The sequence below is a fragment of the Erythrolamprus reginae genome, chromosome 1 (genome assembly GCF_031021105.1).
Source record: "Erythrolamprus reginae isolate rEryReg1 chromosome 1, rEryReg1.hap1, whole genome shotgun sequence".
In the NCBI taxonomy this organism is placed as follows: domain Eukaryota; kingdom Metazoa; phylum Chordata; class Lepidosauria; order Squamata; family Dipsadidae; genus Erythrolamprus; species Erythrolamprus reginae.
Window position 1 is genome coordinate 397,005,386 of NC_091950.1, and position 288,358 is coordinate 397,293,743.

General features: G+C 41.9%; 1 protein-coding gene and 1 long non-coding RNA gene across 30 annotated transcripts; one reads left to right on the top strand and one right to left on the bottom strand.

The window, feature by feature from the left end:
* Nucleotides 1–6,908: 6,908 nt before the first annotated feature.
* ELN (elastin) lies at nt 6,909–181,802 on the bottom strand. Of its 29 annotated transcripts, none has more exons than XM_070735086.1 (33): nt 181,001–181,802; nt 100,816–100,863; nt 97,745–97,786; nt 93,443–93,475; nt 90,583–90,654; nt 88,093–88,302; nt 79,656–79,691; nt 78,143–78,190; nt 75,632–75,703; nt 73,349–73,381; nt 72,322–72,396; nt 69,537–69,581; nt 67,446–67,508; nt 64,459–64,503; nt 63,754–63,861; nt 58,418–58,483; nt 48,496–48,579; nt 42,022–42,075; nt 38,462–38,683; nt 38,296–38,358; nt 35,147–35,428; nt 33,084–33,137; nt 29,515–29,796; nt 26,848–26,895; nt 23,550–23,564; nt 23,352–23,459; nt 22,127–22,174; nt 20,452–20,490; nt 17,732–17,812; nt 13,374–13,412; nt 10,930–10,953; nt 10,784–10,831; nt 6,909–7,734 (listed from the first exon to the last, which is right to left on the bottom strand). In XM_070735086.1, the coding sequence occupies exons 1-33, from the start codon at nt 181,080–181,082 to the stop codon at nt 7,709–7,711; spliced, it is 2,595 nt and encodes an 864-aa protein (XP_070591187.1). In that variant the 5' UTR covers nt 181,083–181,802; the 3' UTR covers nt 6,909–7,708. The 29 variants fall into 29 exon arrangements, 26 of the variants coding, with proteins under 26 accessions (XP_070591187.1, XP_070591185.1, XP_070591172.1 ...); XM_070735084.1 differs by having other exon boundaries at nt 26,848–26,898; XM_070735071.1 differs by having other exon boundaries at nt 17,744–17,812; nt 23,352–23,564.
* A 19-nt stretch (nt 181,803–181,821) lies between these two features.
* On the top strand, nt 181,822–182,438 carry LOC139157878 (uncharacterized). Its single transcript, XR_011557582.1, has 2 exons — nt 181,822–181,890; nt 182,297–182,438. It is a non-coding gene; the product is annotated as an uncharacterized lncRNA (long non-coding RNA).
* Nucleotides 182,439–288,358: the final 105,920 nt, after the last annotated feature.

The window sequence follows — 288,358 nt, forward strand, 5'->3', positions numbered from 1 at the left end:
CTGAAAGGCACTTCTCGGAGATTTAAGTTGTGTTGTTGTGGTTGAAGCTGAAGTCGTCATTGGCAGGTAAGGACCTTGGGGCAGGTGATGTTATGAACTACGTTTAGATCGTAAGGAAGGCGAGGTCGTCCTAAATTGTCTTCCCCCAATCTTAGCTTATCTTAATTGAGATTGATTAATTAATTTATCTTAATTAAGATTAGATTAGACTATCTTAATTAAACTTAGACAACTTAATTTAAGGAAATGGAGCACCTCCCTTGTGATTCCAGGTTGCAACGCCTTAGTCTCTTCAGCCTTGAAAGACAGCATTTAAGGGGCGACTTGATCGAAGTGTATAAAATCATGCATGGGATAGAAAAGGTGGATAGAGAAAAATTCTTTTCTCTATCACACAATACTAGGACGAGGGGGCACTCCCTAAAACTCATAGGTAAGAAAGTGAGGACAAATCAAGGGAAATATTTCTTCACCCAGAGGGTCGTTGGTTTATGAAATTCACTTCCAGAAGAGGTCGTGACAGCTGTCAGCCTGGATAGCTTCAAGACAGGATTAGACAGATTCATGGATGCCAAGTATATCAGTGGTTATTGAAACGGATATCCGTGTGCCGCCTCTATGTTGGTTGAGGCAGGCAGGATTCCCTTGGGTACCATTTGTTGGGGGTCAAGGGAAAGGGAGGGTTTTGCCTTCTCTTTCTGCTCAAGATCCCCATGGACAATTGGTGGGCCACTGTGTGACAGAATGCTGGACTTGATGGGCTTTGGCCTGATTCAGCATGGCTCCTCTTATGTTCTTATGTTCTTAACTAAATGAGACAATCTAAGAAAACTAAGCCCAAGATTACGTTAGACTTATATCCCGCTTCACTGTGCTTTTACAGCCCCCTCTTAGCGGTTTACAGAGTCAACCTATTGCCCCCAACAATCTAGCTCCTCATTTTACCCACCACGGAAGGATGGAAGGTCTGAGTCAGCCTTGAGTTGGTAGTGAGATTTGAACTGCTCAACTACAGCTAGCAGTTAGTTGAAGTAGCCTGCGTTGCTGCCCTCTAACCATTGCGCCACCCACACATCACCTTTGAACTGATGTCAACATAGTTCATATAATCATCTGCCAAAATGTCCCACCTGTCGATGACTACTTCAGCTTCAACCGCAACAATACACAAGCACACAATGGATAACAGATAACCGCTCCAACTCGATTGCAGAAAATACGATCAATGCATGGAATGCACTACCGGACTTTGTGGTTTCTTCCCCAAACCCCAAAAACTTTAACCTTACTGTCTACAGTCGACCCCACCCCACTCCTAAGAGGTCTGTAAGGGCCGTGCATAAGCGCACCATCATGCCTACCATCCCTGCCTTGCTGTCCTACTGTCCTTATTTATCTGTACTTACTTTGCTTATAATAATAATAATTTAATAATAACTTATTAGATTTGTATGCCACCCCTCTCCGCAGACTGGCAGACATAAATATGTTTGTATTTATACCTATCCCTGGTATCTTTTATATTTTTGACAAATGACTGAATGAATGAATGATTGAATGAATGAATGAATGAATGAATGAATGAATGAATGAATGAATGAATGAAAAAAACTGGTTGGCATTGAAGTGGTGGGAAAAGCGATCTCATCCCAGCTACAAAAAGCAAGTTATTGGATGAGCAGCGAAATGTCTCCAAAGAAAAAACAGAAAATCCAGTTGCCTCTTGAACCTGGATGACTGAGAATCTCCATAGATCTCTCGGTAAGGGGGGAGTCCCGGATTGCCCAGGCCATCCCTGAAGGCCTGCTGAAGCCAGGACAACTTCTGGACTGCTGTAAGAAAAGCTTTGGTACTGGCTTCGGTGATAGGTGAGATGTGAAGTTTGGGAATCACTCATTCATTAATTTCATTCATTCACTCACTCACTCATTCATTCATTAGACTTCTATGCTGCCCTATATATGACCTATAAAGCCCTGCATGGCATAGGGCCAGGCTATCTCCGAGACCGCCTTCTGCTGCACAAATCCCAGCGTCTGGTCAGGTACCACAGAGTTGGTCTCCTTAGGGTCCCATCGACCAAACAATGCTGACTGGCAGGACCTAGGGGAAGAGCCTTGTCTGTGGGGGGCCCAGCCCTCTGGAATCAGCTCCCCCCAGAGATTCGCACTGCCCCCACCCTCCTCGCCTTCCAAAAGAGCTTAAAAACTCATCTTTGCCGCCAGGCCTGGGGTCATTAGATCTTTCCCCCCTGACCAATGAATATTTTAGTATGATTGTCGAATGAATGGTAATTATAGCTTTTTTAAATTAGAATTTTTTAAAAAGAATTGTTTTAAATGTATTATTAATTGGATTGCTTACTATTGTTTTTTGTATATGCTATCAGCCGCCCCGAGTCCCCGGAGAGTGTTGTGGTTGGCTCTGGCCCAGCTCCTGCCCCAAGGAATGTGGAGGTGGATGCAGGGGAAACATCAACATGTCATAGGCCTGTTTTATTGCCGACAGAGGCAGGTAGTGCAGTTTATTTATTTATTTATTCATTTATTGGATTTGTATGCCGCCCCTCTCCGGAGACTTTCCTCGGACGAAGAAGAAGGTGGGGGTGACTTGGAAGAGGGGGGCTTGGCACACAGCCTAGGAAGCCAATCTCCATTATCTTATGCCTTTTGAATATACACTGCTCGTAAAAATAAAGGGAACCACATAAAAACAGAATATAATTCCAAGTAAATCAAAGTTCTGTGAAATCAAACTGTCCACTTAGGAAGCACCACTGATTGACAATCAATTTCACCTGCTGTTGTGCACATTCAACTTTGTACAGAACAAAGTATTCAATGAGAATATTTCATTCATTCAGATCTAGGATGGGTTCTTTGAGCGTTCCCTTTATTTTTTTGAGCAGTGTATTTCGTTAAGTTGGAAAAGGAAACTACAGGTAGTCCCCGGGTTACGTCATCCCCAACTTACGATGTTTCGTCGTTACGACGACCTGGGGACAACAGCGGAGTCAAAGCTCCCTCAAAGCCACTGCCACCACCTCCGTTCGGGCGAGGAGATCTCTGCGGTGGGTGGTGGCGGCTTCGGAGACCCTGCAGAGAGCCCCTCGCCCGAATGGAGGAGGTGGCGGCGGCAGCTTCAAGGGACCAACAGCCGGTCCTTCTCGGCACTGCGTTGCTGCAGCGTCCGAGGTCGCCCACTGCGGAAATCCCCTGCCCGAACGGAGGCAGCCTTGGAAGCTGCAGCAACGCAGCCCCGAGAAGGACCAGCTGTTGGTCCCTTGAACCTGCCGCCGCTGCCGCTGCCTCCATTCGTATAAGTCAGAATACTGTACAGGGGGGGAATAGATGTGGGCATGTGTGTATGTGCCAAAAAAGGTTCACTATCACTGATATAGAGGATCCATTTGAGAGCATGATACATTTTTACCTTGTCTTATTCTTACAAGACTGTACTTCCAATTAGGGCCAACTAGAAACTCCAAGAAAGTCCACAAGACAAAAACCTTATCAGTTCCCACCATCAGATATGCTAACCTAAAACATGTGGTTCCAATTACTTATAAGGCCTCTTAGTCTTTATAAACACCTCCACTTGACATGTGTACTTATCCGTGTTATTTTAAAAACCTTTCTTAAAAGATAAAAAAGTCATGAGACATTGCCGCAGCTAGATTCATATTAAAAGAAAGATTACTGAAAACATAATGACTATAGAGTGATACCTTGTCTTACGAACTTAATTGGTTCCGGGACGAGGTTTGTAAGGTGAAATGTTTGTAAGATGAAACAATGTTTCCCATAGGAATCAATGGAAAAGCGATTAATGCGTGCAAGCCCAAAGCTCACCCCTTTTGCCAGCCGAAGCGCCCATTTTTGCGCTGCTGGGATTCCCCTGAGGCTCCCCTCCATGGGAAACCCCACCTCCGGACTTCCGTGTTTTTGTGATGCTGCAGGGGAATCCCAGCAGTGCCAAAACAGGTGCTTCGCTGGCAAAGGAAGTCCGGAGGTGGGGTTTCCCAGCGAGGGGAGCCTCAGCGAAATTGCAACATCATAAAAACATGGAAGTCCTTGAAACCCCACCTCCGGACTTCCGTGTCTTTGTGATGCTGTGATTTCGCTGAGGACCCCCTCGCTGGGAAACCCAACCTCCGGACTTCTGTTGCCAGCGAAGCGCCCGTTTTTGCGTTGCTGGGATTCTCCTGCAGCATCGCAAAAACACGGAAGTCCAGAGGTAGTGTTTCCCATGGAGGGGAGCCTCAGGGGAATCCCAGCAGCGCAAAAATGGGCACTTCGCTGGCAACAGAAGTCCAGAGGCAGGGCATCCCAGTGGCGGCGGCTTGGGTTTGTAAGGTGAAAATAGTTTGGAAGAAGAGGCAAAAGAATCTTAAACCCCGGGTTTGTATCTCGAAAGGTTTGTATGACGAGGGGTTTGTAAGACGAGGTATCACTGTATTTGCTCCATGTGTGCGCGTGTATGTTAACATTTATTCACTGGATAAATTTATATGTCCCCCCACCCATCCACTTGAACGTCTCAATTCGGGGCGGTGTACAATAAACAAGATACAAAAATGAAATAATTTTAGTTAAAACTGCTAAACAATCATTGATAGTGATTAAGGAATGATGTTTATTACGATCCTGCAGGCATGAACTCATTCTGGCCCCAACACCTGAGCCAAAAATGCACATCCTGCCTGTTCAGTTAGGTTTTTGGCACAGTACATTCTGCTAACCCAGAACATGCATTCTTTGATAATCAGGCTAAACATGCTCTAAACACATGTAGAATAATTTACTCTAATAAGAAGTATTGAGATACAGGTGCTCCACAATTTACAATATGCTTAGAAACATAGAAACATAGAACTCTGACAGCAGAAAAATACCTCATGGTCCATCTAGTCTGCCCTTATACTATTTTCTGTATTTTATCTTAGGATGGATATATGTTTATCCCAGGCATGTTTAAATTCAGTTACTGTGGATTTATCTACCACGTCTGCTGGAAGTTTGTTCCAAGGATCTACTACTCTTTCAGTAAAATAATATTTTCTTATGTTGCTTTTGATCTTTCCCCCAATTAACTTCAGATTGTGTCCCCTTGTTCTTGTGTTCACATTCCTATTAAAAACACTTCCCTCCTGGACCTTATTTAACCCTTTAACATATTTAAATGTTTCGATCATGTCCCCCCTTTTCCTTCTGTCCTCCAGACTATACAGATTGAGTTCATTAAGTCTTTCCTCATACGTTTTATGCTTAAAACCTTCCACCATTCTTGTAGCCCGTCTTTGGACCCGTTCAATTTTGTCAATATCTTTTTGTAGGTGAGGTCTCCAGAACTGAACACAGTATTCCAAATGTGGTCTCACCAGCACTCTATATAGTGGGATCATAATCTCCCTCTTCCTGCTTGTTATACCTCTAGCTATGCAGCCAAGCATCCTACTTGCTTTCTTAGGGACTGTTTGAAGTTACAACGGAACTTGGAAAAAGCAACCTATGACTGTTTTCCACAGGTTGCCAATTCCCTCTGGTCAAAATTCAGTTGCTTGTCAACGGAGTGCTATTTATGAGAGTTGCAGTGTCCTGGTGTCATATGATCTCCTTTTATTTATTTATTAGATTTGTATGCCGCCCCTCTCCGTAGACTCAGGGTGGCTTACAACATGTTAGCAATATCACTTTTTAACAGAGCCAGCATATTGCCCCCACAATCCGGGTCCTCCTACCTACCTCAGAAGGATGGAAGGCTGAGTCAACGTTGAGCCGGTGGAGATTTGAACCACTGATCTGCAGATCTAGCAGCCAGCTTTAGTGGCCTGCACTACTGCACTCTACCCACTGCGCCACCTTGGAGAAGCCAGGTTCACTTAACAACTACAGTGATTCACATAACAACTACGGCAAGAAAGGTTGTGAAATCCGACAAAATTCACTTAACATGTTTGGCTTAGCAACAGGAATTTTGGGCTCGGTGGTTGCATGTCAAGGACCTTATTAATAAGGTTGCACTGTTAACCGAAGTCCAAGGTAAGGAGAGCAGGAATTAATATTTCCAATAGGAGCTACACTCTTGAATGTGAATTATTTTTAAAAAAATCAGCAACAATAACAGAAAAATGAGTTCATATTATGTGGGTGGGGTTTTTTTTTGCTTTGTTTAAGACCAAGGGCAAAACAGAGTTGCTGGAGCAACTGCGTTCTGCTATCAAAGCTATTTATTGGGAAATTTGGTCCAGCTCTGATCAGATGGGTCAATTTGGAAAATATACAGCTAGACCTCGACTTAGGAGCGCAACTGACACCAAAATTTTCATTGCTAAGCAAGGTGGTTGTTACACCTTGATTTTACTCCCTTTTTTTTTTTTGCCACAGTTGTTAAGTGAATCCAACTTTCCCCACTGACTTTGCTTGTTTGGAAGCTGGCTAGAAAGACTGCAAATAGCAACCGCGTGACATGTTGGCTACTCTCCAACCCTTGTAAATACCTGCAGGTTGCCCAGCATCCAAATTTTGATCACGTGACCAGAGGTAGGTTCCTACCTATTCTATAGAACTGTTAATAAACTGATGGTGGCGCCACAGAGCCGGTTCTGTCGGTGCAAGTCCATGGACGCCACCATCTTGTTTTATGCTTCTGCATATGTGCAGAAGCTGAGTTTTTGTCCCTGTGCATGCACGCACGTGGCTATGTGGCGCAGGGACGAAGCGAACCGGTGGGAAGATAAATTAGACCCCACCCCTACCCGTGACCCTGGAGAAGCTGCTATGGTTGCAAGTGTGAGGAAACTGGTTGTAAGCAACTGTTGTAACTTTGAGCAGTCACTGAACAAACGGATGTAAGTCGAGGACTCCTACACCTTCTTCACAAGAGAAAGAGAAAGCAAGCGAGAGAGATTACCTTTAAAACGTTATTTATTAGTCAGGTTGTATTTATTTTATTTTTATTTTTTTTGGAAAGCAGTTACTGTTCTTCTTTTATAAAAAGTGTCCCATCCCAGTTACATCGAAGTGATTAAACATGAAGATGTGGAGCAGGTTGGCTGGTCATGTACAGGGGTCCCTGGCCAGCCCGTTCGCTGGGAGCTGGGCGACGTCATGCCGGCGTCCACGTTCGGTATGGGACGGATGCTGGCAGTGCTAATCCCCCCGAGCCTGGCAGCCAGCAGAAGCTCCCGGATTAAGGCTAATCCCATTGGCACTGACGGCTTGGCCTGAGCTGCTCCCCTCCAAGCGGAGGCAGTGTATTCAGGGGGAAGGGAAGAACGGCCTGGCGCGGGGCTCACGGCAAAACGGGGGGGGGCACACTTAGATCCAAAGGGGAGCCAGCAGAGAGAGACCAGGGAAGAAGCAGGGCCAGCTGGCCGACGGCTCCTGTCCCCCCCACTTGTGGGCGCGGGGCTCAGGAGTGGGTTAAAGTGCTCAGGCCGCCCCCTCTGAAAGCAGCCCTCCTAGGCTGCAGCACCAAAGGGCCCCAGGGAGCCGAAGGCGGGGGCGCTCCCTGTGGGGATGGTTGTAGCACCAGTGAGAGGGAGGGGGGCCAGCCGGGGGGTGGCGAGGCATGGGGCTGTGTTGGCAGCGGCGGTGGTGGTGGTGGTGGAATCTCTGCTTTTCTCAGGGGTTGGGGGTGGGGGTACATTCGAGACCAGGCAGTAGCACCAAAGTTCATGAGGTGAATGGTAGGCTGTCGGTCTGGGCTACTTCCTCTTCCGGCCGACTCCTCCTGAAATCAGAAGAGAGAGAGACAGAATGACCAGGCTGTCCAGCAGATAGATGATAGGGGCCTGACGGGACTTGCCAATCCAGCAATGGCTGTGGGTGTTCTGACCTTGGCGTGGGTGGATGCAACATTCTTAACTGGGTTTGTTGAAGAGGGCCTAGTTACCGTATTTTTCAGACTATGAGACGCACCTTTTTCCACTCTAAAAGAGGCTGAAAAATTGGGCGTGTCTTATACTCTGCAAATAGCTTTTGCGAAGCTTTTTTAAAAGCCCTAATGAGGTGCTAACTAGTGATGGGCGAACCCAACGGTGTTCGGGTTCGGCATGTTCGGCTGAATTTTACGCAAAATTTGGCCGAATCTGAACCGAACTCGAACCCGAACGGGGAATCCCTCCCATGAAGAGATTCCGGGGGTGGAGCTTTGACGTCATTGGCAGGTTGCTAAGGACGCCAAGGTGATCACTTCCTGGATTCCATGGAATCCAGGAAGTGATCACCTTGGCGTCCTTAGCAACCTGCCAATGACGTCAAAGCTCCGAACGGCGAACACAACCCCGAACTTTGCCCGAAGTTTGGAAAAATTTCGGGTTCGGGTTCGGCATACCGAACACCGCAAAATTCAGTACGGACCCGAATTGTGCGGGTTCAGTTCGCCCATCACTAGTGCTAACTCAATCTTCTTTGTTTTGCTAACTAAGCATTTATACCATTTATAGCCTTTCGACTTATATACTGAGTCTTCGGAGAGGGCCGGCATACAAATCTAAATAATAATAATAATAATAATAATAATAATAATAATAATAATAATAATACAACTTCACAATGCTTTACAGCCCGCTCTAAGCCATTTTCAGATTTGTAAGCATTTTGCCCCCAACAATCTGTGTCCTCATTTTACCGACTTTGGAAGGATGGAAGGCTGAGTCAACCTTGAGCCTACTGAGATTCAATCTGCCAAACTGCTGGCAGCCGGTGATCAGCAGAAGTAGCTTGCAGTACTTCACTCTAACCACTGTGCCACCGAGACTCTAAAGCGATCTTCCCTTTGCCTCCTTTCATTGCTGCTCCCTCCGACAATCAGCTGAGCCTTTTTTCAGCCCTAAGGAGGTGCTGACAGTGAAGCGATCTTCCGTGCTTTGCTAGCAAGTGATCTTCCGCCTTTTTTCCAGCCCTAACAAGGTGCTAATGAATGAAGCGATATTCTGTGCTTTGCTAGCGAAGGGATCGTCCCTTTGCCTGCTTTTCTCATTGTTTTAGAAACTGTTTTTTTATCCCCAGCCAGGGGACAAAAAGCAAGCACATGGGCTCAAAACCAGCAAACTAATGTGCTGAAGCTGACCGGACTAAAGACTGGCCAGATGAATACTTGGTTTATTATTATTTTTTCCTTATTCTCTTCCCTCAAAACTTAGGTGCATCTTATACTTCTGTGCATCTTATACTCCAAAAAATACAGTATTTATCTGGACATGTTCAGCTTCCAATAGAAGAAAAATATTTGTAGCTCAAGGCTGAACTGTGGCAATTCTGGTGCTCTCTGAACTTGGTTATTTCTTTGCAAGTATTTCCTTACCCTACTAAGTAGCTTCATCTGTGCCATTACCAAGCAACCAAACAAGCTAGGAGAACCAAGGACTCCATGCATTCAGCTTTAATAACATCAATGTTATTGTTATGTTGTGTACGTGGGTTAGTATGATCTGTACAAACCCAGGCAATTTAGTTAAACTGATGATTCCGGAATTTAAATAGTAAAAGCCTAAGGTACAAAAGAGGAAGTTTGGTTTTGAAGTTTGGTATTGAAATCTATAGCAGGTAGCTTTTATGGCATTGAACAGTACCAGATAGAATCTGTTCTGGGCTTGGAAAACATTCTTTGGCGAGAGTAAAAATGAAAGAGCTTGCAAGCCGGTAAGAGCTGGGAACATTGTTAGCACCTGGTTAGGGCTGGAAAGAAACTTATTTGGAGCAAGTTAGACCAATGAAAAAACCCTGCAAAGACTTAGAGCTTGGAAAACATTCTTTGCAGGGAGAAACAATGAAAGAGCCTGCAAGGTTCTGAGAAGATTGTTAGCAACTACTTAGGGCTGGGGGGAGCTACATTCAGAGTATAAGATGCACCCAAGTTATCAGCCTCTTTTAGGGAGGAAAAAGTTGTGTCTTATACTCTGAAAAATATGGTAAGCAGGGTCAAACTCCTGGATCTCTACTGAGGATCCCCAACAACTGCCTTCACTGGTTCAGATGACGATTACTGTTTTGGGAACAGGGTGTAGGTGATGCTCAGGCATTCTCCAGCTAATTGGATAGGAGCACCAAATCTGTCCTGCCAGAATCAGATCAGCCAATCAGCTGCACTGACATCTTGTTTCTAACCGGGAGATTCTGTGGAGGGCATGGTGAGTATTAGACTTCTTCTTTCAACTTAGGATGCAATTGTTGAAAGGAGACTATTATTATTATTATTATTATTATTATTATTATTATTATTATTATTATTAATTGGATTTGTATGCTGCCCCTCTCTGCAGACTCGGGGCGGCTAACAACAATGATAAAAAACAACATGTAACAATCCAATTTAATAAAACAACCAAAAACCCTTATTATAAAAACCAAACATACACACAAACATACCATACATAACCTGTAATGGCCTAGGGGAAGGAATATCCTAAATCCCCCATGCCTGGCGACAAAGGTGGGTCTTGAGTAATTTGCAAAAGACAAGGAGGGTGGTGGCCATTCTAATCTCTGGGGGGAGTTGATTCCAGAGAGCCGGGGCCGCCACAGAGAAGGCTCTTCCCCTGGGGCCCGCCAAACGACATTGTTTGGTCGATGGGACCCGGAGAAGGCCAACTCTGTGGGACCTTATTGGCCGCTGGGATTCGTGCAGTAGAAGGCGGTTCCGGATGTATTCTGGCCCAATGCCATGTAGGGCTTTAAAGGTCATTACCAACATCTATCTCTGAGCGTGGCAGTTTTGGAAATAAAAAGAAGCAATAGCTTTCAATCAAGTTATCTTTCCAAGCTTTGGCGCCACTTACTTTTGTAGCCAAGTGCCCCCAGGGCTCCATAGGGCTTGGGAGGTTTACCTGTGTGTAGAGGGGGGAAAAAAGGATTAAAGCTGGTTAACCAGTTAATTTCTGGACTGTCCCTTTCCCCTTTCCTCTCCCTAAAGGACTGCTCATACCTCCATAGCCAGGGACACCTCCACCTGTAAATGACCAAATGAGAGAAAATTTTTTGTTAGCGTTGCCATTACCCCTTTTAGTCACCACCAACCCCTTTTCCCACCATGCTAAGAATTGCTGGGAAAAATGGGCCTGTCTAAAGTGCTTCATCGTCAGTGGCTGGATTCATGCATTGCAGTAAGCCATCATTTGCTGAACCACGGCGTAAAAAAAAAAAGAAAAGCAAATGGCTGGTTCATACAACATGCAAAGCTAAAATTGGAGAATCTGCAACATATACTCAATGAAAACGAAGTCGTTTCTGGCCTTGTGAATTGTGGGAATGTAGCCAATTCCATGGAGTGAACTAGCCAAGGGTTTGAGGGCACATGATATGAATACAGCAGTTGTTTCATTAACCCAGGTTTAATCGAATACGAGAAACCTGGCTACTATGCTTTGAGTGTTGTGTCAACTGGGCCAGTCTGTTTTTCTTTATTACCGTATTTTTCGGAGTATAAGATTCACCTTTTTCCTCCCTAAAAGAGGCTGATAATTTGGATGCGCTTTATACTATGAATATAGTCACACACACCCCCAGACCTAACTAGCTGCTAACAAACTTCCCGGCTCCTAAATGGCAGGCTCTTTCATTGTTTCTCTCTGCAAGTGTTTGCAGGGTTTTTTCATTGCTCTAACTTGCTCCGAATAAGTTTCTTTCCAGCCCTAACCAGGTGCTAACGATGTTCCCTCCTCTTACCGGCTTGCAAGCTCTTTCATTGTTACTCTCTGCGAAGAATGTTTTCCAAGCCCTAAGACTTTCCAGGGTTTTTTTCTTTGCTCTATTTGCTCTGAATGTTTCTTTCCAAGTGCTAATGATGTTCCCAGCTCTTACTGGCTTGCAAGCTCTTTCATTGTTACTGTTAGTACAAGGTACATGGTTGTTAGGGTTTGCCATTGTAAACTACCTATTGTAGTCTCTTGTACTATCACTTTAAATGTTTTGGGCTGGTTCGCCATAAGAGGGCGCCAGTACTCCTTCCCTCAATGATGCTTTAATGCTCATTCGCTTTTGCTTTGCCTTGAGAGGGGACTGCATTTGCTTAGTGCTTATTATATTGGATGGCTTAGTGCTTGTTATGGATTGTTTCTATTTTGTACCAACAGTTACTCTCTCCGAATAAAGTTTTTTAAAGCCCTAAGCAGGGGATAAAATAATGTGCTAGCAGATTATTTTCCCTATTTTCTTCCCCCCCAAACAAATGTGTTTCTAATATTCCGATGCATTTTATACTCCGAAAAATACGATAATAACTCTTGGAAGGATTTTGAAGGGGCATTGCTCTTTTAATCACAACAGTTAATGTTACTGAGGTAGTACACACACTGGATGAAAACCATCATTTGATAATCATTACCCTCAGGACACACGCTTGCTACTCTGGCCAGACAAAGATTATTCAGCCCAGAGTCCTTTCCTATACAGTGATATCTCGTCTTACAAACTTAATTGGTTCCAGGAGGAGGTTTGTAAGGTGAAAAGTTTGTAAGACAAAACAATGCTCCCCATAGGAATCAATGGAAAAGCGATTAATGCGTGCAAACCCAAAACTCACCCCTTTTGCCAGCCGAAGCGCCTGTTTTTGTGCTGCTGGGATTTCCCTGAGGCTCCCCTCCATGGGAAACCCCACCTCCGGACTTCCGTGTTTTTGTGATGCTGCAGGGGAATCCCAGCTGTGCAAAAACGGGTGCTTCACTGGCAACGGAAGTCCGGAGGTGGGGTTTCCCACTGAGGGGAGCCTCAGAGAAATTGCAGCATCACAAAAACATGGAAGTCCTCAAAACCCCACCTCCGGACTTCCGTGTTTTTGTGATGCTGCGATTTTGCTGAGGCTCCCCTCGCTGGGAAACCCCACCTCCGGACTTCTATTGCCAGCGAAGCGCCCATTTTTGCGCTGCTGGGATTCCCCTGCAGCATCGCAAAAACACGGAATTCCGGAGGTGGGGTTTCCCATGGAGGGGAGCCTCAGGGGAATCCCAGCAGCGCAAAAAGGGCGCTTCGCTGGCAATGGCCTTTCGTCCCCTGTCCAATTGTCTTTCCTTTCTTTCATCTATCTTATATATTATCTTCCTTTCATATATCCTCTCCTCTAAGTTCACTTTCACCCTCTTTTATTATCACATGTCTATTTTTCTTCCTATTTGTGTATTGGACAAATGAATAAATAAAATAAAATAGATAGATAGTTAGATAGATAGATAGATAGATAGATAGATAGATAGATAGATAGATAGATAGATAGATGACAGAAGTCCAGAGGTGGGGTTTCCCAGTGGTGAAAATAGTTTGGAAGAAGAGGCAAAAAAATCTTAAGCCCCAGGTTTGTATCTCGAAAAGTTTGTATGACGAGGGGTTTGTAAGATGAGGTTTGCCAAGAGCTGAAGCCTTCCCTCGACAACATACCTGGGTAAATAGGAGATGATCCAAAACCAGTGCCAGTTGCTGCAATAGAGGGGAAGAGATGGGAGAAAGCATAAAAAGACTTTGAAGGGACAAGCACAGAGGTTACCAGATTCACACAGTTAAATGAAGTATTGGTGGACTGAGGCAGCCGATGATTTTGCACACGTGTAAAGAAGACCAAAAGCAATATTCAAACAACGTACTGGAAGCTAGCCAACTGCTTTTCAGCTTGGTATGCTGGTTTTATCCTTCCGTGTGGTTAGTTTATGCTACGGTTGTTTAATGTGATTCCAAAAGCTTGGATTAGCTGAATAAATTGTGGGTAAGCTAAGCTACAGACAAGCACATACAAACCAAGCCGGTGTGCCTCCTGACATATTTTGTGGAGTGTTTTAGCTCACTCAACATCATGCAAGTGCAGCTGTGGGCCTGTCAAAAGCTTCAGATCCCACTACACGTTATCTTTCAGTAGAACATTGATTCTTGAGTTCCATTCCAGTATACACTCCACTCTCCGGCATATAATTTTATATAAATGTTATATATATGTAAAGCTAGAAGAAGTAATATTGTGAAGTGTAAATATACTGCTCAAAAAAATAAAGGGAACACTCAAATAACACATCCTAGATCTGAATGAATGAAATAGTCTCGTTAAATATTTCATTTGCACAACTATTCCATTTGCACAACAGCAATCAGTGTTGCTTCCTAAGTGGACAGTTTGATTTCATAGAAGTTTGATTTACTTGGAGTTATATTCTGTTGTTTAAGTGTTCCCTTTATTTATTTATTTTTGAGCAGTGCATATCTGTAAATGAAATAGTTGCAAAAGTGGTTAGTATTTACTTTGTTTGTTTATATTTCATGTATTTTTGTCTATCTTGTTTATATGTTGTTTGTTTTTAACTAAAAAACTCAATAAAGATTATCAAAAAAAATTATATAAATTCAGATATATATTTTCTCCCTCTAGTTAAAACGTAAAAAGAGAAAGGGAAATGCAAGAATTTGCTTGTCCTTAAAGAAACAATACGCAAGATAATCCACTGCGTTGGAACAAATGTGGGAAGATGGGAAAAGTTTGTAGGGCAGAGGTCTTCAAACTTGGCAACTTTAAGACTAACTGCTGGAGAATTCTGGGAATTGAAGTCCACCAGTCTTAAAGTTGCTAAGTTTGGGGACCCCTATTGTAGGGTCTTTGAAAATGCTCAATCTTCTTATCGCCATGGCTGAGAGTTGGGAGAAAAGTAAGACACTGTTCAATTCTAGGAAACAATGGTATTTTCCTATACCATTCCTATACCTATACTCAACATCAATTAGAATACTAGCGCTAGAACCCGCAGAAACAAGGGCAATCTCATGATATAGCTCAGCGTTTCCCAACCTTGGCAACTTGAAGATATTTGGACTTCAACTCCCAGAATTCCCCAGCCAGCGAATTTATTTATTGAGTCAAACAATTATAGGGTGGTAATTTGTACAAATAAAACATTAGATAAGTAATGATAAAAAGTAACAAAAGAAGACAATAGGACAGGGACGGTAGGCAGTGGTGCGCTTATGCACGCCCCTTACAGACCTCTTAGAAAGGGGGAGAGGTCAATTGTAGATAGTCTAAGGCTAAAGGTTTTGGGGTTAGGAGTAGAAACCACAGAATCAGGTAGTGCATTCCAGGCGTTGATTACTCTGTTGCTGAATTCGTATTTTTTGCAGTCAAGTTTGGAGCGGTTGACATTTAGTTTAAACCGATTTCGTGTTCGTGTGTTGTTGCGGTTGGAGGTGAAGTAGTCGTTAACAGGTAGGACATTTTGGTATATGATTTTATGAACTGTAATTAAGTCAGAACGGAGACGATGGAGTTGTAAGTGGTCTAAACCAAGAATGTCAAGTCTGGCGGAGTAAGGTATTTTGTTGTGAGGAGTGAAGGACTCTTCTTGTGAAATATTTCTGGGCTCTCTCAATTGTGTTGATGTCAGATATGCAATGTGGGTTCCATACAGGTGAGCTGTATTCTAGGATTGGTCTGACAAATGTTTTGTAAGCTCTTGTTAGCAGTTCAGAATTACCAGAGAAGACGCTGCGAAGGACTATAAGACCTCCAAGGTCCCTTCCAACTCTGTTATTCTGGTATTTAGTTTTATCATTGTTTGTAGTTGTTTTATTCTATCCCGGATGTCTGTAATCTGAATGTGTTCTATTTAAGCCTCCCAGTCTCTATAGGATTGTAGCATCATAGAAATATGTTAAATAAATAAAGATATTGTCACTTGAGGCTGGAAGCAGAGGTGAGCTCTACCTGCCAGTGTAACAAGGCTGAAAGGTGATAGGGAGAATGATACCTTCCTCATTTGCTTAATAGGATTGTTCTAATTATTTTAGCTGGTTGTAAACTAGTTCAGATTTGACTGTCCTTGGAAGCTGGTTAGCATATATGTGGATGCTAATTACTTGTATATACCAAGGCTATTCACTAGACTGGATTTTTAAAAAGCATTCCGGACTAGAGACAGCAATAGCAAAACCATTTTGGTGGAACTTTAAAAATAGTATTAAAAGCTAAAGAAATAGGAATTTAGAACTATTTGAACTTATTATTTTGAAATTTTATAAGATAGAGTGAAACAGTTTAAAAATAACATAAACACAGAATTTTTGTTCTTTTTTCTTTTTGCTCATAGTATGATAAAGTTAAATGTGTTATTTACTATATTCTATTTTTTGAATAAGTATTTTATAGATAAAGAAATTTAATTAACATAAGAATATAGAGTTAAATTTAACAAGTATGTAATATATACGTGTGATATTTCTGTATTGATCTGACCACAATTAGGTTTTTACTTTTTGTATTAGTTAGACTTCTATGACAAGCGGAGCAATGGTAGCTCCTTGAGTGTTTAATGTTGTTTGCTTTTGTTTGTCTTTTTAAAAAAAACAATAAAAATATATTTTTTTAAAAAAAGCAAAACCATTTTACTACACTACTAAGAAAATACATGGTTATAATCATTAAGAACTGGACTTTTGAAAAAAAAACCTTTTGAATTGGTGGTAGATGCATTAGAGTTAAGATATTTTGAAGCTGAAAAGAAATATAACCCATGATGCTCACTCAGATTTTTTTCCTACACCCGAATTAGTATTCTTTTATTTTGCACTACATGGAGCAAAGTTTAAGATCAGCCAAGGACAGATCTAAGCTTACAATGACGGTAAAATTGATAGTGGTGATATTTAAAATATAAGTAGGATATGCTAGCTGGGGGAATTCTGGGAGCTGAAGTCCACGCATCTTAAAATTGCCAAGGTTTGGAGAAGGAGGATTCTCCCCTCTGCCCTTTACAGGGCTTCTTGTGGGGCCAATCCAGTCCTGAGCCCTGGGCCTTCCCGAGAATGAAGTTGTACTGAAAACCTGCATTGTTAGAGAAAGAAAATCGCTCAGCATGGATAGGAGAATTGGAACGAGCATTAGCCCCATTGGACCTATAATTGCATCTCTCTCGATCATTTGGTTCTGTGACTTTTTTTTAAAAAGCTCACTTTGTTCAGGTTACTCACAGAATTTGAGTCTCTTTTTCTCCAGGTGAGCCGGCCCCATGGGGCAATTGCTTTACAAAAGAAGATAAAGCTTGCTTCTCTTTTCATTGTGCAGGAGGAGGCACAAAATCACATTGCCATTCTTCATTAAATTACATTAGAAGAAATTTTTTTTGCCAAGGTTGAGAAACACTGATCTAGAGCAAGAGTCTCCAAACTTGGCAACCTGGAAACACTCTAGATCAGAAGTCTCCAACCTTGGAAACACTCTTGATCAGGGGTCTCCAAGCTTTGCTTTGCTGGCTGAGGAACTCTGGGAGTTGAAGTGTAAAAGTCTTAAAGTTGCCAAGCTTGGAGACCCCCTGATCTAGAGTGTTTCTACAAAACTATCTTTTTTTTTTTTTTAAATGGATAGAGTTTAACAGATGCATTCTCAACCCACCTCTGCTGTCAGGCATGGGGGAATTGAAACATCTCCCCCTTGCCCGCGTAGTTTTTGTGTATGATTCGATTGTGTGTTGTTTTTTATATATTGGGGTTTTCTTTTTTGGACTTTTTAATCTAAAATTGTAATCTAGATTTTTAAATATTAGATTTGTTACTATGTACTGTTCTTCACCATTGTTGTGAGCCGCCCTGAGTCTGCGGAGAGGGGCGGCATATAAATCCAATAAATCTAATCTAATCTAAATCTAATTCTCACATTTCCAGTTTTGAAAAAACTCGACTGAGTTTCAGGATGACACAGATGTGGCCGAAATTCCCACCCTGAACTGCCCTCCCTTTGCACCCCACCAGAAGCAATTGTTGCCCACCGGGGAACAGACCTCCAGCTCCAGCACCTGCTCCATATCCGGCTCCTCCCAGTCCAGGGACTCCGTATCCTCCTCCAGCACCTGTTTTTTTTCCCCCCCAAAGAAAATCTCCATCAGAAACAAACCATATATTCAGTTGAAATGCAATGCAGGATATTTGTCTTTTTGGACTGATTGAAACTACCAGGAAGGATCTTGAAAAGAATCAATGCAGGAAAAGTGCAGAGAAGAGCGACAAAGATGATTAGGGGACTGGAGGCTAAAGCATATGAAAAAGGGTTGCAAGAACTGGGCATGGCTAGTTTAATGAAAAGAAGGACCAGGGGAGACATGATAGCAGTGTTCCAATATCTCAGGGGTTGCCACAACGAAGAATTGGGCTGATCGGAGGACCTGAGGATAGAACAAAAAGCAATGGGTGCTTCTAATCAGTGAGAGAAACAACTTAGAACTAAGGAGAAATTTCCTGACAGTCAGAACGGTTGATCAGTGGAACAGCTTGCCTCCAGAAGTTGTGAATGCCCCAAGACTAGAAGTTTTTAAGCAGACGTTGGATAACCATCTGTCTGAAGTAGTGTAGGGTTTCCTGCCTAAGCAGGGGGTTGGATTAGAAGACCTCTAAGGTCCCTTCCAACTCTGTTGTTGTTGTTATTATTATGCTATTTTTTTGTGTGTAAAAAGGGATCAGTGAATTTAAGCTACATTAAGAATTGCCACTCGATTTAAATCTTGGTGAATTCAGAACTAAAGATAAATTGCTTAGTATTAATATGAGTTGGAGAAGCTCACTAGAGGCTATAGTACAGTGATGGCGAACCTATGGCAGAGCCATATTTGCTGGCACCGAGCCGTTGCCCTAGCTCAACTCCAGTGTGCACGTGTGTGCCAGCCAGCTGAATTTTGGTTTGCAAGGAGGCTCTGAGAGGGTGTTTTTGGCTTCCAGAGAGCCTCTGGGGGGATGAGGGAGGGCATTTTTACCTACCCTGCTGTGGAGCCTGTGGTGGGCGAAACACAAGCCTACTGGGCCCACCAGAAGTTGGGAAACAGGCTGTTTCCAGCTTCCAGAGGGCCTCCAGGGGATGGGGAAAGCTGTTTTCGCCCTCCCTAGGTATTGAATTATGGGTGTGGGCACTCATGCGTGGGTGATAGCATTCACACACGCTCTTTCGGCACCAGAGGGAAAAAAAGGTTTGTTATCATTGCTATAATACTAATATTATAAAAGGTGGAAATTTTCCAGACCTGGCTCCAGCAGAGCCAGCATCCAAGACATGGGTTCCAGGTTAGGCCTTCTGGGGTCAGTACAGGTCATCCTCAACTTATAATAGTTCATTATTGACCGTTCAAAGTTACAATGGCATTTAAAAAAAGTTTCTTATGATGACTTTTCACACTTATGACCTTTGATCCAAATTCAGATGCTTGGCAACTGGCCCATGTTTATGACTGTTGCTGTGTCCCAAGGTCATGTGATCACCTTTGGTGACCTTCTGAGAAGCAACATCAATGGGGAAGCCGGATTTTCTTAACAACCGGGTTACTAACTTAGTAATCGGGTTGCTAACTTATCAACCACAGCGATTCACTTAAAAACTGCAGTATGAAAAATGAGGCAAAACTCATTTAACAGTGTCTCACTTAGCAACAGAACTTTTGGGCTCAGTTCTGGTCATAAGTTGGTATAATATTAGAAAGCTAATGGTGTGAAATGATAATGATCAAAACCTTATAGAAATCCTGAACGTGCTAGTTTTGAACATCTTAAAACCTCTTAAGAGATGTAGCACATCTTAAGAGAAGCTTCTTTTGGCCTGGGCCAAAAGCTCTTCTGTGACTTGTGGACTTCAACTCCCAGAATTCCTGAGCCAATCATGCTAGCTCAGGAATTCTGGGAGTTGAAGTCCACATGTCATAGAAGAGCCAACTTTGCCTATCCCTGGCCTGGGCTAATCCTAATTTAGATAACAGGGTACTGAGCCAATTGTTCTAAAAGGACTAAGGCAGGGATGGCGAACCTTTTTTTGGTTCACGTGCCAAAAGGGGGTGAATGGGTGCACGTGCCCAGACCCCTTTCCTCCCCCCCCACATGTGCAACCCTTCCCTGCGCTGGCCCCACATATGCGCACAATACCTTCCACCCCCGCTCATGCGCACAGGTCTCACTGAAACCCGGGAACTGGAAAAGCAACCCAATGGACAAACCAGAAGTTCTGAAAACGCACTTCCGTTGTGCTGTTTTTAGTACTCCAGACAGAGCCTTCAGGGAAGCTTCCTGAAGCCCCAGAGTTCCAAAAAAAAAAATAGCACAGCGGCAAATTGGAAGTGAGTTTTCTGCACTTCCGGTTTGTCCACTGGGCTGGTTTTTTGCACTCCCTGAACCCTCCGGAGTGCAAAAAAGAGCACAATGGGCAAAACAGAAGTGTGTTTTCCCAACTTCCGGTTTGTCCATTGGGTGGGTTTTTTTGCACTTCTGGGGCTTCAGGTAAGCATTCCTGAAATGTCCAGATGGCAAAATGGCCTTTCCCAAGGCTGAAAATCAGCTGGCTAGCATGCACATGCGCACTGGAGATGAAATAGGGCAACAACTCACGTGCCCTCTGATATGGCAAAATGTGCCACCTGTGGCAGGCGTGCCATAGGTTCGCCATCATGGCCCTACAGCTAAAGACTGAGCCATGAGGTCAACTCCAGCAGTTCCATGTTCTGGACAACCTTCTTACCTGCCACGCCAGTTCCACCCAATCCAGTACCTGGGACACCTGTCAAAGACAGGGAGCAAGTCTCAATGGTGAATCCATGGCAATTCTTTTCTCTCCCGTAGGCTGGAGGCTTCCCAGAGGGCAGCTGCACCCCACTTTCCCTTTTTTGCCCCCCACTCAAGGAGATAGAAACATAGAAACATAGAAGACTGACGGCAGAAAAAGACCTCATGGTCCATCTAGTCTGCCCTTATACTATTTTCTGTATTTTATCTTAGGATGGATATATGTTTATCCCAGGCATGTTTAAATTCAGTTACTGTGGGTTTATCTACCACGTCTGCTGGAAGTTTGTTCCAAGGATCTACTACTCTTTCAGTGAAATAATATTTTCTCATGTTGCTTTTGATCTTTCCCCCAACTAACTTCAGATTGTGTCCCCTTGTTCTTGTGTTCAGATGGTTTGTCCAGAGCTTGCTTTCCCTAATGCAGTTTTTTTTCTTAATCTTGGCAACTTTAAGCTTGTGTGGGCTTCAACTCCCAGAATTCTCTAGGAGCCTTGGCCAGGGAATTCTGGGAGCTGAAGTCCATACAGCTTAAAGTTGCCAAGATGAGAAATTCTGCCCTATTGGTTGTTCTGAGCCATTACAAGAAATTGGAGAGCAACCATTTGGGAAAGCAAAGCCTTTGAAAGCCTTTTGGGTTATGAGAATTGCCTCCAGATATATACTGCTCAAAATAAATAAATAAAGGGAACACTCAAATAACACATCCTAGATCTGAATGAATGAAATATTCTCATTGAATATTTCATTTCCACAACTATTCCATTTGCACAACAGCATGTGAAATTGATTGTAAATCAGTGTTGCTTCCTAAAAGGACAGTTTGATGTCACAAAAGTTTGATTTACTTGGAGTTATATTCTGTTGTTTAAGTGTTCCCTTTATTTTTTTTTGAGCAGTTTATAAGAAGAAGAAAAAAGGGCTGTGCAATAACAAAAAGGATTCCCTAGTATGGGGCCTGAGCAGGAGAGCTTCCTGCTATAGTGGTTCTCAACCTGGGGTCGGGACCCCTTTGGGGGTCGAACGACCGTTTCACAGGGGTCGCCAAAGACCAAGGGAAAAGACAAATTTCCCATGGTGCTAGGAACCAAAGCTTCTATTCTGGTGCCTTGGAACCTATTTCTACAATCCGACCAATCAGGCATTTACAGTGGGGGTGTCCCTCTGATCTTCCTGCCAATCAGCTTAAAGCTCTGTTGGGAGAATTGGCGCTAGACTTATAGTTGGGGGTCACCACAATATGAGGAGCTTTATTAAGGGGTTGCGGCATTAGAAAGATTGAGAACCACTGTATCCAGGTGAATATATCAGTGGATAAAAAGTGCCATTTTGTAGTTAATGTATGCAGAAATTGCATAAGCCAAAAGTTCTGCGGACCAGCGAAAAATCATTTATTTTGCATCATCCTTTCACCCATTGTGCTCCTAGGCCTTCTCAAACAAAATTAAATGTGCCACTCGCTCCCAAATGGTTGTTTCTCCCATTCTAAGCTGATTTTTAAAATCTTTTTTTTCTCTCTCTCCCTCTTATTCTCCCTCTTTTTCTCTCTTTCACTTTCTCTCCCTTTCATGAACGTATTGGAGTTAACATGATGAATTATAAGCATTTTTTTTTTCATTCTGCAGTGGTACCGTATTTAGGTGGTTTGACTCCTGTTTGTCCTCCAATTATGGGAATGCCTGTGAAAGAAGAGGAAATAATTCCCATCAGAAACCCATTGCCAGAGATAATTTTTGCCTGTCAGAATGAGAAATTGTGAGGGCTGATTCTCTAGGAAATTACTCCTGTCGCAGGACAATCTGAGGATTACAGGTAGCCCTTGATTTATAACTCTTTTTCAAAACGATTCAAAATTGCAACAGCCTAGGAAAAAGTGACTTACAACCCCTTCACAAAGTTATGACTTTTGTACTAGCCTTGCATTCGCATAATTACAACTTGGGTGTGTGGCAACTGACTTTAATTTACGATGGTTGAAGTGTCTTATTATTATTATTTATTAGATTTCTAATCACATGATGCTGCTGTGAACTTTTCAACCAGTTTCTGACCAGCAAAGTCAATTGGGGAAGTCAGATTTGCTTAAAGACCCTGTCATTTGCTTAATGAGCTTGTCATTAACTTAACAACCATGGTCATAAATTTAGGTTTGATCCCATGATGACTCACTTAATATCTGCAACACTTAGTCACCGGAATTCCAGTCCCAACTGCCAGAAACATAGAAGATTGGCGGCAGAAAAAGACCTCATGGTCCATCTAGTCTGTCCTTATACTATTTCCTGTATTTTATCTTAGGATGGATATATGTTTATCCCAGACATGTTTAAATTCCGTTACTGTGGCTTTACCAACCACGTCTGCTGGAAGTTTGTTCCAAGCATCTACTACTCTTTCATTAAAATAATATTTTGTCTCATTGCTTCTGATCTTTCCCCCAACTAACCTCAGATTGTGCTCCCTTGTTCTTATGTTCACTTTCCTACTGAAAATACTTCCCTCCTGAAACTTATTTAACCCTTTAACATGTTTAAATGTTTCAATCATGTCCCCCCTTTCCCTTCTGTCCTCCAGACTCTACAGATTGAGTTCATGAAGTCTTTCCTGATAGGTTTGATGCTCAAGACCTTCCACCATTTTTGTAGCCCATCTTTGGAAGTTTGATTCTGAACGGCTGAAGGTTGACTCAGCCTTCCATCCTTTTGGGGTTGGTAAAATGAGGACCCAGATTGTTGGGGGCAATATGCTGACTTTCTAAACCTCTTAAAGAGGGCTGTAAGCACTGTGAAGTGGTATATAAGTCAAAATGCTATTTCTAATCAATTGAGGACGACGTGTACTCAATGAAGCACAGACCTGCACCAGGAACTCTGCCCCCAGGTATACGGCCACCTCCTGGTACGACGCCACCTCCAGGCACAACACCGCCACCAGGCAGGACGCCACCTCCAGGCAGGACGCCACCTCCAGGCAAGACGCCACCACCAGGCAAGACGCCACCACCAGGCAAGACGCCACCACCAGGCAAGACGCCACCACCAGGCAAGACGCCACCTCCTGGACGGAGACCTGTTGTACAACGTATAATCAGTTTGCTTTTTTTTTAAAATTGAGGTGCAGACAGTGTTAAATAAAAGAATTGTATACATTGCATACACATCAAAAAGAAAATGAATAAAGCAAAGAGTAATCTTATAAATCCTTTTAATTATGGTCAACCAAGCAAGCAGACAAACTGTTGCTAAACTCACCCATTGATTCCTACTGAAATACCAATTCACAGTAATGAGAAATAATATAACCCAGAAAAAGAAACACAAAGAGATAGAAACCATGTAATTTATAAAGCATAGTTTACAGTAAAGTCAGAAAATGAAATAGAATAAAACATATGTGATGTTCAACGTCGACAAGAGCAAAGTCCTTCACCTTGGTAAAAAAAAAAACCTAGACACACATACAGTCTGGGAGAAACCCCGCTTAGCAGTAGTGACTGCGAAAGAGATCTTGGAGTCTTGGTGGATAATCCACTAAACATGAGCCAGCAATGTGCAGCAGCGGCCAAAAAAGCCAACACTATCCTAAGCTGCATCAACAGGGGGATACACTCCAAGACCAGGGAAGTATTAATACCACTCTACTACGCCCTGGTCAGACCACATCTGGAGTACTGCATCCAGTTCTGGTCACCACACTTCAAACGAGACATTGAAACTCTGGAGAAGGTGCAGAAAAGAGCAACCAAAATGATTAGGGGACTTGAAACCAAGACTTATGAAGAGAGTGTGGGAACTGGGCATGGATAGCCTAGAGAAAAGTAGGGCCAGAGGGGACATGATAGCTGTATACGAGGGGTTGCCACAGAGAGAAGGGGGCCACTCTATTCTCCAGAGCACCAGAGGGCCAGACGAGGAACAACGTCTGGAAGCTGACCAAGGGGAGAGTCAACCTAGAAGTAAGGAAGAACTTCCTGACAGTCAAAGCGATCAACCAGTGGAACAACCTGCCTGCGGAGGTTGTGAACTCCCCAACTCTGGACACTTTCAAGAGAGGAGATTGGACTGCCATTTGGCTGGGGTGCTTTAGGATTCCTGCTCAGGCAGGGGGTTGGACTTGATGACCTGCATGGTCCCTTTCAACTCTAACAATAAATAAAAAAATAAAAAATAAATAGATAGGCTTTAAGGAACAAGGTCTAGCAGAATAGCAGAATAGCTGGCAAGTTAATCGTTAGATGCTTAAGTTCTGATACCAAAGTAACCTATAAAGCTGTATGTTTTTGTATGTTATGTTTTTGTTTGTATACTTTTTTTGTGTGTGTCTCTGTTTCTGTGACTGTTGGAAATGTATGGTACTTATTACCACATGTGGTGGTTATGCCCAGAAACAGGGAAATTCTGGATTATGATTCAAAATATGTTAAAAGAAATATTAAAGTTTGAATTAGAATTAAAACCCGAGATATTTTTATTAGGAATAATCAGAGAACAACATGACAAGGCTAATTACCATTTGATAATACATGTACTAACTGCGGCCCGACTGGTTTTTGCACAAAATTGGAGAAAGGATAACATACCAACCGAGGATCTGGTAATTAGGAAATTACTAGAATGTACAAAATGGAGCAAACTTACACTAGAGTTACAGAACAAACAGAAAGAACAATATTACACTGTGTGGGATAAATTGATGGAAAGAAAGAAATAAGTTAAATGTAACTTAAACAAAAAAATAGAGAAACTGAAGAAACAGTAATGTAACTGTAAATATGTTTCCATGCCAAAATGTTTTTGCTGCACATTCTTTTTTTTTGGTTGATATTGTGATTAGTTTTTGTTCACAAAAAGCCAATTTTTTTTTTTAAAAAAGAAAAAAGTAAAAAAGACAAGATCAAATGTTTCCCATTCTGTCCTTTTACTTCCCCTGTTAGGTTTAGGATGATTTCACTTAGAAACATAGAAACATAGAAGTCTGACGGCAGAAAAAGACCTCATGGTCCATCTAGTCTGCCCTTATACTATTTTCTGTATTTTATCTTAGGATGGATATATGTTTTTCCCAGGCCTGTTTAAATTCAGTTACCGTGGATTTATCTACCATGTCTGCTGGAAGTTTGTTCCAAGGATCTACTACTCTTTCAGTAAAATAATATTTTCTCATGTTGCTTTTTATCTTTCCCCCAACTAACTTCAGATTGTGTCCCCTTGTTCTTGTGTTCACTTTCCTATTAAAAACACTTCCCTCCTGAACCTTATTTAACCCTTTAACATATTTAAATGTTTCGATCATGTCCCCCCTTTTCCTTCTGTCCTCCAGACTCTACAGATTGAGTTCATTAAGTCTTTCCTGATACGTTTTACGCTTAAGACCTTCCACCATTCTTGTAGCCCGTCTTTGGACACGTTCAATTTTGTCAATATCTTTTTGTAGATGAGGTCTCCAGAACTGAACACAGTATTCCAAATGTGGTCTCACCAGCATTCTATATAGCGGGATCATAATCTCCCTCTTCCTGCTTGTTATACCTCTAGCTATGCAGCCAAGCATCCTACTTAGATATTTTACTCCTGTTATATATCAGCTTAATAATGAGATTTTTTTTTAAAAAAAATAAACCCTAAAATGGCAGCATATCTCATTTGCGCTTGCTTTTAATTTCTTTCTGCCTCATCCCTCTATGTAACTCATTCATACGTGGATGCTGTGTTAAAAAGCTGTGCTCTTTATGCAATCATATTTCTGAAAGTTTTCTTTGCCTCGTCTTATTCTGACTCTGACAAGTTGTCACTTGACACGGTCATTATCATGGGTTTGGTGTTTGTGCAAACCAGATTTTCCCACCTGCTTCCATGCCAATAAAATAAGTGACCCATGAGAAACTTTTTGAGTGATGTGATACAGCTACCTCAACCCTAAGATATTCAAGGGCAAGAAACAAAAAGGAGTGACTCCATACAAAAATTAAATTAACTTTACATTTAATTTCCATAAGATAACAAATCAATTACCGTTATAATTAATAATGTTCCCTGCCAGTCACTTCCAAAAGTAATAATTCACTTGCAAATTTTAGGTGATTCTGGGAACTCCATTCAAAACTTTTGGAAGTCACATGCAGCATATAATAGACATTTGGTGTACACTTTCCCTACATAGGGTATCTAAATAAATTCCAGATTTCTGCCCTTGCCCAACTCAGAAATGGCATTGTGGAATAGAGGAACCCATAATTGATCTTGGTAATTTGGCATTTATCCTAAAAAGGCATAGAGCTTTTTGTTAAATGGCCTACAGAGAGAGAAAATTATATATCCCAAGAAAAGCTACCTTAGATGGAGAGAAAACTCACCGTATTTGGCTGCTTTAGCAGCTATTTTCGCTGCTATACCTGCCCCAGCTACTAGGAGAAAGAAGAACAGAAGAAGAATTAAGCATTTAGAATGGAACAAACTTCAAATCTCTAATATCTCATTAAAGAAGTGTTTCTCAACTTGGCAATTTTAAGATATGTGGACTTCAACTCCCAGAATTCCCTAGCCAGCAGCCAGGTGGATGGACTCATTTACAGTAGTGATGAGTAAGCAGTTGGAAGATCTGGAAGAACCACATCTGTGTGGTTGCTAATGGTTGACACCAACCTGATGGCATACAATCGATCAAAGCAGGCAGGGAATAGCTGCAGAAGGCAGCATCTGCACATTGTCTTTAGGGCAGGCAAAATGATATACCATATTTTTTGGAGTAAAAGGTACACCGGAATATAAGTCACACCTTAGTTTTGGGGGAGGGAAATAGGGAAAAGAATCTGCTTACCAGATATTCATCTGGGTAGCATCTTAGCCTGGTCAGCTGCAGCACATTATTTTATCCCCTGGTTAGAGCTTTTAAAAAATCTTATTCAGAGAGAGTAACAATTAAAGAGCTTGCAAGCCAGTAAGAAGTGGGAACATCGTTAGCACCTGGTTAGGGCTGGAAAGAAACATTTGGAGCAAGTTAGAGCAATGAAAAAAACCCTGCAAAGACTTAGGCCTTGGAAACCATTCTTTGCAAAGAGTAACAATAAATGAACCTGCAAGGTAAGAGCTGGGAAGATTGTTAGAACCTAGTTAGGGGTGGGGGGAAAAGCTTCGAAAAAAGGTACATTTAAAGATGCACCTGAATTTTCAGCCTCTTTTAGGGAGGAAAAAGGTGCCTCTTATACTCCGAAAAATACGGTGCTTTTCCTCCCAAGTAGTAAAAACAGTAGAAAGCATGGCTATGTAAAAACTGAATCAACAGAACCAGAAGAGAAATTTTAACACATTCATTTGGGATAGAATTGGCACTATAACTCTCCCACTTTAAACTGACTGGCTATATTTTTGTCTTTTTTTGGGTGTGATTTGGTTTGTTTTGATTTTGCTTTGGAGTTCATTTAGTTTGGATTTGGTTTGGTTTTGGATTTGACAGATCTATCTACCAGTCTTTGAAACACCACTGAGCATGTGTTTACTAACAACAATGAAAAAGGTTGAAAATGGTATAGGAGCTGTATTTCTTAGTCACAGCTTTCAAATGATGAATCCCTGATTATTTTTCTATAAATCAGTGTTTCTAATTTTCCGCAACTCTTACCAGATGCAGACTACAAACTACCGTAGCTTGCTGGCTGGGGACTTCTGGGAGTTGAAGCCCATACATTTTAAAATTGCCGAGATGGATAAACAATCCCTTTCCTGGATTTCCTGCAGCAGTATTTGAAAATCAAAAGGTAATACAGAATAACACTGCTTTGACTTGCAATACAGCTTGCGAAATATCTGAATAGGATTTGCGTTTCAGCATTTCTGAACAGGGAAATCGAAACAACCTTGGAGGGGGTGCCTCTATTGTGGAACTCTTCGTTCTTGAAGGCTTTCTTGACCCTCTCCTACTACCTCTGAGGAAGGTAGGTAAACGTTTGCTATTGCTGGACGTATTTGTGCTGCTGGGGCGCTTGTTGTTTTATTCCTTGGCATTGTTAATTAAATTTTTAAGGGCATTTCAGTGTTTTAGCTTAGTTGCCTTGTGTTCTGAACTGATCAGAAACTCTGTTGCGTTTCGCAAAGAAATATTAATTTGTCTGGGAATAATAAAATACATATAGTTGATAATATTTTATTTTTTTATTTATTGGATTTGTATGCCGCCCTTCTCCGGAGACTCGGGGCGGCTAACAACAGTAATTAAACAATGTACAATAATAATCCAATAAATACTAAAAATGATTAAAACCCCCATTAATATAAAAAACCAAACATACATGAAATTGTAAAGGCCCAGGGGGAAAGAGCATCTCAATTCCCCCATGCCTGGCGGCAGAGGTGGGTTTTAAGGAGCTTACGAAAGGCAAGGAGGGTGGGGGCAATTCTAATCTCTGGGGGGAGTTGGTTCCAGGGGGCCGGGGCTGCCACAGAGAAGGCTCTTCCCCTGGGTCCCGCCAAGCGGCATTGTTTAGTTGACGGGACCCGGAGAAGACCCACTCTGTGGGACCTAACCGGTCGCTGGGATTCGTGCAGCAGAAGGCGGTCCCTGAGAAAATCTGGTCCGGTGCCATGAATAAGTGTTGGCATATGCCAACGATGGTGAACCTTTTTTCCCTCGGTTGCCGAAAAAGTGTGGGTGCGTGCTATCGCCCATGCGCAAGTGCCCACATCCATAATTCAATGCCTGGGAAGGGCAAAAACAGCTTCTCTCGCCTCCGGAGGCCGGACACAACCTGATTCCCAACATCTGGTGGGCCCAGTAGGCTCGTGTTTTACCCTCCCCAAACACCAAAGGCTTCCCTGGAGCCGGAGGAGGGTAAAAGTGCCCTCCCCCATTCCCCCAGTGGCTCTCTGGAAGCCAAAAATGCCCTCCCAGAGCGTCTGTGCAAGCCAAAAATCAGCTGGCCAACACACACATGCACGTTGGAGCTGAGCTAGGGCAACAGCTTGCATGCCAGCAGATATGGCTCCGCGTGCCACCTCTGGTACCCGTGGCGTATGGCATTACTTACCTCCAGCTCCTCCAATGCCAGGCACAAGTCCACCACCAGCACCAGGAACTAGGCCGCCACCAGCACCAGGAACTAGGCCGCCACCAGCACCAGGAACTAGGCCGCCACCAGCACCAGGAACTAGGCCGCCACCAGCACCAGGAACTAGGCCGCCACCAGCACCAGGAACTAGGCCACCACCAGCACCAGGAACTAGGCCGCCACCAGCACCAGGAACTAGGCCTCTACCAGCACCAGGAACTAGGCCTCCTCCAGGCCCAAATCCTCTTCCTCCAGCAGCTGCTACTGGGGCGAAGCAAACGTTGTTAAGAAAGAGACAGTTTTCTTTTAGGTATAATTTTTTTTAAAAAAAAAATTCCACCTTAAGATAAAACATATGCAAATAAAAAAAAACACAATTCCAATATCACATACAAATCTAATAAATAATAATAATAATCCAACCATATACATATGCTAAATTCCAACATGATTTATGTACTCTAAGGAGGTTCATCCCTCCAACATTTAAACTAGTTAACTGATACTAAAACGACAACAATAAAAACAACAAAAAACAACCAAATATATCCTTCATATCTAACATTCTACAAATCCCATATCCTTCATTATTTATGGGGAGAGAAGAAATTCCCCTCACTCAAACATTTAAGCTGTTTACCTAATAAAAATAGTTTTCCCATATAAAATAATATAAACTATGAACTATCTTAGATTTGTGTTACATTAGTACTGCCCCCATTTCTTTCTTTTTTTTCATCATCTGGGTGTCTACCCTCTATTTTCTCATTCTTTTACTTCACTTTAGAAAACTATTAATATGCTTTAATTATATTTAACTTGCATCCATTCATAAAATTTCCCCCAGATTTTGTAATATTCCGAATCTTCAGTTTTCTGTTTTATTGTGTAAGAATTTAAGTTCTCCAAGGACGATACTCAGTTCAAAACATGAAGCCTTTGTACTTTATATTTTTCTCCTAACCCACCAACTTATTTCACCATGCCTGCGGATGGCTACTTGTATTCTAATTACAATGGCTTTTTTCCTTTGCAAAATGAGGCTGCTCAATGATGCAGTGTTTTCCTGCAATTGTTTGTTGCGCCCCTCGAACTGTGCTGCTAAATGATGTAGTGATATTCTCCCCGGCAATTGCATGACTGTGTATTGGAGGAGGTGTTTTGCCCTTCTGCTATCATACCATCTTATGCAATTTCTCCAGCTGCAAAGGAAAGCTAGATCGAAGGCTGGGCATGTCAACTACACCCCAAATAGTGACCTTTACATATAAACCTATTATTTGCCACTTGTACTGTATTCCTGGACATTCTACAGCAGACATCTCCAACCTTGGCAACTGTAAGACTTGTGGACTTCAATTCCCAGAGTTCCTGAGTCAGTAAAGTTCAGAGTTCCTGAGCCAGCAAAACCACCAGGGTGATTTGGCAGAAAAAAACAACATATAACTCTTCCCTGATACAAACTGAGAGGAGGAGAATCTGTGGTCTAGAGGTTAAAGCTACTGCTTTACAGGCAGACTACCCAGGTTCAAATCCTGGTAAGGGTATTGCTAGCTGATGAGAGCAAAATAGCTTGGAACAGATCTATGCTAGTCTCCCTTCCTTTTCATTATCAGCAAAAATATGTTGCACATATAGAATATAATTTGTCAGCTACAAAAATATAGCCCTAGGAGAGGGGCTGAGAGGCAAAAGGGAAGCAGTATGCTCCCGCCCATATTTGGATATTTCAGGTTGATTCGACAGACAAAACATATAACTCTTCCTTCGTACAAGCTGAGAGGAGGAGAACCTGTGGTCTAGAGGTTAAAGTTACACCTCAGGTTCAAATCCCGGTAAGGGTATAGCTAGCTGATGAGAGCAAATAGCTTGAAATACATCTATACTAGTCTCCCTTCCTTTTCATTATCGCCAAAAAATTACACATGTAGAATATAGTTCGTCGGCTATAAACACAAGTTCCACATGTAGTCTTTCCTTATCCCTTTTATCTCATATATTCTCTCCTCTATACATATTCTCTTCCTATCTACTTCTCTTCTTTTTACTTCCTATCTTTATATATATTACTTATTGCCTATTCTCTTTCATATGTATTGTATATTGGACAAAGAATAAATAAATAAATTAAATAAATAAATGTAGAATATAGTTTGTCGGCTATAAACATTTAACTGCCTTGGACATGGTACTGGCCGAGAGACAAAAAGGAAGCAGTATGTTTCCTCCCATATTTGGGTACACCAGGGTGATTCAACAGAAAATCTATCTATCTATCTATCTATCTATCTATCTATCTATCTATCTATCTATCTATCTATCTATCTATCTATCTATCTATCAATCATCTATCTATCTATCTATCTATCTATCTATCAATCATCTATCTATCTATCTATCTATCTATCTATCTATCAATCATCTATCTATCTATCTATCTATCTATCAATCATCTATCTATCTATCTATCTATCTATCTATCTATCTATCTATCAATCATCTATCTATCTATCTATCTATCAATCATCTATCTATCTATCTATCTATCTATCTATCTATCAATCAATCATCTATCTATCTATCTATCTATCTATCAATCATCTATCTATCTATCTATCTATCAATCATCTATCTATCTATCTATCTATCTATCTATCTATCTATCTATCTATCTATCTATCTATCTATCTAATCTATCCTATCTATCTATCTTATCCATCTATCCTATCTGTCTGTCTGTCTGTCTGTCTGTCTATCTTCTGAAGCACCCTTTCTGACTCACAGTTTATTGGCAGGTACAAGCCTTTGTGAGCTGCATCAAGGGCTCTGTGCATCTGATAAAGTGCGGTGCGGTTCACAAAAGCTATGCCTGTTAATAAACGTGTCCAGAAAAGATGCTACCAGTTTCATCTTGATTCAGACCCCACCCACTAAACTTTCCTATGATGTATATAACAGGAGATGAGAAAGGGATCTGGGACAGAGCCTTCTTCAGATGCTATGTTTTCTCCAAAGGACCGATTCTCCTTAGAACAACAGGCTTTTAATGTAAAATTGTTATTTTAGACTTTAATATTAGATTTGCCATTATATATTGTTTTATCACTGCTGTGAGCCGCCCCGAGTCTGCGGAGAGGGGCGGCATACAAATCTAAATAATAATAATAATAATAATAATAATAATAATAATAATAATAATAATAATAACAACAACAACAACAATAATAACAACCCTCCTCAGGCTCCAAAGGCTTCCCTGGAACTGGAGGAGGGTAAAAACACCCTCTCCCGTCCTCCCGGAGGCTCTTTGGAAGCCAAAAACACCCTCCCAGAGCCTCTGGGTGAGCCAAAAATCAGCTGGCCGGCGCTCACATGCATGTTGGACCTGAGCTAGGGCAATGCTTGCGTGCCAGCAGATATGGCTCTGCGTGCCACCTGTAGTACCCGTGCCATAGTTTCGCCATCGCTGCCCTAGTAGAACCTGTTAGTTGCCTATATTTACAATGCTGCTCTAAATTGTTGTCTGGGCTGGTTTGAAGTGACCTTACCATATTTTGCTGCCTTGAGTGCTGCTTTTTGAGCAGCCGCAGCACTTCCTGGAACTGCGAATACAAGAAAAATAAATATGAGGTCTTTGGATCATCAATACCTATTTTGCAATAGTCCCCCAGTTCATGGCAGGATTGGGAATCACCCCAATGGTACCCTAACTTCAGCTAAATAACCATGACACCATGATTGCAAAACTGAATATGAGTCAGCAGGGTAATGTGGCTGCCAAAAAGCCAAACAATTTTAGGCTTCACTAGTAAAAGAAGTACAGTGTCCAAGATGTGGGAATAACACCCAGCTGAAGTATTGTACCAATTGCAGGCAACAAAATTTAAGGAACCGGAGGATTCAGAATACTTTCAGAAAAGGTCAACTATGATATAACAACCTGAAACAAAGTGAGGTTGAAGTTGTTAGACATGTTTAAGGCTTGAGAAAAAAGAGCCTAGAGAGAAATATGATACCATGCTTCAAATATCTAAAAAGCAACCACAGAGAAGAAAATCAGTAAAACTTATTATTTTACGATAAATTAAATTAAATTAAATTAAATTAAATTAAATTAAATTAAATTAAATTAAATTAAATTAATTAAATTAAATTAAATTAAATTAAATTAAATTAAATTAAATTAAATTAAATTAAATTAACAAACAAATAAACAAACAAATAAATAAATAATGGATTTAAGTTAAAGAAAGGCAGTTTCCAATTGAATGTTGGAATAACCTTCTAAGGCAGGGGTGGGCAATTAATTTTGCCATAGGGCCGCATGAGAAATTGGGATGGTTTTAGAAGGCCAGACTAATATAATTAACCCAGTTCTACCCAATACTGTATATTATTGGGTAGAACTGAGTTAATTATATTATAATTATAAATTATAATTATATATTATATTATACATTATATATATATTATACAGTAATACCTCGTCTTACGAACCTAATTGGTTCCAGGGGGAGGTTCGTAAGACGAAAAGTTCGTAAGACGAAACATTGTTTCCCATAGGAAACAATGTAAAATCCATTAATCCGTGCAGGGGGGGAAAAAACCCCCGCAAAAAAACACCGCCGCCCGGCTGTCACCTTTTAAAACAGCCGGGGGGCTTCCCAGCAGCCTCCCGAATGCCGAACCCGGAAGTTCGGGTTTGGCGTTCATAAGACGAAAAAAGTTCGTAAGAAGAGGCAAACATTTTCTGAACCCCGGGTTCGTATCTCGGGTTTTTCGTAAGACGAGGGGTTCGTATCTTGAGGTACCACTGTATATTATATATATAATTATATGTTATATATTATATTTTGAACACCCGGTTCTTATCTAGAAAAGTTGGACCGACCTCTGCGGGCCGGTCACAGACAGCAGACCGGCCGCATCTTGCCCAGGTCTGTCCTAACGGTAAGAAGACTTGAAGTGTGAAATGCTAGTAGGCTTCCCTTCCCTGGATATATTCATCTAGAAACTGGATGGCCACCTTTTAAGAGATTTCTTAACTTGGATTCTGACACTGAGCAAGGATTTATTTATTTCATTCATTTATGGAAACAAACTTGCATGGCTGCTCATCTGCCAGAAGGAATTCTGGGTGGCAAACAGAATACAATGCAATTCCAATACAACCCATCACCTCCAATTTAGCCTAAATGTTGATATGATCAAACCTGCACCCATAAATCCACCACCCCTTGCTGGCACCATCGGACTATAGTTCCAAAGCCTAGTGGAAAAGCCAGGTCTTCACTGCTTCCCTGAAGACAGCAAGGTCTGTGTCTCTGGGGAAGGGGCTGCCATAGAACAGGCATAATGAAAGAGGAGGCGTGCTTCCAAATTCCCGTCAAAGTCGCACTGTTTCACTAAGGGTCAGGCACTGAGTTAAACTGCTAAACCACCCACTCTAGAGCTGGCACAAAATGGCTAGTTGTGCTTGGCTATAAACCACCTTGCTTGCAAGCCACCAAGACAGGCAGCATAAAAATGCCATTGGCAGTAATGGCGTGCTTTTTCATTTCCTACATGCATAAGAACTTACCTAGTCCCTAGTTCAAAAGGCACAACTTACCAAGTCCACCATTCAAAGGCACAAGTCCGCCAGGCACAACTCCGCCAGGGACGACTCCCCCAGGCACAACTCCGCCAGGCACAACTCCACCTGGGACGACTCCCCCAGGCACAACTCCGCCAGGCACAACTCCGCCAGGGACAACTCCGCCAGGGACAACTCCGCCAGGGACAACTCCGCCAGGCACAACTCCGCCAGGGACAACTCCGCCAGGGACAATTCCACCAGGGACAACTCCGCCAGGCACAACTCCGCCAGGCCTAACTCCGCCAGGACCTATTCCTGAGGGAAAAAATATTGAAACAAATAATTAGATTATTTATTTATTTGAATCTATTTATTTATTTATTTGATTTACATGCCACCCTTTTCCAAAGACTAAGGGTGCTCACAACATATTAAAAAAACAATACAATACAGTGATCCCCCGGTTATTGCTTCCCCGACCATTGCGAACAGGGTAATTTGCGATTTTTCAACCCGGAAGTCAAAACACCATCTGCGCATGCGTGCCCTTTTTTCTATGGGCACGCATGCGTAGATGGCGCCCGGCAGATCAGCTGCTGGGCGGCTTCCCTGGGTCTTCCCCCTCTTGCTGGCGGAAGGGCGAGCAGCGGGCATCAGCAAGGAGTTTCCCCACCGCCCACGCAAACTCCTCGCTGCCGCCCGCCCTTCGCCCGCCCACACCGTTCATTCTCGCCGCTTTCGAGCTGAGTCCTGAAGCGAATTTGCTTCAGGACTCAGCTCGAAAGCGGCGAGAGCGAGCGCGGACAAGCCGTTCGCTGGCGCTAGCTCTCGCCGCTTTCGAGCTGAGTCCTGAAGCGAATTCGCTTCAGGACTCAGCTCGAAAGCGGCGAGAGCAAGCGCCAGCGAACGGCTTGTCCGCCGCCTGCCTGCCCGCTAGCGAGGAGCCGAAGATTGGGGGCGGCGCGGCTGTTTTAAAACGTCGCCACCGGCATGGGGGGCTTGCCAGCACCCCCCGGACCCCCAACCCGGGTTTGGAGGGCTGCTAGGAAGCCCCCCATGCCGGCGGCAACGTTTTAAAACAGCCGCGCCGCCCCCAATCTTCGGCTCCTCGCTAGCGCTGCGGAAGTTAAAAACACCATCTGCACATGCGCAGATGGTGTTTTTACTTCCGCAGCGCTACTTCGCGAAAACCCGCTCGTTGCGGGGGGTCCTGGAACAGAACCCTCGCAACGAGCGGGGGATCACTGTAGTTCTTTTTTTGGGAGGGGGGGTATACATTTTTAATTGTTTTTCACACCTTACAGAGATTCCAATTTACATACCTCAAATTAAAATATATTACATTGTATTAAAATACAATATCAAATGTCAAATTCTTAGTCAAATTAATCAAATGTTTCTAATTATTTGTCCAATTTATTTTGGTGTATATCTTTCATCCTGTGCTACCTCCTTTCCAAATGCTATCATCCGGATTTTAGATAATGTTATTCACTTTCATTTGTATTTAATACAAATTTATCAATACAATAGTTCTAAAGCCCAATTATAAAAGCTAGTTTAAACCCATATCGTAAAACCCATATTTAAAACCCAGATCATTAAAATGTTCCCAGCTGTTACTGGCTTGCCAGCTCTTTCATTGTTACTCTATTCAAATAAGGTTTTTTTAAAGCCCTAACCAGGGGATAAAACAATGTGCTGAAACTGATCAGACTAAGGATGCTAGCCAGATGAATATCTGGTAAGCAGATTCTTTTCACTATTTTCCTCCCCCAAAACTAAGATGTGTCTTAATCTCCCGTGTATCTTATACTCCGAAAAATACAGTAGATTTTCAAAATAATTTAACGTGTTTTGCCTACAGAGAGGCTTGTGTTTTTAAAAAATTAAACATCTATGAATTCTTAATAATATTACATATTTTGCCAGGCTCGTGGTATGAAATAAGTTTACTTTGCATCAGTCAGCAATTTATTTTGCATGCCATTCTGTATTTCAATCTACTTAATGCTTCGCTGAGGTTTGGCATTTTGAAAACGATCGTTACATCTTGCTACTCACAAACTCTGTCACTATGAGAAAATGAAATGCTGTATTTTTCGGAGTATAAGACGTACCTTTTTCCTCCCTAAAAGTGGCTGATAATTTGGGTGCGCCTTATACTCTGAATGTAGCATTTTTTCCCCCAGCCCTAACTAGCTGCTAACGATCTTCCCAGCTATTGCCTTGCAGGTTCTCTCATTGTTTCTCTCTGCAAAGAATGTTTTTCAAGCCCTAAGTCTTTGCAGGGGTTTTTTCATTGCTCTAACTTGTTCCAAATAAGTTTCTTTCCAGCCCGAACCAGGTATTTGTATTTGTATTTATTAGATTTGTATGCCGCACCTCTCTGAAGACTCGGGGTGGCTAACAACAATATAAAAAGACAATGTAAACAAATCTAATATTAAAACAATCTAAAAAAACTCCAATTTAAAGAACCACTCATACATACAAGCATGCCATGTATAAATTCTATAAGCCTAGGGGGAAGGGAAATTTCAATTCCCCCATGCCTGACGACAGAGGTGGGTTTTAAGGAGCTTGCGAAATGCAAGGAGGGTGGGGGCAACTCTGATATCTGGGGGGAGCTGGTTCCAGAGGGTCAGGGCCGCCACAGAGAAGGCTCTTCTCCTGGGTCCCGCCAAACGACAATGCTTAGTCGACAGGACCCGGAGAAGGCCAACTCTGTGGGACCTAACCGGTCGCTGGGATTCGTGCGGCAGAAGGTGGTCCTGGAGATATTCTGGTCCGATGCCATGAAGGGCTTTATAGGTCATAACCAACAAGTGCTAACGATGTTCCCAGGTCTTAAGGGCTTGCAAGCTCTTTCATTGTTACTCTCCGCAAAGAATGTTTTCCAAGCCCTAAAATTTTCCAGGATTTTTCCATTGCTCTACTTGCTCCGAATGTTTCTTTCCAGATGCTAATGATGTTCCCAGCTCTTGCTGGCTTGCAAGCTCTTTCATTGTTACTCTCTCCAAATAAAGTTTTTTTAAAGCCCTAACCAGGGGATAAACTAATGTGCTAGCTAAGGATGCTAGCGAGATGAATACCTGGTAAGTAGATTCTTTCCCCTATTTTCCTCCCTAAAAACTAAGGTGCGTCTTATACTCCAAAAATACGGTAGGTTGCATATTTACCATATGCTGCTGCTTTCGCTGCTGCTTTCGCTGCTGCTGCCGCCGCCGCTGCTGAACCAGCTCCTAATGTGCATAGAAACACAGTTAAGATACAGGACAGAATCCATAATGGCATGGAGCTCTTCTGCATCGGGGACTGCTGCCACCCCAGGAACTCCACCAATACCTGGGGCAACACCACCAGGTCCAACGCCACCAGGGAAGACGCCACCAGGGACGACGCCACCAGGGAAGACGCCACCAGGTCCAACACCACCAGGGTAGACGCCACCAGGTCCAACACCACCAGGGTAGACGCCACCAGGTCCAACACCACCAGGGAAGACGCCACCAGGTCCAACACCACCAGGGATGATGCCACCAGGGCCGCCGCCACCTGAAAGCCGCCCTAGGAAAGAAATTATGAAATTGAAGTGGGAACTTGATGGAAACACAGTTTTTTTAAAAAATAATTTTTATTGATTTTTTTTTTTGGTAATAATAAAAACATGCACACTACATATAACACAGTGCTCGGTGTTCTATGCACCCACCACTGTTCTGTGCACGACCCCCGGAGCGAACCCCCTGACTCAAAAATGGTAAAATCACACTCTTTATTGATAAAAGCAACACACATCAAAAAGCAGATTGCATGGCAAGAAAAAAGGAGTAATTTCTCTATCTAAAATGAAACATCAAATAAGCCTGGGGAAAGTGCCAGCTTGGCCTAATGGCATTCCTTAGATAACAAAGTCCATTTCTCATTCAAGAGTACAAATCAGCTCACCGAAGTCCCGGACAAAAATTATCCAGCAAAGAATGTCTTTTAGTGAGGCAGGAATCATGTTTATGAAGCCCTTTTCAAAGCACAGCCCCACTCTAAAACCTCTTCCATTGAACGCCATTGAAACTCCACAACCAATTACCCAAAATCCTTTTATTTATTTATTATTTATTATTTAGATTTGTATGCCGCCCCTCTCCACAGACTCGCTTTTATACTGCCTGGAAGTAACATAACACCCCAATGAGGTAAGGTTGTAAGCTAATACCTTTTGCTATGCAATTCCTCTTGCCTTTTAAGCAATCTCCTATATTGAGGATCTATCCACGGATTATCCACTCTAATGTCTTCCTCATCCTCTGACTGGGACCACTCCCCCATTGTTATATCAGCCCCCTCTAGTGGTTCCTCGGGTTCACTCAGGTCATTTTCTCCCTCACTCTCACTCTCTGCATCAGCTGGCAACCCCCCTGACCCAGGGTATCCAGAGGGGCCGGTCTCCCCCTCCTCAGAATCTGACATGACCTGAGGGGGACAAGGAGCACTCACAACAACCACCAGACAACATTCAAACCCCATCACCAAAATGAGGGTATACTTTACATTTAGCCTTTTGAACTAAGATCAATATGTCTATTTACATATTATAAAGTGTTCTGTCTGGGTCACTCCAGAAGCCAATACCAACCCAAAAAGAGAATCCAGACACACTGGTAAAAGGCAAAGGCAGTTTTATAAAATCCAAGAAAAACACAGGTAACAGAAAATGTCCTTACAAACAGGAAAATGCTGTATCTTCAGATATATTCACGAAGGCCAAAAGTCCATGCAGCAATACAGAATTCTTGCTGCCAAACCAAAGCTGTAAATAGCAGACCTATACCTTCCACGGATCTTCCAAAGCTGCTGGGCCACAAGCCAGGAACAGAGACGCCGAGAAACAAGACAGGATAACGCCACGCCAAGCTGATAACACTTCACATGGCTTAAAGGGCTTGTCTGCCTTTTAAACCCTGCTGATGAGTACCACACCCAAACCCAGCTGTTTCTACTTCAATGGTGAAAATATCTCTTTAACTGCTCCTTTCGTTGCTCTGAACGTCGCTGTCTCATGTCAATGACAGCTTGTGCGTCATCACCTAATGACTCCAAGCTACTGGCTGGGGAGAGCGCCCCCCCCCCCCGGGGCTCTCATGCTATTCTCCTTCATCCCATTCCTGATTTTCCTCTCCCCCGTCCGACTGTTCAGCCCCCTCCTCTGCGCTGTCATCCTCCTCCGGGCATGGAGCCAGCAGAGACACAGCTGGTCCCTGAGCAGCCTCAGGCTGAATCACAACATAAAGTAGTTCCAATTAATTCTTTGTAGCTTCGTCCCGAATTCTACTAACCATATCTCACCCTATCCCATCTCACCCTACCCCTACCCCATCCCATCGTCCTATCTGTTCTCGCAATTTATTTTCATTAACCATATTCATCTTTATATCCATTTCAAACTGAATGCGGTCCACCATGTACCAGTACCAATTTTGTATTGTCCATTTTGTTGCATCCTTCCAACCTAAAGCTATTGCCACTTGGGCACTTTCTATAGCTGTGGTGGAAACTCAGTTTGATTGCATTGGAAACTCAGCAGGAACTCAACTGGAGTAGAACTTAGTGGGAACTCAAAGAAGATTCACCGAAGCTGCCTACCAGCTATACTTATTCAGGAAATCCATGAGATTTCCATACTGGCAATCATAAGGTCAGACCTGGGAGAGAGAACTGCCTGCATGCTACCAACTAATGACCACATTAGAGCAAAAACAGCCTATATCAGATGGTGGATCCCAAAGCACTAACCTCTCCAAGCTCGTTCTGCCTGGAAAGCCTGAATCTTACAACTTGCAGATGTTAACAAAGCCAATTTGATTTTCTAAATTTTATTTTGAATAACTTATGGTTAGGGAGTGGGGAATTCCAAAGTATAATTTCTAGTTTTGTTTTGGCTAAATAACTAGGGGAAGTGTTAAGAAATAAGTAATCAATCAATCAATCAATCAATCAATCAATCAATCAAGACCTTTCCTGATTTCAAAGATACTCTTCAGTCACCAGGCATGCTGTGTTAAATCTTGCTGCTGTTAGAAAGCAGAAACTCAAAATCTCCTATTTTTCCCCACCAAAACATCACAAATTTCTCTGCTCTACACTGAGCTATACAGATTGACATTTCTCAACCTCATCATCTAAGATTGCATGGACTTCATCTTCCAGAATTGACCTAACAGAGGTAAAATGCTTCCCCACCCCAGGGAAGTATTTTAATGGTTAGGGAGAGAGGGAGAAAGGGAGAGAGGAGAGAGGGAGGGAGGGAGGGAGGGGAGAGAGGGAAAGGGAGAGGGAGGGAGAGAGAGAGAGAGAGTGATTAATTTTTAGTTTTAAGTTTAAGTTTTATTGGATTTATAGACCGCCCCACTCCTAACGGACTCTGGGCAGTATACAATATTAAAAACGAATACAACAATTAAACAACAATTAAAACAACAATTAAAATCCCAATAAAACAATCAACAAAAACAGTCAATAAAAACAAACATCACTTCTGGACCGGAGCAGAATGGTCTAGCTCAATGGCCCCAGGCCTGCTGGCGGTGAGGATCTCTGGGGGTAGTTGGTTCCAGACCGACGGGGCTGCCACAGAGAAGGCCCTTCCTTGTGGACTCGCCAGTTAGAACTGTTTGGATGACTGGACCCAGAGAAGGCCCTAATTGGCCTCTGGGAAGTATGAGGCAGAAGACGATCCCATAAATAATCTGGTCCTAAACCATGTAGGGATTTATAGGTGAGGAGAGAGAGAGGGAGGGAGGAATGGAGGGCCCAATCCTACGACATGCACAATTAAAATCCCAATAAAAACAATCAATAAAAACAAAAAAAATCTACCTGCCTTGAGTTTGCTATAGATACATACATACCGTATTTTGCTGCTTTAGCGGAAGCAGCAGCTGCTGCTAGTGCTGGATTCACTCCTTGTAGATTCAAGCAAGAGAAGAAACAGGAGGCACAGGTTAATAATAGAAACGTAAAGCATTTCAAATAAATACAGCCTTGCTGCGATAATAATGCAAAACTGGTATGATGCCCTCGTTTGAATCTTACTCTAATTCTAAGGAATAGTGGAAATGTACCTCTGGGGCCAAAGAGAAGGAGATGAAACAATTTATTCTGAAAGCAAAAGATTAGATGGTGCTGGGCAGTTAAACCAGCCTGGCTTGGTTACAACTGGAAGCTGTTCAAGTTGTGTAAGGCAGACAACACCTTCTCAGCTGATCCACTTCAGCAACAGCAATAGCACTTATATAGAAACATAGAAGACTGACGGCAGAAAAAGACCTCATGGTCCATCTAGTCTGCCCTTATACTATTTCCTGTATTTTATCTTACAATGGATATATGTTTATCCCAGGCATGTTTAAATTCAGTTACTGTGGATTTACCAACCACGTCTGCTGGAAGTTTGTTCCAAGGATCTACTACTCTTTCAGTGAAATAATATTTTCTCACGTTGCTTTTGATCTTTCCCCCAACTAACTTCAGATTGTGTCCCCTTGTTCTTGTGTTCACTTTCCTATTAAAAACACTTCCCTCCTGAACCTTATTTAACCCATTTAAATGTTTCGATCATGTCCCCCCTTTTCCTTCTGTCCTCCAGACTATACAGATTGAGTTCATTAAGTCTTTCCTGATACGTTTTATGCTTAAGACCTTCCACCATTCTTGTAGCCCTTCTTTGGACCCGTTCAGTTTTGTCAATATCTTTTTGTAGGTGAGGTCTCCAGAACTGAACACAGTATTCCAAATGTGGTCTCACCAGCGCTCTATATAAGGGGATCACAATCTCCTTCTTCCTGATTGTTATACCTCTAGCTATGCAGCCAAGCATCCTACTTGCTTTCCCTACTGCCCGACCACACTGCTCACCCATTTTGAGACTGTCAGAAATCACTACCCCTAAATCCTTCTCTTCTGAAGTTTTTGCTAACACAGAACTGCCAATGCAATACTCAGATTGAGGATTCCTTTTCCCCAAGTGCATGATTTTACATTTGGAAGGAGATGAAACAATTTATTCTGAAAGCAAAAGGTTAGATGGTGCTGGGCAGCAGCCTGGCTTGGTTACAACTGGAAGCTGTTCCAAGTTGTGTAAGGCAGACAACACCTTCTCCGCCGATCAACTTTAGCAATAGCAATAGCACTTATATGCTGCTTTATAGCCCTCTAAGCAATTGCATTTAGACTTGTATACCGCTTCATAGTGCTTTTACAGCCCTCTCTGTCTACAGAGTCAGCATATTTTCCCCAACAATCTGGGTCTTCATTTTACCGACCTTGGAAAGCTGGAAAGCTAAGTCAACCTTTGAGCCAGTCAGGATTGAGGGAATCGATGTGAAAAGAAAGGGGTGGCAAAAGAAGAAGAAGAATTCCCTTGCTCGTTTTGACTCTGGTCACCCATAACCAGTGAAGGGCTACCAAAAGTTTTACCATCACACTGTGGGTGTGGCTTATGCAGGATTCCCTACATTTTCTTTTAACTTCTTTCAATGCAAATTGGGGGATTCTGGGGTGGAGCTCCATTTTTGCTACCCCACTGCGTTCCCCCCAATCCGGGCAGCAGCCCACCCCTGCCCATAATGATCAGATGATTCCCAAAGGGCTACACTAGTGGTTCCCAACGTGGGTCCTACCTCCCAAAGGGGGACAATTTGATTTTTAATGGGGGCAGTTGGAACTTTGTTTAAACCCAAGATAATGGCCTTTTAGGCTTCCTCTGCGTGAGTAGGAGTTCACTTTTTGAATAGTAAGAATTATATGTTGGGGGTGGGCATCAGGATTTTAGAGACGAAAGTGAAAGTATACCTGCTGAAGAAGACTTTAATAGAAAAAAATAATAACCTGTGCAGAAATGGATAAATTAACAATGGAGATAAAAGATAAAGATGAGTCAGAATACAGTGATACCTCATCTTATAAATGCCTCGTCATACAAACTTTTTGAGATACAAACTCGGGGTTTAAGATTTTTTTGCCTCTTCTTACAAACTATTTTCACCTTACAAACCCACCACCGCCACTGGGATACTCCGCCATTGCCAGCGAAGCACCAGTTTTTGCACTGCTGGGATTCCCCTGAGGCTCCCCTCCATGGGAAACCCCACCTCCGGACTTCCGTGTTTTTGCGATGCTGCAGGGGAATCCCAGCAGGGGAACCCCAGCATCATAAAAATGGGCGCTTCGCTGGCAACGGAAGTCCGGAGGTGGGGTTTCCCAGTGAGGAGAGCCTCAGTGAAATCGCAGCATCGCAAAAACACAGAGGTCTGGAGGTGGGATTTCGAGGACTTCGGTGTTTTTGCGATGCTGCGATTTCACTGATGCTCCCTTTGCTGGAAAACCCCACCTCCGGACTTCCGTTGCCAGCGAAGTGCTCGTTTTTGCGGTGCTGGGATTCCCCTGCTGGGATTCCCCTGCAGCATCGCAAAAACACGGAAGTCCGGAGGTGGGGTTTCCCATGGAGGGGAGCCTCGGGAATCCCAGCAGCGCAAAAACGGGCGCTTCGGCTGGCAAAAGGGGTGAATTTTGGGCTTGCACGCATTAATCGCTTTTCCATTGATTCCTATGGGAAACATTGTTTCGTCTTACAAACTTTTCACCTTAAGAACCTCATCCCAGAACCAATTAAATTTGTAAGACAAGGTATCACTGTATTATGAATGTTAGGATAGGTTCTATTGCTGGTTGGGAAAAGGGGAAATATAAACATATGCAGTCAAACAAAATAAAGATCTGGAACTAAAAGAAAAGAGGATCAGTTAAAAGTGTAACAAAAAAGATACCGAAATAAGATCGATGTATATTGTGTAAAAAAATAGTTATACTGGTAATATAAATAGAGCACAATAAGAAATAGAAAAAAGGTATGTCACACGCTGTCCAATGCTTTTAAATGTTTGTGTTTGTATGTCTGTGTTAAAATAAAGAAATATTTTTAATTTTAAAAAGCTTGCCTGCGAAGGTTGTGAGCGCTCCAACACTTGAGACTTTCAAAAGGAGATTTGACGGACATTTATCCAAAATGGTTTAGGGACTCCTGATCGAGTGGGTGGGGTGGAGTGGGGGGGTTGGACTAGATGACCTACAAGGCCCCTTCCAATCATAATCTAATCTGATTGCTTTTATACGGGGTCTTATTTTTATTTTTTATTTCTTTTTAACTGTATTGTACCTTTTTATCTTGCCAATATTTTATTCTTGTAAACCACCCTGAGTCCGCAAGGAGAAGGGTGGCCTATAAATCAAATAAATCAAATAAATAAACAAATAATCTAATCTAATCTAATCTAATCTAATCATCAGGGGAAGCCTTGTTTCAGAGAATGTGTTTAAAAGCCCAATTGGGCTTATTATCAGGAGACGTCTTATTTTCAGGGAAACACAGTATTTACTTCATTCAAATGCAATTTCATCTTATTTCACTGCTTCGTGCACGTATTCTATATGCTGTGGTAATAAACAAATGTGATCATTCCAAACCGTGGCTTGTCATTTCCTCTTTTTCCTCACAGGGCTGATTCATTTGCTGTTACCTCATGCGAGGACTGAGGTAAAGTCACCTTTCCTGTACTTGTATGAGAGCGTATGTGCTTACAGACGCCAACAGGAAGCAAATCAGACACTAATCTTAAAACGTGGAGTGCTGCCGGTACTACATTGCAAAGAAATGGAATACAGTGTTCCCTCGATTTCTGCAGGGGATGCGTTCCGAGACCGCCCGCGAAAGTCGAATTTCCGCAAAGTAGAGATGGGGAAGTAAATACACCATTTTTGGCTATGGACAGTATCACAAGCCATCCCTTAATACTTTAAACCTCTAAATTACCATTTCCCATTCCCTTAACAACCATTTACTCACTATTATTACTGGTACTCACCTTTGAATAAGACACTTAGTGATCCTGATATTTATAAACATAATTATTTATTAACAATTTTTTTTTGTCATTTATTTGCAAAAAATATTAGTTTGGCGATGACATATGATGTCATTGGGTGGGGAAAACCGTGGTATAGGGGGAAAAACTGCGAAGTATTTTTTAATTAATATTTTTTTTAAAACCGTGGTATAGGCTATTCGTGAAGTTCAAACCCACGAAAATCGAGGGGACACTGTATATACAGAAAAGGAGTGAGATATAATTTGAACGTTAAAACAAGAACATTTAGGAACAGAAGAATGCGCTCTCGTTCAATTCATGCCATCGAAACGTTTTTAATTCCATTCAACCTCATTTTCTGCCACTCCAAAACTGGATTCAGCGGAAGGTCTTCCCACACAGTCTGCTGTGTTTGCCAGCTGAGACAATTAATTTCACACTCAGCCGCAGCACACTTCAAAGCGTGGCTCTAACAGACTTTCGTTTTGCAGCCCACTTTTAAAGCATGAGCGGGAGTTTGTTCAATTGGTGAAACACTTTTCATTTCACCTTGCCTCCCCACTCAGGAACTAGAGTCAACAAAGCTGCAGGGGGGGGGGGGTTTAGGTTTTTTTTTTTTAGCTCCCTCTAATACTGTACTGTGGTTCTTCAACTGGGCATATTTTTTTAAAAAATCATTCATTCATTCATTCATGCATTCATGCATTCATTCATTCATTCATTTGATTTCTATGCCGCCTATAATAATAATAATAATAATAATAATAATAATAATAATAATAATAATAATAATAATAATAATTTTATTAGACTTGTATGCCGCCCCTCCCCAGAGACTCGGGGTGGCTCACAACAACTCGTTGCGGCTCACAGCTTTTCTCCTGAGACTAAGGGCAGCTTACAACATGTTTAGAAATCTAAATAAAATTACGTTCTAAAAAACCCACGGTTAAACATTAGACAAATCAGATTCATATGTCATGCAACCAACATTCATTCATCGGGCGGGGCAAAATATCAGAGTTTTAGTGGCCCCAAGCCTGCTGGCAGAGATGGGTCTTTAGAGCTTTACAAAAGGCAGAGAGAGTGAGAGCAGTACAAATCTCTGGGGGGAGCTGGTTCGTTTCTGACCGGCTCAATGTTGACTCAGCCTTCCATCCTTCCAAGGATCCAGATTTTTTTTTTAAATTATTTATCTATCTATCTATCTATCTATCTATCTATCTATCTATCTATCTATCTATCTATCTATCAATCTATCCTAATCTAATCTAATCCTAATCTAATCTAATCTAATCTAATCTAGTCTAGTCTAGTCTAGTCTAGTCTAGTCTAGTCTAGTCTAGTCTAGTCTAGTCTAGTCTAGTCTAGTCTAGTCTAGTCTAGTCTAATCTAATCTAATCTTATCTATCTATCTATCTATCTATCTATCTATCTATCTATCCTAATCTATCTGTCTGTCTGTCTGTCTAGTCTAGTCTAGTCTAGTCTAGTCTAGTCTAGTCTAGTCTAGTCTAGTCTAATCTTATCTTATCTTATCTTATCTTATCTTATCTTATCTTATCTTATCTATCTATCTATCTATCTATCTATCTATCTATCTATCTATCTATCTATCTATCTGTTTAAACAGTTAATCTAAAACCCAAATAATATTAAAATCAGTCATTGCCATTCACACAACAAACATACGCTACATTTGTTTGGCAACATAAATGACTCTTTAGACTCTTGTGGAAGGTGAGGAGGGTGGGGGCAGTACCAATCTCTGGGGGGAGCTGATTCCAGAGGGCCAGAGCCCCCACAGAGAAGGCTCTTCCCCTAGGCCCCCCAAGGGACATTGTCTAGTTGACGGGACCTGGAGAATAATACTAATGACAACAACAACAACAACAACAACAACTGAGTTGGAAGGGACCTTGGAGGTCTTCTAGTCCAACCCCCTGCTTAGACTGGAATCCCTACACTACTTCAGACAGATGGTTATTCAACATCTGCTTAAAAACATACAGTGTTGGGGCATTCGAAACTTCTGGAGGCAGATCAACTGTTCTGACTGTCAGGAAATTTCTCCTTAGTTCCAAGTTCCTTTTCTCTTTGTTTAGTTTCCACCCATTGCTGGGAGTCCATGTGGCAGGAGGTGGTCCCCAAGTAATCTGGTCTGATGCCATGTAGGGCTTTATAGGTCATAATCTATAAAGATTGTTGGGAGCAATATACTAACTCTGTAAACTGCTTAGAGAGGGCTGTAAAAGTAATAGGTCTAAGCACAATTGCTATCGCTGTTCTGCCCATTGGAGATATAACTTCAAAGCAGTGAATAGATATTAATATGTTTGAAGCCAGTGAACAAACTTATAATTTGGAACTGTTGGATTAAATGGGATTGACTATTCGGGATATAGAAGCAAACCCCAATTTCATCTTCTCCTTCTCCTCCTCTCTCCCGTAACAACTTACCTGCAGCGCCAGGTACTCCTAGAAATGGAACAGAACCAGGACTAATACCATTAAGTATTGGAGTACCAGGGCCACCTCTGATACCTGCGAAGAGAAAGAAAACCATAAAGAGCCTAAGAAAAAGAGGGTAGAATTGGGAGAAGGTAGTCGTGAATCTCTTGAATGTTGGCCTGCTTGGGTCAAATACTGACCATAATTAGCATTAATTTATTAGAACAGCAGAGGAGAACAGAAAATGTTAATTGAAGAAAACTGCTTTTTTCAGAAACTTCCATGGATGGACGTTAAAGAAACTCCCATTCATGGACAATAAAGAAATAAATGCACACAGACCCAAAACCTTAAACCTTAGACCAGAGGTCTTCAAACTTGGCAACTTTAAGACTTGTGGACTTTAACTCCCAGAATTCTCCAGCCTGCTATGCTATGCTATGCTGGCTGGAGAATTCTGGGAGTCCACAAGTCTTAAAGTTGCCAAGTTTGGGGACCCCTGCCTTAGACTATCTACAATTGACTTCTCCCCTTTTCTAAGAGGTTTATAAGGGGTGTGCATAAGTGCACCATTGTGCCTACCACCCCTGTCCTACTCTTCTATTGTCTTCTATGATCATTATTTTTTTATCATTACTTGTCTAATGTTTTATTTGTACAAATTACCATTCTATAATTGTTTGACAAATAAGTCAATCAATCAATCAATCAATCAATCAATCAATCAATCAATCAATCAATAGAATGGCTCTGTTTACATGGCGTTATTTGAGACTGAGACTGCTATTGCAGCAGATAGTTCCTGCCTCAGTTTACCCATGCCACACAGGAGAAGCCATGGTGGTGCAGTGGTTAGAAGGCAATATTGCAAAAATCAGGTATGAAAGGCTGGAGGGTGGAATGGTAGTATGGTAATGGTAATCTCTATGGATAATTTACTAGTTTTGCAATCCTCAAATCACACAGAAATGGAAGGATTTGTGGGAGGAAGGCTAGAATAGCACAGCGGCTAAGATACTAACCTGTGATTTAGGAAATTTCCAGATCATTTAAATTTAGAACTTAATGCATAGCTTTTAGAATGAGTATAATTCAATTCATCCATAGCTAACATGCTTAGTATTAGCTGGGTTAATAGGTATTGTAATCCAGCATATCTGGTTTACAGTAGGTTAACAAAGGCTATGCAGAACAAAAATGAAATCAAAACTTCAAACTTCGCCATGTAGGCTGTCCAGGTCATTCTTTCTGGGTCAAAGAATTCAGGTGGCTGGACTACCGATGGAGTAGCCATGATAGCACACGGAGGGTCGGTTTCCTCGTCGCCAATGTAATAACTCTCAAAGCAAGGTTGAATCAAACAAGGTTTATTTCGCTAACAGGACAAGGAAGTCAATTCAGTGAAGAAGCAATGGAGTATTGAGAGGTCTATACAATGACAGTTCTCCTATTTCTACAATCTAGGCCAGCAACAGGGCAGTTTTACAAAGATACATTTTAAGCACCAAAAGAAGGCAACCAATCAACATGCAATAAACAAATCTGAACTTTTGACTTTTACACTGTCTGGGTAGGTCACCCAGGCAAATATCTAACAAAAACTTTCTTTAGAGAAGCCATTTAAAGAAGCTCTAGGGGAGGAGATAAGACTCTATCAGGGACTTCATAACTTAGAGTAGGGTAGGGCAGGGCAGGGGAGGATAGGGTAGATTAGAGTAGAATAGAATAGAATAGAAGGTCTTCCAAACATTGCATTATAGTAGTCTAAACATATGATAATATCAGAGCATGAACTACTGTAACTAAGTTCATGCTCTGATGTTCAGAAAAGAGTGAAGAGATGATAATAGGTGCTTCTAACTAGGGAAGTTATTATCATCACCATCCATTAAAAGAATGGTGCCAAGAACAATTTGAAACTATGACTTGTTTTTCTGGAGAATGGCAACTTTTCAGTTCAGGCAGTTTAAGTCCTATACTACAAAACCATCGCAACAACAACAACAACAACAACAACAACAAAAGAAAGTATGCTTTCAGCTAAACTTGATTGTTAATGATGTCATCGTTATGTTTGTGAAATTTTCTTAGCAGTTACCTGGAAGTGGTCAATATCATTGTCATCATGCAGGAAACTTTTTTTTTTAAAAAACAACCCTTCACAATCTAACCACAGTCCGGGGATTTCCCATCTCAGTGCCAGCCACAGCTTACTCCAATTTCTGAGATCAAGAGTGTTGCTACCTTGAAAGGAGGCTTGAAGCCCCCGGAGGGTGAAATGGCCTTGCCCAAGGCTGAAAATTAGCTGGCTAGCCTCTGCATGTGCGCTGGAACTTACCTAGGGCAACCCTCCAACGTGGCTACATGTGCCACCTGGGGCACACATGCCATAGGTTGGCCATCACTGGTATAGGGTTTCCTGCTGGACTAGAAAACCTCCAAAGTCCTTTTCAACTCTGTTATTCTGCTATTTTAGGGCAGTGATGGCGAATCTTTTTTCCCTCGGGTGCCAAAAGTGCGTGCAAACACATTATCGCACCTGTGCGATTGCCCACTGTTAATACATGGTACATAACCTACTTTGGAATGGCCATATAGTAAACTAACAATGTTGGTCTATGAAAGTAAAGACTGTATCTTTAAGAACTTTGACTGGTTTGGCCATTAGAGGGCGCCAGCACCGTTCCCTTTGAAGGGAGTTACTTTGAGACTAGCTGTGTGCTGTTTGTAATCTATTAGTGTTATATTGTTGTATATTTTTAAATAGTAATACAGTGTTCCCTCGATTTTCGCAGGTTCAAACTTCACAAAAAGTTTATACCACGGTTTTTCAAAAATATTAATTAAAAAAATACTTCGCTGTTTTTCCCCCTATACCACAGTTTTTCCCACCCGATGACATCATATGTCATCGCTAAACTTTTGTCCACCTTTAATAAACATTTTTTAATAAACTTTAATAAATAAACATGGTGAGTAAATAATATAAATGGTTGCTAAAGGAATGGGAAATGGTAATTTAGGGGTTTAAAGTGTTAAGGGAAGGCTTGTGATACTGTTCATAGCCAAAAATAGTGTATTTACTTCAGCATCTCTACTTTGCGGAACGCATCCCCCGCGAAAGTCGAGGGAACACTATATTGTTAATACTAAGTCTGAATCTTTGTTTGGCAACCCACATTGCCTACACCACTGCAACAACTCTGCTGATTGTATGTCGAAGGTTTTGCATAGAGACATACTAACATCCATGCCTATACAGTAATTTAACGCCTGGAGAGGGTGAAAAATGCCTCCCCTGCTCACCCCAAGGCCCTCTGGACACCAGAAACAGCCCATTTCCCAATTTCTGATGGGCCCAGTAGGCCCGTTTTTCACTCTCCCCAGGCTCCAGATGCAAAAACACACTCCCCCATCCCTCTGGAAGCCCTCCGGAAGCCAAAAATGCCCTCCCATCCGTGCGTGCCACCTGTGGCATCTGTGCCATAGGTTAGCCATCACTCTTTTAGGGTGTTCAAAACATTGCATTGATATGTTGTAGCCAGAATGAACCACTAGATGGCAGCCTCTTTCCCAGATGCCTCTTATCCCTGACAGGGGATGAGTCATAGACATAGAAAAGGAAAGAGTGATACTCAAGGTGAACTTCTGCTTTCAACACAGTTCGCCCATCCCAACCACACCTCACCTCCACTTCTGAAGAGAAACAAAGGCTGCCCATAGCAATCAATGGAAAAATCCAGACTTTCCAGCAATTGCCATTGGGCAATTCATTGACTAATACAATAAATGGATTCAACAAAAAAACATTCCCATTCTTTCTGACACTCGTCTCGGTTCATGTGTTAAAATAATAATAATAATAAATGAAGGAATGAATCTTTGTGAAAGCTAATGGAACAAAAGATGAGCATTATTTCATTCTCACAGATCCACGCTGGAAATTAAGTTTCTGCATTTCTTGTAAAAATGAAAATGATCTCTCAAAAACAAATGGAGAAATCAAGGCTGCTCTCATAACTAGGCAGCAGGACTTATCCAGCAACAACTCCCTCACTTAAAAAATAACCTCTCTTCTTTCTTCCAACATGTAACTAAAGGCCATATTCTTTCACTTCCTTCCCAAAAGGTAGACTATAAAAAGAAGGAAGTTATACACTATTGTAAGCTTTAACATAAAAATCTAAAATTGGAAACCACTCCTTTATAACTCGTTTCTTTGCAGTCTTTTCATCAAAACAATGTCTGGTGGGACCCAGGAGAAGAACCTTCTCTGTGGCGGCCCCGGCCCTCTGCAATCAACTCCCCCCAGAGATCAGGACTGCCCCCACCCTCCTTGCCTTTCACAAACTTCTGAAAACCCACCAGGCTTGGGGAAACTGACATACCCCTAGCTGTTCCATTTCATGTATGGTTTGTCTGAACTGTATGATTGTTTTTTATAAGGGTTTTAAAATTGTTTTTAATATTGGATTTGTATCTCATGTATTATTTGTTGTGAGCTGCTCCGAGTCCTCGGAGAGGGGCAGCATACAAATCTAATAAATAATAATAATAATAATAATAATAATTATTATTATTATTATTATTATTATTAATGTATTCCTTTTCTTTACCTTTCTATCTTTCAAAATGTAATGTGGTTTTTATTCTTTTCAATATTTGAGAAAATATATATATTTAAAAAAAGAATAGAAACGCAGTGTGCCTGGAACATTGAATTTGTGTCTCTAATCAAAGCAGGGCAGCAGGGTTTGGACTAGTCCAGTGTTTCCCAACCTTGGCAACTTGAAGATATCTGGACTTCAACTCCCAGCATTCACTGGCTGGGGAATTCTGGGAGTTGAAGTCCAAATATCTTCAAGTTGCCAAGGTTGGGAAACACTGGACTAGATAACCTACAAGGTCCTTCCAACTCTGTCAATCTAGACTAACAATCCTGGGCCTAGAAAGCCTAGAACTACGGCGCCTAAAACACGATTTGAGTATTGCCCACAAGATCATATGCTGCAACGTCCTACCGGTCAATGACTACTTCAGCTTCAACTGCAACAACACAAGAGCACGCAACAGATTCAAACGTAATACGAACCGCTCCAAACTTGACTGTAAAAAATATGATTTCAACAATCGAGTTATCGAAGCATGGAACTCATTACCGGATTCAATTGTGTCAACCTCTAATCCCCAACATTTCTCCCTTAGACTATCCACGATTGACCTCTCCATGTTCCTAAGAGGCCAGTAAGGGGCGTACATAAGTGCACTGGTGTGCCTTTCGTCCCCTGTCCAATTGTCTTTCCTTTCTTTCATCTATCATATATATTCTCTTCCTTTCATATATCCTCTCCTCTAAGTTCACTTTTACCCTTATATATATTACCACATGTCTTTTTTTCTTCCTATGTATTTGTGTATTGGACAAATGAATGAATGAATGAATGAATGAATAAATAAATAAATTAATAAATCTGTTAAATGAAGCCTAGATGATCCACCCTTTGTCCAGAACAGCAAATGCAGAGGCAGTAAAATCAGGGGAAAGGAAGGAAGGCTTTCTAGGCTGAAGTGTTGGATTTCAAGATAGTTTTTACTTGGAGCCCAGAAGCCACAGATGTGGTGCACCAAAGGAAAAACACATCAGAGCTGGTGGCCCTGCCCATTGATTTTAAAGGCAGGATGGATGTTTGGGCACAACTTCAGGCACTGGAAAATAGCGCGCTAGTCTCACAATCTTGCTTGATGAAGCCAGACGGTTTTATGTGGCTTCCTTAAATCCCTTCAACTGCTTGACTTCCCATTGCCAGCTCACTTCTTCAATAAAAAACAGATGGCAGATTGAAGCAGTCCAGGAAAAAGTGGTAGCAAGAAATATACTGTACTACAATTCCTAAAGCTTTCTTGCGAGAAGATCAGGGGCACCTGGGAAAGATGTAGTATTTAAAACCAATCCTATTTGATACTACACTTTTTAATTTGAGGCTATTTGTGTGATTTTCCTTCATCTCTCAGATTTTCAATCATAATCCTGGTTCCCATACAGACAAGAGCAAAATTTGCCACCCAAACTCAACAATCATATCAGCTCACTCAGAGAGGGGGGGGGAGGGGAGAAGAAAAGGGGAGGAGGAAACGGAGAGGAAAGAGGAGAGAAGGGGAGAGAGAAGGAGATTAGCTAGCTGTTATCAGTAGTTCTCAATCTGGGGGTCATGACCCCTTTGGGGGTCAAACGACCGTTTCACAGGGGTCACCTAAGGCCATGAGAAAAGACAAATTTCCCATGGTGCTAGGAACGAAAGTTTCTATTCTGGCGCTTTGGAACACATTTTTACAATCCGACCAATCAGGCATTTACAGTGGGGGTGTCCCTCTGACCTTCCTGCCAATCAGCTTAAAGCTCTGTTGGGGGAATTGGTGCTAGACTTATGGCTGGGGGTCACCACAACATGATGGACTGTATTAAGGGCTCGCGGCATTAGAAAGGTTGAGAACTACTATGTAAAGTCTAAATAGAAAGTTTGGAAGAGTTAACGTGGTTTGTCCAGTATCTAAAAACAGGAGAAGATTGACAATGGAGCTTAATCATCGAAAAGAATCGGACTATTATGAAACCTGGACAAAATGGTATCAATGGACAAAAAAAAAGAAACTTAAAAGAAGCATTGAAATAAAATATTAAGAAATCTAAAAGCAATTAAAAGACAATGTCGATAAGAATGTATATATGATGTAGATTCATCTGTAAATATGATTATGTATTGTTTAAAAAAAACAATTTTTAAAAAATAAATATATATTTTTAAAAAATAAAAAATAAAAACATGAGAAGAGAGGTCCATTTTTGAGGACAGAAGCAAGGACCAAAGGCAGAAAATTTCCTTCTTCCTGTGCCTAGTTCCTCCATTTGCCACCCCCTCATCCTCTGTGTGGAGGCATTTTTACAATTCACAGAGCATCGGGTGAAAAGACTACAAAGGAGCAGTAACAGGTGCAGAAGAACCAGGCACCTCCCCATATTTACTCTGTCCAAATGGCACCTTTCTGCCAGTTTTTGTTAAAGCAAATGGCAGCATTTGGTTGACCTCACCCGATCTCAAATAGGTTTGGGCCTACGGAAGTAAGAACTTGGGCCTATCACAGGGGTGTCAAACTCAATTTCATTGAGGGTTGTGTTTGACCTTGGGGTGGCTGGGGGGACACGGCCAGGATGGGTGTGGCCAGCTTGATATCCTACCGGTCAATGACTACTTCAGCTTCAACCGCAACAACACAAGAGCATGCAACAGATTCAAACTTAATATTAACCGCTCCAAACTTGACTGTAAAAAATATGACTTTAACAATCGAGTTGTCGAAGCGTTGAACTCATTACTGGACTCAATAGTGTCAACCCCTAACCCCCAACATTTCTCCCTTAGACTATCCACGATTGACCTCTCCAGGTTCCTAAGAGGTCAGTAAGGGGCGTACATAAGTGCACTAGTGTGCCTTTCGTCCCCTGTCCAACTGTCTTTCCTTTATCTCATATCTCATATACAGTTTATTTTCTTCCTTTCATATATCTTCTCTATTTTTACATATTATCTTTATATATATTACTTCATGTCTATTCTCTTATGTATTGTGTATTGGACAAATGGATAAAATAAAATAAATAAATAAAATCTATGTATTGTGTATTGGACAAATGGATAAAATAAAATAAATAAATGTATTGTGTATTGGACAAATGGATAAAATAAAATAAATAAATAAAATCTATGGTGGCCCAAGTGCTCTGTCAGCAAAAATGTGCTCCTAAGGCTCCATTTTCAACTGCGACGACTTCCTGCTGTACTCTGTCAGTGAAAATACAGCTGAGGGGGGGGGGGGGCGCACCGGCAGAGGGTGGCAGGAGGCTGTCAAGGCTGAAAATGGAGCCTGGGACATCCACGTGTGGTCCTTCCGAGCTCCATTTTATCTGGCAGACACACCGCAGGCCGGTCCTTCACTATTTCCAGGGTGGCACCATGGGCCAGATCTAAGTACCCCGCCTTGAGTTTGACGCCCCTGGCCTATCACAAGGAAATCTCAAAGTTGAAGACTGGATTGGAAATAAAAAGCCTCTCTTTGAAGGAGATGGCCTGCTCAGAAATGTAAAAAATAAATAAAAAGGAAAAGCAAAAAGAAAAGGGAAAAATACAACTACTAGAAGATAAATGGATGAATAATTTTCATCCTGTTTCCAAGAAAACAACACGGATAGTCAAAATTAAGCTCAAAGCAAAAGAGAAGATTTCTCCTCTGACAATTCTAAGTTACTCCACAAAATATCCTTGGTGCCTTCCTTTAATTTAGTCTATGCATTCTTTTTTAAAAAAAATAAAGTTTATTAATTTTTCATTTTTAAGAAAACAAAAACAAAATCATAATAAATGTAGTAAGTAGTTCTGCATTGGTGCATTCTTGCATATTTTTCTTTTGAGCTTTGTTACATTTTGTAAACTTATATACATTTAATCACTCTACACTTAATCTTATTTTAATAAAATAGATAATATACTTATATTTCATACTATTACGCTGAATATTTGTATACTTATACGTTGTACTCTTCTATATGCTATATTATACGTTACACATATATGTATGTATATATATATATATATGTGTGTGTGTGTGTATATATATATATATATATACCTATCACCATATCAATCTTTCAAGTAAGTGTGATTCCACCAACCAATCAAATCACTAAAACATAGTCACCCAATCTATTTGCTACATTCAAACCAAATCTCCACCCCCAACACTATATATAAGGAAGAAATGGCAGTTACAAACATTCCATATTTACAGCAACACGAAGCTTAAAACTTCAGCCTGATGATGGTGAATGTGATTTCACCGAAACGTCGCATAGACACTCAAAATATTACGCGGGGCAAAACCCGAACTCACAACAATCTACATACATACACACACACACACACACACACACACACACACACACACACACATATATATATATATATATCTCATCAGGCTGAAGTTCCAAGCTTCGTGCTGTTGTAAAATGGAATGTTTGCAACTGTCATTTCTTCCTAGTATATAGTGTGGGGGTGGAGATTTGGTTTGAATGTAGCAAATAGATTAGGTGATTATGTTTTAGTGATCTGATTGGTTGGTGTTATCATAATTATTAGAAGGATTGACATGGTGATTTTTATGAAGTGTTTTTTTTTGTTTAAGGCTGGTTTCCAAATTTCTGGTAGGCGGGACGTGTCATCTCTTTTATTTATGCAGAAATTTACCTTCTAAGAATTATGATTACACCAACCAATCAGATCACTAAAACATAATCACCCAATCTATTTGCTACATTCAAACCAAATCTCCACCCCCACACTATATGCTAGGAAGAAATGACAGTTGCAAACATTCCATTTTACAACAGCACGAAGCTTGGAACTTCAGCCTGATGATGGTGAATGTGATTTCACCGAAACGTCGCATAGACATGCAAAATATTACACAGGGCAAAACCCGAACTCAGAACAATCTACATACATATACCCGTGAAAATTTACGAAAACATACATATATATATATGTATATATATATGTATATATGTATGTATGTATGTATGTATGTATGTGTGTGTATATATATATATATATATATATATATATATATATATATATATGTATATATGTGTGTGTGTGTGTGTATATATATATATATATATATATATATATATATATATATATATATATATATTACATAATGTGCTTCAATTTTGGCTTTTTCCATTTTTTCCCCTATGCCAAATCCATTGATATCATCTGTCCCAAATTTCTAGTCTGTACCTTCTTTATCCTCCTAAATTTACTTCATCTTCAGTTTCAGTTTTGGTTCAAGATCATCCAAAGAAGACGAACCAACTCACCGTAAGCTGCTGTTTTGGCAGCTATTTTGGCAGCTACTGCTGCTGCTACTCCTTGTCCGCCAGCGCCTGAAGGAAAGAAAAAGATGAGAGAAATGTACTTGTCTTATGACTTTTGGCAATAAGAAGAGATGCTCCTACTATAGCTGGGTGAGGGAGGGTTGGATTTGAGAAAGTCGTGGCTGGGATGGAGGAAGTAGCATGGTTGTGAGGGAGTTCGTTGAATTGTACTAAATTGGTCTTATTTAACCAACCCTGCTGTTCTGTTCGGGTCGTATGTGACCCGAAACCAAGTTTGAGTCCCCTGTAAAACATTTTCCCTGCATATCTGAAACTTGAAATTTCATGACTTTTCATCATTTCAGGGGTTCTCTCTATGAGAATTATTTTTGGGGGGTGGGGGGCTTAGTTTTTGCTGGGCAAAAAAAGTTACAAATCTTCTGTTCGGGTCACATACGACCCGCACCGAAAACTCTTCATTTGCAGTGCTTATGTTTGGTCAATTTGAAAACTTTTTTCACTTGGAAAGTAGTCTGAACATTTCTGCACACAATGATATGAAAATTGAAATGAAAAAAGTAAATCTTATTGGTTTATTTTGCAGATATAATGCATGCCCCCCCCGTTTTTGTGAATTTTTTTCAATTTATGGATAGTTTTGCTTCCAAAATCCATTCTATTTTACTAAAGTTGGTGTGGGATTGGTAGCTTGAACATTTCTGAACATAAGAAAAATATAAAGGAACTGGAAAAAATGATTCTTACTGGTTTTTTTACATCAGAAATAAGGCCTCCCCCCCCCCTCGGCTGCTTGCATCCATTTTCACTTTTTATTTTTTTATGCTCCAAATCCGAAATATTCTTTAAAATCTTAGGCATTCATTTACTCAATTTAACAATGCTGATATTTGTGGGGGTGGGGGGAAAATGTTTTTTCTGGGCAAAAAAAAAGTCACGTTTACTCTGTTCGGGTCATATAGACCCGGACCAAAATGATTTTTTTTAGGTACTTGAATTTGATCTTTTTGAAAACTTTTTCAACTGGAAAACTAGTTTGAACATTTATGAACATAATGATATGAAAATTGAACTGGAAGAATTGAGACTTATATTTTTATTTTGATCAAAAAGCCCCTCCCCCCATCCTTTCTGAATTTCATGTCAATTTCTATTTTTTAAGGCTACAAATCCCTAAGGAATTTTCCCCCAAAAGGTTTGATATACTAAATTGAACAATCCTGAACATAAGAAAAATATAAATGAACTGAAAAAAATGGTTCTTATTGGTTTATTTTTGCCACAAAAGGGCCACCCCCACTCGGCCTTGCTGTGTGCCATTATTGTCACTTTTTATACATATTTGGCTAGAAATATTTGGAATATCCTTTTGAAACAATCCTGAACATAAGAAAAATAGAAATGAACTGAAAAAAATGATTCTTATTGGTTTATTTTTGAATATAAAACCATATTGTCTTATACTCGAGTATAAGCCTACTTGAGTATAAGCCTATTTGAGTATAAGCATGGGGGGGGGGCATTTATGTGCAAAATAAACCAATATGCATCAATTTTTCCAGTTCAATTTTCATATCATTATGTTCAGAAATGTTCAGGCTACAAATCCCACACCAACTTTAGTAAAATAGAATGTATTTTGCTAGCAAAACTATCCATAAAGTGAAGACTATTTCAAAAAAACGGGGGGGGGCATGCATTTCATCAACAAAATAAACCAATATGCATCAATTTTTCCAGTTCAATTTTCATATCATTATGTTCAGAAATGTTCAAGCTACCAATCCCACACCAACTTTAGTAAAATAGAAAGGATTTTAAGCAAACCTATCCATAAATTGAAAAAAATGTACAAAAACGGGGGGGGGGCGTGCATTATACCCGCAAAATAAACCAATAAGATTTACTTTTTTCATTTCAATTTTCATATCATTGTGTGCAGAAATGTTCAGACTACTTTCCAAGTGAAAAAAGTTTTCAAATTGACCAAACATAAGCACTTCAAATGAAGAGTTTTCGGTCTGGGTCGTATGTGACCCAAACAGAAGATTTGTAACTTTTTTCGAACAGAACAGCAGGGTTAAGTCTGTTTATCTTCCCAAAGCCATGTAAAACAGAGAGGTACCCAAAGTCTTGCTGGACATCTAAATCCAATGGCATAGGCCAGTGATGCGAACTTGTGTCACAGTGATGGCAAACTTTTTTTCCCTCGGCTGCCGAAAGAGCGTGCACACTTGCTATCACACATGCGCAAGTGCCCACATCCATAATTTGTTGCCTGGGGAGAGCAAAAGCAGCAACCCCGATCCCCACTGGAGATCCTCTGGAGGCCAGAAACGACCTGTTTCCCAACTCAGGGGAGCTCAGTAGGCTCACGTTTCGCCCTCTCCAGGCTCCAAAGGTTTCCCTGGAGCCGGGGGAGGGTAAAAATGCCCTCTGCTATCCCCCCGGAGGCTTTTGGGAAGCCAAAAACGCCCTCCCAGAGCTCTATGCGAACCAAAAATCAGCTGGCTGGCACACACATGCACGTTGGAGCTGAGCTAGGACAACAGCTCGTGTGCCGGCAGATACGGCTCCATGTGCCACCTGTGACACCCGTGCCATAGGTTTGCCATCACTGTTATGGCACATGGAGCTATATCAGATATTATGTGCTATATTATGTGCTATATAATGGCACAAGGAGCTATGTCAGCTCCAGTGTGCACTAGCCAGCTGATTTTCAGCCCTGGGGAAGGCCATTTCGCTATCCAGAGGCTTCCCTGAAGCCCAGCCTATTCCTATCATGTATTTCTTCACTACTCATTGATCACATCATCTTGGGTTTCAGGAATGCCCATGTGCACTCACAGAATGCTTCAACCTCCACAAGGTTTATGAGTAGTGATGGGTGAACCAAACTCGCACAATTCAGGTCCGTACCGAATTTTGCGGTGTTCGGTATGCCGAACACAAACCCGAAATTTTTTGAAACTTCGGGCAAAGTTCAGGGTTGCATTCGGCGTTCGGAGCTTTGACGTCACTGGCAGGTTGCTAAGGATGCCAAGGTGATCACTTCCTGGATTCCAGGGAATCCAGGAAGTGATCACCTTGACATCCTTAGAAACCTGCCGGTATACATGACGTCAAAGCTCCGTCCCTGGAATCTCTTCGTGGGAGGGATTCCCCAGCTCCTTCAAAGGGAGGTCTTCACATAAAAATAAACATTGTTATTTTTAGGAAAAAGGACGCCACAGCGGCGCTGCAAGCAAATAAACATGTTTATTTTTACGTGAAAGGACCTCCCTTTGCTTGCAGCACCGCTGCGGTGTCCTTTTTTGTAAAAATAAAAATTAAAAATCCGTAAAATTAAAAAATGATGGGATTCCAGGGGCGGAGCTTTAACGTCATGCAGCGTTCGGAGTTCAAGTTTGGGATTGGTTCGGGTTCGGACGAATTTTGTGTAAAGTTTGTTCGAACTTGCTGAACCCGAACACCGTTGGGTTCACCCATCACTAATTATGAGTCCGGGGTCTTTCCGCTGAGCTCTGACTTCCAAGTGTATAACTGGGCTTATTCACCTCTGGGATGGAACTTCAAGGCGAGGTGATGAGGACTCCTAATGATTACCGAGTCCTGGATCAGTTCAGATGCACTCTACATTTTTTAGGTGAAGGAAAGAGAAGCAATGGCCTTCCGATTTTGCTGGACATGCATCAAACCCAGCCAAGGTGCCAAGGATAATGAAAGTTGGACGTGGCCATCTTCTAGGCCTGTGGTAGATAGAGGCTACCCTATTTTTCAGAGTTTAAGGCACACCCTTTTCCCCCCTAAAAGAGACTGAAAATTTGGATGCCTGTTATACTCCAAATATAGCTTTTTTGAAGCTTTCCCCCCCAACCCTAACAAGGTGCTAATGATCTTCTCACCTTACCGGCTTGTTTTCATTGCTACTCCAAAGGTTTTTTTTCAGCCCTGTCTTTGCAGGCTTATTTTCATTGCTATTCCCTCTGAAAAGATTTTTTTTCCAGCCCTAACTGGGGTATAAAATGATATGCTGAAGCTGACCAGACTAAGGATGCTAGCCAGATTGAATACCTCGCAGGTAGATTTTTCACCTATTTTCCTCCCCCCAAACTAAGGTGCGTCTTATACTCCAATAAATATGGTATATAGATCTTAGTTTTATTCATCCTAGTTTTATTGACATCATGGTAATCCTTATTCCAGCAAGGCAGATTTGATATATCTTTCCAATATGTATTGGACTGCATTGGCTGCCGATTGGTTTCCGGACGCAGTTCAAAGTCTTGGTGATGACCTATAAAGCCCTACATGGCATCAGACCAGATTACTTATGGCAATCTGCCTTCTGCCGCACAAATCCCAGCAGCCGATTAGGTCCCACAGAGTTGGCCTTCTCCAGGTCCCGTCGACCAGACAATGTTGTCTGGCGGGGTATAGGGGAAGAGCCTTCTCTGTGGCGGCTCCAGCCCTCTGGAATCAGCTCCCTCCAGAGATTCACACTGCCCCCACCCTCCTCGCCTTTTGCAAGAGCCTCAAGACCCATCTCTGTCGCCAGGCATGGGGCAGCTAGGTCTTGCCCCCTTTTCTCTGACCATTAAATAATGTTCCCTCTAATTTTTTTTCGGTGTGGGCGGAAAAGTATAGTGTCTGAGCAGGAATGCCTGCCCTGCCTCTACTGCAGCCCCCTTGCTGAAAGTCCGGGATGAAAGCGCTCCCAGTGAGGGGGCTGCGAGAGGAGTGGGGCGGGCATTCCTGAAGCGCGTGGAGAAAGCCCTCTCTCGCAGCCCCCTGACTGGGAGCGCAGATGAGAACGAGGAGGAGAAGCCGCGACCACCGCCGCAGTAGAAGTCACGCCCCAAGGCAGGAGGCGGAGGAGGAGGAGAGGGGGCGGATCTGGCGGGCGGGGGCAGCGCCGAGAGGCCAGGGGCGTGAGGGGGCCGGAGGCACCGTAGAGAGGCAGGGGCGGCCGCGGCTTCCTTTTCTTCTACTGCCGGTGCCTCCCCGCCCCCGCGCGGGCTGGCAGGGGGATGGGGCGCCCGCGCCCGTGGAAAAGGGTGCACGGGGGGTATTTTGGGGCACGTGCGTGTGCACGAGCGCAGCTTACAGGGGACGCTGCCGTTAAGTGTTATGTGTGGATGTGATTGAGTAAATTGAGTGCTTTTTAATGGGATTTTAGATTATAGTTTTAACTATTAGATTTGTATAGGTATTGTTTTTCTACTGTATTTTGTGAGCCGCCCTGATAATGATAATGATGATGATGATGATGATGATGATAATGATAATGATGATAATAATAATATGCAAGAAATTACCTAGTCCTCCTAAACCACCAGCACCACCACCAGCACCAGGCAACAACCCTCCTCCACCAAGGGCTCCAGTTCCAGGGATGGTCCCTGCTCCAGGCAAAAGTCCAGCGCCTTGTGAGAGAAAAGCAGGGATGCACATTAGCCAAAGTTCCTTTTACTTTGACTCCCAGCAGAACGGAGGGCAAATATTTCTAATCCCAGCATAATCCATCTAAGTCATTTGATCCCCAACCGCGAGTTACGGTCTGGAAAAAAAAAGTTTCTCTGCAGGATTGAATACCATAGAATTAACATCTCATTTTCTATAGACGAGAAACTACTCTAAAGGGCCTTTGTTCCCCAAAATTTAATAATTAGAGCAAATATCCTTTAGGTGATAGAAGTTCAGGGACTCTCTTAGGCAGTAGATTCTCTTGTATAATATGGTGGGTTCGAGAAAGAACACGGAAGAATAAAAACATTTTTTTTTTTAAATGGCTAAAGTCTCATGTGATTTTATGGGATAACCTACAGATATTTGAGATTTAAGCCACGGTTTTGGTTTTTTTTAAGGAGTAATTTAACAATTATGATTAGGAGCCCTGGAGACCACAGAGGCTGCATAGGTTGTAAAACATTAAATATTTATTCACCGTGGATATTCCTGCAGGGTGAATTTTGAGCATGTACTGCAAAAATTCTAGCGATTCTTTTTGGCTTGTTACTTACCATACTTTGCGGCTAGCTTAGCAGCAGCAGCCTGAGCTCCTACACCTGCAGAAGAAAACAGAAGACCATTGTTGTGGGTTTGCTTTCATTTTATATTCTAGTGGCTTTCACTGTCTGGTGCCCTGTCAGTAGAAGTAGTGGGTTGCTACCAGTACTGCTACTGCCAAAAGTTTTACTGCCACACTGTGGGTATGGCTTATTTTGTGGGTGTGGCTTAATGGTCATGTGACCAGGTGGGAGTGGCTTGAAAGATCATCATCGTTCAAGTCAACTGTTAGGTTCTTGACTTACAACCTTACCAGTGTCGCTTGCTGGGGTGACATTTCGCTTCATGTCAGTGTTCCCTCTAATTTTTTTGGGGGGTGGTGGTGGAAAAGTATAGTGTCTGAGCGGCAGTCCCTTCGGGACTGGGCGGCACAGAAATAATAAATAAACAAACAAACAAACAAACAAACAAACAAATAAAAAACCCACCCTGTTTTGCCTCAGAGAATTTCAAAATAAAATACTGTACTGTGTGTCTATAACAGTGAGCTCATAATAGGGCAACTCTATCAATATCAAAATGCCACTTAAATAGTTGAGCTAGTTTCAAACTAGATTTTGATTTTCTTTCTCTCTTCCTTACTCCCATTCTTTTTCTTTTTCTTTTCCTTCCTCTCTTTTTTCTATCTGTTTCTCTCTCTTCCTCTCTTCCTCTCTCTCGCCTTCCCTCTCACTCTTTCCCTCTCGGCTTCTGGGCAGGTTTGGAAAACTCTGAGTTGATGATGATTTTTAAGTGAGCGATTGCTCACTGCTCAGCTTAGAGGGAACTATGCTTCATGTATCTGTCAGACCAGGTAGCTAGGCAAATGGGTGCTGTTAGAATATAAAATGAGAGCAAACCCCACTTCCTAGTAATGCATTACTGATGCATTACTAATTTGGCAATGAAACATCTGCAAGAAAACAATTAAGCTTAGAGCGCACTAAGGACCCCAGCGTTCCTCTTTGTTCCGTCTTCTGATGAATAAAACCAAGAGAGTCATCTGAATTTTGTTTTTCTCCCGTTGGCTTCAATCTCTCGACTGTGAAATTGCTTTACCAAGTTCGTCCTTCACTATTATTTCATACCTTCTAAGGTCATCTTTATATTATTTTACACAGTCATTCAGGAAAATCTGAAGGGCGCATATCTTCATTTGAAGATATACCCCCAGAAGATGCAATAGTAAAGAAAATTAAATACTGTGCAGAGATGACTAAGCTAACTATGGCAGTCAGAAATGAAACCGAGTCTTCATTTAACAATTGTTGGGATCCCTTCTACAGTTGGTTAAAAAAAAGAGAACAATTTGCTTAAATAATGGAATGAACTGTATATATTAGATTAGATACAAATCTGATATAAAACCTTTCCTCTTTTTTTCCAATAGATGTAAGAGATATTAGATATATAAATATGAAATATAACTTTTAGTATTAAAATCTCTATACCGTGATTAATTCAATGCTTGCTTCTACCTATCCATACTACTAATTTTGATGTAAGGTAATGAGCTACTAAATTTAAAACTAGTTCATATTCTTAACACAGCTCCACTGTACACTCGCCCACCCTTTTCTTCCTTTCTTTTTCTCTCTTCTCCTTCGTTTTTGTTTTTTTTTCTTTTTCTTTTCTCTACTCTCTCTCTATCCTTTCTTTGTAAGTCTATATGTTTACTGATTGTTGTATTTTTATATTCAGATATATCGTTCATATTCATGATGTGTTGTATTAGTTTTCAACTGTCAACTGTTATTATTGTCTTTTATGTATTTATTGTATACTTGTAAATAAAAACTTTTTTTTTTTTAAGGAAAATCTGAAGGGCCAGCAGGCTTCCCAACCCCCTGGCATTCTCTGACTATGCCACCGTGCCAGATTTGCCTTGAGATGCAAGACAGGAAGACAGGAAAGGCTTTTCTGACACTCCAATCTAGTGATGGCGAACCTCTGGCACGCGTGCCACAAGTGGCACATGGAGGCATAGCTTAGCTCCAGCGGCATGTGTGCTCCAGCCAGCTGATTTTCGGCTCATTCGGAGGCTCTGAGAGGGAGTTTTTGCTTCCAGAGGGCCTCCGGGTAGGCGGAGAAGGACATTTTTATTCTCCCTAGCATCTAGGGAAGCCTCTGGAGCCTGGGAAAGGTGAAAAATGCACCTACTATAAGGTGACCATATGTCCCGCTTTCTGCAGGACAGTCACGCTTTTTCATAATTTGTCCCGTGTCTTTTCAGAAATGTCCTGATTTTCTCCCCCCCCCTTCGCCGGTGAAGGTTTTTCTTATTTTGAATGTTCTGAGCGGGCTGGCAGGGGGATAGGGAGTGCGCGCAACCGCCTGCGCGCCCCCAACATTGAATATCACCTTCGCCGGCCTCCGCTGTGAGAACGCCTGCCCTGCCTCTCCTACAACCCCCTTGCTGAGAGCCCGGGACGAAAGTGCCTTCGGCAAAGGGACTGTGAGACGGGCAGGGCGTGCGTTCCTGGTGCGGGAGGAGCCGCGCCCAAAGGCAGGAGGCGGTGGAGGAGCAGAGGGGGCGGATCAGGCGGGCGGGGGGCACTGCTGAAACCGTGGGGAGGCAGGGGTGGCTGCGGCTCCCTTCCCTTCTACTGCCGGCGCTGGCAGGGGGATGGGGAGCGCGCGCCCGTGAAAAAGGGTGCGCGGGGGGGTATTTTGGGGCGCTTGCTTGCTCACGGGGAACGCTGGTGGGCACCGTTGCGAGTGTGATAGCACACGTGCACGCGCTTTCGGCATCTGAGGAAAAAAAGGTTCGCCATCATTGCTCTAGGCTAGAGATTTTCAAATTTGGCAACTTTAAGACTTGTGGACTTCAACTCCCAGAATTCCTCAGCCAGCTATGCTGGCTGGAGAATTCTGGGAGTTCAAATCCAAAAGTTTTAAAGTGGCTAAGTTTGGGGACCCCTGCTCTGGTCTGACCTTCAGCCAAACACACGAAGACATTTACCTGTACCCGTCGGATAGCCAGGTTTCCCTCCAAGTCCTCCAGCATAGGCCCCACCTGCCCCACCTGAAACCACAAAAGAAAGTAGAATCTGCATGAGAATAGGTATTAATATTTTTGCCTAATACAAAATATAAAGAAACTTGAAGGGGAAAAAGTTATTGGTGTTCTTCTTGGTAAAAACACCTCCCCCATACAGTCATAGTCCTCGGCTTTAGTGCCTGTTCAAAGTGACAACAGCACTGGAAAGAGTGACGGGCGACTGTTGTTCCACACGCACGGCTGTTGGCAATATCCCCGGGGTCACGTGATCAAAATCCAGATACGTGGCAAGCAGTTCATATTTTTGACAGTTGCCATTTCCCAGAGTCATGTGATCCCAGATCACGTGACCTTCTGTCAAGCAGTGTTGAGGAGGGAAATCTAGTTTTACTTAACAACCGTGTTACTCACTTAACAGATGCAATGAGTCGCGTAACAATGGTGGCAAGAAAAGTTGTAAAATGGGGCAAACTCACTTAGCAAATGTTTTTCTTAGCCACATAATTTTGGGCTCAGTTATATATGCTCCATATATAAACCAAAAAGAATTCTATAAAAAAAAAAAATCTATGAGCAGATTAATAAATTAGAAGACCAAAGAATTTGCATGACTGGGGACTTCAATGCTCTTAATTCCTCCTATTTACAAGCTTCTCCAAACCAGCGCTTTCCATATACAGTACAGTAAATTAGACTTCTACAATCAAAATCCCAAATCAGCTGGAATGTATGGGATCGGGAAAGACTGTTCTACATCTAATTAGGGAACTAGATCCGATTTCACTCCATTCTTACACTTGTCATTCTATCAATTGGCAACTGGTTCAGAAGATTTGAAAATGACATTCAATTCTGCCTCCTATCCAAAACCACAATTGCAATCAAAGCCACGATGACTTAGAACTAGATTCAAACCAAATGACAGAAATCAGTAGGGGAGACTTGCTCACATTCTCAGGCGCCAAGCTTCACAAACCTTCCATTGAAATGGTTGGCTCACCTGATCCGTCATTAATCCCTTATTTAAAATGGTAGCATAGCTGCCCTACTCTATAAAACAGTTCCGAGAGGCTTACAACGAATAAAACAATATATAAAACAAATAAAAAATTAATGGTAATAAAAGCCGAAACAGAAAAAATGCACCCACATTGTTGTCCAAACTTGACCCCTTTCTGGGGGGAAGAATTAGGTTTTAATGCTCTCTGAAAGGCTGGGGACCCATCAGTTCTTAAGGCAGAGATTGCAATGGAAAACACACACTTCCTAGGTCCCATAAAATGGCAATGTTTAGTGCAAGAGAAATGGAGTTCCCCCTCCGCATCAGTTCTGGTGGGATGGACACATATCTTCAGAGAAAGACACTTCTGCAAATAACCTCATCCCATACCATGTAGGGCTCTAAAAATAATAACCAGCCCCTTTAACTGCACCCTGAAAAAAACTAGGCACCAGTACATATCCTGCAACAGGGGTGTAATATCAATGAAACCAGGGACACTCAACACAGTATGCATCGATGCATTCCAGACCAGTTGTAACTTCTTGGATGGACTTTATGGATAGAGTGTGTTGCAGTAAAGTGTGAGTGACTATCCTGGTCCAGAAAAGGGCACAATTGACACACAAGACAGATTTATTTATTTATTTATTTATTTATTTATTTATTTATTTATTTATTTATTTATTTATTTATTTATTTATTTATTTATTTATTTATTTATTTATTTATTTATTTATTTATTTATTTATTTATTTATTTATTTATTTATTTATTATTTGGATTTGTATGCCGCCCCTCTCCGAAAACTCGGGGCGGCTCACAACAAGTGAAAAGACAATCCAATACATAATCCAATTTAATTAAAATATTATAAATTTAAGAAAAACCCCTATATTAACATACACACACACAGATTTGTGCCATCTGGAATCCACTTGATCATTTAGTTGATTTAAGGTCTCAAGCTGTGCCTATTTCTATCAAGCCTCGGGCTGCACAACCACCGAGCGAAGGATTTATAGAAAGGAAGCCATGTTAAGAGGACTCACCGAAAGTCATCTTGCCAGCACCATAAGGCTTGCCATAATAACTACCTGAAAAGAGAACCGTTTGATTAGACTATAGCAGTGATGGTGAACCTTTTTTGGTTTGCATGCTGAAAGGGTGTGTGTTGTGCCCACATCTATTCCCCCCGACATGCACACAAATACACTCACACTGGCTCTGCACATGCGCAGAATCCCACTCCCATCCCCGTGGGTGGTCACAGGCCTCACTGAAGTCTGGGATGGTGAAAAACTGGCAAACCGGAAGTTTGGAAAAGATAGACTTCCTGTTTGACCATTGTGCTATTTTTGGCCCTCTGGACCCTTCAGGGAAGCTTCCTGAAGCCCCGGAGTGTGAAAAACAGCACAACAGAAAATGGAAATCCGTTTTCTGAACCGTTTGGCTATTTTTTGCACTTCCTGAAGCTTCCAGAGAGCGAAACGGCCTTCGTTTCGGCCTTCGGCTAGCGCACACCATGTAGCCCGTCTTTGGACCCGTTCAATTTTGTCAATATCTTTTTGTAGGTGAGGTCTCCAGAACTGAACACAGTACTCCAAATGTGGTCTCACCAGCGCTCTATATAAGGGGATCGCAATCTCCCTCTTCCTGCTTGTTATACCTCTAGCTATGCAGCCAAGCATCCTACTTGCTTTTCCTACCGCCCGACCACACTGCTCACCCATTTTGAGACTGTCAGAAATCACTACCCCTAAATCCTTCTCTTCTGAAGTTTTTGCTAACACAGAACTGCCAGTGCAATACTCAGATTGAGGATTCATTTTCCCCAAGTGCATTATTTTACATTTGGAAACATTAAACTGCAGTTTCCATTGCTTTGACCATTTATCTAGTAAAGCTAAATCATTTACCATATTACAGACCGCTCCAGGAATATCAACCCTATTGCACACTTTAGAGTCATCGGCAAATAGGCAAACCTTCCCTACCAAACCTTCCCCTATGTCATTCACAAACATATTAAAAAGAATAGGACCCAGAACAGACCCTTGTGGCACACCGCTTATAACCTGACTCTGCTCAGAATACTCGCCATTAACAATAACTCTCTGATGTCTACGCTTCAGCCAGCTTGAAATCCACTGAACTATCCAGGGATTAAGTCCAATCTTCACTAATTTATCTATCAGCTCTTTATGTGGAACCGTATCAAAGGCTTTGCTGAAGTCCAGATAGGCAATATCCATGGCACCACCTTGATCCAACACCTTTGTGACATAGTCAAAGAAATCAATGAGATTAGTCTGACATGATTTGCCTTCAGTAAAGCCATGCTGATTTGGGTCCAATAAGTTATTGTTTTTTAGGTGCTGATTTATCCTCTTTTTGAGTAGAGTCTCCATCATTTTAACTATAACTGATGTCAAGCTAACTGGCCTGTAGTTACCAGCTTCTTCTCTACTGCCCTTCTTGTGGATAGGCACAACACTGGCCATTCTCCAAACCTCAGGAACATCTCCTGTTAACAGGGATTGGTTAAACAAATCAGTCAGGGGGGTAGCAATGACAGATCTGAGTTCTTTAAGAACTCTGGGGTGGATGCCATCTGGACCCATTGCCTTATTTATCTTTAATCGTTCAAGTTCTTCTAAGACATCGGCTTCTAAGATCACTGGAGCTGAATCCGTACAGCTGGAAGCAATGCTATATCCATCTATAGTATTATATTGTAAGGTGTCCTTTGAGAAAACTGAACAGAAGTAGCTATTGAAATGGTCAGCGATCTCCTTATTCCCATCAATGCATGTATTATTCCCGGTACTAAGTTTTGTGATGCTGCAGTTTTTCTTCTTCCTATCACTAATATATCTGAAGAAGGTTTCATCCCCCTTCTTTACAGATTTTGCAATTTCTTCCTCTTTTGAGGCTTTAGCAGCATATATTATCTGTTTCACCTCCTTCTGTCTCATTTTATACACCTCTCTATCAGCTATACTTCCAGACTCTTTATACCTCCTATAGGCAGCCTTTTTTTTCATTGACTATAGCCCTTACATCATTGCTAAACCATAGCAGTTTCTTCTTCCTTTTACCTTTAGTTATTTGCTTTACATAAAGTCTTGTGGCTTTTAAGATGGCCTTTTTAAATACAGACCACTGGGTGCTCGCTTCTGCCATTTTATCTCTCCCCTTTAATTCATTATTTAAATATTCCCCCATTACATTAAAATTTGTTTTTCTGAAATCCAATACTTTGGTTGCTGTATAGGATTGCTCACAATCAGTTTTTACATCAAACCACAAACATAGATGGTCACTGCAACCTAAATTTTCTCCCACCTTGACCTCTGAAACCCAATTCCCATTAGTAAAAACTAAATCTAGAATATTGTCAAGAATCATGAGATACAACACACATAGAAAGCTGGGAGTTACTGAGACAGACCATTGGTCCAATTAGGATAGAATATAGTTTATATGTGGACTGCTAGGAGTGTTTCTCAACCTTCCAATTCTAAAGACATGGACTTCAAATCCCAGCATTCCACAGTCAGTCATGGCTGGCTGGAGGATTCTAGAAGTTGAAGTACTGTACACACATTTTAAGAGTTGCTTAGTATGCTAGGCCAAACCTATAATTTACAAGTCACAATTGTTGGACACAACAAACTTTATTTTTGGTTTGCAATGTTATGTTAAGAGAGAAAAAGGGAAGGAGGGAGTGGGAGAGATATTTTTTTCTAATATAATCAGTGTATATACAAGTTATTTGCACAAATGCTTCAGGGACAGGTAAAGCAATGTGTTATATTCTGGATTAAGAATCACCTGGGAGTTTTGGTGCCTTGATGGGGTAACCCAGAGGTAGGCCTGGTTGCTGTCCACCGCCAATTCCTCCAAGTCCTGTAACATCAAGAAGAGGGCTGAGAAGGGAAAAGTCACAAACTGACAATGACAAACTGACAGGGGCAGGCAAAGTTGGCTCTTCTAGGACTTGCGGACTTCAACTCCCAGAATTCCAGAGCCTATCATGTTAGCTCAGGAATTCTGGGAGTTGAAGTCCACAAGTCATAGAACAGCCAACTTTGCTACCCCTGACCTAGTAGATTGTCCAACTGCACTTTGTAGCAGTAACTGGAATAGATCAGTCTCTTTTTCACCTACCCTGGAAGCAGGTGATATGTGTGGTACATGCACAAATGCAGGGATTATTGTTGTTGTTGTTGTTGTTATTATTATTATTATTATTATTATTATTATTATTATTATTATTATTATGTCAGTACAACACAGCAAACGAGATCACTATGCTGGATTTCATATTTCATCACCAGTTGGGCGCTTCCCAAGCACCTAGGACTGTGTGATGTAGTGACAAATTATGTTTGCCGATCCCAGTAGAGCAGCCTTTTGCAATTGACAGATGGAGATTTTGTCAATTCCGATGGTTTTCAAATGTCCGCTGAGATCCTTTGGTACTACGCCCAGCGTGCCAAGTACCACTGGGACTACTTTCACTGGCTTATGCCAGAGTCGTTGCAGCTCAATTTTTAGGTCTTCGTATTTCACTAATTTCTCTAGCTGCTTCTCCTCAATTCTGCTGTCTCCTGGGATTGCGATGTTGATGATCCATACTTTCTTTTTCTCCACGATCACAATGTCTGGTGTGTTATGCTTCAGAATTCGGTCAGTCTGAAGTCGGATTATTATTATTATTATTATTATTATTATTATTATTATTATTATTATATTTTTATTATTATCATTATCATTATCATCATCATCATCATCATCATCATCATCATTATTATTATTATTATTATTATTATTATTATTATTTAGGCATGCAACCTACCAGGGATTCCAGCAAAGGCTCCAGCTCCAGCTCCTGAAAGAAGAGATGGGGAAAGCAAGTTAGAAATTGTTTCTGATAGGAACTTAGCAGTATGAATATTCCAAGAGAAAAGGAAGAAACCTCTCCCACGCCTAGTACTGTAGCTAGAGCGTAGGATATTTCAAAACCTATCTGAGTGATAAAGGATTTTAAGATACATGATATTTTTCTATTCATTCTACACAGGGGTCCCCAAACCTTTTACATAGGGGGGCCAGTTCACTGTCCCTATGATTGTTGGAGGGCCGGACTATAAAAAAACCACATGAACAAATCCCTATGCACACTGCACATACCTTATTTTAAAGTAAAAAACAAAATGGGAATGTACTATTTAGAGGGGGGAAGAAGTCTAAAATTCACATATGTTTATGTTTTGTTTTTATTTTGTTAACATCTGATTGGCTATACAAGGTTTTCTTGGCGCATGGTGGGCTGGCAGTGGAACGGGGAGCTCTCGCGCGCAGGCACAAACCTTCGCTGGTGCAAGACATCCCCGCACTTTCCTTGCCGCTCCCTGCCCCAACTCCAACACCGGGGTCGCATCCTGTGCTCCTGTCAGTCACCCGCGGGCCAGATAAATGGTGTCAGCGGGCCGTATTTTGAGGACCAGTGATTCTACATATACAGGTACTGTAATCTTGGGCTAACAATGGCACTTGGGAAGGAATTTCTGTCACTAAGCAATGTGATCATTAAACAAGGACATTGTGTGGTTGCCACTTGTGACCTTGTGTCGCCTTCCTTGTTGATTTTGCTAGTGGGGGGGGGGCAACAAAGAAGGTTGCAAATTGCAATCAGAGATTGTGGGGTGTTGCAACATCATAACTGCAAGCTGGGTCTACAGCCAAGGTAAGTATGATGACCAGTCGTAAATACTACTCATTCAGTAGGGTCATAAGGCTGATTGGCGGTAAGTATGATGACCAGTCGTAAATACTACTCATTCAGTAGGGTCATAAGGCTTATTGGCGGTGTCAATAAGTAAGGATTAGCTGTAATTTATTTATTTATTTCGTGATATTTATATGCCACCCAACTCCAGAGGACTCTGGGCAGCTCGCAATAATCACAATAAATAAAAACAGTATAAAATACAGCAACAATAAAAATAGCAAACAGCATTAAAATACATAAATAACCCAAAATGTCATGCATACACTCAATCATTCCTAGTCCCAGGACTGCCAGAAAAGCAAGGATTTAATGGCTTTTTAGTGATTTTGTTATTGTAATGTGATTGTTTTTGGTTAATAAGGTATCCTGAGCTTCAAGTTCTTTTCAGATATCAATTATTATTATTATTATTATTATTATTATTATTATTATTATTATTTATTGGATTTGTATGCCGCCCCTCTCCATAGACTCGGGGCGGCTAACAACAGTAGTACAAAACAGCATGTAAATCCAATACTAAAACATTAAAACCCTTATTTGTAAAACCAAACATACATACAAACAAACATACCATGCATAAATTGTAAAGGCCTAGGGGGAAAGAATATCTCAGTTCCCCCATGCCTGACGGCAGAGGTGGGTTTTAAGGAGCTTACGAAAGGCGAGGAGGGTGGGGGCAATTCTAATCTCCGGGGGGAGTTGGTTCCAGAGGGCCGGGGCCGCCACAGAGAAGGCTCTTCCCCTGGGGCCCGCCAAACGACATTGTTTTGTTGACGGGACCCGGAGAAGTCCCACTCTGAGAGGGCAGGTATTTCAGGTATTATTTTGCACTCTCACATATGCATCTATGCACATACACATACATTGAGGCACACACATCCATGCACACACACAAACACATACACAGAGGTTAAGTAGATCACAGTGTGAATTAGAAGGGCAGTTCTTAAAGTATAGTCTAGGGCAGTGTTTCCCAACCATGGCAACTTGAAGAGATCTGGACTTCAACTCCCAGAATTCCCCAGCCAGCATTCGCTGGCTGGGGAATTCTGGGAGTTGAAGTCCAGATCTCTTCAAGTTACCAAGGTTGGGAAACACTGGTCTAGGGAACCTAGTATCAAGTTAAATGAATAAATATTTTACAACTCTTCCCATTTATTTTCCAATACGGTGAACATCAAGAGATACAATCCACATAAACCAAAGCTCTTTGGAGTCCTCAATCAATTTTAAGGCCGTAAAGGGGCCCTGAGACCAAAAATGTTTGAGAACCAGTGAATTATAAGATCCCAACAAAACCTTGCTATAAACAATAGCATTTTGGGTGGAGGAGATGCCACTTACCTGGGACTTTCTGTTTGACACCTGTTCCAGATGGCACTCCTGGCAAGACTCCTACTCCAGGATAGCGGATTCCTGTCATTTACAGAAACAGCAGCTTCAAGGTTTTAGTTTAACAGAATAACAAAATAGCAGAGTTGGAAGGGACCTTGGAGGTCTTCTAGTCCAGTGTTTTTCAACCAGTGTGCCGTGGCACACTAGTGTGCCGCGAGACATGGTAAGGTGTGCCGCGAAGAAGGAAGCTCAGGTTCTGGTCTCACAACTTTTTGCTGAGAGAGAGAGAGTGAGAGAGAGAGAGAGAAAGAGAGAGAGAGAAAGAAAGCAAGAGAGAGAGAAAGAGAGTGAGAGAGAGAGAAAGCAAGAGAGAGAAAGAAAAGAAAGGAGAAAGCAAGAGTGAGAGAAAGAAAGCAAGAGAGCGAAAGAGAGACAAAAGAAAGCAACAGAGAAAGAAAGCAACAGAGAGAGAGAGAGAGAGAGAAAAGGAGAGGAAGGGAGAGAGACAGAGAAATGAGAGGATGGGAAGGAAAAAAGAGAAATGAGAAAATGATTGAGACAGAGAATGAGAGGAAAGAGAGAGAAACAAAGGAGAGAGAGAAGTGACTCTTGATTTAAAGCATATGATAAAAAGCACCCAAAGAATGAGAGAGAACCCCCCCCAACCCTCACCTGTTTTTTGAAATGGTTCAAGAGTGTGTATATACTCACACACACAGAGGTGGGGGGAGGAGACAGGGTTGGAAAAAAAGAGAAGAGTGTCTTAGGGTGTCATTTTGGTTGGTGGTGTGCCCCAGGATTTTGTAAATGTAAAAAATGTGCCACAGCTCAAAAAAGGTTGAAAATCACTGTTCTAGTCCAACCCCCTGTCAAGCAGGAGACTATCTACAAGTGACGGCAAAGCTTTTTTGGGTTGGGTATCAAAAAGGTGCACACATGTGTGATAGCATGTGTGTGTGTGTGTGTGTGTGTGTGTGTGTGTCCACACCCATAATGCAATGCCCTCTCTCCTCCACGTTTGCGCACAACCCCCATGCTGCCCCCTGCTCATGCATACCACCAGGGGTGGGCTGCTGCCCGGAAGGGAGGGGAACGCAGTGGGGTAGTAAAAATGGAGCTCCACCCCAGAGCATCTAATTTGCCCTGAAAGTTGTTGAAAGAAAATGCAGGGCATCCTGCATAAGCCAAGGCAACAGTGTGGTAGTAAAAATTTTGGTAGCCCTTCACTGCATACAGCTCCCCCTGCTGGCCCTCCCGTGCATGTACGCATGCCTCACTGAAGCCACAGGACTTCCGGTAGGCCCGAAAGCCTCCTAAAGCCTGGGGAGAGTGAAAAATGGCCAAATGGGCCTACCGGAAGTTCGGAAATGAACTTCCGATTGGCTTGTTGGGCTGTTTTTCACCATCGCAAGACTTCCTGAAGCCCTTGGGGAGCCAAAATGGCTGAAAAGAAGGGCAAAAATCAGCTGGCCAGTGCATGCATGCGCACTGGAGCTAAAATAGGACAATGCCTCGCGTGCCCTCAGATATGGCTCTGTGTGCTACCTCTGGCATGAGTGCCATAGGTTTGCCATCCCTGCCCTGTACCAATTCAGAGAAATGCCTGTCCAATCTTTCTTAAAAACCTCCTTTGTTGGAGCATTTGCAACTTCTGGAGGTAAGTCATTCCATTTAATTGTTCTGTCAGGAAATTTGAATCCCATTGTCTCACACATTAAATTACAAGTGAGCCATAGAAACATAGAAGTCTGACGGCAGAAAAAGACCTCATGGTCCATCTAGTCTGCCCTTATACTATTTTCTGTATTTTATCTTAGGATGGATATATGTTTATCCCAGGCATGTTTAAATTCAGTTACTGTGGATTTATCTACCACATCTGCTGGAAGTTTGTACTACTCTTTCAGTAAAATAATATTTTCTCATGTTGCTTTTGATCTTTCTCCCAACTAACTTCAGATTGTGTCCCCTTGTTCTTGTGTTCACTTTCCTATTAAAAACACTTCCCTCCTGGAAGTGTTAACCCTTTAACATATTTAAATGTTTTGATAATGTCCTCCCTTTTTCTTCTGTACAGATTGAGTTCATGAAGTCTTTCCTGATACGTTTTATGCTTAAGACCTTCCACCATTCTTGTAGCCCATTTTTGGACCCGTTCAATTTTGTCAATATCTTTTTGTAGGTGAGGTCTCCAGAACTGAACACAGTATTCCAAATGTGGTCTCACCAGCACTCTATACAGCGGGATCACAATCACCCTCTTCCTGCTTGTTACAGCTCTAGTTATGCAGCCAAGCATCCTACTAGCTTTCCCTACCGCCTGACTGCACTGTTCACCCATTTTGAGACTGTCAGAAGTCACTATCCCTAAATCCTTTTCTTCCGAAGTTGTTGCTAACACAGAGCTGCCAATACAATACTCAGATTGAGTATTTTTTGTTTGTTTGTTGACATGTGCTACATTTGCACTTCATGTTACCGAAAGTAGGGAGGGATAAGCTTTAAGCAGGCCAAACTCACCTGTGCCAGGTAGCACGCCTCCAGGGAAGACTCCTGGAATTCCAACACCTGTCAAACATAGAGGAAAGATGCTGACATTCTTCCTTCCATGACTTTCTCCGACTGGGACATTCTATTTAGTTCCAATGCCTTAGCTAGAAGAATTCTCTCACTCGTTCATCAAGTCAATTTAATGGTCTCAGCAGATGGCAGCACAAAACTGATCTTAGAAGCTAAGCAATATCAGTCTTGGTTTGGTTCATACTTTACTTGGATTGAGAACCACCTGCTAATTTGGGACATTGCCTTGGGAAGCTGAAATAACATCCCAGAAGAAAACTTCGTGGAAAACTTCTTCTGAAATGCTAAGGGGCTTCGCGAGTTAAAAATCTCTGGGCAAGAATTTTAACTAGGTGAGTTTCAAAGTCACTAGGTCAACTATTTTTTACCAAGTCAAAAAACCCATGCTGAATTGATTTTAGCCTCCTTTCTTGAATGCTTTTATTTTTGTTTATCTGCTATACACAGAATTATAAAGCTTCCGAGCAAGTCCTAAATAGGTTTAGTCTCAATAGGCATTTTTTATCCATCAGCTAGTTCCTCTATTTCTCAGTAAGAGAGCAAGGCACGACCATTTATGCCAATCAAAGTTTGTGCAGGGACTACAATTTCCAGAATTCTCAGTGTTTATGCTACTTTGGAATTTCGCAAAAATGAAACACATCAAATCAACACCGACCCACAAAACTGAGTTGAGACCATCTTTTTAACCAAATATAAGTCAGTTCATACTAATCAAGGGGGTCGTTTGACTATTTTTGATGAAAAAACCCCTGCTTATTATTTATTTATTATTTATTAATAAAATTTGTAATTTTATTCCCAAAGGACTCTGGGCGGCTGCCAAACAAACCCCCAAAGGTAGAAAAAATGGGTAAGTCAAGATGACCCTAAGCCTAACCCTAAACTAAATGTATTGTTGTTTTATTGCGGGCTGGCACAATGGTTAGAGTGCAGCACCGCAGGCTACTTCAGCTAACTGCTAGCTGTAGTTCAGCAGTTCAAATCTCACCACCGGCTCAAGGTTGACTCAGCCTTCCATCCTTCTGAGGTGGATAAAATGAAGACCCAGATTGTCAGGGGAAATATGTTGATTCTGTAAACCGCTTAGAGAGGGCTGTAAAAGCACTATGAAGCGGTATGTAAGTCTAAATGCTATTGCTATTTATACCAAACCACTGCTGGTATTCTGCTATTTTTTATAACGATATTAGGTTCTTCTGTTTGTTTGAAAAGTTTCCCAGCTGGACCTGGAGTGGAAGTAATGTTTTAAATGAAAGACAAAACGTTGTTCATCTAGACTCCACTGTGATTAGCCCTCTAATCCTATAAGTCAGAGAGCAAAAGATGAACCCAACGTTATGCCTTCAGTTTTCATAGCCAACTTGCTCTCCTAGCTAATTAACGTGTTATTAAAATTCAAAGCACTCATCCTTATTTGAGCTGAAGTATCTTGGAGCAACTGCTGACCTACCAGGGATTTTCCCAGGCTTGGCTCCAGCACCACCGCCTGTGGGAGCAAAACAGATCAGTTGATACAGTGCAAAAACCTCAGTCCAGCATAAAATATTTGTCATTTGTTTTGCTCTGATCCAAATCCCCCGCCCCAACAGATTAAAAAAGGAAATATTCTTAAGTAGTGATGGGTGAACTGAACCTGCACAATTCGGGTCCGTACCGAATTTTGCGGTGTTTGGTATGCGGAACCCGAACCCGAAATTTTTTGAAACTTTGGGCAAAGTTCGGGGTTGCGTTCGGCGTTCGGAGCTTTGACATCACCAGCAGGTTGCTAAAGACGCCAAGGTGATCACTTCCTGGATTCCATGGAATCCAGGAAGTGATCACCATGGCGTCCTTAGCAACCTGCCGGTATACGTGACATCAAAGCTCCGCCCCCGGAATCTCTTGGCGGGATTCCCCATTCGGGTTCGGGTTCAGTTCGGGTTCGGCTGAATTTTGCATAAAGTTCATCGGAACTTGCCGAACCCGAACATCATTGGGTTCGCCCATCACTATTCTTAAGTAGTAGTGCGAAGGTGCTTTCTGTTGGGTTGTGCAGTCTTTGGGAGATTGTGCAAGTCAAAATCAAGAAAAGTATTTCAAGGGTTAGTTAGAAAGGATTGATGTATTTCGGTCCAAAACAAATTAAAACATGGTGTGCTAAGGAGCAGCATTTAACAGGCCATGATTTCAATGGGTATTTAATGGGAAATTTTATTTCATTTTATTTCTTTATTAAATTGCTCATGTTAGTCTGAAAAGTGACTCTGGATGGCTTACAGTTAAAATCATAAATATTAAAATATTAAAAACATTAAATACTAAATCAGGTGTCTCCAGCCCAGAGATGGATTGCTGCCAGTTTGGACCAGTTCTATAGACTGGTAGCAGGAATTTCCTGGTAGCAGTGGCTGGCTAGTTACACCCCCAAATCAATTCAACATGTGCAGAAGCTGTTTTTTAAGCGCTGCACTTTCACATGGGCATTCACATAAAGCACATGCCCATACACCCATGCAGCGTGGAAGGAAGCAAACTGGCAGTGAGATAAGTTAGAACTCACCCCTACTCCAACGTTAGCAATTTTAAGCCTGGAGCACATCAACTTCAGCTTTGCCTGGAGGACTTCAACTCCCAACTTTTGCTGGCTGGGGAATTCTGGGAGTTGAAGTCTTCCTGGCTTAAAGTTTTCAAGGTTGGACACCCGTGCACTAAATATAAAAGCAAGAAGCACAAAAGGCAAAATAAAATATGCTTCTTGGTTAACCCACTAACCAATTCCCACATTGAATGACCCACAATGCTATTGTTCCTTTATCGTTAAACTCCTAAGATTAATAAGAATTCGAAAGGAGTTGGGTGGATTATAAATGGCATTGGACCAGATTACCTCCGGAACCGCCTGCTACCGCACGAATCCCAGCGACCGATAAGGTCCCACAGAGTTGGCCTTCTCCAGGTCCCGTCGACTAAACAATGTCGTTTGGCGGGCCCCAGGGGAAGAGCCTTCTCTGTGGTGGCCCCGGCCCTCTGGAACCAACTCCCCCTGGAGATTAGAACTGCCCCCACCCTCCCTGTCTTTCGTAAACTACTCAAGACTCATTTATACCGCCAGGCATGGGGGAGTTGAGATAGCCCTTCCCCCATGGCCATTACAAGTTATGCATGGTGTGTTTGTGTGTATGTTTGGTTTTATAATAGGGGTTTTAGTTGTTTTTTTATTATTGGATTGTACATGTTGTTTTTATTATTGTTGTTAGCCGCCCCGAGTCTACGGAAAGGGGCGGCATACAAATCCAATAAATTATTATTATTATTATTAATTATTATAAATTAAAATTAATTTAAGATGAGTTTACAATGAAGCATTACTGCAATGTGTTTAAACTTATTAAATTACTTTGTGCTTGGCCATCTGCTAGGCAGGAAGGAGGAACAAGAGATGAAATGTACAATCCCTGTGACTTATATATTTACATCCGAGGTCAAGGCAAAAATTTGAAAGGTCAGAACCTGCACCATAACATAGCAAATCACTTTTCAGATTTATTTTTTTTGTCCTTGAAGTCTATAGCGGATGCCTGAGCCTTTGAGGGGTTTAAATGTGCAACTGCCCCAATCAATGTCACGAGAGAACTTTGAGGACAGCTTAGCATTTAACCCAACTACAGTAACAGGATATTGTTGTCGGCTTATTACTTTTCATTCAAGGGGAAATGTCTACAGTTTGGATTGGGTTTCATATCTCAAAAGTATAAAAGCCATTCTCCCCTCACCAGAGTGTGTTTTTAGCCACTTCATTTCACTCAATAATCATTTATTTATTTGTCAAATACAGTGGAACCTCAGTTAGTGAACACCTGGGTTAGTGAACAATTCAGTTAGTGATCAAAATTGTGCTAAAAATTTGCACCGGTTAGTGAATAAAATTTCGGCTTGTGAACAGCTGATGTCACCACCAATGTCCCTGCATCTCAAACCAAGCTTGAGACACAGTTACATTCGGTCGGTCATTATCTTTATCATGCTGCTTCCTTCTTTTTTAGTGATTTTAGTGCTTTATTTTAATAATATACCTGTAGCCCTCAATCACGGCTCCAAAGAAGATTGAGAGCTATAGTAGCAGTGTACCCATAGTGAAAAGGCAGCGGCCAAAAATTGAATTGAAAAAGGAAATTATTTCCAAGTTTGATTTCTTCAATGTTTTTATGTTTATTTAATTCTTTATGTACTGTATTATAACTGTTCTCATTAAAAAAACCATATCTATATAACCTGTAACACTTATATATTAGTGAGTCAACAGGGGCTGGGGACCAATTATTTCTAATTCCTTTATTTTTTCGGGGAAAATTATCTCGTATAGTGAACATTTCGAATTGGAATCAGCTTTCTGGAATGGATTGTATTCACTAACCGAGGTTCCACAGTATATATAAGATAACAGGTGTAAATATAAACATGGGTATGAATACAGGATAAGGATGCAAATAAAAGGGAACATTAGGGCAGGAACAGTAGGCATAAGCCTACAACAGTAGGCTTATACATGCCCCTTACAGACCTCATAGGAATGGGGTGAGGTCAACAGTAGTTAGTCTAAAGTTATATGGAGGTTTAGGGAAGTAACCACAGAGTCAGGTAGCACATTCCAGGCATTGATCACTCTGTTGCTGAAGTTGTATTTTCTGCAATCAAGTTTGGAGTGGTTTACCTTAAAGGTATCTATTGTGCGCTTGTGTATTATTGCAGTTGAAGCTGAAGTAGTCGTTGACAGGTAGGAAGGACACTGTAGCAGATAATTTTGTGTACTACGCTTAAGTTAGACCGAAGGCGGCATAGTTCTAAATTGTCTAATCTCAGCATTTCAAGCCCGTTGCTATTGAATGAGCATTAACCCTGACTGCGTGAATTTAGCTACTGTTCTGTGGATTCAAAACAACCATGTTATACAAATACAGTGGCCCCTCGATTTCGAACTTTGTTCGATTTCGAACTTTGCGAAACAGCTATACCACAGTTTTTCAAAAATATTAATTAAAAAATACTTTGCTGTTTTTTTCCCTATACCACGGTTTTTCCCGCCCGATGACGTCATACGTCATCGCCAAACTTTCGTCCGCCTTTAATAAATATTTTTTAAAATAAACTTTAATAAATAAACATGGTGAGTAATAATCTAAATGGTTGCAAGGGAATGAGAAATTGCACTTTAGGGTTTTAAAGTGTTAAGGGAAGGCTTGTGATACTGTTCATAGCCAAAAATAGTGTATTTACTTCCGCATCTCTACTTCGCGGAAATTCGACTTTCGCGGGCGGTCTCGGAATGCAACCCCCGCGAAAATCGAGGGAACACTGTACAGCCAATACATTGGGAATGCATTCAATTCCCAACTGAGCAAATGTAAAGTTGGTAGTCTGAGATGAAGGGAAAGAATTCATGAACAGGATATGAAGATTGCCATCATCATGGCCTCATCTGTAATCGCCGATTATTAGAGTTCTGAAATCCTTTTTCTTCTAAAGCCTTCTAAAATGGCATATTAACATCATCAAGTTGATGATGCTAATATGCCATATGTCTTCTGTCTATTCACCCCACTGGCAGATGAGACATTTCAGAGGAGTCAGCACTTAACATCAATCCAATTGATACCATAAAAAAGCCACCCATCTCCAATTACATACAGTACTTCTTTTAAAAGAAGAAGTAATTGGAGATAGATGGCTTTTCCAGGGTACCGCGATTATTTACACATAAAAACTAGCTTCAAATAACACGCTTAACCAAGTCGTTTTAAGTCCTAATGGCAGCATAGACAGCGTATACTTTCATAAATTCTTTGGTGATTTAGCATGTTTTGTGAACCCAGACCTTTTAGTTAGTTTATAGCTGAATGTATTGTTCTGTTGTGAAAATTTGTTCTATTTCTTTAGTTAAATGGCCATTTTCCCACAACAGTACAAAATCAAAAAATGAGAAATTCAGTGACCGGCTTTATAGAGGCATCTGAAGTTATTGTACAATGACCCAAAATAATGCGAATAGATATTTTCTATTACAGTATTTCCATGATAGTGTCATGATGCACACAATACCACTTGCTCTCTTTGCCCATGACCAAGACAAGTATGTATGTATGTATGTATGTATGTATGTATGTATGTATGTATGTATGAATTCACTCACTCACTCACTCACTCACTCTCTCACTCACTCACTCATTCATTCATTTATTGGATTTATAATAGTGGACTCAGGGCAGTTTACAACGGTAAAACATTACAAAAATTAGAATGCCCTAATACATAAAATAAGAATAGATAGAAAGATTAAAACCCAATAAAACCACACACAGTCATCACTGATATATACTAGTGGCCGGAGCAGAGAGCTATTGCTTAATGGCCCCAGGAGAATGAAGCTACAATAGATATTTTTTGTTTTGTTGTTTTCACCACACCTTAAACTGTTTCTGTAACTTATTTATTTATTTATTTTATTTATTATTTGGATTTGTATGCCGCCCCTCTCCGAAGACTCGGGGCGGCTCACAACAAGTGAAACAATCATAATAATCCAATTAATTAAAATATTTAAAGATTTTTAAAAAACCCCATATACTAACAGACACACACACAAGCATACCATGTATAAATTAAACGTGCCCAGGGGAGATGTTTAATTTCCCCATGCCTGACGGCAAAGGTGGGTCTTAAGGAGTTTACGGAAGGCAGGAAGAGTAGGGGCAGTTCTAATCTCCGGGGTGAGTTGGTTCCAGAGAGCCGGTGCCGCCACAGAGAAGGCTTTTCCCCTGGGACCCGCCAACCGACATTGTTTAGTTGATGGGACCCGGAGAAGGCCCACTCTGTGGGACCTAATCGGTCGCTGGGATTCGTGCGGCAGGAGGCGGTCTCGGAGATATTCTGGTCCGATGCCATGAAGGGCTTTAAAGGTCATAACCAACACTTTGAATTGTGACCGGAAATTGATCGGCAGCCAATGCAGACTGCGGAGTGATGGTGAAACATGGGCATACCTAGGTAAGCCCATGACTGCTCTCGCAGCTGCATTCTGCACGATCTGAAGTTTCCGAACACTTTTCAAAGGTAGCCCCATGTAGAGAGCATTACAGTAGTCGAACCTCGAGGTGATGAGGGCATGAGTGACTGTGAGCAATGAGTCCCGGTCCAGATAGGGCCGCAACTGGTGCACCAGGCGAACCTGGGCAAACACCCCCCTCGCCACAGCTGAGAGGTGGTTTTCTAATGTGAGCTGTGGATCGAGGAGGATGCCCAAGTTGCGGACCCTCTCTGAGGGGGTCAATAATTCCCCCCCCAGGGTAATGGATGGACAGATGGGATTGTCCTTGGGAGGCAGAACCCACAGCCACTCCGTCTTATCCGGGTTGAGTTTGAGTCTGTTGATACCCATCCAGGCCCCAACAGCCTCCAGGCACCGGCACATCACTTCCACTGCTTCGTTGACTGGGCATGGGGTGGAGATGTAAAGCTGGGTGTCATCGGCATATTGATGATACCTCACCCCATGTCCTTGGATGATCTCACCCAGCGGTTTCATGTAGATGTTAAATAGCAAGGGGTAGAGGACCGACCCCTGAGGCACCCCACAAGGGAGAGACCTCGGAGCCGACCTCTGACCCCCCACTAACACCGACTGCGACTGGCCAAAGAGGTAGGAGGAGAACCACTGGAGAACAGTGCCTCCCACCCCCAACCCCTCCAACCGGTGCAGAAGGATACCATGGTCGATGGTATCGAAAGCCGCTGAGAGATCGAGGAGCACCAGGACAGAGGATAAACCCCTGTCCCGGGCCCGCCAGAGATCATCCATCAGCGCGACCAAAGCGGTTTCCGTGCTGTAACCGGGCCTGAAACCCGACTGTCGGGGACCTAGATAATCGGCTTCTTCCAAGGACCGCTGGAGCTGGAGTGCCACCACCTTCTCGACAACCTTCCCCATAAAGGGAAAGTTGGAGACTGGATGATAGTTATTAAGTACGGCTGGGTCCAGGGAAGGCTTCTTGAGGAGGGGGCGCACGAGCGCTTCTTTATAGAGTGTTGAAAAGACTCCCCTCCCCAAGGAAGCGTTGGTAATCTCCTGGGCCCAGCTCCGTGTCACCTCCCTGCTGGCCGAGACCAACCAGGAGGGACATGGATCCAGTAGACAGGTGGCGGAACTCACAGCTCCAATGGCCTTGTCCACTTCATCAGGTGTCACCAGATCAAACTCTTCCCAGACAGGTGGACAAGTACGTGCCCCAGTCACCTCGACTGACTCATTGTCAGTCGACTCTGTTTTACAATTGGAGTCGAGGTCGGCCCGGATCTGAGCGACTTTATCAGCGAAAAATGTGTTAAACTCCTCAGCACTACTCTGCAAGGACTCCCCAACTCCCCCCTGATTAAGAAGGGAGCGGGTCACCCTAAACAGAGCAGCCGGGCGGGATTCCGCTGATGCAATCAAGGCGGCATGGTACGCGCATCTTGCCGCCTTGAGCGCCACTTTGTAAGTCTTAATAAAAGCTCTTACAAGTGTTCGATCAGATTCAGACCTACTCTTCCTCCATCACTTCTCTAGACGTCTCTTTTGGCGTTTCAACTCCCGGAGCTCCTCGTTGAACCATGGGGCTCTACGGGGTCTAGCGCCACGGAGAGGTCGCAAAGGCGCAATCCGGTCAAGAGCCTCCGCAGCAGCCGTATTCCAGGCCTCCGCAAGAGACTCCGCCGAACTGTGGATGAGTGCCTCTGGAATAACCCCAAGCATTGTCTGAAAGCCCTCTGGGTCCATCAGGCGTCTGGGGCGGAACATCTTCATTGGTTCCGCCTCCCTGCGGGGAAGGATTGGAGCCAGGAAGTCAAGCCATAGTAGAAAATGGTCTGACCATGACAAAGGCAGTGCTTCTAGGCCCCTTAGTCTCAGACCATTTCTCAATTGCTCGGAAAGGAATACCATGTCAGGTGCGTGCCCTCCCTCGCGAGTCGGACCCTGTACTACTTGAGTCATGTCCATGGCTGTCATGGTGGCCATGAACTCCTGTGCCAGTCCAGAGGCTTCGCCGAGTGATGGCAGATTGAAGTCCCCCAGGACAATGAGTCCGGGGAACTCCACCGCCAACCCGGCTACCTCCTCGAGTAGCACAGGCAGGGCTTTTGACACGCAGCTGGGAGGCAGGTACGTGAGAAATAAGCCCACCTGACCCCCTAAGTCCAACTTCAGCAAGAGAGACTCGCAACCCGTAATTTCCGGAGCAATGAGTCTATGTAGGCAAAGGCTCTCCCTGGCTATAATAGCCACTCCTCCCCCCCTTCCCTGGGGTCGAGGTTGATGCCATATCTGAAACCCGGCTGGGCAAATTTCAGAGAGAGGAACACCTCCCTCCGGGCCCAGCCAGGTTTCAGTAATACAAGCCAGGTCGGCCTCCTCATCCAGGATCAGATCCCGGATGAGGAGAGCTTTATTTACCACTGACCTGGCATTAAGCAGCAGCAACCTGAGTCCAGGGCCAGAGTTACACTCATCACCAGTACCCACGATTGGGCTCACAGAGCCGGAACAAGGGACTGTTAATAAGCAACGGTCCCTCGTTCCCCTGGAACGGCTAGCTCTGTGGCCCCCGCCATATCTGCCTCTCCCCAGCAACACAGGGATATTCCGACCCTCTGCCACCCCAGATATCGGTGCCCCTTCCTCTCCTGTCTCCCGAGCGTCAACTTCATAAGCAAAGTCAAGAGAGACCCAAGCAAGCCCTTCTAACTTTCTCCTAGTTTGAATTATTTGATTGGAAGAAGTTGACATTGGACTTACTGGTCAAACATTCTTATTCAGAGCTAAGATTTTTGGGTGCAGAAAGGTTGATAATATAATCACTCCATGTTAAAAGACCTACCACCTCCAGGTAAACCGCCTACTCCACCTCCAGGTAGACCACCTACTCCACCTCCAGGTAGACCGCCTACTCCACCTCCAGGTAGACCGCCTACTCCACCTCCAGGTAGTCCGCCAAAGCCACCTCCAGGTAGTCCACCATAGCCACCTCCAGGTAGTCCACCATAGCCACCTCCAAGTAGTCCGCCTGTGCCACCTCCTGCACCAAGTCCTGAAGATGATAAAACACAACTTATTGAGGTTTGAGAACTAGGCTGTTGTTGAGATGAGGTCAATAATTCCCATATATCTAGATATCTTATTTCTAAGAGGGGTGATATGGTTTAAAAATAGGAAATATAAACAAATAAAATATAAATATAAATAAAATAAAACATTTATTTAGGATGGCAGAAAATAGAATTTGATGCTCCACAGGAGTACTCTTCTCACTGTTTGTCTGCTCACACAAAGACAAAGAAGAGTTTTGTGAGAAGGAATAAAGAAAACATGAAGAATCAAGTTCTAGAGCATTATTTGAAGGAATTAAAGATCAAGATTGTTGGAAGTAAAAGGGAGGAATATAAAGTTGGTTTATTTGATCAAGGCTAAAATAGATGTGCTGTATTTCTGTTAAACTTTAATGAAATATTGCTAGCATCAGAAATGAAATGATGAGATTTTTATGGATTTATTTATAGATAAGAAATGGGATATGAGAAGAAGAAATCATTTGTTGTATTTTAAGAGAAAGTAATAAGTTACTACAATTGTTTATACATGTTATAATCAAGGGGGAAGTCACTTCTTTATATATATTTTCTTTAAATTATATTCTAATTTTTCCTTCATTTCTATTTTTCTTTCAAATTTTTCCTTTACTGCATCTTTTTTTTCCTGGTTCCTTTGGTTTGGGTTAGTTTTGTTTTAATCATAAAGGATCATCTGAAGGAGGAGGAGAAAGAGGAGGAATGACACCATTCATAGGACCAAATTATTTACGGGACCGTCTTCTGCCTCACATGTCCAAGCGACCGATTAGATTGCACAGAGTTGGCACAGAGTTGGCCTTCTCCGGGTCCCTTTGGCCAAACAGTGCCTGTTGTGGCCCCGGTCTCTGGAATCAACTCCCCCCAGAGATTCATACTGCCCCCACTCTCCTCACCTTCCGAAAGGCTCTGAAAATTTATTTATTTATTTATTTATTTATTAGATTTGTATGCCGCCCCTCTCCGTAAACTCGGGGCGGCATGCACCTATGTCGGCAGTTCTGGGACCGTTGAGCAATAGTTTTCCGCTCTGGCCAGTACTATGAATGAGTGATGACTGCATGTTGCTTACATTGAGTTTTCATTTTTTCTATTCATTTTAATTCTATGTACTGGGGTATCTTAATTTTGTAATCATTTTATTGTTGTACGTCACCATGAGTCTGCTGGGAGAAAGGCGGCCCGTTTGAAAAATAAATTTGAAAAATAAATAAATAAAATAAATCTCTAGGAAGTTTTCTCTAAGGGACAATGCAACGGCTTCTGTACAGGTAGACCTTGACTTATGGCCCCAATGGAGCCTGCCCCATAGAGTTCATAACATTCATAAAGTGGCTCTGAAGTTAGTTGGGCTCATCCTATCAATGGAGCTAATTTTATAACCATTTATGTGGCGGCTGTTAAGCGAATGTCATGAATGTTAAACAAACCAGAGGTGGGTTACCTTCCTTACCGGTTCGCATCATGATGGAAGTGTGTCACATCGGGGAAATGACCCTCTGTGCATTTGCAGAAGCCTTTGCGCATGCACAGAGGGTTATTCCCCAGCTGCTTTCCAGAAGCGGCGACCAGAGGACCGATTGCCCCCGCTCGTCAAACCAGCAGCGATGACCGGCTGTCCACCCCCCCCCCAAAGTGGTGACCAGAAGACCAGAGCTGGCCGTCACTGCTGGTTTGACGAGCAGGGGCAAATTCCGGTCCAAATCGGCAGCAACCCCATCTCTGGGTTGGAGACCTCTCATTTAGCATTTTTGCTGAAATCAGGAAGTCAAGTCTGGTTTTTAGCAAAATTGTCATAATCCTGGTCATATGACTACAGGTTTTGGCAAGTGGCCAGAAGCTCAGGCCGGTTGCCAAGCACCCAAAATATGTTTATGTGACTACAAACGGGAAGTTTGGAACCAAGTTGTAAGTACCTTCTGGGGGATCTATTGCAACTTCAACCGGTTGCTACGAGTGACTGTTTGTAAGTTGAAGATTAATTATATCAGGAACCACTAAGAGTTAGTTACCATCTACAAGCCAAGATTGGGAAAAGGCACGTAAAGAGATGACCTTAGATTAGAAGAACAAGACAGTGATATAGGATTTGTCACCCAATACCAAGAAAGCCAATAAAGGCAAAGAGGAAGTGAATAGACCTTTCACTTCATCTATGACGGTCCACGTCTGGTCTGTGGCAAGACAAAATGGAATCGGAATACTGAATATAAAGTCAATGGGGAGCAGAAACGTCGACTTACCAGCTTTAGCGGCGGCTTTATAGGCTGCTGCAGCAGATCCAGCTGGATAGCCACCTCCTGGATATAGGCCACCTGTAAAAAAAATGCACCATTCATTTTTGATGGAAACAGTTGTGTGTGTCAATTGTTAACTGGGAAGCCCCACTTGGGTTGAGACTCTGTCTAAGCTATGGGTTATTTAACTGTGGCTTAGTGAATAAATCCATGCTATGACCCACTGGGTCATTGTTTCAGAGAAATCTCCTTATCCAATTCCTCAATGTTTTCAATAATGGCAAAGCTTCTAATGGTCTTTAAAAGTTCTTAAAAATTCGAGATCTTCAAAGATGTATCTGCTGTCAACTTGCAAAGTTGCCATGAAAAGGAGGGGAGGGAGGGAAACTGGAGGAAGGGTGTTTCCCTAACTGAAAATGCATTCCACAAATGTTTCTTTTACTGATTGTGTCCTAGGCAAGGGGTCAGCAACGTTAAATAATCAGAGAGACCACAGAAAAAAAAACACTGGGAGCCACAAAACTCTTCCTGTGCCTGACTATTTCCCAAGCGGCCACAAAACTAGCATATATAGTTCAATTAAAGATTCTGTTTTCGTTAAGCCTCTTTGGTAGGCTTTTGCCGTATCCCATAAGTTCTGAAGGGAGGTAGCTAAATTGTTATTTTCTTTTAAAAATAATTTCATTTCTTTTTCAATGCAATCTATATATTCTTGTTCTTTTAATAATTGTAAATCTAATCTCCAACTCCTATTTTTCTTATCCTCCCTGTTCCATATAATTTTTATTGGGTTATGGTCAGCCCAATCATTTTTATCAATTTGAATTTGTTTTATTAAATTTCCTATTTTATTGTTAACCCACGCCATGTCAATCCTGGACCAACTTTGATGTGCATTTGAGTAAAATGTATATTCTTTTTTATTTTGATTTCTTGTTCTCCAACAATCTCTCAAACTTTTCTTTTCTTGGATTTATCCATGGTTGGACTACCGTAGTCTACCAGGGGTCGAAAAGCTTAATAAATTGCATGTCAATGGGTGTCACACATTGGCAGTTGTGACACATATTTTGAGTGACGGAGCCGCAGCAGAGGAATGAAAGAGACACATGTGGCTCTAGAGCTGTGGGTTGCTGACTCCTGTCCTAGGCTACCAGAGTCAGAAGGAGGGGTGTGTGTGTGTCACAACCCAGCAACATGATTATGGTAATTGGACAATGTGATTTATGACATGGTCAATGAGAAGGGGAGAAACAGGGCCGAGAGGTTATGCATCTGGGTCAAATTCAGTTCTGGCTACATCGGAGTCTTGCCAAGATGTCACTTTTAATAAATCTTTGTATTTCTTTGTATTTGTATTTGTCTCATGGCTCCTGAATTAATTAGAGCATTTTTCGGAAACTTCACATCTTTACATTGGGTTTTTATTTTTACTTTTGTCAATGTTCTAATGGTATTGTACATTTTTTGTCTTTGTCTATATTTTGTCCTGTAAGCCGCCCTGAGTTTGCAAGGAGAAGGGTGGCCTATAAATCTAATGAATAAATGAATGAATGAATGAATGAATTAATTAATTAATTAATTAATTAATTAGTTAATTAATTAACTAATGATCTGCCTTGAAAGTAGCCCACATTGAACCATATAGCCTAGTCAAAGGCACAGAAGATGTTTTATGACTTTTTGAATTATAAAATGTTTTATAATTTGTATGTCATGTCTATAAAAATTTGTCCAAATTTCAATTCCTTGGCAATCATGGATCCCAAAATACTTTCTGTTAGTTATTTGATGTACTTTGGTTGAAAAACATCTTGCCCTATGAAGCACCATTTAAAGGTTATGGGAACCGTATAGGTGATATAATACAATATAATGCATATGTACATATATGGAATATATTGTATACAATATATGTGTTATATCAATAGAATTTTATACAAGATGATTCATAATATTGTTCTTTTGATAGGAGAAGACCTCTACTGGAAATTCTAGAAGTTGAAGTCACAATATAACTGTCTGGTTTGGTGCTGCAACCCAACAGGACCGACACAGACTTCAGAGGATGATCAGAACTGCAGGAAAAACAATTGCTGCCAACCTGCCTTCCATTGAGGACCTGTATATTGCACGAGTCAAAAAGAGGGCGGGGAAAATATTTACTGACCCCTCGCATCCTGGACACAAATTGTTTCAACTCCTACCCTCAAACGTCGCTGCAGAGCACTGCACACCAAGACAACTAGACACAAGAACAGGTTTTTTCTGAATGCCATCACTCTACTAAACAAATAATTCCCTCAACACTGTCAGACTTTCTACTAAATCTGCACTTCTATTCTACTAGTTTTTCTCATCATTCCTATCACCCATTTCCTCCCATGTTGACTGTATGACTGTAACTTGTTGCTTATATCCTAAGATTTTTATTAATATTGCTTCTTCGTTGCTTATTTGACCCCTATGACAATCATTAAGTGTTGTACCACATGATTCTTGACAAATGTATATTTTATTTTATGTATGTTGAGAGCATATGCACCAAGACAAATTCCTTGTGTGTCCAATCACCCTTGGCCAATACAAATTCTATTCTATTCTATTCTATGCTATAGTTACAGATTGTGGTAGGTGAAGAGTAGTTAAAAATTTATTTCATTGCGTTTTTGACTCTGATTGAATTCATGTCTGTGTCTTTTCTTCCAACAGCATGGAATTAATTTGCTTTTGTTTTTTTTTAGGTTTGCAACTTCTGATCTAGTCTACAGCCCTGTTTGATTTCTGCTCTATCTATTTGGGGTTCCACTATAGTTGCCTAGATGCAGGTTGAAATGAAGCCTAGTTAGTTGAGACAATGCCTCACCTGTTCCTCCAAGTCCACCTCCGGTGCCGGCTCCTGTGGAAGAACATCAGAAAAGAAGCCATTTTTTTTCTCATGTCCCTTCATGAAAACCAAGGTCAAAGTTCAAAGTTCAAATTTGTCATTACAGTCATAGACCAAAACAAATAAAAACACTCAGTGAATACACAATCAAAAGTTGTAGGATAAAATGATAAATAACAGATAAAATCCATGATAAAATCCAGTCTATCAATTATGCATTGTCAATACTACTAAAATTACATGTCCCTTCATGAAAGCCAAGGTTCCATAGGATGTACACACAAATCTGGAAAGCGACAGCCTGATAGGGATAGCCCTGGTGTGAGACAAGTATCTCTGCTGGGATAGCACCAGTTACTCCAGTGACAAATTTTCTTCTCCCGCATAGAAGCATGTGTGCACATTGTTAGTTCTGTGTGTATAAACTAGTTGGGTTTTACAATATATAACTTAAGCCAGCAATGTATGGTTAAAGGAATTAGTACATTACTGCTTTAAGAGCTGGTGTTGCAATTAGTTATTATTATTATTATTATTATTATTATTATTATTATTATTACAGTGTTCCCTCGATTTTCGTGGGTTCGAACTTCACGAATAGCCTATACCACGGTTTTTCAAAACATATTAATTAAAAAATACTTCACATTTTTTTATACCACAGTTTTTCCCACCTGATGATGTCATACGTCATCGTCAAACTAATAATTTTTGCAAATAAATAACAACAAAAAATTATTGTTAACAAATAATTATGTTTGTACATATCAGGATCACTAAGTGTCTTATTCAATGGTGAGTACCAGTAATAATGTTGAGTAAATGGTTGCTAAGGGAATGGGAAATGGTAATTTTAGGGGTTTAAAGTGTTAAGGGAAGGCTTGTGATACTGTCCAAAGCCAAAAATGGTTTATTTACTTCTGCATCTCTATTTCATGGAAGGTCTCAGAATGCATCCCCCGCGAAAATGGAGGGAACACTGTATTATTATTATTATTATTATTATTATTATTATTATTATTATTATTATTAAGATTTATATGCCGCCCCTCTCTGAAGACTCGGGGCGGCTCACAGAACAGATACAAACATAAGCATGTAGCACAAATCTAATAATTTAAAATACAACTAAAAAACCTAGCGTAACACGCAATCATACAGTTCAATCAGCTATAAGAGGGAGTCAGCAGCATCTCTCTTTCTCAGAGCCTAGAGCTTTGAGACTCTCCCTGATATTTCTCTGATTCTATTCTGGTTTGTCTATATGACTATTCTATTGTTGTGAGCCGCCCCGAGTCTTCGGAGAGGGGCGGCATACAAATCTAATAAATAATAATAATAATAATAATTATTATTATTATTATTATTATTATTGCAAGGACTACTAAGTGTAATAAGAAATACATGTTCTAATGTTGGTCTGTATATGTATTGAGTAAGGCTTGCATTGTAGATGTATCAAAAATATTGATTGCTGTATTTGTGAATGACTAGGACTGTTACTGAGTACAATATTTGTCTAATGTAAATGATATTTATACATTTAATGCATGTGGTCTGGTTATATCTTGCTCATATCTCTGGAATATTAGTTGGGTATCTGCTACCTCCACATTTTCTCTGTGCAGGGGAAATGTGGAAGTAGCACAGCTTACTCCTCAACCTCTAACACACATGCAACACATGGATGTAATTCCTTTAAAAAAAAAGGTTTGCTATTCCAGGGACACCCCTGCAACTCTGGAAAATAGATTAGGCTGAGAAACCTTGCCTGGGAGTACAGTGGTACCTCATCTTACGAACTTAATTGGTTCCGGGACGAGGTTTTTAAGGGACCGTTAGGTCATCGAGTCCAACCCCCTGCCTGAGCAGGAAACCCTACAGCACCCCAGCCAAATGGAAGTCCAATCTCCTCTTGAAGGTGTCCAGAGTTGGGGAGTTCACCACCTCCCCTGGCAGGCAGTTCCATTGGTTGATCGCTCTGACCTTCAGGAAGTTCTTCCTTATTTCCAGGTTGAATCTCTCCTTGGTCAGCTTCCAACCATTGTTCCTCGTCCGGCCCTCTGGTGCCCTGGGGAATAAAGAGACCCCCTCCTCACCGTGGCAACCCCTCAAGTATCTGTAAACTGCTATCATGTCCCCTCTAGACCTTCTTTTTTCTAGGCTGTCCATGCCCAGTTCTCTCAATCTCTCTTCGTAAGTCTTGGTTTCGAGTCCCCTAATCATTTTGGTTGCTCTTTTTTGCACCTTCTCCAGAGTTTCGATGTCTTTTTTGTAGTGAGGTGACCAAAATTGGATGCAGTACTCCAGGTGGGGTCTGACCAGGGCATAGTAGAGTGGTATTAGTACTTCCCTGGTCTTGGAGCATATTCCTCTGTTGATGCAGCTTAGGATTGAGTTGGCTTTTTTGGCTGCTGCTGCACATTGCTGACTCATGTTTAGTTGATTGTCCACCAAGACTCCAAGATCTCTTTCGCAGTCACTACTGTTGAGTGGGGTATCTCCCAGGCTGTATGTATGTCTAGGGTTCTTTTTGCCGAGGTGGAGGACTCTGCATTTGTCGGTGTTGAACCTCATTTTGTTGGTATGGGCCCACTGTGATAGTCTGTCTAGGTCTTCTTGTACTCTGAGCCTGTCCTCAAGGGTGTTGGCTACCCCCGCCAGCTTGGTGTCATCTGCAAATTTTATTAGTTCCCCTTTTATTCCCTCGTCCAGGTCGTTGATGAAGATGTTAAAGAGTACAGGACGCAGGACAGAGCCCTGTGGTACTCCACTGTCTACTTTTTTCCATGTGGATTTGGTGCCGTTGAGGACAACTCGTTGGGTGCGGTTGGTCAGCCAACTGTTTATCCATCTACATGTGTAGTAATCTACTCCATTTTTTCTAGTTTGTGGATTAGGAGATTGTGGTCGACTTTATCAAAAGCCTTACTGAAGTCCAAGTATATGAGGTCCACTGAGTTGCGTTGGTCAACTGACTTGGTTATGGTGTTGAAAAATGATATGAGATTGGTTTGGCATGATTTGTTTCTGATGAATCCGTGCTGGCTATTGGATATGATCTTGTTTGTTTCTAGGAAGTGGGTAAGTTGTTTTTTGATTATTTTCTCCAGTATTTTTCCAGGTATAGAGGTCAGACTGATTGGTCTGTAGTTTGTAAGGTGAAAAGTTTGTAAGATGAAACAATGTTTCCCATAGGAATCAATGGAAAAGCGATTAATGCGTGCAAGCCCAAAACTCACTCCTTTTGCCAGCCGAATCACCCGTTTTTGCGCTGCTGGGATTCCCCTGAGGCTCCCCTCCATGGGAAACCCCACCTCCGGACTTCCGTGTTTTTGTGATGCTGCAGGGGAATCCCAGCAGCGCAAAAACAGGTGCTTCGCTGGCAATGGAAGTCTGGAGGTGGGGTTTCCAGTGAGGGGAGCCTCAGCGAAATTGCAGCATTGCATAAATATGGAAGTCCTTGAAACCTCACCTCCGGACTTCCGTGTTTTTGTGATGCTGCGATTTCGCTGAGGCTCCCCTCGCTGGGAAACCCCACCTCCGGACTTCCGTTGCCAGTGAAGTGCCCATTTTTGCGCTGCTGGGATTCCCCTGCAGCATCGCAAAAACACGGAAGTCCAGAGGTGGTGTTTCCCATGGAGGGGAGCCTCAGGGGAATCCCAGCAGCGCAAAAACGGGCACTTCGCTGGCAACAGAAGTCTGGAGGCGGGGCATCCCAGTGGCGGCAGCTTGGGTTTGTAAGATTAAAATAGTTTGGAAGAAGAGGCAAAAAAATCTTAAACCCTGGGTTTGTATCTCAAAAAGTTTGTATGACGAGGGGTTTGTAAGAGGAGGTATCACTGTATTTCCAAAATAGCAATAGCATTTAGACTTATATACTGCTTCACAGTGCTTTATAGCCAGAGGTGAGCTACTAAGGTAGAACGGTGACATGTGCTCAACCCATGGCTCTGAATGCTAGTGGAGTCCAGTGCAATTATGCTACTGCATTTGGGCAGGTAGCGAAATTGTGCACGGACAAAGCTGGCTGAGGAACTCTGGAAATCTTAAAGCTGCCAAGGTTGGGGACCCCTGGTATATGAGGTTTTTTTTTTCTTTATATATTTTTCTTTGCATTTCTTCCATATGCACATTTTACTGGCTACCACCAATTTCTAGCCTTATCAGGGAGGAAGAACAGATGCTGACTTGCTCCACTGTATGTATTATTTTGCAAAATAGCATTATTTTATAAGCAAACCCAGCAAGGAATCTTGTTCTACTCCATTAGGGGCTTACCTGTGCCGCCAAATCCTCCTAGGCCTCCAGCACCAGCTGTTCCTGGAGAAAGCAAGGATTTTAAACAATTCTCATTTCAATAAAACGTATAAAACACTAAAGCCCAACCATGATATTATATTAGTTGTTTTCCCCTCTAAGTAGGAGTTCTGAGCCAAGTATGTTCATATCTATGTTGTACACTTCTCACTTAAGGGAATTTGACAAAGCATTCTGAAGAATGCATTTTTAAATAAATGGGCACACATAGATTCATTTAGCCATTAATAACATCCTTAATTTTGCGAAGAAAAGAAAGAGAACAATAGGGTAATAACTAAGGCAAGGAAGGAAATGAGCTCGCAGATGGTTTTTTCCACGAAACGATAAGTGCAAACAAATTGCCAATGAAAGCAAGATAAGATCATACAGTAATTTAAATTTTTTAAGTGTTCCCCAATGATCTTTTCAAACTCTCCTAAGTGAAAAATAAGAAGGCAGAATTTGCCTGGATAGAAGATCATGAAAGATTCCTTACCTCCACCCCAAGTAAAATACTGAATTGTTATGAACCTATTTTATAAATTCATATTTGGTGCAAAGTGAAGATTTTAATCTATCTAGGGAATATCCCCTATATTCTAAGGTAGATATCAAAAAAGACATCCTTGAAACATTACAGAATGCCATGATTTAAAGTGGATCCATCTAGATCGGTGTTTGGCAAACATTTCACATGTATGGACTTCAACTCCCAGAATTCCCTAACCAGTGATGCTGGTTCAAGAATTCTGGGAGCTGAAGTCCACACATCAGAAAGCTGTAAGAGGATTGCCTACTTGCTGCAGCTGCCATAGAAACCGGAGGAGAAGGGGTTAGCAGTGAAGGGCTGCAATTTTTTTTACTACCACACTGTGGGTGTGGCTTATTTTGTGGGTGTGGCTTGACAATCATGTGACTGGGGGTGGTGGCTTAAAGGTCATGTGACTGGCTTAAAGGTGGCCAACTTGACGTCACTCACATCAAGGGTTTGTGTTAGGGTGCCTGGCTTCTCCTCACCTCAATGAGATACAATTTCCCTCTCTATTTAGTACTGAACATCCAAAATATACTATTTAATTCTATGTATATATGCCATATCTGTACATACATATTACACACAGGCACACAAAAATATACATTATCTACTATATAGAAACATAGAAGTCTGACGGCAGAAAAAGACCTCCTGGTCCATCTAGTCTGCCCTTATACTATTTCCTGTATTTTATCTTAGGATGGATATATGTTTATCCCAGGCATGTTTAAATTCAGTTACTGTGGATTTATCTACCACGTCTGCTGGAAGTTTGTTCCAAGGATCTACTACTCTTTCAGTAAAATAATATTTTCTCATGTTGCTTTTGATCTTTCCCCCAACTAACTTCAGATTGTGTCCCCTTGTTCTTGTGTTCACTTTCCTATTAAAAACACTTCCCTCCTGAAACTTATTTAACCCTTTAACATATTTAAATGTTTTGATCATGTCCCCCCTTTTCCTTCTGTCCTCCAGACTATACAGATTGAGTTCATTAAGTCTTTCCTGATACATATAAACTGTATGTATATATACACACACACATACACGCACACACAGCTTTTCTAGAATTATACACATTCAACCTCATTTGCTGAGATAGGAAAAACATACCTAGAGCTCAGAAGGGGGGGGGGAGAAAAAAAACCCCAAAATTTTCTACCGGTTCTGCATACCTGACTGTACCCGTAGTAGCCCATCATTGAGGCTTAGGTATTTGGAAGGACCTGGGAATATGGGATGGAGATGCCTCTTCATGTGTCTCATTAGGGGTTTAGGGAGGAAAGTTCTCATCACATAGGGCCAGGCTGGATGGGCTATATATTTACAGCCTGCCCAAGGCCAATGGCTTCAGCAGACCAGTTGTGAAAGCTCCACCTCAAGATGTGCCCACATGACATCTTGGGGGAAGGGGGATTGGAGAATTAGCCCGGGGGGGCGGGGTTGAGGGGAGGGATTTGTGATTTCCTCTATATGCAATTTACACGCCTTTTGCTTCTGATATTGCTTTTCATTTTGTCGTTATCAGTTCTCATTCAATAAAAGTACTCTTTTCCATCACTATGGAGTTTATTTATTTATTTTAATCGATTTTATAGGCCGCCCTTCTCCAAGCGGATTCAGGGCGGCATACAGCAATAAGAGAATACAATAATAAAAATGCAATTTTAAAACTCTAGTTTTAAACATAGAAACATAGAGGACTGACGGCAGAAAAAGACCTCATGGTCCATCTAGTCTGCCCTTATACTATTTTCTGTATTTTATCTTAGGATGGATAGATGTTTATCCCAGGCATGTTTAAATTCAGTTACTGTGGATTTACCAACCACGTCTGCTGGAAGATTGTTCCAAGGATCTACTACTCTTTCAGTAAAATAATATTTTCTCACGTTGTTTTTGATCTTTCCCCCAACTAACTTCAGATTGTGTCCCCTTGTTCTTGTGTTCACTTTCCTACATCATTTATTCAGTGGTACTGGCCAGAGTTGGGGGTTTTCTTTCCTGGGTTTTGAACGGAAACACAACTGACATGATAGACGATGCCCTCTGAAAGGCCAGTCCCCACACTGAGCTACATGGTATGTTTTTTTTTTCTCATTAATATCGGAAAATGCCTGAGATATTACGATTTGTTCTGGCATCGGCTGCAACATGTAGAAATATATTATTCTAAAGTTCCCATCCCATTTTCCTGTAGTGGAAATCTAAGAAAAATAGTTACATGTTTACTCGTGTTATAGGTATAAGACACTCGTGAAAATTAACATTGCCCCCATTCACAGGGAAGAAAAAACTCCGATTATTCCATTTTGCCTCCCTCAAATAACATCATTACGCAGGATAAATAAGCAAATGAATAAATAAATGAAGCATCTCCTTGGCGGCTTCTTTTCTAGCTCAATGTTTGAGTTTGATTGAAATTGGTAATTGTGAGCAGGCACACACAGCGCATCACCAATGTTGCACAATCGTGGCATCTCTAATGTTTAGTTGGGATGGTGCTAATTCTTACCTGGGTAGTACCCTGCTCCTAGACCTCCTGCTCCAGCACCTGGAACCCCTATCAATAAAATAAGAGAGAGAGAAAAGTTGTTTTTGGATTGCATGGAGAGCACAGATGGTACCCAGCCTAGTCTACAGGACTGTCTCTTGCCGCATACCTCCCAGAGACCAATAAGAGCTCACAGAGTTCGCCTTCTCTGGGCCCCATCGAATAAGCAATGCAGGTGGGCGGGACCACGGGGGAGGGCCTTCTCTGTGGCTGCCCTGGCTCTATGGAACCAACTTCCGCCCAATGTCTATACTGCTCCCACCCTGCTGGCCTTTTGTAAGCCCACGAAGACCTGGCTTTGCCAGCAGGCCAGGGGAGCCATAAATTTACATCCTTGATGGCCAACTCTATGAATGGTGTGCAGGGGAAGAGCCTTCTCTGTGGCAGCCCCGGCCCTCTGGAACCAACTCCCCCCAGAGATTAGAATTGCCCCCACCCTCCTTGCCTTTCGTAAGATGCTTAAAACCCACCTCTGCCGCCAGGCATGGGGGAATTGAGATACTCTTTCCCCCTAGGCCTCTACAATTTTATGCATGGTATGTCTGTATGTATGTTTGGTTTTTATATTAATGGGTTTTTAACTGTTTTTAGTATTGGATTATTATTATATGCTGTTTTATTACTGTTGTTAGCCGCCCCGAGTCTGGGGAGAGGGGCGGCATATAAATCCAATAAATGAATAAATGAATAAATGAATGAATGAATGAATGAATGAATGAATAAATGAATAAATGGATGAATAAATAAATGTGTATGACTGTGACTTTTTAAAATAACTTTTTAATGGTTTAATAGTTTTAGATAATGTTTTAGTTTTAGATAATATTCGACTTCTTTTTTATCCCCTTGTACCTTTTTTTATATTGTATTTTTATTGTTGTTCTAAGCCGCCCTGAGTCCTTCAGGATTGGGCAGCATAGAGGTCGAATAAATAAATAAATAAAAAGAAATAATCCATATTGGATTCCTACCTGGATGGGGGGTGGAGGGGGGGCGTTCCAGTAGTGAAAATGGAGCTGCGCGCACAGCTTCAGGTGATCGGTGGGAGGGCGTGCACATTGGAGCGAGAATTGGCTCCTGCGCATGTGCAGGAAGCGAAATCTCGCGAGAGGATGCGTGAGCATATGAGATTTCACCGATTTCCGGCGATATTTTGCTCCCACGCATGCGCGGAAGCAAAAACACTAAAATCTCGCACGCCTGGGCGTCTTCTCATGAGATTTGCTTCCTGCGCCAAATCTCTGTCCGTCGTGTGCAGGTGCCCACCAGATGCACCCGCCGGTCACCTGGAATTGGACGCTCATCAGCGGAGGTAAGTTGCACCCCCCGCCTGGCCTAGTCATGTTCTTTGACTTCACCCTCAGTGGCCAACCAAAATATTAAGCAGTTTTGGGATATTCCCTGTCCCTGCCTGTTGTTTTCCCCTTGCCTCTTCCTTGTTCATGGTCGTTGACAGGGATTAAAGACAGTGATTACAACCAAGTGATCAAAGAACCAGAAGTCAAGATAACACTAGCAAAAGCACTTAGATTTATATTCCGCTTCACAGTTCTTTTACAGCCCTCTCTAAGCGGTTTACAGAGTCAGCCTATTGCCCCCAACAATCTGGGTCCTCCTTTTAGCCACCTTGGAAGGATGGAAGGCTGAGTCAACCTTGAGCCTGGTGAGATTTGAACTGCCAAATTCCAGGCAGACAGCAGAAGCAGTTTAAATGCCATTAGTTTATTAACTTAAACTGTTGTGCAAACATAACCAGTTAAGTTCAATAGGATATAGACAAATATTTTATTTTATAAACACAAAAACACACATATTTATGCATGTAATCTCATCTTTCATTCAAAACTAATATGTTACTGCATAATGGTAGAAATGCAGATGGCATAAAGGCAGTTTGAATTTCAAGACTTGTAAATGCACGATTATTTAAATATACCTCCAAAGGGAAAATATCTTTGGATCCAGCAGTTGTCTCGTTATTCAACTCCAAGGACAAGCATTAGTTAGAACCAGTGAAAGGTTGCAACATTTTTTTTTACTACCACACTGTGGGTGTGGCTTATTTTGTGGGTGTGGCTTGCTGGCCAGGTGACCAGGTGGGAGTGGTTTGACAATCATGTGACCGGGGTGGCTTAAAGGTAATATGACTGACTTAAAGGTGGAGAGATTGACATCACTCACGTCAAGGATTTGGGTTAGGTTAGGGTGCCTGGCCTCTCCTCCCTTCAAAGAGATACAATTTCCCTATCTATTTATTATTACTGAACATCCAAAATATACTATTTAATTCTACGTATATATGCCATATCTGTACATACATGTTACACACAGGCATACAAAAATATACATTATCTACCAAATAAACTGTATGCGTATGTACACACACACACACACACACATACACACACAGCTCTTCTAAAATTATACACATTCAACCTCATTTACTGCAATAGGAAAAACATACCCAGAGCTCAGAAGGAGGGGAAAAAAGAAAAAAAAAATTCTACCGGTTCTGCATACCTGAACCCGTAGGAGCCCATCATTGCCTCCAAAAGTAAATATATAGTATGTACACATGACTCCAGCAATTGTCTCGTTATTGAACTCCAAGGATTAGCATTAGTTAAAACATAGAATAATAGAATTGGAAGGGACATCAGAAGATTTCTAATCCAACCTCTTGGTCAAGCTGAAACCCCTATCAGACAAAATGCTTTTCCGATCTCTCTTTGAAAGCCTCCAGTGGTGGAGCACCCACAACTTCTGAAGGCAAGCTGTTCTATTAGTTATTCCTTCCAATTAAACTTTAATTGCTTCTAGCCACCTGTGCATATGGCACGGCAGAACCTAATGCGAGGGTCGCCCAGATAGTTATGCACCACATTTTTTTTCTTGAACAATTCAAATGACACACAAGAAAGAATGATGTTTCTTCTACACTCCCTATTTTTCCACATAATCCTCATCCTGTTCTATAGGCTTCCTCCAACGAGACACAAGGGCGTGTATGCCCTGTCAGTACTACTCCTTGTTCTGGTCACAAAGCCATTTCTATACTGAGTGAATCACCTCTTTGTCATCGTCAAAATGTCTAACTGTCTAACCCAGCGTTTCCCAACCGGTGTGCCGCGGCACACACAGGCAGATGTGCCGTGAAGCTCCCCGCCCGATCTGCCCCCTCTCCTCCGCCGCCCCCTGCCTTGGGGCGCGACTTCTCTCGCGGCGGCGGCGGCTGCAGCTTCAGCTCCTCGGGACGAAAGCGCTCCCAGCCCTCTCTCGCAGCCCCCTGGCTGGGATCGCTTTCGCTGCGAGAGAGGGCTTTCTCCATCCATTTCGGGAATGCCCGCCCTGCCCCGCCCCTCTCTCGCGCGCGCCGCTCCCCTTTTCTCTCAGCCCTCCCTGGCTTCGCTTCTCAATCCCTCCCTCCTTCCGTCTTTCCTTCCCCTCAGCCGTTCTGTCTGGGGGTCTCCCGCTCTTCCCTTCCCCGCCTCCCAGGCTTTGCCTTTGCCACCCCCACCCTTTTTTGGTTGTCAAGGAGTCCTTTGCCGCTTTCCCTGGCTGCGCTCGGAACCGACAGGGCGCTGCTCTTTCTCTCTCTCACTCTGTCCCGTGAGGCGGGGGAAGGAAAAAAAAAGCAAAAAAACCCCCTTCTTGCAGCGTGCCCGCGCTCGTCCCTTCAGCAGCGAGGGAGGGAAGTCAGAGGGCGAGGGAGCAAGCGAGCGCTCTTATCCTCGGTGCCCTCTGCAGCCTGCCTTCCTTCTTCTTTGCCGCCGCTGAGGGATGGAGAGAAAGATAGAAAGGAAAGAGGGAGGGAGACAGAGAGAGAGAGAAAGAGAGACATAGCAAGAGAGAGAGAGAGAAAAAAAGAAAGAGATAGCAAGAGAGAGAGAGAGACAAAGAGATAGCAAGAGAGACAGAGAGAGAGAGAGAGAGAGAGAGAAAGAGACATAGCAAGAGAGACAGAAAGAGAGAAAGAGAGAGAATGAAAGAGAGATAGCAAGAGAGGCAGAGAGAGAGCAAGGGAGAGAGAAGGACATAGAGGGAGGGAAGGAGGGAGAGAGAAAGAGAGCAAAAAGAGAGAAAGAAAGAAAGAAAGAAAGAAAGAGGGATGGAGAGAGAGAAAGAAGGGAAGGAAGGAAGAGAGAGAAAGAGGGAGGGAGAAATAGAGTGAAATGGAGGAAGAGATATTTTTTTTGTCCAAACTTTTCTTTAGCCCCCCCCCCCCCCGTTCAGTGTTCCCCAGGATTTTGAAAATATGAATAATGTGCCGCGGCTCAAAAAAGGTTGGGAAACACTGGTCTAACCAGCGACTAACCGTACTTCTGTCGACTGCAGATTCTCCGTAAATTGTACACAAATGTTTGCGAATGTTCCCAATAGTTTCTTCGGAGTCTTTGGAGAGGGGCGGCATACAAATCTAATAAATTGAATTGAATTGAATTGAATTCTTTCTCCGCAGAGAGAAATTCAATGATGACACGTTGCTTGTAATGTACATCACTTATAGACGTCATTTTGAAACACTGTTGCAGCTACGCTCTCTGTCTGAAGAAACACAAAATTTATACACGCACTCCTGACAATTCAAATAATGTATATCTAAAGTTTTGCATTTGTACCATTACTGTAGGCTGAGAAAAAAATGTGGTGCATTACTTTCTGGGCGACCCTCGCACAACCAGTGGTGAGTTTCTACCAGTTTGCCCTTATTTGGGAGAAATGGTGGTGGTGGCGGTTGTGGAAGGCTCCGCCCATCCACCCAGACATCATCACAAACAATCTGTGCAGAAGCGGCATGTGCACACATCTCCGAACCAGAATCAAAGGTAAGCGAAACCCATTAGTGAATACAACCCATGCTTGTTACCGCATGTTCTCCAGCCCCTCCTTCCTCTTGTTGACACTGTGCCCTTACGGCTTCTTTCCTCTTAAATAAACACTTGTGTTTGTGTTTAAATGCAGCATATTTTGGCTTGGGATTCAAACAATGGGACGACCTCTTTCAGCCAAGAGCAATGCTGCGATGGCAGAAGCAGCTTTTATGGCCAAAGAACAATTAGTGTGTGTTTAGATGTGCAGGCACGCATTAGAACTACCACATCCAGGTTGCAAATATTCAGATGGCCACTAGATGTAACAAACGGATGCTTTAATTCAGGGGTCCTCAAACGTGGCAACTTTAAGACTTGTGGACTTCAACTCCCAGAATTCTCCAACCAGCATAGCTGTTTACAAAGCTGGTTGGAGGATTCTGGGAGTTGAAGTCCACAAGTCTTAAAGTTGCCATGTTTGAAGACCTCTGCTTTAATTCTTTTTGCCACCCCAGATGTTTCCAGCCCAGTTTCAGTAGCCTATACACACAAACACACACAGAAATTTATGGGGAAAGGGGGGGAAAGTAAGGAAGACTCAGCAGAAAATGTAATTATCGATAGGAGCTGGATTGACTAAAGGCAGGGTTTTCATTTGACTCAGCATTACACAAATTATTCAACATATATGAAATAAATCTATGATTCCAAGCATATGCAGTGCATTTGTATAAAACAGAGGCATGCATCAAATTCTAAATGTAACTTGCAGAACCGCTGGCACTTCACTTTCTGTAAACGAGAAAAGCCAATTTCCGGAACTGCTAAAAGCAGACTAGGGGAAGATGTTATTTGGGGTTGGAAACACATCTGAATGCAGCTGAAGAGTAACCTCCTTGTGTCCATGACAGGACAGGGCTAAGCAGGGCAAAGAAAGCTTATGCAGAGAACCCCAAAAGGTGCAACTGGATTTTGTTTTTCCTTGAAGATGTTTCACTTCTCATCCAAGAAGCTTCTTCAGTTCTGACTAAATGGGGGTGGAGAGATTAAAAAAAGAAGCATTTTAAATGAGAAACATCTTCAAGGAATAACAAAGTTGAGACAACCATGACTTTGGTGACTGAGAATTACCCCCTGTCTTACATCAAAGAGTGCTCCATATTTGTCACAACCCCTATAGAATAGAATGGGATGGGATGGGATGGAACGGAACGGAACGGAACGGAACAGAACAGAACAGAACAGAATAGAATAGAATAAACAGAGTTGGAAGGGACCTTGGAGGTCTTCTAGTCCAAAACCCTGGTTAGGCAGGAAACCCTACACCACTTCAGACAAATGGTTATCCAACCTCTTCTTAAAAACCTCCAGTGTTTGAGCATTCACAACTTCTAGAGGCAATTAATCCACTGATTAATTGCTCTGACTGTTAGGAAATTTCTCCTTAGTTTTAAGTAGCTTCCCTCCTTGATTAGTTTCCACTAGTGATGGGCGAACCGAACTCTCACAATTCGGGTCTGTACCGAATTTTGCGGTGTTCGGTATGCCGAACACGAACACGAAATTTTTTGAAACTTTGGGCAAAGTTCGGGGTGGTGTTCGGCATTCGGAGCTTTGACATCACCGGCAGGTTGCTAAGAACGCCAAGGTGAGCACTTCCTGGATTCCATGGAATCCAGGAAGTGATCACCTTGGCGGCCTTAGCAACCTGCCGGTATACGTGATGTCAAAGCTCCGCCCCCGGAATATCTTGGTGGGATTCCCCGTTCGGGTTCGGTTCGGGTTCAGCTGAATTTTGCCTAAAGTTCGTCCGAACTTGCCGAACCCGAACACCGTTGGGTTCGCCCATCACTAGTTTCCACCCATTGCTTCTTGTCCTACCCTCAGGTGCTTTGGAGAATAGGTTGACTCCTTCTTCTTTGTGGCAACCCCTGAGATACTGGAACACTGCTATATTTTTGCTAGGAAGTCTCCTGCCTTGGATACAGAAGACTTTAGCCTGTCCTGGAAAGAGTCAACTGAAGCGAACAGTTACAGAGCAACAATTGCTGAGAATCTTTTTTTAAAAAATTAATCTAATCCAGATCTAGTTATTTACAGCAGAGCAATGACTCAGCCATATTTGGTCTCTTGATAAGTGGTTATGGCAGGTTTCTTCAAACCTGCCATCCTCCCGCTGCCTTGGATTACAAAGCACACTACTTCCAACTAGCCTGGCCAGCAGCTGGGTTGATAGGAGCTACAATCCAGCACATCTGGAGAATGTCAGGATGGGGAAGACTGGCTTCCAGGCTGAGATTGAGGGACAAGAAAGGAAACTTATCACAGCGCAATAATGTTTAGCATCTATGCTTGTGCGCTGAAGGCTTTATTATATTTTTTATTTTTTTATTTTTTTATGTTTTTATTTTTCATTTTTTCATTTTTTCATTTTTTCATTTTTTCATTTTTTTATTTTTTTATTTTTTTATTTTTTTATTTTTTTATTTTTTCATTTTTTCATTTTTTCATTTTTTCATTTTTTATTTTTTTATTTTTTAAATTTTTTATTTTTTTATTTTTTTAATTTTTTTAATTTTTTAATTTTTTAATTTTTTAATTTTTTAATTTTTTAATTTTTTAATTTTTTAATTTTTTAATTTTTTAATTTTTTAATTTTTTAATTTTTTAATTTTTTAATTTTTTAATTTTTTAATTTTTTAATTTTTTAATTTTTTAATTTTTTAATAATTTTTTAATAATTTTTTAATAATTTTTTAATAATTTTTTAATAATTTTTTAATAATTTTTAAATAATTCTTTAATAATTTTTTAATAATTTTTTAATTAATTAATTAATTAATTTATTTATTTATTTTGTCCAATACACAATACATATAGAAGAGAATAGACATGACGTAATATATATAAAGAAAAATATAAAAATAGAGGAGAAGATATATGAAAGGAAGAAAATATATATGATATATGAGATAAAGGAAAGACAATTGGACAAGGGTCGAAAGGAACACTAGTGCACTTATGCACGCCCCTTACTGGCCTCTTAGGAACCTGGAGAGGTCAATCGTGGATAGTCTAAGGGAAAAATGTTGGGGGTTAGGGGTTGACACTACTAAGTCTGGTAATGAGTTCCTCGCTTCGACAACTCGATTGTTAAAGTCATATTTTTTACAGTCAAGTTTGTAGCGGTTAATATTAAGTTTGAATCTGTTGCGTGCTCTTGTGTTGTTGCGGTTGAAGCTGAAGTAGTCATTGACAGGTAGGACATTGCAGCATATTATCTTGTGGGCAATACTTAAATCGTGTTTTATGCGTCGTAGTTCTAAGCTTTCTAGACCCAGGATTGTTAGTCTATTTTCGTAGGGCATTCTGTTTCGAGTGGAGGAGTGAAGGGCTCTTCTGGTGAAATATCTTTGGACGTTTTCAAGGGTGTTGATGTCCGAGATGTGGTATGGATTCCAGACAGATGAGCTGTATTCTAGGATGGGTCTGGCAAAAGTTTTGTAGGCTCTTGTGAGTAGTGTGAGTTTGCCAGTGCAGAAGCTGCGTAGCATCAGTTTAACAACTCCAGAAGCCTTTTTGGCGATATTGTTGCAGTGGGTTTTATCACTTAGGTAATTTGATATTAGTATTCCAAGGTCTTTTACTGAGTGTGGGTTAGCAGTGAGATTTTGTTTATTCAGTTTATATATGAGGTTAGGATTCTTTTTGCCAATGTGGAGGGTAGTGCATTTGTTGGTTGATATTTGAAGTTGCCAGGTGTTAGACCAATCTGAGACAAGCGGAAGACAAGCTTCAATAACCTCAAAGGGCAAAAGAGAAACTATGCTTTATCCAGGGCAGTTTGTTTGTTGATTGATTGATTGTATTTATATGTCGCTCATTCCAAAGCAGCCTCAGAGCAGCTAACAGTGGAAGAAATTAGATTGTAGGCAGCTACTGCAGAGGTTGAAGTTGGATGTTGGCTAGTCAAAAAGCTCCAGTAACTGGATATCAACACCATACTAAAACCATGTTTGGTTAAATAGAAACATAGAAACATAGAAGATTGAGGGCAGAAAAAGACCTCCTGGTCCATCTAGTCTGCCCTTATACAAAAAGGCTTCTAGAGTTGTTAACCTGATCCTATGTAGCTTCTGCTCCAGCAATCTCATACTACTCACTAGAGCCTACAAAACTTTTGCCGGACCCATCCTTGAATACAGCTCATCTGTCTGGAACCCATACCACATCTTGGGCATCAACACCCTCGAAAACGTGGAAAGATACTTCACCAGAAGAGCCCTTCACTCCTCCTCTCGAAACAGAATACCCTACGAAAATAGACTAACAATCCTGGATATAGAAAGCTTAGAACTACGACGCCTAAAACACAATTTAAGTATTGCCCACAAGATCGTATGCTGTAACATCCTGCCTGTCAATGACTACTTCAGCTTCAACTGCAACAACACAAGAGCACGCAACAGATTCAAACTTAATATTAATCGCTCCAAACTTGACTATAAAAAATATGACTTTAGCAATGGAGTTGTCGAAGTGTGGAACTCATTACCAGACTCAGTAGTGTCAACCCCTAACCCCCAACATTTCTCCCTTAGACTATCCACGATTGTCGTCTCCAGGTTCCTAAGAGGTCAGTAAGGGGCATACATAAGTGCACTAGTGTGCCTTTCGTCCCCTGTCCAATTGTCCCTCCTTATCTCATATATCATATATCTTTTCTTCCTTTCATATATCTTCTCCTCTATTTTTATATCTTTTCTTCTATTCTTTTCTTTATATATAATAGTACATGTCTATTCTCTTCAATATGTATTGTGTATTGGACAAAATAAAAAAATAAAAAAATAAATTTCCTGTATTTTAGCTTAGGATGGATATATGTTTATCCCAGGCATGTTTAAATTCAGTTACTGTGGATTTACCAACCACATGTGCTGGACGTTTGTTCCAAGCATCTACTACTCTTTCAGTAAAATAATATCTTCTCACGTTGCTTCTGATCTTTCAGCCAACTAACCTCAGATTGTCCCTCTTGTTCTTAACTAAATCATAACTATATCACATACTAAAGTTGATTCTTTTAAGTGCAGAAACCCAGCCTGCATGGTTAGCTTAACCCTAGCAAACCTAGCAACTTAGCATGTCGTAGAAATGTGTTCAAAGAGAAACCCTGGGGTTGTCTTACATTCAGTTCTCTTCTCAGGAACTAAACAGAATGTTATTTTTTAAAAATAAAAAAGCCAATGATTCAGCAACCTCAAAGGAGTCCAAATTCATGAGGCAAAGCTCAATACACAACACATCCTCTGAATATTTGATAAAAGTCACCATCTTCCTGACTGCCCTTACTCTACAAATTGGCCTACTTCAATCGAGGCCTCTGCATGTCTATTAAATTACAATTTCCATGATTCCTTCCTAAGACCCTGTTGAGCAGCTGGCGACAAATCAATCAGGGGTGTTACGGGTTTTAACATATGTGGAAGGCCTCAGATTGAAGAGTGCTATTTTGCAGTTCAAACGTATTTGGCGGCAAATATTTACTCTCCGGATAAACAAGCGAGAGGAGTGGAAGAGGAGCTGACATCTACACCCTATACATGCTCATTAACAGATGTGCAGCAGGCACATGTCACCCTGTCCCAGCAATTTAAGGTCAAGAAAATAAGATTTGAGGTGGCTGATGGCTCAGCAATGCATATTTTGTTTGTTTAAAGCAGTGTTTTCCAACCCTGGCAACTTGAATATACAGTATTTCGACTTCAACTCCCAGAATTCCCCAGCCAGCATTCGCTGGCTGGGGAATTCTGGGAGTTGAAGTCCAAATATCTTCAAGTTGCCAAGGTTGGGAAACACTGGTTTAAAGCTGTCCCCAACAACTGAGAGCAGTGCAAGTACTGTAGGATCAACTGTGACAAAATAGATTATTTCCTTATTTGGAGATAAAAGCATTTTTTCCCTCTCCCAGGCAACCTGGAACCCACACCACATCTCAGACATCAACACCCTTGAAAATGTCCAAAGATACTTCACCAGAAGAGCCCTTCACTCCTCCTCTCGAAACGGAATGCCCTATGAAAATAGACTAACAATCCTGGATGTAGGAAGCTTAGAACTACGACACCTAAAACACGATCTAAGTATTGCCCACAAGATCATATGCTGCAACGTTCTACCTGTTAATGACTACTTCCGCTTCAATCGCAACAACACAAGAGCACGCAACAAATTCAAACTTAATAATAACTGCTCCAAACTTGACTGTAAAAAATATTACTTCAGCAACTGAGTTGTCGAAACGTGGAACTCATTACCTGACTCAGTAGTGTCAACCCCTAACCCCCAACATTTTTCCCTTAGACTATCTACGATTGACCTCTCCAGGTTCCTTAGAGGTCAGTAAGGGGCGTGCATAAGTGCACCAGTGTGCCTTCCGTCCCCTGTCCAATTGTCTCTCCTTATCTCATTTATCTTTTCTTCCTTTCAAATATGTTCACCTATACTTTTATATCTTTTCTTCTACTCTTTTCTTTATTTATATTATTACATATCTATTCTCTTCAATGTGTATTATGTATTGGACAAAATAAATAAATAAATAAATACATGAATGAATGAATGAATGAATGAATGAATGAATGAATGAATAAATAAATAAATAAATAAATAAATCTATTACTTTGAACCCAATTCTGGTGAGGCACCTGCTTCTAGCTGGCTGTCTTCTCGACATCCTTTCCTGACCCAATGCATGCACCTTGGACATTCAAGATTGGACCAAGGGATACATACCCAGCACTCTCACAGCTTGGAGGGAGAGAGCCAAACAATGACAGAAGTTGCCACGACATCCCAGAAATACGCCAGGCCAGTGTTGCTCAACCTCAGCAACTTTAATATGTTGGGACTTCTGCTCCCAGAATTCCTCAGCCAGCCATGGGAGTTGAAGTCCATACAATGTAAATTTGCCGAAGTTGAGAAACACTGATCCAGATAGTTACATCCAGGAACTTGAGGGAGGGGGGGAAGGCGAGGAAGAAAGGTGGGGAAGGAAGGAAGGAAGGAAAGGAGGGAGGGAGGAAAGGAGAGAGGGAGGAAGGAAGGAGGGAGGAAGGAAGGATGGAAATGAGGAAGGGAGGAAATGAGAGAGGGAGGAAGGAAGGAGGGAAAGAAGGGAGGGAGGAAGGAAAGGAGGGAGGGAGGAATGGAGGGATGGAGGAAAGAAGGAAGGAAGGAAGGAAAGGAGGGAGGAGGGAGGGAGGAAAGGAGAGAGGGAGGAAGGAAGGAAGGAGGGAGGGAGGAAGGATGGAAAGGAGGGAGGGAGGAAGGAAATGAGAGAGGGAGGAAGGAAGGAGGGAAAGAAGGGAGGGAGGAAAGGAGGGAGGGAGGAAGGGAGGGAGGAAAGAAGGAAGGGAGGGAGGAAGGGAGGGAGGAAAGGAGAGAGGGAGGAAGGAAGGAAGGAAGGAAAGGAGGGAGGGAGGAAGGAAGGAAGGAAAGGAGGGAGGAAAGAAGGAAGGAAGGAAAGGAGGGAGGGAGGAAGAGACAGAGAGATAGAGAGAGGGAGGGAAGGAGGAAGGAAAGGAGAGAGGGAGGGAGGAAAGAAGGAAGGAAAGGACGGAGTGAGGGAGGAAGGAAAGGAGAGTGGGAGGAAAGAAGGAAGGAAAGGAGGGAGTGAGGGAGGAAAGAAGGAAGGAAAGGACGGAGTGAGGGAGGAAGGAAAGGAGAGTTAGAGGAAGGAAGGAAGGGAAGGAGGGAGGGAGGAAAGGAGGGAGGGAGGGAGGGGGGAAAGGAGAGGAGGAGGAAGGAAGGAAAGAAAGGAGAGAGGGAGAAAGGAAGGAAAGGAGGGATGTAGAAAGAAATGAAAGGAGACAGGGAGGGAGGAAGGAAGGAAGGAAAGGAGGGAGGGAGGGAGGCAGGGAGGCAAGGAGGAAAGGAGAGGGACAGGGAGGGAGGAGAGAAGGAAGGAAGGAAATGAAAGAGGGAGGGAGGGAGGAAAGAAGGAAGGAAGGAAAGGATGGAGGAAGAGACAAAGAGAGGGAGTGAGAGAGAGAGGAAAGGAAGGAGGGAGGGAGGAAGGAAGGAATTGTGACAATTGTGTTACTGTTCTGAATTGGGGATGCGGAGAAGGATCTGAGAGCTCAGATGGTGGGGGGAAAGGAGAAATAATCTTACAAGTCCTTGGAGAAACTGTGCACTGAGGACATCAAACTAAAAGAAACCACAAAGGCATTGCAGTGAGCAAAGTAAGTTAAAAGTGATGCACTCCCCAGAATGCACAGGGAACCCCACTCTTCCCACCCAACAATGCTCCCTTCTCTACATTCTTTGTGCCCCATTTCCTGCAAGCACCGTTGGTTTCAATCTACCCTTAACACAGTTTGTGAGATATTGGTTCTTTTAGTGAGATCAAGGCTATTTATTGAAATAAGATAGCAGTGTTCCCATATCTCAGGGGTTGCCACAAAGAAGGAGTCAACCTATTCTCCAAAGCACCTGAGGGCAGAAGAAGAAGCAATGGGTGGAAACTAAACAATGAGAGAAGCAACTTAGAACTAAGGAGAAATTTCCTGACAGTCAGAACAGTTGATCAGTGGAACAGCTTGCCTCCAAAAGTTGTGAATGCTCCAACACTGAAAGATTTTAAGAAGATGTCAGATAATCATCTGTCTGAAGTAGTGTAGGGTTTCCTGCCCAAGCAGGGGTTAGACTAGAAGACCTCCAGGGTCCCTTCCAACCCAATTGTTGTTACTGATCTTCCCTACCAGTTTGCACCGTAATGGAAGTCCATGCAAATGACCCTCTGTGAATTCACCAAAGCCTCTGCACATGCACAAAGGGTTCTTTGCAGGGTGCAGTGACTAGAGCAGTGTTTCCCAACCTTAGCAACTTGAAGATATAGTGTTCCCTCGATTTTCGCGGGGAATGCATTCCCAGACCGCCCGGGAAAGTCAAATTTCCGCGAAGTAGAGATGCGGAAGTAAATACACTATTTTTGGCTATGAACAGTATCACAAGCCTTCCCTTAACACTTTAAACCCCTAAACTGCAATTTCTCATTCCCTTAGCAACCATTTAGATTATTATTCACCATGTTTATTTATTAAAGTTTATTTAAAAAAATATTTATTAAAGGTGGACGAAAGTTTGGCGATGACGTATGACGTCATCAGGCGGGAAAAACCGTGGTATAGGGAAAAAACCTGCAAAGTATTTCTTAATTAATATTTTTGAAAAACCGTGGTATAGCCGTTTCGCGAAGTTTGAACTCGCGAAAATCGAGGGATCACTGTATTTGGACTTCAACTCCCAGAATTCCCCAGCCAGCATTCGCTGGCTGGGGAATTCTGGGAGTTGAAGTCCAGATATCTTCAAGTTGCCAAGGTTGGGAAACACTGGACTTGAGAACCGGCTTGGGGGCGTGGATAGCTGGTTCGGCATGTGGGTGGAAATGTCCACCCCCAGTACATGAGAACTGGACCGAACCAGCAACAACCCACCACTGGGTGTGCCCTCCCCTTGGAGCCCCTGCCTGCAGAAAATTGCCCACTGATAGAAAAAAGTTGGGCCTGCCACCTGTTTCCCAGCTGCTCCCCCCCCCTTGAGTTATGTGTGAGAACAAGGGCAGATTAAATATTACCACCTGAAAAAGAAAGCAAGGGCCAAAGTGGAGAAAACTTTTATTTTCTCCTTTAAGCAAGCTGGAAGGCCATGAAAGAAAGAGACAGATGATCCCCAGATCAGTAAAAAAAAAATAAACGGTCCAGTTGGTATTTTTCAACCAGTTTAGCTTCCTCCCCAGAGGGACTTAAAACTGGTTTAAACTCCAGCATTCCAGCTTAATTAGTTGATGGACGGTAGCCAAAGTTAAGTCAACACAAGGCAGAAACCCCCCAGACGAATGAGCCAGAGCAGACTGAAAAAACCAACGGGATGGTTTAGTGGAAGCAGATTGAGAAACACAATGAAAAAAAAAATAAGGAATGATATAATAAACACAGACACAATGCAGAGGATGGGAGGGGCAGGAGAGACAAGAGATCATGGATTCCCAGGGCAGGGCTGGAAGATTGTCCAAACTGATCCCTTGTAAAACCAGATATGTAAACTTCCATAAGCCAAACCAACATCAGCTATGAAAAGAAAGGAAACTACTAAGCAGCTGTGTATCAAAAGAGCAGCCAAAACCCGAAAAGCCCACTAATAATATAGAATTAAGATACTTAAACAATACTGACTTATTTTATTTATCTGGCCAAGTGTGGTTAGACACACAAGGAATTTGTCTCCGGTACAGAAGCACTCAGTGGAGTTGCAAAACAACAGAAAATAACAATCATATTTGATAAACCACCCGGAGTCACTTGATAAGTGAGATGGACTAGCATATAAATTTAATTTTTTTTAAAAAAAGTTGTTAGATCCTTGCTGGAATGAAGGACTGCACTCTTGTGGTAAGTAACGGTTCTTTATTAACAAGGAGTAACGGTTTACAGAACTAAACAAAGACAAACATGGCCGTGCCTGGCAGCTATATATATGCCGGGTTGCCAGGCTGAACCAACCAATCACCTTGTAGTATTTTCCCGCCCAAGGAATATGGGGCGGGTACAAGGCCTAACTGTCCTCTGGACACAACAAAAGTAATACTGTCTGGGTTCATACAATATCCTAAATCTGATCCTAGATTAAGAAAATACAATTGCTGTGTTAAAATAATAAGTGCCTAAATAAACCAGCTCAAGAGATGATCTGGTTCATATAACATACTAAGAAGTATACTTTCATGTTAGTATGTTTGGAATACTGTGTTCATTTCTGGAGACCTCACCTACAAAAACATATTGACAAAATTGAACGGGTCCAAAGACGGGCTACAAAAAGATCTTAAGCATAAAACTTATCAGGAAAGATTTAATGAACTCAATCTGTATAGTCTGAGGACAGAAGGAAAATGGGGGACAATTGAAACATTTAAATATGTTAAAGGATTAAATAAGGTTAAGAAGAGAAGTGTTTTTAATAGGAAAGTGAACACAAGAACAAGGGAGCACAATCTGAGGTTAGTTGGGGGAAAGATCAGAAGCAACCTGAGAAAATATTATTTTACTGAAAGAGTAGTATATGCTTGGAACAAACTTCCAGCAGACGTGGTTGGTAAATCCACAGTAACTGAATTTAAACATCCCTGGGATAAACATATATCCATCCTAAGATAAAATACAGAAAATAGCATAAGGGCAGACTAGATGGACCATGAGGTCTTTTTCTGCTTTCAATCTTCTATGTTTCTATGTTTTCACACCATGCAATTTATCCAACATATACGGATTCAGCCAATACGGTACTTTTGTAAAGATAATTTTCCTATATACTGTACTACATAAAAGACATTCAAATGGATAAAATTAGGCCTCTGTAGAGTACAGTAATGTTTAGTTTAGTTTTAAGATATTTGGACTTCAAATCCCAGAATCCCACAGAATGCCCCTCTGCCCCATTCCCATCACCAGAGGAACATTCCTGTAGAGCAGTGTTTCCCAACCCTGGCAACTTAAAGATATCTGGACTTCAACTCCCAGAATTCCCCAGCCACCTTTGGCTGGCTGGGGAATTCTGGGAGTTGAAGTCCAAATATCTTCAAGATGCCAAGGTTGGGAAACACTGCTGTAGAGGAACAGTAAAATGCAGACAAAGTAACAGCAATAACTCTTTCAAAGTTATGAAACTGTCATTCCCTTGGCTCCTCTTCTCTCTCTGGGGTTTTAGCAGACTGAAGTAAAGGATGGGCTGTTTTGGCTCAGCAAATATGGTGGAACCTTGGCTGTCATTTTAAAGAGGGTTAAGCAATTGGAGATGGAGACAGCCATGGACGAGGCTGCGTCATATGTTTGAGTATGCCTTGAATCTTCCGTTTGTTTTATTTTTATTTATTTTTTGGGCCAAGAAAGGAATGCTTTTAAAAAGGTTTGTGTTATTGATTTTATTGTTTTTTATCCTGCCTTTATTTTATTTTTTTATAAATAACTTAAGGCAATGAACTTTCTTTCTTTCTTTCTTTCTTTCTTTCTTTCTTTCTTTCTTTCTTTCTTTCTTTCTTTCTTTCTTTCTGTATTTAGTTAGTTAGTTAGTTGATTTATATGCTGCCCCTCTCCGAGGACTCGGGGCGACTTACAACATATAAAAAGAAAACAATACAATAGAGTAGCCTAAATCCAATTAATTTAAAACTCAATATACTTATCTATAATCCCCAACTTTATTTTAAAAAACCCAATCATATCCACTCAGATAACAACCATACGTGACAATCATCGGCCATGGGGCTACAGTCTAATCACCCCAAGCTTGGCGGCATTGATGAGTCTTAAGATTCCTGCGGAAGGCGAAGAGGGTGGGGACAGTACGAATCTCTGGGGGGAGCTGATTTCAGAGGGCCGGAGCCCACACAGAGAAGGCTCTTCCCCTAGGCCCTGCTAAATGACATTGTCTAGTTGACGGGACCTGGAGAAGACCGACTCTGTGGGACATAACCGGTCATTGGGATTCACGCGGCAGAAAGCGGTGCCGCAGGTAATCTGGCCCGATGCCATGTAGGGCTTTATAGGTCATTACCGACACTTTGAATTGCTTCCAGAAACCAATTGGCAGCCAATGCAGTCCGCGGACTGTTGGAGAAACATGGGCATGTCTAGGAAGGCCGATGACCACTCGCACAGCTGCATTTTGCACAATTTGTAGTTTCAGAACATTCTTCAAAGGTAGCCCCACGTAATACTCTTTCCTCTTCCTCCTCCTCCTTCTATTTTTCCTACAACAGCCTTGTGGGCTTGAGCCGAGAGAAAGTGATTGGTCCAGAGTCACCCACCTAGCTCGCAATCTCCTGGTTCCTAGTCTGATGCTTTAACCCAGAGGCCCCAAACCCCGGTCCATGGAGTGGAACTGGTCTGCGGTATGCCAGAAACTGGGCCACTCAAGCAAGCCAAATCCCATCTATTGGATGCAAGCAGCACATGAAACCATGCTCACTCCTATCCTTGGAAAAACCTCTCTCTGTGGAATCGGTCCCTGGTGCCCAAAAGATTGGGAGCCACTGCTTTAACCCAATAATCAAACTAGCTCTCATCATAGAAACATAGAAATATAGAAGTCTGAAGGCAGAAAAAGACCTCATGGTCCATCTAGTCTGCCCTTATATTATTTCCTGTATTTTTATCTTAGGATGGATATATGTTTATCCCAGGCATGTTTAAATTCAGTTACTGTGGATTTAACAACCACGTCTGCTGGAAGTTTGTTCCAAGGATCTACTACTCTTTCAGTAAAATAATATTTTCTCATGTTGCTTTGGATCTTTCCCCCAACTAACTTCAGATTGTGTCCCCTTGTTCTTGTGTTCACTTTCCTATTAAAACCACTTCCCTCCTGAACCTTATTTATCCCTTTAACATATTTAAATGTTTCGATCATGTCCCTCCTTTCCCTTCTGTCCTCCAGACAATACAGATTGAGTTCATTAAGTCTTTCCTGATACGTTTTATGCTTAAGACCTTCCACCATTCTTGTAGCCCGTCTTTGGACCCGTTCAATTTTGTCAATATCTTTTTGTAGGTGAGGGCTCCAGAACTGAACATTTTTTCCCCTTTCATATCCTGTCTCAAAAACCTGAGGAAGCATATCATTGATTTGGGATATTGGTTGTCAATCAGAGCGCTTTATAAAAAGGACAGTGCCGATTATTCATATAGGAGAAACTTGGCAAAAATATGCCTTAGCCATATGCTTTCTGCAATGCATTCATGCCTTTGTCTTCATTATGTCCCTGGTTCTTAAGAAAGAGAGATTTAATTCATCCGTACATCCTTATATTAATGAAAAAGTAGTACTTTCCCATTCTTTTGGTATCATCCCAAGGCAATGTTCTTAAAAGCTCTTAGGACTGTTGCTTATGATGCTGGAGAAGAGTCAAAGGTCTGTAGTGATTTATGGAGAAGACTTTGTTTCAGCAGCAGGAAAAGGCCTTTAAGACAGTGGTGATAAACCTATGTCAGGCAGGCCTCTAGATCTCAACAACAACAGAGTTGGAAGGGACCTTGGAGGTCTTCTAGTCCAACCCCCTGCTTAGGCAGGAAACCCTACACGACTTCAGACAGATGGTTATCCAACATCTTCTTAAAAACTTCAAGTGTTGGAGCATTCACAACTTCTGGAGGCAAGCTGATCCACTGATTAATTGTTCTACCTGTCAGGAAATGTCTCCTTAGTTCTAAGTTGCTTCTCTCCTTCTTTAGTTTCCACCCATTGTTTCTTGTCCTGCCCTCAGGTGCTTTGGAGAATAGGTTGACTCCTTCTTCTTTGTGGCAACCCCATAGATATTGGAACACTGCTATCATGTCTCCCCTGGTCCTTCTTTTCATTAGACTAGACCAGAGGTAGGCAAAGTTGGCTCTTCTATGACAAATGGACTTCAACTCCCAGAATTCCTGAGCCAGCATGATTGGCTCAGGAATTCTGGGAGTTGAAGTCCCCATGTCATAGAAGAGCCAACTTTGCCTACCCCTGGACTAGACAAACCCAGTTCCTGCAACCGTTCTTCATATATTTTAGCCTCCAGTCCCCTAATCATCTTTGTCGCTCATCTCTGCACTCTTTCTAGAGTCTCAACATCCTTTTTGCAATGTGGCAACCAAAACTGAATGCAGTATTCCAAGTGTGGCCTTAGCAAGGCCTTATAAAGTGGTATCTTCTGGGAGAAGGTCTTGCTCTCGCAAAGCCTCTGGGCTCTATGCAGTTCGGGCGAACTGGTAGTGGCGACTGCAGGTGGCCCCGCCCACCTTCCTGGATGCAATACTGTCCCATTTATCGATGTTTTGGAGGCTCTGGAACGCCATCTATGCGTACCCTCATATTTGCAAACCAGTGTCGAAGGCAAGTGAATACCACCAGACGTGGGCTGCTAAGGTGGAACGGTGACCTGTGCTTGCCCCCCGTGGCTCTGAATGCTAGCGGAGTCCAGCACAATTATGCTAATGCACCTGGGCAGGTAGCGAAATCACGCGCGGACACGCAGTGTAATTGCTTTTTGTCCTGCCTTCTGAGTGAGTTTCTCCATTTTCACTCAGAATCATTTTGGATCTGAACCAGCGGAAGTTAGCAAGAAATCTCGAACAAAGAAATGGTTGTGGAAGGCGAAAGATTTATACGATCTGAAGAAAAACCAGAGTAAAAATGAAGAAATACCACAGGAAGAGCTAATATTGGAGAAAATTACACATTGTGCAGAAATGGTTAAATTAACATTAGAATTAAGAAACAATGATGAATCTCAATTTTACAATTGCTGGGATCTATTTTACCATTGGCTTGAAAAAAAGAACGAATCCGCCAAATATACCTTAAATTTTTAACTATGTAAAAGAAACTTACCCGGTGTAAAAGTCTATTGTATAAAGGAGATAAAGATATGTGTAATAATTAAGGCTATTACTTGGTGTTTTTTTCTTATATTCTTTTCTAATTTTCTGTTAATTCAACTATCTTTAATAATTAGCAATTCAGATTATTAAGTTATCTATAATAGGCTATAGAGAATGTATATAGTTAATAGCATCATACAAACCTGTTGCGCACTCACCCACTTCTCATTACGTTTTTAATTCTATGTGCTTGTATTGTTTTTGTATTGTTACTGTGTATTTATATATGTAAACAAGGTTATTGTTGTTGTTGTTATTATTATTATTATTATTATTTATTAGATTGGATGCCACCCCTCTCCGCAGACTCGCGGCGGCTCACAACAATAATAGAAACAATATATTACAAATCTAACAATTAAAAATCATTTTAAAAAACCCTTATTAAAAAACAAATCATACACACAAACATACCATGCATAACTTGTATAGGCCTGGGGGGGAAAGGAATATCTCAATTCCCCCATGCCTGACAACAGAGGTGGGTTTTAAGGAGTTTGCGAAAGGCAAGGAGGGTGGGGACAATTCTAATCTCTGGAGGGAGCTGGTTCCAGAGGGTCGGGGCCGCCACAGAGAAGGCTCTTCCCCTGGGTCCCGCCAGACAACATTGTTTAGTCGACAGGACCCAGAGAAGACCAACCCTGTCGCTGGGATTCATGCGGCAAAAATTAATTTTTTTAAAAAAAGAAATGCTTGTGAAAGAACGGCTGCCTAGTACTTTTCTTTAGCCTGTGGGGAGCCAGGGTTTTATTTTGTTGTTTTGGGGGGTGGAGTCCCGCATATGTTTCCCATATTTCAGATAAAGGGGCATATTTGCCAAATTAAAACAAACTGGGGTGTGTTACCCTTGAGAAAATTTTCCTTTTAGAATGTGTATAAGATGTGCCAGTGATGAGCATACATTTGGAAAACTTCAAAAAACAGGTTAGAGACAGATGGTCATGGGGAATATCAGTGTTGTGGTTGTTGAATCACCTGATGGTGCATTTAAGAAAAAAAAAAGCTTTAAAAAAAAGCCTAACCTGCTGAGCCTCTACACAATTTGGCTACACCTGTTCCAAAGGAGGAAAATCTAGAGGCCCAGCCCATGAGAGCAGAGGCTTATTCTTGATGCAAGCCAAACCCGTGTTCGCACTGGGAGTGACTCAATAAAACGATGATACTTGATTTGCAGACATTAAGAATTTGCTGGTGCCACCCAAAGTATTATTGAAGCACGTATCATTGATCACAAAGGGTAACAGAACAACAGAGTCAGGAGGGACCTGGAACTCTCTGGTCAAGAAGGAAAGACACATGGCTGTCCAACATCTTCTTAAAAATCTCCAGTGTTGGAGCACCCACAACAACAACAACAACAGCAACAACAGCAGAGTTGGAAGGGACCTTGGTCAAAGGTCTGTAGTGATTTATGGAAAAGACTTTGTTTCAGCAACAGGAAAAGGCCTTTAAGACAGTGGTGGTAAACCTATGTCAGGCAGGCCTCTAGATTTTAACAACAACAGAGTTGGAAGGGATCTTGGAAGTCTTCTGTACCTGTGCATTTGGGGCACGTACTTGTCCACCTGTCTGGGAGGAGTTTGATCTGGTGACACCTGATGAAGTGGACAAGGCCATTGGATCTGTGAGTTCCGCCACCTGTTTACTGGATCCGTGTCCCTCCTGGTTGGTTTCGGCCAGCAGGGAGGTGACACGGAGCTGGGTCCAGGAGATTATCAATGCTTCCTTGGGGAGGGGAGTTTTTCCAACACTCTATAAAGAGGCGCTCGTGCGCCCCCTCCTCAAGAAGCCTTCCCTGGACCCAGCCGTACTTAATAACTATCGCCCAGTCTCCAACCTTCCCTTTATGGGGAAGGTTGTTGAGAAGGTGGTGGCGCTCCAGCTCCAACGGTCCTTGGAAGAAGCCGATTATGTAGGTCCCCAGCAGTCGGGTTTCAGGCCCGGTTACAGCATGGAAACTGCTTTGGTCGCATTGATGGATGATCTCTGGCAGGCCCGGGACAGGGGTTTATCCTCTGTCCTGGTGCTCCTTGACCTCTCAGCGGCTTTCGATACCATCAACCATGGTATCCTTCTGCACCGGCTGGAGGGGTTGGGGGTGGGAGGCAATGTTCTTCAGTGGTTCTCCTCCTACCTCTCCGGTCGGTCGCAGTCGGTGTTAGTGGGGTGTCAGAGGTCGACTCCGAGGTCTCTCCCTTGTGGGGTGCCTCAGGGGTCGGTCCTCTCCCCCCTGCTATTTAATATCTACATGAAACCGCTGGGTGAGATCATCCAAGGGCATGGGGTGAGGTATCATCAGTATGCCGATGATACCCAGCTTTACATCTCCACCCCATGTCCAGTCAACGAAGCAGTGGAAGTGATGTGCCGGTGTCTGGAGGCTGTTGGGGCCTGGATGGGTGTCAAAAGACTCAAACTCAACCCGGATAAGATGGAGTGGCTGTGGGTTTTGCCTCCCAAGGACAATCCCATCTGTCCGTCCATTACCCTGGGGGGGGAAATTATTGACCCCCTCGGAGAGGGTCCGCAACTTGGGCGTCCTCCTCGATCCACAGCTCACATTAGAGAACCATCTTTCAGCTGTGGCGAGGGGGGCGTTTGCCCAGGTTCGCCTGGTGCACCAGTTGCGGCCCTATCTGGACCGGGACTCGTTGCTCACAGTCACTCATGCCCTCATCACCTCGAGGTTCGACTACTGTAATGCTCTCTACATGGGGCTACCTTTGAAAAGTGTTTGGAAACTTCAGATCGTGCAGAACGCAGCTGCGAGAGCAGTCATGGGCTTACCTAGGTATGCCCATGTTTCACCATCACTCCGCAGTCTGCAGTGGCTGCCGATCAATTTCCAGTCACAATTCAAAGTGTTGGTTATGACCAGGGCCGCCGATAGACGGGTATTACTGGGACTGCTGTCCCGGGCCCGGGGAAAATTGGAAAATTGGGGGGCCCCGGCGCCCCCCAAAAACTCCCCAACCCCGAAGAGAGCCTGAATAATGGGGGGGGGGGGGCGGGCCCGGCGCTTCTGCTGCGGAGCCCAGTCTTCTCCCGGTGGCTTTCGACTACTGCAAGGCTGGCCTCGGCTCCCCTTCCCTAAACCCCCGCCAGCCCCCTCCTTCCCTTCCCGCCCTGCCCTCCTTCCCCGAGGCGTCCCTTGCCCAGCTCTTCCGGCGAGGGTGGGCCTCCGCCCGCGCAGAAAGCATCCTCCCTCACACCCAGCGCCGGCGATGGGGGCTTCCGCTGGCGCCTTCCGCAAGGCCCCCAGAGGAGCCGCGTGGGTCTCCAGACTTCTCCTGGTGAGTCCCCGCCGCAAGGATGCGGACGAGGGAGAAAGGGGAACCCGGCGCCTTGCGGTAGAGGGGTAGTTGGTTTGTGGGGAGCGGGGGAGGGAATTGTAAAAATCACAGCCCCGACTCTCTGGAACCAACTCCCCCCAGAGATTAGAACTGCCCCTACTCTCCCTGCCTTCCGTAAACTCCTTAAAACCCACCTTTGCCGTCAGGCGTGGGGGAACTGAAACACCTCCCCTGGGCATGTACAATTTATGCATGGTATGTTTGTGTGTGTGCTTGTTAGTAAATGGGGTTCTTTTTTAAACTTTTTAAAATATTTTAAATTTATTTGGATTTGTTACGATTGTTATATTTTGCTGTGAGCCGCCCCGAGTCCGCGGAGAGGGGCGGCATACAAATCTAAATAATAAATAAAATAAATAAATAAAATAACCCCCCTGCTTGGGCAGGAAACCCTACACCACTTCAGACAAATGGTTATCCAACATCTTCTTAAAAACGTCCAGTATTGGATCATTCACAACTTCTAGAGGCAAGCTGTTCCACAGATTAATTGTTCTAACTGTCAGGAAATTTCTCCTTAGTTCTAAGTCACTTCGCTCCTTGTTTAGTTTCCACCCATTGCTTCTTGTCCTGCCTTCAGGAGCTTTGGAGAATAGGTTGATTCCCTCTTCTTTGTGGCAACACCTGAGATATTGGAAGACTGCTATCATGTCTCCCCTGGTCCTTCTTTTCAAAAAACTTGCCATGCCCAGTTCTTGCAACTGTTCTTCATACGTCTTAGCCTCCAGTCCCCTGATCATCTTTCTCGCTCTTCTCTGCACTTCTTCTAGAGTCTCAACATCCTTTTTACATCATGGCGACCAAAACTGAATGCAGTATTCCAAGTGTGGCCTTACCAAGGCCTTATAAAGTGGTATTAACACTTCATGTGATCTTGATGCTATCGCTCTGTTAATGCAGCCTAGAACTGTGTTGGCTTTTTTGGCAGCTGCTGCACATTGCTGGCTCATATTTAAACGGTTGTCCACTCCAAGATCCCTCTCACAGTTACTACTGTTGAGCAAGGTACCAGATATACTGTACCTGTGTATTTTGTTTTTCTTCCCTAAATGTAGAACCTTACTTTTTTTCACCATTGAATTCCATTTTTTAAAGATAGTATTGATAGCACTGAGTATTGTATTGGCAGTTCTGTGTTAGCAAAAACTTCAGAAGAAAAGGATTTAGGGGTAGTGATTTCTGACAGTCTCAAAATGGGTGAACAGTTCAGTCAGGCGGTAGGGAAAGCAAGTAGCATGCTTGGCTGCATAGCTAGAGGTATAACAAGCAGGAAGAGGGAGATTATGATCCCGCTATACAGAGTGCTGGTGAGACCACATTTGGAATACAGTACTGTGTTCAGTTCTGGAGACCTCACCTACAAAAAGATATTGACAAAGACGGGCTACAAGAATGGTGGAAGATCTTAAGCATAAAACATATCAGGAAAGACTTAATGAACTCAATCTGTATAGTCTGGAGGACAGAAGGGAAAGGGGGGGGATATGATCGAAACATTTAAATATGTTAAAGGGTTAAATAAGGTCCAGGAGGGAAGTGTTTTTAATAGGAAAGTGAACACAAGAACAAGGGGACACAATCTGAAGTTAGTTGGGGGAAAGATCAAAAGCAACATGAGAAAATATTATTTTACTGAAAGAGTAGTAGATCCTTGGAACAAACTTCCAGCAAACGTGGTTGGTAAATCCACAGTAACTGAATTTAAACATGCCTGGGATAAACATATATCCATCCTAAGATAAAGTGCTGGAAATACTATACGGGCAGACTAGATGGATCATGAGGTCTTTTTCTGCCGTCAGTCTTCTATGTTTCTATGTTTCTATGTTTCTATAGGGCCCAATGTTCCAGTCTGTCAAGCTCTTGCTCAACAAAGATTTAGGGGACCTTCTCTTCCAAAGTAGATCTTAAGATTCATGAGCTTTTACACGAGTGAATGAATTTGCTTCTCACACTAACAGTCCCCTGATAAAAATCTAGATTTACGAAACGCAATGATGCCAAGCCCTGGATTGTCTGCTTCCCAAGAAATACTTTTAGAGGTCATGGCTGCTATTGGTTCCTAATGCAAATCTTAACTGGGAGACAGCCAAATGTTATAAAACAAACAATAACAATGGAACCCAAAGAAAACACAGAGCTGTATAAAGCTAAGATTGGGTAAACTTTGTCAGCAAGACTCAAAGTGAAATTTGACTTGAGAAATTCCAGCCCAGCCCTGATCTAACAGCTGTTTCCCAAGCAGCCTTAATGCTGGATGCAGGCACAGCTTGAACTACAAATTCAGCTTCCCAGCATTCAATTGCTTCTACACAGTTTGTCCAGCAGAGGGTGCTGAGGTGCCAGTCTGGCCAGGAAGAGGTTTAGAGCGTAGCTTGAGTGTATTCTGCGAAGAAAAAATTTCTTTCCTTTCTAAATTGGATGGTGGCCCTAGGCCTGCCTCTCTCCCAGTCCTTGTCTTGGATCAGAGCAGGTCTCTTCTTGGGCTGCAGAGAAGGGAAGGGTGGAAAAAGCTTCAAATCCAGCACAGCTTGAGAGATGTTCATTTAATTAAGGGCTCACGATGATTCTTCACTTAGTACCAGAACTGATTTTTCAGCGTAAGTTTAGATCAACTTTAAGAGAAAGTTTGAACATGTGTGTGCAAAAAATAAGATTTTTTTTTTGTCCAAACAAGACTTACAGGATAAAGGACAGACTTGGAAAGTTAAAATGATGCAGTCTTCTCATTCTCATTTGCAACATTGAAAACTGGGCATGGCTAGTTTAATGAAAAGAAGGACCAAGGGAGACATGATAGCAGTGTTCTGATATCTCAGGGGTTGCCACAAAGAAGAAGGAGTCAAAATATTCTCCAAAGCATCTGTGGGTAGAACAAGAAGCAATGGGTGGAAACTAAACAAGGAGAGAAGTCACTTAGAACAAAGGAGAAATTTCCTGACAGTTAGACAGTGGAGCAACCTGCCTCCAAAAGTTGTGAATGCCCCAACACTGGAAGTTTTAAAGAAGATGTTGGATAACCATCTGTCTGAAGCAGTGTAGGGTTTCCTGCCTAAGCAGGGGGTTGGACTAGAAGACCTCCAAGGTCCCTTCCAACTCTGTTGTTATTGTTATTTAATTTGCACCACCAAAGAGTGATCCAGTTGGATGGAGGCTTCTGTAATGGACATAGCCTAGAGCATGATGGTTAAGCATGATGTGCGAACATGACCTCTGTCAGAGTTTACAGCCAGTTTCATTCTAACCCTTTAGCATCAGCATCTCATTCTAAGCCAAGACCAAACAAACCACAAAATTATGATTTAGTAAATAGGGGAACCAACCAATTTCAAGCCTTCCTTGTGCTCTGTCCACTAAATCAAAGACACAGATGACAGATTTTTTTAAATAAAAAAATACTACATTGGCAACCATAAACAGAGGGTGTCAGCTGGAAAGAGGGAAGCAAAATGGCTAGCAAACATTTGACATTAGCTATTTATGCCATGGGGGTGTGGTGGTTAGAATGCAGTAGAAACATAGAAACATAGAAGACTGACGGCAGAAAAAGACCTCATGCTCAATCTAGCCTGCCCTTATGCTATTTCCTGTATTTTATCTTAGGATGGATATATGTTTATCCCAGGCATGTTTAAATTCAGTTACTGTGGATTTACCCACCACGTCTGCTGGAAGTTTGTTCCAAGGATCTACTACTCTTTCAGTAAAATAATATTTTCTCATGTTGCTTTTGATCTTTCCCCCAACTAACCTCAGATTGTGTCCCCTTGTTCTTGTGTTCACTTTCCTATTAAAAACACTTCCCTCCTGGACCTTATTTAACCCTTTAACATATTTAAATGTTTCAATCATGTCCCCCCTTTTCCTTCTGTCCTCCAGACTATACAGATTGAGTTCATTAAGTCTTTCCTGATACGTTTTATGCTTAAGACCTTCCACCATTCTTGTAGCCCGTCCTTGGACCCGTTCAATTTTGTCAATATCTTTTTGTAGGTGAGGTCTCCAGAACTGAACACGGTATTCCAAATGTGGTCTCACCAGCGTTCTATATAAGGGGATCACAATCTCCCTCTTCCTGCTTGTTATACCTCCAGCTATGCAGCCAAGCATCCTACTGCCCAACCACACTGCTCACCCATTTTGAGACTGTCAGAAATCACTACCCCTAAATCCCAAAGTATTGCAAGTAAACTCTGCCCACTGCCAGGAGTTTGATCCTGACCAGCTCAACGTTGACTCAAACTTCCATCCTTCCAAGGTTTGTAAAATGAGGACCCAGATTGTTGGGGGCAAAATACTGACTCTGCAAACCGCTTAGAGGGAGCTGTAAAGCACTGTGAAGCAGTATATAAGTCTAAGTGCTATTGCTAAGTAATAGTAGTAGTAGTAGTAGCAGTAGTAGTTGTAGTAGTAGTAATGAAAGAAATTGTACATCTTTAGATGAATCAATATGGTGCTTCTGAATTCCTACTGTGAGTAGCCACATATGGGCAAGTCCCCTGCCAGGTAGCATTGGGTAAGATTAAGCAACTCATGCTCTCAAAAAATTGGAGTATAACTCCCATAATTTGTTGCTATTGGCTGTACAAGACAACTAGACACAAGAACAGTTATTTCCTGAACACCATCACTCTACTAAACAAATAATTCCCTAAACACTGTCAAACCTTTTACTAAGTCTGCACTTCTATTTCTACTAGTTTTTCTCATCATTCCTATCATCCTTTTCCTCCCACTTCCGACTGTATGACTGTAACTTGTTGCTTGTATCCTAAGATTTTTATTAATATTGATTGTTTCTTCATTGCTTATTTGACCCCTATGACAAACATTAAATATTGTACCACATGATTCTTGACAAATGTATTTTTTTCTTTTATGTACACTGAGAGCATATGCACCAAGACAAATACCTTGTGTCTAGTCACACTTGGCCAATAAAGAATTCTATTCTATTCTATTCTATTGTCTGGGTCTGAGGGGAATTTGCAGTCTGACCTCTTTGATAATAGCTCTAGGTTATTGTCAATTCTTGCCAATGTTACAGAAAGCCTCTGGTCATTGTAATGACCAAACATCCTATTCCTTTGTTCTATTTAAGTTTAAAGGTTACTTGCTCCATTCTCTGTGTATCTAGGGTAAAGGTTACTTACTTATTCAGCTCCTCTATTGATCTAGTTAAGAGCAAAAGGTTAAACTAGCAATCATGCACTCACCTGTTTGCTTGATTGGATCTATCTGTATGCTGTTACTAATTAGCTATTTTTGGGTTAAGTCAATCATTGTAATTATGTGCACAAGACGTTTCTATAATTATAAACAGCAAGTCCCCAGCAAGACAGGTCTCTGAACAAAAGAGGCTTCATGCAATAGCATTTAGACTTATATACCGCTTCATAGTGCTTTCACAGCCCTCTCTAAGCAGTTTACAGAATCAGCCTCTTGCCCCCAACAATCTGGGTCCCCATTTTACCCACCTCGAAAGGATGGAAGGCTGAGTCAACCTTGAGCCGGTGGTGAGATTTGAACTGCTGAACTACAGCTAGCAGTTAAGCTGACGTAGCCTGCAGTGCTGCACTCTAACCACTGTGCCTCCCTGGAGAAAACTATATCTCTGTGTCTATGATTCCTACAAATAGGTTTCTCCTGGCATAGTCTATCTCCAGTTAGGAAGTCACTAAAAGGAAAGGTGGATAGCAGGTAAACCTATTGTCTTGCTAAGCAAGCATTGACTCCAGACTTACAAATGGTGAGCAGTGTGGTCGGGTGGTAGGAAAAGCAAGTAGGATGCTTGGCTGCATAGCTAGAGGTATAACAAGCAGGAAGAGGGAGATTGTGATCCCCTTATATAGAGCGCTGGTGAGACCACATTTGGAGTACTGTGTTCAGTTCTGGAGACCTCACCTACAAAAAGATATTGACAAAATTGAACGGGTCCAAAGATGGGCTACAAGAATGGTGGGAGGTCTTAAGCATAAAACCTATCAGGAAAGACTTAATGAACTCAATCTGTATAGTCTGGAGGACAGAAGGAAAAGGGGGGACATGATCGAAACATTTAAATATGTTAAAGGGTTAAATAAGGTCCAGGAGGGAAGTGTTTTTAATAGGAAAGTGAACACAAGAACAAGGGGACACAATCTGAAGTTAGTTGGGGGAAAGATCAAAAGCATTGTGAGAAAATATTATTTCACTGAAAGAGTAGTAGATCCTTGGAACAAACTTCCAGCAGACGTGGTTGGTAAATCCACAGTAACTGAATTTAAACATGCCTGGGATAAACATATATCCATTGTAAGATAAAATACAGGAAATAGTATAAGGGCAGACTAGATGGACCATGAGGTCTTTTTCTGCCATCAGTCTTCTATGTTTCTACAACATTACAGTACCTGAGGCCTGATTATTATTACCATTAATAATAATATTATCATAATTATCCCCTCTATGTTTGTTAGGACCTATTCCTAGGTAGGCCTGCACAGGACTGTGGATCAAGCTTTTTCCTAGGCTAAAACAATCCTCCGGGCGCTTGTTTGACCACATGTTTTAATAATTTAACATTATCATCCCTCCGCCAAGTGTTTTGCTAATGAGTTGGATTTTAACTCTCACATTCCCCAGCCAGCATGCACAGCCAATAGCCGACTGGGGATTATGGGACTTGACATTTAATTTGCCTGAAAGCCACCAGCCTAGGGAACTTTCTTGCTTTAATATAGTTGTTTTTATCTCGGTTTCCTGGCAGAGACTCCGTGGTTTGGACCATTACTATCACTATCACTCCTGTTCTCAATTTCATCCTTGCAGGGAGATGCCAAAGACATCCCAAAGAAGGAATCAATTCTATTCTCTCTCTTATGGAAAGGAGGAGAGGGGAAAGGAAGGTAGAATGGATGGATGGATATTCTCAGCAGGAAATTTTTAAAATTTGGTAAATATTACCATCTGCTTCGCACCTTTTGTTGCTATCTTCCAAGAACGATTTTGGACTTCAGAGCCAAATGTTTGAGATCTTTTACCGTCTCATCTAATTATTTATTTTTTATTTATTGTTAGATTTGAAAGGGACCATGCTGGTCATCAAGTCCAACCCCCTGCCTGAGCAGGAATCCTAAAGCACCCCAGCCAAGTGGCAGTCCAATCTCCTCTTGAAAGTGTCCAGAGTTGGGGAGTTCACAACCTCCACTGATTGATCGCTCTGACCGTCAGGAAGTTCTTTCTTATTTCCAGGTTGAATCTCTCCTTGGTCAGTTTCCAGCCATTGTTCCTCGTCCGGCCCTCTGGTGCTCTGGGGAATAGAGTGGCCCCCTCCTCTCTGTGGCAACCCCTCATATACCTATATACAGCTATCATGTCCCCTCTGGCCCTCCTTTTCTCTAGGCTATCCATGCCCAGTTCCCGCAATCTCTCTTCGTAAGTCTTGGTTTCAAGTCCCCTAATCATTTTGGTTGCTCTTTTCTGCACCTTCTCCAGAGTTTCAATGTCTCTTTTGAAGTGTGGTGACCAGAACTGGATGCAGTACTCCAGATGTGGTCTGACCAGGGCGTAGTAGAGTGGTATTAATACTTCCCTGGTCTTGGAGTGTATCCCCCTATTGATGCAGCTTAGGATAGTGTTGGCTTTTTTGGCTGCTGCTGCACATTGCTGGCTCATGTTTAGTTGGTTAATTTAGTTGATTATACAGAGGTCTTTAGCATTCACAATTTGCAGACAGCAAGGAGAGCTGGTTCCTTGGCTTGAATAAGACCCCCCTCCCCTTTTAAAATTCCGATCAGGAGAGAAAGGCAAATGAGCATTTTTCCTAGATGAGATCTGGGACAGAGAGTGGAGAGAAAAAGGATGAGGCCAGATGTGGCAAGGAAGATCCTGATGCAAGGCATGAGATTCCAAAGGTATCTTAGCAGCCCTCCTAACTGGAAGCAGATTCCTAGAGAATTGCACGACTCTTTTTCTCAGCCCTGGGATTGAGAGGGAAGACAAAAAGACAACTCGGGCAAGCAAAGAAAATAAGCAGGCCTGTCGGTAAGGGCATGTAGAAATGGGAATGTTACAACACATGCACACAAACACAAACAGACACACATTTCAGTGACTCAGGAATGGGCAGCCAGAAAGTGCAATTCCAGGAAGCGGGGAAACGTCAAAGCAGGAGACTTGGCAAGGTTGGATGTAACCGTCCCTTAATCCTAATTTATTGCTCGGTTTGGTATCTTGCTTTTCGGCTGAAACCCATCCACAAGAGCTTTGTTTGGCCTTGCAAGTCAACAGTTCAGTACTACGAGGAGTGTTTTCGGTTTATAACATAATTCTTCTACCTCGTTCATGGAATTAGTTGAGGGAAGAAAGAATCCTAGAGACGTGAACTATGGAACTCCGTCTACGTGTAGGGAAGTAATTAGTGGGATACCTCAATGTTCGGTCTTGGGCCCAATACTCTTCAACATCTTCATAATGATAAGGAAAAGAAGTGAAACAGACTGGTAAATAACAGCATAGAATAGGTGCAAAAATAGGATGCCGATTCATGATTGATTGGATAAAAATGTATAACTATGTACATTATTGACATGTTTTAAGGTATATGTATTTATACATCCCCCAAACATCCACAAAATATGAACAAGCGGGATGATACCTCTTGCCTACCAGACATCTGGAAACCAGCCCTCAAACGTATCCCAGCCATAGAAACTGAAACCAGACTCAGAACACACATTGCAAAACAATCAAGTAGCCTGCAAGCTCCAACTACTCAGGATATCACGCCTAATCTAGAACCATTAACTAATCAGCATACCTCAGTTACATCAACGACCCCAGGTGTTACCCCACTGACTCACCAGGAAGTTTCTACACAGCAGGCAATTGCTGAGCCATCAAACCACACCCAGCCACCAGTATTTATAGAAGGAAGGCAGCTCAGGTCTCGCTGTGTTCGCCCCAGAACAAGGACAGAAACACCAGCCTGAAGATGACGAGTGGGACCTCGTCGAAACGTCGCCAGAAATTTCCAAATCCTACATGGGAAGAAACCCGAATATACCAAGACCATCATACCTGTACCCGTGAAAACCTACGAAAACATATATATATATATATATATATTCTATGCGACGTTTCGGCGAAATCACATTCACCATCATCAGGCTGAAGTTCCAATCTTTGTGTTGTTGTGTTGTTGTAACAACACAAAGATTGGAACTTCAGCCTGATGATGGTGAATGTGATTTCAAGACCCTTCCCTGGTGCAGAGCTGAAAGGATTGGATACTGTAGCCTAGAGGATAATTCTCTGCCTTACAAGGTAAAGGTTGCAAGTTCAAGTCCCAGTGGGTATGGCTAGCTGATGAGGCCAAAATAAGGCCGAAATAGATCTATCCTAGTCTCCCTTAATTTTCAAATTCAGCAAAAAAACATGTGACACATACAGATAGAATTATCGGCTATCAATATAATTAACTGCCTTGGAAATGGCCTGGGTTGGGCCGAGAGGCAAATAAGGAGCTGTGATGTTCCTTCAATACACCAGGGTGATTCAACACAAAAATATGTAACCCTTCCCTGGTGCAGAGCTGAAAGGATTGGATACTGTAGCCTAGAGGATAATTCTATGCCTTACAAGGCAAAGGTTGCAAGTTCAAGTCCCAGTGGGTATGGCTAGCTGATGAGGCCAAAATAAGACCGAAATAGATCTATCCTAGTCTCCCTTAATTTTCAAATTCAGCAAAAAAAAAAACCCATGTGACATATATATCCAGAGTTCTACAGGATTGGACAGCATAGTAGTCGAATAAATTAAATTAAATTATGTGGACACTGTGGAGAAAAATATAATAAAACCTTTTTAAAAATCTTCATAAATTATCTAGATGTGAAGATAGAAGGGGAACTCATCAAATCTGCAGATGATACCCAGCTGAGGGGAATGACTAACAATTTGGACGATAGGCTCAAAATCCAGAAGGGTTTTGACAGATGAGCACTGAGCCTCAAATAGGCTGTCAAGATTCTAGGTAACTGGGTGGGGCCTAGGGTAAGAGCCTTCTTTGTGGGAGGCCCGGCCCTCTGGAATCAGCTCCCCCCGGAGATTCGTACTGCCCCCACCCTCCTTGCCTTTCATAAGAATTTGAAAACTTATTTATGCCACCAGGCTTGGGATCATTAGATCCCAGCCTCTGGCCACTGAAAGCTTACTATGCTTGGTTTGTATTGAAATGGATGGCTTTTGATATTTACCTTTTATAATGTTTTAAACCAACTATATTAATTGGATTTAATAATATTTGGTATACCGTTTATTGTTGACATGTTGCGAGCCCCCCGGAGTCCACGGAGAGGGGTGGCATACAAATCCAATAAAGAAACAAATAAATAAATAAATGCTAATTTTAAATTGTTTTGTACTGTTTTTAAGGGGTTTTATATTGCATTTTGTGTGTATTGGGTTGCAAGCCGCCCAGAGTCCACCAGGAGTAGGTAAGTCCAAATAAATAAAGTGAAATAAAATAAACAAAAGAGGGGAGACAGTAGAATTATGTATTTCTTATAAAGTAATATAGTAGATGGAAGAAATGTAATAAACAAATTAAGGCTGAACAGATGCTGATCCCATGAACAGACTTTCCCAAGAAGACCCTGCCAGGGTCAATGAATGACTTGACAGAGGATGCACTCTGAATTACAGGAGAATCTTTTAATGAGGAAGCCCTCCTGGCCCAGAGGCTTCAAACTCCAGTTTAAAGGCTTTGGGATTCAGGTGGCAGAACTGGGAAAGGTACTTCAGCTTCAACTGCAACAACACAAGAGCATGCAACAGATTCAAACTTAATACGAACCGCTCCAAACTTGACTGTAAAAAATATGATTTCAACAATCGAGTTATCGAAGCGTGGAACTCATTACCGGACTCAATTGTGTCAACTCCCAACCCCCAACATTTCTCCCTTAGACTCTCCACGATTGACCTCTCCAGGTTCCTAAGAGGCCAGTAAGGGGCGTACATAAGTGCACTGGTGTGCCTTTCCTCCCCTGTCCAATTGTCTTTCCTTTCTCTCACTTATCATATATATTCTCTTTCTTTCATATATCCTCTCCTCTAAGTTCACTTTTACCCTTATATATATTACTACATGTCTATTTTTCTTCCTATGTATTTGTGTATTGGACAAATGAACAAATAAAATAAATAAAATAAATAAATCTTTCCTGAGATCCTGCAAAACTCAAAAAGACACACAGTAGGGAGATGCCTCGGTTTAAAGGAGGCCTCTGATTGGTCTTGTTTGCAAATCAGCAAAACAAATGATATTGATAAAAAATATTTTGCAAAATATATATTGAACAGATATTGATAAAGACAGGTTACAAAAATGGTGGAAGGTCTTCAGCATAAAACTTCTATCAGGAAAGACTTCATGAACTCAATCTGTATAGTCTGGAGGACAGAAGGGAAAGGGGGGACATGATTGAAACATTTAAATATGTTAAAGGGTTAAGTAAGGTTCAGGAGGGAAGTGTTTTTGATAGGAAAGTGAACACAAGAACAAGGGTCCACAATCTGAGGTGAGTTGGGGGAAAGGTCAGGAGCAACATGAGAAAATATTATTTTACTGAAAGAGTAGTAGATGCTTGGAACAAACTTCCAGCAGATGTGGTTGGTAAATCCACAGTAACTGAATTTAAGCATGCCTGGGATAAACATAGATCCACCCTAAGATAAAATACAAGAAATAGTATAAGGGCAGACTAGATGGACCAGGAGATCTTTTTCGGCTGTCAATCTTCTATGTTTCTATGTTTCTAAATAGCATGGTTTCCAGGCCGTCGTTCTTCTCTAAGGTTTCTCTCTGGTGTCCAGAAAAATACTCTGCATGTAATCAGAGGTACTTCTAATGCACTCTCGAATCTGTGGGCTTGCACAGAGGCTGCAACCCAAACCTTGATTAAACCCTTTCCTTTTATTTTGATTAGCGAAGGGGAAGAGATACATAGCCCCTTGATTGCATTGTTGTAATATTAATTCCCAGAAAAATAAATCAACTTTTGGAAAACGTTTTCTCCCCGATCTCCACCCCCCTTTCCACGATTTGATATGGACAACAAAGAGGTGGTGTGGAAAAACCCCCCACAACCCTCTTTCCTAAACACAAGATTTCGCCAGTGGCTTTGTTACAAATATGAGTGTTTGTGTGGGGACACACAAAATAACATTGTTCTTGCCCATTTTTTCCATCCCAAAGGACTAGAAGCCAACTTGGGATAGAACAGAAAAACCAACATTGGAGTTGAAAAATTTCACCACTTTTTTCTTTTTAACAATGTTTACATTGTTAAAGGAAAGAATTTTTTTCCCTACCAGAAATGTTACTGCTGGAGACAGACTGACAAAGAATTGATCGGAAATGTTATGCATAACCAAAGACGCCTTGACTTGTGCTGGGATTTTTTTTTCCCATCAGCAACAAGATACCAGCTTTTGCAACCAAGAACCAATACCAGGATCAAGCTATAAATAAAACAACCCAGCATATAATCACATCAGGTAAAAAAAAACACCCTGCAGATATAATTGTACAACATAGAAACATAGAAGACTGATGGCAGAAAAAGACCTCATGATCCATCTAGTCTGCCCTTATACTATTTCCTGTATTATTATTATTATTATTATTATTATTATTATTATTATTATTATTATTATTATTAATTGGATTTGTATGCCGCCCCTCTCCGCAGACCTTTATCTTAGGATGGATCTATGTTTATCCCAGGCATGTTTAAATTCAGTTACTGTGGATTTACCAACCACGTCTGCTGGAAGTTTGTTCCAAGGATCTACTACTCTTTCAGTAAAATAATATTTTCTCATGTTGCTTTTGATCTTTCCTCCAACTAACCTCAGATTGTGCCCCCTTGTTCTTGTGTCCACTTTCCTATTAAAAACACTTCCCTCCTGAACCTTATTTAAGCCTTTAACATATTTAAATGTTTCGATCATGTCCCCCCTTTTCCTTCTGTCCTCCAGACTAAACTTGCTAAATAACATGCTAAACTTGGTCAGTGTTAGCCATAGTTTTCCCCCCTCGCCTGCTTGGCATATCTTCTTGTATAAAGTAGCCATATACGTGCCCAGAAAATTTAATTATAATTTTTCTAATTTCAATCACCAGTCTAAATGTGTCGTGCGAATGCAACTGTGGAAATCAAATGAAGCCTTGAGGCCAACCTGAATTTTACAGGGTAGGATTGGCTCAGTTTTATCCACCTATAAAAATTGTACCTTGTCCCTCTGCTGAATTCTGGGAATCGCTGGCTTGGTTTGTACCCCTTAAAAAGAGCGAAACTCCCTCCTTTTGCACAACTTTTAACTCCCAGGGCACTTGTGTGATGAGACAGAATAAATATGAACCAGATTAAGTCTGTAGCCAGGATAAATAAGAACAGAATAAACTCACTGTTGGCTTCCAGTCATTCTATCTAATCTAGCACTTTGTATCCATAGTGACCAAGTGGATGCATCCAAGATGCTCAGCCAGGGCAATAGCAATGTTGTTTGCATTGCCCCAGCAGCGATGGTCCTGGTCCTGGAGATTCTTTTCAGCATTAATCCTGAGAACTGTTAGCTATTAAATCCCACCCTGAATCGGCTCCATTTTCAGGTCATGTATGGCCTATATACAGTATTGGTCTGCTGCAGAGGGGTAGTAAGTTTATGCACTATTTATTGAATATTTAATAGTTTTTTTTAAAATTGTCCTTCCTTTTCTAGTACCTTCGTATGATCCCTAATTACTTTTAAAATAGGAAATCATTAAATAGTATGTTTTTACCCATAAACGCTTTAATCATTTCAATCATTATCTCGAACTGAACTTTTATAGCAATTAAAGAAAATTGAGCTACTTGCCTAATCCGTTATCATGCTGAACCTTGTGGGTTCAGTACAAAACCTTCAAATGTTACTGTGCTCCTCAACAAATAATGCTGTCTATCCTTTGTCCTTTTTGTGGCTATTCGAATAATGGGACTTAATCAACTGAAAAAGAGTCCAAGCGCCTATTTGAAAACTTATCTTGGTCATTAAGCCACTCCTGCCCAGTCACATGACCTTTAAGCCACTCCTGGTCACATGATTGTCAAGCCACTCCCACCTAGTCACATGGCTGGCAAGCTACTCCTACCCGGTCACATGACCATCAAGCCACACCCACACAATAAGCCACGACCACAATGTGGTAGTAACAGTTTTTGCAGCCCTTCACTGCCTATATATTATTTGGATGTCCTGTGTGGGCATATGCCCATGTTTATGGGTCTGCATCAGTATTGGGTTCCTACCGGTACGGGCCACTCTATAACTACGGTAGGGAAAATTGAGCTGCGCGCGCAGCTCCAGACGACCGATGAGTGGGTGCACAGGCCCGTGTGAGATTTGGTTTCTGTGCATGCACAGGAAGTGAAATCCCCCACAAGGATGCTGGCGCATGCAAGATTTTGTCAATTTTCGGCAGTTTTTTTGCTTCCGCGCATGCCCAGAAGCCCAATCTCACCTGCCCGCCAGTCACCCAGAGCTGTGCATGCAACTGCACTGATAGTGGCAGTGACAAGGAACCCTTGGGGGGTCTGCATGTATAAAAAGGGTCATAGACCCTGGTGCATGTGCAGCAACCTTGCCAGGCTCATCCCTGGTATGGCCTCGCCTTCCCAGGATTCTTTCTTTCTTTCTTTCTTTCTTTCTTTCTTTCTTTCTTTCTTTCTTTCTTTCTTTCTCTATATTTCTTTCTTTCTCTATTTCTTTCCTTCTCTCTCTCCCCCCTTTTCTTTCTTTCTTTCTTTCCTCTTTCTTTCTTTCTTTCTTTCTTTCTCTTTCTTTCTTATTCTCTCTCTCCCTTTTTCTTTCTTTCTTTCTTTCTATATTTCTTTCTTTCTCTCTCTCTCTCCCCTTTTCTTTCTTTTCTTTCTTTCTTTCTTTCCTTTCTTTCTTTCTCTCTTTTTTCGCTTTCTTTCTCTCTCTCTCTTTCTCTCCCTCTCTCCCCCTTTCTTTCTTTCTCTTTTTCGCTTTCTCTCTCTCTCTTTCTCTTCCTCTCTTCCCCACTCTCCCCTCTCTTTCTTTCTTGGATTTATATGCCGATCATTTATAGGATCTCCCTGGCAGTCTGCAGACTTCTGCATCACCATTGTCTGCAGGCCCTACCTGCCAGGGCTTAAAAGGGATGGAGATGGGTGAGCTGTCTTTCTGGGACACTGATGCTATGGGTTGTGCATTGCAGCCTCCTTGGGGATCTGAAGGCGCCTGTGTGCTGGCTGGCTGAAACTCATCAGGGCAGGGTGGGGGAGCTGCCTCTTCCCTGGTGTTCCCCACCCACCCACACCAGCAGAATCTCAGAGATATACGGTGCCCTGTTGACTGAACACAGCTTTCCCTAGATCTCTGCAGGCGAATATTATTTATTTATTTATTTTATTGGATTTGTATGCCGCCCCTCTCTGAGGACTCGGGGCGGCTCACAGCATATATAAAAAATAGAACAATAATGTAAATCCAATTAATACTACAATTTAAAAACAATTAAAAGAAAAACTTATCAACCAAACATTCAGTAATCATACTTAAGGCATTCATTGATCAGGGGGAAAATCTAAAAGTCCCAAGCCTGTCGGCAAAGATGAGTTTTTAAGCTCTTTTGGAAGGCAAGGATGGTGGGGGCAGTGCGAATCTTTGGGGGGAGTTGATTCCAGAGGGCCGGGGCTCCCACAGAGAAGGCTCTTCCCCTAGGACCCGCCAGCTGACATTGTTTGGTCGACGGGACCCTAAAGAGGCCAACTCTGTGGGACCTCACCGGTCGCTGGGATTCGTGCGGCAGAAGGCGGTCTCGAAGATAATCTGGTCCTGTGCCATGTAGGGCTTTAATATGTTTGATTCCCTGTCGCCTGCTAATCTTGATCGGGCTTCAGGATGGCAGGCCCTGCTTGAAATGTCACGGAGAGAAAGTGGCAGTTCCAGCCTCCGTAATGGTGACTCCGGTTGAAGTAATCCATCATGCTATGTAGCCTTGGAAAACAGTCTGACCCCCTGCCACACAGAAGAAGGGGGGGGTCAGACTGTTTTTCCAAGGCACCAGAAGGCCAAAAAAGGAACAATGGATGGAAACTGACCAAGCAGAGATTCAACTTGGAAATAAGGAGGAACTTTCTGACGGTGAGAGCAATCAACCAGTGGAACAGCTTTGTTTGCGGAGATTGTGAGAACTCCAACACACGAGACTTTCAAGGGGAGATTAGATGGCCATTTGTCTGAAATGGTGGGGGAGAGGCTGGACTAGATGACCTACAAGGTCCCTTCCAACTCCAGTAATCTATGTCTATGTCTGAATCCATGAAACCTTCAATCAAATCTGGAGCTTGTGATGGGAAGCCAAATGAATTCAGCACAAGCTTTGAAACTTGCTTTTAATTAATGCAAGCGATCACATTCCAGGGTGAATCCGACATTCAGAGAAGCCCCTGGGGGCTTAGTCATGCAAGCAGAGGAAAGGTGGAGAACCGTCCATTGCCAAATTACTGTCAGCACATCTCAAAGATGGAGGACCGTTGGATGCTCAACCAAGTGAGGTAAAAACTTAGCAGATGCATTTGTCAGCAGGCTAAACGTGGGTGGTGTTAAAGCGGGTTCCTCTTCTGTGGTTGAATATTGTATACACGCTACTCATTCGGTTATGGTTCATATATTGTACAAACCCCAACATGAGTAAATCCAGTAGCCAGATTAAAGAGATTGAATGTAGTCATACGACTGAAAAGAACCTTTTAAATTATTGGGTCCAATAATCTCCATCACCACCCCTTCTTATAAGTTTCAACAACAATTAGACTCCAATCAAAACTTACTCAGAATCAAGTGCCTATAGAATTTCAGATATAGATTTTTCACCCCTTGCATCAATTTTACTTGCCACTGTGTTATTCTGGGGTGTTTCAGATTTCTTAAGAGCTTTTTTTTTGTAGTTTCTAAAGCATTGTAAGTAAAATTTCATCCAGAATCCGCATGTAAATATAGTGTTTTCCTCAGAGATTTCCCTCCCAAATAATCCATATTTGAGATTCATTTTAAATTTACTGGAATTCTGGAAATGGAGGCAGATACTTTTGGGAATAAATTCATGAACTAAACTGTGGTTTATCTTCCTTTTTAGCAAAGGAATTGTTGATTATTTAAAGGGTAGCTTGGGCTGTCAGCTTTCCAGATAAGAAACCCACCATCTTTAACCACTGAGCCATCATACCAATATAGCTAACATGTATATATGTCTGTCCGTCTGTCCGTCTGTCTGTCTGTCTGTCTGTCTCTCTATCTTCTATCTATCTATCTATCTATCTATCTATCTATCTATCTATCTATCTATCTATCTATCTATCTATCTATCTATCTATCTATCATCTAGATAATAGATGGTTACTTTGGAGTAATTATATTTTTGTCATTTTAAAATGAAAATCAGTGCTGTTATTTTGCCAGCTCAGAGGCAAGAAGGGAGAGTAGGGGATCCACCACATTAAGTGGCTTAAAGGTTTTGTTATGCCACTTCTGCCACATGTCTCTAAATCTATCCTAAACCTATCCTAAAAGAATCATGCATGATGACCAGTGGTACAATCAGGAACATTGTTTCTCAATGCATGAGATAGAAAAGGTAGATAGAGAAAAATTCTTTTCTCTATCACACAATACTAGGACGAGGGGGCACTCCCTAAAGCTCATAGATAAGAAAGTGAGGACAAATCAAGGGAAATATTTCTTCACCCAGAGGGTCGTTGGTTTATGGAATTCACTTCCAGAAGAGGTTGTGACAGCTGTCAGCCTGGATAGCTTCAAGGCAGGATTAAACAGATTCATGGATGCTAAGTGTATCGGTGGTTATTGAAATGGGATGTCCATGTGCCACCTCTATGTTGGTTGAGGCAGGCAGGATTCCCTTGAGTACCATTTGTTGGGGGTCAGGGGAAAGGGAGGGTTTTGCCTTCTCTTTCTGCTCAAGATCCCCATGTACAATTGGTGGGTCACTGTGTGACACAGAATGCTGGACTCGATGGGCTTTGGCCTGATTCAACATGGCTCTTCTTATGTTCTTTAACCTTGGCATTTTAAAGACGTGTGGACTTCAACTCCCAAGATTCCCTAGCCTGCATGCTGGTTGGGAAATTTTGGAAGTTGAAACCCACACATCTTAAAATGGCCAAGGTAGAGAATTCTGGGAGTGACCAAGGTTGGGACTTTTGGGAGTTGAAGTCCACCCATTTTAAACTATTCGAGGGTTGAGAAAATTGTCTAAAAGTCTTCCTAAAAGTCCGGGAATACTCACTTTGTTGTGATTGCTGCTTTGTAAACCATTATGCAGCGTAGCCGGGGTAAATCGGCCTCAGCTTCTATCAGAAATGATGAATAATAGGCCATGCACATGGAGGCCGAAGAAATCAGATGGCGGGATTATTGCAAATGATTTATGAAGGCAGAAGAATACAACATTCTGGGCCAGGATATTAATTTTGTCTAGTGCTTCTGGAGAAGGGCCAGAATTCTTCACATATATTACATCTTTGTAACCTTGCATAAGGTGCTCCAGGAATTCATTATTACCACCATATGGTTGATCTTAGTTTTGGGGGAAAGGGAGGATGCTAAGCCTGATAGATTGCAGCTTAGCTGTTGGTGAGTCTGTGAGAGAGTTGAACTGGGGTCTTCCTGGCACAGCGCTCACACACTTCCAGGCGTTTGGCTGTCAGAATGCGCGGAGGGATGCTGCTCTGGCGCATGAATCCTAGCATGATTGATGGCCCACGCAGTCTCCACTTTAGAAGTGGAGCGCAGATGGTGCCTAGATGCACACAAACTCCTTCTGCATGGCGTGCGCTTAGTGTGTAGATGTGCAAGGGAGGCTCCAGGGTGAAATGGACAAATGAGAGATGGAGGGGCTTATGGCTTCTGTTCATCTAAATAAACGAGTAAGGGCCGAGGGCTGAGTGAGATCATATTTTCTGTCATGTGCCTGGGATGAGTTTACACAACATATCAGAGCTGGATTAAAATGGGGTTGTGCAATTTTGGGAGACAGCTACGGTCTGGGTTGTGCGTGAACCAGACCATAACTTTAAAAAAAAAAAAGTTTCAATTATTATTTATTAATTTTCAGTCTCCTCTGCAAAAACAATAATATAATAAATACAACAAGTGATTCCCCAATGTTACATCACTGCATTTTTTTTTAGTTATGTCACATTTTATATATTTGGACATCTTGTACTGATATTATATTATTACAATAGCTAAAATACTTATACTTTTCTATATAAATATTTACGTGTTATGCTTCTATTTTAACTCTTTATTTTTACTTTTGTTTTTCTATGCTCAATCCAATGGTAACTTATATTCCATATTTCAAAATACTCTGAGTCTTTCTGGCCTTGCAAGTCATTTGTTAAACTATCCATCTCAGCGCATTCATAAATGTTGCTAATTATTGTGCTTTTTTCTGGGGTGGGTGGGTTCCCGAATCTTTCCAAAATTGGGCAAAGGTGATCCTAGCCCCTGCAGACCATAACTTTAAACCACAATATGAATCTTCATTTGGGCATATCATACGAATAAGAAAATTGTTCTTTTAAATCCAAATTCAGCATGTTTTATTATCCAACCTAGGTGCTTAACTCGTCAAACTAATGGCAGGAAGACAATAGTACTTTAGTAGTACTTTATGAAGACACACTGATATGTTACTGACTAAAAGTATTTTTGTGTGTGTGAAGGTTTTTGACCAAGCTGAATACAGTAGCTTTTCATATACCCTGGGGAGCAGATCAATGTGAAGTCTAATTTTTTTACTGCCAGTTCTGTGGGCGTGTCTTGGTGGGCGTGTCTTGGTGGGCGTGGCAGGGGAAAGGATACTGCAAAATCTCCATTCTCACCCTACTCCTGGAGGAAGGATATTGCAAAATCTCACAAACCACTTGGGGCCAGCCAGAGATGGTATTTGTCAGCTCTCCAAGCTCCTCAAAATTTCCGCTACCGATTAAAACATAAGAACATAAGAAGAGCCATGCTGAATCAGGCCAAAGGCCATCAAGTCCAGCATTCTGTGTCACACATTGACCAACCAATTGTCCATAGGAATCTTGAGCAGAAACAGAAGGCAAAGCCCTCCCTTTCCCTTGACCCCCAACAAATGGTACCCAAGGGAATCCTGCCTGCCTCAACCAACATAGAAGCGGCACATGGACATACGTTTCAATAACCACCGATACACTTGGCACCCATGAATCTGTCTAATCCTGCCTTGAAGCTATCCAGACTGACAGCTGTCACAACCTCTTCTGGAAGTGAATTCCATAAACCAACGACCCTCTGGGTGAAGAAATATTTCTCTTCTAGAAAAAAGAAAATAGCCTAGGAAATATTAAAAAGGCAAAATATTATATAGAATATCAATAGATAGACAATTACAAAGAAAATGGTGGAATTAGTTAAAAGGAATGAGATGGGAGAATTTAGAGAAATAAAAGAAGCAGTGATAGAAAGCACTCAAGCGGTAATAGTCCTAGGCTGGAAAGATGCGACAAAATGGACAATACAAAATTGGTATTGGGACATGGTGGATCACATTCAGTTTGAGATTATGGATAAGAGGATGAATTCGATCATAGAAACATAGAAACATAGAAGTCTGACGGCAGAAAAAGACCTCCTGGTCCATCTAGTCTGCCTTTATACTATTTTCTGTATTTTATCTTAGGGTGGATATATGTTTATCCCAGGCATGTTTAAATTCAGTTACTGTGGATTTATCTACAACGTCTGCTGGAAGTTTGTTCCAAGGATCTACTACTCTTTCAGTAAAATAATATTTTCTCATGTTGCTTTTGATCTTTTCCCCAACTAACTTCAGATTGTGTCCCCTTGTTCTCGTGTTCACTTTCCTATTAAAAACACTTCCCTCCTGGACCTTGTTTAACCCTTTAATATATTTAAATGTTTCGATCATGTCCCCCCTTTTCCTTCTGTCCTCCAGACTATACAGATTGAGTTCATTAAGTCTTTCCTGATACGTTTTATGCTTAAGACCTTCCACCATTCTTGTAGCCCGTCTTTGGACCCGTTCAATTTTGTCAATATCTTTTTGTAGGTGAGGTCTCCAGAACTGAACACAGTATTCCAAATGTGGTCTCACCAGCATTCTATATAGCGGGATCATAATCTCCCTCTTCCTGCTTGTTATACCTCTAGCTATGCAGCCAAGCATCCTACTTGCTTTCCCTACCCCCTGACTGCACTGTTCACCCATTTTGAGACTGTCAGAAATCACTACCCCTAAATCCTTTTCTTTTGAAGTATTTGCTAACACAGAACTGCCAATACAATACTCAGATTGAGGATTCCTTTTCCCCAAGTGCATTATCTTACATTTGGAAACATTAAACTGCAGATCAATGAAACCAATCTACAGAAACTGCTGGGACAAGGTAAGAGGATATGCAGCCAATAGAGCTATAAAGAATAAATTAGAATAACTTTATAATATGTAAATAGGTATATTGCTCTTGAGTTAAAATGGTATATACAAAATACATCCCAATTTTGGTGGAAGGATATGAATGTTGTCTGGTGGCGGGCACCTAAACTCTGAGCACATGTTATATGTTGTGTGTTGTGTGTATGTTCTTTTCGTATTGATATTATAAAAACTAATAAAAATATTCAATAAAAATAGAATATCAATAGAAAACATGTTTTTAGACAGAAAAAGAGTCACTTTTAGTAGCCCTCAACTTTGTCAATGGGCCATCAGGGACTGGCCCAGCTCACTCATCACCCCCCCCCCAACTTTGTTAATAGCCTAGGCCAGTGTTTCCCAACCTTGGCAACTTGAAGATATTTGGACTTCAACTCCCAGAATTCCCCAGCCAGCATTCGCTGGCTGGGGAATTCTGGGAGTTGAAGTCCAAATATCTTCAAGTTGCCAAGGTTGGGAAACACTGGCCTAGACCAGTCTATTCTACATAACAAAGATCTACCTCCTTCAGACAGCCATATTAGAATTGCCCAAAAAGTTTTCCTTATACCATCACCCAGCAAGGCTCAGCCAAACATAGACTCAAAAACATAGCCTACAAAGTGGTCTTTGCATGGAACCCTGGGAGCCTGACAGTCAATCAGAGTGCATTTCTGTCATAGGAGCAGGAGGCCCCCGGGGCAGGGCCCAAGGGAAGGCATAAAACAAGGACCTCTCAGCATCTCTGCCCTTTTTTCTCTTCACTCAACACCTGGAGCTCATGCCACGTGCTCCTGTCCTCCATTAAACCTTCTTTCCAAACAACTTTCATGAAAATAGAGTCTTTTTCCCTGTTTGGAACTGAACCCAGAAGAATCTTCCTTACAACAGATAGTTGAAGAAACATAATATTTCCTCACTGTTTAGTTTCCACCTATCCCTGCAGCCAGAAACTATCGGAGAGGGGCGGCATACAAATCTAAGTAATAAATAAATAAATAAAATAAAATCATCACATGCAATAAGTTGCCCTCATGGCTGACTTCTCTCTGTCTCTCTCTATCTTCTCCTTCCTTCCTCCCTTCCTTCATCCCCCTCTCCCTCTCTCATCTATCTAGCCCAGTGATGGCGAACCTTTTCTTCTTCGGGCGCCGAAAGAGTGTGGGTGCATTCTATCGCCCATGTGCGAGTGCCCACGTTCATACTTCAATGCCTGGGAAGGAAGAAAACAGCTTCCCTCGCTCCACAGAGGCCCTCTGGAGGTGGGAATCGGCCTGTTTCCCAACTTCTGGTGGGCCCAGTAGGCTCGTGTTTCACCCTCCCCAGGCTCCAAAGGGTTCCCTGGAGCTGGGGAAGGGAAAAAACGGTCTCCCCCATTTCCCGGAGGCTCCCTGGAAGCCAAAAATGGCCTCCCGGAGCCTCTGGGAGAGCCAAAAGTCAGATGGCCGGCACACACATGGACATTGGATCTGAGCTAGGGCAACGGCTCACGTGACAGCAGATATGGCTCCATGTGCCACCTGTGGCACCCGTGCCATAGGTTTGCCATCACTGATCATTATAGTCCTTGACAGCCTCCCTCAAGGTTATGAGTGACACCATAAGACTGCCATTGGCTGATGTCAGAGTATATGGGGGCATATTATGGGGGCATGTTGGTTATGACCTATAAAGCCCTTTATGGCATCGGACCAGAATATCTCCGGGACCGCCTTCTGCTGCACGAATCCCAGTGACCAGTTAGGTCCACAGAGTTGGCCTTCTCCAGGTCCTGTTGACTAAACAATGTCATTTGGCGGGGCCCAGGGGAAGAGCCTTCTCTGTGGCGGCCCCGACCCTCTGGAACCAACTACCCCCAGAGATCAGAATTGCCCCCACCCTCCTCGCCTTTCGTAAGCTTCTTAAAACCCACCTTTGTTGTCAGGCATGGGGGAATTGAGATATTCCCTTCCCCCTAGGCCTATACAATTTATGCATGGTATGGCTGTATGTATGTTTGGGTTTTTTTCTTCTTCTTTTTTTAAATAAGGGTTTTTAAAATTATTTTAAATATTAGATTTGTTACATGTTGTTTCATTATTGTTGTTAGCCGCCCCAAGTCTACTGAGAGGGGCGGCATACAAATCTAATAAATAAATAAATAAATAAATAAATTATAATGATATGGATAAGGTTTACTGAAGATAGCCTTACTCATGAGCTGGGGACAGCAAAAGAAAAGCAAAGGAACAGGAATGGTCAAAGAAAGATGTTGATAGCCAGGATATGTTGAATTATTGTGGCCTCCATCTTTTATCTTTTGATCCTCTCCCTATGGTCACCCCCTATTGTAAGATAAATATGTGTTTATCTAAGTGAACTCTAAGACAGCAGGTTTTGATGATGTAGAGAAAAACATACTAGATTACTTGCCTGACCAGAAAATAAATATTGCCACACTTCTCCCCAGTCCAAAGATGCCAAATTGATGTTTAGAGAACATTTCTGGATGATCAATGCAATAACTTTTTAAGGCAGATGTTTGTGAAGTTTTCTTGGTCTTGATAAAGATATCAAAGCCTAGAAAATGTGCATCCTTAATTTTTTTTGTCTTTGTGTGTCAAAATTTTATTATTTGGATTCCGGACAATTTTCACACCATCTTCAAGCTTTGGATCTTCAGTTTGCAGCATGTAAATCAAAAGACTAATCAGTAACTGCTTAGGAAATTAGACATTTTCCCTCTCCAAAACTGGCCTGAAGTTTTCATTTCATAGTTGCTAGATCTTATTCCCAGAATCCAGATTTAAGGGGGGGGGGGGGGGGGGGGAGGACTCCTGGAAAGAGTTTAGGCAATTTGTTTAAAGCTCCACAACATAATTTTCAGGCAACTTGTTAAAGCTCCACAAAAGCACTTGCAGAATCTGTGGTGAGATGGTCTTAATCCCATTACCCTGGAGCTGAAGGGGATAAATCAGGGATGGTGAACCTATGGCACAGGTGCCACAGGTGGCATGTAGAGGCATAGCTGCTAGCACACAAGCCATTGCCCTAGCTCAGCTCCAACAAGCATGTGTGTGCTGGCCAGCTGAGTTTTGGCTTGCGGAGGCACTGGGAGTTCATTTTTGGCTTCCAGAGAGCTTCTGGGTAAACAGGGAGGGCATTTTTACCCTCCCCCAGCTTCAGGGAAGCCTTTGCAGCCTGCAGAGGGCAAAACAGGAGTCTACTGGGCCAGTAATGGGCAGCCAAAATTTTTACTGCCACACTGTGGGGTGTGGCTTATCTTGTGGGTGTGCCTTGATGGTCATGAGACTGGGTAGGAGTGGCTAGCTGGCCAAGTGACCAGGTGGGAGTGGCTTGAACGATCATCATCGTTCAAGTGAACTGTTAAGTCCTCGACTTACAATCTCACCAGTGTCGCTCTCCGGGGTGACAATTTGCTTCGCCTTCCCTGCGCTCTCTTTCCTTGCCCCCCCCTGCCTCAGCCTGGGTATTTATTTATTTATTTATTTATTGTTTAGATTTGTATGCCGCCCCTCTCCGCAGACTCGGGGCGGCTCACAACAAAATAAAACAATTCATGACAAATCTAAATTATAGTTTAAAATATTTAAAAAAACCCATTTACTAAGCAAACATACATACAAACATACCATGCATAAATTGTATATGCCCGGGGGAGATGTCTCAGTTCCCCCATGCCTGACGACAAAGGTGGGTTTTAAGGAGCTTACGAAAGGCAAGGAGAGTAGGGGCAGTTCTAATCTCTGGGGGGAGTTGGTTCCAGAGAGTTGGGGCCACCACAGAGAAGGCTCTTCCCCTGGGGCCCGCCAACTGACATTGTTTAGTTGACGGGACCCAGAGAAGGCCCACTCTGTGGGACCTAATCGGTCGCTGGGATTCGTGCGGCAGAAGGCGGTCTCGGAGATATTCTGGTCCATTGCCATGAAGAGCTTTAAAGGTCATAACCAACACTTTGAATTGTGACTGGAAATTGATCGGCAACCAATGCAGACTGCGGAGTGTTGGTGAAACATGGGCATACCTAGGTAAGCCCATGACTGCTCTCGCAGCTGCATTCTGCAAGATCTGAAGTTTCCGAACACTTTTCAAAGGTAGCCCCATGTAGAGAGCATTACAGTAGTCGAACCTCGAGGTGATGAGGGCATGAGTGACTGTGAGCAGTGAGTCCCGGTCCAGATAGCTAGGCGAATAGGTGCTGATCAGTTGTTGAGGAAAGAGGAGGGAGGAAATGGCCCCCCCTGCAACCCCTATTGGTGCTGGTCTCCCTGCCGCTTTCCAAGGAGGAGGATGGGAGGGTGGGATGGTCAGCTAAAGCTGGGCACATAGCTTCATTTCCGCCAGTGGAACTGTGTTCCACCCCGTCCTGCCTGCTGCCCACTCCTGTACTGGGCCCACCAGAAGTTTGGAAACAGGCTGTTTCTGGCGTCCAGAGGGACTTTGGGGGGCAGGGGAAGCGGTTTTTGCACTTCCCAGGTATTGAATTATGAGTGTGGGCACTCGCACATGTGCAATAGCGCACGCTCTTTTGACACCCGTGGAAAAAAAGATTCACCATCACTGGGGTAGATCTTTGTTATGCAGAATAGATGGGCCCAGGCCTCAATGGCCCATTGACAAAGGTGGGGGATGAGTTTCTGCCTCCGTTTCCTAAAACGTTTCTTTTTTTCCTAGGAGAGGGGTGGATACTAACTTCCCACAGAAGTAAAGACTTGCAAATAGAAGTAGAACCACCGTGGCAAAAGAAAGCAAAGAAAGTACCAACAAGGATAGGCGCCTTGGGTTCATTTCCAAAGCAACTGGAGCTTGAGCATCACTGGCATTGACAAAATTAGTCAATAGCCTAAGGCAGCTTTACTTGGAACAGTTTACGTCCTTATTATTAAACAAGGGCATCTACCTATCCCAGGTCCTTGGGAAGGACAAAATAGGTAGACAAAGATGACCAATTCACTCTCACCATCTAGCTGACTGTGTGATCAATCAACCATAATGATATCCAATAATATAATAAGACCTTTTTTAGAAAAAAAAATTAGGAAGCCCCATGTGCTACCCAAGGAAAGTTCAGGGATTTAGTTATTTACTAAATTTATATGCAGCTCATCTCCCTGATAACGCGACTCTGGGAGGCTCACAAATTTTGTAAAAACTTATATAGAAAAAATAATTTAAAAAATTAAAACTATGCAAAAATCCAGAACCGTGGAAACAGACAGCATGGGAATGAGGACTTCTTACCCTGTCAATCAACTCCAGTGGTGAGTTGGAATTTAAAGAGTCACTGACCTCCTTTCCTCCAAACACCTCCCAGCTTTAGGGCCTCTTTCCTCTACACGCCCTTCTGTTCCAAGCCAGATGTTCTCAAGAGCATTTAAAAAAATATGAAAGCCATAGATATTCTTCATTCTGTGCACTTGACACCCTACGTACTTCTCTAGTAAAAGCAATTTGGATTTGAGGGCCAGTCGAGACAAAAACGCAGAAGAATATTGTCAGCAAATTCTATTAACAAAATAATAATCACAAGCCAAAAGATGGGGAGAGGGGGGAATTGACCACATGTGTCTCTTTGATCAGGAGCCTGTTGTGTCTGTTAAACAGATTCGCCCATTTTCTTGGAAGTGGTCAGTGCTTAAAATCACCTCTTAAACTACTTATGTCATGGAGTGCTCTGTCCTGAAATGTACTATTGGTAAGAATCCAAACTTTGCATGAAGAAACACTAAATTGATATCAGTGATGGGTTGCTACTGGTTCCTGTGAGCCAGGGGCGGAAATTTGGCTCTGTTCGTGGAACCGTTAGTGATGGCCAGCTTGCCACGCCCCTGAACCGATTCCCCAGTCGCCATTGCTTGAAAGTGGCTGGCAATTAAACTTCTGCACATGCACAAAGGCTTCTTTTTATTTATTTTTATTTATTTATTTTGTCCAATACACATTGAAGAGAATAGACAAGTAGCAATATATACAGTATAAAGAAAAGGATAGAAGAAAAGATATAAAAATAGGGGAGAAGATATATGAAAGGAAGAAAAGATATATGAGATAAAGGAGAGACAATTGGACAGGGGACGTAAGCCACACTGGTGCACTTATGCACGCCCCTTACTGACCTCTAAGGAACCCGGAGAGGTCAATCGTGGATAGTCTAAGGGAAAAATGTTGGGGGTTAGGGGTTGACACTACTGAGTCAGGTAATGAGTTCCACGCTTCGACAACTCGATTGCTGAAGTCATATTTTTTACAGTCAAGTTTGGAGCGGTTAATATTAAGTTCTGCTTATGGGCAGAGGGTCAGGATCTGTATGTAAGTTCCAGCACGATGCACAAACTTCTGAATTGGGAGGGAAAGTAAGAGGAACCTACCCCTGATTGATATGATACCGTTTGTTTAATGATAGCTAATAAAATTGCGTGTTTCACATCACACAGAACATACAAATAAAAATAAAAGCCCATCTGCTTCCTTCTGATATTCTTTTCTGCAACCCAAGAAAACCGACACAAACTTCAGAGGATAATCCGAACTGCAGAAAAAAACAATTACTGCCAACCTGCCTTTCATTTAGGACCTGTATACTGCACGAGTCAAAAAGAGGGCAGGGAAAATATTTACTGACCCCTCACATCCTGGATGTAAACTGTTTCAACTCCTACCCTCAACACATCGCTACACACCAAGACAAGACACAAGAACAGTTTTTCCCCAAACACCATCACTCTGCTAAACAAATAATTCCCTCAACACTGACATACTAAGACTGCACTACTATTACTACTAGTTTTTTTCTCATCATTCTTATCACCCATCTCCTCCCACTTATAACTGCATGACTGTAACTTGTTGCTTATATCCTTAAGATTTTTATTAATATTGGTTGTTTCCCCATGGCTTATTTGACCCCTATGGCAATTATTAAGTGTTGTACCTCATGACTCTTGACAAATGTATATTTTCATTTATGTACACTGAGAGCATATGCACCGAAGACAAATTCCTTGTGTGTCCAATCACACTTGGCCAATAAAGAATTCTATTCTATTCTTTTACTGTAATCTATGTAACTATCTATGTATTTATGTATCTATCTATGTATCTATCTATGTATCTATCTATGTATCTATCTATGTATCTATCTATGTATGTATCTATCTATCCATCCATCCGTCCGTCCGTCCGTCCGTCCGTCCGTCCGTCCGTCCGTCTGTCTGTCTGTCTGTCTATCTATCTATCTATCTTACCTATCTATTATCTATCTATCTTACCTATCTATCTATCTATCTATCTATCTATCTATCTATCTATCCATCCATCCATCCATCCATCCATCCATCCATCCATCCATCTATCTATCATCTATCTATCTCTCTATCTATCATCTATATATCTATCTATCATCTATATATCTAGACACACATACAGCTTGGGAGAAACCCCTCTTGGCAGTAGTGACTGTAAAAGAGATCTCGGAGTCTTGGTGGATACTCAACTAAACATGAGCCAACAATGTGCATCTGCCGCCCAAAAAGCCAACACTATCCTAAGCTGCATCAACAGGGGGATACACTCCAAGACCAGGGAAGTATTAATACCACTCTACTACACCCTGGTCAGACCACATCTGGAGTACTGCATCCAGTTCTTGTCACCTCACTTCAAAAGAGACATTGAAACTCTGGAGAAGGTGCAGAAAAGAGCAACCAAAATGATTAGGGGACTTGAAACAAAGACTTACAAAGAGAGATTGTGGGAACTGGGCATGGATAGCCTAGAGAAAAGGAGGGCCAGAAGGGACATGATAGCAGTATACAGGTATATGAGGGGTTGCCACAGAGAGGAGGGGGTCACTCTATTCTCCAGGGCACCAGAGGACCGGACGAGGAACAACGGCTGGAAGCTGACCAAGGAGAGATTCAACCTGGAAATAAGGAAGAACTTCCTGACGGGCAGAGCAATCAACTAGTGGAATGGCCTGCCTGCAGAGGTTGTGAACTCCCCAACTCTGGACACTTTCAAGAGGAGATTGGACTGCCATCTGGCTGGGGTGCTATAGGATTTCCTGCTCAAGCAGTTGGACTTGATGACCTGCATGGTCCCTTTCAAATCAATCAATCAATCAATAAATCAATCAATCAATAAATCAATCAATAAATCAATCAATCAATAAATCAATAAATAAATATATTCCTGTCAGTGCACACAAAGATTCACATACACAACTGAAAGAGTTGTGAAGATAGGAATATTTTTTTCCTGCTCAAGCAAATCAATGATGTCTTTTCCTGTTCCATACTCAAAATGGATAAGAAAGGATCAATGTATTTGTATCCTATGAATATATATGAGAATGTACTTCTGCCTTACTTGCTAACTATCATTGTGGAAGAATGATAACAGAGGTGCATGGAAATTAAGGAATTACAAAACTACAAAAGATATTTGGGAAATAATTAACAAACCAAGTTCCTTTAATGGGAGGACTATCCCCGAAAAACATGATCATTTCACTAAAATGGTTCTTCACTTCCTCTGCTTGTAAATAGGAAGATTTTAATAGTCTAAATGGGAGAACTCTGCACGCTGAATGAAAAATCTATTCTTTATTTCAACTGTATAAAGTAAACTTTCCCCCCTTGTCAGTTTTGGAGCCTGTAATCTCTCAGAATCTAACCTTTTGCCAAGGACTCTTAATGATGCCAGGTCTCAAGAACTGCCTGGGGGAAATGTCTAAAGAAATAGATCATCTCTGATTTCCCAGTTGTAGCTTTCTAGATTCTTGGTTTGGGGGCAGCGATGGGTTGCTACAAAATGGTAGTAGTGCAAAGCTCTGTCCATCCACCCCAGACGATTCTGTTCATGTGCAGAAGCATTGTGGACACACATACACATACACAAACTGGTAGTGATGTGATTTAGAACTCAACTGCTGCTTCAAAACCACCAATGAGAAAAGCCAAAGAGGAGTACAGTGGTACCTCTACCTAAGAATGCCTCTACTTAGAAACTTTTCTAGATAAGAACCGGGTGTTCAAGAATTTTTTTGCCTCTTCTCAAGAACCATTTTCTACTTACAAACCCGACCCTCCAAAACTGTAGCCGGAAAAGGCAGGGAGAAGCCTCTGTGGGGGTTCTCTAGGAATCTCCTGGGAGGAAACAGGACCAGGAAAGGCGAGGAGAAGCCTCTGTGGGGCCTCTCTAGGAGTCTCCTAGGAGGAAACAGGGCCAGAATAGGCGGGGAGAAGCCTCCCTGGGGCCTCTCTAGGAGTCTCCTAGGAGGAAACACGGTCTCCTCCCTCCCTGTGGTTTCCCCAATTGCACGCATTATTTGCTTTTACATTGATTCCTATGGGAAAAATTGCTTCTTCTTACAAACTTTTCTACTTAAGAACCTGGTTATGGAACGACTTAAGTTCGTAAATAGAAGTACCACTGTAATCTATTCTATGAAACATCTTCTTCTATCTTGGCTTTCTGACAGTTCCATGCGCCATGCATAATAATTGTAGAAACCTTGATGGGCAAGGAGGAAAAGCACATATAAAACTAAAACTATTGCAAAATAGTAGGGAGAAAGGAGGGTCTGATTTCCCAGATTGGGAGCTATACCATCAAGCTACAGCTATGATGTGGGTTAAACATTGGATCCAACTGAAAAACAAAAGAATGTTAAGGATTGAAGGACACGAGTTTCACACTGGATGGCATGCCTTCCTTTGGGAAGGGAAAAGTAAATGCCATACATACATTTTCAAAGACATTTGTTAAGAAGCTCTCTGCTTTCCACCTGGAAAAAATATAATCTCTATTAAAGCATAGAAGCAATGACCTATCCAAACATAACAGATTTAAGTAAAATGGTGAGTTACGCAGTGCGACTGGATGGAAAGGGTGAATTAAAATCGGTACAAGATTTAAAGAAACAGGGAATTGTAATTGAGTGGTGGGTGACCATATTTACACAAGATTTAAGAAAGATAAGGAGAAATTCGCCATTTATGAAAAACAATTGGAATTAGGTAAAAATTACAAGGATCGGATAGAAAAATGATTACAAAAATATATAAATTCCTTTCAAGATTTAAATTAGAAGAACAAACAGTTAAGGAAAAAACTATTAGCTGGGCGAGAAATTTTGGATATAATATTGAATTGGTGCAGTGGGAGAAATTATGGGAAATTAATCACAAACTTACAATGGCAGTGGCCTATAAGGAAAATTTATATAAAATGTTTTCCTGATGGCAACTGCCACCAGTGAGATTGGCCAAAATATTTCCAAACGTGTCCCTGTAATGTTGGAAATGCAGTCAGAAATCTGGAACATTTTATCACATGTGATGGACTTTTTCATATGCAAGGAAATTCTGGCAAAAGCTTAGGGAATGGCTGGAAGGAATGATGGAATATAAAATTCAAATGAAACCAAAACAGTATTTACTGGGAATATTGAATCTGAAAATGGAAAAAGATAAACAGTATTTAACTCTTCACATACTAACTGCAGCCAGAATGACCTTTGCACAAAATTGGGAGCAAAAAAAGTTTCCCCCAGACGAAATGGTGATTAGTAAGATTTTAGAATGTGATGAAATAGATAGGATGACAATGGAATTAAAAGAAAAAGAGGAATCGGACTATTATAGAATTTGGAATAGATTCTACAATGTGCTAGAAATTAAGAATCAAAGTAAGAAAACAGAAAAACTAAAATCTGAATGAGAAAATATTCATGTATAAGGAAAGACTTAATGAACTCAATCTGTATAGTCTGGAAGACAGAAGGAAAAGGGGGGACATGATCGAAACATTTAAATATGTTAAAGGGTTAAATAGGGTTCAGGAGGGAAGTGTTTTTAACAGGAAAGTGAACACAAGAACAAGGGGACACAATCTGAAGTTAGTTGGGGGAAAGATCAAAGGCAACATGAGAAAGTATTATTTTACTGAAAGAGTAGTAGATCCTTGGAACAAACTTCCAGCAGACGTGGTTGGTAAATCCACAGTAACCGAATTTAAACATGCCTGGGATAAACATATATCCATTGTAAGATAAAATACAGGAAATAGTAAAAGGGCAGACTAGATGGACCATGGGGTCTTTTCTGCCGTCAGTCTTCTATGTTTCTATGTTTCTATGTTTCTATAAGTGAAACTATAGGTTGAATTACTAATGGCAAAAATATGTACCAACTTAAATCAGTGTTTCCCAACCGTGGCAACTTGAAGATATTTGGACTTCAACTCCCAGAATTCCCCTGCCAGCATTTGCTGGCTGGGGAATTCTGGGAGTTGAAGTCCAAATATCTTCAAGTTGCCAAGGTTGGGAAACACTGACTTAAATGGTGAAGTAGGAAAGCAGTATATATATTTTGACACAAAATACTATAAAAAATAATGTATATTGTTTTTTGTATTTATACTTTGTATTTGTGTTTTTTAACGTTGGAAAATTCATAAAAAATATTTTATTAAAAAAGTAGAAACCTCATGTAGCGATTCAGCATTTGTAGCCCATAATAAACTTTGCCCAGTCTACAGGTAGTTTATTTAATGATGGTTTGAACTTATGACACCCTCGTAAAAGTGCCTCATAACCAGTCCTTGAAGTTCCAGTATGATTAGTGATATTTTTGGTATGAAGGGTTTGATTTTTAATAATGGGGTTTTTAGTTTAGATTAGTGGGTTCATATTAATTGGATTTGTATTTATATCGCATTGTTCTTTTATATGTCGTGAGGTGCCCCAAGTCCTCGGAGAGAATATAAATCAATCAATCAAAGAAACAAATAAATTGCATGTGTCCTAAGGCTAAGGACTGAGCCAAAAGAGGGAGATCCTGTTGCGGGGGCCAAATTTATTGTTTTCCAGACTCAGTCCTGATTGGCTATGGTTGGTGTCATTCCCATCCTTGGAAGCTAGCTCCACCTACTATGGAGAACTACTTACAGTAGAATACCTGGTCATGACTGAAATGTATTGAGACGCCAGACGAATTGCTAAACAGTGGTTCCCTTTATTCAGCTCTTTCCGCAAGTGACAATCAGCTGGGAACTCACCAGCCGGCAATGAGAAACTCGGCTCTATTTATACTCTTAAGGCTCGCGCCAAAAGAGCTGTGCTGCGTCTGAGCCAATCAGACGCGTCCTATTCTTTTCAATCTGCCTGGTAACAGCATTCACCTCAGGCAACTATTTACATGGTAATATATACAGACTCAACACCCCTCCCTCCTTAGTTAGTTGCAACTGTCCATCAGCTGAGCCATGTGATGAAGTCCTCCAATCGTGAAGGTCTGCGTGCGGCTCGCTCAGACCTGCGCAATTCAGTTGAGTCTGGGACTTCGTTGGTGGAGGTTGGCTCTCTGTCGGATCCGGAGCCTGGCTGGGCCCGAGTGGGGGCTCCGGCCTGCAGCGAAGTCCGGATGGAGGCTGAATCGACGTCGGAGGAGGATGATGGTGGCTCGTTGGTGTCGTGGGAGCGTTCCAGCCTCGGTGAGCCCAAATTTACATCCAACAAGTCGGGTTGTACATAAGAGTCTGTTTTGGGGGAAGAGGTTACAATGGCGGTTTGCGCATTCCCAGAGTTAATCCGCCCCCTTAAGTAATCAATGTGCCGTTTCCAAATACGGCCATCCTCTAATTGTATTAAATATGTTTTAGGCCCTTTTTGTTGTAGGACTTTTCCTTTTACCCATTGAACTCCCCCATCAAAATTTCGGGCAAATACATTCTGGCCTAGATACATGCTTCTTTCAGGCATTACAGACATTTCACCTTGACCCATGGTATTCAAGAATCGGGGGTGTAACCTGTCTAAAGGGGACCTTAGTTTCCGCCCCATTAAGACTTCTGCAGGGCTTTTATGGGTGGCAGCATTTGGAGTAATATGTTGCATTAACAGGAATTGGTCTAATTTACTTTGTACTTCCCCAGGGCCTGCTCTGCGCAGCGCCTCTTTCGCCACACGCACATAACGTTCAGCCAACCCGTTAGCCCATGGGGAGTAAGGGGAAATTAGCGCATGTCTGACCCCTAGATTACTCAAAAACACCTCAAATTGTCGTGCGGTCAGTTGTGGTCCATTATCTGAAACAAGGACATCAGGACACCCATGGGTTGCAAACAAATGATACAGAGCCTTTATGGTGGCACATGTTGTTATATTCTGCATAGTCACTATCTCTACCCACTTAGAAAAAGCATCTACGACCACCAGGAAAAACTGGGACCCGATGGGGCCAGCAAAGTCTATATGTATCCTGGACCAAGGCCCAGTGGGCTCTCCCCACTCTACAGGGGCAGTTCGAGGGGGATTGGGTCGTGACTCCTGACAGGGGTCACACTTAGCTACCCAATGTTCTATATCGAGATCTAGGCCCGGCCACCACAGGTATCCTCTTGCCAACCCCTTCATTCGGACAATGCCCGGGTGTCCCACATGCAACATACTCAACACCTTTTTCCTAAGTGTGGTTGGAATGACCACTCGATCCCCCCATAGTACACATCCCTTTAAGTATGACAATTCTAGTCGCTTTGTCTTAAAGTCTGCCAGTCCCCCTTCCTCTGGTCCCCCAAGCCAACCCCTGAGTATACAATTTATCACTCTTTGAAGAATGGGATCTGCCTTAGTATGCTCAGCCACTTCCCTGGCTGAAGTTAGGGGGTTTTCTTCTATTTCTAGCAGTAGTACATCCTCTGAAGGAACTGGTTCCTCCCCTCTTTGTGCCAAGGGGCACCGGCTTAGTCCATCAGCGTGGCTTATGGACTTCCCTCCCTTATGTATTAAGGTATACTGATAACTGGAGAGGAAGAGAGCCCATCTAATCAGTCTAGGGGACATGAACGGAGGGGTAGGTTTATCTGAAGGCAACAGTCCCAAAAGGGGTTTGTGGTCGGTTATTAATTCAAACCTCCTTCCAAATAAATAATTATGGAATTTCTTAATGCAAGCTATTAAAGCCAGGGCCTCTTTATCCAACTGGCTATAGTTACGTTCAGCAGGGGTTAGTGTTCTGGAGAAAAAAGCTATAGGCGCCTCAGTGTTGTCTGGCATTACGTGGGCCAGTACTCCGCCCACCCCATAAGCCGAAGCATCGCATGTAAGCCTTATGGGCAAGACTGAACTGTACTGAACCACCACACTATTAGAAGTCAATAAGGTCTTTATTAGAGAAAATGCTTGGCGTTCAGGTCTGCCCCAGGTCCAGGGAATTCCCTTCTGAAGGAGTCGGTGGAGGGGTTCTGCGACCGTTGCCTTCTGTCTCAAAAAAATAGAATAAAAATTCAGAAGACCTAAAAAAGCTTGTAGTTCAGTCTTATTGGTTGGTTCAGGAGCCTCGGTAATTGCTTTTAATTTATCGGTTGTGGGGTGGATGCCCTGACTATCTATTCTATACCCTAGAAATTCAATACTAGTGGTGCCCCATACACACTTGTCTGCTTTTACCCTGAGGCCCTTGGATTGGAGTCGTTGTAGGACAGCCCTGATTCTCTGGTTCAATTGGGGAATGGTTTTAGCCGAAATTAGTATATCATCGAAGTATGGTATGGTTCCTTCAAGCCCCGCTAACACTCGCTCCATTAAGCTCTGAAAAATCCCAGGGGCTATGCTTACCCCGAATTGCAATCTTGTGCATCGGAAAGCACCTCTGTGCGTGACTATTGTCTGAGCCAAAGAGGTAGGCTCATCGACCGGAAGCTGCAGGTATGCCTGAGCAAGATCGATCTTTGCAAAGACTTTTCCCTCTCCTAGGGAGTGTAGGAGGTGCTGAACTACAGGTATGGGATAGGGGTGATGCTGAAGGGCCTTATTTATAGTAGACTTGTAGTCTGCACAGACTCTTAGCGAACCGTCTGGTTTTAATGGAGTGACAATTGGAGTCTCCCATGGCCCTTGCTCTACAGGGACAAGGATTCCTTGAGCAATAAGTTGATCTAACTGGAGGTCTAGTTTAGGCAGTAAAGGTAAAGGAACCCTTCGTGGTTTCAGGCGAATGGGCGGAACCTTTGGGTCTATGGAGAAAGAGATAGGGTCCCCCTTATACGTTCCCAAAGTGGGGCTGAATACTTCAGGATACTCAAGTACAAAATCTGGGGTATTAGAAGGGGACTGTACTAAACAGATGCCAGAGATCTCAATACCTAAGGGGCCCATCCAGGTTAACCCAAGGAGGGAATGCCTTGCCCCATCCACTATCACCAACGGTAGGGAACAATTAACAGATTTGAATTGTACAGGAATATCAATTTTACCCAATACAGGGATTACATGTCCCTGGAAATCCCTTATAATCAAAGCAGTTTGAGTTAACATAGACTTACAGACATGTGGCATATACATTTTAAATTTGTCCCAAGGCATAATAGAGTGCCTGGACCCGGTGTCCAGTTCTAGATCACAAGGCTTGCCATTTAAAAGTAGGGAAATAATGATTTTGGTGCCTTGCGTTGAATTTGCGCAATTTACGTAAGTTTGACAGTTACCTCTGTTGTAGTCGCGGTTAGCGGCTAAGTTGTTTTTCCGGTTAAAAGATCTTGGAGGCCGGTTTTCACGGGCCTGCGGAGCCTGGTAGGAGAAACGCTGTTGGCGCGGAGCAGAGAAGGTTTCCTCTGGCTGGGGAGCCCGGCAGGCCTCAGCGATGTGACCGCGCCGATTGCAGCGGCGACAGATGGCTTCCCGAAACGGGCAGCGAAGTCGCGGATGATTTCCCCGGCAACCTGGGCATGGAGCTTGTGTGCGAGGGTATCTCGGTTGTCGTGCGGGGTCGCTGGGAAGCAGGAGGCAGGAATCATCGGTGGCGGAAGGCTGGCTGAGGTCGTCGGCTGGATCGGCTGTGGAGGAGATTTTAGAGACGGTTTCTTTGTTGACGTGGCTTTGGAGGTCTTTGGCAGCCGCTTCGGCGACCTCGGCTGTCTGTGCAAGCTTGATGACGGTTTGCAATGTAGGTTCGTCCTCGGTGAGGAGTTTGCCTCGTACGGTGGCGTTTTTCATGCCGAATATGATCGCGTCTGTTAGTCGAGCTTCTGGGCTGTCAAAACGGCATTTTGACAGGACGGTTCGGAGTCTTGTGGCGAATTGATTGATAGACTCAGCTTCTCGTTGGGCCATCCTGGAGAACTGATGGCGGTATACCACAGCTGGCTTCGTGGGTTTGAAATGACCCGCAAGCTTGGATTGTAAGTCTGGCCACGGCACGTTCTTGGCAGGAAGCGGATCGGTGAGTGTTTGAGCCAAGTCGAAGATCTCGGGGCCGCAGTAGTTGAGGAAGATGGCTCGCTTCCTGTCGTCTTCGGCTGTCCCCATTCCGGCGGCTTCCAGGAAGATTTCGAAGCGGGTCATGTAGGCTTCCCAAGACGCTTTTTCGGGGTCGAAGTAGTCGGGTGCTCGGCCGATCTGCGAAGGATTCATCTTGCTTGTAGGTTCTCTCCGGTTCTCGTCGCCAGTGAAATGTATTGAGACGCCAGACGAATTGCTAAACAGTGGTTCCCTTTATTCAGCTCTTTCCGCAAGTGACAATCAGCTGGGAACTCACCAGCCGGCAATGAGAAACTCGGCTCTATTTATACTCTTAAGGCTCGCGCCAAAAGAGCTGTGCTGCGTCTGAGCCAATCAGACGCGTCCTATTCTTTTCAATCTGCCTGGTAACAGCATTCACCTCAGGCAACTATTTACATGGTAATATATACAGACTCAACAATGACCATAATTTGTTTCCATAACTTTTGTCGCTACCTGATTTGGTCGTGGCCCAAACCTAATTTTGGGGTGCAGCTCCTTCAAATGGAGCCCCCGAGGCTGTGGTCCCTGGACTAAAGGCAGCACCCCCTCCCACCGCTTCATCTCTGTTCCAAGATGAGGATTGCAACCAAATTCCCTGAAAAGCACGGCTCGGGGGTAGCAAGGCTTCTCTCCGTATGAGCAGGCAAGTCGGCAGGGTGCTGCCCAACCACTGCCTGGGGATCAAAGGCTCACTTCCTCCAGCCCTGGGACAGGTGCCACTTCCTATCCAACCCCATGCCCTGCTTTGGGGAAGCCCAATCAGGCGCCAGATGTTGTGTCTTGTAGTGGACAGGGAAATGCCGTGCCCTCCCCCACTTCCTGCAGGGACTGCTGGCGAAGCGCCCCTCTCGTGCATCCGCCACTGCAACGCTCTACGCGCAGGCCAAGGGCAAGGCCTGTGAGCAAGCTGAGGGGAAGCAAGAGCGGCAGCCTGCTCTTCAACCATAAGCCAAAACAGACAGTGGGGCAGAATAAGTGCATCACGGCCATGTTTGATCGCCACCCAAGTATGTGCTTGTGACCAGATTCAATTGTTTTAAAAAAAAATTTGTTCCCAACCCGATTTGGTCATGGTCAGTAGCCTTCGTGACCAGAGATTCTACTGTATATTTATTTATTTATTATTTAGATTTCTATGCTGACCTTCCCCTCAGGCTCAGGACGGCTCACAACAAAATGTCATCGTAAAATATCACCCCTCTACATAACTACAAAATACTCTGTTGCACTTGCACACACAAATTCTTTATTTATTTATTTACTTACTTACTTACTTACTTACTTACTTACTTACTTATTTATTTTGTCCAATACACAATGAGGGTTTTAGTGGGTATATATCTATGTACACATAGCAAAATACATGATGAAGGTTATAGAGGAGATACTCATAGTAAAATATATCTAAGAAATAATAGAAAAGAAGGTATAGTAATAGAACATATCAATGAAAGAATAGAAGAAGAGATATAGGAATAGAAGAAAGGTATAGGAGATATAGGAGAGCAATAGTACAGGGGACGGAAGGCACTCTAGTGCACTTGTACTCGCCCCTTACTGACCTCTTAGGAGTCTGGATAGGTCAACCGTAGATAATCTAAGGGTAAATTGTTGGGGGTTTGGGGATGATACTATGGAGTCCGGTAATGAGTTCCACGCTTCGACAACTCGGTTACTGAAGTCGTATTTTTTACAGTCACGTTTGGAGCGGTTAATATTAAGTTTAAATCTGTTGCGTGCTCTTGTGTTGTTGTGGTTGAAGCTGAAGTAGTCGCCGACAGGCAGGACGTTGCAGCATATGATCTTGTGGGCAATACTTAGATGTTGTTTAAGGCGTCTTAGTTCTAGACTTTCTAGGCCCAGGATTGAAAGTCTACTCTCATAGGGTATTCTGTTTTCTTCATTCTTCACTCTCCTCTGTGCCCCTCCCATGCTTCTATTAGGCAGAATTTGTCTTTTATAATAGCCATCACTGAATTCCAAAAGTAAAAATACAGAAGAATCACCAGATTGGCAAAACTGCCTACTGCAGGGCTATCAAAGTCCCAGCCCACAGGACAGACGAGTCACATGCTGGCCACGCTTACGCTTGGTTTAGTGAAAGAGGGGGGCAAAGTCTCAATATGTCACATAACACCGCTGTAATGTGTGTTTGACACCCCTGGCCTACAGGATGCAGTTGGAGGGGTGGTTTCACTGGAGATGCAGAACAACTCAAGTACATGTTGTAACACTCTTAACTAGTGATGGGCAAACCGAACTTGCACAATTCGGGTCCGCACTGAATTATGGGGTGTTCGGTATGCCGAACATGAACCTGAAATTTTTTGAAACTTCGGGCAAAGTTCGGGGTCGCATTCGGCGTTCGGAGCTTTGACATCACCGGCAGGTTGCTAAGGACGCCAAGATGATCCCTTCCTGGATTCCATGGAATCCAGGAAGTGATAACATTGGGGTCCTTAGCAACCTGCCGGTGACATCAAAGCTCCACCCCTGGAATTTCTTCGTGGGAGGGATTCCCCAGCTCCTTCAAAGGGAGATCTTCACGTAAAAATAAACATTGTTATTTTTACAAAAAAGGACGCCGCAGCGGTGCTGCAAGCAAATGGCGGTCCTGTCACGTAAAAATAAACATGTTTATTTGTATGTGAAAGGACCACCCTTTGCTTGCAGCGCTGCTGTGGCGTCCTTTTTCATAAAAATAAAAATAAATAAAAATTAAAAATCCGTAAAATTAAAAAACGATGGGATTCCGGGGGCGGAGCTTTGACGTCATGCAGCGTTCGGAGTACGAGTTCGGGTTCGGCCGAATTTTGCGTAAAGTTCGTCCAAACTTGCCGAATCCAATCACCGTTGGGTTCACCCATCACTACTCTTAACTATAGTCCCGCCTGAAACTGCTTCCTAGTGCAGTGATGGCGAACCTATGGCACGGGTGCTATGGCACGCGGAGCCATGTTTACTGCCATGCGAGCCGTTGCCCTAGCTCAGCTCCAACATGCATGTGTGTGCTGGCCAGCTGATTTTTGGCTCACACAGAGGCTCCTTGGGGAGGGGACATTTCTGGCTTCAAGAGAGCTTCCGGGGGGCTGGGAGAGGGCGTTTTTATCCTCCCCTGGCTTCAGGGAAGCCTTTGGAGCTTAGGGAGGGCGAAACACAAGTTTATTGAGCCCACCAGAAGTTGGGAAACAGGGTGTTTCTGGCCTCCAGAGAGCCTCGGGGGGGGGGGGCAGGGAAGGCGTTTTCACCCTCCCCAGGCATTGAATTATGGGTGTGGGCATGTGCGATAGCATTTTTTTGGCACCCAAGGGAAAAAAGGTTTGCCATCAATGTCCTAGTACTTGCTTCAAAATAAGTGAAATAGTCCAAGAGAAAGCTGGAAACAGGATAATTTTTTTATGCGGTGCATTTCTGCAAAACTCAAATAATTTTTACTTGGACATGTCAGACTTCTTCACCTGCTTCAAGGCAGGATTATAGGCTTCAGCCAGAATTAAACACGGCCTAGGCCTTACCACTGGGCCGTCATAATTTGGGCATCTCAATCATTAGTGGTCTGGCAGTGGGATTCTGCGCCAGGAATGTGGTTGGACTGAGGGTTTTTTCCCCCCATACAATGGCAGCCACAGTCTTGAGTCCAAAGTTCAGAGCACAGAGAAGGGCAGAAGTTGAAAACTCTCATGAATGTTGGCAGCTGATGCCTAGCCTGGAAAGAGCATCCGAGAGCTGCAAAGTTAAGCACCTAATCAGCTTAATGCTGAGACGCAATGGGGCACCAGCCTGAGGCTGGGTTTAAGAAAACAAAAACTACACATTCAAGGAAGTAGGCTTCATGTCCACTGTGTAGTGACAGACTCAGAGTTCTGGGCAAACTGAATGGATCAGTAGTGGGTTGCTACTGGTTTGGTAAAGGATGGTGCACCAGTAGTAAAGTAAAATCAGGAAGTAGAAATCAGGAAGTAAAATCTTGCAAGGGGACGCACACGTGAGATTTTGGCAATTTTTTTGTTTCTGCGCATGAGCAGAAGCAAAAAAAAGCTGAAATCTCACACACGCATGTCCCCTTTCGAGATTTTGCTTCAGCGCATGTGCAGCACCTCCCTTATGAAACCAGGTTGCAACGCCTTGGTCTCTTCAGCCTTGAAAGACGGAGTATAAGGGGTGACTTGATTGAACTGTATAAAACCATGCATGGGATAGAAAAGATGGATAGAGAAAAATTATTTTCTCTATCACACAATACTCGGACGAGGGGCAACTCCCTAAAGCTCATAGGTAAGAAAGTGAGGACAAATCAAGGGAAATATTTCTTCACCCAAAGGGACATTTGTTTATGGAATTCACATCCAGAAGAGGGCGTGACAGCTGTCAGGCTGGATAGCTTCAAGGCAGGATTAGACAGATTCATGGATGCCAAGTGTATCAATGGTTATTGAAACGGATGTCCATGTGCCACATCTATGTTGGATGAGGCAGGTAGGATTCCCTTGGGTAACATTTGTTGGGGATCAGGGGAAAGGGAGGGGTTTTGTGTTCACTTTCCTATTAATTAAAAACACTTTCCTCCTGAACCTTATTTAACCCTTTAGCATATTTAAATGTTTCGATCATGTCTCCCCTTTCCCTTCTGTCCTCTGGACTATACCGATTGAGTTCATTTAGTCTTTGCTGATAAGTTTTATGCTTAAGATCTTCCACCATTTTTGTAGCCCGTCTTTTTTTATTTTTTAATGAAAAGCCATACAACACTGACTGGACTATAAGAAATCATACACACACCCCATAGTTTATTTTCATTTCGATAGTGTCAGCTTGCAGCATCCATTGTATGTCTGGGGGTCAGGGGTCAGGTTAGCAAATTTGGTTTGGCTAGAGTTCGGCGGGTTACGCGTGAACAGTAATTCAGAAACCATCTTAAGTATCTAAATGTAACCAGAGAGAAGAAAAGGGATAAATATAATTAAGAAATGGGATCATCTGAAGTGCATCTTATGCAACTACACAAATGAAACAGAATAACAAAGCAATAAAAACACTTCCTGGAAACACTATAGTGCAATTTAGTGTGTGTGTGTGTGTGTGAGAGAGAGAAAAAAGACACTATTATTTAGTTTGCACATCTATACTCACTCGCATCTTAACCCTGATTGGCTGAATAAGCTATCACTGGCTGGGTTCGCCTGATAAAAGCCACAGCAATCATATTTCAAGGAAGCCTGACCAAATTGACAAAGACACTGATCTGTGCACAGGCTTGATTAACATGATGTGAGTTCTAGTCCCAACTTAACCATGGAAGTCAACGGGGTGATCTTGGGCCAATCACTCTTTCTCACCTACAAATCTAATAATTAAATTAAAACTATGACTAAAATCTAGTGATGGGCGAATCCAACGGTGTTCGGGTTCGGCAAGTTCGGACGAACTTTACGCAAAATTCGGCCGAACCCGAACGGGGAATCCCACCAAGAGATTCCATGGGCGGAGCTTTGACGTCATGTATACCAGCAGGTTGCTAAGGACGCTAAGGTGATCACTTCCTGGATTCCATGGAATCCAGGAAGTGATCACCTTGGCGTCCTTAGCAACCTGCCGGTGACGTCAAAGCTCCGAACGCAGAACACGACCTTGAACTTTGCCCAAAGTTTCAAAAAATTTCGTGTTTGTGTTCAGCATACCGAACACCACAAAATTCGGTACGGACCCAAATTGTGCGAGTTCAGTTCGCCCATCACTAGTTAAGAGTATTACAACATGTACTTGACTTTTTCTGCATCTCCAGTGGAAGGCTGAGTCAACCTTGAGCCGGTGATGAGATTTGAACCGTCGACCTACAGATCTACAGTCAGCTTCAGGGGCCTGCAGTAAAGCAGTACATGTCGGGAGCATGTGAGCCCGTGCCAGCCACCCATGACTGTCCGGGGTAGCGAGGTAAGTAGCAGCCCAACACTGACGAAGTGGTATATAAGCCTAAATGCTATTGCTAATATTTGGGCGAAAAAGAGGTTAAAAGTAGAAGTAATTAAGTGGAGCGCTTGAGAATCAACTGGCCTATTCCTCTATTCGCTTGACTTAGTTTGAGGATGACTCAGCAGCTTAAGCAGAGCCCTGCCAATTCTGAAACACACCAAGCTCTTTACACACCATCATCGCTATAGAATCCAGGAGGGTTCATGCAGGCCTCAGGCCTCTTCGCTTTATACTTTCAGGCCTCTCTCCATTTTATACTTTATAGCAGTGTTTCCCAACCTTGGCAACTTGAAGATATTTGGACTTCAACTCCCAGAATTCCCCAGCCAGCGAATGCTGGCTGGGGAATTCTGGGAGTTGAAGTCCAAATATCTTCAAGTTGCCAAGTTTGGGAAACACTGCTTTATAGATGGGAGAACAAGAATAAACCACAGCGGGGACTGTAATCTTTATCTCCTAGGCCTATTTCAACCAAAGGGGTTTCACAAGGACACCATTCCAAAAGAAAACGAAATAAACACTCGGGAAAGCAGAAAGCCAAACATCTTTGTTAATTTGCCCCAGCTTACTTCCAACAGCTGCTCAATCTCTGGCTCCCCTTTGGAAGGGACCGGATTACACCGAGAAAGCAAGTGTTGGAGTTGCCAGGTTTATAAAATTATGAGGTTGGCATGGACCGAGGAACATTTTTCTTTTTCTCTCCTGCTCTGTCCAGCATCCTGTTTTCCACTCGTGTGCCTCGAAATAAACCCTAAGCAGCAAAGAGGGTCTGCAGGGGAGCCGGGATCAAAAACTCCCGTAGGTGATTAAAGCCGTGTTCTGTTTTTGACGTGCATTGTATATACCAGGGATGGCGAACCTCTGGCACGGGTGCCACAAGAGGCATGCAGAGCCGTTCCTGCTGGCACACGAGCCATTGCCCTAGCTCAGCTCCAACATCCATGTGCATGCCGGACAGTTAATTTTCGGCTAACACAGAGGCTATGGGAGGGCATTTTTGGCTTACGGAGTGCCTCCGGGGGAATGGGGGAGAGCACGAATCCCAGTGACCGATTAGGTCCCACAGAGTTGGCTTTCTCCATGTCCCGTCAACTAAACAATGTCGTCTGGTGGGACCCAGGGGAAGAACCTTCTCTGTGGTGGCCCCGGCCCTCTGGAACCAACTCCCCCCAGAGATTAGGACTGCCCCCACCCTCCTCGCCTTTCATAAGTCATTAAAAACTCATCTTTGCCGCCAGGCATGGGGAAATTAACACACACCCCAATTGTCAAGGTTGGTGTATGGTTTGATTGGATTGTGCGATTATTTACTATAAAGGTTTTAAATTGTATTTTTAAAAATTGGATTTATACACTTTATGTTGTTGTGAGCCACCCTGAGTCTTCGGAGAGGGGCGGCATACAAATCTAATGAATTGTTGTTGTTGTTGTTGTTGTTGCCCTCTCCAGGCTCCAGGGAAGCCTCTAGAATAGGGATGGCGAACCTATGGCATGGGTGACGCAGGTGGCACGTGAAGCCATATCTGTTGGCATGTGAGCTGTTGATTTATTGATTTATTGATTTATTGATTTATTGATTTATTGATTTATTGATTTATTGATTTATTGATTTATTGATTTATTGATTTATTGATTTATTGATTTATTGATTTATTGATTTATTGATTTATTGATTTATTGATTTATTGATTTATTGATTTATCGATTTATCGATTTATTGATTTGTATGCCGCCCCTCTCTGCAGACTGTTACCCTAGCTCAGCTCCAATGTGCCTTTGTGTGCTGGTCAGCTGGCTCTGCGAGGGCATTTTTGGCTTCCGGAGGGTCTTTAGGGGGATGGGGAAGGGCATTTTTGTCTCTGGAGCCTGGGGAGGGCATAAAATGGGCCTACCGGGCCTACCAGGTTTTGGGAAATGGGTTGTTTTAGGTTTCCAGAGGCCTCTGGGGGGAGGCCATTTTCACCATCCCCAGGCATTGAATTATGGGTGTAGGCACTCACACATGCGTGATAACACACGAACATGTTCTTTCGACACCCGGGGGGAAAAAAGGTTCGCCATCATGCTCTAGAGCAGTGGTTCTCAATCTTTCTAATGCTGCATCCCCTTAATACAGTTCCTTATGTTGTAGTGACCCCAACCAGAAATCTAGTGCCAATTCTCCTAACAGAGCTTTAAGCTGATTGGCAGGAAAGGCAGAGGGACACTCCCACTGTAAAAGCCTGATTGGTCAGATTGTAAACATATGTTAACAAGGCGCCAGAATGGAAGCTTAAGTTCCTAACACAAATGGGAAATTTGTCTTTTTCCATGGTCTTGGGCGACCCCTGTAAAACGGTCATTCGACCCCCCAAAGGGGTTCTGACCCCCAGGTGGAGAACCACTGCTCTAGAGCCTGGGGAGGGTGAAAAATAGATCTACCAGGCCCATCGGAAATTGGGAAATTGGCTATTTCTAGCCTCCAAGGGGAAGGGGAGGCTGTTTTCACCCTCCCCAGGCATTGAATTATGGGTATGGGCACTCGTGCAAGCGTGATACCTCACGTGTACACATTTTTGGCACCCGGGGGAAAAAAGGTTCGGCATCATTGGTATATACGGTAAATGTCACCGCTCTTCTCTGGGGATTGTCCCCAGAATCTGGCTCTCAAACATAGACTGCATCCATGCAAATATTTCTCTTCTTAGACATGGGCATGGATAGCCTAGAGAAAAGGAGGGACAGAGCGGACATGATAGCAGTCTACAGGTATATGAGGGGTTGCCACAGAGAGGAGGGGGCCACTTTATTCTTCAGGGCACTGGAGGGCCGGGCGAGGAACAACAGCTGGAAGCTGACCAAGGAGAGATTCAACCTGGAAATAAGGAAGAACTCCCTGATGGTCAGAACGATCAACCAGTGGAACAACCTACCAGTGGACGTTGTGAACTCCAATACTCTGGACATTTTAAAGAGGAAATTGGACTACCATTTGGCTAGGATGCTATAGGGTTCCTGCTTAGGCAGGGGGTTGGACTTGATGACCTGCATGGTCCCTTCCAACTCTAACAATAAATAAATAAATAAACAGCCTGGTAAATAGTATTAATTGGGGATTCAGCAACCACCCATTTGTCTTATCCTTCAGCAGGGCCCTTCTGGTAGACATCAAAGCTAGATTTTCTCCTCTTTGCTTTGAAATACATTTACAGCCAACTTCAGTGGGTGATTTAAGCAGTTCTGAACGATCATATAAACTCTTCTAAACTGCTCCCTCTGTGCTATATATACATAGTTATCAAAACAGTCATGTTCCATCCATATATCTTTGTTTTTTTTAAAGGAGTAAATCTTCCAAACACCTTAGTTATGACCTGCTAAAGTCCTGATTGCATTACTATAATGTCACTTTTCTATGATTCTCCCCATTAGTCAGGGCATTTCAAGCTTTGGTATAAATCCTTTTACAGCCACCTGAAAACATAATGGCTTGATTCGTGGAATAAAAATGAACTCTCATTAATTTCCACATGCCACCTTTTAGGCATCCACTAGAAATGGGGGGTGGGGCATTTTAAAGATGCCTTTTGAACTGTATAAATAGGATTGTCTTTAGTGTTTCTGTACCTGTAAGGGAACACCTTGGTTTGAAATGATTTTATTTTATTTTTATTTATTTATTTTGTCCAATACACAATGAGCGTTTTAGGTTTGCCTGGAGCACCAGTTGCGGCCCTATTTGGATCGGGAGTCACTGCTCACAGTCACTCATGCCCTCATCACCTCGAGGTTCGACTACTGTAATGGTCTCTACATGGGGCTACCTTTGAAAAGTGTTCGGAAACTTCAGATCGTGCAGAATACAGCTGTGAGAGCAATCATGGGCTTTCCCAAATATGCCCATGTAACACCAACACTCCGCAGTCTGCATTGGTTGACGATCAGTTTACAGTCACAATTCAAAGTGTTGGTTATGACCTATAAAGCCCTTCATGGCATCGGACCAGAATATCTCAGGGACTGCCTTCTGCTGCACGAATCCCAGCGACCAGTTAGGTCCCACAGAGTGGGCCTTCTCTGGGTCCCGTCAACTAAACAATGTCGTTTGGTGGGGCCCAGGGGAAGAGCCTTCTCTGTGGTGGCCCCAGCCCTCTGGAACCAACTCCCCCCGGAGATTAGAATTGCCCTCATCCTCCTCGCCTTTCGTAAGCTTCTTAAAACCCACCTCTGCTGTCAGGCATGGGGGAACTGAGATATTCTTTCCCCCTAGGCCTTACAGTTTACGCATGGTATGTTTGTATGTATGTTTGGTTTTACAGTAAGGGTTTTTTAGTTGTTTTAGTATTGGATTGTTACATGCTGTTTTTTATTACTGTTGTTAGCCTCCCCGAGTCTACGGAGAGGGGCGGCATACAAATCCAATAAATAAATATACACACACATAGTAAAATACATGATGAAGGTTATAGAGGAGATACTCATAGTAAAATATATCTATGAAAGAATAGAAAAGAAGATATAGTAATAGAACATATCAATGAAAGAATAGAAGAAAAGATATATGCATCCTCCTTAACTGTCTAAATAGTGATAGTCACTATTTGCACTGATTGTCACTATTTTCACCGTCCGTTCTCTGCACTGTGCTCCCGATCCCTTAAAGTTCATTTTTTAAAAAAACCACATGCAATTTTGTGCGTGTATGTGTGAGGTTGCGTGGCATAAGATTTTGTTGAAACTGAAGTCGTTATATAGTTTATTTGGTTTAACTTGATACATAGCTTCCGACATTGATGGAATTGTGATTTATAGTTTCTGCTACGGGTATGCAATTAGCCCCTAATCACCCTTTATCCCACTGACCCCTCCCCCCCCCCCCCAAAAAACCTCCAAAACTACACCACTGAAAATGGCTGGGCTACAGTAGTGCGATGTCCCAGTTTTAAAAGAGAAAATACGCTGCCAAACAAGTGATGCTTCAAGTGTGGTTCGCACTTGAACATTACTGTTAATAGCAAATAATAGAAAGCAATTCTCTGGGCTGCTATGACGCAGGGTTAAAAGAAGAGCGCCCTCCAGTGGCAAGAAGGATGCATGGCTTGGTCTTTAAGGGGGTAGGACAGTGTGTGAACATTATTTGGCAAACAGTCAGGACCCCGCATGTTTAAAAAAAGGAGAATAAAAAGAAAACAGGGTGAGGCTTCAGTCACGCAGTCCTGGCTGCCCTCTTAATTTCTTTCATTTCCACCACTGCCATCCATGGACACTCCTGCAATCAATAATTGAAACTTAGAGCTGAAACGGAATAAGTGAGCCCAGCCAATATTTTGCTGAGAAAAGCAAACACTTGGACAAAGAAACCCTGGGGCTTCTCCTCCTCCTCCTCCTTCTTCTATTTGTCTTTTTTCCTTCTCCTATTCATCATTCGGTAGATATATTCTGAATTCTTTTTGAATTCTTATAAGTGTTTTGGCAGCTTATTAGTTCCCGAGGTTTTTGCATTTCAGCAACGTTAAGCACCGAGGAGATACTCAGCATCTGGCCAAATATTCCACATTTGTTCCTAAAATTTGAAATTTCAGCATTTTGCCAAAAAAAAGAAAGAAAAAAGGCTTTCAAGTACAATATTGAAGATAAAAGTAGACATCCAGAAAAAAAGCCAGTTCCAACACAAGATAACAAAAAAGCACAGATTAGATAATTTGCAACTACGTCGCCTCCGATTCGATCTAAATGTAATTCATAAAATCATACACCAAAATGTCCTTCCTGTTAATGACTGCTTCACCTTCAACCACAGCAAGAGATGAGCACGTAATAGATTGAAACTCAATGTAAGCCGCTCTAAACTCGAATGCAAAAGTAGGACTTCAGCAATGGGGTGATCAATGCCTGGAATGCACTACCCGACTCTGTGGTTTTTTCCGCAAACCCCAAAAACATTGACCTTAGATTGTCTACAGTTGACCTCTCCCCGTTTCTGTAAGGGGTGAGGTCTGTAAGGGGCATGCATAAACACACCACTGTGCCTACCATCCCTGTCCTACTGTCCTATTTTATAGAAACATAGAAGTCTGACGGCAGAAAAAGACCTCATGATCCATCTAGTCTGCCCTTATACTATTTTCTGTATTTTATCTTAGGATGGATATATGTTTATCCCAGGCATGTTTAAATTCAGTTATTGTGGATTTATCTACCACGTCTGCTGGAAGTTTGTTCCAAGGATCTACTACTCTTTCAGTAAAATAATATTTTCTCATGTTGCTTTTGATCTTTCCCCCAACTAACTTCAGATTGTGTCCCCTTGTTCTTGTGTTCACTTTCCTATTAAAAACACTACCTTACTTTTTACTTACATTATGTTTATACAAACTACTGCTATCCTACATGTTTCACAAACAAACAAACAAACAAACAAACAAACAAACAAACAAATCTCTTCTGAAGCCTTTCCCTTCTGCCACTTTCCACCTCTAAGTCCTTCCTTTCTTTGAATCTACTTTCTACATCTTTTGAATGGCTGCAGAAAAAACAATGAGAAGAAAAGTACCCGGAGAAGTGGAATTAAGGGATTTCTTCAGAGAAACCATGCCTAGATAGAGATGAGGCTTTTTGCTTCTCTTAATTCCCCTCCCTACACCCACCCACATACATACACACACACAAAACACACACACAAAACCACTTTGTAGCTTGTTAGTCTGAAAGCAGACCTATTGCATTCCAGGTTTTTGTGCATGGCTTATGTCACAACCAGATGCTACCACCTGGATGACTGGGCTCATCTTGAAAAAGCTAACCTCGGTTGAACCTTAATACGAACAGCTCCAAACTTGACTGTAAAAAATATGATTTCAACAATCGAGTTATCGAAGCATGGAACTCATTACCGGACTAAGTAGTGTCAACCCCTAACCCCCAACATTTCTCCCTTAGACTCTCCACGATTGATCTCTCCAGGTTCCTAAGAGGCCAGTAAGGGGCGTACATAAGTGCACTGGTGTGCCTTTTGTCCCCTGTCCAATTGTCTCTTATTTCTTTCACCTATCTTATATATTCTCTTCCTTTCATATATCCTTATATATATTACCACATGTCTATTTTTCTTCCTATGTATTTGTGTATTGGACAAATGAATAAATAAATAAAATAAATAAATAAATAAAACCTGGCTACTTTTGGAATATGAGACCAACAGAAATTCACCCGTTCTAGAAGACAGTGACACCAAGGCACTTTTCCTATCATCCCCAACAAAATTCCCGAGATGTGTCCATAGAGCCAGGAAGAGGTTTGCTCCTCTCAAGGGAGATTTTTTCCTTTCTTTTACAGGTCCTACGTTTGAGATACTTTAACAATAAAGTAATAATTGCATTCTTTGGAATCTTGGGTAACTAGACCCAAATTTGAAGGGCTGCCAAATGTGGTATGTATCCTGTTTTTCTAAAGCCATTCTCTGCAATCCGTTGCATGCTTACTTGGGAGTAAGTCCAATTTAACCAAGTGGGAGTTGTTTCCAGGGTAACACACACACAAAATTGGCTTGCAAGGGATTACTTTTTAAGGGAATTTTTCGAGCACGGGTACCTGCAGATTTATATGCTGTTCTTCCATTACATTCTTCTTTGCAAACCCTACCTAAACTATCAGGGACCGCTATCCAGATTGCATTGCCACTCTAAAACACAGTGGATTGATAACAGAAAAGCCAATACGCTTTGAAGGGGACAGGAAAAAAATGTCTTTGTGTGTGCCTGTGCATATGAATCCAGTTTCTTTCATGTGTTATCCCTACAACCTGAAAATGCAACTTAGGAAAGAAACTCTGGTATAAATTTCCAGCTCCCTCTGCAATTTTCCCTGCCAAGGGCTAGTCTAAATTAATCCACAAATAGCATGAAAACTGTCCTGTGTTAGTTCTTAAGCAAAGAATTTACAAGCCTCTTAAGAATTCATGGTACTTGGACACACTCAAAAGACAAAAAACAAAAGTCAACTCTGCTCTGGTCAATCGAGGCAGAATAGAAGTCTAAGCAAAGGGAGAGAGTGAGTTCTTTCGGTTGTCTGAAGCCAGTTTTGGAGTCAGCAAAAGAGCCTTTACAACAGGTGGCATTACCAAGCTGATCTTGAAAAAGTTAGCCAGGGTTAGAACTGATTCGTACCTGAATTGGAGACTACCAGGTTTATTGAGCTGAGAGGAGAATGGAAAAGTCTTCTATAAAAAGGCAACGGTAAACTAATTCCACATTATTGCCAAGAAAACTACATAGTCATATAGAGGCACCAGTAAAATTCAGGAGAAATTTTATCTTCTCCTTGACTATGATTCCCTCCTTCCAAAAAGTTAAAGACTCACAGACAGCCCCCCCTCCCCACTCTTGGGACATTTTTTTCCTACATAGTATACAGTTTGTAGAAGGAAATAACTCATACATAATTCCTCTGAATATGCTCTGAAACCTGGACAGAACTTGGGGGACATATTTCTGTGGATTTCTGATTTCCTTGTCTCCTCTAATAAATCTTCCTTGAAAAAAAAAAGTTCTTGGCCAACATTCTTCTATTCCAGCAAGAATGAGACCTTGGTTTCTTTTCTGTATTTTTTTCCTCCAACTTTTACTGCAGCCAAAACTAAGCCCTATTGAACTGATCTTTGAATATTCATAGCCCATATGCCTAAATCTCTTGTATACACATCGCTATATGTCCACAACACAGCTTGAAAGCCCAATGGGGAAAGGACATTACACAGTCAGATGTTCTCCCCAAGTAACCTCATTACAATTCCTACAAGATGCCAATAAGCCAGTTTCCCTGCTCTTTCAGTTGCAACAGCAAGATAGACATTGCTTATCCCCACACCCCGAAAGCTGGGGTCACTTCTGTCTCCTTTTTTTAATCATGCAAAGAAAGATAAAAAGATGGAAGATTGACGGCAGAAAAAGACCTCATGGTCCATCTAGTCTGCCCTTATACTATTTCCTGTATTTTATCTTAGGATGGATCTATGTTTATCCCAGGCATGTTTAAATTCAGTTATTGTGGATTTACCAACCACGTCTGCTGGAAGTTTGTTCCAAGCATCTACTACTCTTTCAGTAAAATAATATTTTTTCATGTTACTTCTGATCTTTCCCTCAACTAACCTCAGATTGTGCCCCCTTGTTCTGGTGTTCACTTTCCTATTTAAAACACTTCCCTCCTGAACCTTATTTAACCCTTTAACGTATTTAAATGTTTCGATCATGTCCCCCCTACCCCTTCTGTCCTCCACACTATACAGGTTGAGTTCATTAAGTCTTTCCTGATACGTTTTATGCTTAAGACCTTCCACCATTTTTGTTGCCCGTATTTTGACCCATTCATTTTTGTCAATATCTTTTTGTAGGTGAGGTCTCCAGAACTGAACACAGTATTCCAAATGGGGTCTCACCAGCGCTCTATATAGCAGGATCACACTCTCCCTCTTCCTGCTTGTTATACCTTTAGCTATGCAGCCAAGCATTCCCTACCGCCTGACTGTACTGTTCACCCATTTTGAGACTGTCAGAAATCACGACCCCTAAATCCAAAGAGTTGGCAAAATGAAAAAAGAAAGGATATGAATTTTAGATCAGGCTTTTCAAAGCAAGGGAAAGTGAGGATGAGAGTGGGAATGGGTACAACTAAAGCATGGATCAGGCAACATTAGCAAAAAAAATAAGACCAAGTTATCGGTGGGGTAGGGAGGATTATCAACAAGCCTGAGCTATGATATCTAAGTGGAACCTGCCTGCTTGGTGCAGCAAACATCTGGATGCTAAGGTCAGACAAGCAGAGATTTAGCCCTTGTGTGCTGCTTGTAGATTTCTTGAAGGTGTTCAGTTGGTCAGTGTTTAGTAGTGGACAACTGCATATTAGAGGGCTCATTGTTGGAATGACCCAACAGACCTTTAAAGAAATAGCTCAAACCAGTCTAAAGAGATAATGGAGATGAGTTGATCCTCTTAAAAAGCAGAAGCCTCACACTATAACCTACCACCGTACCAACAACTCGTTTTGTGAAAATCTACTGTGTTGCCCTCATAATCCTTCAGGGCAGCACTTCAAGAGATCTTGGGTGTACCTCTCAAGTTGGGTAGCGCCACTTATAAAGGCAGGCATCTGCTCTAGGTGCCGTAAAGCATCATTCACCGCCTACCTAGGCAACTTTTTCATGAAGCTGAAAAGAACAAACCAAAGTCTTTCTACTGGGATCTTCAGCTAACTTTCTAGGAGAATTGCTTCTCATTACACCAAGTTCAAAACCCATCCAGCAGATCTTCCCTAACAGTAGACCTCTGTGCATGTACATATGTTTTTTTTTAAACTTTTAAAAAGACTTTCAGATCACTACAAATTCTGTCTGGAGCGCTGACAATTCCAAAGAAAGCAGGTTGGGCACAGAGGAGACGGAAGAAAAAATATCCCTTTAAGGGGCCACTTGCATAGAAAAATCTCAAGGTTTACTTCATCATCAGTATCCCCAGCTATATCCTAAATATGTGGAACCGATTTGCTCCAAGACAGCAGATCAGTTAAAATAATTCAGCAGGAGAGTGAAGTTCCTAAACAAGGGGAGTGCGGAGGGTTCGCCAAACAGCTCCACGGAAGGATGCAAAATTCAAGTTGCGTTGGCACAAGACGACTCTCCAGATTGATCCTGGGCAGCCAACGTTTGTCTTGGTCCCTGAAATGGGCACATCTCCCTGCGTTTCTACATGGAGAGTGGGTGAAGAATTTTGTCTGTCCCTTACACTGAGAGGGGACCCACATAACTTGCAAGAACCCCTGCAGGTGAGGCTTCTTAACCAGTGAATGAGACCCTGTCCTTCCACTCTACAGTAAAAAGGGGCAAGAAAATGCCAGGGGTTCCCATTGGGTCTGCAAATCCTACGTCTGCTTCAGAAACCTGCCCGACCTTCAGAGATGCTCTGCAGGTAGAACCTGCTTGCCAGGACCCAGAGCTGAGTGTAAAGCATTTGGGAAGGCTTCTAGAGATGCACCTGAGCTCTGATGGTCTAAGGACACTTTGGAGCGCTCTTCTTCACACCCCATTTCCCCCCAACTCTGCCCTTCCTTCCAAATCATCCCGATTCACGGAGCAGAAGTATTGGCTGCTTTATTATTATAACTATTATTATTACTACTACTATTATTAATATTATTATTTCTATTGTTATTAGTACTATTATTACTATTACTATTAGAAACATAGAAACATAGAAGACTGACGGCAGAAAAAGACCTCATGGTCCATCTAGTCTGCCCTTATACTATTTCCTGTATTTTATCTTACAATGGATATATGTTTATCCCAGGCATGTTTAAATTCAGTTACTGTGGATTTACCAACCACATCTGCTGGAAGTTTGTTCCAAGGATCTACTACTCTTTCAGTGAAATAATATTTTCTCATGTTGCTTTTGATCTTTCCCCCAACTAACTTCAGATTGTGTCCCCTTGTTCTTGTGTTCACTTTCCTATTAAAAACACTTCCCACCTGAACCTTATTTAACCCTTTAACATATTTAATATGTTAATATATTACTATTACTATTATTACTAGTATTATTATTATTATTATTATTGAAAATGCAGTATCAGTGTCTCTCTTGGGAGCCCTGGGTTTCTGAGAACCTCCAAGACGGACAGGAAAAAGGGGGCTCAGAAGAGCCCCCCCTTCAGGCACAGTGGTTAGAGAGTATAGCACTGCAGGTTACTTCAGCTAACTGCTAGTTGAAGTTCAGCGGTTCAGATCTCACCAGGCTCAAGGTTGACTCAGCCTCCCATCCTTCCAAGGTGGGTAAAACGAGGACCCCAAATTGTTGGGGGCAATAGGCTGACTCAGTAAACCGCTTCGACAGGGCTGTAAAAGCATCTTGAAGCGGGATATAAGCCTAAGCGCTATAGCTAAAGGCAAGAGGATTTGATGCCCTGGAACCACTGTTTGTGCCTTTGTCATCTTGTAGCGGGGCTGCAACGGGTTCGGTTGGACAGAACTGGAAAACACATAGAAACCTAGAAGACTGATGGCAGAAAAAGACCTCCTGGTCCATCTAGTCTGCGCTTATATTATTTCCTATATTTTATCTTAGGATGGACACATTTTTATCCCAGGCATGTTTAAATTCAGTGACTGTGGATTTACCAACCACCTCTGCTGGAAGTTTGTTCCAAGCATCTACTACCTTTCAGTAAAATAATATTTTCTCATGTTGCTTCTGCTGTTTCCCCCCAACTGACCTCAGATTGTGGTATCTCAACCAGTCCCTGTACATGCTCAGAGGCAATGTCTCAATCATCAGTCCTGCCATTTTTTTTAAAAAAATAATTTTTTAACCAGGGCTGTAAAAAAAAGCACTACCAAGCGGCATATAAGTCTCAATGCTCTTGCTATGCTATTACTACTGCTTTGCAGCCCCCAGGTCCTCGCCCCCTTCCCTTCCACCAAAGCACCCGGAGAAGCTTTGCCCAGAGTGGGGTGAGGCAGGAGGAGAGCTCAGACTGGGGAGGGGAGGCTTCCCGGAGCCCCCCCAAAGCCGGAGCTGAGATGGAGGCGCGGAGGAGGCTCCCCACAACCGCGGGGGGGGGGGAGGCAGACGGCCGAGCCCGGCTTGCTTCGAGGAGGAAAGCACCTCAGCGGCGGCGGCGGCTGGTGGGGTGCAGAACCGCCCGCTCCGCCCGAGAGGTGCTTCTCTTACCTCCTTGCCACGAAGCCGGGAGGCTGGAAAGCAGGAGAACGAGGGCTCCAGGGAGGAGGCACGAAGTCCGCAGCCTGGCCATCTCCTCTCGCTGCAATGCCCGCGTCCGCTGGCAGCCCGAGCGTTTTATCCCCGGCGGTGCTGCTTAATTGTGGCTTCCAAAGATGTGAGGGGGAAAGGCGGGGGGGGGGGGGGAGGAGGAGGAGGGAGGGGATGGGAGGGGAAGGGCTCGGGACACGACGTCATTGGAAGAGGGCAAAGCCACGAGTGTCCCCTCTCTTTCTCGCTTTCTTTTCCTTCCTTCCCTCCCTTCTTTCCTTTTCTTTCTTTCTTTCCTTCTTTGTCTCTCTCTCTTTCTTTTTCTTCCTTCCCTCCCTTCCTCATTCCCTTCTCTTTATTTATTTATTTCTCCCTCTCTCTCTCCCTCCTCTCTCTCTTCATCCTCTCTCTCCCCCTCCTTTCTGTCTCCCTCCTCTCTCTCTTTCTTTTCCTTCCTTCCTCCCCTCCCTTCCTCCCTTCTTTCTTTCTTTCTTTCTTTCTTTCTTTCTTTCTTTCTTTCTTTCTCTTTCTTTCTTTCTTTCTTTCTCCCTCCTCTCTCTCTCTTTCTCTCTCTTTCTTTTCCTTCCTTCCTTCCTTCCCTCCCTCCCTACCTTCATTCTCTCTCTCTCTCTCTCTCTCTCTCTCTCCCCCTCCCCTCCACAAACTGCTTTGGACTGGCTTCAGACCGGGGCCGTCCCTTTGCCAAAAACCCAGCGCGCCTGCCAAAGGAGACTTTGAGCGGAGAGGAAAGGAAGGAGCGGGGACCGAACCGCCTCCGGCTCGGTAGAGCGAAGCGCCGCCTCGGGTCCGTCCGCCCGCCCCAGCCCGAGGAGAGACCCCCGAGGCCGGAGGTCAGGTGGCTGGCCGTGTGGGGGGGGACGGACGGACTGACGGACGGACGGAGGGAGGGAGGCAAAGCGTCGGGACGGGAGGGGCTCGGGGACGCGGTCGCCTCTTCCACTCCGCGGGTATTGGGTTGAGGAGGTGGGGGGAGGAAGCAGGAAGAACGGGGCTGGGGGTCCCCGCTAAAAGAGAGAGAGAGAGAGAGAGAGAAAGGAAGGAAAGAGAGAGAGAGAGAGAGAGAGAGAAAGGAAAGGAAGGAAAGAAAGAAAGAAAGAAAGAAAGAAAGAAGAGGGATGGAGGGAAGGAAGGAAGGAAAAATAAAGGAAGGAGGGAAGGGGGGGGAAGGCACCAGGGGAAATGAAGCAGGAGAGTCCAGAGAACTTATCTTCGAAGAGTTTTTTGTTTTGTGGACAGATTCGGTTTTTTCGGGCACAGCCGACACCTGGACCAAGGCAGGATTCCGGGATGGGTCAAGGTCCTGCAGCCTCTTTGTCAGAAGGGGGAGAGAACCCAAAAGGCCCTTCACAAATCAGCTGAAGAACCAACAGGATTGATGGTGAGGCTCTGGGATCCAGAAGTTTTAAGCCTGGAGACCCCCTGGCCCTGATCCACTCAAACGCATAGGTCTGGGGAATCCACCCACTGGGGCCTCCTTTGCCCAGATAGAATAACATTCATCTACCATCCTGACCAAGTTGCTGGAGAGAGCTTTTTTTTTTTTTTTAAAGACAATACTGTATGCCTGGTGTTTTTTTAGATAGATAGATAGATAGATAGATAGATAGATAGATAGATAGATAGATAGATAGATAGATAGATAGATAGAACAATTGATTGAGCACAACTCTGATTAAAATAGATGCCTGCCTCGTGCGGCTTATGATTTAATGATGGGAAACAATTTGTTTGGGTTCTCAGATGTGTAAATTCAAGCTTTGGATTTTTCAGCTGAAAAATGAAAGGTGTTGATTTCTCAAAAAAGATATCATCAAAAGTGCCGAAGAGTCCTGAACTTCTAAAGTAAAGCAATACAAACTTCAGTTTGAATATATATCTATATCTATATATTGAACATGTATCTATATCCATATATTGAATCTATATCTATATATTGAATCTATATCTATATCCATATATTGAATATATATATATATATATATATATATATATATATATATATATATATATATATTCAATATATATCTACATCCATATATTGAATATATATCTATATCTATATAGATATATGTCTACGGAGAGGGGCGGCATACAAATCTAATAAATAAATAATAATAATAATAATAATAATAATAATATATTGAATATATAGCTATATCTATATATTGAATATATAGCTATATCTATATATTGAATATATAGCTCTATCTATCTATCTATCTATCTATCTATCTATCTATCTATCTATTGAAATAATATTGAATATTGAAATATAAATAACCCTTGAAGCCCACTACAGAGCTTTAACATTCTGAACAACCCCTGAGGTTCTCTAAAATGTTATTAGAAGCTGTCATAAAAGTTTCTAAGGAGATGGTAGGGCTAGGGAAGATCGTGATATATGAGATTCACTAGGTGACTAGAATATAATTTGCATACGCTCAAAGAATACATTAAAAAACAGTCTCCTCTACAAGTTCTAAAAGGTAAGGTAAGAACATATTAATTACACTTGTGGTAATTAAAACATGTTTGTGTGTATTCTTAGCATAAATCGACAGTTTGTATATGGTCTGCCTCATTAAGGAAAACTTGAATCAAACAAAGGTTGGGCGGAGAATTCCACAATCTGGGTGCCATTACCAATAAGACCCTGGTTCTTCTCATATCACCCAATGTTTTCTGGACAGTGGAAGGCAAATTAGGACAACAGCCAAAAATATCTACCTCGTCCTGGACAAAACAGATACTGTCTGTTGTGAGGAAGACGTGGTGCATTTTGAGGGTTTGAGGAGCCCTCTTTTCCAAGGATATGGACTTCCTTCCCTACCACCTAAGAAGCCCTTTTATTTTATGGACTTCTGATGCCAGAAAGTGATGCCTTTTCCAGCACTGGCAGCAAATTCACTGGCCCACTGCCATTGTTTTCAGAAAGAATGTCAACTTTTTGGAAGGCACTAAGCAAATCTGTTTGATTAGATCAAAAAATATTCAGTCTGGTGCCATAAACAAGAAAAATGGAGCTCGGCTCGCCAAAGAAGGGCATTTGGAGTGTACTTCCCCAGCCCAGAAGATCCAGGGAGGGGGAGAACTTCCAAATTATTGGAGAGCACAATATTATGATGTCTCCCAGAAGAGAGCTGATGCCGGCATCAGAATTCTGTGTGAATTGACAGGAGAGGAGAGATATAATTTAGTAGGACTTAATTTATATCACTGTGTTGAGAAGAAGACATTTTAAATGCTTTTTTAAAAAGGGAATTTGCTGATGTGGCTTCCTGGCCTGGAAAGCCAAGTTGGCTCATATTGACTATAGTCCAATGATTAAGTATATGTTTTGCATGCACGAGATCACAGATTCCCAAGGTCGTAGTTTCTCTCTATAATGAAGCATTCTATTTGGAACCTAGTGTTACAAGATCCAGTGTTGGATATAATAGAACTGGAAAAGGTGCAAAAAAGGGCAACGAGAATGATCAAGGAAATGGAGCACCTCCCTTATGAAACCAGGTTGCAACGCCTTGGTCTCTTCAGCCTTGAAAGACGGCATTTAAGAGGTGACTTGATCGAAGTGTATAAAATCATGCATGGGATAGAAAAGGTGGATAGAGAAAAATTCTTTTCTCCATCCACCTTTTCTATCCCATGCATGAAAAATTCTTTTCTCTATCACACAATACTAGGACGAGGGGGCACTCCCTAAAGCTCACAGGTAAGAAAGTGAGGAAATATATGACCCCTAAGACAATCATTAAGTGTTGTACCACATGATTCTTGACAAATGTATATGCATCAAGATAAATTTCTTGTGTGTCAATAAACATTTGGCCAATAAACAATTCTATTTTATTCTATTCATAAAGGGAAATATTTCTTCACCCTGAGGGTCGTTAGTTTATGGAATTCACTTCCAGAAGAGGTCGTGACCGCTGTCAGCCTTGATAGCTTCAAGGCAGAATTAGGCAGATTCATGGATGCCAAGTGTATCGATGGTTATTGAAATGGATGTCCAAGTGCCGCCTCTATATTGTTTGAAGCAGACAGGATTCCTTTGGGTACCATTTGTTGGAGGATCAAGGGAAAGGGAGGGTTTTGCCTTCTCTTTCTGCTCAAGTCTTCGGAAAAGGGTGGCATATAAATCTAATAATAAATAAATAAGAAAGAAAGAAAGAAATGTACAATTGGTGGGCCACTGTGTGACACAGAATGCTGGACTCGATGGGCTTTGTCCTGATTCAGCATGGCTCTTCTTATGGTCTTATGTTGACAGCTTGCTTAGAAAAAGGGGACTGAGCCAATTTGTGGAGGATGAAAAGGAGGAGCAGGAGGTGGACATGATTATGGGCAACATTGTTTCTGGTCATAAGAAGAAACTGGGTATCCAGCAACAGAAGGGTCTTCTGTTGCTGGATACCCTATACTCTATTGAGGGTCTTCCTGGAGGCATCAGATCAATGACTATCGGAAACACAGTCTTCTCATAGGCTATGAGAAATATAGTCTCTAGAAATACATCCTTGGTCCAATAAAGATCTTCTGAAATTCTGATAACAGAGCTCAAGGGGCAGTACAAAACATAGTAGAACAGTTGTCTATGGAGATTCTCAGTCATGGTTGTCCCAATGGTGCTTTTCAAAGAGGCAAGTGGACTTTTGGAAGTCCAGAGCTGAAGAAGCTTCTTGGATGAGAAATGAAACTTCTTCAAAGAAAAATAGAGAAGGGGTGGAACAGTGGTTAGAGTGCAGCACTGCAGGCTACTTCAGCTAACTGCTAGCTGTAGTTCAGCAGTTCAAATCTCACCACCCGCTCAAGGTTGACTCAGCCTTCCGTTCTTCAGAGATGAGTAAAATGAGGACCAGATTGTTGGGGACAATAAGGCTGATTCTGTAAATGGCTTAGAGAAGCACATTGAAGCGGTTTATAAGTCTAAATGCTAAATGCTAATGCTATTAAGGATGTTGACAGACCCTTCCAACGTTTCCCACGCAAATCATAGTGTGTACCATGTCAGTTTTTTTGGCAAGTCCTTGTTCAATACAGATAGTACCTGCCAGGGATGACCTCAATTCACAGTGAAAAGAAAATCAAGATGTTAACCACATGTGTTACCACACTGATGGCAGAACTTTTATTGAAGCATTATGGCTGCCATCTTGATTTTTTTGTAACCATGTACTTTATTTATTTATTTATTTATTTATTCATTCATTCATTCATTCATCCATTCATTCATTCATTCATTTATTTATTTATTTATTGGTATCTGCCTACTCCTTCTTTCTTCTGGCTCTTGGCCTGGATGTTTCCAAGCTGCCTGGTACAAAACTATCAGAATTACTCACTTACTTACTTACTTACTTACTTACTTACTTACTTACTTACTTACTTACTTACTTACTTACTTACTTTCTTTACTTACTTACTTACTTACTTATTTTATTTATTTGTCAAACACGTATAGGATAGGAGTAGTTTGTATAAATAGAATACAATAGAATTTTATTGGCCAAGTGTGATTGGACACACAAGTAATTTGTCTTGGTGCATATGCTCTCAACCTACATAAAAAAGGATACATTTGTCAAGAATCATGTGGTACAACACTTAATGATTGTCATAGGGGTCAAATAAGCAATGAAGAAACAATCAATATTAATAAAAATCTTATGATACAAGCAACAAGTTACAGTCATACAGTCCTAAGTGGGAGGAAAAGGATGATAGGAATGATGAGAAAAACTAGTAGAAATAGAAGTGTAGATTTAGTAAAAAGTCTGACAGTGTTGAGGGAATTATTTGTTTAGCAGAGTGATGGCGTTTGGGGAAAAAACTGTTCTTGTGTCTAGTGCAATGCTCTGTAGTGACGTTTTGAGGGTAGGAGTTGGAACAGTTTGTGTCCAGGATGCAAGGGGTCAGTAAATATTTTCCCCACCTCTTTTTGACTCGTTCAGTATGCAGGTCCTCAATGGAAGGCAGGTTGGCAGCAATTGTTTTTTTCTGCAGTTCTGATTATCCTCTGAAGTCTGTGTCGGTCCTGTTGGGTTGCAGCACTAAACCAGACAGTTATAGAGGTGCAGATGACAGACTTAATGATTCCTCTGTAGAACTGTATCAGTAGCTCCTTGGGCAGTTTGAGCTTAAATGTAGCATAAGTAAAAAGTAATGATAAAAGAGGACAGTAGGACAGGGATGGTAGGCACAGTGGTGCGCTTATGCACGACCCTTGAAGACTTCTTAGAAATGGGGAGAGGTCAACTGTAGACAGTCTAAGATTAAAATTTTTGCGGGTTTGGGGAAGAAACTGGGTCTGCAGTTCTCTAACCTGGGCTGCGTTTAGAAAAACTAAACGGGTTTATTTCCCAGGAAAAAAAGAATGATGCCAAAAGCTATACAGAAAGAAACAATAATTCTGTATGTTACTAGAATTGTGTGTTGTTTGTGTGTTTGTGTGCGTGTATCTTTTCTGTTCATACAGGGTTACAGGGGGAAAAGGACACATTGAAGAAGCTTCTAATCCTAAGGGCGTGTTATTATTTGCTTGTTTGTTTGTTTTGGCAGCCAACATAATTCACATTAGCCAAGAAGTCTCACAATAGCTGGATTAGGGAGAAACCGAATGAATGCCAGAGCACATAACTCTGATTTAATTTTTTTTTTAAATGGCAGGACTGATGATTGAGAAATTGCCTCTGAGCATGTACAGGGACTGTGTTTTCCACTTCTGCTCAACCTAAGCCCGTTTCAGCCATGCTGCAAGATGTCAAAGGCATCAAATCCTCTTGCCTTTAGCTATAGCACTTAGGCTTATATCCTGCTTCACAGGGCTTTTACAGCTCTCTCTAAGTGGTTTATAGAGTCAGTCTATTGCCCCCAACAATTTTGAGGTATTACAAGCAGGAAGAGGGAGATTATGATCCCGCTATATAGAGTGCTGGTGAGACCACATTTGGAGTACTGTGTTCAGTTCTGGAGACCTCACCTACAAAAAGATATTGACAAAATTGAACGGGTCCAAAGACGGGCTACAAGAATGGTGGGAGGTCTTAAGCATAAAACGTATCAGGAAAGACTTCATGAACTCAATCTGTATAGTCTGGAGGACAGAAGGAAAAGGGGGGACATGATCGAAACATTTAAATATGTCAAAGGGTTAAATAAGGTTCAGGAGGGAAGTGTTTTTAGTAGGAAAGTGAACACAAGAACAAGGGGACACAATCTGAAGTTAGTTGGGGGAAAGATCAAAAGCAACGTGAGAAAATATTATTTCACTGAAAGAGTAGTAGATGCTTGGAACAAACTTCCAGTAGACGTGGTTGGTAAATCCACAGTAACTGAATTTAAACATGCCTGGAATAAACATATATCCATTGTAAGATAAAATACAGGAAATAGTATAAGGGCAGACTAGATGGACCATGAGGTCTTTTTCTGCCGTCAGACTTCTATGTTTCTTCTATGTTTCATTTTATCCACCTTGGAAGGATGGGAGGCTGAGTTAACCTTGAGCCTGGTGAGATTTGATCTTTCAAATTGCAGGCAGCTGACGGGTCAGCAGAAGTAACCTGCAGCATTGCACTCCAACCACTGCACCCCCACGGCATAAATTTTGAAGAAATTTTAATTTCTTCAAAGCTTTGAGCTTTTCTCTGGGAGCACAACACAAGACAACTCATTGGGGTCCCCCCCCCTCATTCTGTTTCATCGATCTGACCTGTGATCCATTAGGGATCTCTAGTTGAATCCCCCCCAATGTCAATATTGTAGAAGGAGAGACATTTTAGTCTATGGTGGCGGGGGAAAATATCAGGAGTCCGGTAGCAACTTCTCCAAACAACATTTTTTATAAAAAGGCAAATGCTTTTGTGAATGTGGTACAGAAACAGAAGCAAAGAATAAATGATGAAACAGTATAATGCAAGGATTAAAATATTGCACTAGGACAGGTAGATGCAAATTCAAGTCTACGCATAGAAATTCATTGGATCATTTATTCTCTTTTAGCCCAATAGGAGTATCTGCAGGAAGAATAAAAACACTTAGGATTGTGCAATTGAAGACCAAACTTTTTAAAAAATATGGTCCCACCCTCTAGATTTCCTAGCCCAGCCTATTCTTTAAAACTGTTATGAGGATAAATAGCATTATAGCAAGAGCATTTAGACTTATATACCGCTTCATAGTGCTTTTATAGCCCTCTCTAAGCAGTTTACAGAATCAACATTTTGCCCCCAACAATCTGGCTCCTCATTTTACCCAACTCAGAAGGATTGAAGGCTGAGTCAACCTTGAGCCGGTGGTGAGATTTGAACTGCTGAACTAAAGCGAGCAGTTAGCTGAAGTAGCCTGCAGTGCTGCACTCTAACCACTGTGCCATCCTGCAATGAAGAGAGAGAGAGATGCATGGAAGTTATTCTGGGCTCCAGGAAAAAAGGCAGAATATATACCGGTACCTGGTAAATAAAAGTATAAATAAACGCAAGTGTCCTGCCTCACCCTGATTTCGCACAACATGTTGAACTTAACAAAATAAACCCATCTCCATTTTAGCCTACGCTAGTGTAACACATGAACCCAGCTCACCTTTCTCTCGACTCAAAAGCCCCTTTGTCTAAAACAGGGTTTTAAAAACTCTGCAACTTTTAAGACATGTGGACTTCAATTCCCAGAATTCCCTAGCCAGCTTGCCCACTAGGGAATTCTGGGAGTTGAAGTTCAAACATCTTAAGTTGCCAGGTTTTACTGGTCTAAAAAGCCACCCAGGACAGAAACTGGAACTCTTCTACCACTACAGTCTTTTAACTTTCGGAAGCTTTTAAAAGCAGCAGCCAGCTGCTACTGGTGCGCATCGGTGGGAACCCACCCCTGGTTGAACTGGAAGATCTTTAGGGTCCTTGCAGGGGTGGGCTACTGCCCAGATGGGGGGGGGAAACTCAGTGGGTTAGCAAAAATGGAGCCCCACCCCAGAGCACCCAATTTGCACTGAAAGATGTTGAAAGAAAATGCAGGGCGTCCTGCATAAGCCATGGCCATAGTGTGGTAGTAAAAATCTTGGTAGCCCTTCACTGAAGTTGAAGTTCGCACCTCTTTAAACTTGCCAAGGTTGGGAAACATCAGTGTGGACTGTCCCTCCTTACTTCCAGTACTTGTACTCCGAAATTGTCAAAAATTGCAACCCTTGCTATCCGATGGCCTGGCACTCTTCTGCCCAACAGCCATGCGATGTGGGTGGGGAGCATGATTGACTGATGCATTGCATAGGGAAAAATACTATAAGAGACACCCACCCACCTGGACACCGCCATTTGGGTTCTTTTAAGCATAAAACGTATCAGGAAAGACTTAATGAACTCAATCTGTATAGTCTGGAGGACAGAAGGAAAAGGGGGGACATGATCGAAACATGTAAGTATGTTAAAGGGTTAAATAAGGCTCAGTAGGGAGGTGTTTTCAATAGGAAAGTGAACACAAGAACAAGGGGACACAATCTGAAGTTAGTTGGGGGAAAGATCAAAAGCAACGTGAGAAAATATTATTTTACTGAAAGAGTAGTAGATGCTTGGAACAAACTTCCAGCAGACGTGGTTGGTAAAGCCACAGTAACTGAATTTAAACATGCCTGGGATAAACATATATCCATTGTAAGATAAAATACAAAAAATAGTATAAGGGTAGACTAGATGGAGCATGAGGTCTTTTTCTGCCGTTAGTCTTCTATGTTTCTATGTTTTACCCTCTGAGCATGCACAGAAGGCTTTGCACATGTGCAGAGGGTAAAAGAACCATGATAATAATAATAATAATAATAATAATAATAATAATGATGATGATGATAATAATAATAATAATAATAATAATAATAATAATAATATATTAGATTTGTATGCCGCCCCTCTACGAAGACTCGGGGCGGCTCATGGTGGCGTTCGGGCAGGTGGGCGGAGCTTCATGCTCCCTTCGTGATTGGCTCTCCTACAACCGCTAGGCATGAGAGAACTGGGAGCATTTCACCCCTATGTAGAAGGAATGTTATACTTCCATGTATACAAAATAAGAATCCATCGTAGGAGGTTTCAGATGTCTTTCTGGGAAAGAATTTGGCTGCTAGAAAGACGAGACACTTTGACATCCTCATTTAGGAATCTGCATACTTCATTCCTTCCAAGGCAGCCTAATTTTCAAAGGGTAATTAATCAGCTTTCAGTCAGAAACAGCACTGCTGTTGACAAAAGCTCTAACAACTGGGTGGCACTTCAAACTTCCCGTCAAGCGGTTTGCCTTTGTGCAACGTGGTTAAGCGGATCAGTTAAATGCCTAGTGGTTTATATGTACAGTATAAATGTGCTAAGAATGGCTACTTTTCATTTTGGTTTCCTTATTTACGGTGCCATGCAGTGGTGGGCTGTAAATTATTTTGTACCTTTTGATTGTTGACAAATAAGAACATGAGAAGAGCCATGCTGAATTAGGCCAAAGCCCATCGAGTCCAGCATTCTGTGTCACACAGTGGCCCACCAATTGTCCATGGGGATCTTGAGCAGAAAGAGGAGGCCAGACCCTCCCTTTCCCTTGACCCTCAACAAATGGTACTCAAGGGAATCCTGCCTGCCTCAACCAACATAGAGGTGGCACTTGGACATCTGTATCAATAACCACCGATACACTTGGCATCCATGAATCTGTCTAATCCTGCCTTGAAGCTATCCAGGCTGACAGCAGTCACGACCTCTTCTGGAAGTGAATTCCATAAACCAATGACCCTCTGGGTGAAGAAATATTTCCCTTGATTTGTCCTCACCTTCTTACCTATGAGCTTTACGGAGTGCCCCCTTGTCCTAGTATTGTGTGATACAGAAATTATTTTTCTCTATCCACCTTTTCTATCCCATGCATGATTTTGTACACTTTGATCAATTCACCCCTTAAACGCCGTCTTTCAAGGCTGAAGAAACCAAGGCGTTGCAACCTGGTTTCATAAGGGAGGTGCTCCATTTCTTTGATCATTCTTGTTGCCCTTTTTTGCACCTTTTCCAGTTCCATTATATCCTTCTTGAGGTGCGGTGACAAGAACTGTACACAGTAATCCAAGTGAGGTCTCATCATAGATTTGTACAGAGGCAAAACAGCACTTGCCAACCTATTTTTGATTCCCTTCCTAATCATGCCAAGCATGGAATTTACTTTTTTTTACTGCTGCTGCACACTGGGTTGACATCTTCATTGAGCTGTCCACCCAAACCCCAAGATCCCTCTCTTGGGTTGTCTCAGAAAGCTTGATCCCCATTAGTTGGTAGATATAATTGGAGTTCTTTGCCCCAATATACATAACTTTGCACTTGTTTAGGTTAAAATGCATTTGAATGTATCATTTCTTTTATGTACACTAAGAGCATATGCATCAAGACAAATTCCCTGTGTATCCAATCACACTTGGTCAATAAAGAACTTCTATTCTATTCTATTCTATTCTATTCTATTCTATTCCATTCCATTCCATTCCATTCCATTCCACTCCACTCCACTCCACTCCATTCTATTTCTACTCTATTCTACCAATTCTTGCACATCCACAGAAGCAATCCGGTCAAGTGGGCGGGGCCTCCCACCAACAGCGCTACCGGTTCTAAGAAACAGTGGGACGCTTTGTTGAAATCAAAAGAAACAGGAGATTACACAAGTAGAGATTCAGCTCATAGCAACAAAATGGTTGCATTTGCCATTGTCTTCTGGGTTTTTTTTTAATGCCCTTGTGCAACTTAAAACCTTAGAATTTCTTAGTGGCACTCTATTCAAATATTAACAAATCTGATAGTCTCCTTCTCCTCCTCCTCCTCTCCTCCTCCTCGTCCTCCTCCTCCTCGTCCTCCTTCTATCAGCTAAGGTTGGTTTGATGCTGCCATCTGCTGTTACAAAGGAAGCAGCTCCTTAGGTGGGGCTGCTTCGAAAAAGGGCAGACAGGTGTTATGTTCATGCTACTTTGTCCTCTAAAGCAGGGGTCTCAAATTTTAACAGCAATCAACTTGCAGAATTCCTCAGCCAGTGTTGCTGGCTGAGGAATTCTGGGAGTTGAAGTCCATGAGTCTTAAAGTTGCCAAGGTTGGAGACTCCTTTTCTAAAGCAATGTTGGCACCTTTAAGGTGTGTGGACTTCAACTCCCAGAATTCTCCAACTGCTCCACATTTTTCCTATCTTTTGATGTGAAAACTGTGCTCACAGAGCCTCAACTATGAGTTTTTCAACCTTGGCAATTTTCAGATGTGTGGACTTCAACTCCCCAAACTCGCCAGCCAGCTCAATTCTGGGAGTTGCAGTCCATAGAATAGAATAGAATAGAATAGAATAGAATAGAACACAACACAACAGAATAGAATAGAATAGAATTTTATTGGCCAAGTGTGCTTACAGGTCCAGATACAGCATACATATACAGTATACAGATGCAAAATCCAACTGTCCCAGACTCAGAGAAAATGAAGCAGAACAGTTTGCTTTTAGTAATAACCTCCCCAGTGTTGACTTGGGCAGAAAGGTCTTCCTTTTTTTGTATCTAAATGACTTCACTCTTTAATTTAGCCACAATCATATTGCTGGCTACAGTTTGAGTCTTGAACTCACGTTCAAGTCAAGAATTCATCCAAATGGCAATTTATCTATCCAGAATTTTATCTATCCAGAGGGAAAATTGCCCTAATTTTACTCTTCTCACCGCAGGCCAGTCTATACTGTGGGAACGAGACCATGTTCTGCTGCTGAGTGCAGCCCTACAATCAGTAATGTAGGGCTGGCGGGGGGGATACAGCGGGGGTAATAGATTTATGCACTATTTATTAAATACTTAATAGTTTTTTTAATTGTCCTTCCTTCTCTAGTACCTGAATATGATCCTTAGTTGCTTTTTAAGATAGGAAATAATTAAATAGTATATTTTTACCCATAAACGCTTTAATTGTTTTAATCATGATCTAGAACTGAACTTTTATAGCACTTAAAGAAAATTGAGCTACTTGCCTAATCTGTCATCATACTGAACCTTGTGGAATCAGTGCAAAACCTTAAAATGTTATTGGGCTCCTCAACAAATAATGCTGTCTATCATTTGTCCTTTTTGTGGCTATTCAAATAATGTCATTTAATCAACTGAAAAAGAGTCCAAGAACCTATTTGAAAACTTCACATGATTGTCAAGCCACTCCCACCTGGTCACATGGCTGGCAAGCCACTCCTACACAGTCACATGACTATCAAGCCATGCTCACACAATAAGCCATGCCCACAGCATGGTAGTAAACATTTTTTGCAGCTCCTCGCTGCCTACAATACTTGAGGTAGCCTTGAACACTGATGGGCTGGGAGTAGAAGTCCACCAGGCTTAAAGTTGCCAAGGTTGGAGACCCCTGATCTCGATAGTTGCTGGCTGGATATGATGTCCTGATTTCTTAGAATGTAAAGTCTGGTTTGTACTTCATTTTTAATTTTTTAAAATTTTTCTCCACATTCAACGTACAACTACAGATACCTTCAATATAACTTAATATGCACATATCATTTTTCAAGTACAATAAACTAGATCACATTCCAATTTTGCTTTATATTGTTTCATCTGTACCCATATTTCTTCCATCTTTCTATCTCAGGGGGCTATTCCGCCTCTACTACCTACTTTCTTACTCCTTCTCCCTCCTTCTACTACCATTCCCTTCTCCTTCCTCCTTTCTTGATTAATTAAGAGCCGGGGTGGCGCAGCAGGTAGAGTGCTGTACTGCAGGCCACTGAAGCTGACTTGTAGATCTGAAGGTCAGCGGTTCAAATCTCATCACCGGCTCAAGGTTGACTCAGCCTTCCATCCTTCCCAGACTCTGTTTAAAAAGTGCTATTGCTAACATGTTGTAAGCCGCCCTGAGTCTAAGGAGAAGGGCAGCATAAAAATTGAATGAATTAAATTAAATTAAATTAAATTAAATTAAATTAAATTAAATTAAATTAAATTAAATTAAATTAAATTAAATTAAATTAAATTAAATTAAATTAAATTAAATTAAATTAAATTAAATTAAATTAAATTAAATTAAATTAAATTAAATTAAATTAAATTAAATTAAATTAAATTAAATTAAATTAAATTAAATTAAATTAAATTAAATTAAATTAAATTAAATTAAATTAAATTAAATTAAATTAAATTAAATAAATTAAATTAATTAAATTAAATTAAATTAAATTAAATTAAATTAAATTAAATTAAATTAAATTAAATTAAATTAAATTAAATTAAATTAAATTAAATTAAATTAAATTAAATTAAATTAAATTAAATTAAATTAAATTAAATTAAATTAAATTAAATTAAATTAAATTAAATTAATTAAATTAAATTAAATTATGCTGTGTACATGGTTGTCATCCTTGTACTCCTCTTCTTCCTTCAGGACCTCTGTCATCCAATTGGTCTGTGGATGAGTGCGACAGATTCTGGATCTGGTTTTGCGGATGTCAGCTGTGGAGTTTTCTGAGGATTCTGTGGCTCATGCTTCCCCTACTACATCTTTAAAAGTAGCTCCCCTCTGGATCAGCAACTTCTTTTGTAAATTCAGGTTCCCTCATTCCAAAGATGATTCTGTCCTCCATCATTTCCTCTGGGTTGATGAACTCACATTTGGATGTGATTTCCAGGAGTTTCACCATGAAGTCATTGATTGATTTGCTTTCAGGCTGGTGCCAATGGTAAAATACATTTCTGCTGACCATCAGAGGGCCTGGGGGTTCATAGTGTTCTGTTACTTTGGTTTGTACCATTAACCAGAATATGGACTCAATGACCATTAGTGCCACCAGGGTCTGAGCCATTTTGTAAGTTTGTGGCCCGCAGTAGATGAGGAAGAAAACCCTCTTCCTATTGTCACGCAGATCCTGGAAATTGTTTGCCTCCAGGAACATGCAGAAACATGTATATTTGCCATTCTTCTGTCCTTAGGTTGAAGAAGGCTGGAGCTGGAGATGTCTGTCTAGTCATCCTCTAGGTTGGCCAGACAATTCGGGGTTTGCTTCTTAAGATGGCTGCAGATGCCACGAAGTGCTTTTGTTCTGTAGTTCTTCTTCCACCACCTTCGTCGCCAGTGTTAGATTTGCGCATAAATGAAGGGGCGAGTCATAGGAACAGTTCAGCACCTTTATTGTCTATTAGTTAGAACTAATAAACCCTTCTCGCCTTCCACAAGACTCTGAAGTCCCATTTATGTTACCAGGCATGGGGGGATTAATGCGCCCCCTTCTGACTAGTAGGACTTGAGTATGGTATGATTGTGTAGTATTGATTGTTTTTAAAGGATAGTGGGTTTTTAACTTTATTTTTTAATTATTAGATTTGTACTGTACTGTTATTGTTGTTGTAAGCCGCCCCGAGTCTTTGGAGAGGGGTGGCATACAAATCTAATAAATTATTATTAATTTATTATTATTAATATGAACTGCCGGAAGGCTGCAAGGAAGCTGCTTTTAAGGGCTTCCCTGAAGCTTGCTAGCCGCTGACAGGAGTTTATGTTACCCGCTGCTAGTTTAACCAATCAGCAGCAGCTATGCAAATAATCACTACATACGTCTGTAACAGTAGTGGGTTCCTACCTATACGGTAGACGCCATCATACCGGTAGCAAAAATTGAGCTGCGCATGTAGCTCCGCATTTTCGACGCGTGCGCACGTGCCTCTGAGGACGATTTTGCTTCTGCGCAAGCACGGGAAGCAAAATCTTGCAAGACGACGTGCATATGTGTGAGATTTCAGTGAGATTTTGCTTCTGCGTATGCGGGGAAGCAAAAAAAAAAAGCCAAAATCTCACATGCGTGTGCATCCCCTTGCAAGATTTTGCTTCTTGCACATACGCAGGAACAAAATCTGGCTTGGACATGTTCCCATGCACGCTGGAGACATGGTGCTGCACTGGGAGCAGCGGGATTAGCAACCCCCACCTGGTCTGTATATAATATGTATTACAGCAACACCCCATCTCATCTTATAATTTCACTCTCCTTCCTTCACACCATTAAGCTGCCTAATATTTATCTTCTTTTAATGGGTTGATTTTGAATTTGTGTTGTTGTTTTTATATAACTGTATTTTCAGTTGGTATAGATAAGACATGAAACAACTTGTTGTGAGCCGCCCCGAGTCTTCGGAGAGGGGCGGCATACAAATCCAAATAATAAATAAATAAATAAATAAACTGACTATTTGATCAATTAATGACAGATGCTGGTTTCTTAATAATTATTGTTCTCTTTTTATTGTTCTCTTTTGCTACTATCATATACTGTTATAGAGCCGGGGTGACACAGCAGGTAGAGTGCAGTACTCTGCAATAGGCTGGCTCTGTTAAAAAGTGCTATTGCTAACATGCTGTAAGCTGCCCTGAATCTAAGGAGAAGGGAGGCATAAAAATTGAATAAATAAATAAATAAATGAACGAATGAACGCACAAACAAACAAACAAATAAATTGAGCCGGGGTGGCGCAGCAGGTAGAGTGCTGTACTGCAGACCACTGAAGCTGACTGTAGATCTGTAGGTTCAAATCTCATCACCGACTCAAGGTTGACTCAGCCTTCCATCCTTCTGAGGTGGGTAAAATGGGGACCTGGATTGTGGGGGCAATAATGCTGGCTCTGTTAAGAAGCGCTATTGCTAACATGTAAGCCGCCTTGAGTCTAAGGAGAAGGGCGGCATAAAAATCGAATCAATCAATCAATCAATCAATCAATCCCCATACAGTCCTCATAAGGCAGGTGTTGTGTACGAAGGCACCTCACCTAAATTAACATACTGGTCACCGATTGGCTAAGGTGCGACTGGCAGATTAAAATGGCTGTCAAGCCACACCTCTGACTGGCAGCTTATTTAAAAAGGCCAAGATCCCCATTTGCCTTACTTTTCTTTTACTTGTAGCTATTAATCAATAAATAGAGATAGTAGCTACAATGTCTCCAGCCTCTAGATTACAACAATCTAACAGCAGGAGTGTCACATTGGCAGCTTGCAGGCCAGATGTGTCATGCACAAGACATGCCCACCCTTGCTCCACGCAGAGGGGGGGGGGGGAATGTCACAATATGTCACGTGATGGCAATGAGTTTGACACTCATATCATAAGGCAACCTTGTAGGGTTGTCGTCAGGAAAATCTTACGATATTATGACTGACTTCAGTTTGACTGAGGGGGAATCAAAACAAATCTTGGATGGCAGTAGGCAAAGGAAGGGGAAATTATTGTAAAATTAACATTTCAGCAACAAAACCACAAAAATATATTATTTCCCAACAAGGGAGCTTATATTTTGGAAACAATTTACTTCTAAGCATTGCATGAAGGGAAGAAATAATAGGACGAATATTGCCTCTGGGCCCAGTCTATAAAATATCTAATCCACCAACTAATGCCACTGGAGACAGAAGGTAGAGCTGGAGAGATTTTTGGGTTAGCTTAATGAAGCCTCCATGTTTAGAGGCAATATACCTCTGAAAACCAACAGATGGGGAGGGGGACCACCAACAGAGCAGAACTTCATGCCTTCATAAGTTGTTTGTGGGCTTCCTGGAGGCATCTGGCTTGCAGCTGTTGGAAACAGGATGTCGGATTAGATGGACCTTGGTTTGATCCAAGAAGACATGCCAGTTCTTCTCAGGAAAAGACACTACTACAGAGCTATTTTGGTGCATTATGAGAGGAAATATCTTCTATATTGTGCACATTGTAAATATAAACCATTCTGGACTCTAGCAAGAAGTTAAACTATAAATATCAATAAATAAAATGTTATATATATTTTTTCAATTTGTTCTAATCTTAGCAAAAAATGGAAACCCCCTCCAAAACACCCCCCCCCTTAAAAAGCAGAATAAAATGTCTTCTCTGCTATGGAGAAAAGCCTGGTTTATGTGTGTGCGTGTTTTATTTGCTTTTGTTATTTATTTGATTTGGTATGTTTTCTATTTTTGGTTTTATTACAACACTCATATAAATCAGAGTATAAAACCCACAATAAAACCAAATTGTGAAATTAAGACTTTTTTTTTTAAAAAAAGGATAATTTTGCATCATTTTTAATGGAGGTGGCCTGGCCATTAAGAAGGAGCCTTTTTAACAAGTGTTAAATATGCAGAGACAGTTGCTAAGGGCAGGATTTGAATGTTGTCTCCTGATTGGCTGTTCGTTCCGGCGGGAGAATTTGTTACTATGTCAAATAAAGTTTGTTACTTTGTGAAGCCTATAAATAGGGAAAAAGAGGTGCCACTTTCTCTGAGAGAGAATTAGTGACTATACCCTAACTCAGTGTTTCCCAACCTTGGCAACTTGAAGATATTTGGACTTCAACTCCCAGAATTCCCCAGCCAGAGAATGCTGGCTGGTGAATTCTGGGAGTTTAAGTCCAGATATCTTCAAGTTGTCAAGGTTGGGAAACACGGCCCTAACTGATCTGTTTAACCTGCCTGTTCTGACTGAGAGAAAAATAAAGAAAATGCTAATTCACCAGTTGCCTTCCACTGAGTATTTTTCAATAAGCTGTTAAGATGTTCCTGGTATCCTTTAAATGATGGAACACCTTGAATGGGCAAAGCATCTAACAACATCTGGGTCCCAGGACACAGGCAGAATATTGTAGAAACAGATGCTACAGTACATTAGAAATTAATATTAATGGAATTGCCAAAGCAAAAAGTTGAAAATGCATCAGAACGACAAAATCATACCCACCAGCAGAGTTATTAATAGGAAGAGTGAGGAAAACAGTCAAAAAAGTCAAGATGGCAGTCACAATTGTTCCCTGGGGATGAAAATGTTCAATAGTAACTTCTCCCTTCCTCACATTGTGTAAACATTTTTAGTGACTTATCACCTTTGCTTAAAATTCAACAAATCATGGATATTTTCTTCCCACATTTCATCTCTTATCTATAAGCAAATACTTAAAGTCTTGTCATTCAGTTCTGGTCAAGAAAAGTCTATAGTTATCAAAGATAACATATTTATTTTAACTGTGATCAAATAAACCAACTGTACAGTATATTCCTTCCCTATAATTTTAACAATATCAAATATCTTGAAACGATGTCATAGAACATCTCTAATGATCCATCTATTAAACTACTGAAGTTCGCAGATGACACAACAGTGATTGACCTTATTTGAGATGATGATGAATCCACATACAGAGGGGAGGTTGAACAACTAACCTTTTGGTGCAACAGGCACAACCTGGAACTGAATACACTCAAAACTGTAGAAATGGTGGTGGACTTTAGGAGAAACCCGCTCATATTTCCACCTCTTACAGTATTAGACAACACAGTATCAACAATAGAGACCTTCAAATTTCTAGGTTCTACCATATCTCAAGACCTAAAATGGTCGGCTAACATCAAAAACATCATCAAAAAAGCACAACAAAGAATGTTCTTTCTGCACCAACTCAGAAAGCTCAAACTGCCCAAGGAGCTGCTGATACAGTTCTACAGAGGAATTATTGAGTCTGTCATCTGCACCTCTATAACTGTCTGGTTTGGTTCTGCTACCCAACAAGACCGACACAGACTTCAGAGGATAATCAGAATTGCAGAAAAAACAATTGCTGCCAACCTGCCTTCCATTGAGGACCTGTGTTCTGTCGAGCTCTCTGGTAGAATCCTCCCAAAAATGCACAAATACAATTTCAGACACACACACGTTTGAAAATTCAAAACAATGTTCTTTATAATAAAAATTCACTTAAACTAAGCCCTCTTTTGGTATAGCAAAGAGCACTCGTCTCCAAACAAACTGGTAATTTGTACAAGTCCCTTATCAGTTCTGAGATACTTAGCTTGCAGCTGTGACACAATTCACAGTCCTTCTTCTTTCACAAAGTGAAACACACTTTGCCCTGGTTTAGTTTTAAAGTGGGGAAAAATCAGCACACAAAAGGTCAAAGTCAGTAAAGCAGTCACGAAACACAACAATCAGATAATCCTCCACAATGGCCAAACCCACAGGCTGCTATTTATAGCAGCCTCACTAATTACCACAGCTCCACCCAGCCACAGGTAGCCTCATTTTCTGCGATAATAATCTCTGTTGTTGTTGCCTATGCATCACTCTCTGCATGTGTGGCTGTATCATTAACTCTTGTTCTGAATCCAAGGAGGAGCTAGATAATTGATCTCCTTCTGAGCTGTCTGCCACACTCTCCTCCTCCCTGTCACTCATGTCTTCTTGGTCAGAGGAGCCTTCATCAGCAGATTCCACCAGGGGCAAAACAGGCCTGCAGCATGTGGATGTCTCCCCCACATCCACAGTTCTTGGGGCAGGAGCAGGGCCAGAGCTAACCACAACAACCTGTACACTGCACGAGTCAAAAAGAGGGTGGTGAAAATATTTACTGACCCCTCACATCCTGTATGTAAACTGTTTCAACTCCTCCCCTCAACACACCAAGACAAGACACAAGAACAGTTTTTTCCCAAACGCCATCACTCTGCTAAACAAATAATTCCCTCAACACTGTCAAACTATTTACTAAGTGTTTTCCCCATAGCAGTGAATCTCAACTTTGGCGAGTTGAAAATGTGTGGACTTCAACTCCCAGAAGTCCCCAGCCAGCATTAGCCACTCCTCCCAATTAGTGTCATCTACAAAGTTTTTTTTAGTGTCGCTTTAACTTCCTCATTCAGGTCATTGAGAAAAACAGCATAAACCCCAGGATTGTGGCACTCCAATTGAGACTCTTAGCAGTGTGAAAACAACACCGAGTGACATGTCCCGTTGTTGTGTTTTAAAAATCACTGTGGGAGTTATGTCAAATATTTGTTTTGCTTCATCGTTGAATCATCGTAAAAACAAACGGTCTTTTTTTTTTTTGGAAAGCAATTATCAAATAGAAAGCTGCTGGGGCGGCTGATGAGGACAGAGAAGATTGGAGAGCAGGGCATTATTACCTTTTGGGACCAGTGAGCACAGCTAGAAGTTGGAAAACATGGCAAAGGCGGTCTCAACAAATGGGTGTCTTGTACACAAAATGGTGGTAGTTGCCAGTTACAAAAATTGCTCCAGAGGGCCATATGGTTCCCACCAGCAGGTTCCATATCACACAGTTAATTTTCGGCATGTTAAGGAGTGTGCAGAGTGACCCTGAGTTATGAAGGATACATACACGCAAAGGAGTTTCCAAGAGATATCCAGCTGATAACCCAGATATACGAGTAATGGTTCAGTCATACAAACCAGATACTGTACTGTACATTAAGTGTATAAAATATTATTTACTTTGGCAAATATCTTAGTCAAGAACTGTCCTAGTCATACACAGTTAAATCAGTCAATACTTATACAATACTATAATAATAATAATAATAATAATAATAATAATAATAATAATAATAATTTATTAGATTTGTATGCCGCCCCTCTCTGCAGACTCGGGGCGGCTCACAACAATAATCATAGCAATGTGACAATGTCCCATCGACTAAGCCAGTGTTTTTCAACCAGTGTGCCGTGGCACACTAGTGTGCCGCGAGACATGGTCAGGTGTGCCGCGAAGCTCATAGAGAGAAAGAAAACAAGAGAGAGAGAAAGAAAGAGAGAGAGAGAGAGAGAAAGCAGGCAAGAGAGAGAGAAAGAAAACAAGAGAGAAAGCAAGCAAGAGAGAGAAAGAAAGAGAGGGAGGGAGGGAAGGTGGAGAGAGAAAGACATAGAGGGAAGTAGGGAGGGAAAGAGCAAAAAAGAGGAAAGAAGGAAGAGAGAAAGAAAGAGGGAGGGAGAGAGAGAAAAAAGAGGGAGAGAAAGAGGGAAAGAGAAATAGAGCGAAAGGGAGGAAAAGAGAATTTTTTTGTCCAAACTTTTTTTAGCCCCCCCCCCCTCAATGTGCCCCATAGTTTTGTAAATGTAAAAAATGTGCCGCGGCTCAAAAAAGGTTGAAAATCACTGGACTAAGCGATGCAGGTTAGGGGGACCTTTTCGGTGGCTGCGCTGGCTCTATGGGAGAGGGCCTTTTCGGTGGCTGCGCTGGCTCTATGGTATCAATTACCACCCAATGTCCGTACTGCACCCACCCTGCTGGCCTTTTGTAAGGCCACGAAGACCTGGTTTGCCGGCAGGCCTGGGGGCCATAAATTTACATCTTTGATGGCCAACTATATGGGTGGTGGGCATGTAAATGATTGTGACTGTCCTTTTCATAGTAACTTTTTTTCATGGGGTTTTAGTTTTAGATAATGTTTTAGTCTTAGATAATGCTCGACTTCTTTCTATTATTTTGTATCTATTTATATTGTATTTATATTGTTGTTGTAAGCCACCCTGATTCCTTCAGGAGTGGTCGGCATAGATGTTGAATGAATGAATGAATGAATGAATAACTAAATAATTAAACAAACAAACAAATAAATAAACAAACAAATAAATACTGTATGTTGCCTTTGCCATGTAGCCTAGCTTCATGTCATCCAACCAGATTACCTGCGGGACTGTCTCCTGCTGCATGAATCCCAGCAACTGGTCAGGTCCCACAGAGTCAGCCCTTTCCAGGTCCCGTCAACTAGACAATGTCGCTTGGCGGAGCCTAGGGGAAGAGAAAATAGATGAAAAGTACAGCTGTAAATTCAGGGGGTTTTTTCTTATTGGGTTCTGTGTGCATGGCTTGGTAGGGGGAGGGGGTCATGTGACTGAGTGAGTGTGGCTCTGAGTGATGGCAAGATGGCCACACCCACTCAGTCACATGACACTACCAGACCATGTTCACCAAGCCCTGCCCACAGAACCGGTAGTGAAAAAAATTGAATCCCACCACTGTCGTATACATACACACACACACACATGTGCGCATGCACACACAGACAAACACAGAGTATGTTAAGCCTAACTGAGCTCAGCATGTTATATGAAGGCAGTCATAAATGTGATATACAAATCTAACTCAAGCTTTCAGGCTCCTGAAAAGGAAATTTTAAAAAATCTCAACTTTAAGGCTTAAAAAAGAAGAAGAGGGACTCTGAGGAAGCAAGGAGGAGCACACGCCTCCCATACACCCAGTGCGAGGCTGCCTCCCATACACTGCGTCAGAGAGAGAAACCTAGGCGGGTGAAAGGGGGGAACCTCCTGCTCCTTTGACCAAAAGGCAGCTGCGGCTGCTGCTACCTGCTTCCTCTTCCTTCCCATGCTGAAGGGATCCCTTCTCCTCTCGCTTGCTCGCTTTGTAGCCGGCGCCTTTCCTTCACTGTGGTGACTCCTCGGTTTGGCTGAAGCCAAGTTGATCCGGCCGGGGCGAATCACCCCCCTTTGCCTTTCCACACCCAGACGCTCCCAGAGGCAACCTCAGTGTATGGGAGGCAGCGCAAGGAAGTCACCACAATGAACTGATTTATTCCCTCTCCAAGCACCCAAAGAAAGGAAACTCTCCATTTGCTCTGGGCTGTCCAGAGCGAAGGAAGCGTTTCTTTTCTCTGGGTGCTGGCAGAGGTTTATTCCCTGTCCAAGCACCCAGAGAAAGGAAAATGCTTCATTCGCTCTGGACTGCCAAAGCCTCCTTAAGCACCATCGAAAGGCTCCTCTGGCAGCCCAAAAAAGCCCGAGATGGTAGGGATTAAAGGGGGAATGGCAGGAAACTGTCCGGGCCTTTGTGCTGCTTTCAAATTTCCTGGGAAATTTTTCTGGGCTCGGGTTCTTAAGTAGAAAATGGTTCTTAAGAAGAGGCAAAAAAATCTTGAACACCCAGTTCTTATCTAGAAAAGTTCTTAAGTAGAGGCGTTCTTAGGTAGAGATACCTCTGTATGCTATAATTTTCTTTGTAAAATGCCACCTTCCAATTTTTAAAGAGCTGCCGAAAATGGAGAACATTTTTCATTTTCAAATGGAGAATGAAGCTTGGCAGGCCACGAGAGAGGTGCCAATATCATTTTGAGTCTGGTGTTTTCTTAATTTGAACATGTTGTGACTCTGGCATGGGCCCTTTGGCGCCCCTGAAGTGGAAAACGGCTGCCACGCGTTGCCACACCAAATATGCAAATTGTCCCAAAAGGTTTCCTTCCTTCCTTCCAGCTTTAGGAATGAGATACTGTCTCTACACACCCAGGCAGACCTTTGCAAGTTTTGAAAGGGTGAGGCAAAACCAAACAACTTTTGCAAAGGAAAGTACTGTACAAAGCACATTGGCTTGCTCCGTCCATTACATACAGCCTGATGGCGCACCGTCTCTGAAGAGGCCAGACTGTGAGAGACCTCAGCCAGATGTTTGCGGATCCAGCTGTTATGTGCCTGGCAGAACTCCTCAGGTCAATGACCAAAGAGCAACTGGAGTGCCCTCAATTAGAGGCAGCCCAGCCTTTTGTGGGTCTCCATCTTGCTTTTTCTGTCTCTCGAGTGTGTTTCTCCCTTTTTCCATTTGGCTCCAGATCGCTCCAGGTGGCCTGTCTGGACGGATGTGAATTCTGCTTCTGAATGAACAGAGCTTTTTCCCCTCCACCCCTTTCTTTAGGTTCGTCTGCAGCTGCGGGACAGAGTTACAAAACATGGCAAAACGAGCACGCCGGGATGTGAGACAGGTTGAGTGGAGTCGGCCTGCCAGCGGCTGCACAAGAGGAACCACACAAGTTGCACACGAACTCCCTTTCCTCTTGGGGACGGGGTGGGGGGTGCGAGGGAGGAATTGGCCTGAGCAGCACGGCGGAATTTGAGGGGTGTCGAGACAGCAGGAGGCCGTTTTGAGGAAGAGACGGGAGTGGCTGGCAACCAATAAAATTTTGACAGAGCAAGAAAAGGGCAACTCCGATCCTCAGGAACTGCGCCAGGTCCAACCCTGCAGAGGATATCAGTGAGCAAGGTCCTTGTTTAGTGAACACAATTCAGATGGGCAACTCATTTTTTTTAAATCAGAAAAAGAATAATTTTATATACAAATATGAATTGCATACAAAAATGTAAACACAGCTTTAAAAACAAGAGAGATGACCTTGCTCTCTCTTTACTTATGTGTTTTAAAACTTATACATTTCTAAATTGTTTGCAGATTTTCATATCGATGTCATATATGCTTTTACAGTTTGACTTTATTTCTGGTGGTAATAATAATAATAATAATAATAATAATAATAATGAGTTGAATTAATAATAAAGAGTTAATTATTAATAACAAATCAAAATTATTCTAGGTAATAATGTAGCTTACTTATCCTTAAAGCAGCTATCATTTAGATCAACCTTATCTATATGTATTCTAGCGTATTTTAAAAAGTTTTTCTTCTTTGTTCTCATAAGGTCTCCTTAATGTGATGTATTTAAATTATTTATTTTCCTTCTCGATTGTTTTTGCAACCAATTGTACCATTTGTCCCAAATTTTGTAGAAGACCGAAACCATAACTGTGCTTACAATCTTACTAAGACTTTTCATTTCTTTACAGCTATGCAAAGGTCATAGATGCCAGAATATCTGTCTGTCTGTCTGTCTGTCTGTCTGTCTGTCTGTCTGTCTGTCTGTCTGTCTGTCTGTCTGTCTGTCTGTCTGTCTGTCTCTCTCTCTCTTTCTATCTATCATCTATCTATCTATCTATCTATCTATCTATCTATCTATCTATCTATCTATCTATCTATCTATCTATCGCCCATCTCCAAGGACTCGGGGCGACTTACAGCATATAAAAGGAAACAATGAAATACAATGGCTAAATCCAATTAATTAAAACTACATAAATTTATCTAAAATCCCCAATTATGCTAAAAATCAATTGTACCCATTCAGAATCAACCATACATAACATTCGTCGGCCAGGGGGCTAAGGTTCCTTCTGTTAAAAAATGGAATGTGTGCCTTAATCTTTTTAGGGCCCTACCGTTACACCTCTTTAAATGTTCCTAAGTTCCTATGAATTAGAGTAATTATTCTCATTTTGGGATAGTTTTAAGGGAGCATCTAATGCACTCTTTTAAACCTGGCCCACAAAATAGGATGGAAATATTCTCCAGAGATATTGTGAAGTCATCAACTATAGGTAGCCTTACCAAGACCTTATAAAGTGGTATTATCACGTGAAGTGTTAATAATACCACTTTATAAGGCCTTGGTAAGGCTGCACTTGGAATACTGCCTTCAGTTTTGGTTGCCACGATGCAAAAAGGATGTTGAGACTCTAGAAAAAGTGCAGAGAAGAGCAACAAAGATGATTAGGAGATTAGAGGTTAAAACATATGAACAACACTTGCAAGAACTGAGCATGGCTAGTTTAATGAAAAGAAGGACCAGGGGAGACATGATAGCAGCGCTCCAATATCTCAGGGGTTGCCACAAAGAAGAAGGAATCAACCTATTCTCCAAAGCACCTTCAGGGTAGAACAAGAAGCAATGGGTGGAAACTAAACAAGGAGACAAGTAACTTAGAATTAAGGAGAAATTTCCTGACAGAACAATTAATCTGTGGAACAGTTTGCCTCCAGAAGTTGTGAATTATAATAATAATAATAATAATAATAATAATAATAATAATAATAATAATAATAATTATTATTATTATTTAAATTTGTATGCTCAATTTGTATGCTCAAAAAACTGCCTGTTTGTCTGTTGGACAACCATTTGTCTGAAATAATGTAGAGTTTCCTGACTAAGCAGGGTGTGTGGACTAGAAGACCTCCAAGGTCCCTTCCAACTCTGTTGTTATTATTATTACCACTGTAACACTCACAGTCTAAATCAATGTTTTTCAAACTTGGCTACTTTAAGAATCCCCCAACATGACAAGATCCTGGGAATTAACATTCACACATTTTAAAATTGTCAAGTTCAAAAAACGTTGGTCTAAATTAAACGTATGCCCTCCTCAGTAAGTTGCTGGTCTGTTATAAACAAAAGGTAACCAATCAGATTGGATCAGGTCTCATGATACTTTCATCATATCATATAGAAGTTTTTTCCAGATGCTCAGCACCAAAAAACCCAAGAAGAATATTCAGTTAATCTGGGTGATTTTCACTCAGTTGCTGAGAGGAAATTAGGAAAATACTAAGTATGTTCACTGCCTTGAGTTGACCAAAATATGCTTTAAAATGGGATAAAAATCTAATAATAATCATCATCCCAATGCTGTTTTAATTATGTAAAGTTGGTTGCTAATAATTCATGCCCTTGTAATTAAATGTTTACTTTAATATATTTTATTTATGGTATGTTTATAGAAGACTTTTATGACTATTCACACAAAACATAATTTTAAAAAACCTCAGACATTTGGAAATAGTTTGAATTATTTTCAGAGAAACAATGAGAAGCTTTAAAATTTGTGGACTTCAGCTCCCAAAATTTCCCTGGCAGGACAATTTCTCTTTAGTGTTCACTTTTTACCTCACATTGGCAGAGACTGCTAGAAAAAGTTCAAATCCTTTTTAGTGCTTTTTTTTTTTTGCAATCCCCAACACTGATGTACAGTACATGTGTGTATGAATGTTATTAATTAATAACACTGAAGTATTGATCTGTCCAATATTTCCAGGGTTAAGAAGACGTAGACCGAGACCACTATAAGCATGGAATTCTTGGCATAACCTCTTGAATGAAATTGTCCTTTTATTAAGTGATGAAACTAAATATTTCACAGGTTATTTTTCAACTAATATGAAAAACTGTATTCTGTGTTCTGCAAAGATGCTGAGATTTCTTCCATGGTATTTCTGTTGGTCTCTTTGCTGCTTCTTGGTTCAGCTCTTAAACTTTGTGATTACTAGATTTGTGATTACTAGCTGTTCTGTCTGGGTCCCCCCAGACGCCAACACCAACTAAAAAGAGTAGCCAGACACACTGGTAAAAAGCAAAGGCAGTTTATATATTTGAAAGCAAACACAGGTAACAAAAACTGTTCTTACAGACAGGAACGTTATGAAGCTTCACAGAGGTTTCACGACGGCCAGGCAATAAAACAGGATTCTTGCTGTCAAAAACAACACTGGAGGTAATAAAACCCACGCCTCCCCCAAGTCTTCAGCCTTCGAAACCACAAGCCAGGATCAGAGACGCCAAGAATCGAAGCAAGGTCACAGGACTCCCAATTGATAACTCTCCACAATACAGTAAGGGCGGGCCTGCCTTTTCAACCCTGCTGAGGAGAACCACACCCAAACCCAGCTGTTACCAATTCAGGGATGGAAATACCTTGCTAATTGGCCCCTTCTTTGGGCTGCCCGTCTCTGCCTCATATCTATGATAGCCTGGGCGTCTTCATCTAATGAATGCAGGCTACTCACTGGGGAGAGCCCCCCCCGGGGGTCTCAGGCTGCTCTCCCTCCTCCTCTTCCTCTTCTGCCTGGTCCTCCCCCTCCTGTTCATCGTCCTCCCCCTCTGAGCATGGATCCGGCAGAGTTCCAGCCGTTCCCTGAGGAGCCTCAGGCTGAATCACAACACTAGCCCTCTACTCCTCCACTCGAAATAGAATACCCTACATACTAGACTTTCAATCCTGGGCCTAGAAAGTCTAGAACTAAGACGCCTTAACCCTGCTGTTAAGTTCGAAAAAACTCCCTAATCTTATGTTCCCGGGTCACCCTGACCCGGACCCAAAACCCTTCATTTGCAGTGCTTATATTTGGTCTTTTTAAAAGCTTTTTTCACCTGGAAACAAGTTTGAACATTTCTGCACACAATGGAATGAAAATTGAACTTAAAAAATTAATCCTTATTGGTTTATTTTGCACATAAATGTGCCCCCCCCGTTTTTGTGAAACTTTTTTCAATTTATGGATAGTTTTGCTTGCAAAATGCATTCTATTTTACTAAAGTTGGTGTGGGATTGGTAGCTTGAACGTTTCTGCACACAATGATATGAAAATTGAAATGAAAAAAGTAAATCTTATTGGTTTATTTTGCTGATATAATGCATGCCCCCCGTTTCTGTGAAATAGTCTTCACTTTATGGATAGTTTTGCTAGCAAAATGCATTCTATTTTACTAAAGTTGGTGTGGGATTTGTAGCTTGAACATTTCTGAACATAATGATATGAAAATTGAACTGGAAAAATTGATGCATATTGGTTTATTTTGCACATAAAAGTATTCCTCCCCCCGTGTTCAATTATTTCAATTTATATAAAAATTATGCTGTTAATTTCAAACTTACATACTTTTTTTTAGTAAAATGGATTTCTTTCATAAAATTAGTTCTCTGGCTACAATGTGGTTGATTTTCAAAAGGATATTCCAAAAATTTCTAGCCAAATATGTATAAAAAGTGACAATAATGGCACACAGCAAGGTCGAGGGGGGGCGGCCCTTTTGTGGCAAAAATAAACCAATAAGAACCATTTTTTTCAGTTCATTTATATTTTTCTTATGTTCAGGATTGTTCAATTTAGTATATCAAACCTTTTGGGGGGAAATTCCTTAGGGATTTGTAGCCTTAAAAAATATAAATTGACACGAAATTCAGAAAGGATGGGGGGGAGGGGCTTTTTGATCAAAATAAAAATATAAGTCTCAATTTTTCCAGTTCAATTTTCATATCATTATGTTCATAAATGTTCAAACTAGTTTTCCAGTTGAAAAAGTTTTCAAAAAGATCAAATTCAAGTACCTAAAAAAATTCTTTTTGGTCCGGTCATATATGAACAGAAACAGACTCGAAGTGATGATTTTCTTTTGCCCAGAAGACAATTAGCCACCACCCCAGAAATATTTTTTTGATGATCAGCATTGTTAAATTGAGTAAATGAATGCCTAAGATTTTAAAGAATATTTCGGATTTGGAGCATAAAAAAATAAAAAGTGAAAATGGTTGCAAGCAGCCGAGGGGGGGGGGGCTTATTTCTGATTTAAAACAAAAACAGTAAGAATCATTTTTTCAGTTCCGTTATATTTTTCTTATATTCAGAAATGTTCAAGCTACCAATCCCACACCAACTTTAGTAAAATAGAATGCATTTTGCAAGCAAAACTATCCATAAATTGAAAAAAATTTCACAAAAACGGGGGGGGGGGATTACTTTTTTCATTTCAATTTTCATATCATTGTGTGCAGAAATGTTCAGACTACTTTCCAAGTGAAAAAAGTTTTCAAATTGACCAAACATAAGCACTTCAAATGAAGGGTTTTTGGTCCGGGTCAGGGTGACCCGGGAACATAAGATTAGGGAGGGTTTTTTTTTCAGCAAAAAAGAAACCCCCCACCCCCCAAAAAAATTTCTCATAGAGAGAACCCCTGAAATGATGAAAAGTCATGAAATTTCAAGTTTCAGATATGCAGGGAAATTTTTTTTACAGGGACTCAAACTTGGCTTCGGGTCACATACGACCCGAACAGAACAGCAGGGTTTTTAAACAAGATCTAAGTATTGCCCACAAGATCATATGCGGCAACATCCTGCCTGTCGGTGACTACTTCAGCTTCAACCACAACAACACAAGAGCACACAACAGATTTAAACTTAATATTAACCGCTCCAAACTTGACTGTAAAAAATACGGCTTCAGTAACCGAGTTGTCGAAGCGTGGAACTCATTACCGGACTCCATAGTGTCATCCCCAAACCCCCAACACTTTACCCTTAGATCATCTACGGTTGACCTACTCAGATTCCTAAGAGGTCAGTAAGGGGCGAGTACAAGTGCACTAGAGTGCCTTCCGTCCCCTGTCCTATTGCTTTCTTATATCTCCTATACCTTTCTTCTATTCCTATATCTCTTCTTCTATTCTTTCATTGATATGTTCTATTACTATATCATCTTTTCTATTATTTCTTAAATATATTTTACTATGAGTATCTCCTCTATAACCTTCATCATGTATTTTACTATGTGTATATAGATATATACCCACTAAAACCCTCATTGTGTATTGGACAAAATAAATAAATAAGTAAGTACGGTAGGTAGGTAGGTAGGTAGGTAAGTAAGTAAGTAAGTAAGTAAGTAAGTAAGTAAATAAATAAATAAATAAATAAATCTTTTACAGCCTCTTTCACAAATTTCCTGATGATTCTGTTCTAATGGTCACCTAACATCAAAAACATCATCAAAAAAGCACAACAAAGAATGTTCTTTCTGCGCCAACTCAGCAAGCTCAAACTGCCCAAGGAACTGCTGATCCAGTTCTACAGAGGAATTATTGAGTCTGTCATCTGCACCTCTATAACTGTCTGGTTTGCTTCTGCTACCCAACAAGACTGACACAGACTTCAGAGGATAATCAGAACTGCATAAAAAACAATTGCTGTCAACCTGCCTTCCATCGAGTCTTCGGAGAGGGGCGGCATACAAATCTAAGTAATAAATAATAAATAAATAAATTGAGGCCCTGTATACTGCACCAGTCAAAAAGAGGGCGGTGAAAATATTTACTGACCCCTCGCATCCTGGACACAAACTGTTTCAACTCCTACCCTCAAATCATCGCTACAGAGCACTGCACACCAAGACAACTAGACACAAGAACAGTTTTTTCCCAAACGCCATCACTCTACTAAACAAATAATTCCCTCAACACTGTCAAACTTTTTACTAAGCCTGCACTGCTATTTCTACTAGTTTTTTCTCATCGTTCCTATCATCCTTTTCCTCCCACATAGGACTGAATGACTGTAATTTTTTGCTTGTATCCTAAGATTTTTATTAATATTGATTGTTTCTTCATTGCTTATTTGACCCCTATGACAATCATTGTACCACATGATTCTTGACAAATGTATCTTTTTCTTTTATGCACGCTGAGAGCATATGCACCAAGACAAATTCCTTGTGTGTCCAATCCCACTTGGCCAATAAAATTCTATTCTATTTCAGCCAAAGAAATTGCAATAGCCCAAATCATGACCAATATCTTGGTTTTTTGCTGACATCCCCATTGCCCTAAGCAAATGCACTATTTACTGTGAACTCACAAAGCCAAATGTGGTTTGTTTGATCTTGGCTTAACCTGTTAGGTTTGTATTCAGCCAGCCATGGTTCAGCTCACCACATTTAATTTATTTTAATGTTTCCTTAGAAATCAAGTACTGTACTATAACTTTAAAATGTGCTCCAATGTTCAATCAGGTTATTTTTCTGTATAGCTTCTCAGATTTCTGTGCCAAAATAGATCTCAGAGTGTAACATCTTTTTTTTCTATTTTTTAAACGATATTATAGGAGCTGGATTGCATTGCTATATGATAATCTGACATCAGGAGACATATGGGCGTACCTTTTCAGACTAACACATTTTATATATGTTTTAGTAAAATGTGTTAGTCTGAAAAGTGCAACCATACTCCTGATTTTTCTTCTTTTGCTGGGTAAATATGACTTGGTAACTTGCTCTTCTACAGATTTAAATTAATGTCTCTCATCAGATAGTATTAAATCTCTGGCAGGGGCAGAAGAAAAAAAGGATAGATTATCTGTTGCTATGCACATGTAGACAAATCCATATGTCTAATCATTAAGTTGATAAGCAATTCACAACCTTTCACCCACTACTCTTAATAGCATATGTTTTGAACTGCAATAACACATTTGCAATAACACAGCTAAAAAAGTCAACACAATCCTAAGCTGCATCAACAGGGGAATATACTCCAAGACCAGGGAAGTCTTAATACTACTCTACTACGCCCTGGTCTGACCACACCTGGAGTACTGTATTCAGTTCTGGTCACCACACTTCAAAAGAGACATTGAAACTCTGGAGAAGGTGCAAAAAAGAGTAACCAAGATGATTAAGGGATTGGAAACCAAGACTTACGAAGAGAGACTGAGGGAACTGGGCATAGATAGCCTAGAGAAAAGGAGGGCCAGAGCGGACATGACAGCAGTCTACAAGTATACGAGGGGATGTCACAGAGAGGAGGGGATCACTTTATTCTTCAGGGCACCAGAGGGCCGGACGAGGAACAACAGCTGGAAGCTGACCAAGGAGAGATTCAACATGGAGATAAGGAGGAACTTCCTGACGGTCAGAGCGATCAACCAGTGGAACAACCTACCAGTGGACGTTGTGAACTCCAACACTCTGGACATTTTTAAGAGAAGATTGAACTGCCACTTGACTGGTGTACTATAGGGTTCCTGCTTGGGCAGGGGGTTGAACTCGATGGCCTTCATGGTCCCTTTCAACTCTAACAATAAATAAATAAATAAAAATTACAGGAAGCTCACATTTTTCTATCCTATCATTAATTCTGTGTTTCTCAATTTCAGCAATGTTAAGATCTGTTGATTTCAATTCCCAGTATTCTCCACCAGTGTGCTGGCTGACAAATTCTGGGAATTGAAATCCATAGATCTTAAAGTTGATGAAATTGTGAAACAAAAGATGTAGAATTAGAGCTGAATGAATCAACCCACTGAGAAAAGCAGACTCTTCGGTGTTCTAATTATCAATGTGTGTAGAGCAATTATTGTTATTCCGTTTCCCGCCAAAAAAACTTTATTCAAAATTTCGAAAGAACATAAAATACAACAGAACAACCCGGAAATATTACTGGGGCCAATTCACAATCCCATTTCTCCAAAAATCTCTCCTCCTGCCAAAGCACCTGAAGGCAGAACAAGAAGCAATATGTGGAAACTAATCAGGGAGAGGGCCAACTTTGAACTAATGGGGAATTAAAGGAGAAATTTAGAAAAAGAACAATTAATCAGTGGAACAACTTGCTACCAGAAATTGTGAATACTCCAACAATGGAAGTTTTTAAGACGGGGTTGGATAACCATTTGTTTGAATGATATAGAGCTGTGATGGCGAACCTACGGCATGGCCCATGGAGCCATATCTGAGAGCACATGATGCTTTGCCCTATGTCAGTGATGGCGAACCTATGGCACGGGTGCCACAGGTGGCACACGGAGCCATATTTGCTGGCACGTGAGCCGTTGCCCTAGCTCAGCTCCAATGTGCATGTGTATGCTTGCCAGCTGATATTCGGCTCACAGAGACTCTGGGAGGGTGTTTTTGGCTTCCAGAGAGTCTACGGGTGTTGGGGGAGGGTGAAAAATGGGCCTACCTGGCCCACCAGAGATTGGAAAATGGGTTGTTTCAGGCTTCCAGAGGGCCTCCTGAGGTGGCAGGGGAGACCATTTTTGCCGTCCCCAGGCATTGAATTATGGGTATGGGCACTCACGCATGCACAACAGCACTCGTACATGGGCTTTCAGCACCCGAGGGAAAAAAGGTCTATGTTATCTCCAGGACGCATGTGCATTTTGGCCAGATGATTTTTGCCCTTCTGGAGAGCACAGGAAGCCATTTTTTCCCTTCCCAGGCTTCAGAAAAACCTCCAGAGCCCATCCACAGGCTCTGGAGACTTTCCTGAAGTCTGGAGAGGGCGAAAAATAGCCCAATGGGCTACTGGAAGTCTGGAGGCTTCAATGAGGCCTGTACTTATGCACAGGGCAGAGGCAGTGTGGCGGAGTTGTGCGTGCATGCGCAGGGGGAGGGCTTGGCATTATGTGTGTGGGCACACACGTACACGCTATCATGTGCATATGCGCCCTTTTGGTACTCGAGAAGGGGGTTGGACTAGAAGAGCTCCAGGTGCCTTCCGACTTGTTATCCTGTTAAAATGGTAAAGCAACTGGAGAGCACTCTCTTTAAGTGCTTAAGATAAAATTGAACGGGTCCAAAGACAGGCTACAAAAATGGAGGAAGGTCTTAAGCATAAAACTTATCAGGAAAGACTTAATGAACTCAATCTGTATAGTCTGGGGGACAGAAGGGAAAGAGGAGACATGATCGAAACATTTAAATATGTTAAGGGTTAAATAAGGTTCAGGAGAGAAGTGTTTTTAATAGGAAAGTGAATATAAGAACAAGGGGGCACAACCTGAGGTGAGTTGGGGGAAAGATCAGAAGCAACGTGAGAAAATATTATTTTACTGAAAGAATAGTAGATGCTTGGATAAATCTTCCACCAGACATGGTTGGTAAATCCACAGTAACTGAATTTAAACATGTCTGGGATACACATGTATCCATGCTGTTCTGTCGGGCTCTCTTGTAGACTCCTACCAAAAATTCACAGGTACAAATTTCAGACACACACACGTTTGAAAATTCAAAACAATGTTTTTATAATGAAAATTCACTTAAACCAAGCCCTCTTTTGGTATAGCAAAGAGCACTCGTCTCCAAACAAACTGGTAATTTGTACAAGTCCCTTATCAGTTCTGAGATACTTAGCTTGCAGCTGTGAGGCAATTCACAGTCCTTCTTCTTTCACAAAGTGAAACACACTTTGCTCTGGTTTAGTTTCAAAGCGGGGAAAAATCAGCACACAAAGGTCAAAGTCAGCAAAGCAGTCACGAGACACAACGATCAGATAATCCTCCACAATGGCCAAACCCACAGGCTGCTATTTATAGCAGCCTTACTAATTACCACAGCCCCACCCAACCACAGGTGGCCTCATTTTCTTTGATAATAATATCTCAGTTGTGGTTGCCTGTGCATCGCTCTCCGCATGCGTGGCTGTATCATTAACTCTTGTTCTGAATCCAAGGAGGAGCTAGATAATTGATCTCCTTCTGAGCTGTCTGCCACACTCTCCTCCTCCTAGGGGAAGAGCCTTCTCTGTGGTGGCCCGGCCCTCTGGAACCAACCCCCCCCCAGAGATTAGAATAGCCCCCACACTCCTTGACTTTCGTAAGCTCCTCAAAACCCACCTCTGCCGTCAGGCATGGGGGAACTAAGATAATCTTTCCCCCTAGGCTTCTACAATTTATGCATGGTATGTTTGTATGTATGATTGGTTTTATAACAAGGGTTTTTAGCTGTTTTAGTATTGGATTTTTACATTCTGTTTTTGTCACTGTTGTTAGCCACCCCTATGTAATAAACAAATAAATAAACTACCGTATTTTTCAGTGTATAAGACACACCTTTTCCCTCCCTAAAAGAGGCTGATAATTAGGGAGCATCTTATACTCTGAATGTAGGTTTTTTTCCAGCTCTAACTAGCTGCTAACGATATTCCCAGCTCTTACCTTGCAGGCTCTTTCATTGCTTCTCTCTGCAAAGAATGTTTTCCAGGCACTGAGTCTTTGCAGGTTTCCCTCCCCCCCCATTGGTGTAACTTGCTCAAAATGTTTTTTTCCAGCCCTAACCAGGTGCTAATGATGTTCCCAGCTCTTACCCACTTGCAAACTCTTTCATTGTTACTCTCTGCAAAGAATGTTTTCCAAGCCCTAAGCCTTTGCAGGGTTTTTTTCCATTGCTCTACTTGCTCAAACTCTTTCTTTCCAGGTGCTAATGATGTTCCCAGCTCTTACAGGCTTGCAAGCCCTTTCATTGTTACTACTCTCTCAGAATAATTTTTTTTAAGCCCTTAACCAAGGAATAAAATAATGTGCTGAAGCTGGCCAGACTAAGGACGCTAGCCAGATGAATACCTGGTAAACAGATTCTTTTCCCTATTATATATAGGTATAACAAGCAGGAAGAGGGAGATTATGATCCCGCTATATAGAATGCTGGTGAGACCACATTTGGAATACTGTGTTCAGTTATGGAGACCTCACCTACAAAAATATATTGACAAAATTGAACGGTGGTTCCAAAGACGGGCTACAAGAATGGTGGAAGGTCTTAAGCATAAAACGTATCAGGAAAGACTTAATGAACTCAATCTGTATAGTCTGGAGGACAGAAGGAAAAGGGGGGACATGATCGAAACATTTAAATATATTAAAGGGTTAAATAAGGTCCAGGAGGGAAGTGTTTTTAATAGGAAAGTGAACACAAGAACAAGGGGACACAATCTGAAGTTCGTTGGGGGAAAGATCAAAAGCAACATGAGAAAATATTATTTTACTGAAAGAGTAGTAGATCCTTGGAACAAACTTCCAGCAGACGTGGTAGATAAATCCACAGTAACTGAATTTAAACATGCCTGGGATAAACATATATCCATCCTAAGATAAAATACAGAAAATAGTATAAGGGCAGACTAGATGGACCATGAGGTCTTTTTCTGCCGTCAGACTTATGTTTCTATGTTTCTATGTTTCTATGTTTTTCTCCCCCAAAACTAAGGTGCATCTTATATTCCGGTGTGTCTTATACTCCGAAAAATACGGTAATTCCTGTTCATGTCCCAGAATTGAGTCTCAACAATGCTAATGCACGTTGACGCTGACATCGTTGCACGAGCTGTTGAATTCTTTGTCAAGCTCCATGCTCTTGCCCTTCCAGAGTTGCCCCTTTCCTGTTCTCCTGACCCTGGAAACTTCTTGGTCCCCTTCCAGTCTCATTGTGTCTTTATGAAAGCCACAAGTTCCTTCATTTCATAAACAATGGGAGTCATTTGAGCTGTTATTTCCCCTTGAGCTGGGCCAGAGCCAGGTGGAACAAGGCAACATCATAGCGCTTACAGCTGGGCCTGAAAGCATTTAAAAAAAAAAATACTGGTCAGCATTCCCAGCAAGATGAAGAACCAAGAGTTGTGAGCAGGCATCTTGCATTCCATCTCAGGATGGGAGAAGTTGGCTTTAGTGGGGACACCCTGAGGAGGAAGGAAACCTCAGCCATTAAGCAAAGCCATTGTTAAGTGAAACAGTTACTGTGCTTAAACCTTACTTCTGCTTTCCTTCACTTTACAGGCCCACGAAGATCGCAAATGTAAGGATAGATCACATACAGGTAAAGCAAAAGAAAGATGAAGTAAGATTGTTAGCTAAACAAAGGACGATCTGTATAGTTTCTGTTGTGGTTAGCTCTGGCCCAGCTCCTGCCCCAAGGACTGTGGATGTGGGGGAGACATCCACATGCTGCAGGCCTGTTTTGCCCCCCCCCCCGGTGGAATCTGCTGATGAAGGCTCCTCTGACCAAGAAGACAGGAGTGACAGGGAGGAGGAGAGTGTGGCAGACAGCTCAGAAGGAGATCAATTATCTCTCTCCTCCTTGGATTTAGAACAAGAGTTAATGATACAGCCACGCACGCGGAGAGCGATGCATAGGCAGAAACAACTGAGTGATTATTATCAAAGAAAATGAGGCCACCTGTGGTTGGGTGGGGCTGTGGTCATTAGTGAGGCTGCTATAAATAGCAGCCTGTGGGTTTGGCCATTGTGGAGGATTATCTGGTCATTGTGTTTCATGACTGCTTTGCTGACTTTGATCTTTGTGTGCTGATTTTTCCCCGCTTTGAAACTAAACCAGAGCAAAGTGTGTTTCACTTTGTGAAAGAAAAAGGACTGTGAATTGCCTCACAGCTGCAAGCTAAGTATCACAGAACTGATAAGGGACTTGAACAAATTACTAATTTGCTTGGAGACAAGTGCTCTTTGCTATACAAAAAGAGTGCTCTGTTTATTTGCATTTTCGGTATAAAGAACATTGTTTTGAATTTTCAAATGTGTGTGTGTCTGAAATTGTATTTGTGCATTTTTGGGAGGATTCTACCAGAGAGCTCGACAGAACAGTTGCCAAGTCAGGGGAGGTAACACTGCCTTTCTCGGTGGTGCAGTGGTTCTTGGTGGTGCAGTGGTTAGAGTGCAGCAAAAGCTACTTCTGCTGATCACCAGCTGCCAGCAGTTTGGCAGATCGAATCTCATAGAATGATAGAGTTGGAAGGGACCTCCCTGGTCATTGGGTCCAACTCCTGCTCAATGCAGGATTCATTAAACCATCCCAGTCTCTGTTTGAAGACCTCCAGTGAAGGCGACCTGTTTATCACCCTTACTATTAGAAAGTTTTTTCTGATATCTCATCTAAATTTACTCCCTTGCAGTTTCATTCCATTGTTTCTAGTCCTTCCATGTGCTAATGAGAAAAATGCTGATCCCTCTGCTCTGTGATAGCCCTTCAGATATTTGTAGACAGTTATCAAGTCTCCTCTCAGTCTTCTCCTTTGCAGACTAAACATTGCTAGGTTCTTTAACCGTTCCTCATAGGTCATGGTTAGTGATGGCCGAACCCAACGGTGTTCGGGTTCGGCAACTTCGGCCGAATTTTATGCAAAATTCGGCCGAACCTGAACTGAACCCAAACTCGAACCCGAACGGAAAATCCCTCCCATGAAGAGATTCCGGGGGCGGAGCTTTGATGTCACCGGCAGGTTGCTAAGGACGCCAAGGTGATCACTTCCTGGATTCCATGGAATCCAGGAAGTGATCACCTTGGCGTCCTTAGAAATCTGCCGGTGACGTCAAAGCTCCAAACGCCAAACACGGCCCCGAACTTTGCCCAAAGTTTGGAAAAATTTCGTGTTCGGCATACTGAACACCGCAAAATTCGGTTCAGACCTGAATTGTGTGCGTTCGGTTCGCCCATCACTAGTCATGGTTTCCAGGCCAGTCACCATCCTTGTAACTCTTCTTTGAGCTTGCTCTAGTTTATCAATATCCATTTTAAATTGGGCCCCCCAGAACTTAACACAGTATTCCAAGTGTGGTCGTACCAGTAGGCTTAAGGTTGACTCAGCCTTCCATCCTCCCAAGGCCGGTAAAATGAGGACCCAGATTGTTGGGGGCAATATGCTGATTCTGTAAACTGCTTAGAGAGGGCTGTAAAGCACTGTGCAGCAGTATATAAGTCAAAATGCTATTTCTTTCTGCATTCATTGATGCCATCTCGATTACTTGGTTTAATTGTACTCTATATACTTGAAATTCAGATAAATTACCCTGTGGGCTTCAAGACTTGAATCCTTTTGCCTGCATGCTTCTCTCTCCCCAGGGCATTTTCTGAGGCTTCTGCAACCCTTAAAATTCTCCCCTGATAGTTACAATAATGGCATTTTTTTTACTTCTGCTTCAAAAATAGGCACCAGATCTTTGGGGAACCAGACAGTAAGAGTGTTGACAGATAGGCAATGGCTAGATGTTATGGGTTGATTCTCCTTTGATTTTATAGTGAACGGTGCTTTTATTATTTTAATGTTAGGCTTTGTTTTATGATGTTTTTACTGTCATGAGCCATCCAGACTCTTGGGACATAGGTAGCACGAAAAACTTACAAAATAAAGGGTAACAGAAAAGGATAATGAGAAGGATTGGGAGGACTTGAAATTAAGGTCTTTAAAATCCTGAGCATGTTTTGCCTTGAGGGGGGGGGAAACCCCCAAGGAGGAATACAGGTACGTGAAAGAAGTCACACAAAAGAAGGTCAAGGGGACATAGAAGAATAGGTTTAAATTACAGGCAACCAAGTTTATATTAAATGTTAGAGGGTAGGGAAACAACCATAACAATAACAACAATTGATGGTGCAACCAATTGCTCTTCCCTACTGGATGAGTTTAGAGAAAGGCAAAAAAGTAAAATAAAATTGTCCACAATGTTTTAATTTGAATTCCTACAGTAAGAAGGCCGTTACCCTTGACAATCTAAAGAACTTCTTCCAGCTCTATATTTCTATGCTTTATCAGACCTAAGATCCATAGGGGTATCTGGGTGTATTTTTCCTGTGTGTGTCAACATTACACCCAAAACAATCTCCTTTTTTACATGCATTACCCTTCCTTCCTTCCTTCCTTCCTTCCTTCCTTCCTATCTTCCTTCCTTAATTCCTTCCTCTCTCCTTCCTTCCCTTTCCTCCATCCTTCCCTCCTTCTTTCCTTCTTTCCTTCTCTCTCCCTTTGAATTCTTTCCACCAATATAAACCAATGTACCAAGATAGTACATTCCATAACTTAATTGTCCAAATGTCTTCACTTCTAAGTGCATAACAGTTCTAATTTCCTCTCCTACTTCTTGATCATTCTTAATATTCTGTTAAATAAATTAGTAAACAGAAGCTTCAGACATCTGATTTTCCTAATTATTGTTCCAAGTTATTTTTCAATTAGCTGTGGACGCTACTGTATAAGGTAATGGTTCTCAACCTTTCTAATGCCGCGACCCCTTAATACAATTCATCATGCTGTGGTGACCCCCAACCATAAGTCTAGCGCCAATTCTCAACAGAGCTTTAAACTGATTGGCAGGAAGGTCAGAAGGACACCCCCACTGTAAACACCTGATTGGTCGCATTGTAAAAATATGTTCCAAGGCGCCAGAATAGAAGCTTTAGTTCCTAACATCTTGGGAAATTTGTCTTTTCCCATTGTCTTAGGTGACCCCTGTGAAATGGTCATTTGACCCCCAAAGGGGTCCCGACTCCCACATTAAAAGTTTCAACTCTCAGTTTGAAAGTTGAAAGATGCAAATCCTCAGGTCCTTATCCCTTATAGAATGATACAATTCAAATGGAAAACAGGACCCCCTGTTTGAATGTTTACAAACAGCCTCATTAACTGAGTCCAAAGGGTCTTGTTTGGTCCAGTAATCCTGGGAGAGCCGACACATACTGCATTTAAGCATGGAAGCCCAAGGTTATCTCTCATGACGATTCATAAGTATGCTTTCATATAAATTATCTTGCTGGGTTCGATCCATCTAAATGTCACCCTTTCATTAGCGCTGGCTGGATTTATTAAAGAAACTTGGAAGGCGTGACAGCTTTCCCCCATTTTCTCCCTTCCATTGTTTTCAGAGTTAGATTGCATAGGCAGTCAAGGAAGTGTTTCTTAACCTTGGCAACTTTAAGATGTCTGGACTTCAACCTCCATAATTCCCCAGCCAGCATGCAGAAACTGTAGTCTAGAAGCTGCGTAGATATCAATAGATTGTTTGCACCATCGCCTTAAATTCATCTGACTTTTAACACCGCCGAAGACAGGAATCATCACCACGTCTTACAGAAGTGGATGAGAACTGCATTTCATGACAGTTCTCAATCCACACGCTCTTCATCTCCATCGCTCCGAAAATCTATTATCGTCTTTGGTGATACAATCCCATCAACAATTGCCAGCAACTCTGTTTGAATGCTAATTCTCTGTCTTCCAGTGTAACTAGAATGATTCACCCAGCCGCATTTTTGGAACAAGTCCCCATAATGTCCACTTGGTGCATTTTTGAATAGCTAAAACAAAACAAAAGAACATTCAATCCTTTTGAGTGTTTAAAGTGAAACGATATGAAGAACTTTCTTTTCATCACCTTGGTTCTGGCAAATCAATCGCTCCGTTCTGGGCAGTTAGATTTAATTTTAAATTGTTGAGCGTCATGGTTTCAGTCCTTTGCAGGGACAAAGTTTGGGATGAAACCAAACTGATACTCAGTTCACGTAACATGAAATTCAATATGGAAGGATTAGAATTTTAAAGGGTGTTTTTTTTCTCCCCCATCCCAAAGTTGCTATGTAGAAGCCAGATAAATGTTCTAGATTTTTTATTAAATATTGTTTTATTGTTTTATATCACACATTTCCTTTCTTTGTTGAGCAGTGTGCTCTCTACGTGTCCAAGATGTTAACATGCAAATATATATTTATATATATTCGTAGATTTTCATGGGTATAGGTATGTAGGTCTTGGCATATTCAGGTTTCTTCCCATGTAAGGTTCAGAGAATCCTGGTGACGTTTTGATGAGTGGGACCTCATCGAAACTGAAGATGATAAGTGGGTCCTCATCGAAACTGAAGATGATAAGTGGGTCCTCATCGAAACTGAAGATGATGAGTGGGTCCTCATCTAAACTGAAGATGATGAGTGGGACCTCATCGAAAGTGAAGATGATGAGTGGGACCTCAACAAAATCGAAGATGATGAGTGGGACCTCGTCGAAACTGAAGATGATGAGTGGGACCTCATCTAAACTGAAGATGATGAGTGGGACCTCATCTAAACTGAAGATGATGAGTGGGACCTCATCTAAACTGAAGATGATGAGTGGGACCTCATCTAAACTGAAGATGATGAGTGGGACCTCATCGAAACCAAAGATGATGAGTGGGACCTCGTCGAAACCGAAGATGATGAGTGGGACCTCATTGAAACCGAAGATGATGAGTGGGACCTCATCGAAACTGAAGATGAAAAGTGGGACTTCATCGAAACTGAAGATGAAAAGTGGGACCTCATTGAAACTGAAGATGAAAAGTGGGACCTCATCGAAACTGAAGATGAAAAGTGGGACCTCGTCGAAACTGAAGATGAAAAGTGGGACCTCGTCGAAACTGAAGATGATGAATGGGAACTCGTCGAAACTGAAGATGAAAAGTGGGACCTCGTCGAAACTGAAGATGAAGGGTGGGACCTCGTCGAAACTGAAGATGATGAATGGGAACTCGTCGAAACTGAAGATGAAAAGTGGGACCTCATAGAAACTGAAGATGAAAAGTGGGACCTCATCGAAACTGAAGATGAAAAGTGGGACCTCATCGAAACTGAAGATGAAAAGTGGGACCTCATGGAAACTGAAGATGAAAAATGGGACCTCATCGAAACTGAAGATGAAAAGTGGGACCTCGTCGAAACTGAAAATGAAAAGTGGGACCTCATCGAAACTGAAAATGAAAAGTGGGACCTCATCGAAACTGAAGATGAAAAGTGGGACCTCGTCGAAACTGAAGATGATGAATGGGAACTCGTCGAAACTGAAGATGAAAAGTGGGACCTCATCGAAACTGAAGATGAAAAGTGGGACCTCGTCGAAACTGAAGATGAAAAGTGGGACCTCATCGAAACTGAAGATGAAAAGTGGGACCTCATCAAAACTGAAGATGAAAAGTGGGACCTCGTAGAAACTGAAGATGATGAATGGGAACTCGTCGAAACTGAAGATGAAAAGTGGGATCTCATCGAAACTGAAGATGAAAAGTGGGACCTCGTCGAAACTAAAGATGAAAAGTGGGACCTCATCGAAACTGAAGATGATGAATGGGAACTCGTCGAAACTGAAGATGAAAAGTGGGACCTCGTCAAAATGTTACCGGGATTCTCTGAACCTTACATGGGAAGAAACCCGAATATGCCAAGTCCTACACACACACAGAGAGAGACACACACATGTATACACACATACAAATATGCAGTAACATATAATAGATATGTGATAACATCCATCATATTATAATATATATTGTCTTCCAATATGGTGTTGATTATATAATCATCAAGTTAAAAAAACTCCACTTGTTTTCCTTTTGCATATACAACATATTTCACCAATTTTACAATGACAGTCCATCTCTTGCCATCTTTCTCCTTCTCTCCCTTCCCTTCTTTCTTCCACTTTTCTCTCCTTCCCTCTTTCCTTTTCCTCTCCTCACCTCTTCTTCCCTCTCTCCTTCTCCTCTCCCCTCTTGACTTCCCTCTCTTCTTTTCCTCTCCTCCTCTCCCTTCTCCTCAGTTCTTCTCTGCTTCCCTCTCCTTCCCTTTCTCTTACTCCACTCCTCCCATCCACCCAACCTTTCTCCCTTCCTCTCCTCCACCCCACCCCACTCCACTCCACTTCCCGCTCTCCCATTATCTCTCCACTTCTCCACTTCTCTTTCCTTTCCTCTTCTCTTTCCTTTCATTTTAATAGGAAAGTGAACACAAGAACAAGGGGACACAATCTGAAGTTAGTTGGGGAAAAGATCAAAAGCAACATAAGATAATATTATTTTACTGAAAGAGTAGTAGATCCTTGGAACAAACTTCCAGCAGATGTGGTAGATAAATCCACAGTAATTGAATTTAAACATGCCTGGGATAAACATATATCCATCCTAAGATAAAATACAGAAAATAGTATAAGGGCAAACTAGATGGACCATGAGGTCTTTTTCTGCCATCAGTCTTTTATGTTTCTATGTTTCTATCTTTTTTTTGTTTTGTTTTTGCATACATGCAACAATGAACACCCCTTAACCACAGAGATTGGTGCTTCGTTTCTGGCACATGAGCCAAAACTCAGTCTGGTCTGAAGATCTCTGCCTGATATACTCAATCAAATGTAAAAGTAATGCTCAAAAAACGAAGATATAAATTCTGCCTAAGCTCAGAGGCATATCAAGTGGATTGCCTCCAGGTTCTTTAAACAGCTACTTTCATTAGTCAGTTGGAAGATGTAGCAGGGGAAATTTGTCGATGACTGAAAAATTGGCATGATAGCAAAGTTTCCAAGTAAGAGAAACAAAATTCTTGATAGCTTAGAAAAGTGGGCTAAAAGTAACAGAATCTACCATGTTATAAGGATTTTCAAAGTTCTTTACTGAAAGAATAAAATTCAAGTTTAGGGTGAAAGATACCAGGCATGCTAACAGTCCATATACAGGTTTTGTGAAATCACAGCAAATCATAAACTGAGCACGAATTAGCAGTGAAATCCAGCTGCTGAAAAGACACATACTGTTTTTAAAGGCACTGCAGGCATATAGGTGGCGCAGTGGGTAGAGTGCAGGACTGCAGGCCACTAAAGCTGACTGCTAGATCTGCAGGTCAGCAGTTCAAACGTCATCACCGGCTCAAGGTTGACTGAGCCTTCCATCCTTCCGAGGTGGGTAAACTGAGGACCCAGATTGTGGGGGCAATAGGCTGGCTCTGTTAAAAAGTGTTATTGCTAACATGTTGTAAGCCGATCTGAGTCTAAGGAGAAGGGTGGCATGAAAAAATAATTGAATAAATAAATATATTATGTTAAGGTATAATTCTACTATATTCTTAACCTTTTAATCTTGTGAAAAGAATAGTATGGTAGCTTTCCTCAAGTACCAGTGTGCCTTCCGTCCCTTGTCCAATTGTCTCTCCTTATCTCATTTATCTTTTCTTCCTTTCAAATATGTTCACCTACACTTTTATATCTTTTCTTCTACAGTGTATTCTTTTTTTAACTTATATTATTACATATCTTTCTCTTCAATGTGTATTATGTATTAGAATAAATAAATAAATAAATAAATAAATAAATAAATAAATAAATAAATAAATACCTGACATTTGTTGCCTGGATAAAGGTCAAGAACCTGCTCTCTTAATTACAGGAATAATAATGATAATATTAATAATAATAATAATAATAATAATAATAATAATAATTTATTGGATTTGTATGCCGCCCCTCTCCGCAGACTCGGGGCGGCTAACAACAATAATAACATAACATTTACAATCCAATCATAAAAACAACTAAAAACCCCTATTTATAAAACCAAACATACACACAAACATACCATGCAAACCTGTAATAGCCTAGCGGGAAGAGCTATCTCAACTCCCCCATGCCTGGCGGTATAAATGAGTTTTAAGTAATTTACGAAAGACAGGGAGGGTGGGGGCAGTTCTAATCTCCGGGGGGAGTTGGTTCCAGAGGGCTGGGGCCGCCACAGAGAAGTCTCTTCCCCTGGGGTCCGCCAAACGACATTGTTTAGTCGACGGGAAGCTGAGTAATGCCCTTAAGTTATAGACTGTCACATTTCAACTGCAGTTTAGGGAGTTTCCAACTCCCAGACACAGCAATTCAAGAAGGCAACCAATTTACTGGTATAGTTTTTCACGGCTGGCATCCACAAAGCAACAATGAGCTTTCAGTTTGAATGGCTGCGGCCAGCAGTGAAACATCAGAACAAAAGAAAACTAGACCATAGCCGTTCAGCTTGAAAGCTTATGCTGCTTCAAAGGGATCACTGATTTCTTTTAGTTACGAGATTTATATCCCACCTTTTTTCCGGTGTCTCAAAGCAGCATACATAATACTCCAAACTTTCCGCATCACAACCAGCCAAATTATAAATTAGCCCCAAATAAGCTTTTATGGCTGAGAACAGATTTGAACATAATCCAATACTTTAACCCAGTTTTTAAGATGTGTGGATTTCAACTCCCAGAGTTCCTCAGCCAGCTACGTCAGAGGATGGGTTGGGAATGTCCAGAGCATCTTACGCTGCTTTCCCAAAGTGGACATCAGAGCAGATGTCACAGAACACAACAAATGTGAAAGCAAAGTAACTATTATAAAACATTATTTCCGACTTCTCTCTTCTTCCTGCTCCAGATACTCTGTACCATTCCATATTTTTTTTCCTGGGTATATTAGATATACAGTGGTACCTCTACTTATGAACTTAATTTGTTCCGTGACCAGGTTCTTAAGTAGAAAAGTTTGTAAGAAGAGGCAATTTTTCCCATAGGAATCAATGTAAAAGCAAACAATGCATGCAGATTGGGGAAACCACAGGGAGGGTGGAGGCCCTGTTTCCTCCCGGGAGATTCCTAGAGAGGCCCCACGGAGGCTTCTCCCCACCTTTTCCGGCCCTGTTTCCTCCCAGGACATGCCTAGAGAGGCCCCACAGAGGCTTCTCCCTGCCCTTTCTGGCCCTGTTTCCCCCCTAGAGATTCCTAGAGAGGCCCCACGGAGGCTTCTCCTGCCTTTTCTGGTTACAATTTTGGAGGCTCGGGTTTGTAAGTGAAAAATGGTTCTTGAGAAGAGGCAAAAAAGTCTTGAACAACCCGGTTCTTAGCTAGAAAAATTCATAAGTAGAGATGTTTGTAGGTAGAGATACCATTGTACTTCTAAATCCCCTTTTAAATTTCCTAAATGGGCCTCTGGTTGAAGAAGCTCCTGAGGACATAATGGATGGATAACCAAGAAAATAAACCAATTCACTTTTTTTGAGAAATCCCTTCACGATGTCCCTGCTATGTGAGAATGGTGACAAATTTGAAATTAAAGATAACAACAACAATAACAACAACAGAGTTGGAAAGGACCTTTGAGGTCTTCTAGTCCAACCCCCTGGTTGGGATGGAAACCCTACACCACTTCAGACAAATGATTATCCAACATCTTTCCAAAAACTTCCAGTGTTAAAGCACTCACAACTTCTGGAGGCAAGTTGTTCCACTAATTAATTGTTCTAACTGTCAGGAAATTTCTCCTTATGCTTCTCTCCTTGTTTAGTTTCCACCCATTGCTTTTTTTTCTACCCTCAGGTGCTTTGGAGAATAGGTTGACTCCTTCTTCTTTGTGGCAACCCCTGAGATATAGGAACACTGCTATGATGTCTCCCCCATCCTTCTTTTACTTAAACCTTTCATTAAAGATGCTGCTTCAAATTTATGCATTGTTCTGTAGCATGCCAGGTCTTTTCTTATTTTTTATTTTTGAAGAAAAACAAGTTTTTTTTTTTTTTAAAGTCAAATAGGCTAGGAGCCATTCAAAGGAAAGAAAGAATGCCACCTCTCAATTCATCAGAATGAATTTTAAGAATATCAGATCTGCCTCTTGAAGGATCGAGCCGAGGTTTCCAAAGTTTGCATGCTATCTTCAACAACGGAACCAGCCAGGAACTTTCAAAGCCAGCAGGGCTTGGAGCAAGGCGAAATGGCATCGCTACGGCAGCACCAAAGAACAGAATGGAGGACTATCCCAAAATCCTGAGAAACTGTTACGTGTAACTTGAATTGAGAAATAGCAGCCAGGGTGCATCTCAAACTGGCAAAGCTCTTGATGAGAAAATGATGTGTTATTGTAAGAAGCCCATTTAAAAATCGCCAAGGGGATTTGAGCAAACAGGCTTGGGGGATGCATCCAAGAATTGTCAAGTCTTCAAGGTACATTGACCGCAACCTCTCTTATGGCACTCCGTAGGAACCTACTGCTATAAAACAGTGGGCAGTACCATACATCATTCCAGAATGGTTTCTTCCTGAACAAGTGCCTTCACTCCTCCACTCGAAACAGAATACCCTACGAAAATAGACTATCTATCCTGGGTCTTAAAAGCTTAGAACTGCGGTGCCTACAACACGATTTAAGTATTGCCCACAAGATCATATGCTGCAACGTCCTTCCGGTCAACGACTACTTCAGCTTCAACCGCAACAACACAAGAGCACACAACAGATTCAAACTTAATATTAACCACTCCAAACTTGACTGTAAAAAATATGACTTTAACAATCGAGTTGTCGAAGCGTGGAACTCATTACCGGACTCAATAGTGTCAACTCCCAACCCCCAACACTTCTCCCTTAAACTCTCCACGATTGACCTCTCCAGGTTCCTAAGAGGCCAGTAAGGGGCGTATATAAGTGCACTGATGTGCCTATCGTCCCCTGTCCAATTGTCTTTCCTTATCTCATATGTCATATATATTCTCTCCTTATCTATCTATCTATATGTGTGTGTGTGTGTGTGTGTGTATATATATATATATATATATATATATATATATATAATATATATTCTCTCATTATCTCTTATATCATATATATTCTCTCCCTCCCATCTACTTCTCTTCTTTTTACTTTCTATCATCATATATATTACTTAATGTCTATTCTCTTCCATATGTATTTTATATTGGAGAAAGAATAAATAAATAAATAATAAAATAAATAAAATTTAAACAGTGTTGGCTGCAGAGTAAGGAGATAAAATGAATTGGGAAATAGACCTACTCTATAGGCTGTTGCTGCCACTTCTGTTTGCTCCTCCCACCTCAAATATACTGTTTTGGTACTCAATACACTACTAACTTCATTAGTGACAAGTTAAATGGGCAGCAAGAAGGAAAATACTTTAATTTGAGGATGGTATATAATTACGACTACTGGATCTGCTCTCCAAAAATCCAAGTGACCACTAGATGGTCTTGTCACTCTGCAAAAACACTTCTAAATGAATTATTGGATAAGCTCACCGAAGTTGAAGATACGCAAGAGTACCAGATCTGGACTGCAAAATATAGTTAAACATTAGGGGGCGGAAAAGAGGTTGCTATTCTCATTCCCTTGGCTTCCCTCTAGCACAGTGGCTCTCAACCTTTCTAATGCCGCGACCCTTTAATCCAGTTCCTCATGTTGTGGTGACCCCCAATCATAAGTATAGTGCCAATTCTCCCAACAGAGCTTTAAGCTGATTGGCAGGAAGGTCAGAAGGCATCCACACTGTAAAGGCCTGATTGGTTGGATTGTAAAAATATGTTCCAAGACGCCAGAATAGAAGCTTTAGTTCCTAACACCATGGGGAATTTGTCTTTTCCCATGGTTTTAGGCGACCCCTGTGAAATGGTCATTCGACCCCCAAAGGGGCCCCGAGTCCCGACCCCCAGATTGAGAACCACTGCTCTAGCAGATATCTGAATATTTTTAGATAGAAAAAAGAAATCTGTAGATAAATACTTTTATTTATTTATTTATTTATTTATTTAGTTAGTTAGTTAGTTAGTTAGTTAGTTAGTTAGTTAGTCCAATACATAATACACATTGAAGAGAATAGATATGTAGTAATATAAATAAAGAAAAGAATAGAAGAAAAGATATAAAAGTATAGGTGAGCATATTTGAAAGGAAGAAAAGATAAAGGAGATAAAGGAGAGACAATTGGACAGGGGACGGAAGGCACACTGGTGCACTTATACACGTCCCTTACTGACCTCTAAGGAACCTGGAGAGGTCAATTGTGGATAGTCTAAGGGGAAAATGTTGGGGGTTAGGGGTTGACACTACTGAGTCAGGTAATGAGTTCCACGCTTCAACAACTCGGTTGCTGAAGTCATATTTTTTACAGTCAAGTTTGGAGCAGTTAATATTAAGTTTGAATCTGTTGCGTGCTCTTGTGTTGTTGCAATTGAAAGTGAAGTAGTAATTGACAGGTAGACTGTTGCAGCATATGATCTTGTGGGCAGTACTTAGATCGTGTTTTAGGGGACATAGTTCTAAGCTTTCTAGACCTAGGATTGATAGTCTGCTTTCGTAGGGCATTCTGTTTTGAGTGGAGGAGTGAAGGGCTCTTCTGGTGAAGTATCTTTGGATATTTTCAAGGGTGTTGATGTCCAAGATGTGGTATGGGTTCCAGACAGATGAACTGTATTCAAGGATGGGTCTGGCAAAAGTTTTGTAGGCTCTGGTGAGTTTTGTCACATCTGCCCTGAGTTCACAGAGAAGGGTAGCACACAAGTCCAATTCATCCATCCATCCATCGAGCCATACATACATACATACATACATACATACATACATACATACATACATACATACATATATACATACACAAAGATAAATATTGCCTTTGCAGGTAAAGCCTCTGTTTTATATATAGAAAAGATTGCTTACTTTTTATGTTCCCTGAATCAAATGGATGCAATGCATAAAATGGAGAAATAATTCTCCTTATAATTTGATCAAGGAATTCACTGAAAGAGCTGCATGCTTTAGAAATACCATGCTGTCTAAAGAATTATGGGAGATGAAGTCTAAACGTCTTTAAATTGCTATGAAAAATATTGATGTGAGATGGGAGTGATCCTTTGCATGGTCTAATAGAGCTGATTTTATTATGACTTCCTTGTGTAGAAAGTTAGTACCCACCCTTCTCCTAGAAGAATGAAATATTCTAGGAAACATTAAAAAGGCAAAATATTTCATCTAAAAGAAAAAGAAAAATCTTAAAGGAATCAGAAACAAAAGATCCTAGCTCCAGAAGTGAAATTCAATTTATTTTCCTACCAGTTCTGTGGCCATGGCTTGGTGGGCATAGCAGGGGAAGGATACTGCAAAATCTCCATCCCACCCCACTCCAGGGGAAGGATACTGCAAAATTCTCATTAAGAACGTAAGAACATAAGAAAAGCCATGCTGAATCAGGCCAAAGCCCATTGAGTCCAGCATTCTGTGTCACACAGTGGCCCACCAATTGTCCATGGGGATCTTGAGCAGAAAGAGAAGGCAAAACCCTCCCTTTCGCTTGACCTCCAACAAACGGTACTCAAGGGAATCCTGCCTGCCTCAACTAACATAGAGGCGGCACATGGACATCTGTTTCAATAGCCACCGATACACTTGGCATCCATGAATCTTGTCTAATCCTGCCTTGAAGCTATTGAGGCTGACAGCTGTCATGACCTCTTCTGGAAGTGAATTCTACAAACCAACAATCATTTGGGTGAAGAAATATTTCCCTTTATTTGTCCTCACTTTCTTACCTGTGAGCTTTAGGGAGGGCCCCTCGTCCTAGTATTGTGTGATAGAAAAAAGGATTTTTCTCTATCCACCTTTTCTATCCCATGCATGATTTTATACACTTCGATCAAGTCACCCCTTAAACGCCGTCTTTCAAGGCTGAAGAGACCAAGGCGTTGCAACCTGGTTTCATACCGGAGGTGCTCCATTTCCTTGATCATATTTGTTGCCCATTTTTGCCCCTTTTTGCCCCATTTCCACCCCATCCCAGCGGCCAGCCAGAAGTGGTATTTGCCAGTTCTCCAAACTACTCAAAATTTCTGCTACCGGTTCAGAACCTGCTGAATTTCACACCTGCCTAACTCCCTGCCCCTGGCAGATATTTTGGTGACAGCTTATCTACAAGACAAAAGGCTGGGGCAGTCTATCTATCAGCTCCAGGATGATGGGATTATCATCATGATTCATTGTTGTGAGCCGCCCCGAGTCTACGGAGAGGGGCGGCATACAAATCTAATAATCTATCTATCTATCTATCTATCTATCTATCTATCTATCTATCTATCTATCTATCTATCTATCTATCTATCTATTTATTGGATTTGTATGCCGCCCCTCTACGCAGACTCGGGGCGGCTAACAACAGTGACAAAAAAAACAGCATGTAACAATCCAATACTAAACAACTAAAAAACCCCTTATTATAAAACCAAACATACATACCATACCATGCGTAAATTGTAAGGCCTAGGGGGAAAGAATATCTCAGTTCCCCCATGCCTGGCGGCAGAGGTGGGTGTTAAGAAGCTTACGAAAGGCAAGGAGGGTGGGGGCAATTCTAATCTCTGGGGGGAGTTGGTTCCAAAGGGCTGGGGCCGCCACAGAGAAGGCTCTTCCCCTGGGTCTCGCCAAACGACATTGTTTAGTTGACGAGACCCGGAGAAGGCCCACTCTGTGGGACCTAACTGGTAGCTGGGATTCGTGCAGCATTATTATTATTATTATTATTATTATTATTATTATTATTATTATTATTATTGTTATTACTATTATTATTATTACTATTATTACTATTATTATTATTACTATTATTATTACTATTATTATTACTATTATTATTACTATTATTATTATTATTATTATTATCATCATCATCATCATCATCATCATCATTCAGGGCAAAGCCATTCAGCCACAATAGGAAATTTCCCTTCATTGCATCACCCAGCAAGATTCAACGAAGCTTGAGACACAAACAACTTCAGCTATGAATGACTGCATAGCCCCGTGGGAGTCTGACTGCAATCAATAGGGTAAGCCCAAATCCAAAGCCCAAGAGAGAGAGTGTGTAATGTGTGTGTATGCGTATTTGTATGTATTTCTGTATACAATAGAACCTCTACTTAGGAACTTAATTCGTTCTGTGACCAGGTTCTTAAGTAGAAAAGTTTGTAAGTAGAAGCAATTTTTCCCATAGGAATCGTAATGTGTGAGGCAGCCTCGCCCCAGGTGTATGGGAGGCACGTGCTCCTTCTCGCCGCCTCAGAGTCCCTCTTTTTTTTTAAGCCTTAAAATTTTGCATTTTTTTGATTCCCCTCGCCTCACCTTCTTCCTTTGGCAGCGACTGTCCTCCTCTTCTTCCTCCCCCCCCCAAATTCTGAGGTTTATTTCTTTCCTAATGGGTTTGCATGCATCATTTGCTCTTACATTCATTCCTGCTGTGGTTGGCTCTGGCCCAGCTCCTGCCCCAAGGAATGTGGAGGTGGATGCAGGGGAAACATCAACATGTCATAGGCCTGTTTTATTGCCGACAGAGGCAGGTAGTGCAGTTTCCTCAGATGAAGAAGAAGGTGGGGGTGACTTGGAAGAGGGGGGCTTGGCACACAGCCCAGGAAGTCAATCTCCATTATCTTCAGTTGATTCGGATGCGGAAGTCTTGGACCCACGCAGGCGCAGAGTTATGCGTAGAAGAGACCAATTGAGGACATATTACAGGAGATAAGAGAGGCCACCTGTGTTTGGGTGGAGCTCTAGTAATTAGAGCTGCTGATACAAATAGCAGTGTGTTGATTTGGCCGTTGTGGAAGATTATCTGATCACAGTTCTTCAGGACCGTGCTTTGCTGTTTTCCGGACTTTGTTGATTTTTCAGGCCTTTGAAACCAAAGCAAAACAAAGTGTGTGTGTCTCACTTCCTTGGAAGAAGGAGGGCTGTGACGTTTCTTCACAGCTGCTAGCTAAGTACTTAAGGACTGATTAAGGGAATTGTACAGCCTACAAGGTTGTTTTGGGACGAGTGCTCTTTGCAATACAAAAAGGGTGCTTTGTTTCTTTTGAATTTTGTGATAAAGAACATTGTTTTGAATTTTCAAACATGTGTGTGTCTGAAATTTGTACCCTTGAATTTTCGGGAGGCTCATGCCAGAGAGCCCGGCAGAACAGATTCCTATGGGAAAAATTGGTTCTACTTACAAACTTTTCTACTTAAGAACCTGGTGACGGAACGGATTAAGTTCATAAGTAGAGGTACCTCTGTATGTGCATGTTTTCAGCACTGCACATGCGGTGTGGGAGGAAGCGAACTGGAGGCGATGTTAGAACCAGTGAAAGGCTACCAATAATTTTACTACTACACTGTGGGTGTGGTTTATGCTGGATGCCTTGCATTTTCTTTCAACATCTTTCAGTGCAAATTGGGTGCTCTGGGGTGGAGCTCCATTTTCACTACCCCACTGGGTTTCCCCCCGTCTGGGCAGTAGCCCACCCCTGGTTAGAACCCACCCCTGCTCCAGCTGTTTTTAGTTTAGTTTAGTTTAGTTTAGTTTAGTTTAGTTTAGTTTAGTTTAGTTTAGTTTAGTTTAGTTTAGTTTAGTTTAGTTTAGTTTAGTTTAGTTTAGTTTAGTTTAGTTTAGTTTACTTTACTTTACTTTACTTTACTTTACTTTACTTTAGTTTACTTTAGTTTACTTTAGTTTACTTTAGTTTACTTTATTAGATTTGTATGCCGCCCCTCTCCGAAGACTCGGGGCGGCTCACAACATATTTTATCTGTGTCACGGCCACCATTTTGCCATTTTTAACCACACCCTGTAGACAACTTCTGCTGAGGTTACATTGTCCCTGTGTTTATTCAGCGTGCTTGACCCATTTCCTGAATTAACCCATTATCTGAATTTTCAGAAAACACTGAATCCAAAGCTAGCAAAACCACAACAAACTAAGCCAAAGGCACACACACACACATACAATTGATCAAGCTTCATACCCTGCACAAATGCCACCACTCAGTTTTAATTAGCCAAGTTAAAGAAGTTGTGTGAACATCATCCGAAGACACATAGACAATGCTATACAGGCGACATCCACATCACCGAATCTATCCATAACAGAGGTTTGTTTCTTTTCATCCTTCGAAAGGCTTGAATTTGCAAAGTTGGCTTCATTGGCAGCAGCAGTCATCTGTCTTTCTAGCTTAGGGTCTAAGACAGACTCGAGGGAGGCTTGGGAAGAGTCCAGTACCCTTGGCAGACTTTCTGCTGCAAGAACAATGGTTGACATCATGTTTTGTTTAAGCTAAAGCTGCCTTATGGTGCTGGAGGGAGAAAGTTTATTTTCTTTTGCCGATTTGCCATGTCTCTCTCTTTCGCCTCGTTCTTCCTCACTGCTGGCTCCGGCCAACATTCCAGGCGAGTGAGCATTGCGCAGGTCTCCGTGCCTAGTTTTCCCATTAGGGTGACTTGTTTGTGAACCAGATTGCCCTTTCCACAATTCACTTCAGCCCTACAAGGAGAGCCTTTCCTCCAGGATCCACAGGGAAGTTATGACTGCAGGGTGTTACACCCCTGTTTTTGGAATTGTGGGTATTCGGTGCTCAAAATGGATTGCAATTTTAGCAAAGTGCCATAGCAATAGCACTTAGAGACTTATACAGTGGTACCTCTACTTAAGAACTTAATTTGTTCTGTGACCAGGTTCTTAAGTAGAAAGGTTTGTAAGAAGAAGCAATTTTTCCCATAGGAATCATTGTAAAAGCAAATAATGTGTGCAATTGGGGAAACCAGAGGGAGGGTGGAGGCCCTGTTTCCTCCCAGGAGATTCCTAGAGAGGCCCCATGGAGGCTTCTCCACGCCTTTTCCGGCCCTGTTTCCTTCCAGGAGATTCCTAGAGAGGCCCCAGGGAGGCTTCTCCCTGCCTTTTCCAGTTACAGTTTCGGAGGCTCGGATTTAAGAACTTAATTCGTTCCATCACCAGGTTCTTAAGCAGAAAGGTTTGTAGGTAGAAGCAATTTTTCCCATATGAATCAATGTAAAAGCAAATAATGTGTGAAAACCCTTTAGGAAAGAAATAAAAGCTTGGAGTTTGGGTGGGAGGAGGAGGAGGAGGAAGAAGGAGGAGGAGGAGGACGAAGAAAGAAAGTGAGGTGAGGGGGATCAAAAAAATCCAAAACTTTAAGGCTAAAAAAAAAAAGAGGAACTCTAAGGCAGCAAGGAGGAGCACGTGCCTCCCATGCACTGTGCCAGAGAGAGAAACCCACGGGGAATGATAGGAAACTGGCTGGGCCTTCGTGTCGCTCTCAAATTTCCTGGGAAATTTTTCCGGGCTCAGGTTCTTAAGTAGAAAATGGTTCTTAAGAAGAGGCAAAAAAAATCTTGAACACCTGGTTCTTATCTAGAAAAGTTCTTAAGTAGAGGCGTTCTTAAGTAGAGGTACCACTGTGTAATGCTTTGTAGTACTTTACAGTCCTCTCTAAGTGGTTTACAGAATTGGCATATTGCCCCCAATAATCTGGACCCTCATTTTACCAACCTGAGAAAGACTGAGTCAACCTTGAATTGGTCCAGCTCAAACTGTTGCCAATCATCAGAATTAGCCTGAAATACTGCATTCTAAACACTGCACTTCCATGGCTCTTATAGAGCCGGATTCGGGGCGGGGCTGCTTTTAGAGAGTCAAAAAAGATTGTTACTGTGCAACTTCACTTTTCTAATCCATTTTCATGTATATTGATATGTTATTTCTACTCATTATGTACTAGACAAAACAAACAAATAAATAAATGAAATAAATAAAAATAAATAAATTGAAGCCCTGTCTGGTATGAATGGAATGTGATGTGATGTGATGGGATGTGATGGGATGTGATGGGATGGGATGGGAAGGGAAGGAAAGGAAAGGAATGATTTATTGCCCAAGTGTGATTGGACACACAAGGAGTTTGTCTTTGGTGCATCCCAGCGACCAGTTAGGTCCCACAGAGTGGGCCTTCTCTGGGTCCCGTCAACTAAACAATGGAACCAACTCCCCCCAGAGATTAGAATTGCCCCCACCCTCCTTGCCTTTTGTAAGCTTCTTAAAACCCACCTCTGCCGTCAGGCATGGGGGAACTGAGATATTCTTTCCCCCTAGGCCTTACAATTTACACATGGTATGTTTGTATGTATGTTTGGTTTTATAATAAGGGTTTTTTTTAGTTGTTTAGTATTGGATTGTTACATGCTGTTTTTTATCACTGTTGTTAGCCGCCCCGAGTCTGCGGAGAGGGGCGGCATACAAATCCAATTAATAATAATAATAATAATAATAATAATAATAATAATAATAATAATCTCTCAGTGTACATAAAAGAAAAAGATACATTTGTCAAGAATCATGCGGTAAAACACTTAAAGATTGTCATAGGGGTCAAATAAGCAATGAGGACAACAAAACAATCAAAATTAATAATAAGAATTAATAAGAATACAAGCAACAAGTGGGAGGAAATGGGTGATAGGAGTGATGAGAAAAAACTAGTAGAAATAGTAGTGCAGACCTAGTAAATAATTTGACGATGTTGAGGGAATTATTTGTTTAGCAGAGTGATGGCATTTGGGAAAAAACTGTTCTGGTGTCTAGTTGTCTTGGTGTGCAGGGCTCTGAAGCGATGTTTTGAGGGTAGGAGTTGAAACAGTTTTTTGTCCAGGATGCGAGGGGTCAGTAAATATTTTCACAGCCCTCTTTTGGACTCTTCCAGGATACAGGTCCTCAATGGAAGGCAGGTTGGCAGCAATTGTTTTTTCTGCAGTTCTGATTCTCCTCTGAAGTCTCTGTCTGTGTTGTTGGGTTGCAGAAAGGAAAGGAAAGGAAAGGAAAGCTCCTTAAAACCCACCTCTGTCGTCAGGCATGGGGGAACTGAGATATCCTTTCCCCCTAGGCCTATACAATTTATACATGGTATGTTTGTGTGTGTGCTTGTTTGGTTTTTTATAAGGATTTTTTAGTTATTTTAAATATTAGATTTGTTATATGCTGTCTTTATTATTGTTGTTAGCCGCCCCGAGTCTACGGAGAGGGGCAGCATACAAATCTAATAAATAAATAAATAAATAAATAAATAAATAAGATAGGATAGGATAGGATAGGATAGGATAGGATTGGATTGGAATGGAATGGAATGGAATGGAAAGGAAAGGAATAGAATAGTAACTTTATTGTCACTTTGAAAGTACACTAATTGGCATACATTAAAATGAAATTTCATTGGATATAGCTCTCAAAAGGTCATCACTCTAATATACACTACATAAACATGACTAAACAAACAAACCATAAATGAATGAATGAATGCATGAATAAATAAAAATATGTACATATGTATATACCCACATATACTATATGACACAGGGAGACAAGACAATCCAGTTTGGATGTATATCAGAGGTGGGATTTAGCAGGTTGTGAACAGTTCTGGAGAATCAGTAGCGCAAATTTTGAGCAGTTTGGAGAATGGGTAAATACCACCTCTGAGTGACCCCACCTCCCTCTCTTCTCTGCCTCCTGAGTCTCAGGTGATTGGGAGGAAATGGGGATTTTGCAGTAACCTTCCCCTGCAACACTCACCAAGGCACGTCCACCAAGCCATGGCCAAAGAACCTGTAGTTTTAAAAATTTGAATCCCACCACTGATGTATACATGTACATGGCAAGAAAAACAAATCTTGTGAGTTTACCAGATGGATGGCACAGGGAACAAAGCTGTTACGGAATCTGATAGCCCTGCGAGAAAAGCCAAATGGAGTTTTCAATCGTACTGCAACAGCTGCCATCTTGATTTTTAATTTTTTTACTGTGCCTTTATTTTATTTATTTATTTTATTTATTATTTAGATTTGTATGCCGCCCCTCTGAGCAGACTCGGGGCAGCTCACAGCAAGATACAGCAATCATGACAAATCCAAATAAATTTAAAATATTTAAAAAGATTTAAAAATAACCCCATTTATTAACAAACACACACACAAACATACCATGCATAAATTGTACATGCCCGGGGGAGGTGTTTCAGTTCCCCCATGCCTGACGGCAAAGGTGGGTTTTAAGGAGTTTACGGAAGGCAGGGAGAGTAGGGGCAGTTCTAATCTCTGGGGGGAGCTGGTTCCAGAGAGTCGGGGCCGCCACAGAGAAGGCTCTTCCCCTGGGGCCCGCCAACCGACATTGTTTAGTTGACGGGACCCGGAGAAGGCCCACTCTGTGGGACCTAATCGGTCGCTGGGATTCGTGCGGCAGAAGGCGGTCTCAGAGATATTCTGGTCCAGTGCCATGAAGGGCTTTAAAGGTCATAACCAACACTTTGAATTGTGACCGGAAATTGATCGGCAGCCAATGCTCCTGATTCTGAGAGTAGTGAACCTAAGCATATTTGTGCGGGCATGGTTAATTCCGTTAGGAATTAAAAATCCCTAGGTAATATCATAATGCAGAAAGTAGGCCTCAGTTAAGAATGCTGAGTCATTCAGAGGCAGCAACCTTGCAATTACAGTATGTGAATAGTATTTAATTAGGCAAGATCTCCCTGCTCTCTCTGTTCTCTCTGTCTGTTCACAGTTGTTAGCAGTGTGCTGCTGCTGTTCGTGGAAATATGCTTTGAAGAAGCTGAAATGCTGTACATGTTGGTTCCTGTGAGTTATTGAACTAAGACAGTTGTAGCAAGGTACTAGTTTATTGTATGTATAGTATAGACCAGTGTTTCCCAACCTTGACAACTTGATGATATCTGGACTTCAAGTCCCAGAATTCCCCAGCCAGCATTTGCTGGCTGGGGAATTCTGGGAGTTGAAGTCCAGATATCCTCAAGTTGCCAAGGTTGGGATAGTAGTATAAAGAAGTAAATATATTGTTCCACAACTTCCTTCTGCTGCTGTGTTTCATTGAAGACTTCAACTCCATTTCTACTGGTCTGTGGCTTTCTGGCTGGTTGGGTTGGTGGGCTGGCTGGACTGGTTTGCCGCTTGGGCGCAAACAGACTAGTTTCCGCAAATGCAAGCTCTGATAAATTCCGCTGACTACAAAGAGCCATGGTAGGGCAGTGGTTAGAGCGCAGTACTTTAGGCTACTTCTGCTGATCACCAGCTGCCAGCAGTTTGGCAGTTCCAGATCTTAGCAGGATCAAGGTTGACTCAGCTTTCCATCCTTCCGAGGTGGGTAAAGTGAGGACCCAGATTGTTGGGGGCAATGTGCTGACTCTGTAAACTGCTTAGAGAAGGCTGTAAAGCACAGTGAAGCAGTATAGAAGTCTAAATAAGTCTAAAGGTTTATTGAGCGAATGGAATGACTGTTTTTATGGCTTTTGGGTGGTGGTTAGATTTTAAATTAATTAATTGGATCTAACATACTGTATATTGTTTATTCTAGGTTGTAAGCCACCCTGAGTCCTTGGAGGGGGGCGGCATAAAAGTCCAATCAATCAATCAATCAATCAATCAATCAATAAATAAATAAATAAATACTATTGCTATTCAATCACAGGAGGCAAAGGGGCAAAGAGATTTAAGATTAAGATTTAAGATTTAATTGGATTTGTATGCCGCTCCTCTCTGAGGACTCGGCGTGGCGCAGCAGGTAGAGTGCTGTACTGCAGGCCACTAAAGCTGACTGTAGATCTGTAGGTCAACGGTTCAAATCTCATCACCGGCTCAAGGTTGACTCAGCCTTCCATCCTTCTGAGCTGGGTAAAATGAGGACCGGGATTGTGGGGGCAATTTGCCGGCTCTGTTAAAAAGTGCTATTGCTAACATGTTGTAAGCGACCCTGAGTTTAAGGAGAAGGGCAGCATAAAAATAAAAACAAACAAATAAACAAACAAACAAACAAACAAATGTACAGAAAAAACAGGAAACAGTAACAACAATCCAATTAATAATATATTAAAAACAGTCTATAAAATTCTAATTAAAAAACTATCAATGTCATTTATTCAACAATCAAACCAAAACATTCAGTGGTCGGGGAGAAGATCTTCAGAAAGAGCATGTCAGGATAACCAAAGAGAGCCTTACTCCAGCCATGGAAATCCCATTGCTGTTGTTTTCAGACTCATTGATAATTGCTCACATTCACAGCCTATATTCTCAGCTATGAAGTTTTCTCCACAGTTCACAAATCTCAAAAGATAATTATGTGCACCCAACGGTGGCCTCAATCTACCCTTTTTTTTTTTCAAATTAAGGGACATCGCCACATCTGCATTCTCAAATCCGACCTGCTTTCAAACCATTTGTTTAATCGGTCTGACTTGCAAGCCCATGCAATAAAGGCTGGCCAAGCAAATTTTGATTGAATGCCTTACATATCACCATGATTTCGTCACTTGGGTTTGCCAAGAACACTGAAATGCAGTGCGCAGATTTCCATGTCTGTGTACGCAGAGTACATTTCTACTCAAATCTCAGTTTATGTTTTCAGATTGAAAATAAAAAAGTGGGGAGAAAGCATAGAAGGTTGAAGGAGAATAGTGTATATGGTTGTGGCTGTGTGCCATGTTGATTTTTTAAAAACCTTCTTTCTCCCCTCTATGGGTGCCCCTAAGCTCCCATTCAATTATTGGACTATATTTGGAAACAGAAATAAAAATATCAGATGCTCTCAGGTCGCATCCTGAGCAGCTCTTTTCATAAGTTACTGAAGGCCATTTTTTAAAATAGTCCATTATTATTATTATTATTATTATTATTATTATTATTATTATTATTATTATTTGTTCTGTCGAGCTCTCTGGTAGAATCCTCCCAAAAATGCACAGATACAATTTCAGACACACACACATTTGAAAATTCAAAACAATGTTCTTTATACCGAAAATGCAAATAAACGAAGCACTCTTTTTGTATAGCAAAGAGCACTCGTCTCCAAACAAATTGGTAATTTGTACAAGTCCCTTATCAGTTCTGTGATACTTAGCTTGCAGCTGGGAGGCAATTCACAGTCCTTCTTCTTTCACAAAGTGAAACACACTTTGTTCTGGTTTAGTTTCAAAGCGGGGAAAAATCAGCACACAAAGGTCAAAGTCAGCAAAGCAGGCACGAAACACAAGGATCAGATAATCCTCCACAATGGCCATTATAGCAGCCTCACTAATTACCACAGCCCCACCCAATCACAGGTGGCCTCATTTTCTTTGATAATAATCTCTCAGTTGTTGCTGCCTATGCATCGCTCTCCGCATGCTTGGCTGTATCATTAACTCTTGTTCTGAATCCAAGGAGGAGCTAGATAATTGATCTCCTTCTGAGCTGTTTGCCACGTTCTCCTCCTCCCTGTAACTCATGTCTTCTTGGTCAGAGGAGCCTTCATCAGCAGATTCCACCGGGGGGGGGGGGGCAAAAAAGGCCTGCAGCATGTGGATGTCTCCCCCACATCCACAGTCCTTGGGGCAGGAGCTGGGCCAGAGCTAACCACAACTATTATTATTATTATTATTATTATTATTATTATTATTATTATTATTATTTAGATTTGTATGCCGCCCCTCTCCATAGACTCGGGGCGGCTCACAACAGTGATAAAAACAATACATAATGACAAATCTAATAATTAGAATCTAAAATAACAATAGTACATTTAAAAAGTCTAAAAAGCAAGGAACCCCAATATAAAAAACATACATACAGTCATATCATGCACAAAAACTACATAGGCAGGGGGAGATGTCTCAGTTCCCCCACGCTTGATGACAGAGGTGGGTTTTAAGGAGTTTACGAAAGGCAAGGAGGGTGGGGGCAGTTCTAATCCCTGGAGGGAGCTGATTCCAGAGGGTCAGAGCCACCACAGAGAAGGCTCTTCCCCTGGGTCCTGCAAGACGACATTGTTTAGTCGTATTTTTGGAATATAAGATACACTTCCCCCCACCACCAAAAGAAGCTGAAACTTGGGTGCATTTTATACTCTGAATGTAGCTTTTACTAAGCTTTTTTTAAAGCCCTAACAAAGTGCTAACACAATTTTCTGTGCTTTGCTAGCTAAATGATCTTCCCTTTGCCTGCTTCTTTCATTGCTACTCCTTCCGACAATCAGATGAGCTTCCATGATTTCCTAGCAAGTGATCTTCCACCTTTTTTCACCCATAACGAGGTGCTAACATGTGAAGCGATCTTCTGTGCTTTGCTAGTGAAGCGATCCTCCCTTTGACTGATTTTCTTATTGTTTCTCTCTGAAGAGAGAGAGAGAGAGAGAAGTGAAATGTTTTAGAAAGTGGGGGGTTTTTTATCCCCACCTGAAGATTAGCCAGATGAATGCCTGGTTGGCAGCTCAGAAAAACCATTTGCGAAGCCCAAGTGCCTACTGTAAAGACTTCTGGAGAAATTAAAAGAAAACCAAGCCTGCAAAAATCAAGATATCCATCAGATGGCAGCAAAGAAGTAGATTAAAATCTAGTGCTTTGCTGCCATCTTGTGTTCACCCTGATCTGCAGCCCAAACTTAGTAGTCCTAGGAGAGATCAGCCTTGAATGAACAAATGACGAGGTTCTAAAAATCAAGAAAAGAAATCACAGACATTGGGAAAAAATGAAAAACATTGTTGTCCATTCAATTATATTTTCTATCAGAAAATTGTATTTTCTATCCCAATAATTTATGGAATTTCAAGATAGTTGCCCTTTATTTTAAGCTATCACTAACATAGATGACCTCCAGGAGTCCAGATATATGGATTTCCAAATTCCCCAGCCAAAATGACCATTACAGTACTGGATGCGAATGACAACAGATTTGTAAGGGTTCTGAGTTCAGAAAGTGCATGGGATAAATTATAAATATTCTGATAATGACAGGGAAAAGAACTGAGTCCAGATGATTTGTTCCCCATTTCTGAAGAGTTTATCTGATGACTTTAGAAACTTATAAAAGTTAACCAAGCACATGGAATAAAATCACAGTAATCTTTTAATTTTATACATAGGGACCTTTGTTACTCCAGTTCAATTTTCATGTTGACTATTTTATGTGCTCTAGATCAGTGATTTTCAACCTTTTTTGAGCCGCGGCACATTTTTTACATTTACAAAACCGTGGGGCACATTGAGTGGGGGTGGGGTGGGCGGCTAAAAAAAGTTTGGACAAAAAAATTATCTCTCTTTCGCTCTATTTCTCTCTCCATCCCTCTTTCTCTCTTCCTTCTTTCCTCCTTTTTGCTCTCTTTCTCTCTCCCTCCCTCCCTCCCTCCCTCTATGTCTTTCTCCCACCTTCCGTCCCTCTCTTTCTCTCTCTCTCTCTTGCTTGCTTTCTCTCTTGCTTTCTCTCTCTCTCTTGTTTTCTCTCTCTTGCTTGCTTTCTCTCTCTCTTGCTCTTTCTTTCTCTGTTGCTCTTTCTTTCTCTCTCTCTTGTTTTCTTTCTCTCTCTGAGCTTCGGGGCATACCTGACCATGTCTTGCGGCACACTAGTGTGCTACAGCACACTGGTTGAAAAACACTGCTCTAGATCTTCTTAATCCCAGCCTTTAAAAAGTGTATAACAGGACATCTTTTTGATTGGACTATAATGTGAGTGTAAACTAGGTTCTACGTGATGGCAGCGACAGATGTTCAAATCGACAGTGGCATGTTGAACCAACCCAAGATATACAGGTATGTAACTATAAGTTGAGCTTGACAGCTAGTGTGGTGTAGTGGTTAAGGGCACCAGGCTAGAAGAGAGATGTAACAATATTCAAGAAAGCCCTTGAGAGATGGGGCAAAGGAATGCTTCTTAGCTAATGGTCAAATAATAGAGGGCATAGCCCACATCTGCATAATGGGTGGGACAAGAAAGGACCCTCCCTAGTTTTTCAGACTGGAAAGGAGACGGCGAGAGATCTGTACTTTCAGACTTACAAAATTCTATAAATGCAGCCTTATAATAAAATAGAATTGGCTCATGCGGTCATGCTTCGTGTCTGGTGTACCTGGGAAGGCTGTCAAGAGACTGTGATTTCTAGTCTTGCCTTAGGCATAAAGCCAGCTGCATGACCTTGAACCAGTCTTTCTCTGTCTCTTGGCCCCAGCAAGTAGGCAATGGCAAGACGCTTCTGAAAAGGTTGCCAGGAATAACGGCCCTGACTTATCACTAGGAGTTAACACTGGTTTGAAGGCAACTACACGCACGCGCACGCGCGCGCACACACACACACACACACACACACAGATATGGAGAGAGAGAGGAGAGAGATGGAGGGAGAGAGGAAGAGAGAGACAGAGAGAGATAGACACAGAGGCACAGAGAGAGGAGAGAGGGAGGGAGAGACGGAGAGAGGGAGAGGGAGAGGGGGAAAGAGGGAGGGGAGGGAGAGACAGAGAGACACAGAGAGAGAGACAGAAAGAGAGAGAGAGAGAGAGGGAGAGACAGAGAGAGGGAGAGAGGGAGAGATAGAGAGGGAGAGACAGAGACAAAGAGACAAAGAGAGGGAGAGAGGGAAAGTGGGAGAGAGGGAGAGACACAGAGAGGAGAGACAAAGAGAGCGAAAGAGGGAAAGAGGGAGGGGAGAGAGAGAGACACACACACACAGAGAGGGAGACAGAGAGGGAAACAGAAGATAAAGAGAGAGGGAGAGACAGAGACAGATGGAGAGACAGAGAGACAGAGAGAGGGAGAGACAGACAAAGAGACAGAGAGAGGGAGAGAGGGAAAGTGGGAGAGAGGGAGAGACAGAAAGACACACACAGAGAGACAGAGGGAGACAGAAAGAGAGAGAGACAGAGAGAGGGAAAGTGGGAAAGAGGAAGAGAGAGAGATGGAGAGAGAGAGAGAGGGCGAGACAGAGAGAGACAGAGAGGGAGAGAGGGAGAGAGACATAGAAAGACACAAAGATAGAGAGAGACAGACAAACAGACAGACAGACAGAAAGGGACATAGAGAGAGAGAGACAGACAGACAGACACAGAAACACAGAGACAGACAGACAAACACACACACACACATACACACACACACTAACAAACAGAGAGGGACAGAAAGAGAGACAGAGAGACAGAGAGAGACAGAGGGAGAGACAGAGACAGGCAGACAGACAGAGATGGAGACAGAGACAGAGAGAAACAGAGAGACAGAGAGAGGCACAGAAACACAGACAGAAAGGTATCCACCAAATGCTCCTGAGATGTTTGCTTCTCTCTTCTCTCCATAAACATTGGGATCCAAATGCAGATTGCCATCAGTTGGGGAGTTTTCATTTAGGTATAATGACTAACTGTTGCCATTAATAGACTCCCCCCCCCCTCCTCTTCTGTGAATATGCTAAATCCTCCTGTCTAGGCCAGGGTCACTTCTACATTTCTTGTTAACAAATCTTGTATTATGCAGTGTATGAGGTATTTCCTCTTGTCTCTCCAGAATCTACTATTAGTCAGTTTTACTGAGTAATCCTAAATTTGGCTTTTATGAGAAAGGGAGAAAACATTCTCTCTACTTTCCCCACGCCAGAGCTAATCATCTAAACAATAAGATTTTCCAATGTGTACTTTTATTCAGCCTGAAATATGAAGGGTTTTCTCTTAAAGCTAGAGCCACCCCAGGAAACCTTGCTAACGTTATTGGAATCATTCTGTTTTTGTCTCCCAAAGCTCTTTTGTCCATTTAAATGTGACTTACATTTTGCTTTAGGCAAAAATTATGTGGTAATTCAAAAAAAAATTTTTTTTTTTTTAAAAGACGAATCATTAAGGGGCTGAGCAGACAGGCTGCAGGAATAAACCCATTTTGAGTGAGCAAGTAATAAGCTCTGCAAATATCATTGGCTTTAGGGTAGATTTCCTGTGAGTGAAAAGTTTTACACAGACTCAACATTCCAGAACAATATTAGAATCAGCCTCTAAATATGGGGTCTGATGCTTTATAAGAACATATAGTGGTGCCTCTACCTAAGAACACCTCTACTTACAAACTTTTCTAGATAAGAACCGGGTGTTCAATATTTTTTTTGCATCTTCTCAAGAACCATTTTCCACTTACAAACCTGAGCCTCTGAAACTGTAACCAGAAAAGGCAGGGAGAAGCCTCCGTGGGGGCCTCTCTAGGAATCTCCTGGGAGGAAACAGGGCCGGAAAAGGCAAGGAGAAGCCTCCATGGGTCCTCTCTAGGAATCTCCTGGGAGAAAACAGGGCCGGAAAAGGTGGGGAGAAGCCTCCGTGGGGCCTTTCTAGGAATCACCTGAGAGAAAACAGGGCCAGAAAAGGTGAGGAGAAGCCTCCGTGGGGCCTCTCTAGGAATCTCCTGGGAGGAAACAGGGCCAGAAAAGGCGAGGAGACGCCTCCATGGGGCCTCTCTAGGACTCTCCTGGGAGAAAACAGGGCTACAAAAGGCAGGGAGAAGCCTCTGTGGGGCCTCTTTAGGAATCTCCTGGGAGGAAACAGGGCCAGAAAAGGTGAGGAGAAGCCTCCGTGGGGCCTCTCTAGGAATCTCCTGGGAGGAAACAGGGCCTCCACCCTCTCTGTGGTTTCCCCAATCACACACATTATTTGCTTTTACATTGATTCCTATGGGAAAAAATTGCTTCTTCTTACAAACATTTCTACTTAAGAACTTGGTCACGGAACGAATTAAGTTCATAAGTAGAGGTACCACTGTACTATGATGTATGCACATGCACACACACACATACAAGCACAAAAAAGCACGTGCTCGCTCTCTCCCCCCATCTATCTCTCTCTCTCACACACACAAAACAGTTGAAGAACAATTCAACAGTAATGATTTTTGCTGAGTTCAGATACTGAAGACGCAGGTGAGACTTCAGCTCTTTATTGGTTATAGTGAGCAAACATCAGCCCCTGACTGCTTTTGGTAGGGGTTTAAATAGTAAAGGAGCCAATCATTTCCCTGCTCCATTTCCTTGTTGGACTGGAGTGAAAACTTCCCAGCTTCTCAGGACATAACAATTTTCTCCAGACTTTATATGTTTTGTTTTGTTAAATTCCTAAATTGAACAGAAACGTAATTTTTAAAAGATTGTTTTAACCCCACCTTTACTATTTTCATAAATATATGATGGTTTTTATTTATTGCTTCCCCTAATTTTCCATAACAACTAGGGAGTTGCGTTGAGAAAAAAGAATTGGCCCAGTCAATCAATGTCAGTAGCTCTCAAGTGGGATTAGAACTCAGTCTCTCAGTATCTTAACCACTAGAGAAAACTGTTATCTCCTTCCTTCCTTCCTTCCTTCCTTCCTTCCTTCCTTCCTTCCTTCCTTCCTTCCTTCCTTCCATAATATGTATTATTCTCACTTGGGTTTCTTGGCATTTTTGCAGCCCTATCTCTATCATCTCTCCGTCATTTTTCACATTCTTGCCAGAAACTGTCATTGCAAAGAGAAAGAACCCAGTAAATTATGTAGAGAAGTAATCCTCAATCTTCATAACTTTAGGAAGTACAGACTTCATCTCCTGGAATTAAGCAACCAGCATGTTGGAGAATTCTGGGAATTGAAGTTTACACCTCTTAAAGTTGTCAAGGATTGAGAATTGAAATAGAGGACATCAACCTGTAGTTCAACATCGGGATGAAACAAAAGGAAAAGGAATGTTGAGACCAGGGGTGGGCTACTACCTGGATAGGGGATGGGCATCCAATTTGTACTGAAAGATGTTGAAAGAAAATGCATAAGCCACGCCCACAGTGTGGTAGTAAAAATTTTGGTAGCCCTTCACTGGTTGAGACTCTAGAAAGAGTGCAGAGAAGAGCAACAAAGATGATTAGAGGTCTGGAGGCTAAAACATATAAAGAATGGTTGCTGGATTTGGGCACGACTAGTTTAATGAAAAGAAGGACCAGAGGAGACATGATAGCAGTGTTCCAATATCTCAAGGGTTGCCACAAAGGAGAGTCAAGCCATTCTCCAAAGCACCTGAGGATAGAACAAGAAGCAATGATTGGAAATTAATCAAAGAGAAAAGCAATCTAGAGCTAAGGAGAAGTTTCCTGTCAGTTAGAACAATTAATCTGTGGAACAACTTGCCTCCAGAAATTGTAAATGTTCCAACACTGGACAGCCATTTGTCTGAAATGGTATAGGGTTTCCTGCCTTAAGCAGGGGGGTTGGAGTAGAAGACATCCAAAGTCCCTTCCAACTCTCTCTTCTGTTCTGTTCTGTTCTCTTCTTTTTAAAAATTTATTTATTGTTGAAAGGGACCATGAAGGCCATCGAGTTCAACCCCCTGCCCAAGTAGGAACCCTATAGTACACCAGTCAAGTGGCAGTTCAATCTTCTCTTAAAAATGTCCAGAGTGTTGGAGTTCACAACGTCCGCTGGTAGGTTGTTCCATTGGTTGATTGCTCTGACCATCAGGAAGTTCCTCCTTATCTCCATGTTGAATCTCTCCTTGGTCAGCTTCCAGCCATTGTTCCTCATCAGGCCCTCTGGTGCCCTGAAGAATAAAGTGATGCCCTCCTCTCTGTGACATCCCCTCGTATACTTGTAGACTGCTATCATGTTCTCCTCTCCTCTCCTTTTCTATTTCTATTCTATTCAACAATGTTCCCTTGCTCTGAGATATTAACTGAGAACATCTCCCCTTTTGCATGGTAACAGTAGAGTAATATTGAGTTGTATTGTTAAAAATATTGTGCAGCCCTATTGCACAGCTTCACTCTGGAATTTCAGCCAGTCTTTTTCCCCCCCCGGTGGAGTTTTATAAAGCAAAAGTTGTTCCAATCAGAAGAATCCAAAATGCTTTGGTATGTATCAATTATGTTGTAGATTCTTGGAGTGATGAACACCCCCCCTCCCAACCATTCTTCACAACCTTTTGAGATTGCTTGGGCTCTACAAAAGTTGCTGGTTGAGTTTCATTTAATGAGGTTGAAAAGTAAACAGAAAATTCACCTCTGCCTTTTCCTCCATCCCCATTATCTAAACCCAACACATTAATTCTCATTATACAGAAAGAAGATATGCCAAGACATAAATCTTATTTCTGGCTTGAATTCTGCCAGTAATTCTGTTCTGCTTTATATCTGTCTAGCTTTAGGACTCCCTTCCCCACAAAGGAACTTTTGGGTTCTCAGTCAGATCTTCTCCTAAACTTACCTACGTAGCAATTCTACCCTTTTCTGCCTATCAATTTACTATGGCCAGTCTTAGTTTCATCAGTGTGTTTTGCTTTTTTTAGGCAATGGAACATGAACTGAAGCCCTTAAGAGGCCACTAATTCAAGTTTCCAGCACAGCAATCTCCTTCCTTAACACAGCCATAAAATAGTCCACATCAGTGTAAGACACTGTATACTGTGCAGGATGACTAATAAGAGTTCTTCTGAGCATATTTAAAGGGTGACTTGATCGAAGCATATCATTTAAGGGGTGACTTGATCAAAGTGTATAAAATCATGCATGGGATAGAAAAGGTGAATAGAGAAAATTCTTTTCTGTATCACACAATACTAGGATGAGGAGCACTCCCTAAATCTCATAGGTAAGAAAGTGAGGACAAATAAAGGGAAATATTTCTTCACCCAGAAGGTCGTTGGTTTATGGAATTCACTTCCAGAAGAGGGTTGTGACAGCTGTCAGCCTCGATAGCTTCAAGGCAGGATTAGACAGATTCATGGATGCCAAGTGTATCAGTGGTTATTAAAACAGATGTCCATGTTGGTTGAGGCAGGCAGGATTCCCTTGGGTACCATTTGTTGCGGGTCAAGGGAAAGGGAGGGTTTTGCCTTCTCTTTCTGCTCAAGGTCTCCATGGACAATTGGTGGGCCATTGTGTGACACAGAATGCTGGACTCAATGGGCTTTGGCCTGATTCAGCTCTTCTTATGTTCTTATATCCTGAATAGTTTTCTCAGTAACCCAGATTTTTTTAGGGCTGTGATTGTGACAAAGGGCCCTACATTACACTGCAGAATCCATATGTCTTGTTAAGTTCTAATGGAACTTTTCAAAACAAAACGAGAATCTCATACTTATTCCATCAGGCAATCAAACAAGTCCAAACTAGTTTTTTATTTGAATCTATGAGGCTTTTTCAGAATCTTGCTAGGTGATTGCATGCAACATACTAGACCAGGCTAAAAGAAAATTGGATAGTTGGCTCAATGTTTGGGAGAAGCCAATCCTTGTCTCAGTACAATGTTAAGTTAACTACTGCAGTTGTTAAGGTTGTTAAGTGGATCTGAATTCTCCGTTGACTTTGTTTGTCAGAAGGTTGCAAAAGGTGATCACATGACCATGGAACCTGCAACTGTCATGAATACATGCCAGTTGCCAAGCATTTGAATTCTGATCATGTGACCAGGGGGATGCTACAATGGTTCTGTGAAAACCAGTCATAAAAAGTCATTTTTTCCCAGTGACTTTATAACTCTGAATGGTTTACTAAATGGATGGTTGTAAGCCAAGGGTGTGTGTGTGTGTGTAAATTTCTTTCCCTGATCTTTGGAGAAAGTAAACTGCAAACAGGGCTAATGATTTCTCACTACAAATGTTTCCTAAAAGTGACATAAACAAATTTTTCCGGTATAAATTCCGCACCTCAAAAAAAAAAAATCTTTTTCAATACATTACAATATTCGTCTTACAATAAAAACAGTATCTCGTTAGTTAGTCATGATTTTGATATGAACTAGAAGTATGGAAGTGATGATTCGATGATTATTATGTAAGATGAATTTGAAACACATTTGGAAAATGTAAAAGATGCTTAAAAGTTAATAATAGTAATGGCTAATTGGTTGAATATTAATTAATTGGGGAATATTAACAGAGAATACAGAAAAGTTAATATGAATTTATAATAGAAATACCGGTAGATAATGTTAGAAGTTATTTTTTATATAAATATATAAGAAAGGAAGGTTTGAATGCTTGGATAGGTAACAGTTGTTCTCTTTTTTTTTAATTTAATAGTAGATATATGGACTTGTCTTTCTTTATATTTCTTTATTTTTATTAATTAGAAGAAGGTTATATAAGGGTTTTTGTTTTTAAAGAAAAATGTATAAGAAGTGGAAGAAGGCACGACGGCTTATATAGATTTGCAAGATAATAATAATAATAATAATAATAATAATAATAATAATAATAATTTATTAGATTTGAATGCAGCTCCTCTCCAAGGACTCGGAGCAGCTGACAACAGCAAGATGATAAGCATAATGAGTTAGCATGGTTAAAAGGAAGTTAATGGTGAATTTAATTAGAAGAAAATTGGTCATCTAGGTGTCAAAATTAGAGGTCAAAGTTTGGGAGTTTGATTATGTACCGAAAGTAAACAATTTGGAAGTAGAAATTTATTTTTGGGATTATACATGAACAAACTTTTCCACCCCACAGGCATTATTTCGATTCTTCCCAACTTCATCTGTAGCCCCCAGTTTGTGGTTCAGAACAAGAATGGAAATATTTCCCCAATTAGCACCCCTTACTTGGTCATTAGACACAAAATCCTGGTTTGGGACTTTTCCAAGTAAACCAGTTGTCTTATTTACTTTATTTTATTTTATTTTATTTTATTATTTATTTCATTTATTTATTTGTCAAACAATTATAGGGTGATAATTTGTACAAATTAAACATTAGATAAGTAATGATAAAAAGTACCAAAAGAAGACAATAGGACAGTGACAGTAGGCACAGTGGTGCACTTATGCACGCCCCTTACAGACCTCTTAGAAAGGGGGAGAGAGGTCAATTGTAGATAGTCTAAGGTTAAAGGTTTTGGGGTTAGGAGTAGAAACCACAGAATCAGGTAGTGCATTCCAGGCGTTGATTACTCTGTTGCTGAAGTCGTATTTTTTGCAGTCAAGTTTGGAACAGTTGACATTTAGTTTAAATCGATTTCGTGCTCGTGTGTTGTTGCGGTTGAAGGTGAAGTAGTCGTTAACAGGTAGGACATTTTGGTATATGATTTTATGAACTATAATTAAGTCCAAACGGAGATCACGGAGTTGTAAGTTGTCTAAACCAAGAATTTCAAGTCTGGACCACAAGAATCTCAGATTCCAATTTGTCGGTCAGAATTATCAGAACTATCCTTTATTAGGTGTCAGTTGTAAAGCTGCCACTGAAATTTTGGATTCTTTGATTATCTTATGAGACTCATTTAGGAAAAGCTCAACAAATATAACTTTTTTTAAAATTTTGAAGGACGGTAGAGGCTATGTAATTACTGTTGACTCTGGGATTAGCTGGTATGAGATTTGGAGACATCTTAATATTCCACATTTAAATAACCGCCTTTAACCTCCCTCCCAGTTTCTAGCAGTACACTAATAATTTTTATATTCCCCTCCCTGCCTTTCCCATCACCGTGACCTCAATACGCCATTCCCAAGAGTTTTGCTCTCACTTTGCGAAAGTAGACACTTTTTGGCAGGCAAATTTTTTCAAAGAGAAAATTACTCTAAGGAGAGGCCAGTGGGAGAAGCCTTTAGGCAAATTTACTGCTAATGCTTTGTAAAAAAAAAAATTAAAATAGTTTTTCGTTGCAGGTGTCTCTCTTGGCACCTCATTTCCCACCCCCAAATTGCCCATTCAAGGAATCATTCAGATCTTTGCAGACTTCCAGGCCAAATTGTGGTCCCAGTTTCATCAACAAACAAGCGCCTTGGTAACCAAGAAATAAATTAAGACCAGGTGAAGCCTCCAAGGGAGGATTGAAAAGCTTGTTATGCAAGCAAAACCTTAGATATTTATCAATTAAAACTCCTTTGATCCCTCTGATTTTTTTGGCTCTCTGGCTGGGTTATTACTACTATATGCACAATGAGAGAAACAGTCACGTTTGCCATTTAAACAGAATCACATCTTTCCATATTCAGAGCTACAGAACTTCATCCTTTTACATTTTACAGAACAAGAAGATATGTGTTCCTTTGCCAAAGGGGATATTCAAGATTAATAAGGAACATATATGTCAGCAACTAGGTAGTACCTACTCCAGTGTTTCTCGACCTTGGCAGCTGCTTTATTATTATTATTATTATTATTATTATTATTATTATTATTATTATTAATTAGATTTGTATGCTGCCCCTCTCCGTAGACTCGGGGCAGCTCACAACAATAACAAAGACAATGTAAGAACAAATCTAATAATTTAAAAAACACTAAAACCCCCATTATTAAAAGCAAACATACACACAAACATACCATGTATAAACTGTACAGGCCCGGGGGAGATGTCTCAGTTCCCCCATGCCTGATGGCAGAGATGGGTCTTAAGACCTTTACGAAAGGCAAGGAGGGTGGGGGCAGTTCTAATCTCCGGGGGGAGCTGGTTCCAGAGGGTCGGGGCCGCCACAGAGAAGGCTCTTCTCCTGGGTCCCGCCAAACGACATTGTTTAGTCGCTGGGACTCGGAGAAGGCCAACTCTGTGGGACCTAGCCGGTCGCTGGGATTCGTGCGGCAGAAGGCGCTTCTGGAGATTTTCTGGTCCGATGCCATGAAGGGCTTTATAGGTCATAACCAACACTTTGAATTGTGACCGGAAATTGATCGGCAACCAATGCAGACTACGGAGTGCTGGTGTGATATGGGCATACCTTGGGAAGCCCATGATTGCTCTCGCAGCTGCATTACCCCCAGAAGCCGAGTAACGACGCTGAGACATGTTGTGGATTAAAAATGGGTCATTTATTGAATTAACATAAATGTGCATAAATGTGCATAAATGTGCATAAATGTGCATAAATGTGCATAAATGTGCATACGCCAATTTCAATATTTAAATTTAGAACGAACTAAGGACCTGCAGAGGCCAAAACTAACGGGGCGGAAATTCCTACCATAACATTCCTTGGCAACATTGGGCAAAAACTCCCTGCTGACCCAGGTGAAGGTACCACCTTCACCTGGGTCCAGGCCACGCCCCTTCGTCGTGTGGGAGGAGTCCACCCTCCAATCCCCGTGGGAATTGGATCCGGTGATTCCCATGGACATCCTCTCTCCAATCCCCGACGTTGTTTCAACCTCTAGTTCCTGGAGAGAGGCGGTCCATCACCCTTTAAGAATGCCCGAAAGGAGCATGCGCAGTTGCTTCTAATTGCCCATTTCCACCCCTAACCTGCCAAACCCCAATGACCAAAGGTAGGCCTATAAAACTAAGTGCGCCGCACCCCCTAACCAATCCAGTCCATACCCTCAGTGTGGAATAGGCGAAAAAATGGCCGCCTCTAAAGGGGAGGCCGTAAAAAATTCCTATTCGGCCCCGAGGCGACCTCCTTAGGACACACTGTTGATAGCGGAGGGTGGGCGGGTGTTCGCATGCAGAGCCCAGGCAAGGGGGAGGTCTTGTCCAGATCGCCCTTAAATAGGGCGATCCAAGACCTCCCACAAATCCCAACAGGCAGCGCGCTGCCCTGGCGCGCTGCCAAAAGCCGAATTTCCGGGTTCAAGAGAACCCGGAAGTCCGGACTTAGAAGATCTGCCGGCAGCGTCTCCCGGCCCCACAGGTAATTTCGGCTGGCGCTAAAACCGTCAGCCGTGCATTTCTGCGCGATCTGATGTTTCCAAACACTTTTCAAAGGTAATCCCATGTAGAGAGCATTACAGTAGTCGAACCTCGAGGTGATGAGGGCATGAGGAACCGGATTGTGGGGGCAATAGCCTAGCTCTGTTAAAAAAGTGCTATTGCTAACATGTTGTAAGCCGCCCTGAGTCTAAGGAGAAGGGCGGCATAAAAATTGAATGAATGAATGAATGAATGAATGAATGAATGAATGAATGAATGAATGAATAAATAAATAAATAAATGAGTGACTGTGAGCTTTAAGATGTATGGACTTCAACTCCCAGAACTCCCTAGCCAGCAATAGACTTTGAATTGAGGCCCACTCTCCTTTACCAATTAATGCTACCTTATTTTACAATGCAGCCTATTTACAAGTCATGGAAGGTATCCACTGGAGCCATGTCTGATTCAGCTCAGAATCCCATTGCAAGGGCAACTTGCCCCCAGTTTTCATTTCCTGGGGAAATCATCCCGTGGTCTTCCTAAAGGCAATTTTGCCACCTCTCTTAGAATTAGGATAGGAAGTTCTCTGGTAGCAGGACTTTTACATTTCCAGTGACAGAATCCATTCTTTGAGCTCTTATAATATGGTTTGTTTAGACTTTCTCGGTGAATTGTTTGAATCCGGTCAATTCTGAAATGATGGTTAAGCAAAATTCAACAGGGCACAAGGCAAAAGAGTCAGCTTGATATACCCTGTTTTCCAGAAAATAAGACGTACCCCTAAAGTAAGGCATGTCAGAGGTTTTGCAAAATTTGCTAATATAAGGCATCCCCCAAAAATAAGGCGTAGTCAAGTTTATACACGGTACGGTGGAAAAACATACAGTACCATTCAAAGCTGTTCATAGCAGTACCGTTATAATGTGGGGTCCCCTGCTGGCCCCTTCCATCGCTTTGTACCATCCAGTACAGCAGACACAGTCTGCTGCTGTCTCACCGCCATTACAGTCTCCACTACAGTGCGTAGACTGTAGTTCCTCTGGTGGCCGGAAGCTGCAATAGCGGGAGTATACTCTTGTACCATATAAGTGCGTTCGTTTGTGTGTGTGGGTGCCATACTGACAGGTACCGTACCGTAATCAGTGTACCGTATGGTACACTTTCTTTGGGGGTGTCAGCTTTTCTGCCTGTGAATTTGTCTTATTTGAGAAATATAAGGCACCCCCCGAAAATAAGACGTAGCACAACTTTTGGAGCAAAAATGAATATAAGACAGTGTCTTATTTTCGGGGAAACAGGGTAGTGGTTAAGGTGCTGGTGGCCTAAAAACCAGGGGACTGCAAGTTCTAGTCCTGTGTTAGGCATGAAAGTCAGCTGGGTGACTTGATTGATTGATTGATTAATTGATTGATTGAATTTATATGCTGCCCCTCTCCAGGGACTTGGGGCAGCTTACAACATATAAAAAACAGTACAAAATATCATAAATCCAATTTAAACTGAAACTAGCAATCTAAAACCCAATAGAGTTATTATCAGTTATAATAAAGGTGAGAAAAAGATCTAACAAATGAATAAAATAAATAAGTAAGCCCAATTGTGAGACTTTGAAGTTTATCTAGATTCCGACCAGTAGCCCAAAGACCTTCTTCTCCTCATCAGACCTTCTTAATGGAGATTTTCTCCCATTCCAAAGTCATCTCTGTACCTGTAATTATTTCATTCGGCCGCCATTTATATTTGGCAGCTAAAGCAATATATTTCTGGCTGGAAAGCCCACGGAAATGAGTCTTTTCTTCAAAAGGCTGCAATTCTCTGGCATGCCTAAATAATTCATTTCCCAATCTGCTGGAATGCTCATTTCACTTAGACCTCTGGCTTCCAGCCGTCTGGTATCCTAGCAAGCCTTTCAAGGGAATGATGGCTTGACAGCTTTGCAACTCCGTTCCTGGAAATGGCTTGGATATTTATATTTATATATATCTATAATGACTGGAGAAACAGACACTATGAAATAATTATGTGGACTGGAGGAAGGAAGCGGAACATTTTTTAAAACTTTCTGTTCGCGTGGGATAGGCCATTGAGGTTGTTATTCCAGGATCGCTGTAATTTGGGACAGAGATGTGATCAGGTCAGCGGAAATGAAGATGATTGTTAATAAGAATAAGCTCCTGGGACAATGTGGAGTAGAAATGGTGTGGAAATGTTCTAAATATGCAAGCTGACGGCTAATACTCTTCCAATAAATGGCCAATCCAGAGACTATTTTCTGCTTTTCCCAAAGATCCATGTTCCACTCCATCCATTCCTTCTGCACCTTAATATGATCCAATCCTCACTCTCCTTGTCATGGGAGCTTTCTAAATTAAAATTAATGGGTTTCTGGTTCTTTCCTCCCAACCCCTGGATAAGTTACTGCATCAAAAGTAAACTTCGTTTCATGTAAATGCTCCATGTATGAATGATTGACCCATGCCTGTGCTTTGCCAATTAGCCTCCTGAACTTTTGTACCCAAATGTACAATGCAAATATAAACGGGTCTTTGGTCTATGAGACACCTTGATTAAATATCTTGACTGTTTTGTTTCTTAATGTTTTGTTTCTTAATGTTCTGATCCTTACTGTCTCTATGCAACATACACAGAGAGTTTTTGCTTATTCCATCCTGTTTACAGTCTAAAGTTGGAAGAAAGGCAAAGGATATTAGTGTCTCAAAACTAATAAACCTATGTATCTCTATATAAATACAGGCATGCTTACTTAATAGTAAGAGACTGGAATCTCAAGCCTGTTCAAGATGCCCTCAATTAACCTTTAGGGATTCTGCTTTGTTCCATCAGTTTGGAAGAGTAAACTGTAGAGATCCAGCATTTTTGGCTTGCTGACTTCCAGCTATGTTGTGATTGCAATTGCGGCTTTGCTGGCTGAGGAATTCTGGGAGTTGAAGTCCACAAGTCTTAAAGTTGCCAAGGTTGGAGATCCCCCAATCTAGATCAGTGTTTCTCAATCTTAGCAATTTTAAGAGATATGGAATTCATACTGGCTGGGGGATTCTGGGAGCTGAAACTGCTTTAAAACAAAAGAGAAGTCTATAACACCTTCTTGGCATGCAAAAGTCCTCTTCTCAGTATCTTCAATTTAAACACTTTAATTAGCAAAGTTGAAAAATTGAATATTTGGAGAGGTGCTGTTCCTCTGAGAAGGCTACATTTAGCAAGATGAGCCAATTGTTGGATTCTATGGAATCCAGTGCTTTTGATGCAACCCATAAAGTCGAGCATCTGCAGACCATAAATCAGGAGTCAAATGTCTGCACAGAAAGGAGAGAGAGATAGAGAAGGAGGTGGATTTAAAATATGGGAAAGTCATTCAGAACTTTTGATCCCCTGCTCCCTCAATTGCCTCAACCCATTGTCCCTTGGAGACCCTTATACTTGATTTCACTTCTTTCAAATCCTTTTTTATTCTCCATATTATTTAAGATGCCTTAGATTTAACCTCTTCATCATGAAATGTACGGGTCGCCCGGAATGTAATGCACCACATTTTTTTCTTCAGCAATGATTTATTGAACACAATGAAACTTATACACAAGAAAGAACGATGTTTCTTCTACACTCCAAGTCCACGGAGAGGGGCGGCATACAAATCCAATAAATAGATAGATAGATAGATAGATAGATAGATAGATAGATAGATAGATAAATAAAATTTTCCATGTAATCTCGGTCCCCTTCTATGGTGTTCCTCCAGCGAGACACAAGGGCGTATATGCCCTGTCGGTACCACTCCTTGTTCTAATGGCCCCACCCTCTGTGCCTAGCGACTAACCGTACTTCTGTCGACTGCGGATTCTCCATAAACTGTACACAAACATTTGTGAATGTTCCAAACAGCTTCTTTCTCCTCAGTGAGAAAATCAATGACAACACGCTGCTTGTAACTTACATCATTTACAGACGTCATTTCGAAACACTGCTGCAGATACGCTGTCTGTCTGAAAAAAACACAAAATTTACACACACACTCCTGACAATTCAAATAATGTATATCTAAAGTTTCACATCTGTACTATTATTGTAGGCTGAGAAAAAAAAATGTGGTGCATTGCTTTCTGGGCGACCCTCATACAATTGACTCAATTATATTCTTTTGCCAGCTTGTGCAAATGAGAGGATTCAGCTTTCTATCTAGCTGTTGAAATGCTTTAGCAAGCATCACAAGCGGCTTCCATAATAGAAAACTCTTCATTTAAAAATAATGAGATATTTTCATTCATTGTTGATGAAGCTATTGGTCCATAACTTCTATGCAGAATATGTAGGATGCTTTTCTCTGACTTCCTATATTCAGGAACATGAATGATTGATTGCATGCATGGTTTTCTTTAAGGGTCAGTAATATATGTTATATTGTTCTTTTTTCTTTTTTTTTAATTTTGATTATAACACAAGCAAGCCTTGTCCCTGTCTGCATTTCCAACATTTTGGATGTGGTGCCAAGTGCTAATGATAAAACATCTTATATTGGTTTTCTTTATAGGCTGCAGATTTGGTTATTGTATAATTTTTAGTCCATTCTCCCCCCTCCCCCCAATCTTCTAATTCTATACTGTTCCCGAAGTTTTTGGACCAGGCAATCATGGGTTCCTTCACAACCTCCTCTGCTCTATCTAATTTTAGTAAATAATTATATATTTTGGTTATTAGTTTTCACTCTGAGCCTAACAACGGTGTTCTGCCGGGCTCTCTGATAGGAACCTTCCAAAAATTCAAGGGTACAAATTTCAGACATACACACGTTTGACAATTCGAAACAATGTTCTTTATCACAAAATTCAAAATAAACTAAGCACCCTTCTTGTATTGCAAAGAGCACTCGTCCCAAAACAACTGGGTAGTCTGTACAATTTCTCTTAAGCAGTCATTAAGTACTTAGCTAGCAGCTGTGAAGAAACTTCACACCCCTTCTTTTTCTAATGAAGTGAGACACACACACACGTTGCTCTGCTTTGGTTTCAAAGGCATGAAAAATCAACAAACAAAGTCCAGAAAACAGCAACACAGGATTCCTGAAGAACTGCGATCAGATACTCTTTCACAACGGCCAGACCCACACGCTGCTATTTATAGCAGCAGCCCTAATTACTGGAGCCCCACCCAACCACAGGTGGCCTCATTTTCTCTTGTAATAATCCTTCAGTTGTTGTCTCCTATGCATCACTCTACGCATGCATGGATGTGTCATTAATTCTTGTTCAGAATCCAAGGATGATACAGATGATTGATCTCCTCCTGGGCTGTCTGCCAAACTCCCCTCTTCCCTGTCACTCATGCTTCCTTGGTCAGAGGAGGCTTCATCAGCAAATTCCATCGGGAGCAAAACAGGCCTGGGCATGTGGATGTCTCCCCCACATCCACCCGCACATTCCTTGGGGCAGGAGCTGGGCCAGAGCTAACCACAACCCAACGGTTTATCTAATTGTTGTGGTTCAGTATTGAATTCATATTACTCTGTCTTTTTGTATGTAGATTGTAGCTGTAAGTATGGCCACCAATAAATACTTATTCCTCATTCTTATACTTCCTGATTAGTTTCACGTTTCCCTTGGTTATCTAAAATTTCATTATATCTAAACATTTTGCCTACATCTATTGTATTAGGGTGGATCATTGCCTCCATCGCCCATACCCATCAGGGAATTTTTCTATAGTGTTTTCCCTTTATATCTTCCCATATTTCTATCAGTGCTTCCCCTATTTTATGTCTGTAAAAGTATGAATGTGCTTTATTTCCCCTATCCCACAGAAATGTGTGCCATCCCTTTTGTAAATTATGCCCTTCCAATGTTAAAATTCTTCTATTTTTTAGGTTTATCCAATCTCTAATCCATACTAATATTGTTTCCCTGTCCCACACTGGGAATCCAAAGCCACCTCAACTTCTGCTATCTTGAAGTGAAACTAATTTTATCAGTGCCTTCCTATCTGAAATAACAAATTTTATAATTATTTTATTTAGGTCTGTAAAAAACTTCTTATCCAATTGTATAAGGATTGTTTAGAATAAAGTAATTTAGATAAGATATTCATTTTAATAATTGCTATTCTTCCTAGTAGAGATAATTGTAATGTCCCCCACCTTTCCAAATTCTTCTTTATTTGTTGACATAATTCTATATAATTGTCATCTTTTGAGGAGCAGCTCGCCGTTAGCTAAATTCCTAAATATTTAATCTTCTTAGCAATTTGTAATCCCATTTTCCTCTCTAGTTCTTTTTTCTGATTCATTGTTAAATTTTTAACTAACATAATATGTACTGTATTTTTTGGAGTTTAAGATGAACCTTTTTCCTCCCTAAAAGAGGATGAAATTTTTTCTATGAATGTAGCTTTTTTCTAAGCTTTTTTTCCAGCTCTAAGTAGCTGCTAATGATTTTCCCAGCTCTTACCTTGCAGGCTTTTTCATTGTTGCACTCTCCGAAGACTGTTTTTCCAGCCCTAAGTCTTTGCAGGCTTTTTTTTCATTTCTCTACTTGCTCTAAACAAGTTTTTTTTGCAGCCCTAACGAGGTGTTAATGATGTTCCCAGCTCATACCAGTTTGCAAGCTCTTTCATGGTTACTCCTTTGAATAAGGTTTTTAAAGCCCTAATCAGGGGATGAAGCTGACCAGACTAAAGACGCCCGCCAGATGAATATCTGGTAGGCAAATTTTTTTGCCCTATTTTCCTCCCCAAAAACTAAGCTGCTTATACTCCGGTGTGTCTTGTATTCCAAAAAATATGGTATGTATGTATGTATGTATGTATGTATGTATGTATGTATGTATCTATGCATCTATGCATCTATGTACGTACATGTGTGTGTGTGTGTATGTATATTTATCACATGTTTTTGCTGAATTTGAAAATTAAGGAAGACATGGATAGACCTATTTTGGCCTTATTTTGGCCTCATCAGCTAGCCATACCCTCACTGGGACTTGAACTTGCAATCTTTGCCTTGTACGGCAGATAATTAACCTCTACGCTACAGTATCCAATCCCTTCAGCTCTGTACCAGGGAAGGGTTACATGTTTTTTTGTGTTGAATCATATGTATGTGTGTGTGTTTTCTGTATACCCAAATATGGGAGGGAGCATACTGCTTTCTTTTGCCTTTCAGCCCCACTCCAGGGACCATCCAATATATATAGTCTACGGAGAGGGGTGGCATACAAATCTAATAAATAATAATAATAATAATAATAATAATAATAATAATAATAATAATAATAATATAACAACAACAACAACAACAATATATTAGATTCGTGGCTTCACCAACCAGACAAGTTCCGGTCTCTCAAAATCTCATAACAGTCAGAATCTCTGCCTCGTGGGGCATCCAAAACAATTGAGCACGAAACTCCACAAGACAGACCTGCCCTGACTATAAGACACTAAGAATCCCTAGGCCCAACACTGGAGGAGACAAGCGGACACCTACCAGACTCAGAGTCCAGCAAAATCATCCCGGAGCAGAAGACAATGACCCAAGAGGGACTGCTGCCATGCCTAGTGGCAGGTTACAGATAATTCTGCAGATGGAGCCCCCTCTATCTCCATGACTACATAACTTGTATACAGAGATAATTAAAGTATCCACAAACTAAGATGGGAACTGTGTTACATACGGCTCTACGTGGCACAGATTTGCATAGCCACCACTGATTGGCTAGTCTAGAGGTGGGAGAAATAAACTGCTGTCAGTGGCCATCTGGCTACAGGAAAGCCTTTAAAAGTGGCTTCCCTGTCGCCTGCTGGCATTCTGTATTACTTTCAGATACAGTGATACCTTGTCTTACGAACTCCTCCTCATACGAACTTTTTGAGATACGAACCTGGGATTTAAGATTTTTTTTGCCTCTTCTTCTGAAATATTTTCACCTTACGAACCCACCGCCGCTGCTGGGATGCCCCGCCTCCAGACTTCCGTTGCCAGCCAAAGGCTCCCCTCTCTGGGAAACCCCACCTCCAGACTTCCGTTGCCAGCGAAGCGCCCGTTTTTGCAATGCTGGGATTCCCCTGCTGGGATTTCCCTGCAGCATCGGAAAAATGCGGAAGTCCAGAGGTGGGATTTCCAAGCGAGGGGAGCCTCAGGGGAATCCCACCAGCGTGAAAACAGGCGCTTCGGCTGGCAAAAGGGGTGAATTTTGGGCTTGCACGCATTAATCGCTTTTCCATTGATTCCTATGGGAAACACTGTTTCATCTTACGAACTTTTCACCTTACGAACCTCAAGACAAGGTATCACTGTACTGTTAAATAAAGGTGCTGAACTGCTCCTACGCCTCGCCTCTTCATTCCCGCGCAATCTAAGGGTGTGAATTTTGGAAAGGGAGAGTTTGTTGATGCAGGCCAAGAAGGAATTTTAGGAACAAATAGCCGAAGACAGAAAACAAATAATGTTTAAAGCGGAGGGAGAAAAGCCTGCCAAGGAAATGTTACAGACCATGAAGGCGTAAGTGAAACACACAGAGCTGACAAGAGATGTGGAGAAGTGTGGTGAACCTGTTATGTGAGGCTTTGCAGTAGGAAATATTGGGGGGGGGGATTAACCCGCCCTGCAGATCCCTTGGAGATGAAGAAAACTGGGCAAGAAGCACAAATTAAAGGTTCCCAAGATATGGTCCAAGAATTAGGTGGGTTAGATTAAGCCCTCATGAGTCACGATAACCACACTATTAAATCACTTCTCCATTTCAACTCCATAATCCTTATTTGAGACTCTTTGCAGTGGTTACACATTTCTGATTGAATGCTGTGTCTGTTCTCCTGCTCGGACAAGAGCTAAGATTCTGGGTAAAAATGTTCCAAGTGGAATATTTCACCGTTTTCCAGGAGCGAAATCTTAACAGATGGGGAGAGAGACCTGATGTGCATTATAATATTGATAGAATCCATTGCCCTAAGACAGGAGTAGGCAAAGTTCGCTCTTTTATGACTTATGGAAGGAAAAGTGGGGGACATGATCGAAACATTTAAATGTGTTAAAGGGTTAAATAAGGTCCAGGAGGGAACTGTTCTTAATAGGAAAGTGAACACAAGAACAAGGGGACACAATCTGAAGTTAGTTGGGGAAAAGATCAAAAGCAACATGAGAAAATATTATTTTACCGAAAGAGTAGTAGATCCTTGGAACAAACTTCCAGCAGACGTGGTTGATAAATCCACAGTAACTGAATTTAAACATGCCTGGGATAAACATATATCCATCCTAAGATAAAATACAGAAAATAGTATAAGGGCAGGCTAGATGGACCATGAGGTTTTTTTCTGCCGTCAGACTTCTATGTTTCTATGTTTCTATGGGCTTCAATTCCCAGAATTCCGAAGCCAATCATGCTAGCTCAGGAATTCTGGGAGTTGAAGTCCACACGTCATAGAAGAGCCAATTTTGCCAACCCCTGCCCTAAGACAGAGTGATAACCCCCTGGATAGATAGCCCAAAGCTATTCATTTAGTTAACTGATTTTCTGTCAGTTTCTATATGATGGGGGGAACCGTAGCCATGGGTCACACTAATCAAGATTTGCACACTTTACTGGGTTTTTTTTATCAGAGTGGACTAAACCACTGGCTGTTTTGCTCAACATGCTTAATTACATTTATTTCAGATTCTTTTCTAATTTTGCATTATTCTTGGAACTATAAAGTGGACATAGCCTGGATTGAGACAATATAAGTATTTCCAGTACATTTTAGAGAATTAATTAAAAAGAGCCTTGGTGCACAGTGGTTAGAGTGCAGTACTATTCTATTCTGTGAGCTGCCATGAGTCTTCGGAGAGGGGCGGCATACAAATCTAATTATTATTATTATTATTATTATTATTATTATTATTATTATTATTATTATTATTATTAATCCCCACTGATGGGTACGCCTTGTCCCCACTGATGGGTACGCCTTGTCATGGTAGTGGGGCTTGTGTGCTTCAATGAAGCTGAGAGCTGTGCCGGTGGTAGTGTAAACTACTGGTAGATCTAACCTTGCCGGAGTGGTCAAAGCAGAGGAGCCAGACTAAATGTACCTAACCCATTTAAACTAATGGAGAGACAAAACAAAAAGAAGTCCATAGTGGCTCGGTCATCGCCCAGGATAAAAAGGACCCTGGTGGCTGCTGTGGAACCTGGGCAGCCATCGACAAATGAGCTACAGGAACAAAACAAACAAAGCTTACAAATCAAAAAGCGGCAGAAATTCTCAATGTCAGAGAATCGCACAATCATGAAGTGTTATTACAACTCGGAGCCTGAAAAACGTGGATATCAAAGACGGATGTACATCGCAATCCCAGGGGACAGCAGAATTGAGGAGAAGCAGCTAGAGAAATTAGTGAAATACGAAGATCTAAAAATCGAGCTGCAATGACTCTGGCATAAGCCAGTGAAAGTGACCCCAATGGTACTTGGCACGCTGGGCGCAGTGCCAAAGTATCTCAGCGGTCATTTGAAAACCATCGGAATTGACAAAATCTCCATCTGTCAATTGCAAAAGGCTGCTTTACTGGGATCGGCAAACATAATTCGCCGCTATATCACGCAGTCCTAGGTGCTTGGGAAGCGCCCGACTGGTGATGAAATACGAAATCCAGCATAGTGATCTCGTTTGCTGTGTTGTATTGACATAATAATAATAATAATAATAATAATAATAATAATAATAATAATAATAATAATAATAATATATTGCAAGCTACTTCTGCTGATCACGGGCTGCCAGAGGTTTGGGAGATCAAATCTCAGCAGACTCAAGTTTGACTCAGCCTTCCATCCTTCTAAGGTCGGTAAAATGAGGATCCAGATTGCTGGAGGCAATATGATTAGTCTCTGTAAACTGCTTAGAGAGAGCTGTAAAGCATTGTTAAGTGGTATATAAGTCTAAATATATAAAAATATATAATTACTCTTTTAGCAGTGGCATGTTTGATTGTTTTATTCAAACACCCCTTATTAAGTCACCTTAAGAAAGCTTCTGTTTTGAAAAGCAACATCTTTTCATAAATTGAATAATTCTAAGAGCTCCTACCATGAATTTACTACAATATTTAACTTTGCAACTCGGCGCCCTAGTCTCTTTTTTGCGTTCCCTTCTTCCCCCTCTTCCTCTGGCCTGACTTTCTTTGTTACTTTTCTGTCCTAGCTTTTAGCTGTTGGTATCCCATGTCATACCTGGCTGGAAAAGGAGTTGGCTTAAAACACTGCTGTCCCATTTGTTCAATCTGTTTCGTGGCTTTGGCAACGATGTCAGCCAAGTTATCTGTCCAGACAATAGTTGTTTTGGGCTCTGCTCTTCCATCCCCTCCCATCTGTATCAGCAAGCACCAATCGTCTTCCTTTCTGTGGGTGGGTCCCTGAGGACATCGATGGACCTTTTCCATGGCTCCCTCGCCATTTTAGATAGAGGTTTACCCGTCTAATAGGGGGGAAAAAAAGTGTAGAGTTTTCCCATTGTTACTGTCACATGAGCTAGAATGGGGAAACGCTTGTCAATTTCTACCTCAAAGAAAAGAAAAGAAAAAAGGGAAGGGAAAGAAAAGAAAAGGAAAAAGAAGAGGACAAGGCAAAAATAAAGGAAAAGAGGGAAAGAGAAAAAGAAGGGAAGGAAAAGGGGGGAAAGGAAAAAGAAAAAGAGAAAGAGAAAGGAGAAGGAAAGAAAAGGAAAATGGGGGGAAAGAGGAAAGTTTAGCATTCTAGAGTTCTGTCAGTATGTGAGCAGGCTGTTAATAATAATAATAATAATAATAATAATAATAATAATAATAATAATAATAATAATAATAATATAATCGCAATCCCAGGAGACAGCAGAATTGAGGAGAAGCAGCTAGAGAAATTAGTGAAATACGAAGATCTAAAAATTGAGCTGCAACGACTATGGCATAAGCCCGTGAAAGTGGTCCCAGTGGTACTTGGCACGCTGGGCACAGTGCCAAAGGATCTCAGCGGACATTTGAAAACCATCGGAATTGACAAAATCTCCATCTGTTAATTGCAAAAGGCAGCTTTACTGGGATCGGCAAACATAATTCGCCGCTACATCACGCAGTCCTAGGTGCTTGGGAAGCACCCGACTGGTGATGAAATACGAAATCCAGCATAGTGATCTCGTTTGCTGTGTTGTACTGACATAATAATAATAATAATTTATTAGATTTGTATGCCACCCCTCTCCGAAGACTGGGATATGTCCAACAGTTTATTGGTCCTTTTGACCAGCCTGTCACAGATCCAAAGTGCACTCAGCCTGGGCAGTAACCAATGCAGCTGTGGATTGCTCCTGGTTCACACTGGTTCTTAGACCCAGTAGCGTCAGTAGGAGGCTCCACCCACTCATCCAGGATGCTCCGCCCACCTGCCTGGGACACTCTGCCCAACCTCCCGGGAGCTCCATCCGCTTGCCTGGGACACTTCTGTGCATTCGCAGAAGTCTTGCACATGCGCACAAGGGCGCATGCAGAACAGTTGCAAAATAATTTACAACCCACCAGGGATTGGAGGTTTGGTGGCGTGCCTAATAATGGGCAGCCAAAATTTTTACTGCCACACTGTGGGTGTGGCTTATTTTGTGGGTGTGGCTTAAAGGTCATGTGACTGGGTAGGAGTGGCTTGCCGGGCGTGTGATCAGGTGGGAGTGGCTTGAACGATCATCGTTCAAGTGAACTGATAAGTCTTGACTTACAACCTTACCAGTGTTACTCGCTAGCTTTGTGTTTCCCACGCTCTCCTTCCTGGGTTGCTTCCCCCACCTCAGGCTGGGTAGCTAGGCGAACGGGTGCTTCTGGAAGCATAAATGCTGCCAGTGACGCTTCCACCCACTCCTTCTGCTTTCACCTCAGGCGGGAGGCGGCCACGTGAGGCTGGACGGGAGCTGGGCAGGAGAGAGGGAAGCTCGTCTCAGGCCAGGAAGGAGGAAAGAGGAAAAAAGCAAGGATCACACAGATGCAGTAGCAGCAGCCAAGCCGAGACCAATAATCCAGGAAGTGACAGCTGCCGATCACCTGGAGTTGTGCAGGCATCTTCATTTCCACCAATGGAACTGTGTTCCACCCCGTCCTGCTTGCTGCCCACCCCTGGGCATGTCCACAACAGCATAGAGTAGCCAATTGGAGTGGAGGGATTTGCCCAAGATCATTGAGGGGCTACCCAATGCCAGTGCTTCCAGTACGTTCCCCGTGGCGAGCGTGGGTGAACGCCTGGCATGGGCATGTGCCACTGGCATGAGATTTGGATTCTGCGCAAGTGCACAGAAGTGAAATCTTGCACGAGGATGCCCACATGTGCAAGATTTTGCCAATTTTCACCGATTTCTTGGCTTCTGCACATGCGCAGAAGCAAAAAAGCCCCAAAATGGCTGAAATCTCCTGCGTGTGCGTTTCCTCGAATGAGATTTCACTTGTTGCACATGTGCAGCAGCCAAATCTCGCACGGGGGCATACAGGGGCATGCGGGGGCACATCGGGAGCTCGCAGCGGCGCCTGCATTGACATTTTTACTAACTAATCAGCGATTCCAGTCGTATCGGCTTCGGCCCCTTACTGCCCACGATGAAGTGTAGCAGGCAGGCTCACACAGTCCCTCTTGCACTGGCAGAAGTTGAACAACACAACTTTTGATAGTCAGCAAGAAGAAAAGAACAGAGGGGAGATTTGCCAGCACGTCAGGGGTGGGTTAAGGATAACAATGTGCATTCCTGCCCCCCTGAAATGGTAAGTGGTCCATCCTTCTGTTGAAGCCAGCCAGACATATATAGACTATAAATCTACAGTCAGAAATTTCGCTTTATTGGAAGTCATTCTTGGAGGCCTCTGAATTGAAAGCACAGCAGTGTAAATCTATTCGTGTTTATGCTAACAACAACGATGAGGATAATAATAAATAACACGAGTAGGAAAGCCATCGCTCTCTAACCCATGGCTAGGTTGCACGAGGTGATTATGAAGATCCTGATTGCTCCAACTTTTTAAAAGATATGCCTGGAGAACATCAGTGACATTTTCATAGGTCTCCACATATTTTATGTGACAAGCTGTCTTAACTCCAAGAAACCCGGAGTAACACATGTGAGATTTGTCCTACAAGGTTATCCTGAAATGTTGGAAGCAACAGGAATGTCTCCTTAAGCTGTGAAGGGGCAGCCTGGATCCTGGAGGGAAAGCAGACGAAGGTTAGCAGGCAAATAAGCCAAAGGATGGGAGGAAATGTGGCAAAAATTTCATTAGACACTTTAAATTAAAATTTATCTCTCTTTTTCTCCCTCCCCCGTGGGTCCCTCCCTCTCTCTCTTTCTCTCTTTCTCTCTCTCTCTCTCTCTCTAGACACACACACATACACATCCTACACACACACACACACAATGTAAATATAAAATAAAATTCCCTGGCCTAGATTTTACTCAACCCGCCTCCTCCAACCTTGAACACTACAGCGTAGATCAACAAACAGCAATCCAAGATTCCACTTTTCTTTGAAAGTATCATAAGTGGTGATTGGACACGGCAATGAGAGAAGGTCATGCACAATAGGCAACAATTCTCCATCCATTTTTGACCTTATGGCTGGGTTTCCATGACACACTTAACTGGATCAAGAGAAGAAGAAGCAGCGCATCGGGGAGGCAGCCAAACACAATCAGCTTTGGAAGCAGAGAGGGTTGAATTTAACCATACGTGTCCCTCAGTCAGGTCCTAGATTCGCCCATGTTTCTGCAACACTCCGTGGCCTGCATTGGCTGCTGATCAATTTCCGGTCACAATTCAAAGTGTTGGTTATGACCTTTAAAGCCCTACATGGCATTGGACCAGAGTACCTCTGGAACCGCCTGCTACCGCACGAATCCCAGTGACCGATAAGGTCCCACAGAGTTGGCCTTCTCTGGGTCCCGTAGACCAAACAATGTCGTTTGGTGGGCCCCAGGGGAAGAGCCTTCTCTGTGGCAGCCCCGGCCCTCTGGAATCAACTCCCCCAGGAGATTAGAACTGCCCCCACACTCCTTGTCTTTCGTAAATTACTCAAGACTCACTTATACCGCCAGGCATGGGGGAGTTGAGACACCTTTCCCCCAGGCTTTTTTATATTTATGTTTGGGTATGTATATGTTATTTGTTTTTTTAAAATATGATGGGGTTTTATGTGCTTTTTAATATTAGATTTGTTTTCGCTGGAATATTGTTTTTATTATTGTTGTGAGCCGCCCCGAGTCTTTGGAGAGCGGCGGCATACAAATCTAGTAAATTGAATTGAATTGAATTCTGGAAGCCTCGCCATTGATTAAGTTCAAGGGAAAATTGAACAGATGCATCGGCATAATATATTCAGTTTGGTTAATGTCAATCTCAGTTAATATTTTTGTATCTTAGCAAGTCATGAAAACGGATTGGCTATAGATTGATATAAAACAGTCACAATGCAGGTAAACAAATAGGGCATGCAAAAACAGCAAATTTAGGAGCTAAACTTTGATTGTGCATGTATGAATTTCTCATATCCCAAAGTTCTGCTATGCTGCCCCAGAATGGCAGGGTCATCCCATTGGGCAGCAACTATAGAGGAAGATTATGATGATATGCCTTTCAAGTTAGATGGTACTCAACCTACTACTGAGGAGTAGCTAAGTGTGCAAAAAGAGCTGCGAGAAGAGGTAAGAAGCAGCATTACAAAGAAATTTGTAAATAAAGATGGAAACATAGAAGACTGAGAGCAGAAAAAGACCCCATGGGCCATCTAGTCTGCCCCTATACCATTTCCTGTATTTTATCTTAGGATGGATATATGTTTATCCCAGGCATGCTTAAATTCAGTTACTGTGGATTTACCAACCACATCTACTGGAAGTTTGTTCCAAGCATCTACTACTCTTTCAGTAAAATAATATTTTTCTCATGTTGCTTCTGATCTTTCCCCCAACTAACCTCAAATTGTGTCCCCTTGTTCTTGTGTTCACTTTCCTATCAAAACACTTCCCTCCTGAACCTTATTTAACCTTTTAACATATTTAAATGTTTCGATCATGTCCCCCCTTTCCGTTCTGTCCTCCAGACTATACAGATTGAGTTCATTATGTCTTTCCTGATACGTTTTATGCTTAAGACCTTCCACCATTCTTGTAGCCCGTCTTTGGACCCGTTCAATTTTGTCAATATCTTTTTGTAGGTGAGGTCTCCAGAACTGAACACAGTATTCCAAATGTGGTCTCACCAGCACTCTATATAAGGGGATCACAATCTCCCTCTTCCTGCTTGTTATACCTCTAGCTATGCAGCCAAGCATTTCACTTGCTTTCCCTACTGCCTGACTGCACTTCGTTTGAATTACTTTCTATCTGTCCATTGGAATCCTTTAAGGCAGTGATGGTGAAGCTTTTTCTCCTCCGGTGCTGAAAGAGCATGCACCCACACTTTTGCCCATGCGTAAGTGCCCCCACCCATAATTCAATGCCTGGGGAGGATGAAAACAGCCTCCTTCACCCTCCGGAGGTTCCCTGGAGGCCAAAATGGACTGTTTCCCAACTTCTGGTGGGCCCAGTAGGCTCTTTTTCTGCCATCAAATCTTCTATGTTTCTGTTTCTAAAGATGGAAACGGTATACTTAAATACTATACAACAGAGATGTCAACATCCAAGATACCGTAAAAGAGATTCCATATTTACAAGAACCTCTAAAATTAGAAGATCAAGTTAGAGCAACACTCTAGTCGTTACCAAGCTGGAAGTCTTCAGGAACTGATGGAATCCACCGAAATATGGAACAATATGGCAGCAGAAGAAGAATCAATAAACACTGTAACCACAATAGATTGGAGATTAGGTACAACCCAATGGCAAAAAAGGAGACTTAATAGAATATGCAAACTATAATGCAATATTATTAATTTCACATGTGATCAAAATAATAGTTAGGAACATCCAACACAGTTTAGCGCTTTGCAAAAAAGAAGAGATATTTAGAAAAAGCAAAAGAACATAAAACGTTACTGTTGATGCCAGCTGAATAATTGCGAAAGCCAAAGAATACTAAAAAGAAGGCAGTGCATGCTTCTTCATTATAGAAAGGCCTTTGTATCAATCATGCCAAACTATGGAATGTGCTAGTGAAAAAACAAACTGGGTCCAGGTTGGCAAAGGAACGAGACAAGGCTACATATTCTCTCCTTATTTGTTCAACTAATATTCTGAATATATTTTGAAGGAAGTAATTGGAGGAAGATGAGTGTGATTTCCAAATTATAGCAAGAAACATCAGTAACCGATATTGTTTGGATGACACTAGTTTGATAGCCAAAAAAGGAAAGGATCTAGTAATAAAAGTCAAGGAATATGGTGAAAAAATCAGATTAAGATTAAATATATCTACAACTACTTGCTTTAGAACTGTGTTCAAATGATTGTGAAGATATTGAAGAGGTAGATAAATTCTGATTCTTAGGATTAACTATAAACAGTAAAGCTAAACACTTTAAACAGTAAAGCTAAACACAAAAAGATATTGACAAAATTGAACGGGTCCAAAGACGGGCTACAAGAATGGTGGAAGGTCTTAAGCATAAAACTTATTAAGAAAGACTGAATGAACTCAATCTGTATAGTCTGGAAGACAGAAGGAAAAGGGGGGACATGATCGAAACATTTAAATATGTTAAAGGGTTAAATAGGGTTCAGGAGGGAAGTGTTTTTAACAGGAAAGTGAACACAAGAACAAGGGGACACAATCTGAAGTTAGTTGGGGGAAAGATCAAAGGCAACATGAGAAAATATTATTTTACTGAAAGAGTAGTAGATCCTTGGAACAAACTTCCAGCAGACGTGGTTGGGAAATCCACAGTAACTGAATTTAAACATGCCTGGGATAAACATATATCCATCCTAAGATAAAATACAGGAAATAGTAAAAGGGCAGACTAGATGGACCAAAAGGTCTTTTTCTGCTGTCAGTCTTCTATGTTTCTATGTTTCTATGTTTCTAACATTTGTGGAGATTCTTAGAGCTGAAGAAGCTTTTTGGATGAGAAGAGAAACATCTTCAAAGAAAACAAGAAATTCCAGGTTCCTCGGGAAAAAGCAACTGCCAGCAGCAAAGGAACTAACATCAAAGACTATCTACATTGTAGATAGTTTTTCGCAGAGTAGTCAGTTGTTCATACATACAAACTTTTAAGAAAATTTATATAAACAAACACAAACAAAAAATAGAAGTAATAAATAAAACATAAAAAATAAAGCACAAATCCAAAAAAAGGGCCTAAAATGTCAGGGAAGTTATAATTTTGGTAAATTATTAGTAAGTTATGAATGGTTAGATAAAGTGATACACTGGTCATTAAGCGTGGTGCTATTTATTTGAAGTTATTGAAATTGGGTAAATTCAACTATCACAAAATAAGAGTCTCAACAGATTTTGTCTTTCCTGCTGATAATTAATTTTGTAGCAAACTTGTAGCAAATCTTCCACTGATCACATTTTGCAGTCCTTTCCTCTTCATGGAAATAGCCATTTAATGAAGAAGAAAGGGGAAATCTGGACTTACTCATTTTCTATATTTATCGCAGATGTCCAAGAGATTTCTTAAGATTGTATCATTTCTTATATATATATATTTTCTGTTGTATCAGCTTGAAGATATTTATAGAGATTATCTGGAAAGCCTGCCCTTTTTGTAAAAGTAGCTGAGACATAAGGAGATTTAATCCATATTGAGACCCACGTTAAACAACTCATATAGTCATACAGTTTAAGCTTTGCAATTGCTAATGTACTTCTGTATTTCAGATCTTGAAAAAAAAAATCTGGATTCTTGATCTTTTATTGGACTTTATATAATTCATTACTTGTTTATTCCTGTCACTTAATACCTTATTGCCAATATATTCTGGAATTGTTTGAAAAACAAAGTTAAGTCTTGGTAAAAAAAATAATTTTAATGGCTGAAGTACTTCTTAACCATGACAGTTTTAGGGTTTTTTCCCTTTAGAAGTATCTGCTATTCAACTGTTACAGCTTGATACAATTTCAAATCAATCTTTATTATTTTTGTCAGATATATTCCTAAATACTGAACCTTTTTTGCTGTAATTTTAAACCCATTACTAAATGCAAACATTGCTGTTCTTCCTGTACCAAATTCAATAAAAATAAAACTTGACCAGCTATTTCTGTAAGAGTTGAGCTACAAATATCTTGATGCCACTAGATAGCAGCAAAGACACACAGGAAAACTATCTCTTTGCTGCCCTCTAATGGTTGACTGGATTGTTAAAGCCCTGATCTGGGTGACCTTGTTAAGATATTAATGAACTGGGAGAGCCATGCTAACAAGGTTAGCCAATAAATAGGCATAACTATTGTCAGCCAATGGGAGTTAAACACTTATGAGTCTGTGCAGAGAATTGAAATTGGAAATTTAAGCTTAAGGCTCGGCATGGATAAATCCACTCTGTATGCTCTCTTTGAACTCTGAACTGAAAGCTCGTCTGCTGCTGGAAATTAAACTGCTTGTAACTGTTGCTGCATTGAAGAAATAATCTACTTGTGGTATTGTAAATAATTATATTACTATGTTTATAAAGAAGTTAATGAATCCAGCTGAATCAGTTATCTGTGTTCCAGGGTGGGCAGCAGTCAGGACGGGGTGGAACGCAGATCCACCAGTGGAAATTTATTTATTTATTTATTGGATTTGTATGCCGCCCCTCTCTGAGGACTCGGGGCGGCTCACAACATAAATGAAGCTGAGTGCCTAGCTGCAGCTGACCATCCCACCCTCCCACCCTCCTCCTCCTCCTCTTCAGAAAGCAGCAGGGAGACCAGCACCAGCAGGAGTTGCAGGGGGCCCATTTCCTCCCCCATCTTTTCTCAACAGCTGATTGGCACCCATTCACCTAGCTACCCATCCTGAGTCAGGGAGTGACCCAGGAAGGAGAGCGCGGGAAACGCGAAGCAAATTGTCACCCCAGCGAGTGACACTGGTGAGGTTGTAAGTCGAGGACTTAACAGTTCACTTATTATTATTATTTATTATTATTTATTAGATTTGTATGCCGCCCCTCTCCATAGACTCGGGGCGGCTTGCAGCAATGATAAAAACAATATATAATGACAAATCTAATAGTTAGAATCTAAAATAACAATAATACATTTAAAAAGTCTAGAAAACAATATATGAAAACATACATACAGTCATATCATACATAAAAAACTACATAGGTAAGGGGAGATGTTTCGGTTCCCCCACGCTTGATGACAGAGGTGGGTTATAAGGAGTTTACGAAAGGCAAGGAGGGTGGGGGCAGTTCTAATCTCTGGAGGGAGCTGATTCCAGAGGGTCGGAGCTGCCACAGAGAAGGCTCTTCCCCTGGGTCCCGCCAAAGGACATTGTTTAGTTGACGCGACCCGGAGGAGACCAACTCTGTGGGACCTAACTGGTCGCTGGGATTTGTGCGGCAGAAGGCGGTCTTGTAGATACCCTGGTCCGGTGCCATGAAGGGCTTTATAGGTGATGACCAACACTTTGAATTGTGACCGGAAACTGATCGGCAACCAATGCAGACTGCGGAGTGTTGGAGTAACATGGGCATTTTTGGGAAAGCCCATGATTGCTCTCGCAGCTGCATTCTGCACGATCTGAAGTTTCTGAACACTTTTCAAAGGTAGCCCCATGTAGAGAGCGTTACAGTACTCGAACCTCGAGGTGATGAGGGCATGAGTGACTGTGAGCAGTGACTCCCGGCTTGAACGATGATGATCGTTCAAGCCACTTTCACCTGATCACATGGCTGGCAATCCACTCCTACCCAATGACCATCAAGCCACACCCACAAAATAAGCCACACCCACAGTGTGGCAGTAAAAAATTTGGCTGCCCATTACTGTCTGTGTGTATTTATGTAATTGATTTTTTTTATGCAACAAACTCTTGATAACTCTACGGTTCTGTTTATTTGGAGTTTGTGGCAGTGAGGATTGAAGCATTGAAGAAAGGATGGAGGATGCAAGAACAACAACAGATAAAAAGATGACTAATAGTAATGAAACACAGCATCATAACCCCATTCTGAATTTTTTTAATAGATCGAAATTGTTGAGCAGTTACAGGGTCACTATTACCTGAATTAGCTGGCCAGAGATATGGCTGAAGAATTGATTTATAAAGTGTCTTCTGCTCAGAGGAGAAAAACTTGCTACATGTCTTTGGCCTCGTAGGAGTGGGATTTGAACTCCTTACCCAATCCTGTATTTCTCTAACAACTGCTCAAAGAAATTTCTGAAAGTTTTAAAGTTCTGATACATAAGGGTTTACACTCACACAGCGTGCTGAGCCTTCTGTTGGCATTATCCCATTTTCTAGAGTTGCCTAAAACATGCATCCAAAAGCTAAGAAGATGGGTTGGGTTTCTACAATAAACAATAATAATTGGGGGGGGGGGGAATTGTCAGCCTTCCCAGGTAGACCAGACAGGGAACAAGACCAGATGATCTAATTCTACTTTATTGCAAGGCTACATTAAGAGAATTTTGCAAGTCTGAATGTACAAACCTCCCATTGGTTTCTTTACAGCCTGAGGACTTGTGTGTACGGTGACCCTCAGAGCCTTATTTTCTTGCTTATTATAAAGCTGTGGACTATATTCTCCTTTATCTGGCCATTCCCTAGGCCAGTGTTTCCCAACCTTGGCAAATTGAAGATATATGGACTTCAACTCCCAGAATTCCCCAGCCAGCATTCGACCAATAAGAGCACAAAGAGGTGGCCTCCTCCGGGTCCCGTTGATGAAGCAATGCAGGTTGGCAGGACCAAGGGGGGGGGGGGCTTCTCTGTGGCCGCCCCAGCTCTATGGAACCAACTACCCCCAGATGTCCGTACTGCTCCCACTCTACTGGCCTTCCATAAGGCCATGAAGACCTGGCTTTGCAGGCAAGCCAGGGGGCCATGAACTAACAAATGACAAGGCCATACTTTACTAATGATATGTATGTCTGGGATTAGTTTTGATTATATTTGACTTCTTTTTATTTTTCTATATCTACTTGTATTTCTATTTATATTATTATTGTAAGCCACCCTGAGTCCTTTGGGATTGGGCGGCATAGAAGTCGAATAAAATAAAATATGAAAAAAATAAAATAAAATAAAATAAAATAAAATAAAATAAAATAAAATATAAAATAAAATAAAATAAAATAAAATAAAATAAAATAAAATAAAATAAAATAAAAAAAAAAATAAAATAAAATATAACAGCCCCGAGTCTTCGGAGAGGGGCGGCATACAAATATAAGTAATAAATAAATAAATAAATAAATAAATAAATAAATAAATAAATAAATAAACATAAAATAATAAAATAAAATAAAATAAAATAAATAAAATAGATAAAATAGATAAGATAAGATAAGATAAGATGAAATGAAATCAAATGAAATAAAATAAAATAAAATAAAATAACAAAATAACAAAACAAAACAAAACAAAACAAAACAATGGTGATTCGGGCACTTGGCCACTGGCATGTATTTGCAAAGGTTGCAACGTTCCCAGGTCACATGACTGCCCATTGCAATCTCCCAGCTACCTTCCAACAAGCAAAGTCAATGAGCGAAGTCAGATTCATTTAATGACCACAGCAAAAGCCTCATAAAAACCAGGAATAGTCACATGATGACTCACCTGATAACCCAATTGCTTAATGATGGATGTCCCCATCTCTCTTGTGGTCCTACGTCAAGGGCTACCTGTAGTTGGCCACTCCTGGATATTGAGTTAGGTGGACCTTTAGTTTATTCTACGATCCCCTGCTTCCCAGATCTGCATGGAAATGGTTTCTGGCACAGGATGGCATGACTCATATACTTCTCTAAGTTGCTGCAGTCCCTCAAAAGTATGTGAGACATTCCTGGCATGTGCAATGTACAACATATGCACAGCCCAAGCACTCACTCGCTCATTCGTTGCGGATTAACCTTGGCTGGGTGAATCTGGAAGGAAAGAGAGCCAAGTCCTGAGATGGATGATACACCACCAGCCAGAACAGCTACGTGGAGAAGCAATGAGGGGACTCAAGCTCAGAGGGCCTGCTTCCAAGCTAGAGCTTAGGCCCATATGGCTCCTCTTAGGAGGATGAACAAAAGCTCTTCCATCTTCGGACAACACCTGGCAAAAGATGGAAGCAGGGTAGCTGAGGTGGTAAGTTGGATAGGGCCATTTTTGAGTAGAGCTAGACTAGTTCACTAGTCTGCATGCTCCCTTATGATAAAACCTTTCCCACAAATCATCAGCACACAAGGATGACTTCTCGGCAGGGTTCCCAGGAGACTGTGTCTGTCTAAATCAGGGATCCCCAAACTTAGCAACTTTAAGCTATGCTGGCTGGAGAATTCTGGATGCTGAAGTCCACAAGTCTTAAAGTTGCCAAGTTTGAAGACCTCTGGCTTAAATCAACATTGGCAATTTTGTATGGACTCTTAACTCCCCGAATTCCTCAGCCAGAAGTCTTGAAATATTCAAGTCTCCTGAACATGAACATCTTAAAGTTGCTCAAGTTGATAAACAATCATCTAAATAAACGGATCCCATATACAGTGGTACCTCTACCTAAAAACGCCTCTACTTACGAACTTTTCTAGAGAAGAACCGGGTGTTCAAGATTTTTTTGCCTCTTCTCAAGAACCATTTTACACTTACAAACCTGAGACTCCAAAACTGTAACTGGAAAAGGCAGGGAGAAGCCTCTGTGGGGCCTCTCTAGGAATCTCCTGGGAGGAAACAGGGCCAGAAAAGGTGGGAAGAAGCCTCCATGGGACCTCTCTAGGAATCTCCTGGGAGGAAACAGGGCCTCCACCCTCCCTGTGGTTTTCCCAATCACACACATTATTTGCTTTTACATTGATTCCTATGGGAAAAATTACTTCTTCTTACAAACGTTTCTACTTAAGAACCTGGTCATGGAACGAATTAAGTTCATAAGTAGAGGTATCACTTTACACCTCTACACTAAGAAGTGGTACTGCCTATCCCTTGCCTTCAAAGCTCTATTGTATTTCTTTCTGCTGCAAATATTCCTGAAAAGCAAACCCAGATATTACTCAAAACTATTTTTTTTTTTAAAAAAGAAAAGGTAAGAACTATTTTTATCACCTGTTTAACTTGCTTCAACCGCAACAATACACGAGCACATAACAGATACAAACTCAAAGTAAACTGCTCCAAACTTGACTGTAGAAAATATGACTTCAGCAACTGGACTCTGTGGTTTCATTGCCAAACCCCTAAAACTTTAGCCTTACTGTCCACTGTTGACCTCACCCGATTCCAGTAAGGGGTGTGCATAAGTATACCAGCGTGCCTTCCGTCCCCTGTCCTAGCTTTCTCTCTTATTAGTACCCATTTCAGGTATATAAACAGCATTATATCTTCATATACTACCAATATGTACTTGACAAAATAAATAAATAAATAAAATGACTTAATCCATTTTCCAAATTTGCATAATACATTGAACTGTAAACTAACCCTAAATATCAGTTTAAGACAATAAAGGTCTACTATATTGTGCAAACCATTATTAGGTTTCTAACTTAGCTGGCCAATCATGCTGCAGAGTCAGTGGAGCTGATTTTGGATTTCAAAGGAGGGAACATACTTGACTTTATACTCCTTTGAGTGATCAAAGTAGCAACATGCTCTAAATGTTGACATCCGAGAGTAACCCTGTGGCTGTGCGAGTTTACTGAATTTAAAAATACAGTGGTACCTCTACTTAAGAACTTAATTCCTGCCGTGACCAGGTTCTTAAGTAGAAAAGTTTGTAAGTAGAAGCAATTTTTCCCATAGGAATCAGTGTAAAAGCAAATAATGCATGCAAACCCATCAGGAAAGAAATAAAAGCTCAGAATTTGGGTGGGAGGAGGAGGAAGAAGAGGAGGAGGACAGTCGCTGCTGAAGGAAGAAGGTGAGGTGAGGGGAATTTAAAAAAATCCAAAACTTTAAGGCTTATTAAAAAAAAAAAGACGAACTCTGAGGTGGCAAGGAGGAGCACGCGCCTCCCATACACCCAGCACGAGACTGCCTCTCATATACTGCCCAGAGAGAGAAACCCAGGGGGAATGGCAGGAAACTGGCCAGGCCTTCGTGCCACTTTCAAATTTCCTGGGAAATTTTTCCGGGCTCGGGTTCTTAAGTAGAAAATAGTTCTTAAGAAGAGGCCAAAAAATCTTGAACACCTGGTTCTTATCTAGAAAAGTTCTGAAGTAGAGGAGTTCTTAAATAGAGGTACCCCACTGTATAGGGGGAATCCCCACCTGAATTCACAGTGCAATAGCTAAAAAATCCTACCATCTTCTTTTGAAAATCGGCGGATCTGTTTGCTTTAGAGAGGAACTGATGGGGAATCTGTAGTCTGCTTTCTTTTCCAAACACCCGTGTGTGTGTGTGTGTGTGTGTGTGTGTGTGTGTATGTGTGTGTTTGTGTGTGTTTGTGTGTGTTTGTGTGTGTGTGAATACACCCCTAGACATGGATTTCATGAATCTTGCCATGTATTATCCTTTCAAGCCAATGAAGCTTATAGAAGCTGCCCCTGGAATTTCCTCCTATTCAGAGATTTGGGGAGAATAATACGATGAAGCTCTTCCTTGGTTGAACAGAGTGGGGGGGGTTTTCCCCATACTTGGCAACTTTTAAGATATAAGGACTTCAACCCCCAGAATTCCCCAGCCAGCATGAGAAACATTGCCCTACCCAAAAACACTTGGAATGGAGCTTATTCCCTTTTTGATTGATGCTGCCTTGGGAATTCTGGGAATTGAAAATTCTGTCCTGGGAATTCTGGGAGCTGGAGTCCACACATCTTAAAATTGCCAAGTTTAATAAATACTGGCTTAACAGAAGAAGAGTTCCAACATCTCTCTCTCTCTCTCTCTCTCTCCCTCCCTCCCCTCCTCTCTCTCTCTCTCTCTCTTGCAGCAATGTACCTTGCTGCATTGAACAATTCACAGAATTTATGAAGCTGTTCTTAAGCACAATCTCAGCCATTGTTGAACAGTCCCAAGCAAGCCCTTTCCTACTTTAGATGGGAGAGGACTCTATTGGGTACCAAGGAGATATGTACAGGAACATTGGTGGCTGTAGGCATCAGGTTGCCTTTATAAGCACAGGGCTGGGCAAGATGGATCAATCTTTTAAAGCAGTTCTTGTGAAGATTTGAATCTGGGACTTCACAGACACACAAACAATATTCAGGAAATCTCTCTCTATCTCTGTCTCGCTCTGTCTGTCTGTCTCTCTGTCTGTCTGTCTGTCTGTCTGTCTCTCTCTCTCTCTCTCTCTCTCTCTCTCTCTGTGTGTTTGTGTGTGTCAGACACAACATTCTCAGCAGGTCACTGCTCAGAAGGGAAAGAGGGAAAAAATGTACTACAAGCCAATTGTGGTAACAAAAAGAGATCCAGTTCCTTTTGTTCATTCAAAATCTGCAATTAGTTAGCTATGAGTGCCCTCATGTCCATTGCCTTAAGCAAATGAGTAAACAGCTGTTGCCTGTTCATTTTTTCCAAAGGATATGAGTTCATTTGCCTCTGGCAGCTCCCCCCCCCCAAACACACTCCGTTTACAACCCCGCCCACACAATTTCTTGGGCAGAGTGGTCCTCCTATGCATTATTCGAGATGCTCACCATGGGATGTTGTCTCAAACATCTGGGGGGGGGATGTTCTTCAGAAATAGGCTGGTTCAAGTTGTGCTGCGATTATGATTATAACCATCCAGATTTTCCGTAGCATCCGGAATCAAGATGGAGTCTCCATATTTCCATGGCATTCTGCCCAAGACATGTAGAATTGGTGTTTCTTGAAAAGTCATCCATTCCAGGGAAGACCACAAGAACAAGCAGCCAAACATGCAGCACATGTGTCTTGTTTGGGTTGAGTAATGCTTTCCCATCCACTGTTGGGACACCGCATGCTATTTTCTTGCCTTTGTTGGTCTTTCCTTCCCTTGCCACCATGGCTTGGCGGTGACGCCATTCTTAAACAACCGAGCCAACATTTCTATCCCCCATTTCACCACCTCCCTTCAGTAGGGGTTGAAATTGGGAGAGACAATCGAAGGAATGTTTGTAGACTTAGGAAGGAGTTACTCTATTTTTTGGAGTATAAGATGCACTGGAGTATAAGGCACACCTTAGTTTTTGGGGAGGAAAATAGGGAAAAGAATCTGCTTACCAAGTATTCATCTGGCTAGCGTCCTTAGTCTGGTCAACTTCAGCACATTATTTTATCCCCTGATTAAGGCTTTAAAAAAAACTTTATTTGGATAGAATAACAGTGAAAGAGCTTGCAAGCCAGTGAGATCTGGGAACATCATTAGCACAAGGAAAGAAAAATTCCAAGCAAGTAGAGCTATGGGGAAAAAAAAAACCTGGAAAGACTTAGAACTTGGAAAACATTCTTTGCAGAGAGTAACAATGAAAGAGCTTGCAAGCCGGTAAGAGCTGGGAACATTGTTAGCACCTGGTTGGGCTGGAATGAAACTAATTCAGAGCAAGTTAGTGCAATGGGGAAAAAAACCCTGCAAAGACTTAGGGCTTGGAAAACATTCTTTGCAGGGAGAAACAATGAAAGAGCCTGCAAGGTAAGAGCTGGGAAGATCGTTAGCAGCTAGTTAGGCTGAAAAAAAGAGGTGACATTCAGAGTATAAGATACACCCAAATTATCAGCCTCTTTTAGGGAGGAAAAAGGTGTGTTTTATACCCTGAAAAATACGGTAAGTTTGCCCATTTCTGCCCTTGTGCTTTGCTCTTGCTAACTCTTGGTTGTTATATAAGAACTTATTTTGTCAGACCATGTTGTGGTTAGCTCTGGCCCAGCTCCTGCCCCAAGGACTGTGGATGTGGGGGAGACATCCACATGCCGCAGGCCTGTTTTGCCCCCGGTGGAATCTGATGATGAAGGCTCCTCTGACCAAAAAGACATGAGTGACAGGGAGGAGGAGAGTGTGGCAGACAGCTCAGAAGGAGATCAATTATCTAGCTCCTCCTTGGATTCAGAACAAGAGTTAATGATACAGCCACGCATGCGGAGAGCGATGCATAGGCAACAACAACTGAGAGATTATTGTCAAAGAAAATGAGGCCACCTGTGGTTGGGTGGGGCTGTGGTAATTAGTGAGGCTGCTATAAAGAACAGCCTGTGGGTTTGGCCATTGTGGAGGATTATCTGATTGTTGTGTTTCATGACTGCTTTACTGACTTTGACCTTTTGTGTGCTGCTTTTTCCCCGCTTTGAAACTAAACCAGAGCAAAGTATGTTTCACTTTGTGAAAGAAGAAGGACTGTGAATTGCCTCACAGCTGCAAGCTAAGTATCACAGAACTGATAAGGGACTTGTACAAATTACCAGTTTGGTTGGAGACGAGTGCTCTTTGCTATAGCAAAAGAGGGCTTAGTTTATGTGAATTTTCATTATAAAGAACATTGTTTTGAATTTTCAAACGTGTGTGTGTCTGAAATTTGTACCTGTGAATTTTTGGGAGGAGTCTACCAGAGAGCCCGACAGAACAGACCGGTTGTCAGATCCAGCGCTCTATGACATTCCAACCAGCCTTCTTGAATATGGTTCCCTCCAGATAGGTTAGACTCCCATCTCCATAATTTCCAACCCTGTATCAAAAGAAGACTGTCTTTCCGCCAGGTTCTTTCCCAGTATCATTTTCATGGTAGAACTTGCTCTCTACCCCTGGTGTTCCTACAGCCGCCTCTCCTTGTCAACAACACCAAATGTGTTGCTGAAGCCAATTCAACACAGAATATCAGTAAACAGGGATCATGTGAACTAAAGAACATGTCACCCAAATGAAGTGCTTAACGAAAAAAAAATTACGTGAAAGCACACAAATTAAGATAAATCATTTATGCTTGTTCCCGGTCCAGGATGAATCAGCTTCCCATGAATTTTAATAGCTTTTTAATGGTGTCGTTTACTTTTAATAAAAAAAATATCTGTTTCTGTTACCTGTCCTAATAACCAGGACAAGAGGAGCTGTGAATCTGAAACAGACAGACAGGGGCATTGCATGCTTTGTGGACTGTGGCTCCCTTCCAGAATTTTGTCCTAGCTGGTAGAAATAAAATAAGACAAAATAATAAACCCCATTTGTTATGTATTTGGGATTGGCCCAAAAGTCTTCTCCACCAATTCCTGCTTGGTAGCTGGTCTCTCCCCCCCCCCCTATTTATATAACTCCAATATGTCTGCTGTTCATGGTAATTTTTTGAATTTTCTCCAGCTTGACTTTTGCAAATTTGTAATCCTATTTTCAGCACTGAAGACCTGCCAATCCTCTTTCTCATTCCTATAGATCTCTCCCACCTCTCCCTCCCTCCCTCCCTCCCTCCCTCTCTCTCTCTCCCTCTTCTTTTTGGGGGTCTGAGGATCCCAAGGTATGTTGCTTCTGTTCAGAGAAGAATAATCAGAACTGCTCTTTCAATAGCAATCTGTCTCAAGGAACCCAAAGCCCAGCATATGGAGTTACTTCTAAGTGGTTTCTTTATTGTATTTACTTACTGATACAAATTTTGCAGAGTATGGCAGGAGTCTGGCAAAATACAAACTCTAGATTGCTAGGAAGGGTCCACTTCACCTCTGTCCTCAGGCTCCAAGCTTCCTTGTCTCTTAGCTATCTGGGACCCTCCCTCCTGTGACTCTAAACTCCCTCCTGCAACCAGGATATCTGCGAGACCGCCTTCTGCTGTACGAATCCCAGCGACTGGTTAGGTCCCACAGAGTTGGCCTTCTCCGGGTCCCGTCGAACTAAACAATGTCGTCTGGCGGGACCCAGGGGAAGAGCCTTCTCTGTGGTGGCTCCGACCCTCTGGAACCAGCTCCCCCCAGAGATTAGGATTGCCCCCACCCTCCTTGCCTTTCGTAAACTCCTTAAAACCCACCTCTGCCGTCAGGCATGGGGGAATTGAAACATCTCCCCCTTGCCCAGGTAGATTTTGTGTATGATTCGATTGTGTGCTTGTTTTTTATATATTGGGGTTTCTTTTTTTGGACTTTTTTAAACCTAAAACTATAATTTAGATTGCTAAATATTAGATTTGTTACTATGTACTGTTTTTTACCATTGTTGTGAGCCGCCCCGAGTCTGTGGAGAGGGGCGGCATATAAATCCAATAAATCTAATCTAATCTAAATCTAATCTAAACTACATTTCTCCCCTTAACTTTTGAACAAGTCATTTACCTGGATGGTAGAAGTGGGAGATTTATTATTTGTTTGTTTGTTTGTTTGTTTTGTCAAGTACGTATTGGTGGTATACAAAGATATAATAATATTTATATACATGATACTAGTAAAAGAGAAACATCAGGACAGGGGACGGAAGGCACGCTGGTGCACCTATGCATGCCCCTTACTGACCTCTTAGGGAGAGGGAGAATTGGGAGAGCTCAACAGTGGATAGTCTATGGGTAAAGTTTTGGGGGTTAGGTGATAATACTACAGAGTCAGGTAGTGAATCTCATGCATCAACTACTCAGTTACTAAAGTCGTATTTCCTGCAGTCGAGTTTTGAGCCGTTTACTTTACATGTGTCCATTGTGTGCTCATGTACTGTTGTAGTTGAAGCTGAAGTAGTCGTTGACAGGAAGGACATTGTAGCAGATGACTTTATGGGCTATGCTTAAGTCGTGTTTAAGACGACGAATGTGTGAATCCCATAGAATCCCCGATTTGGAAGGGGGCCTTAAGTTACCAACTTCTGCAACTTTAAAATATGTGAACTTCAACTCCCAGAATTCTCCAGCCACCATGCTGGGAACTATAACCCACAGCTCTTAAAATTGCTGAGATTGGGAAAGACTAATTTAGGCTAGTGAGTAAAACAAAGGTCTTGGTGCTCTTTGATCTTGGTTGTTTGCTTGCAGTTGCTGAGTTCCCAACTGGGTAACATAAGCAGTGCAGTCCAGGTTAAAATGTCCCCAGAAGTAGGTGATTGTCCTGGAGTACGGGACCGTCTTCTGCCTTATGTATCCTAGCAGCTGGGTAGGTCCCACAGGGTTGGCCTTCTCCAGGTCCTATCAGCCAGGCAGTGCCGTAAGAGCCTTCTCTGTGGTGGCCCCAGCCCTCTGGAATCAACTTCTCCTGGAGATTCATACTGCCCCTACCCTCCCAGTCTCCCACAAGGCCTTGAAAGCGCACTTCTGCCAACAGGCTGGGGACCACTGAAATTTTAACATCTACCCCGGCCTATGAGTGAAGAATGATTGGATGAACGTGAATGATTGGTTTTGTAAACATATAGGGCAGTGATTGTGAACCTTTTTTCCCTTGGATGCCAAAAGAGTATGTATACGCACTATCGCACATGCGCGAGTGCCCACACACATATTTCAATGTCTGGGGAGGGTGAAAACATCTTCCCCCACCCCCTGGAGGCCTCATGGCCCAACTTCTGGTGGGAAGGCTCATGTTTCTCCCTCCCGAGGTTTCTTCGTTGGAGCCAGAGGAGGGTAAAAATGCCTTCCCCCATCCTCCCGGAGGCTCTCTGGATGCCAAAAACACCCTCCCAGAGCCTCTGTATAAGCCAAAAATCAGCTGGCCAGCACACACATGCATGTTGGAGCTGGGCTAGGGCAACGGCTTGTGTGCCAGAAGATATGGCTCTATGTGCCACCTGTGGCACCCGTGCCATAGGTTCGCCATCATTGGTAAATGGGTTTTAGAATATAATTTGCGTTAGATATCTATCTATTTTAGTACTGAGACTTTTAGAATTTGTTTATGTTAGATTTCTTTATGTTTTGAATTTGTTTACTGTGAGCTGCCCCGAGTCCCAAAAGGGCAGCATAGCAATCTGATGAATGAATGAATGAATGAATGAATGAATGAATGAATGAATGAATGAATGAATGAATGAATG

Bases quoted from the DNA above. Each gene is read 5' to 3' on its own strand.
- ELN (XM_070735068.1), bottom strand. From the start codon at position 181,082: ATGGCCAGGCTGCGGACTTCGTGCCTCCTCCCTGGAGCCCTCGTTCTC. The intron at 88,303-90,582 runs GTAAGTCGACGT...TATCATCTTCAG, and splicing joins TAAAGCCGCCGCTAAAGCTG to GACTTGGTGCAGGAGGTGGC. The intron at 38,359-38,461 runs GTATTGGTGGAG...TATGCACATTAG, and splicing joins ACCTGGTGGTGTTGCCCCAG to GAGCTGGTTCAGCAGCGGCG.